At 41.8% G+C, this 288358-nt stretch overlaps 5 protein-coding genes across 7 annotated transcripts; 1 reads left to right on the top strand and 4 right to left on the bottom strand.

The window, feature by feature from the left end:
- Window positions 1–47916: 47916 nt before the first annotated feature.
- LOC115112562 (ras-related protein R-Ras2) lies at window positions 47917–101200 on the bottom strand. Its single transcript, XM_065012015.1, has 6 exons — window positions 100851–101200; window positions 61835–61922; window positions 61543–61645; window positions 53136–53244; window positions 51825–51943; window positions 47917–50107 (listed from the first exon to the last, which is right to left on the bottom strand). Exons 1-6 carry the CDS (start codon window positions 100950–100952, stop codon window positions 50020–50022), a joined length of 609 nt encoding a protein of 202 aa, XP_064868087.1. The 5' UTR covers window positions 100953–101200; the 3' UTR covers window positions 47917–50019.
- A 3215-nt stretch (window positions 101201–104415) lies between these two features.
- LOC115112441 (coatomer subunit beta-like) lies at window positions 104416–111621 on the bottom strand. Of its 2 annotated transcripts, none has more exons than XM_029639510.2 (22): window positions 111437–111621; window positions 110795–110948; window positions 110436–110665; window positions 110128–110297; window positions 109911–110025; window positions 109729–109821; window positions 109090–109227; window positions 108878–108997; window positions 108651–108758; window positions 108372–108518; window positions 108118–108263; window positions 107913–108009; window positions 107661–107821; window positions 107427–107547; window positions 107102–107329; window positions 106738–106917; window positions 106188–106332; window positions 105932–106051; window positions 105680–105825; window positions 105500–105589; window positions 104916–105071; window positions 104416–104755 (listed from the first exon to the last, which is right to left on the bottom strand). In XM_029639510.2, the coding sequence occupies exons 2-22, from the start codon at window positions 110883–110885 to the stop codon at window positions 104696–104698; spliced, it is 2862 nt and encodes a 953-aa protein (XP_029495370.2). In that variant the 5' UTR covers window positions 110886–110948; window positions 111437–111621; the 3' UTR covers window positions 104416–104695. The 2 variants fall into 2 exon arrangements, with proteins under 2 accessions (XP_029495370.2, XP_029495371.2); XM_029639511.2 differs by having other exon boundaries at window positions 111547–111570.
- Window positions 111622–113631: 2010 nt separating this feature from the next.
- On the bottom strand, window positions 113632–118014 carry LOC115111133 (proteasome subunit alpha type-1-like). Its single transcript, XM_029637009.2, has 10 exons — window positions 117901–118014; window positions 117150–117194; window positions 116958–117059; window positions 116751–116854; window positions 116355–116443; window positions 116166–116236; window positions 115953–116082; window positions 115801–115880; window positions 114062–114166; window positions 113632–113904 (listed from the first exon to the last, which is right to left on the bottom strand). Exons 1-10 carry the CDS (start codon window positions 117901–117903, stop codon window positions 113845–113847), a joined length of 789 nt encoding a protein of 262 aa, XP_029492869.1. The 5' UTR covers window positions 117904–118014; the 3' UTR covers window positions 113632–113844.
- A 988-nt stretch (window positions 118015–119002) lies between these two features.
- Window positions 119003–248414, top strand: LOC115121140 (cGMP-inhibited 3',5'-cyclic phosphodiesterase 3B-like). The gene is made up of 16 exons (XM_065012014.1): window positions 119003–120066; window positions 228751–228801; window positions 231729–231977; window positions 232300–232448; window positions 233699–233802; window positions 233928–234141; window positions 234287–234384; window positions 234605–234762; window positions 235892–236020; window positions 237162–237273; window positions 238120–238233; window positions 241253–241452; window positions 242571–242774; window positions 242998–243159; window positions 244528–244768; window positions 244943–248414. Exons 1-16 carry the CDS (start codon window positions 119176–119178, stop codon window positions 245149–245151), a joined length of 3285 nt encoding a protein of 1094 aa, XP_064868086.1. The 5' UTR covers window positions 119003–119175; the 3' UTR covers window positions 245152–248414.
- On the bottom strand, window positions 246958–277571 carry LOC115121138 (vitamin D 25-hydroxylase-like). Of its 2 annotated transcripts, none has more exons than XM_029650165.2 (7): window positions 272891–277571; window positions 265112–265159; window positions 263010–263138; window positions 262038–262179; window positions 261230–261862; window positions 251414–251743; window positions 246958–250113 (listed from the first exon to the last, which is right to left on the bottom strand). In XM_029650165.2, the coding sequence occupies exons 3-7, from the start codon at window positions 263067–263069 to the stop codon at window positions 249932–249934; spliced, it is 1347 nt and encodes a 448-aa protein (XP_029506025.2). In that variant the 5' UTR covers window positions 263070–263138; window positions 265112–265159; window positions 272891–277571; the 3' UTR covers window positions 246958–249931. The 2 variants fall into 2 exon arrangements, with proteins under 2 accessions (XP_029506025.2, XP_029506023.2); XM_029650163.2 differs by having other exon boundaries at window positions 248413–250113; window positions 273006–277571.
- Window positions 277572–288358: the final 10787 nt, after the last annotated feature.

Here is a 288358-nt window from a genome sequence, read left to right as displayed (position 1 = left end):
TTGTATTGGTGCTAGCTATCTACCAAGCTAAAGCTAGCTACCCCAGAAGTTGCAGTCGAACAAATGATGCTTTATTACCAACACAATATTGTAAACACATCGTTCGTGGCCGGTGTTTGCTGATATTGTTGTACAGATTTGACAGTGCTACTGTATCTTTTCTGATGCGCAAAGACACAAACAGCGTTCCATAGTATGAATGTCGTGAAGCAAATAGCAGTGAAGCTATTACTGTGTAACTCCGGTAGGGCAACATCGGAAAAATAGCGCACTTGGTAGTGTTAACCAGTGCTCGACCGGTTAGCGAAAGCAAACATCACCCACGACAGAGAACAGTTTGTCAAAGGCAATGAATTCCATTATCTTGGCTTTAATGGTTTTCGCCTTTGAGTTGTCTCGTTGAAATTTTCTTACTCTTTCAAATGATTGCTTGTTGACTGCTCGATCCACACAGCAGACATTGTGGGCTAGTTTAGGAGTGCTGTGTTGCACGTATAGCGCAACATTTTACTTGGCGTCATTACGACATGTACCTTCGTTATACAGGTATGCACGTCAGCTTTGAAATCAGTTTTGCACACTAGACATCGGCCGATACAGATGTTGGCATTTTTAGCTAATATAGTCAGATTCTGATATGTTCACAGATATATTGTGCATCCCTACTATTTACCAAGAGAGTTTATATTTTTCGTAGATGTCTATGTACCACCACATACCAATACTGGCACTAAGACCGCACTCAACGAGCTGTATAAGGCCATAAGCGAACAAGAAATTGCTCATCCAGAGGTGGCGATCCTAGTGGACGGGGATTTTAATGCAGGGAAACTTAAATCCATTTGACCTAATTTCTACCAGCATGTTACATATGCAACCAGAGGAAAAAAAGACCACCTTTACTCCATGCACAGAAAATCATACAAAACTCTCCCTCGTGCTCCATTTGGCAAGTCTGACCATATTTCTATCCTCCTGATTCCTGCTTCCAAGCAAAAACCAAAAAAAACTGTAGCCATGAAGTGCTTTGAAAGGCTGGTCAAGGCTCACATCAACACCATCATCCCAAAAACCCTAGACCCACTCCAATTTGCATACCGCCTCAACAGATCCACAGATGATGCAATCTCGATTGCACTCCACACTGCCCTTTCCCACCTGGACAAAAGGAACACCTATGTGAGAATGCTATTCATTGACTACAGCTCAGCATTCAACACCATAGTACCCTCAAAGATCATCACTAAGCTAAGGACCCTGGGACTAAACGCCTCCCTCTGCAACTGGATCCTGGACTTCCTGACAGGCCACCCACAGGTGGTAAGTGTAGGCAACACATCTGCCATGCTGATCCTCAACAAGGGGCTACTCAGGGGTGCGTGCTTAGTCCCCTCCTGTACTCCCTCTTCACCCATAACTGCGTGGCCAAGCACGACTCCAACACCATCAATAAGTTTGCAGACGACAACGGTTGTAGGCCTGAACACCGACAACAATGAGGCAGCCTGTTAAGGTCCTGGCAGAGTTGTGCAGACTTAGGACAACTGAGCTTTGGAGGAATACGCAGTTTTAAAGAGGAGTCCATAATTTGCTTTCTAATGATCATGATCTTTTCCTTAAAGTTGTTCATGAATTTATTACTGCTGAAGTGATCTTATCTGACAGCCAATAGGGATGTCAGAGACCTGTCAGTGTGGTACCAGGACAACAACCTCTCTCTCAATGTGTTCAAGACAAAGGAGATGATCGTGGACTACAGGAAAAGGAAGGCTAAGCCTCATCGACAGGGCTGTAGTGAAGCAGGTTGAGAGGTTCAAGTTCCTTGGTGTCCACATCACCAACAAACTATCATAGTTCAAACACCAAAACAGTCATGAAGAAGGCACAACGCCTATTCCCATTCAGGAGACTGAAAAGATTTTAGCATGGGTCCTCAGATCCTCAAAGAGTTACATAGCTGCACCGCCTGGTATGGCAACTGCACAGCCTCCGACCGTAAGGCACTACAGAGGGTTGTGCGTAGGACCCAGTACATCACTGGGGCCAAGCCTCCTGCCATCCAGGACCTCTACACCAGGCGGTGTCAGAGTAAGGCCCTGAAAATTGCCAAAGACTCCAGCCACCCTATTCATAGACTGTGATCTCTACTACCGCAAGCGGTACCGGAGTGCCAAGTCTAGACCCAAAGGATTCTAAACAGCTTGTACCCCCAAGCCATAAGACTGCTGAACAGTTAATCAAATGGCTACCCTGACAATTTGCATTGACCCCTTTTTTATTTGCACCGGCTCCACACACACACACACACACACACACACACACACACACACACACACACACACACACACACACTACTCACTTTTACTTCTACCTACATGTACATATTACCTCAACCACCTCGTACCCCTGCACATTGACTCAGTACCTGTACTCCTTGTATATAGTCTTGTTATTTTACTGTGTTACTATTTCCTATTAAATTTTTTGCAAATGTCTTACTTTTTAATTCAGCATTGTTGGGACAGGGCTCGTGAGTAAGCATTTTACAGTAAAAGTCTACACCTGTTGTATTCGGCGCATGTGACAAATAAAATGTGATTTGAAGTCGGTGCACTAAATGTCAAGGCTGGCATTATTGCTTCCCACCACTACACAATGGCCACAAACTATACTGCTTTGTAGTGATGTACTATACTGTGGTCTGTAGTCTTTTTCATGGAGCCATTAATTCATCAGAATCAATGGTGTCACCCACATGGGCTAAATGAGCACACTAGGAAAAGCTAAATCTGTTTATCTATTTCTGAATGGAGTGGTCATGTCAGAGCTAAGCAACCTTTTCAACAATATAGGATCAGCTTGATCAGTCAATCCCACCCAATGGTGATGGATGGCTATTGCTTTTTATAGACTTATTTTTACTCTGCAACACAGATCAATGCAATGGTAACACTAATAACATCCTTCCTATCTCCCTCTTCCCTAGATAGAACTAGACTGGGGCGGTGTGTGTCACAGCTCACATGCACAACCTCCCTTCTATTCATATGCAAAAAATGCTTCAGGATAATGCATCTGAAAATAGCAATGTGTTCCATGGTTGTTACAGCTGGACAAATTCCCCCCCATCTCCCTCCCTGAGTGTTCACACTGTGTGCTGCCTGGGATAAACAGACTTGTGTGTTTGGGGTTCCAGCCCAGCAGTAGGTTAGGATAGGTTCTGTCCCTGTTTGGGTCTCACTGTCCCTTCTCCCAGTCCCCTATGGGGAATACTGCAGGCCAGGGTCAATGAGGATCATCCTGCCCAGAGCAGGTGTGTGTGTGTGTGTGTGTGTGTGGTATGGCAGGGCTGCTGCTGCATCAGTGGAGTGTAACAGGACACCTGTGAAGGTCACGGAGATCCCCGGTAATGGCAAGGCACTGCCTGCCAGCCTGCTGAGGTGTAGGGCAGCAGTGTGGTACCAAGCCAGCTGGACCTCTGTATGCCAGGTCCTCCCCAGGAACACACAGCAGGAGAGAGAGAGAGATATACAGAGAAAGAGATAAAATGAGCACTCACACTTCACTCTTCTTTGTTGATAAAACCCCCCCTCTCCCCCTCTCAGCTCCAAACTCCACAGAGCAGGCTTTTACTGGGGCTTTGCATGAGACCATAACAGATGTACTGTCACAATGTGTGGGTGATACTGTAGATGAACAGAGTCCTACAGCTAAGAATATTCCTCCATCATCAGAGTAATGCCAATACGACCCCATCACCTGCAGAATACATGTAGAAAATCTATCAATTACTGTAGCCAACCACATCTCCCTGTACTAACAGCACTATCTCCCTGTACTAACAGCACTAACAGCATGTTGCAGCGCGTGGTGTGAGTGTGTCAGCCAAGAAGGCCTCTGTGCTCTCTCAGCCACTAAGCAGCATGGGATCAGGAAGCCCAAACAGCAGGCTAGGCCTGAACGACAGTGTGTTTAGCAGGCCTGCGTGGGCTGAGTGGAGACATGGAGCGGAGAGAGGCTCACTCTTATTAGAGGATGTTTTACCAGTCAGAACCTAGGCCTGCAGACCACACAAACACACACACATATATATAAAATGTGCACACCCACACCAGACACCCTATATCAACACAGCCCCCTTACCTCATCTCTCAGTGCCAAACAGAAACATGCATAAAACATGATTTGGATTAGGAAATGTCAGGCTGGATGAAACAGTGTCCCCACATCCCAGTGAGGCTGGAGATGGACTGCCTCTACTCCAATGGTCCCCTGGATAATTCCAGGGATATTTGTATTTATTATGGATCAAACCGACAGCTCGGTACATTCAACATGTCAATACCTCTCATAAATACAAGCAGTGATGAAGTCAATCTCTTCTCCACTTTGAGCCAGGAGAGATTGACTTGCATATTATTAATATTTGCTCTCTGTGTACATCCGAGGGCCAGCCGTGCTGTCCTGTTCTGAACCAATTGCAATTTTCCTAAGTCCTTTTTGCAGCACCAGACCACACGACTGAACAGTAGTCACGGTGTCACAAAACTAGAGCCTGTAGGACCTGCCTTGTTGACAGTGCTGTCAAGAAGGTAGAGCAGTGCCTTATCATAGACATACTTCTCCCCTTCTTAGCTACTGTTGTATCAATATGTTTAGACCATGACAGTTTAAAATCCAGGGTAACTCCAAGCAGTTTAGTCACCTTAACTTGCTCAATTTCCACATTATTCATTACAAGATTTAGTTGAGGTTTAGGGTTTAGCGAATGATTTGTCCCAAATAGTTTTAGAAATATTTAGGACTAACTAATTCCTTGCCACCCACTCTGAAACTAACTGCAACTCTTTGTTAAGTGTTGCAGTCATTTCAGTCGCTGTAGTAGCTGACAAGTATCATGTTGAGTCATCCGCATACATAGACACTCTGGCTTTCCTCAAAGCCAGTGGCAATTCATTAGTAAAGATTTACTTTTTTCAATGGGCCTAGACAGCTGCCTTGGGGAATTCCTGATTCTACCCGGATTATGTTGGAGGCTTCCATTAAAGAACATCCTCTGTGTTCTGTTAGACAGGTAACTCTTTATCCAGAGGGTAAAGCCATAACACCTAAGCTTTGCCAGCAGCAGACTATGATCGATAATGTCAAAGGCCACACTGAAGTCTAACAAAACAGCCCCCCCAATCTTTTTATCATCAATTTCTCTCAGGCAATCATCAGTAATTTGTGTAAGTGCTGTGCTTGTTGAATGTCCTTTATAAGCATGCTGAATTTGTTGTCAATCTGTTTACTGTAAAATAGCATTGTATCTGGTCAAACACTATTCTTAGGTAGCGGAATGACTTTTGCTTCCCTCCAAACCTGAGGGGACACACTTTCTAGTAGACTTAAATTGAAGATGTGGCAAATAGGAGTGTCAATATTGTCCGCTATTATCCTCAGTAATTTTCCATCCAAGTTGTCAGAACCCGGTGGCTTGTCATTGTTGATAGACAACAATAATTTTTCACCACTTCCACACTAACTTTGCGGAATTTAAAATTACAATGCTTGTCTTTCATAATTTGGTCAGATATACTTGGATTTGTAGTGTCAACATTTGTTGCTGGCATGTTATGCCTAAATGTGCTAATCTTACTGCCAATGAAAAAAATCATTAAAGTAGTTAGCAGTATCAGTTGGTTTTGTGATGAACGAGCAATCTGTTTCAATGAATAATGAAGCTGAGTTTGCCTTTTTTACTAGAATTTAATTTAAGGTGCTCCAAAGCTTTTTACTATCATTCTACATTTAATTTATCTAGGTTTCATCGTGTAGTTTCTTCTTCTTTTATTTCAGTTTAGTCACATGATTTCTCAATTTGCAATACGTTTGCCAATCGTTTGTGCAGCCAGACTTATTTGCCATTCCCTTTGCCTCATCCCTCTCAACCATACAATTGTTCAATTCCTCAATCGCCCGGGATTTAACAGTTTTTAGTCATTTTCTTAATGGGTGCATGCGTATTATTATTAACAACTGGAATAAGTAATTTCATAAATGTGTCAAATGCAGTGTCTGTTTGCTCCTCATTACACAACACGGGCCAACAGATATTCTTAACATCAATAACATAGGAATCACTTCAAAAGTTCTTGTATGACCTCTTATACACTATATTAGTGAAGATATTTACTGCAACAGGATAAATAATAACAAGGATATACAGAGAAAACCAAGGAAGTGGAGCAAACAACGAGCTACAGGTAATGTTGCTACGGCTTGCAAAGGATGGCAGGTGCAAACATTTAATCCCTCAATTTGTTGGGTTCTGCAGCTTAGCTGAAGCAGGTACAAAAGGTGGATTCTCATGGTTCATTTCTGGGTTGTTTTTGACACTAGTTTATGAGTAGATCAAGTAGTCTGTTTTCAGAGACAAGGTGAAGCTAGTTCTCTTATCACCAGCTACCACCTCAGCCACTCGGGGGGTGCATCTCAAGCGCAGACAGACAGATTGCTGCTCCAGATCACACTCACACCTCTCGCCCTGCAGACAGACAGACGAGGGGGAGGTGTGTAAAAACGAGGGTGCCATCTTGACAACTGGTATACAGTATCTCTGCCCTATGTCTATGTTTAGAGGGCATTACGCGAATGTCTCACACTTTCTCAGCTGATCCAGACAATTTCATTCCCACTGTTTCATCGTTGTGGTTTCCAATTTCCCTCAAATCTTTCTCCAGAACTGAACCAATCTACATCACATTCTAAATGGCAAATCTACTAAAGTCTGGGGAACCAACAGGGAAGAAACACCACAAATGACATGGATGTCGACTGACCACCATCTTGTTTCTCAGATGGGAGAGAAAAAAGCAAGACTGTGTATATGGCAGAGTATTTTACTTTCCTTATTTTGTAATTATCAATATTGTTTGTTTAAGTCTACAAAAGAGTGAACAGTACATCTTCAACTTGGTGAATAAAATGTTTTTGATACATGCATTTCTGTTGTAACTGTTCATTTGTGTTATCTCATGTCAACACACTCTTGCTGAACATGTATTCAGATATGTAAACAAAGCATTCATTGTTTATACAATCATAACTTCCCGTTGGAGAGCATTATGCACAAGATGTTTTTTTCCTAGTTATGTGTCAGCAGTTTCCATGGTAGCAAACAAAGTTGCATGGTTGTAAAGGCAATGTCATTAAAAATGAGACACCCATAGATAATATGAAGATAAATACTTAATTCTACTCTCTCACAGACTATCAAATCGTGACCGTCTTACATTAGGCCAAATTACGCTCTCTATTTAGTAAGACTGAATAGTGTGAGTACGTGTGAAATGTATGTTGTTAGTCATAATGTTCTTCTTTTCATCATTATGAATTCCAGTGCTGTTAGAAATGTAGAAATTATAAAAAATGGGAGGCATATTTCCATTAAAGGTAACAGAAAAACCTCTCCACACCTCTAGCACCATCTAGTGAAAAACTACAGTGTCAACTCCAACAGAAAAGGACAGACCCTAGGAGATTCTCAATTTGGTTTCCTTAACTCAGCCATCCTCCTTCCCCTCCTCTGCTCTTTTTGAAATCGAGGAGAGGAGCAAAGGAAACGTGGAAACAAATGCGCTTGCAGGAAATTAAAATCCATCAGATCCTCCTCTCCACCCTCTCCGAGTTGGGCATCTCCGGCGCGGCCCACGCTTGGATTGCGTCCTACCTGACAGGTCGCTCCTACCAGGTGGTGTGGCGAGAATCTGTCTCCTCACCACGCGCTCTCACCACTGGCGTCCCCCAGGGCTCTGTTCTAGGCCCTCTCCTATTCTCGCTATACACCAAGTCACTTGGCTCTGTCATAACCTCACATGGTCTCTCCTATCATTGCTATGCAGACGACACACAATTAATCTTCTCCTTTCCCCCTTCTGATGACCAGGTGGCGAATCGCATCTCTGCATGTCTGGCAGACATATCAGTGTGGATGACGGATCACCACCTCAAGCTGAACCTCGGCAAGACGGAGCTGCTCTTCCTCCCGGGGAAGGACTGCCCGTTCCATGATCTCGCCATCACGGTTGACAACTCCATTGTGTCCTCCTCCCAGAGCGCTAAGAACCTTGGCGTGATCCTGGACAACACCCTGTCGTTCTCAACTAACATCAAGGCGGTGGCCCGTTCTTGTAGGTTCATGCTCTACAACATCCGCAGAGTACGACCCTGCCTCACACAGGAAGCAGCGCAGGTCCTAATCCAGGCACTTGTCATCTCCCGTCTGGATTACTGCAACTCACTGTTGGCTGGGCTCCCTGCCTGTGCCATTAAACCCTACAACTCATCCAGAACGCCGCAGCCCGTCTGGTGTTCAACCTTCCCAAGTTCTCTCACGTCACCCCGCTCCTCCGCTCTCTCCACTGGCTTCCAGTTGAAGCTCGCATCCGCTACAAGACCATGGTGCTTGCCTACGGAGCTGTGAGGGGAACGGCACCTCAGTACCTCCAGGCTCTGATCAGGCCCTACACCCAAACAAGGGCACTGCGTTCATCCACCTCTGGCCTGCTCGCCTCCCTACCACTGAGGAAGTACAGTTCCCGCGCAGCCCAGTCAAAACTGTTCGCTGCTCTGGCCCCCCAATGGTGGAACAAACTCCCTCACGACGCCAGGACAGCGGAGTCAATCACCACCTTCCGGAGACACCTGAAACCCCACCTCTTTCAGGAATACCTAGGATAGGATAAAGTAATCCTTCTCACCCCCCCTTAAAAGATTTAGATGCACTATTGTAAAGTGGCTGTTCCACTGGATGTCTTAAGGTGAACGCACCAATTTGTAAGTCGCTCTGGATAAGAGCGTCTGCTAAATGACTTAAATGTAAATGTAAATTAGACTCCTTCACTCACACGTAATCATACAAATGACGTTTACAGGGGTGGAATCCAACAATAAATGTGTAAAGTAATTTAAAAAAATGTGCAAGACATTTTATAGATAAAATAAGTAGCATAATGATTTTAAATGTTTGCATACTTTTCTCCTTTGAGAAAACAACAGCTGATTCAATATAAAACACTTTGGCGCTACCTGCCAGGAGGATACTCTTGTGCATCCTCTGTCAAAGTACAGTGGCTTGTGAAAGTATTCACCCCCTTGGCATTTTTCCATTTTGTTGCCTTACAACCTGGAATTAAAATTGATTTTTTGGGGGGGATTGTATCACTTGATTTACACAACATGCCTACCACTTTGAAGATAAAAAATATTTCTTATTGTGAAACAAACAAGAAATAAGACAAAAAAACAGAACACTTGAGCGTGCATAACTATTCACACCCCTAAAGTCAACACTTTGTAGAGCCACCTGTGGCAGCAATTACAACTGCACATCTCTTGGGGTATGCCTCTATAAACTTGGCACATCTAGCCACTGGGGTTTTTGCCCATTCTTCAAATCAAAACAGCTCCATTTCCTTCAAGCTGGATGGGGTCCGCTGGTGTACAGCAATCTAAGTCATACCACAGATTCTCAATTGGATTGAGGTCTGGGCTTTGACTAGGCCATTCCAAGACAATTAAATGTTTCCCCTTAAACCACTCGAGTGCTGCTTTAGCAGTATGATTAGGGTCATTGTCCTGCTGGAAGGTGAACCTCCGTCCCAGTCTCAAATCTCTGGAAGACTGAAACAGCTTTCCCTCAAGAATTTCCCTGTATTTAGCGTCATCTATCATTCCTTCAATTCTCACCAGTTTCCCAGTCCCTGCCGATGAAAAACATCCCCACAGCATGATGCTGCCACCACCATGCTTCACAGTGGGGATGGTGCTCTCGGGATGATGAGAGATGTTGGGTTTGCTCCAGACATATAATTTTCCATGATGGCCAAAAAGCTACATTTTAGTCTCATCTGACCAGAGTACCTTCTTCCATATGTTTGGGGAGTTTCCCACATGCATTTTGGCGAACACCAAATGTGTTTGATTCTTTTTTTCTTTCAGCAATGGCTCTTTTCTGGCCACTCTTCCGTAAAGCCCAGCTCTGTGGAGTGTACGGCTTAAAGTGGTCCTATGGACAGATACTCCAATCTCTGCTGTGGAGCTTTGCAGCTCCATCAGGATTATCTTTGATCTCTTTGTTGCCTCTCTGATTTAATGCCCTCCTTGCCTGGTCCGTGAGTTTTGGTGGGCGGCCATCTCTTGGCAGTTTTGTTGTGGTGCCATATTCTTTCCATTTTTTTTTATTATGGATTTAAATGGTGCTCTGTGGGATGTTCAAAGTTTCAGATATTTTTTTATAACCCAACTCTGATCTGTACTTCTCCAAAACGTTGTCCCTGACCTGTTTGGAGAGCTCCTTGGTCTTCATGGTGCCACTTGCTTGGTGGTGCCCCTTGCTTAGTTGTATTGCAGACTCCGGGGCCATTCAGAACAGGTGTATATATACTGAGATGATGTGACAGATCATGTGACAGTTAAATAAAGTCCACCTGTGTGCCATCTAACGATTTATGTGACTTATGAAGGTAATAGGTTGCACCAGATCTTATTTAGGGGCTGAATACATATGCACTCACAATTTTTTTCTTAAATTTTTAAAAGAGTAATTTTTTTCATTTCACTTCACCAAATAGGAAAAAAACGCCAAGGGGGATGAATACTTTTGCAAGGCACTGTAGATAAATCAAGGAGGGGCGCAGCCTGCTTCATTCGCCTACTAACAAATTAACACTCATCGACCACTTATCAGTTTCAGAGTCACGGAGGGGACAGGACAAGAGAACGGTATTTCGTCCAAATGTGAATCTCCCCCTGGCTGTGTCTCTGTCCTTCGCTCCATGATCATCACTGATCTGGCAGGACATGACAGGAAACAAAATAAAGGAAACCAACTATGTGCGTGTGTTTATGCGTGCATGCAATCATCCCATACATCATTTAATTAAAAAGGCAGTAAATTAACGGACGTCTTTTCTCCATGCCTTTAGACAGCATAGCTGCGCTGGGTTGCTCGTGACCATGGCAACCACAGACTACCCTGACACCTAGTGGTAGTCCACCCAAAACAGATACTGCACCAAGCAATATGTCAACCTCAATAATACATACATCACATAATAACATGACCTAAGTGATTGATTAGATCTTATTCATGTTATGATGTTTAAGACTGAAATATAATCCAAAAGGAGGCTGGTGATGGGAAGAGGTCTCATAGAGATGACTGGAATTAAGTGAATGTAATGGTATCAAACAGAAGGAAACCATGTGTTTGATGTTGACACCATTCCATTCATTCTGTTCCATCCTCCCCTATTAAAGGTGCCACCAGCCGCCTGTGAGAGACTGACATACAAGGAATATCTCGTAGGCTACTTTGCTACAATTTATGATGAATTGAGGGAAAGATTATGGTAAGATTATTTATTTTCTTGACTACTAGCAGGTGATCATAAACTAAACTCACTCAGGTTCACACAGTAGAGTCTATATGAGGTCTATCATAATGGACATATCCATGGTAAGAATATCCTCCTACTCAGGATACTGTAGATAACAGCTTTACTCAGCATTCTACCCTGACACCTAGTGGTAGTCCAGAAACACAACATGTTTGACCACTACTCTACCAAATTCATCCTGCACATATGCTTATTCCCTTCGACCACAGGAGGGAACACAAACACAAGGAAGTTAGAGAATCATGTGATCCACTCCAGGCATTGTTCCATCATCACATGGTGGTGCTGTTCAGGATCAGATATGACCAGAGATGTACTGTAGTACTCCCTCAATCATTGAGCTTTTGAACAACCACATGTGGTATCCTTCACTAGAATCTGGGAGACTTTCACCACTATTTCAGGGGATGTACAGTACGTATCAAGCATCTCAGAACAGGAGTGCTGATCTGGGATGACCATATAACCTTTTTTATTGTGATCTAAAAAGCAAACGGTCTCTGTCTCTTAGAAGTGTTCTGTACAAAAGTCCATTTGCATGCTCTGATCAGGATGACATAACATATACCGTATGTGAAGGATGAGGACTCTATGCAACATCATGAGTCTATCATTGGGCTCTTTAGAATTGCCTCCCTCTACCCTCTAAGCTAATCAGTTCCTTTCAATGTAATCACTGTCTTCTAGTCCATAACACATCAGCTGTCTCAATGATTACACAAATGCCTGTTCATGGACATGCTTGGACTGATTACAGTTTTAGTCATTTAGCAGATGTTAATATTGAGAGCAACTTACAGTCATTGCATTTAATTGAGGTAGTCGGTATGACAAACACATATCACAACCATTTCAAGTAAAACCGTCCTCAAAAAACAGCAGCCATCACGACATCTTTCACACAGCCATTTCAGATGAAGAATAAGTGATGTATTTGACTGTCAATGCATCTATAAACCAAACACATTTGGAACAGGAAAGTCCTCTGTGATAACTAATAATGGCCATTATCAAAATTGGTGATTTTGAATATTACTGGTCGTCTCTTCAGATCTTTGGCTCTCTCACACTGCGATATGAATTATTAATAGTAAATGCAGCATGAAATCCTGCTGCTATAGATTCCAGACACAGCATGCAGACAGAGGTATAGAGTATCCATCTCATTATTTTCATGTGATAGAGAGAGAGAGTCAGAAACAGTAAGAGATAGACCAAGAGAGAGGGGAAGAGAGCGAGAAGGAGAGAGAAGGAGAGGGCTTAGCAAGTTTCCACATTCAGCCTGCTCTCCTCTTGAAAAAGAAGATGGGGGAAGTAATTATGCAGCACATACAATCTGATGTCTGTGGATCCTCCTGTCAGTTCCCCTATTCCACTATCACTGTTCACCATAGCAACAGGCTACATGGGTATCCCCCCCCCCCCAACACACACACAGGTGTGATGATGGGAAAGGAGGGTCCAGGAGGAGGTAGAAAGTAGTAGAGGAGGGCAGTAGGAAGAGGAGAACAAAGACAGTACAGTATGAAGAGTATACATCATGGCGATATTGGCTAGCTACACTCATGCGCAGAAACACGTCGTCGGGTCTAACGGACGTGTTGCGCCGAACTGCGCAGGAGCGGGCCATCAAATGAAAGGCACTCCAACATAAAGTTGTTTTTGACAAAAATGAAAACATGTCAGTTTGTCGCTTTCACGAAGTTGAAAGTAACAACAGGTTCAACAACTTAAGACATTGGCTCAAATCTAGGTTTTGCCTTTAGAATTCAAGAAAATTAACAACTAAGGATACATTTTTCACTTTTCCCATTGACTTCCCAAACCCCAGTCTGGTCTGTCGAGTTTGCTTCGCAACGCATTCCTGGAATAATTGAGATGTTGCACTCTGGGATTGAAAACTCTGTGGAGGAAGTGGAAGAGATGGAGGTGGAGTAATATGGAGTAGGAAAGATTATATTTAGCACCTAGGGTTAGAGGACTACCACCCAGTGCTAGGGTTAGAGAGGACTGCCACCCAGGGTTAGGGTTAGAGAGGACTGCCACCCAGTGCTAGGGTTAGAGAGGACTTCCACCCAGTGCTAAGGTTAGAGAGGACTTCCACCCAGTGCTAAGGTTAGAGAGGACTGCCACCCAGTGCTAAGGTTAGAGAGGACTGCCACCCAGTGCTAGGGTTAGAGAGGACTGCCACCCAGTGCTAGGGTTAGAGAGGACTGCCACCCAGTGTTAGGGTTAGAGAGGACTGCCACCCAGTGTTAGGGTTAGAGGACTGCCACCCATTGTTAGGGTTAGAGGACTGCCACCCAGTGCTAGGGTTAGAGAGGACTGCCACCCAGGGTTAGGGTTAGAGGACTGCCACCCAGGGTTAGGGTTAGAGAGGACTGCCACCCAGTGTTAGGGTTAGAGAGGACTGCCACCCAGTGTTAGGGTTAGAGAGGACTGCCACCCAGTGTTAGGGTTAGAGAGGACTGCCACCCAGGGTTAGGGTTAGAGAGGACTGCCACCCAGGGTTAGGGTTAGAGAGGACTGCCATCCAGTGCTAGGGTTGGAGAGGACTGCCACCCAGGGTTAGGGTTAGAGAGGACTGCCACCCAGGGTTAGAGGACTGCCACCCAGGGTTAGGGTTAGAGAGGACTGCCACCCAGTGTTAGGGTTAGAGGACTGCCACCCAGTGCTAGGGTTAGAGAGGACTGCCACCCAGGGTTAGAGGACTGCCACCCAGGGTTAGGGTTAGAGAGGACTGCCACCCAGGGTTAGGGTTAGAGAGGACTGCCACCCAGTGTTAGGGTTAGAGAGGACTGCCACCCAGTGTTAGGGTTAGAGAGGACTGCCACCCAGTGCTAGGGTTAGAGAGGACTGCCACCCAGTGTTAGGGTTAGAGAGGACTGCCACCCAGTGTTAGGGCTAGAGGACTGCAACCCATTGTTAGGGTTAGAGGACTGCCACCCAGTGCTAGGGTTAGAGAGGACTGCCACCCAGGGTTAGGGTTAGAGAGGACTGCCACCCAGGGTTAGGGTTAGAGAGGACTGCCATCCAGTGCTAGGGTTAGAGAGGACTGCCACCCAGGGTTAGGGTTAGAGAGGACTGCCACCCAGTGCTAGGGTTAGAGAGGACTGCCACCCAGGGTTAGGGTTAGAGAGGACTGCCACCCAGGGTTAGGGTTAGAGAGGACTGCCACCCAGGGTTAGGGTTAGAGAGGACTGCCATCCAGTGCTAGGGTTAGAGAGGACTGCCACCCAGGGTTAGGGTTAGAGAGGACTGCCACCCAGTGCTAGGGTTAGAGAGGACTGCCACCCAGGGTTAGGGTTAGAGAGGACTGCCACCCAGTGTTAGGGTTAGAGAGGACTGCCACCCAGTGTTAGAGAGGACTGCCACCCAGTGCTAAGGTTAGAGAGGACTTCCACCTAGGGTTAGAGAGGACTGCCACCCAGGGTTAGAGAGGACTGCCACCCAGTGCTAGGGTTAGAGAGGACTGCCACCCAGGGTTAGGGTTAGAGAGGACTGCCACCCAGGGTTAGGGTTAGAAAGGACTGCCACCCAGGGTTAGGGTTAGAGAGGACTGCCACCCAGGGTTAGGGTTAGAGAGGACTTCCACCCAGGGTTAGGGTTAGAGAGGACTGCCACCCAGTGTTAGGGTTAGAGAGGCCTGCCACCCAGGGTTACGGTTAGAGAGGACTGCCACCCAGTGCTAAGGTTAGAGAGGACTTCCACCCAGGGTTAGGGTTAGAGAGGACTGCCACCCAGGGTTAGGGTTAGAGGACTGCCACCCAGGGTTAGGGTTAGAGCGGACTGCCATCCAGTGCTAGGGTTAGAGAGGACTGCCACCCAGGGTTAGAGAGGACTGCCACCCAGGGTTAGGGTTAGAAAGGACTGCCACCCAGGGTTAGGGTTAGAGAGGACTGCCACCCAGGGTTAGGGTTAGAGGGGACTGCCACCCAGGCTTAGGATTAGAGAGGACTGCCACCCAGGGTTAGGGTTAGAGAGGACTTCCACCCAGGGTTAGGGTTAGAGAGGACTGCCACCCAGGGTTAGGGTTAGAGAGGACTGCCATCCAGTGCTAGGGTTAGAGAGGACTGCCACCCAGTGTTAGGGTTAAAGAGGACTTCCACCCAGGGTTAGGGTTAGAGAGGACTGCCACCCAGGGTTAGGGTTAGAGAGGACTGCCATCCAGTGCTAGGGTTAGAGAGGACTGCCACCCAGTGTTAGGGTTAGAGAGGACTTCCACCCAGGTTTAGGGTTAGAGAGGACTGCCACCCAGGCTTAGCGTTAGAGAGGACTGCCACCCAGGCTTAGGGTTAGAGATCTGCCACCCAGGGCTAGGTTTAGAGAGGTCTACCACCCAGGGTTAGGGGACTACCACCCAGGGTTAGGGTTAGAGAGCTCTACCATCCAGGGTTAGAGAGGTCTACCACCCAGGGGTTAGAGAGTTCTCCAGGTCAATAACAGGTTCTGAATTGGTATATGTCTGCTCCTGCGCCCCTGAAGTCTCATGAGGAATACCTGATGACTGATTAAGTGTGGTAGGCTGGTAGCACGTAGCAGTGTGTGTGTGTGTGTGTGTGTGTGTGTGTGTGTGTGTGTGCACATGGTCTGTGTGTGCATCAGGCAGCGTGTGTCAGCTACAGCAGCCAGTAGCACTAACTCACCCTCTCACTCATCTCCAGTCAGATAGGGTAAATAGAGCACATCACATGCTGTGTTGTTGGGAGAATAAGGGAGAGCAACAGATGGCTGCTTTGTGATGCTTCAGATGCAGAAGAAGAGAAGATTGAGTCTCAGCTCAGAGCCTCAGACTATAGGGGGCAGAGAGACGTGTCAACCACACAAATTGACCTTTGAAACACAAGCTCTTCACTTTTATTAGAGAAGGCCATGTATGGTGTGTATTGAGCAGGTGAAAAGGTTTGTCTTTTATACTACCTTGTGAAAGTGTGTTCTAGGCTTGAACAAAGAGAACTCTATCCCTCAGCATCTTCACCCCTTACAGTGATTAAATTCCCACTTTTACTGAGGTGAGAGCTCTGTTGTTCTCTGTTCATCCACACTGGCTGCACACCTCTGGAGTTCTCTACTGTTGCACTGTGGAACCAGTGACTGTCTCAAAAGATAGCATGTAGTGTTGTCACATTGGGGAAAGAACCTTTTATGCAAACACGCTCTCTCACTCACTCACACTCACATAAATGACAGACAATGCTGAAGAAAAGATACTAAGAAATCTGCTTCTTTGCTTCACTCCATTTCCTAACATTCCTCATGCCAGACCGTGAAGTCTAACACTAATGTTGTTATAGAGGATATGAGGAAACCTTCTATTAAATAAGGAGATACTATTTGATAAAGTTGCACCAACACAGTTAGCTTCATCTTCATTTAAATACCTCCATGTCTACTGTGTGTCTCAGACCATCTCCCCCCTCAGGGTCATTAAAGTTCCTATTCTAGAAAGGGAAGAAACCAAGACAAAAGGTGAATACAGGAAACCACACACCCCCAGGGAGAACAGGCGCTCTCTCTCTCTCTCTGGTGTCAGTCAGAGTCCCTCTGAGACAGAGTGTGATGTAAATCTGTCCTCCTGAAAAGGCCTCATCTCATGTCTGTCAGCCATAGATGTCAGGCTGCTGTAGGACTAAATCTCAGCAGACCCAGGGAGGCAATAATGTAGGCACGACAGATTTACTGTTATCACGCTAAATAATTACCCACCGCGTGAGAGAGGTGAATAACTCAGAAAGGTTGTGATAGATTTGGACATCTGCCATTTGTATTACTTTCATGAATGTAAGCAATAGATTTAAAGCTAACATGATATAACACAAGGGAATGGATGCAACCAGCTGCAATTGATGCGTCCACAATACTGAACAAAGCATCATGTATATTATTTTTTTATTCAAATCAAAATGGGCATGAATGTTGTAATTTTGAATATTCTTCCACTACCAACCATTACTACTGACCTGAATGTTCTGTTGGACCTGATAGCACACAGGAACATCAGGGCACAGCTGGGTTGTCATGTGTGCACTCTGCATCAAAGTCCTCCTACACCTGGTAGTATGGCAGTACACTGTGGGCTATCTGACAGTAATGTGTTGTTATGGGGTGGCTAACCTACTACCTCACCTGGTTAAAGACAAGCATGTGCAGCTCAGGCTTTCAAATAGGGCCCCTGGGACATTGTCATAGGGGCGGCAGGTAGCCTAATGGTTAGAACATTTTGCCAGTAACCGAAAGATTGCTGGAGCGAATCCCAGAGCTGACGAGGTAAAAATCTGTTGTTCTGCTCCTGAGCAAGGCCGTTAACCCACTGTTCCCCGGGCGCCGAAGACGTGGATGTCGATTAAGGCAGCCCCCTGCACCTCTCTGATTCGGAGGGGTTGGGTTAAATGTGGAAGACACATATCAGTTGAATGCATTCAGTTGTACAACTGACTGGGTATCCCCCCTTTCCCTCTACAATACTCCAGTACTCCTTCTTCAGTCCCATTTCTGTCCACTTCTCTCAAATGTTGTGATAATAGCCACGCATTCAATACTTCCACCACGATGCGATGGCACATTGATTGCAATCTGCTGTTGTCCTGAGTGATTCACTGCTGATTCAAGCGTTGTTACTCAATGCTGGTGTGTCACTGAGATGATGATTTTTCTCTAAAGCCTTCATTTAACTGTAATTTCCCAAGATAATAGGAAAAATATAAAAACACAGTTTAGTAGGACTAAGCACATTGTACCCAGATATAATGTTACCAAACAGGGGGAGGGAGGTGATGCAACCATAACAGTGCAGGGACAGAACAAATGTAAGAAATCAAACATACTTTTATGTTTTCGTAACATCTAGGAAAAACACTTGCACATCTGAGGTTGCTTGTTGCAGGTGCATGGGAATAAAAAACAACATTTAAATGTAAGATAACGTTCAACTACAAGTGTGTAGGAGGACAGTCTTAACAATGTGTTTGCTTCATCCAGGAGTCATTTATCATTATCCCTGAGCCAGTGTCACAATGGCCATGCTCACCTTGAGGCATCATCAGCCAAGTCTGCTGATACATTCCTGAAAAACCCCAGGCTGCCTGCTGCTGGACTGATGATCTATTTACTTTCTTATTACTTTTTCTGCTGAAACTTGTCAGTGAGTGATTCATTACATCCAGGAACAATGGCTCAGAGAGAGATAAAAAGAGCATCCAGCTAGATGATCTGTGGTCCATAGTGTGATGAGATAATGTGGTATCCGTCCCACACAGTGGCCTACTCCATGTCAACTAGGAACCTGCAATCAGCCAGCCAGTTTAATGAATGGTTTCCCATGGACTCCCGTCAGTGGACGTTGAGCTCGTCTACAGCTAAATGACTAATCCAGTCCATAGGGCTTTGTTCTCGCCAACCTCTCCCACCTCCAGAGTAGAGGAGTCAGAGTGCCTCATTGACTCAACACTGACTCAACACTGCATTCAGCTGTGCAGAGTGAGGAGAAGCAGCACATGTTTTTTTAATTGCCGTGAGCATTTCCAAGAATATCCACATGTAAGAAACATGTCAAAGGCTGAAGTATTATGACAGTTAAGCAGTGTGTGATCAATGTAAGGACCAATGATTTATATATATACACTAGATGACTGGCAAGGGACGCTGTTTTGAAGCAACACGACGCCATCTTGGCAGTCCCCACCATTGTAAACAATATTTTGGAAGCAATAGAAATTAAATGTATTAATGTGAACATTTGGTTTTGCTATGTTTATTCTATTACAGTCACCTTAATGCATACTTTTAAATGATATTATGTGAGCTAAACAGAAAAACATTTTCCTTAAGGTATACTTTTTTGAAAGTATTAATGTTACTGTCCCCACTAAAACATGTTAATTTGTCCTTAAAACATTTTAATGAAATGCTTTTCTGAGGAGTGCCAATATGCCTGACGGGTGACTTGAAAGCCTCTCCATGGCCAAAACATAGCATCAGCTATGCAGGGTTCATATACATCATTGGTAAGGACCTTGGACAGTTCCCTGTTCCCTGCATTGCCAGTCTACAGTACCGGTCCACTGTATACCTCTACAAACACTAAGCACTCCCTTTCATGGTTAGAGGGTCAGCAAAAAACATCTATTGAGAGGTACCTCCAACTCCAACATGATGTATAATACCGATACTATGTAGAATCATACACTAAGTGTACAAGACATTAGGAACAGCTTCTTAATATTGAGCTGCACCCCTTTTGCACTCAGAACAGCTTGAATTCTACAAGGTGTCCAAAGTGTTCCACAGGGATGCTGGCTCATGTTGACTCCAATGCCTTCCACAGTGTCAAGTTGGCTGGTGGACCATTCTTGACACACACGGGAAACTGTTGAAAGTGAAAAACCCAGTAGTATTGCAGTTCTTGACGGACTCAAACTGGTGCACCTGGCACCTACTACCATACCCTGTTCAAAGGCACTTAAATATTTTGTCTAGCCTATTCACCCTCTGAATGGCACATACACAATCCATGTCTCAATTGTCTCAAAGCTTAAAAATCCTTCTTTAACCTGTCTCCTCCCCTTCATCTACACTGATTAAAGTGGATTTAACAAGTGCCATCAATAAGGGATCATATCTTTAATCTGGATTCAACCTGGTCAGTCTATGTCATGGAAAGAGCAGGTGTTCCTTATGTTTTGTACACAGTGTATAAAGGCCTAACCATAACTACTGGTAATTACCCATTTTCCCTTCAATGCAGAACCATCTATTTCATCACAACACAAGCCTTCTTTACACAAACACAAGCCCCTTCCTACAAAACATAAGCAGTGAAATTGGCTATTTACTTATCCAGCTCTGGTATCCTTTAGAGTCTAGCTATATCATTACACATGTTGCATTCACTGTGATCGTCAGTCGCAGGCAGCCAGCTACCAACTCTAATGGCTGTCTTTGCAGTTGGCCCAGCACACTTTGGCTTTGACAAGAGGTGCTCCACACTTCCCTTAATTATCTCTACAGCACAGGCAGTGCACGTGCTGCAGTCCTCCACTATTAACTCAGCACTGCAGAGCTCTCCCTGTCCTATTCCGTGCCTTGATTGTATTACTGCTGATGCTATCTGGAAATGTGCATGTACACCCTGGCCCATCTACTGTTGTTAGCTCCAATTCTGACGTGCTCTGATTATCTGCTTCACTAATTTCGGCTCTCATAAAAGCCTGGGTTTTCTGCACGTTAAACACTAGAAACATATTACCTCAAATGGATCAATTGAAAGTGTGGGTTCACGGCTCCAATCCACATGTGTTGGTCATTACTGAGACGTGATTAAGGAAGAGTGTTTTGAATACTGATGTTACCCTTTCTGGTTATAAACTTTTTTGGCAAGACAGATCTTCCAAAGGTGGGGGAGGGGCAATCTTTACCAAGGATCACCTGCACTGCTCTGTTGCCTCCACCAAGTCTGTCCCCAAACAATTTGATTTGCTGGTTTTAAGCATTACATTTTCAAATGGCTCTTTGTTGACTGTTGCTGGGTGCTATCGTCCTCCATCAGCACCGGCCTGTACCCTAAATGCCCTAAGCTCTCTCCTGGCCCCTTACACTAAGTCTGAATTTGTCCTGCTAGGTGACCTAAACTTGGAAATGCTTGAACCACCTGACAAAGTACTAAAGCAAGGGGACTCCCTAAATATTTCTCAGATTATTACCAATCCCACAAGGTATGACTCCAAACACCCAGAAAAGGCTACTCTCCTCTATGTTATCCTCACAAATAATCCTGATAGGTATCAGTCTGGTGTTTTCTTTAATGACCTTAATGATCATTGTTTTACTGCCTGTATTCGTAATGGCTGCTCAATGAAACAACCTGTCCTAATTTGTCATAGATGCTTGCTAAAAAACTTTAATGAGCAAACCTTCCTTCATGAACTGGCCTCTGTAAAATGGCACAGAATCAGCCTGATCCCCTCTGTCGAAGACGATTGGACCTTCTTTTTTGATATTTTCAGTGGTATTGTTAACAAACACACCCCCATGAAGAAAATTTGAATTAAAAACAGGTCCAGTCCCTGGTTCGACCGTGATCTTGCAGAGTTACTCCACCTCAAGAATTGCATTTGGCGAAAGGTTAGGCACACGCATAATCAGGCTGACTGGCTATCGTTCAGGCAAATGAGAAATAAGTGCACTCCGGCTATCCGGAAGGCCAAAGTAAGTGACTTTAAGGAGCAGTTCTCTCTCAGTGGGTCTAACATCGAGATGTTCTGGAAAACGGTTAAAGACTTAGAGAATAAACCCTCCTCCTCACAGCTGCCCATGTCCCTTAATTGTATTTATTTTATTTATTTCACCAGGTAGGCTAGTTGAGAACAAGTTCTCATTTGCAACTGCAACCTGGCCAAGATAAAGCATAGCAATTCAACATATACAACAACACAGAGTTACACATGGAATAAACAAAACATACAGTCAATAATACAGTAGAACAAAAGAAAACAAAAAGTCTATATACAGTGAGTGCAAATGAGGTAAGTTAAGGAAATAAATAGGCCATGGTGGCGAAGTAATTACAATATAGCAATTAAACACTGGAATGGTAGATCGGCAAAAGATGAATGTGCAGGTAGATATACTGGGGTGCAAACGAGCAAAATAAATAAATAACTAAATACCAGTATGGGGATGAGGTAGGTAGATAGATGGGCTGTTTACAGATAGGCTAAGTACTGGTGCAGTGATCTGTAAACTGCTCTGACAGCTGGTGCTTAAAGCTAGTGAGGGAGATGTGAGTCTCCAGCTTCAGAGTTTTTTGCAATTCGTTCCAGTCATGGGCAGCAGAGAACTGGAAAGAAAGACGACCAAAGGGGGAATTGGCTTTGGGGGTGACCAGTGAGATATACCTGCTGGAGCGCGTGCTATAAGTGGGTGCTGCTATGGTGACCAGTGAACTGAGATAAGGCAGGGCTGTACCTAGCAAAGACTTGTAGATAACCTGTAGCCAGTGGGTTTGGCGACGAGTATGAAGCAAGGGCCAACCAACGAGAGCGTACAGGTCGCAATGGTGGATAGTGTATGGGGCTTTGGTGACAAAACGGATGGCACTGTGATAGACTGCATCCAGTTTGTTGAGTAGAGTGTTGGAGGCTATTTTATAGATGACATCACCGAAGTCGAGGATCGGTAGGATGGTCAGTTTTACGAGGGTATGTTTGGCAGCATGAGTGAAGGATGCTTTGTTGCGATATAGGAAGCCGATTCTAGATTTAATTTTGGATTGGAGATGCTTAATGTGAGTCTAGAAGGAGAGTTTACAGTCTAACCAGACACCCAGGTATTTGTAGTTGTCCACGTATTCTAAGTCAGAGCCGTCCAGAGTAGTGATGCTGGACGGGCGAGCAGGTGCGGGCAGCGATCGATTGAAAAGCATGCATTTAGTTTTACTTGCATTTAAGAGCAGTTGGAGGCCACGGAAGGAGAGTTGTATGGCATTGAAGCTCGTCGGGAGGTTAGTTAACACAGTGTCCAAGGAGGGGCCAGAAGTATACAGAATGGTATCGTCTACGTAGGGGTGGATCAGACAATCACCAGCAGCAAGAGCAACATCATTGATGTATACAGAAAAGAGAGTCGGCCCGAGAATTGAACCCTGTGGCACACCCATAGAGACTGTCAGAGGTCCGGACAACAGGCCCTCCGATTTGACACACTGAACTCTATCAGAGTAGTAGTTGGTAAACCAGGCGAGGCAATCATTTGAGAAACCAAGGCTGTCGAGTCTGCCAATAAGAATGTTGTGATTGACAGAGTCGAAAGCCTTGGTCAGGTCGATGAATACGGCTGCACAGTAATGTCTCTTATCGATGGCGGTTATGATGTCGTTTGGAACCTTGAAAATGGCTGAGGTGCACCCATGACCAGCTCGGAAACCAGATTGAATAGCGGAGAAGGTATGGTGGGATTCGAAATGGTCAGTAATCTGTTTGTTAACTTGGCTTTCGAAGACCTAGTAAAGACAGGGTAGGATAGTTATAGGTCTGTAGCAGTTTGGGTCTGGAGTGTCACCCCGTTTGAAGAGAGGGATGACCGCGGCAGCTTTCCAATCTTTGGGAATCTCAGACGATACGAAAGAGAGGTTGAACAGGCTAGTAATAGGGGTTGTAACAATTTCGGCAGATAATTTTAGAAAGAGAGGGTCCAGATTGTCTAGCCCGGCTGATTTGTAGGGGTCCAGATTTTGCAGCTCTTTCAGAACATCGGCTATCTGGATTTTGGTAAAGGAGAAATGGTGGGGGCTTTGGAGGGTTGCTGTGGAGGGTGCTGGGCACTTGACCGGGGTAGGGGTAGCCATGTGGAAAGCATAGCCAGCCGTAGAGAAATGCTTATTGAAATTCTCAATTATAGTGGATTTATCGGTGGTGACAATGTTTCCTAGCCTCAGAGCAGTGGGCAGCTGGGAGGAGGTGCTCTTATTCTCCATGGACTTTACAGTGTCCCAGAACTTTACAGTGTCCCAGAACAGGATGCACATTTCTGTTTGAAAAAGCTTGCCTTAGCTTTTCTAACTGCCTGTGTATATTTGTTCCTAACTTCCCTGAAAAGTTGCATATCACGTGGGCTATTCGATGCTAATGCAGAACGCCACAGGATGTTGTTGTGCTGGTCAAGGGCAGACAGGTCTGGTGTGAACCAAGGACTATATCTATTCCTAGTTCAACATTTTTTGAGAGGGGCATGCTTATTTAAGATGGTGAGGAAAGCACTTTTAAAGAATAGCCAGGCATCATCTACTGACGGGATGAGGTCAATGTCATGTTGATGATGTGGTTGTTACTGACAAGAAGCACATGGCTGAGCTCTTTAATCGCCACTTCATTAAATCAGGATTCCTATTTGACTAAGCCATGCCTCCTTGCCCATCCAACATGTCATCATGTCCCACCCCTTCTAATGCAACAATGCTTCTCCCTTTTTTGCACCTGCCCCGCTACAAAGTCTCTCCTACAAAGTCTGAGGTGCTAAAAGAGCTCCAAAAAACCCATCAGGGTCAGAGGGTTTAGACCCTTTCTTCTTTAAGGTTTCTGCCCCTATCATCACCAAGCCTGTCTCTCCTTTCTTGGAAGTTAGCCACAGTTTGTCAAGCTGATCCTAACTGTTATAGGCCTATTTCTATTTTGCCCTGTTTATCAAGTGTTGGAAAAACTTGTCAATAATCAACTGACTGGCTTTCTTGATGTCTATAGTATTCTCTCAGGTATGCAATCTGGTTTCCGCTCAGGTTATGGATGTGTCACTGCAACCTTAAAGGTCCTCAATGATGTCACCATTGCCCTTGATTCTAAGCAATATTGTGCTGCTATTTTTATTGACTTGGCCAAAGTTTTTGATACGGTAGACCATTCCATTCTTGTGGGTCAGCTAAGGAGTATTGGTGTCTCAGAGGGGTCTTTGGCCTGGTTTGCTAACTACCTCTCTCAAAGAGTGCGGTGTATAAAGTCATTAAATCTGTTGTCTCAGCCATTGCCTGTCACCAAGGGAGTACCCTAAGGCTCGATCCTAGGCCCCACACTCTTCTCAATTTACATCAACAACATAGCTCAGGCAGTAGGAAGCGCTCTCATCCATTTATATGCAGATGATACAGTCTTATACTCAACTGGCCCCTCCCTGGATTTTGTGCTAAATGCTCTACAACAAAGCTTTCTTAGTGTCCAAAAGGCTTTCTCTACCCTTAACCTTGTTCTGAAAACCTCCAAAACAAAAGGTCATATGGTTTGGTAGGAAGAATGCCCCTCTTCCCAAAGGTGTTATTACTACCTCTGAGGGTTTAGAGCTGACAGTGCACTGTGACACTATCATGACATCACAACATATAAATACTGAGTATAGCAGTGTAGGAGAGTTAGACTCAGTCACTGCCATTCATACTCCCATACAGTAATACCAACATGTCTCAATGAATAAGACACAGTATAATCATAATTTTTAAACTTGGACCAGAATCTTGCCCAATAATGAACTCAATTAAATTGACAATGAAACCTGCTGTAGAGCCAGTAGAGACATCTCATGCATTATTCTGGCCGTGAATTATAGATACGGTAGTTTGCAACAGAAAGTCAGCACGCCAAGGCTTATAATAATAGTCAAATTTATTTCTACAGTAAGAAAACCCTATCAACACTGAAAAAGAGTCTGACTGTCTCCATATTACCCACTATTACCAGTGCTTAACTTGGACTGATATAGGGTCCGGTTCTCATTTTGGGTGCTGGTACTGATTACATTTGGGTGCAAGAGCTCCAAAAGACTTCTGATCTAACATTATACTTCGCCGATGTCATCTACAAAATAGCTTCCAATACTCTACTCAGCAAACTGGATGCAGTTTATCACAGTGCCATCCGTTTTGTTACTAAAGCACCTTATACCACCCACCACTGCGACCTGTATGCTCTAATCGGCTGGCCCTCGGTACATGTTCGTCGCCAGACCCCACTGGCTCCAGGTCATCTACAAGTCCATGCTAGGTAAAGCTCCGCCTTATCTCAGTTCACTGGTCACGATGGCAACACCCACCCGTAGCACGCGCTCCAGCAGGTTTATCTCATTGATCATCCCTAAAGCCAAAACCTCATTTGGCCGCCTTTCCTTCCAGTTCTCTGCTGCCTGCGACTGGAACGAATGGCAAAAATCCCTGAAGTTGGAGACTTATCTCCCTCACCAACTTTAAACATCTGCTATCTGAGCAGCTAACCAATCGCTGCAGCTGTACATAGTCCTTCGGTATATAGCCCACCCAATTTACCTACCTCATCCCCATACGGTTTTTATTTTATTTACTTTTCTGCTCTTTTGCACACCAGTATCTCTACCTGCACATGTTCATCTGATCATTTATCACTTCAGTGTTAATCTGCTAAATTGTAATTATTCACTCCTATGGCCTATTTATTGCCTACCTCCTCATGCCTTTTTCACACAATGTATGTAGATTATTTTTTTTCCTACTATGTTATTGACTTGTTTATTGTTTACTCCATGTGTAACTCTGTGTTGTTGTCTGTTCACACTGCTATGCTTTATCTTGGCCAGGTTGCAGTTGCAAATGAGAACTTGTTCTCAACTAGCCTACCTGGTTAAATAAAGGTGAAATAAATAAAAAAATAAGAGGAACAGGAGCTCAAGCAGTAGAACATTTGAGGTTCCAGTACTCAGATCCAGTGAGCACCTGCCCAAGTCAAGTGCTGACTATTACTTTAAAACATGTTAGCATTCCACACAGCATACCAGAGGTCAACCTTCTCTGCGTAAGATCAATTATTCAAAAGAGAGGTTTAGCACACAGTAAACTGAGAGACCAGTCTATGTCTCTTAATCTGAAAGCAGGAAAGAATATGTAGTTGTCAGTGGAATTTCTAAATTCCTATATGTTTTATAGCCAAAATCAAATTTCCCACACTCTCTCCGATTCCCACAATAGCCCAGTGTTTTCAGGTCCGGAGATTTCTTCTACCCCCCTCATAAACCAGACATTCCAATCTGTCTTAAATATATCTTCTCCTCCACAAATGGTACATCAAGGACCATTCTTATCTGTCAGAAAAGATACCCCATCCCTCTCCCTTAAACCCCCCGCGAGGTACAGACAATTAATTCGTTTTGCTTACATTTTCAGTAACAGCTTAACCAAGAGCCCATACATAATAGTATTAGAATAAATGGTTCTAATTGAAATGTATACATTATTAATCATTTCAACTATAATTTCCCCCAACAGTAGTGCACTACTTTTGAACCAGGAACAATAGTGTGTCATTTAGGATGCATTTGGGATGCAAACTCGAGTGTACATTTCTGTCTAAATACAGGCCAGAATAGAGATTGACTCATCTTCTTTGTTGATATTGAAACTACATTTCAGTTACAGAAATATTCCATTTCGAATGACATAATCAGCCACTTGTATTTTCATGCAATTTTCATTAGAACATCGAATGACATTTTCTTTACATACTGCGCAATTATGGTTTGAAAAGAAGATTGTTTACCAATTAAATAAGCTCTCCATTGTGACATAACTCAATATTCTTCAGCAGTGCAGCATCTGATCATTAAATAGCAGCCTGTCTGGAAGTGGATGTGAACACGTGGATGTGAACACTGTAATATCATCTCCATATACTGTACACCAGCCCAGTCACAGCCAAGGGGTAAGATAGAGTACGTCTATGGTACATCCTCCATAATCCTAACAACACACACTCTGCAGTGCTCAAAAGCTGCAGGTAGGCTACCCCACCAGTGTGATGTTTTCACATGGAGAGACCTGGGAACCAGCACAGCGCAGCACAGTATCATAACCTATGGATCGCAAGGAACAAATCAAATCAATGTGTATTGGTTGCATACACAGTTTTGCAGGTGTTATCACAGGTGCAGCGAAATGCTTGTGTTTCCAGCCCCAACAGGGCAGTAATATCTAGCAATTAACAATACATTTATCCAAAATATTATAATAAATAAATATCAGAACGAGCAATGTCAGAGTCCGGAATACAAACACAGTCCAGATAGATATATACAGTTGAAGTCGGAAGTTTACATAAAATTGGTTTTGATGACTCCAACCTAAGTGTTCAACCACTCCACAAATTTCTTGATAACAAACTATAGTTTTGGCAAGTCGGTTAGGACATCTACTTTGTGCATGACAAGTAATTTGTCCAACAATTGTTTACAGACAGATTCTTTCACTGTATCAAAATTCCAGTGGGTCAGAAGTATAAACACCACGGGACCAGGCAGCCGTCATACCGCTCAGGAAGGAGAGGTGTTCTGTCTTCTAGAGATGAACGTGCTTTGTTGCGAAAAGTGCAAATCAATCCCAGAACAACAGCAAAGGGCCTTGTGAAGATGCTGGAGGAAACAGGTACAAAAGTATCTATATCCACAGTAAAACGAGTCCTATAATCAACATAACCTGAAAGGCCAATCAGCAAGGAAGAAGATTGTACTTTTTGGAGAAATGTCCTCTGGTCTGATGAAACAAAAATACAACTGTTTGGCCATAATGACCATCGTTATCTTTGGAAGAAGAAGGGGGAGGCTTGCAAGCTGAAGAACACCATCCCAACGGTGAAGCACGGGGGTGGCAGCATCATGTTGTGGGGGTGCTTTGTGGCAGGTGGGACTGGTGCACTTCACAAAATAGATGGCATCATGAGGTAGGAAAAATTATGTGGATATATTGAAGCAACATCTCAAGACATCAGTCAGGAAGTTAAAGCTTGGTCACAAATGGGTCTTCCAAATGGACAATGACCCCAAGCATACTTCCAAAGTTGTGGCAAAATGGCTTAATGACAACAAAATCAAGGTATTGGAGTGGCCATCACAAAGCCCTGACCTCAACCCTAGAGAAAATTTGTGGGCAGAACTGAAAAAGCGTGTGCGAGCAAGGAGGCCTACACACCTGACTCAGTTACACCAGCTCTGTTAGGAGGATTGAGCCAAAATTCCCCCAATTTATTGTGGGAAGCTTGTGGAAGGCTACCTGAAAAATTGGACCCTAGTTAAACAATTTAAAGGCAATGCTACCAAATACTAATTGAGTGTATGTAAACTTCTGACTCACTGGGAATGTGATGAAATAAATAAAAGCTGAAATAAATCACTCTCGCCTCTCTCTCCTAAATGACCTAAGACAGGGCATTTTTACTAGGATTAAATGTCAGGGATTGTGAAAAACAGAGTTTAAATGTATTTGGTTAAGGTGTATGTAAACTTCCGACTTCAACTGTATATATTAGACACACACACCCCTTCATCATCATGTTCAACCTCCTAACATTCAAGCTATCAGTGAACACTGTGCCATACACAACCATTCAAAAGTTTGGGGTCACTATTTTTTAAAGAAAAGCACATGTTTTGTCCATTAAAACAACATCAAATTGATCAGAAATACAGTGTAGACATTAACAATGACTATTGTAGCTGGAAACGGCTGATTTTCAATGGAATATCTACAAAGGCGTATAGAGGCCCATTATTAGCAACCATCACTCCTGTGTTCCAATGGCACGTTGTGTTAGCTAATCCAAGTTTATAGTTTTAAAAGGCTAATTGATCATTAGAAAACTATTTTGCAATTATGTTCGCACAGCTGAAAACTGTTGCGACTCCGGGATACTGAGGCGACCCCGGGATGTTGGCCCTCTAGGCAGAGTTCCTCTGTCCAGTGTCTGTGTTCTTTTGCCCATCTTAATCTTTAATTTTTATTGGCCAGTCTGAGATATGGCTTTTACTTTGCAACTCTGCCTAGAAGGCCAGCATCCCGGAGTCGGCTCTTCACTGTTGATGTTGAGACTGGTGTTTTGCCGGGTAATATTTAATGAAGCTGCCAGTTGAGGACTTGTGAGGCATCAGTTTCTCAAACTAGACACTCTAATGTACTTGTCCTCTTGCTCAGTTGTGTACTGGGGCCTCCCACTCCTCTTTCTATTCTGGTTAGAGCCAGTTTGCACTGTTCTGTGAAGGGAGTAGTACACAGCGTTGTACAAGATCATCAGTTGCTTGGCAATTTCTCGCATGGAATAGCCTTCTTTTCTCAGAACAAGAATAGACTGATGAGTTTCAGAAGAAAGTTCATTGCTTCTGGCCATCTTGAGCCTGTAATCGAACCCACAAATGCTGATGCACCAGATACTCAACTAATCTAAAAATGGCCAGTGTTATTGCTTCTTTAAATCAGAACAACCATTTTCAGCTGTGCTAACATAATTGCAAAAGGGTTTTCTAATTAGCCTTTTAAAATTACACACTTGGATTAGCGAACACAACGTACCATTGGAACACAGGAGTGATGGTTGCTAATAATGGGCCTGTACGCCTATGTAGATAGTCAGTTTCTGGCTACATTAGTCATTAACAATGTCTACACTGTATTTCTGATTAATTTGATGTTATTTTAATGGACTTTTTATTTTGCTGTTCTTTCAAAAACAACAACAAATTTAAGTGACCCAAAACTTTTGAATGGTAGTGTATATTGCAGTCAATGCACATAATTCAAAACACTTACATTCAGCTGAAAAGTAATAATAACCTAGAATCATGTGATATACAGTAGCCAGATTCTAGGTAATAGCACCTATTGAACACAGTCTGGGGCACTATAAAGGGAATAGGGTGCCATTAGGAACACAACCAGGGCATCTTAAGCAAAGGACCAAACAGAACAAAGACTTCCTTTCTACCATGCCACCAGATTGATATCAATGTATGTTTTGAGGTTGGGAAAGTGAGGTAGTGTAAGAGAGTATGAGACTATAAGAGTATGAGAGTATGAGACTATAAGCGTATGAGAGTATGAGACTATAAGCATATGAGAGTATGAGACTATAAAGCGTATGAGAGTATGAGACTATAAGTGTATGAGAGTATCACAATACAGTCAGATGGAGGATGATGGGGAAAACATTCACACCCTGTGGAAAGATCCTAGAAAACAGACATACATTCATCTCCTAAAGCATGTCAGCCCTACAGTCGTGGTCATAGTCCTGTCACATAGGTAAGATATGAAGATCTGTCAGACTGTCATTGTCTCTGCCTGCTTCTCCTGCCGACAGCATCTTAGAGCTGCTAGTGAAACAGAGTTAAGCATCACTTAAATCCCACTCCTCTTAGAGGCTGACACAGAAAAACGCATACAGCTACCCAGGAATTCTAATATATTTTGATAGCTGCTGGCAAGATGCTGCATTTAAAAAACATTCATCCTATGAATGTACTGCCAACCAGACCAGTCTGGAGCTGTGCTCTACAGCCAGCTGGGTGAATGTTTATCTTAGACTGTAAAATTAGGTTGTGAGAATAGAAACATTACTGTAGTTTTGCATAAAAGATAAATAGGATATTTCAGACCTTATTGATAAACCATAGTATAAACTGAAATACAGTGCCGTTTTATAAAAGCCAAAGGCAAAGTCTGTGAACATGGTTGTCTCCAGCTGCTTATTAGATGCACATTTGAATATTTAATTAATCTAATATATGCAGTGTTCCTCCCTAAACAATACATTGGTAAAAAGCATTTCCACTTCCAACACCACTATCTGATTGAGGGCTATAGTTACTGATATGTAGCGCACTCCTCAGAGCATAGCAGCAGTTCCCAGAACAGTCTCAGTGGTAATGCATCTTATTCACACTAGCTATCTAGTAGAAAGACAGGTGATAGCAGACAGCTGCTCCCCTCATAGTGGTATCTTGGTCTCATAATTCATTCCTTCCGGAACAATAACTTTGCCTGACGACAAGCACTCTCTCCCCTTCCAATAGATTCATCAGATGGGATCCAATTAGAGGTAATAGAGGGTAGGAGGATAGGCTTCAATTAACTACTGATAGACAATGGCCCAAACATTATACAGCTTTATGCTCTGAGGAAATCATATCCCAACCTCATGGATTTTGTGTTTACCCAACTAAACTCAGAAAGCATATGGTTACAGGAGCTTAAAACTATACATTCCTGGGGGGCTGTGTTTTTGAAGCCTTGAAGATTGCAACTGGAAATGATTAATAATCAATGCCATGACCCTTGATGTGAAGCCTCAGGGAACTGGATTAAGACCTATTGAGTGCTCTATATACTGCTAGGGCCAGTTACTGGAACAGTTCTCAACATAGGACCTATATTGTTACATTGATATTACCACCAGATATTATCCACCAGTGATGTGTTTGCAATCAAAACCCTGGCTAATGGCCCCAGCAGACCCCTGACCTCACTCACACACAGACACACACAATACTCTGTCCGACTATTTTCTCTGTATACATCAATGATGTCGCTCTTGCTGCTGGTGATTCTCTGATCCACCTCTACGCAGATGACACCATTCTGTATACATCTGGCCCTTGTTTGGACACTGTGTTAACTCACCTCCAGACGAGCTTCAATGCCATACAACTCTCCTTCCGTGGCCTCCAACTGCTCTTAAATGCAAGTAAAACAAAATGCATGCTCTTCAACCGATCGCTGCCCGCACCTGCCCGCCCGTCCAGCATCACTACTCTGGACGGTTCTGACTTAGAATATGTGGACAACTACAAATACCTAGGTGTCTGGTTAGACTGTAAACTCTCCTTCCAGACCCACATTAAGCATCTATAATCCAAAATTAAATCTAGAATCAGATTCCTATTTCGCAACAAAGCATCCTTCACTCATGCTGCCAAACATACCCTCGTAAAACAGACTATCCTACCGATCCTTGACTTCAGCGATGTCATTTACAAAATAGCCTCCAACACTCTACTCAGCTAATTGGATTCAGTCTATCACAGTGTCATCCGTTTTGTCACCAAAGCCCCATATACTACCCACCACTGCTACCTGTATGCTCTCGTTGGCTGGCCCTCGTTTCATATTCATCGCCAAACCCACTGGCTCCAGATCATCTATAAGTCTTTGCTAGGTAAAGCCCAGCCTTATCTCAGCTCACTGGTCACCATGGCAGCACCCACCCGTAGCACACACTCCAGCAGGTATATTTCACTGGTCACCCCCAAAACCAACTCATTTGGCTGCCTTTCCTTCCAGTTCCCTGCTGCCAATGACTGGAACAAATTGCAAAAAACACTGAAGCTGGAGACTAATATCGCACTCACTAACTTTAAGCATCAGCTGTCAGAGAAGCTTTACAGATCATTGCACCTGTACATAGCCCATCTGTAAATAGTCCACCCAACTACCTCATCCCCATATTGTTATTTTTTTCTCCTTTGCACCCAAGTATCTCTATTCATCTTCTGCACATCTATCACTCTAGTGTTTAATTGCTAAATTGTAATTACCTCGCCACCATGGCCAATTTATTGCCTTACCTACCTAATCTTACTTCATTTGCACACACTGTATATAAACTTTTCTATTGTGTTATTGACTGTACGTTTGTTTATTCCATGTGTAACTGTGTTGTTTGTGTCGCACTGCTTTGCTTTATCTTGGCCAGGTAGCAGTTGTAAATGAGAACTTGTTCTCAAATGGCCTACCTGGTTAAATAAAGGTGAAATAAGAAAATACAATAACACACACCAACCTGTGTATGGCACTGACAGAGCAGAATTCAGTCTGGGCCTTGCAGCAGCAGAGGGAGTATTTTGAAAACAGTCTCTAATATGTAACCCCTATAAATCTGCCCGCTTATGTCCAAACCCAGCCCCTTCTATCTCTGTTCAACCCAGGCCCCCTCTCTCCAACCTAGGCCACCTCAAAAGGGGCTTTATTGGCATGGGAAACATATGTTAACATTTCCAAAGCAAGTGAAATAAACAGAAAAAGAACAGTAAACATTATACTCACAGAAGTTCCAAAAGAATGAAAGACATTACAAATGTCATATTATGCATATATACACACACACAGTGTTGTAACGATGTACAAATGGTTAAAGTACAAAAGGGAAAATAAATAAGCATAAATATTTTTACAATGATATTTTTACATTGATGTTTGTTCTTCACTGGTTGACCTTATCTTGTGGCAACACATCTTGCTGCTGTGATGGCACACTGTGGTATTTCACCCAATAGATATGGGACTTTATCAAAATTGAAAAATATGTGTCTCCAATGTGGTCATACATTGGGCATGAGGTTTGGAAGTGCAGCTCAGTTTAAACCTCATTTTGTGGGCAGTGTGCACATAGCCTGTCTTCTCTTGAGAGCCAGGTCTGCCTACGACGGCCTTTCTCAATAGCAAGGCTATGCTCACCGAGTCTGTACAGGGTCAAAGTGTTCATTAAGTTTTGGTCAGTCACAGTGGTCATGTATTCTGCCACTGTGTACTCTATGTTTATGGCCAAATAGCATTCTAGTTTGCTGTTTTTTTGTTAATTCTTTCCAATGTGTCAAGTAATTATCTTTTTGTTTTCTCATTATTTGGTTGAGTCTAATTGTGTTGCTGTCCTGGGGATCTGTGGGGTGCGTTTGTGAACAGAGCCCCAGGACCAGCTTGCTTAGGGGACTCTTCTCCAGGTTCATCTCCCTGTAGGTGATGGCTTTATGGAAGGTTTGGGAATCGCTTCCTTTTAGATGGATGTAGAATTTAACGGCGCTATTCTGGATTTTGATCATTAGCGGGAATCAGCCTAATTCTGCTCTGCATGCATTATTTGGTGTTCTACATTTTACACAGAGGATATTTTTTGCAGAATTCTGCATGCAGAGTCTCAATTTGGTGTTTGTCCCATTTTGTGAATTCTTGGTTGGTGAGCAGACCCCAGACCTCACATCCATAAAGGGCAATGGGTTCTATAACTGAATCAAGTATTTTTAGCCAGATCCTAATTGGTATGTCGAATTTTATGTTCCTTTTGATGGCATAGAATGCCCTTCTTGCCTCGTCTCTCAAGTCGTTCACAGCTTTGTATATTTCTGCATTGTTTTAGTGATTCACCCCAGGCCCCCTCTCCCCAACCCAGGCCCCCTCTCCCCAACCCAGGCCCCCTCTCTCCAACCCAGGACCCCTCTCTCCAACCCAGGACCCCTCTCTCCCCCTCTGCTTCTTACCGACTCAGAGTGGAACAGACAGACACTTATTTACTTAGACGCATATAAATTCAGCGATAGGGAGGAGGACGTGGAAGATAAACTGTCGACCTTCGCAGGCGATCCATACTGTCAAAACTCACATCTGAAACCGCAGAGGCCTCTAATTACTTGTGGGCAATTCCACTGTAACTACATTTTTCATTTAAAATGTATGCCAAAACAAACCATAGATTTAGAAGTTTAAACCATACACCTCTATGCACAATGACTACTTTGACCAATTTACACTGAACATTTTACAAAACCTAATTTAGTGGAAGAACTGTGCAGATACAAAGTTTCTGTAAATTCTCTAAAAGTTTGTCAACGTTAGTTAAATATCTGCTCCAAATAATTCAACATGTCTGCAGATAGAATGGTGTCAGCTATGACATCACACATTGACTTCAAAAAAATCCATTTTGGTTATTGAACTACAGTAAGTGAAGTGGATTTACATCTGGTATTGGAATTGCAGTAACAGAATTTCATCATTGGTCCCTGATCTGTACGACACAGAAATGCATAATTATGGATATGAATGTTATTCTCTTCATGGTGATCTAACCTAAATAGGTTCACAAAATGTATAAATATACAATATCCTCCTTTGCATATTTGAGTATTATTCTACACACTGGCTATTATTTTAATGAGCTCTGCCCCCAAACAAGACCAAATTTGGTTGGTCCGGACCAAATCTGAACCAATCCTAGATATCTATGTTTCACATGTTTGGACATCAAGTATAGCACAGTAGAACATAGTACATCACAGTAGAACTCAGAAGAGTACAGTACAGCAGAGTAGAGTTCAGTACAGTATAATAGTGTACTGAACTCTAGTTAATCTACTGTGTACTGTACTAAACTCTACAGTACTGTACTTTTGTACTGCCCAAACTAGAGGTCGACCGATTATGATTTTTCAAAGCCGATACCGACCAACAAAAGCTGATACCGATTAAATCGGACGATTTTTATAATTGTAATAAATGACAATTACAATAATACTGAATTAACAATGAACACTTATTTTAACTTGATATAATACCTAAATAAAAACATGTTCAATTTGGTTTAAATAATGCAACAACACAGTGTTGGAGAAGAAAGTAAAAGTGCAATATGTGCCATGTAAAAAAGCTAACGTTTAAGTTCCTTGCTCAGAACACGAGAACATATGAAAGCTGGTGGTTCCTTTTATTAACATGAGTCTTCAATATTCCCAGCTAAGACGTTTTAGGTTGTAGTTATTATGGGACTATTTCTCTCTATACCATTTGTATTTCATATACGTTTGACTATTGGATGTTCTTAAAAGCACTTTAGTATTGCCAGCCTAATCTTGGGAGTTGATAGGCTTGTAGTCGTAAACAGCGCCTGTGCATCCCAGCATTGCTAAGAGCTGCTGTTTGAATGAATGCTTACGAGCCTGCTGCTGCCTACAACCACTCAGTCAGACTGCTCGATCAAATCATATCCTTAATTATAATAAACACACAGAAATACGAGCCTTTGGTCATTAATATGGTCAAATCCGTAAACTGACGTTTTGAAAACAAAATGTTTGTTCTTTCAGTGAAATATGGAACCGTTACATATTTTATCGAACGGATGGCAACCCTAAGTCTAAATATTACATTGCACAACCTTCAATGTTATGTCATAATTATGTAAAATTCTGGCAAATTAATTATGGTCTTTGTTAGGAATAAATGGCCTTTCAACAGTTTGCAATGAGCCAGGTGGCCCAAACTTCTGCATATACCCCGACTCAGCTTGCACTGAACACAAGAGAAGTGACACAATATCCCTAGTTAATACTGCCTGCTTACATTCATTTATTTTAATTAAATATGCATGTTTAAAAAAATATACTTGTGTATTGATTTTAAGACAGGCATTGATGTTTATGGTTGGCTACATTATAGCAACGATTGTGCTTTTGTTAAATCATCAAGTATAAGTAGGCTGTGATTCAATGATAAATTAACAGGCACCGCATTGATTATATTCAATGCAGAACAAGCTAGTTAACCTAGTAATATCATCAACCATGTGTAGTTAACTAGTGATTATGTTAAGATTAATTGATTGTTTTTTTTATAAGATAAGTTTAAACTTACCTTGGCTCCTTGCATCCACAAGGTCTTTTTGATGCTGCACTCGCGTAACAGGTGGATTGCAAATGTAATCGGCATCCAAAAAGTAAAAACACTATCTAATTGATAGGTCTACCTTTACTTGTTACTTCTGTGACCTTTCATTATCACCCCTCCTCATGATGGAGAGAAATGAACAAATATCTTACAGATACCAAACACCCACATGCTGTAATGGAATTTCAAGCCACACGGTTTCTTAAACTTACAGAAGGCAGAAAAATGTATCCAAAATTAAATATGTGTTGATATTAGTTGGTAAGGTTCTTTGATATATTTGGTAAAACCTTTAAGGACTTTTTCTGGTAGATGTATTCTAAGACTACTTCTCCATCTGTTTGACCAGAAATCAAAGCCTTTGCTTATTCCAAATTTTAAGGATGGAAAAAGGGTTGAAAAATGTATATGCCTTAATAAAAAAAATAGACTTTCAGCTTTCATTTGATATGCTCCTATGAGCTTCACATGTTGGTGCTTATGGGTCCTGTTACTGTGTTACTGAGACAGAACACTAAATAACAATACGACAGACAGGATGTGGGAATCATTTCATCTTTCTACTCTATTTAGTCCTAATATTCAAGTAAATGGTGCTTCCTGTCTTTAGATCAGTCTCTACATAGCATATAACTCGTACCAAAGTTTATATGTTAGTATGCACAGTAATATGTATGTGCATGTGTGTGTATATTTAATGTACTATGCACAGTATGTCATTATTGACGTTACATAATATAACTTATGGCCGTTAATATTGTATGTCTGCCTAGCCTAGTGCCTACAGTGTCTCACTCTGTGTGTGTGTGTGTGTGTGAATCATTCCCCTCCACTACACAGCTTATGGATGTGAGATCTTCACACATTGGTACCCTGTGTCATCACCCATTCATCTGTGACGCAGAAGCAGTTGTGCAGCGTGGACCATCCATACTCCAACAGTGCATTAACCCCCAGAGATGTTCTCAGAAATACAATGGCAGCACACACAGAAAATGGCTCACTCTCACCAACACTACTCACTAACCCAAAAAACATCAAATGATTACTTAAAAAGTTTGCCCCTGCAGTAATGCACTCTATTGTAGTCCTGGCTTCATTATTGCATTAAATAATTGATATGTAATAGGTTCCTTCTGTAAAGAAGGAATTGTTAGAGGTCCATAAATAAGCGCTGTAAAACTGCAATGTACCATGTGAGGCGATACCAAATCAGAGACTAATGAGATCTCCTGGCATTTATGTAGATTATTTCAACAGACACACAATAATTATTAAAACACAATCTGAGAGAATGTGATCCCCTCCTCTCGTTGAATAGTATCTCCCCTCACCACCTTGGCTCTCCATCGCTCTGTGGTTGCTGTGTTTACACAGGCCTGTTGAACTAACACATTGTGAGTGCACTGCTCCTACCTTTGCAGGCACAGCCATGAATTACATTAGAGGTCGACCGATTAATCGGAATGGCCAATTTCAAATTTTCAGAACAATCGGAAATCGGTATTTTTGGGCCCCGATTTGCCGATATATTATTATTATTTTTTACACCTTTATTTACTAGGCAAGTCTGTTAAGAACACACTCTTATTTTCAATGACAGCCTAGGAACGGTGGGTTAACTGCCTCGTTCAGGGGCAGAAAGACAGATTTTCACCTTGTCAGCTCGGGGGATCAATCTTGCAACCTTACAGTTACCTAGTCCAACGCAATAACGACCTGCCTATCTCTCCTTGCACTCCACAAAGAGACTGCCTGTTACGCAAATGCAGTAAGCCAAGGTAAGTTGCTAGCTAGCATTAAACTTATTTTATAAAACAACAATAAATCATAATCACTAGTTAACTACACATGGTTGATGATATTACTTGATATTATCTAGCGTGTCCTGTGTTGCATATAATCTGACTGAGCATACAAGCATACAAGTATCTAAGTATCTGACTGGCGGTAGTAGGCAGAAGCAGGTGCGTAAACATTAATTCAAACAGCACTTCCGTGCGTTTTGCCAGCAGCTCTTCGTTGTGCGTCAAGCATTGTGCTGTTTATGACTTCAAACCTATCAACTCCCGAGATGAGGCTGGTGTGACCGAAGTGAAATGGCTGGCTAGTTTGAAACGCTATTAGCGCGCGCTAACTTCACTCGCTCTGAGCCTTGGTCTGCATGGGTAACGCTGCTTTGATGTGGTGGCTGTTGTCGTTGTGTTGCTGGTTCGAGCCCAGGGAGGAGGGACGGAAGCTATACTGTTACACTGGCAATACTAAAGTGCCTATAAGAACATCCAATAGTCAAAGGTTAATGAAATACAAATGGTATAGAGGGAAATAGTCCTATAATAACTACAACCTAAAACTTCTTACCTGGGAATATTGAAGACTCATGTTAAAAGGAACCACCAGCTTTCATATGTTCTCATGTTCTGAGCAAGGAACTGAAACGTTAGCACATATTGCACTTTTACGTTCTTCTCCAACACTTTGTTTTTGCATTATTTAAACCAAATTGAACATGTTTCATTATCTACTTGAGGCTAAATTGATTTTATTTATTATATTAAGTTAAAATAAGTGTTAATTGTCATTATTACAAATACATAAAAATACATTTAAATTAAAATCGTCCGATTAAATCGGTATCGGCTTTTTTGGTCCTCCAATAATCGGTCTCGGTGTTGAAAAATCATAATCGGTCGACGATGCCTGAACAAACACACACCTGGTCCATGAGCAGAGCATATTCAAACCATAGCAGCACCGTCGAGTCTACATGCGGCCCAGAAACATTTTCTTATGAACCTGAGGCCAGCCGGAGGGAACTCATAAATTGGAATGAAAAATGTAAGCATTTTAAATCGGGACCAAATTCTCCCCTAACAGTGAGAGATGCACTGCATAGAAGCTGGAGCAATCGTTACTTACATATAAACATACCATACCCATAGTATCGTAGCCAGAATAAATTCACATTCAATCTACTGTACATACAAGGGCGGCTGTTAACTTTGTAAGTGGGTTATTAACTGTGGATGTTGATGTTTGTTGTTTGTGTCAGCTGCCTTTTTATGACTGTATTGCAAGTGTCAAACCTGTGTGACACGTGTCTGATGGAGTGCCATTTCATGTGTACTGCATACAGACATCACTAGTGTGTCAAACATGGATCAAGCACCACAGAAATGAATGGCTTCTGGCATCTCTCCACACAACAAACCATTACATCTCTGTCACATTTTGTACTATTTTCTACATTGTAGAATAATAGTGAAGACATCAAAACTATGAAATAACACATATGGAATCATGTAACCAAAAAAGGATTAAACAAATCAAAATATATTTTAGATTCTTCAAAGTAGCCACCCTTTGCACACTCTTGGCATTCTCTCAACCAGCTTCACCTGGAACACTTTTCCAACAGCCTTGAGGGAGTTCCCACATATGCTGAGCACTTGTTGGCTGCTTTTCCTTCACTCTGCGGTCCAACTCATCCCAAACCATCTCAATTGGGTTGAGGTCAGGTGATTGTGGAGGCCAGGTCATCCGATTCAGCACTCCAATCACTCTCCTTGGTCAAATAGCCCTTACACGCCTGGAAGTGTGATTGTTGTTCATTGTTTAATTGAAAAACAAATGATAGTCCCACTAAGCCCAAATCAGATGGGATGGCACATCACTGCAGAATACTGTGGTAGCCATGCTGGTTAAGTGTGCCTTGAATTCTAAATAAATCACAGACAGTGTCACCAGCAAAGCACCATCACACTTCCTCCTCCATGCTTCATGGTGGGAACCACACATGCGGAGATCATCGGTTCACCTACTCTGCGTCTCACAAAGACACGGCAGTTGGAACCAAAAATCTCACATTTGGACTCATCAAACCAAAGGACAGATTTCCATCAGCCTAATGTCCATTGCTTGTGTTTTTTTGGCCCAAGCAAGTCTCTTATTATTAGTATCCTTTAGTAGTGGTTTCTTAGCAGTAATTCGACCAAGAAGGCCTGATTCACACAGTCCCCTCTCAACAGTTGATGTTGAGATGTGTCTGTTACTTGAACTCTGAAGCATTTATTTGGCCTGCAATATCTGAGGCTGGTAACTCTAATAAACTTATCCTCTGTAGCAGAGGGAACTCTGGGTCTTCCTTTCCTGTGGCAGTCCTCATGAGAGCCAGTTTCATCATCGCGCTTGATGGTTTCTGCGACTGCACTTGAAGAAACTTTCAAAGTTCTTGACATTTTCCACATTGACTGACCATGTCTTAAAGTATCTCTTAAGGATCTGCCCCTTTTTTTCAATTTTCGCCTAAAATGAAATACCCAAATCTAACTGCCTTTAGCTCAGGTCATGAAGCAAGGATATGCATTTTATTGGTACCATTTTAAAGGAAATACTTTGAAGTTTGTGGAAATGTTCCAGGAATGTAGGAGAATAAACACATTAGATTTGGTAAAAGAGAATATAAAGAAAATTGTCTTTGAGATGCAAGAGAAAGGCCATAATGTATTATTCCAGCCCAGGCACAATTTAGACTTTGCCACTAGATGGCAGCAGTGTATGTGCAAAGTCACACCTCCAGGCTGTGTACGGGCTATTTGACCAAGGAGAGTAATTGGAGTGCTGCATCAGATGACCTGGCCTCCACAATCACCCGACCTCAACCCAATTGAGATGGTTTGGGATGAGTTGGACTGCAGAGTGAAGGAAAAACAGCCACACCTGTTAATTGAAATGCATTCCAGGTGACTACCTCATGAAGCTGGTTGAGAGAATGCCAAGAGTGTGCAAAGCTGTCATCATGGAAAAGGGTAGCTATTTTGAAGAATCTCAAATATAAAATATAATTTTGATTTGGTTTACACTTTTTGGGTTACCACATGATTCCATGTGTGATTTCATAGTTTTGATGTCTTCATTGTTATTCTACAATGTAGAAAATAGTACAAATAAAGAAAATAAAAAAACCTGGAATGAGTAGTTGTGTCCAAACTTTTGACTGATACTGTATATCATGCACACAAAAACATTAAACATCAAGAATGTGTTACTGCCTAGGAGACGTGCTGAGAGGTTTCAGCTTAATCTCCCCCCAGCACAGCATTGAGAGAAATTGTATGAAGATGTACGAGACCCAGAAGCTCTCGCTGCAATCTCAGCACAGTTACGGTGTCTAGAATACAAATCACACTGTAAGAGCTTATGAGAACCTGTGCACGGATGTCAATTCAACATCTATTCCATGTTGGTTGAACATCGTTTCATTGAAATGACGTTGGAAACAATGTTGATATAACCAGTGTGTGCTCAGTGGGATGTTGCTTACTGACTGACTGTGTGTGCTCATGTCTGACCAATAAGGAAAGGCCTTATAGTCAGAACATAAAGACTAGCAAGCATTGCTCTGTACTGTAGCTGTTGGATGCAGAAATCAATTGAGAAGCTATTTCCCCACTTACTGTACGAGTGTTGACAAAGCTTACTACAACTCAAATACACTGAAAGCTGTTTCATCTGACCAGAGTTTAAAAAAGTAAGTTACAGAATGTACAGTCTTCTAGGATCCTTCACACTGTATTTGTTTCAGGAAATCAACATTGACCGGAAGCAATATTGTTGTAGTATTACAGACAAATCACTGCGTCGACACACACACACACACACACACACACACACACACACACACCTATTGATTTGTCATGCCACAGTCTGATACATATTCTATCAATATCAGGATTGCACCCAATTACAGCACATGCCAATTTATTTATACATATGTCTACACTAGGCTACTGTATTTAATTGGTTTTGTAGGTTGGTTAATCAATCCCAACCAACTTCTGATTAGATATGACAATAGTAGCCTACTAAACAAAGGCAAAGGAGAGGTTCTGCTGACAAGTTGGTGATATCAGCTCGCATAACAAGGTAAATGTTGACAAATGATAAGCGCTTACCTGTCATAACTCCATCGACTGTATGACATGTTCCTGTTGCTGCTGACTCCTTCCATGACTTCTATGGGGTGTTGCTAAATAGGGTTCAACGTGACACGAAAATAAAACCTGGGTTTAGATGCCACGCCGATATTTCCCACCAGTTCTAGCGTTTCCTCCTCGAACGAATGGGAGTTGAGATGTGGTGCACATCGATTCAGGGACTCACTTTCTATAGGCTATACCATTTGGAATGAGAAGGGAAAAATCAGTGCGCGCAAATTGACAAGCTTGTCAATAATTTGACGAATGCATGGGTTGCTCCATTCGTTGCGCGCACGCAGCCATGTCGCCATGTATTTCGATGAAATACATCATCGCGTAATTTTCACATCACAACGAGCAAAAAAGATGTAAAATCTCCATCCTCTGTAACAGCGTCCCCCAGATTGTAACGCCCGTTAGTCTCATCTGGTGATGTTGGAAAGGTGTAGCATTGTAATTTGAATTATTAAATCCATTTGTTGGCCTGCCATTTATACCATCATTGTTTAATTATTAATGGACAGTATTGAGCTCTATCTCCTTGGGCATGATTGATAGCCTACACATGCTTACATATTCATGTTTTTTTTCTGGTTGCACTGTGAATGAAATATCATTTTCAGGCATATACAAGTGGTCAGAGCTATCTGTTGTTATTTCATGGCCTTGTATACCTATGTATTCTGGGGAGACATACCTTCTGTAAAACTGTCTTTGCTTCAGAAAATCAACATTGACCAAAAGCAAGGCCTTAATAACAAAGAGAAATCACTGCTTCTGTACGTACGTACGTGCGCGCGCGCACACGCGCACACACACACACACACACACACACACACACACACACACACACACACACACACACACACACACACACACACACATTGTTCTAGCAAAATCAAATATATTTATTAACACTGATTGACAACATAAGCCAGTTACAGAAAGCATGGGTTTCATCTTTTTGGGTTGCGTCTGGAGGTGTTTGGCACATAGGCTTATTATTGCCTTGAATACAACCTGTTGACCCTGAATCCCTTAAACTCTCCTTGACAGCTCAGAGGGGGAGAGAGAGAGATGTGATGAATGCCTGACAGCCAATGTCCCTTAGGATTGGCCTTGAAGGTCGCTAAGCAAAGGCATTGAAAAAGCAGATTGACAGTTGAGAATTCATAGCAGTCATATAGTTCAAACTAGAACATAATTATACTGAACAAAAATATAAATGCAACATGCAACAATTTCAAAGATTTTACTGAGTTACAGTTCATTTAAGGAAATCGTTAAATTTAAATAAATTCATTAGGCCTTAATCTATGTATTTCACATAACTGGGCAGCCAATCAGAATATGAAGTTCCCCACAAAAGGGCTTTATTACAGGCAGAAATTCTCCTCAACATTTCTAACAGCACAGCAGGATTGAAAGAGAGTGTGCGGATGAATAAAGGGGTCCCTCATTATGAGGTACATTGAAAGTTCACACAAAAATCTGTGTCAGTGACAAGAATGAGGTAAACACATATAATGGTCATCAGATTTTCTAAAGCAGCTGGTTTGGATGCCTGCCTTCCGGACTGTGACTTTGAGCCAAATGCAAAGCGAGCTCTTTCATTGGGACATTGAGAGGGATTCGCCTAGGAAGTGTGGATGAGTGGGCACCCTCCCTTCCTTTCTCCTGCCAAACCCCAGCGTCAATGGATAGACGCTATGAGGGGGTGGCGGTGGACCTTGGCAGTCTCAATAGGGGTCCCTCAGAGGCATGGTGAATCCGACCCAAGCTCAATAGACAAAGGGGTTGACTCCCTGACAACTGGGACAGGCAGCTCAGATAAACCGTGAGAGTTTGGGGATGTGCAGTAGCCCACTGAGTCATGACTTTAAAAAACACGAGCCAGCTGGGAAATTGTGTCCCAGTGAGCAGTTGAGATTATACAATGCCATGTAACGATTATACAATATCTTGTAACCTTTCCAAAGAAATCTCCCACTCCCCCCAGAGAAACTCAGCATGACTGCTGATTGATGATGGTGCTGGCGAACGAGGAACAGAATTCCCTTTGATTTAATTAGGTGATTTGCAGTAATAAAGGGTGCCATTGAAATCCTTGTCCTTATTAGTGCCCACATTTTAGGCTTTTGAATACAGTAGAGTGAGTCAGCAAAACACAGGTGGAGGATATGAAACCAAGTGGTAACCAAGGGGGTGCAGAAATCCATTAAGAGAGTCACTCAAACATAAAATACCTACAACAACATGATATTTGTGTATTTTGTTGCCAGTTGATGTGTGGGCTTTCATTACTATTCAATTCTGAGTTTTCTAGTTTGAACCATGTTAAAAGACAAGGAATATCATCCACCATCATCATTGATACATACAATTGACCGTTTTACGACTTTAGAGGCACTGCACTTCCCAACATATATCCTGTCTCGGCTTCCTCTAGTGTAGACAGTGAGAGAGAACAAATTAAGGAACAGGAGAGAGAGGGAGAGAGATTACGTGCAATAAGGTAATAGTGGTAAATTCATCTCTCTCTAAAAAAGCTCTGAAGAAACCACAAAGCTCATACAGTATGTATGAGATGACTACCACCAAGCTTAAACTCTCAGTGAAAAGATGGTAATATCCTGGTATTTTAACAGAGCTGGAATAAAGAAAATTCATTACAGAGCGTAAGGGAATTGTGCCCTCCCAACACTATTTTCTCTGTATCCCATTCCCTTCATCTGAAATGAGAAACTGTAGTATAGTTATTCTCCGACCCTCTCACCTTTCATTTGTAGTGGAGCCGATAATCACTGCAACATATAGTTGACGGACACCACTGAGCACACACACAACTGTCGGTGTCACACCTTCTAATGAGCCACATGAATGTGAGTGCATAAGCAGTGTTTGCAGTTGTGTGTCCATGTGGAAGAGATGCAGTATAGGCCACTGTGTGTTCATCTCTACAAAGGAACCTCTGAGGGAAAAACAGACTGGAATGTTCCGTGATTCTTTGGTGAGAAGACCTGGAGTTATTCACCCAGAATTGTTGCATTGTCAGAGATCTCTACTCCTCTCCCTACTTCAGTATTACACCCTCAGAGCCCTGCACATCATCTTCTCTGAGTACAGTACCTGTGTGCCTCTGACTGGAGTATAAATGTGGTTGAGAGAGAAGCCAGATGGATGTAGTATACTGTACAGTAGTATGCATCAGGAGGATCCATCTCTCTGTGCATCCATAGCTGCTCTGTATCAATGTAACAAGGATACTGTTGTGCAGTATGGTCTCCCTTCCTTCCCTCTGTATATTTTGATCAAAAGACTGCAGTTGAGTGGAGGTCTATAGCCAACTGAGATATATCTCCAGACAGTCTTTCATGCATTATATATCTGAGAATTAAGGAGGAAATGTCTCGTGAGCCCAACTGCTGCCATGGTGCCTGGTCAAAGCCTTGCTTTAATTTCTGCCGGCAGAAATCTAGTTGAGAATAATGTCCTCTTCGTGACTTTTTAGGAGCCATTACAGATCAAACCTAACTCCACAAATATCACCGGAGCTTATATCTGAGAAATTATTTGACAGCTGTGGGGTACAGAGGCCCAGCAGTGACAAATGTGTGCCCCCTGTGTCTTTCTAGGTACAGAAGCCCTGGCCTGCAGTGACAAAACTGTCTCTGACTTGTTTAGTGACAGTAAATTGCTACAGCTGTTATTAATGGGTCCAAGCATAATGTGATTGGATTGCCATAGCCATCTGTTCCCCAGTCAATACAATTCTTTAGATAATGTAGAACCAGTCAAAGGACTTACAGCTCATCTTTATTAGCCAGTAGCCGACACAGTAGACGTTCAGAGGCTATGCATTCAGACTCATGAACCACATCACGTAAGGATTTCTCCAGTATACAGCCGTAGTAGTCAGAATGATACATTGTATGGTTATTTGGTGACAAAGCCAGGTAGAATGGTAATAGCATTTAAATGACTGTGCTTGACTTGAGTGCACTATACACTGTATTGTTTCCAGCCCAGCAACACCACGCAGATGGCTCAGAGTTAAGGCCACCGAGAACACACAGCCAAAAGTAGGAATTATCTTCAAGGGTTCTTTTCAAAGCAAATCGCACAGTGATCCTCTGTTGATTTATGAGACATTTGTGCAGGGTGCTATGGAAACCATGGCCCTGTCCTGCTATCTCCACTCCCGAGTTGTGTTCTACAGTCTGGAGACGGCCAATCAGATGTGAAGAACTGAAGTGCTGCCTGGCGTCTTACACCATATTTCTGCTGTGATGATGGAGATGACAGGAATAACATGACCATCAGCCAGAGAGAGGTGAGCCACACGGGTACACTTACCCTCCATACAAGAAGACATTTGTTCCTTTAAGGCAGATCTATCCAGCTGGAAGACAATAAGCTATAGTAGAATGAGTTACATCACCAATAAGACAGACATTTTTCACGCAGACAGTTCAGAGGTGGTGCTAATGTTGGAATGTTATTAGTGAAGACAGTGGTCCATCCCCATTATGACAACAGGTGTTCAGTTGGTATGAAATGATAGAATCTTCTCATATTATTCCTCTTTGATTGGATACATCCATTTTCTCAAAGCAATATCTGCCAACACAACTGTTATCGTTCCACCTCACTTCACAATACAAGGTCAACAAAATATGAAGTTCACCAAATACAGGACTTCTCAAAAAAACAAAAACAAAAGGAATATTCTCTATTATAGTTGGCTGAATGACAGATTTTATTATAGCACCAGAAGCTATACATGGGGCAAGGGGCAAGGACGTGAAAATAAAAGAAAATATATGAATTGAATGTACTGTACATAAAGTCTGCCAAAAAGAGAGGTGGTGGTACTTTCAGACTCCACCATTGAGCAGAACACATGAATCTGTGACCCAAACATTGACCTAGAGAACAGTGAAGAGAAGAGGGAACGGCCTACCCACGATCCACCCTGCTAGTAGGTCAGGTGGGCTGAGTGGAGGCGTTCAACCAACACATTGGTTGACATTTGCAGTATAGGCATTGGGCAAGGTAGTGGGGAATGGTCAAGGAAAATGTGTCACCAACACCAAGAACTCCAAATGAGGACTAATCAAATCAAGAGGAGGAAAGGTTCTGGACCACAGGTTGGTCAAGAACCAATGCAGGCCTAGTCTTCTTCAGTTCAAAACCAGCTAAGGGAATTATACATTCCTCTTTACATATACACACAGCTGTGCTGTGAGAGCATATTCACTTACAAACATATAAAAATACTTGTCAACTAGTTTGATAAGAAAATAATGTATAAAAGTATAAAGTAAAAACATTTAATCAAGTCCATCAAATAATCACTTTCATGTTTCTTTTTGTCTTATATTACATGATGATATAACAACACTACAATAGTTCATTGGTTTCTATTAAGCAGAAATACAGATCATATTGAAAAGGATGACAAGACAACAGAATGTGTGAATTGTCTTGATGTTAACTTTAAAGGTGAGAGGTCAGGTGATGTAATGGCAATGATGTAACCTCCATGTGACTGTGGGAGTCATGGAAACAGCTCCAAACTGGCCCAGAGTCACACCAATAACCTTGGAGGACATGAACACATCTCCAAGAATAATTGAAGGCAGTGTGTAACAAACAACCATGTCATTGAAATGAAGTTACAGTTTGTTTATGAGTGAGCTTCAACAGCTCAATACCTCTGTCTACTTTAAGTAATAACTACGTTCCAAAAGAGAGCCAAATAGATGGTACAAAAATCAATGTTCCAACTGGGAGGGATTGATTTGAAAAGATATGTCAGAGAGGAACATTTCTGAAACTGGTCTGCTATTAAATTCATCATTACCAGTGAGGTACATAAATACTACCCATGGTCTCTTCTGCTCTGCTTGTCAAAGATTAAAAATATAAAGAGTTTAAAATGTTTAATTCTGATTAGGCCAACCTGACTCTGAGCTAGTCAACAACAACAGGTAAGAGTCAGAGAAGAGTTGTACAACTAAATAAATAAAACAGGTTTGATATCATGTTATTAGAAGCCTAAAGTCTATGAACCTTACAATGGAAATACAGTAAACATTCCATATTTGGCCAGTGAGATGAGTGCAGAATCCATAGACATAGAAATGGATCCGCTGACGACGCTGGAAAGTTAAGTTGTCATAATAACTTTAGGGCTATCTAGGTTTATACTGTACAGTGTACATACTTGTATACATGTTATGTTCATAGAAGTCAAACCAAACTCATCAACCTTACACGCTGTACTGTGGCGATTTAATAAGTCATTACAAATGCGCTTTCAAAATCACAACAAATGTCCCTTATGTACAGTAGCGGATGAGCACATGGAAGTAAAAACGGATATGACATGACATACACAGAGCTTCATAAGATCACCTCTCTATTCTGATGAGAAACTGGTAACTAGTAAACCTCTCATTGACATTCTGGATATATATATTTCTCATTCAATCTCGGCAAAAAGTACAAATGTCACTGCAAGGCAAGAAAAAGTCCTTCAGAATACAAAAAAATGATATTGTTTAGCTGATTTAAGAGGCAATGTTTAGTGTTAGGACTTTCTCATATGAATTGGATTATTGTTGAAGGTCAAGAGGAGTTTAACATTTGGCGTTGTCAGTTTCTTCTAGAAGTGAAGTCTGGGGGCGGGGGGGGCAGTTCCTGGTTGCTACCACAGGAACCTCTGTTGAAGTCATGCACGTGGAGAAGGCAGCACTCAGTCATCCATACAAGATGTCATGTCAGGCAGGAGGCGGGGACTGGTGACAGCAGCTGGGTGAGTGACAGTGATAAGGCCCACTCAGACGATCACACAATGGCAGCCACTCTTGTCCTTTTCTTTCCGCGTGGGTTCTGGCGAGGGCGGGCATTCCTGTTCCTGGAATTTCCTGTGAGGAGAAAGTGCATTATTACATTATGAGTAAGCAGAGATAGAAGGATTCTAACAAAATAATCTGACTCATTCAAGCAACAACTGTTTTGTTCTGGCTTTGAGTGTAGATGGGATCACATCCTGTAGTTGTCTTCATAGAAATGGTATTCCTTTACTTCTACAGATATATCATTGACATTAGGGCATTCTCACATGTGAAATTCGGTACCCTGGTTCAGATTCCTGGAGCGTTTGTGAGAATTCCACAGAATAAGTTTTGATTTCACAAGACCTGAAAATAACAGTTTCAGGGTGCAATTAGCAAGACGCACATTCTACATCATTGTTTTCCAACCCTGGTCCTCCACATTTTTATTGTAACCCTGGACAAGCACACCTGATTTAACTTGTTAACTACATTTACATTTACATTTAAGTCATTTAGCAGACGCTCTAATCATCAAGCCCTCAATGAGTTGAATGAGGTGTGTTTGTCCAGGTCTACAATGAAATGTAATGTTGGGGGTACTGAAGGAGCAGGGTTGGGAAACACTGTTGTACATGATGTTAGCAAGCTAGCTTGTCCACATGGGCAAAACAGTTCCACGCGTCTCGCACTGCCACGTAAATACTTGGTACTCTAGTCCTAGATCTTGAACCCACTACTCACGCAGGACAAGGATTCGTTTCAGCTAGGGTTCGTTTATGTTTTAAACATGCTTCTGTCACACCCTGATCTGTTTCCCCTGTCCTCGTTATTGTCTCCACCCCCTCCAGGTGTCACTTGTTTTCCCCAGTGTATTTATCCCTGTGTTTCCTGTCTCTCTGGGCCAGTTCGTTTTGTATGTCTTTCAAGTCAACTAGCATGTATTCCTGTACTCCTGCTTCTATTCTCTTTTTGCGAGTCCTCCTGGTTTTTGACCTTGCCTGTTTTCTGAACTCTGTACCCACCTGCCTGACGATTCTGCCTGCCCTGACCTCAAGGCTGCCTGCCACTCTGTACCTCCTGGACTTTGAACTGGTTTTGGCCTTTTGCCTGTCCATGACCATTCTCTTGCCTACCCCTTTTGGATTGATTAATAAATATCAAAGTTTCAAACCATCTGCCTCCAGTGTCTGCATCTGGGTCTCGCCTTGTGCCATTATAGCTCAGATCAGGGTACCAAATGGTCCAGATCCTAAGGGGATATGTGAAAGTGACATTCCATGTGGAAGTATTGCATAAAGCACCTTTCAAATGTACTTGAGAAAGACAGACTAGTGCCAGTGAAAGAACAAAAGCTGAAACTACTTCTTTCCCTCAACCCATTGCCACTGTATTCAGGGAGGTATAGTGGGGTTGTGGTGCCACCTACAGTCAGTAATGAATCCACCCACCTGATTACTCTAACCAACTCTACAGTCAGTAATGAATCCACCCACCTGATTACTCTAACTAGCTCTACAGTCAGTAATGAATCCACCCACCTGATTACTCTAACTAGCTCTACAGTCAGTAATGAATCCACCCACCTGATTACTCTAACTAGCTCTACAGTCAGTAATGAATCCACCCACCTGATTACTCTAACCAACTCTACAGTCAGTAATGAATCCACCCACCTGATTACTCTAACTAGCTCTACAGTCAGTAATGAATCCACCCACATGATTACTTTAACCAACTCTACAGTCAGTAATGAATCCACCCACATAATTACTCTAACTATAAAGTCGGTAATGAATCCACCCACCTGATTACTCTAACCAGCTCGTGGAAAGCCTGGTCTACATTCATACGGATTTTGGCTGAGGCCTCCATATACGTCACCTTGAGCTGTCTGGCCAGCTGCTGGCCCTCCTCCTGGGTCACCTGAAGGGACGAAACAGGTACAGGGATATATCTTAGATAAATAGCAAGTGCTATTTTGCATCACCCTGTGCCCTATCTGGGTGAAGATTTCACTTTAGGACCAATTGAACGGTTTCAAATGATCAAACTCTGCCCACCAGGCGATGCAAAACAAACACGCCCATACATTTTATCACACAGTCACAGAGAGAGCGAGAACCACCTTCTAACACATGACCATTGACAAAACACAAGAATCAGGAAACTGGTGACATCTGCTGGTGAGGTTGAGAAACATGGGTCAGAGGGTTCACATCCAAGAGTGGGTCACTATGAAATGTGTAAACAATACAGCAAATGTATCACATTACATTTTACATTCAAATAGCACCTGATTTCTATGTGCTTAGCTAGAATATTTTTGCTTCTGGTCCATCTTAAACTATTACGACAAGATTAGAGACCAGGGCCCATATACACAAAGCGTCTCTGTGTAGGAGTGCATATCTAGGATCAGTTTAGCCTTTTAGTTCATAATAAATAAGATTTTATGGACAGATCGTAGATTAGCACTCCTACTCTAAGACACTTTGTGGATACGGGCCCAGACCTCATTGCAAAATCATTTATTCTACCGTCCTAAAACAGCTGAACCCATTGAGTTGCCAGTAATGGGTAGAATTGAATCATACTCCAACTAATTTGTTAAAGCCCACATTTAGACTACTTCATTTGGATGAATCATATTGAGTTATCAATTTTAACAGAGGCCCCACATTATATTCAGCCAATAAAAATAATTATAACAGTAATTGATGTGATAAATGCATTTATATTTGCTCAGAAGAGAGAATGTGTTTTATTCCAGCAGGTGACAGTGTGGAGTCATGTGGGAAAGTAAACTGCAGCTGAAAGCCAATGAAGGCCACGGAATGAGCCCTCCCCTTTTCATACCCTTCCTCCCTCCTCTTTTCCTCTGTCTGACAATGTTTTTGTTGGTCATCTTCTCTTTCTTTCTTTTTCTCACTCCCTCTTTGTCTACCCAAATAGCTACAGCCACCATCACCACTATCCATTTTCACATTTAAAAATATAAATTTGAAATTACACATTTTTAAAGCTTGTTGCTTTATATTTACTTTCCTCACATCACCCTAACATGTATGTGTATTTGAGCTGAGGCCTCTGGGCCATTAGGATGACTGCTACTCACCTGTCTCTGAAGCTCCAGGTCTGCTTTATTGCCTACAAGGATCATGGGAAATTCATCCCGGTCTTTGACTCTGAGGATCTGTCTTTGAAATTTGTAGATTTCTTCAAAGCTGTGAAACATAAAGCACACAGCATCACTCGATGCCCCCAGTAAAGCTCAGACATAAAGATAAAGCTGGTGCCTCTGTGGACCTCCCAGGAATGTTGTCTCACAGCCACAAAAATGAACCCCCCTGCCCTCCCTTCCCCCACAGCACCCAGGCAGATGGGATTGGCGTCTCTATAAAAATCAAATCAAATCTTATTTGTCACATACACATGGTTAGCAGATGTTAATGCGAGTGTAGTGAAATGCTTGTGCTTCTAGTTCCGACAGTGCACTAATATCTAACAAGTAATCTAACTATTCCCCAACAACAACCTAATACACACAAATCTAAAGGGGTGAATGAAAATATGTACATATAAGTATATGGATGAGCGATGGCCCGAGCGGCATAGGCAAGGTGCAGTAGGTGGTATAAACACAGTATACACATGTGGTATGAGTAATGTAAGATATGTAAACATTATTTAGAGTGGCATTATTGAGAGTGGCATTGTATAAAGAAACTAGTGATCTTTTTATTAAAGTTGCCAGTGATTGGGTCTCAAAGTAGGCAGCAGCCTCTCTGATTTAGTGATTGCTGTTTAGCAGTCTGATGGCCTTGAAATAGAAGCTGTCTTTGAGTCTCTAGATCCCAGCTTTGATGCACCTGTACTGACCTCAAATTTCTTCAGACTCCTGAGGTTGAAGAGGCACTGTTGTGCCTTCTTCACCACACTATATGTGTGGGTGGACCATTGAGTTTCTGTGATGTGTACGCCTAGGAACGTAAAACTTTCCACCTTCTCTACTGCTGCCCCATCGATGTGGATAGGGGGGGGGGGTGCTCCCTCTTCTGCTTCCTGAAGTCCACAATCATCTCCTTTGTTTTTTGACATTGACTGAGAGGTTGTTTCCTGACACCACACACCGAGTGCCCTCACCTCCTCCCTATAGGCTGTCTCGTCATTGTTGGTAATCAAGCACACTACTGTTGTGTCGTCTGCAAACTTGATGATTGAGTTGGAGGTGTGCTTGGCCATGTAGTTGTGGGTGAACAGGTAGTACAGGAGTACACACCCTTGTGGGGCCCCAGTGTTGAGGGTTAGCAAAATGGAGATGTTGTTTCCTACCTTCACTGCCTGGGGGCGGCCCGTCCAGGACCCAATTGCACAGGGCAGTGTTGAGACCCAGGGCCTCCAGCTTGATGATGAGCTTGGAGGGTATTATGGTGTTGAATGCTGAGCTGTAGTCAATGAACATCATTCTTACATAGGCATTCCTTTTGTCCAGGTGGGATAGGGCAGTGTGCAGTGTGATGTCGATTGCGTAATCTGTGGACCTGTTGGGGCGGTATGCAAACTGAAGTGGGTCTAGAGTGGCCGGTAATGTGGAGGTGATATGATCCTTGACTAGTCTCTCAAAGCACTTCTTCATGATGACAGAAGTGAGTGCTACGGGGCGGTAGTCATTTAGTTCAGTTATCTTTGCCTTCTTGGGTACAGGAACAATGATAGCCATCTTGAAGCATGTGGGGACAGCAGACTGGGTTAGGGAGTGATTTTTTAAAATATTTTTTATTTATTTCACCTTTATTTAACCAGGTAGGCTAGTTGAGAACAAGTTCTCATTTGCAACTGCGACCTGGCCAAGATAAAGCATAGCAGTGTGAACAGACAACACAGAGTTACACATGGAGTAAACAATTAACAAGTCAATAACACAGTAGAAAAAAATGGGCAGTCTATATACAATGTGTGCAAAAGGCATGAGGAGGTAGGCAAATAATACAATTTTGCAGATTAACACTGGAGTGATAAATGATCAGATGGTCATGTACAGGTAGAGATATTGGTGTGCAAAAGAGCAGAAAAGTAAATCAATTTTTTTTTTTTTAAACTATAAAAACAGTATGGGAATGAGGTAGGTGAAAATGGGTGGGCTATTTACCAATAGACTATGTACAGCTGCAGCGATCGGTTAGCTGCTCGGATAGATAAAAGTCTCCAACTTCAGCGATTTTTGCAGTTCGTTCCAGTCACAGGCAGCAGAGTACTGGAACGAAAAGCGGCCAAATGAGGTGTTGGACTTAGGGATGATCAGTGAGATACACCTGCTGGAGCGCGTGCTATGGATGGGTGTTGCCATCGTGACCAGTGAACTGAGATAAGGCGGAGCTTTACCTAGCATGGACTTGTAGATGACCTGGAGCCAGTGGGTCTGGCGACGAATATGTAGCGAGGGCCAGCCGACTAGAGCATACAAGTCGCAGTGGTGGGTGGTATAAGGTGCTTTGGTGACAAAACGGATGGCACTGTGATAGACTGCATCCAGTTTGCTGAGTAGAGTGTTGGAAGCCATTTTGTAGATGACATCGCCGAAGTCGAGGAACGGTAGGATAGTCAGTTTTACTAGGGTAAGCTTGGCGGCGTGGGTGAAGGAGGCTTTGTTGCGGAATAGAAAGCAGACTCTTGATTTGATTTTCGATTGGAGATGTTTGATGTGAGTCTGGAAGGAGAGTTTGCAGTCTAGCCAGACACCTAGGTACTTATAGATGTCCACATATTCAAGGTCGGAACCATCCAGGGTGGTGATGCTAGTCGGGCATGCGGGTGCAGGCAGCGATCGGTTGAAAAGCATGCATTTGGTTTTACTCGCGTTTAAGAGCAGTTGGAGGCCACGGAAGGAGTGCTGTATGGCATTGAAGCTCGTTTGGAGGTTAGATAGCACAGTGTCCAATGACGGGCCGAAAGTATATAGAATGGTGTCGTCTGCGTAGAGGTGGATCAGGGAATCGCCCGCAGCAAGAGCAACATCATTGATATATACAGAGAAAAGAGTCGGCCCGAGAATTGAACCCTGTGGCACCCCCATAGAGACTGCCAGAGGACCGGACAGCATGCCCTCCGATTTGACAGATTGAACTCTGTCTGCAAAGTAATTGGTGAACCAGGCAAGGCAGTCATCCGAGAAACCGAGGCTATTGAGTCTGCCGATAAGAATATGGTGATTGACAGAGTCGAAAGCCTTGGCGAGGTCGATGAAGACGGCTGCACAGTACTGTCTTTTATCGATGGCGGTTATGATATCGTTTAGTACCTTGAGCGTGGCTGAGGTGCACCCGTGACCGGCTCGGAAACCAGATTGCACAGCGGAGAAGGTACGGTGGGATTCGAGATGGTCAGTGACCTGTTTGTTGACTTGGCTTTCGAAGACCTTAGATAGGCAGGGCAGGATGGATATAGGTCTATAGCAGTTTGGGTCCAGGGTGTCTCCCCTTTGAAGAGGGGGATGACTGCGGCAGCTTTCAATCCTTGGGGATCTCAGACGATATGAAAGAGAGGTTGAACAGGCTGGTAATAGGGGTTGCGACAATGGCGGCAGATAGTTTCAGAAATAGAGGGTCCAGATTGTCAAGCCCAGCTGATTTGTACGGGTCTAGGTTTTGCAGCTCTTTCAGAACATCTGCTATCTGGATTTGGGTAAAGGAGAACCTGGAGAGGCTTGGGCGAGGAGCTGCGGGGGGGCGGAGCTGTTGGCCGAGGTTGGAGTAGCCAGGCGGAAAGCATGGCCAGCCGTTGAGAAGTGCTTATTGAAGCTTTCGATAATCGTGGATTTATCGGTGGAGACCGTGTTACCTAGCCTCAGTGCAGTGGGCAGCTGGGAGGAGGTGCTCTTGTTCTCCATGGACTTCACAGTGTCCCAGAACGTTTTGGAGTTGGAGCTACAGGATGCAAACTTCTGCCTGAAGAAGCTGGCCTTAGCTTTCCTGACTGACTGCGTGTATTGGTTCCTGACTTCCCTGAACAGTTGCATATCACGGGGCTATTCGATGCTATTGCAGTCCGCCACAGGATGTTTTTGTGCTGGTCGAGGGCAGTCAGGTCTGGAGTGAACCAAGGGCTGTATCTGTTCTTGGTTCTGCATTTTTGAACGGAGCATGCTTATCTAAAATGGTGAGGAAGTTACTTTTAAAGAATGACCAGGCATCCTCAACTGACGGGATGAGGTCAATGTCCTTCCAGGATACCCGGGCCAGGTCGATTAGAAAGGCCTGCTCACAGAAGTGTTTTAGGGAGCGTTTGACAGTGATGAGGGGTGGTCGTTTGACTGCGGCTCCGTGGCGGATACAGGCAATGAGGCAGTGATCGCTGAGATCCTGGTTGAAGACAGCGGAGGTGTATTTGGAGGGCCAGTTGGTCAGGATGACGTCTATGAGGGTGCCCTTGTTTACAGAGTTAGGGTTGTACCTGGTGGGTTCCTTGATGATTTGAGTGAGATTGAGGGCATCTAGCTTACATTGTAGGACTGCCGGGGTGTTAAGCATATCCCAGTTTAGGTCACCTAACAGAACAAACTCTGAAGCTAGATGGGGGCGATCAATTCACAAATGGTGTCCAGGGCACAGCTGGGAGCTGAGGGTGGTCGGTAGCAGGCGGCAACAGTGAGAGACTTATTTCTGGAGAGGGTAATTTTCAAAATTAGTAGTTCGAACTGTTTGGGTATGGACCTGGAAAGTATGACATTACTTTGCAGGCTATCTCTGCAGTAGACTGCAACTCCACCCCCTTTGGCAGTTCTATCTTGACGGAAGATGTTATAGTTGGGTATGGAAATCTCTGAATTTTTGGTGGCCTTCCTGAGCCAGGATTCAGACACGGCAAGGACATCAGGGTTAGCAGAGTGTGCTAAAGCAGTGAGTAAAACAAACTTGGGGAGGAGGCTTCTGATGTTGACATGCATAAAACAAGGCTTTTTCGATCACAGAAGTCAACAAATGAGGGTACCTGGGGACATGCAGGGCCTGGGTTTACCTCCACATCACCCGCGGAACAGAGAAGGAGTAGTATGAGGGTGCGGCTAAAGGCTATCAAAACTGGTCGCCTAGAGCGTTGGGAGCAGAGGATAAGAGGAGCAGGTTTCTGGGCATGGTAGAATATATTCAGGGCATAATGCGCAGACAGGGGTATGGTGGGGTGCAGGTACAGCGGAGGTAGGCCCAGGCACTGGGTGATGATGAGAGAGGTTGTATCTCTGGACATGCTGGTTGTAATGGGTGAGGTCACCGCATGTGTGGGAGGTGGGACAAAGGAGGTAACAGGGGTATGCAGAGTGGGTCTAGGGGCTCCATTGTGAACTAAAACAATGATAACTAACCTGAACAACAGTATACAAGGCATATTGACATCTGAGAGAGACATACAGCGAGGCATACAGTAATCACAGGTGTTGAATTTGGAAAGCTAGCTAAAAACAGTAGGCGAGGCTAATCCGCTAGCACAACAAACAGCAGGTAAAATGGCGTTGACTAGGCAACGGGGCCGACAGGTAAGACAAACAAGCAGAAAGGAGTACCGTGATTAATGGACAGTCCAGCGTGCGTCAGCTATGTAGCCAAGAGATCAGTGTCCAGGGGGCAGCGGTGGATGGGCAGGGAGGCTGGGCTGGCGAGTGTTATCCAGGTTTTAAAAAACTAACAATGACTAAATAGCTTGTAGCTAGTTAGCTGGTTAGCGTCTGGAGGTTCTTGAGTGTGTCATAAAAATAAAAATAAGAGTAAAAGTAATAGCGATTCCGTATCACATTGGGTGAGGCAGGTTTCCGGAAGGTATAAACAAATTAAAAATCAAAAAGAGATAGAAAGTAAATGGGGTCAGAGAGTGATTGGGACGCGGTGGTTCAGACGGTTAGCAGGCCTGTGATTGAATATGTCCATAAACACACCAGCCAGCTGGTCTGCGCATACTCTGAGGACGAGGCTAGGGATGCCGTCTGGGCGAGCAGCCTTGCGAGGGTTAACACGTTTAAATGTTTTACTCATGTCAGCCACGGAGAAGGGGGGCACAGTCCTTGTTAGCTGGCCGCAACGGTGGCACTGTATTATCCCCAAAGCGGGCAAAGAAGGTGTTTAGTTTGTCTGAAAGCGTGACATCGGTGTCCGTGACATGGCTGGTTTTCTTTTTGTAGTCCATGATTTCCTGTAGACCCTGCCACATACGTCTCGTGTCTGAGCAGTTGAATTGCGACTCCACCTTGTCCCTGTACTGGCATTTCGCTTGTTTGATTGCCTTGCGGAGGGAATAACTTCACTGTTTATATTCAGTCATATTCCCAGACCTCTTTCCATGGTTAAATGCGGTGGATCGCGTTTTCAGTTTTGCGCAAATGCCGCCATCCATCCACGGTTTCTGGTTAGGGTAGGTTTTAATAGTCACAGCGGGTACAACATCTCCAATGCACTTCTTTATAAACGCACTCACCGAGTCAGCGTATAGGTCGATGTTGTTCTCTGGGGCTGACCGGAACATATGTGTGTGATCAAAACAACCTTGAAGCGTGGCTTCCGATTGGTCGGACCAGCGATGAATGGTTCTAGTCACTGGAACATCCTGTTTGAGTTTCTGCCTATATGACAGTAGGAGCAAGATGGAGTCTAGGTCGGATTTGCCGAAGGGAGGGCGGGGGAGGGCTTTGTATGCATCGCGGAAGTTAGAGTAGCAGTGGTCGAGGGTCTTGCTCATGCGTGTAGTGCAATCAATATGCTGGTGGAATTTAAGTAGCCTTGTTCTCAAATTTGCTTTGTTAAAATCCCCAACTACAATAAATGCAGTCTCAGGATATATGGTTTCCAGTTTGCATATAGTCCAGTGAAGTTCCTTGATGGCAGTCATGGTGTCTGCTTGATGTGGAATGTACACAGCTGTGACTATAACTGATGAGAATTCTCTTAGTAGGTAAAATGGCCTGCAATTGATTGTAAGGAAATTTAGGTCGGGTGAGCAGAATGACTTGAGTTCCTGTATGTTGTTATGATTACACCATGAGACGCTAATCATGAAGCATACACCCCCACCCTTCCTCTTCCCAGTGAGGGGTTTATCTCTGTCGTTGCGATGCATGGAGAAGCCCAGTGGCGGAACCGATTCCCATAACATATGCAGAGAGAGCCATATTTCCGTGAAACAGAGAATGTTACAATCTCTGATGTCTCTCTGGAAGGCAAGTCTAGCTTGAATTTCGTCTACCTTGTTGTCAAGAGACTGGACCTTGTCTAGTAGTATACTCGGGTGCGGTGGGCGATGTGCACGTCTATGAAGTCTGACCAGTTGAAAGCTTCGTCTGCCCTTTCTGCGGCGCCATTGTTTTGGGTCGACTTCTGGAATTTGATCCATTGTCCCGGGTGGTGATCGTATTCCTGGTCGTAATGTTGGTAAGTTGACGTTGCTCTTATATCCAATCGTTCCTCCCGAATGTATGTAATAAAACGTAAGACTTCCTGGGGTAACAATGCAAGATATAATACATAAAAAAAACAAAATACTGCATAGTTTCCTAAGAACTCTAAGTGAGTCAGCGCCATCATTTGGGAATCAGACAGGGTGGGTGAAGGGTGAAGGGAGGTACTCCAGAGCAGACAGAGAAGTCAATGAACTCCTGTGGTACTGCATGCCTCAATGTTCCAGAAATGTTTGCATGAGTATTGCAGTAAAGCCTTGGTGAACTTGTGAGCAGCCTCAGCACAGGCTTGCCTGCCTTCCATTGACCAGGGAGGGGTAGCCCTAAGCAGGTCTGTCCCTTTAACCAGAGCTTTGCTCCCCTTTGACTTGAAAGGCTTTTAGTGTAATACAAATATCATGCTAACTGTTTGAAACAAACGCCATACATAGAAATATCCCCCAGAGAGAAAGGGAAACAGAATGTAACCACAAACCCAGGAGTGTGTTCTAGTGAATGGCTGCCGGCGGGCAGCTTGGCGAGCACATAGTACATCTGGAGAGCCTTGACTAACGTAAATGGAGGAAGGAAAGACTGTTTACAGCAGGGAGAGAGGGGACTCTGAGGGGTGGGTTGAGACACACCACCATCACATTGCTGCACAGGGACCAGAGGGGTGACAAGGGCCCAAAGACTGCCGACCACAGCACTACAGGACAGCACATATAGAGGGGATGCATTCATTCTCATGCAGGTGATTTAATGCAGGGTTTTTACACAGAAAAACAAAGCCTGTAAAGAGGTGGATGTTGAAAGAGAGGTATATGAGCAGAGGAGAACAAAAGAGAATGACGACACAGGTTGGCGAGAACGGACGTGTGGGAGAACAAGAGCCTGAGTGAGAGAGATGTATGTGTTTAGCATGAGAAGAGAGAGGAGCAGGCAGACAGAGGGAGAAAGAGAGACAGACAGAGAAGCACAGACGAAGATAGGCGCAGATAGAGAGACGCGCAGAGAGAGAGAGAGAGAGAGAGAAAAGCGCAAACAGAGATTGGTGCAGACAGAGAGAGGCAGTGTGGGGGCGACACGTGACTGGGTTGTCACTCACCTTCCTCTGTCAGTGACTGAGAAGACAAGCAGGAAGCCCTCCCCTGTCCTCATGTATTGTTCTCTCATGGCTCCAAACTCTTCCTGTCCGGCCGTGTCCAGGACTAACAAACACAGGGACAGACACGTTAGACACACACACAGTTGCACCTCTCCTGAAAAAGGTACTGTACAAAACTAAACGCTCCAAGATAAGAACAGTAATCTCCTGTGAAGGCTGGTATTTCTCAATGAACATTAGTGTTGTGGTCAGATTTCTCCTGTTTGTTTACAGGCTGAGGGTCTATACTTACTGTCAAGCCGGGCCGCCCTCTCGTCAATGACACACTGCTTCGTATACGAGTCTTCAATCGTGGGATCATAGTCAGTGACGAAGTAGGACTGGAGAGAGAAAGAGGGAGAGTGAACATGGTGTACAGTAAGGACTGAGGAGACATACAGCTGAGTAGGCATTGAGATAAACATCCGGCTTTGGCTCGGTCTTCTAGAGAGTAAACACTCCATCCATTTGTGTTGTTCAGTAACTCGTTGACCTCTACACTACTATGCAGCATGCAGGAGGTAAACACATAATCCTGACCCGTGTGTTGTGAAAGCCAGGGTAAATACGGACTCACATAACCACTCCACTGTTTCTGAGGGCCACAGGAAAAAGAGGTCATCTGGAGTGTTCATGACCAAAACACTGCTAATGTCACTGGCACTTCTGTCGCCACTATTCCAACAATGACACTAATTAGCCATCTTCCAGAGGCTGGTAATGAAGCAGTGACTGGGACTGCCTGTCTGTCTCCAATGTGAGCAGGATGCTCGGAGTAGGTTGAGACAGAGCTTGAAGCTGTGACTGGGACTGCCTGTCTGTCTCCAATGTGAGCAGGATGCTCGGAGTAGGTTGAGACAGAGCTTGAAGCTGTGACTGGGACTGCCTGTCTGTCTCCAATGTGAGCAGGATGCTCGGAGTAGGTTGAGACAGAGCTTGAAGCTGTGACTGGGACTGCCTGTCTGTCTCCAATGTGAGCATGATGCTCGGAGTAGGTTGAGACAGAGCTTGAAGCTGTGCATTTTATTAAATTTTCTCTGCATGTTTTGTAGGCCTCTCCTGTGGGACTAGTTAAGTGACAGCTGGAGAACAGCATACAGAGCATGTCCTATATCAGAGTGGACTGGCTCTGGCTCCATGTGGACAGGATGTCACAGGTAAAAATACATTTACATTTGAGTCATTTAGCAGACGCTCTAATCTAGAGAAATTTACAGGAGCAATTAGGGTTAAGTGCCTTGCTCAAGGGCACATCGACAGATTTTTCACTTAGTAGGCTCAGGGATTCGAACGATCGACCTTTCGGTTACTGGCCCAACACTCTTAACCGCTAGGTCACCATGATTAAAACAGTCTAAGTTTGTTCCAATGCATGAATCATCTTTCCATTTTAAATAAATGATTGTGACAGGAGTGGATCTAATCTGGTAGTGGATTAAATCAGTGTATGTGTATTGATTCATGGCACATGGCCACCTGTTTGACTGTTAAAATATGCATTGCCTTTTTCAGTTAATCCACCGATGCGGATGGAAATATACTGCCTTCTCTCCCTCAATAAACCCCTCTTTCTTACTACCTACTCCACACACTCTCCAACTCTCTCACATGCATTATTTCATACAAATACCCTTTTCTCGACATATTTCTCTGTTGCAAACATAAACACACCCCTTCCCATACTATCTGTCTCTCCCTCACCCAAGCTTGTTCCTTTTCTCCCTCTCTCCCCATGCCTCTCCCTCTCTCCCCATGCCTCTCCCTCTCTCCCCATGCCTCTCCCTCTCTCCCCATGCCTCTCCCTCTCTCCCCAGGTCTCTCCCTCTCTCCCCAGGTCTCTCCCTCTCTCCCCATGCCTCTCCCTCTCTCCCCATGCCTCTCCCTCTCTCCCCATGCCTCTCCCTCTCTCCCCATGCCTCTCCCTCTCTCCCCATGCCTCTCCCTAGTCCTCTGTATGCGCTGCATGCATGCCGACATCACGTCCACTTGGCACTGTTCAATAATTCATCAGCGGTCCTGCATATGTCTGCAGCCTGCTCTGCTGCACTGCACTGCACTACTACATGACAATGCTGACCATGTGCCTGCAGAGAGAGAGAGAGAGAGAGAGAGAGAGAGAGAGAGAGAGAGAGAGAGAGAGAGAGAGAGAGAGAATCTACCTACTGCTCACACGCTCTTATTTTTAACCTCCAGAACTTGAGGTTCATGCTCTCCATTCTCCACAGCCTCAGCTATAACATCAGAGTCCCACTCTCTCTGTCTCCAAGAGCTCTACTCTCAGTGAGCCTGTTAACCAGCAGAGACTGACTGTTGCTCTGCCGCTCTCTCTGTGCTGGTTCCCATGATTGATGAGGCTGCAGTACAGTGAAGAGAGAGAGAGAGAGAGAGCGAAAAAGAGAGAGTGCGAGAGAGAATGTATATCCAGAAACATCGCTGGCTCTGTCCAGTAATATATGTGATGGATCCTCATATGGCTCATTGGGAACATCACCATTAGCTCCATATTCAACACAGGATGACTCCCACTGTGGGGTGGGTGACTAACTGGGACAACACAACCACAACAGCCTCCCAGGGTGGGAAGGAGCTTAGCTCACTGTTCTTCCCAGCACCATTCAGTCTTCACTGTATGTACAATTGTGTTTGTGCTATCACGCCAACTCCTTGTCACTCCTTGTCATGCTTGGCTTAACAAGGACAGCAATTGAGTTGGCAAGAGCACAAACAGATCTGGGACCAGGCTACTGAACTTCTATTGTGCAGCCTCACACCACCGTCTCCATGACAACACTGGACAGCCATCACTGCACAGACAGCTGATCCTGTCCAGAGTCCAGAGTCAGTCGCTCAATCTGCAGGGGATCTAAAGTCTGGTCTGCTTGCACCCCCCCCCCCCCCAAAACACACACACACACACACACACACACACAGTGGACTCTCTTTGCACGGTGAAGTGGCCTGACCTTCAGTCGCACCTTAACACAGATGCCAGTGGGAACTGAAAAAAAACACTCCCTGTTCAAACACTCCTGAAATGCAAATATTCTCCTCTCAAGTGAATTAACCAATTGCTGCAATGGTAGCGGAGCCTTTTTCATAGAATTACATTTAATTTTAATTAAAAGCAGCTCTGCAGCAGTAACTTGGAGAGCGGCTGAGGTTAAATCCCTCTTTAACAAAACAGAGTGCTCCTGTAGTCTGACAGAGTTCAGCCAACCCTTCCATAAATTACCTCTATTCCTGTGTGCACCAATTAGACAGCCTTAGACACACATCCATATGAGCACCAGTGTGTGTGTGTATGTGTGTGTATAGTGTAGAGCAGAGAATAGAGCATGGTGTAGAGTAAAGTAGAGTGGAGCAGTATAGAGCAGAGTACAGAGTAGAGTATAGGGTATAGAGTAGAGTATAGAGTATAGAGCAGAGTATAAAGTAGAGCAGAGTATAGAGTAGAGTATAGGGTATAGAGTAGAGTATAGAGTAGAGCAGAGAATAGAGCATGGTGTAGAGTAAAGTGGAGTGGAGCAGTATAGAGCAGAGTACAGAGTAGAGTATAGGGTATATAGTAGAGTATAGAGTAGAGCATGGTGTAGAGTAAAGTAGTATAGAGCAGAGTACAGAGTAGAGTATAGGGTATAGAGTAGAGCAGAGAATAGAGCATGGTGTAGAGTAAAGTAGAGTGGAGCAGTATAGAGCAGAGTACAGAGTAGAGTATAGGGTATAGAGTAGAGTATAGAGTAGAGCAGAGTATAGAGCAGAGTATAAAGTAGAGCAGAGTATAGAGTAGAGTATAGGGTATAGAGTAGAGTATAGAGTAGAGCAGAGTATAGAGCAGAGTATAGAGTAGAGCAGAGAATAGAGCATGGTGTAGAGTAAAGTGGAGTGGAGCAGTATAGAGCAGAGTACAGAGTAGAGTATAGGGTATAGAGTAGAGTATAGAGTAGAGCATGGTGTAGAGTAAAGTAGAGTGGAGCAGTATAGAGCAGAGTACAGAGTAGAGTATAGGGTATAGAGTAGAGCAGAGAATAGAGCATGGTGTAGAGTAAAGTGGAGTGGAGCAGTATAGAGCAGAGTACAGAGTAGAGTATAGGGTATATAGTAGAGTATAGAGTAGAGCATGGTGTAGAGTAAAGTAGTATAGAGCAGAGTACAGAGTAGAGTATAGGGTATAGAGTAGAGCAGAGAATAGAGCATGGTGTAGAGTAAAGTAGAGTGGAGCAGTATAGAGCAGAGTACAGAGTAGAGTATAGGGTATAGAGTAGAGTATAGAGTAGAGCAGAGTATAGAGTAGAGCAGAGTATAAAGAGTATAAAGTAGAGCAGAGTATAGAGTAGAGTATAGAGTAGAGTATAGAGTAGAGCAGAGTATAGAGCAGATTATAGAGTAGAGCAGAGAATAGAGCATGGTGTAGAGTAAAGTGGAGTGGAGCAGTATAGAGCAGAGTACAGAGTAGAGTATAGGGTATAGAGTAGAGCAGAGAATAGAGCATGGTGTAGAGTAAAGTAGAGTGGAGCAGTATAGAGCAGAGTACAGAGTATAGAGTAGAGTATAGAGTAGAGCAGAGTATAGAGCAGAATATAAAGTAGAGCAGAGTATAGAGTAGTGCAGAGTATAGAGCAGAGTACAGAGTATAGGATATAGAGTAGAGCAGAGAATATAGCATGGTGTAGAGTAAAGTAGAGTGGAGCAGTATAGAGCAGAGTACAGAGTAGAGTATAGGGTACAGAGTAGAGAGTAGAGCAGAGTTTAAAGTAGAGCAGAGTATAGAGTAGTGCAGAGTATATAACAGAGTATAGGGAGAGTAGAGTATAGAGTAGAACAGAGAATAGAGTCGAGTATAGAGCAGAGTGTAGAGTATATGGTAGAGCAGAGTAGAGTAGAGCGGTGTATATAGTAGAACAGAGTATAGAGTAGAACATAGTATAGAGTATATAGTACAATATAGAGTAGAGCGGTGTAGTATAGAGTAGAGTAGAGCAGAGTAGAGTAGAGCAGAGCAAAGAGCAGCGTATAAAGTAGAGCAGAGTATCGAGCAGAGTATAACATTTGATTTGAGTATATAGTAGAGCATAGAGTATATACAGTTTAAGTTTAAACTCAGTTTTTCACAATTTCTGACATGTAATCCTAGTATCCCTGTCTTAGGTCAGTTAGGATCACCACTTTGTCTTAAGAATGTGAAATGTCAGAATAATAGTAGAGAGAATGATTTATTTCAGCTTTTAATTCATTCATCACATTCCCAGTGGATCAGAAGTTTACATACACTCAATTAGTATTTCGTAGCATTGCCTTTAAATTGTTTAACATGGGTCAAACGTTTCGGGTAGCCCTCCACAAGCTTCGCACAATAAATTGGGTGAATTTTGACCCATTCCTCCTGACAGAGCTGGTGTAACGGAGTCAGGTTTGTAGGCCTCCTTGCTCACACACGCTTTTCCAGTTCTGCCCACAACTTTTCTATAGGATTGAGGTCAGGGCTTTGTGATGGCCACTCCAATACCTGGACTTTGTTGTACTTAAGCCATTTTGCCACAACTTTGGAAGACCTACTTGGGGTCATTGTCTATTTGGAAGACCCATTTGCGACCAAGCTTTAACTTCCTGACTGATGTTGCTTCAATATATCCACATAATTTCCCTCCCTCATGATGCCATCTATTTTGTGAAGTGCACCAGGCCCTCCTGCAGCAAAGCACCCCCACAACATGATGCTGCCAACCCCGTGTTTCATGTTTGGGATGATGTTCTTCGGCTTGCAAGCCTCCCCCTTTTTCCTCCAAACATAAAAATGGTCATTATGGCCAAACAGTTCTATTTTTGTTTCATCAGAGGACATTTCTCCAAAAAGTACCATCTTTGTCCCCATGTGCAGTTGCAAACCGTAGTCTGGCTTTTTTATGGCGGTTTTGGAGCAGTGGCTTCTTCCTTGCTGAGCGGCCTTTCAGGCTATGTCGATATAGGACTTGTTTTACTGTGGATATAGATACTTTTCTACCTGTTTCCTCCAGCATCTTCACAAGGTCCTTTGCTGTTGTTCTGGGATTGATTTTCTCTTTTCGCACCAAAGTACATTTATCTCTAGGAGACAGAACACCTCTCCTTCCTGAGCAGTATGATGGCTGCGAGGTCCCATGGTGTTTATACTTGCGTACTATTGTTTGTACAGATGAACGTGGTACCTTCAGGCGTTTGGAAATTGCTCACAAGGATGAACCAGACTTGTGGAGGTCTAAAATGTATTTTCTGAGGTCTTGGCTGATTTCTTTTGATTTTTCCATGATGTCAAGCAAAGAGGCACTGAGTTTGAAGGTAGGCCTTGAAATACATCCACAGGTACACCTCCAATTGACTCAAATGATGTCAATTAGCCTATCAGAAGCTTCTAAAGCCATTATCTGGAATTTTCCAAGCTGTTTAAAGGCACAGTCAACGTAGTGTATGTAAACTTCTGACCCACTGGAATTGTGATACAATGAATTATAAGTGAAATAATCTGTAAACAATTGTTGGGAAAAGGACTTGTGTCATGTCATGCACAAAGTAGATGTCCTAACCAACTTGTTAACAAACTATAGTTTTGGCAAGAAATTTGTGGAGTGGTTGAAAAATGAGTTTTAATGATTCCAACCTAAGTGTATTTAAACTTCCGACTTCAACTGTAGTAGAGTATAGAGTAGAACAGTGTATAGAGTAGAGTATATAGTAGAGTGGTGTGTAGAGTAGAGTATAGAGTAGAGTATAGAGTAGAGCAGAGTATAGTATAGAGCAGAGTATAGGGTATATAGTAGAGTTTAGAGTATAGAGTAGAGCATTGAGTATACAGTAGAGTGTAGAGTATAGCAGTGTATAGAGTAGAGTAGATTATAGAGTAAAGTATAGAGCAGAGAAGAGTATAGAGTAGAGCAGAGTATACGGTAGAGCATAGCAAAGAAGAGCAGTGTATAGAGTAGAGTAGAGCAGAGTATAGAGCAGAGCAGAGTACAGAGTAGAGCAGGGTATAGAGCAGAGTAGAGCAGAGTATAGTGTAGAGCAGAGCACAGAGTAATGTAGAGCAGAGTATAGAGCAGAGTACAGAGTAGTGTAGAGTATAGAGTAGAGCAGAGCAGAGTAAAGAGTAGAGCGGAGTATAGCGTGGAGTGGAGTATAGAGTAGAGCAGAGAAGAGCAGAGTAAAGAGTAGAGGGGTGTATTGAGTAGAGTAGAGTAAGGCATAGAGCAGAGTAGAGCCGAGTATAGAGTAGAGTGGAGTATAGAGTAGAGTGGAGTATAGAGTAGAGCAGAGTATAGTATAGAGCAGAGTATAGGGTATATAGTAGAGTTTAGAGTATAGAGTAGAGCATTGAGTATACAGTAGAGTGTAGAGTATAGCAGTGTATAGAGTAGAGTAGATTATAGAGTAAAGTATAGAGCAGAGAAGAGTATAGAGTAGAGCAGAGTATACGGTAGAGCATAGCAAAGAAGAGCAGTGTATAGAGTAGAGTAGAGCAGAGTATAGAGCAGAGCAGAGTACAGAGTAGAGCAGGGTATAGAGCAGAGTAGAGCAGAGTATAGTGTAGAGCAGAGCACAGAGTAATGTAGAGCAGAGTATAGAGCAGAGTACAGAGTAGTGTAGAGTATAGAGTAGAGCAGAGCAGAGTAAAGAGTAGAGCGGAGTATAGCGTGGAGTGGAGTATAGAGTAGAGCAGAGAAGAGCAGAGTAAAGAGTAGAGGGGTGTATTGAGTAGAGTAGAGTAAGGCATAGAGCAGAGTAGAGCCGAGTATAGAGTAGAGTGGAGTATAGAGTAGAGTGGAGTATAGAGTAGAGTAGAGCGGTGCAGAACATCACTCATTCATATATCTTTATGTACATATTCTTTATCCCCTTACACTTGTCTATAAGGTAGTAGTTTTGGAATTGTTAGCTAGATTACTTGTTGGTTATTACTGCATTGTCGGAACTAGAAGCACAAGCATTTCGCTACGCTCGCATTAACATCTGCTAACCATGTGTATGTGACATTTTGTTTTGATTTGATTTGATTTGAGAACAGAGTATAGAGCAGAGCCCTCCACTCCACTCAGCCCCAGCCACTCAGCCAGAAGGAAGGAAACTAAACCTACACACCAGGGCAGCCGGCCCAGGCCAGCAAAGCCCTCTGATGTCACAGAGGAGATATTCCCCAAACCCCACCTACTCACCCACTAACCCACCCATCCACCCACCCACCCACCGCCACCCATTTCCACTGCTGCCTTTCAGCTCCACCACCCCACCCACTCCACACCATAACAACATTAGCTGTCTGTTCACCATGAAAAGAAGGTCAGTGGATCCAGTGTCTCTCTCAGCTGCAGCCTCTGTACTGATTTAGTTAGCCTACATTGTGCTGCAGCGCTGAGTCGTCGTCTCCCTAGTCGACAGCTGCTATACTAACCCGGTCTGTCTCTGACTCTGTGATAGACAATCTAACAGATCCTGTATTACAACTGCTGGCTGCCAGCTTCATCTCCACCGACGGGAAAACAAGGATACGTGTAGGCGTGCAATAAACGCCATGCACCCACCATGCACCCACTTCCTCACCACACAAACAGCTTACCGTGCTATATATAGATACACTCCTTTCTATCTGAGACAGCCATCCTACTCGTTTGGGTAGCAGGAGTCTCACGTAGATTACCATTATAGCTGATCCAGCATAAGATAAACAGCCAGAGCAGAGCTCAGCCATGGATTCACCAACCAGTTCTGTGGATGGAGGGAGGCCGGAGATTTCTCTCCAAAATACTCTAGGCAATTAATTAACAAAAACACACATTTTTGAGGAAAATGGTATGCCTGCCTACTGGATCATAATAAGTGGGACCACAGCAGGCTAAGAGGAAACGGCAGAGTTAATTGCCTTCCATACGTGCCCATAATGCCCTATGAAGATTCAGAGACCTTGACTTCCAAATCAAGAGCTTGAGCTTTTCTAATGAGAAAATGTAGATTAAATGGTAAGAAAACTTAGAAAAATAAGGGATAGTAAGGGGTAGGGGAGACGGGGTAGTAGGGGTAGGACCAGGACACTGTGGAGGAAAGGTCCAGTAAGGGATAGGGGAGACGGGGTAGTAGGGTTGGACCAGGACACTGTGGATGGGAGCTCCAGTAAGGGGTAGGGGAGACGGGGTAGTAGGGTTGGACCAGGACACTGTGGAGGAGAGGTCCAGTAAGGGGTAGGGGAGACAGGGTAGTAGGGGTAGGGTAGGACAAGGACACTGTGGAGGAGAGGTCCAGTAAGGGGTAGGGGAGACGGGGTAGTAGGAGTAGGACCCGGACACTGGAGGAGAGCTCCAGTAAGGGGTAGGGAAGACTAGGTAGTAGGGGTAGGGTAGGACCAGGACACTGTGGAGGAGAGGTCCAGTAAGGGGTAGGGGAGACAGGGTAGTAGGGGTAGGGTAGGACCAGGACACTGTGGAGGGGAGGTCCAGTAAGCGGTAGGGGAGACAGGGTAGTAGGGGTAGGGTAGGACTAGGACACTGTGGAGGAGAGGTCCAGTAAGGGGTAGGGAAGATGGGGTAGTAGGGGTAGGGTAGGACCAGGACACTGTGGAGGAGAGGTCCAGTAAGGGGTAGGGGGGACAGGGTAGTAGGGGTAGGGTAGGACCAGGACACTGTGGAGGAGAGGTCCAGTAAGCGGTAGGGGAGACAGGGTAGTAGGGGTAGGGTAGGACCAGGACACTGTGGAGGAGTTGTCCAGTAAGGGGTAGGGAAGATGGGGTAGTGGGGGTAGGGTAGGACCAGGACACTGTGGAGGAGAGGTCCAGTAAGGGGTAGGGGAGATAGTAGGGTCCCAGGTCCAAGTGCAGCCATTTCAATTAACAATACCATTAAACTCAGGCCAGACCACCTATAGTAGACTCTAGAAATAACCACTGACAGGGTGGTACTTGGTCAACACCCCAGTCCTGCCTGCCAACCCTTGATAAAGATGTATGAACCAGCCACCACCACAACTTTACCTTAATTTACAGTACCTGCACAACAGCAGTCAGCCATAACAGAAATAACTGCTAATCGTACATGTTTTGGAAGTATGCAGGACTTGATGACTGCATACAAATACAGGTGATGAACTGAACTGCCTTTTCATGTGCATTGATTTATGGGAGAGTTGAACCAGTGCCAGCTCAAAGCAGATCCCGGTGAGGCCTGGTGCTTTAACTCCAGACCTGCTTAAGCCCTCTCATTTGTTTCTAGAAGTGCAGCAACAGAACTCCACCCTTGAAGTAGAGCTGTTCCAGGGATTTGCATAGTCAGGCTTTCCCTACATTCTCCTTCATTCCCCAGCTTATCATGGATGTGATTGGCGAACTATACTGGCCCATTATACTGGCTGTTATAGGGGTAGTCTACACTATCATACTGGTCACTGCTTCCATTAGGGGTGTTAGGTACAGTCATGTTGAGGGTTCACTAGGATGAGAGCCACTAGCCACAGTTGGCCATTACAAAAATGGGCCCACAAACATCCAGCTTTGTTGTCTCTGTAGGGTCAAAGTCCATTGATAAGGTTGTGTGTGCAAAGCACATGGTGTACTTTTCAGAATATAGTCCATCTTATCTCTGTCCCCAACCAGAGTTTTTACACTGAGCCGTCCTCTAAAACTGCCTCACTTGTGGAACTGTTCAGAGTAAATAAACACCTGTGAACATTGAGTTTCATTTGTGTCAGTCAGGCAGCTGTAGACTTACACCACTCCCTTAGCCATCCCCTTCCTGTTCCCCTGCCCTCCCTTGTCCTACAGGGTTAACCTCTGCTGAACCTGGGGGACTGTCCAGGGGCCGAATGGCCTCCAGTAGCCGTCAGTAATCAGACATCACCCAGCACAAATAGCCACCATTAAGGGTTAACATGGAACATGAAGCAGATGGGAGCGTAGGAGTTCTGCTTGTCCAATACTACCGTCTGCTCTACTCCATCCCTCTCCTCACCTTCATGTGTGACTTCATCCCACTGGAGAGTTCCAGCCAAGAACACAGTTACAATTTGTTGTGTGTGTGAGTAAGTGAGAGAAAGAGAAGGAGAGAGGGAGAGTGAGCACGAGAGAGAGTGAAAGACCTCCACTTCCTGGGGAAAAACCCACTTGTCCCATGAGCTCATGCAAACCAGAAAGGTCAAATATTCAATAACTAATACACATGAAGAGGGTGAGCACAGCAGCACACAATGGGTCAACCGCCTTAAAAGGGCACCAGGGACCTCACCCCTCAGGCTGAAGGAAGCCTCTATCTACTGTAAATGTTATTACACTGCTTCAATAAAAAAAAACATAAAGTTGAAATATTTTAGGTGTACTGAAAACGCTTCTACTATTCCTCATAAATAATCATCACATCACATCTCACCACATTTGAGGTGGTGGCTAGGGCTTTAGCATCTGGAATTATTTCATCTGATTGAATTCTTCCTTGGTCTCAGTGAGCAGAAACTAGTGCCAATGTCCAACATTACCTGTTCTTTTATCATATCTCAAAACTCATATCTAACCCGACTGAGCAAAGAGAGGAAAGTTCCAGAATGATTCTGAACAAATGAAGCCATGAAATGAATTGTCCACAACGCCCCCAGCCTGTCATCCTCCCAATGGCCAGATAGAACAGATCCCCTGGCCCCTGCCTCTGCCAGGGCCTCTCATTCAGCAGCCCACGCCCAGGCCCCACCCCAGCAGAGGAGCCACCCACCTCAGGTACCAACATCTATTTAGCTCCCAAATAGATGTTCTCACTGCACTGGAGCCAGGGCTCAGCCACAGGCCATGGTACGAAACATCACCAGGGGAACGACTAGCTAACTGGCTCTCCATAGTTAGAGCCTTCTTCACCCCTGTGCTCAGGTCTCATACTGTGTACATATACAATTACACAGCAGCCCTCTGTCAGTCTACTGAGGCCTCTGCTCTGGTCTCACCCCGCAAACAGCTCTGGACTGGATAATAGCGAGGTTACCATCAATTAGAGAATCATCTTAGATTAGCATCATTTAGAGTCTGAGAGGCTGAATGGCCTCCTCTGTGTCAAGACTAGGTCAGGTTGCCTGGGGGCTCTCTGGAACAGGAGTCATGACTTTCCACCAAACGGAAAAGAACACAGACACGCACAAACACACGCCACAGCAGTAGCAACGTTTCACCTCAAACATGAGAGAGAGTAGCTTTATGGCATGAAACTACATGGGTAATAAAAGCATATGTTCTGGCCTTGGTCTGAAAGTCCTACGTGGTCCTGGTACTGTACACCATAAAGAGCATAGCAACAAGGAGAGTGTTCCTGCTGAGTCTAAAGCAGGGAGGGAAATGTTGATCAAGTCCGCTGAGCCAACCAGGCGCTCCTCTGCCCTCCGTGGCATTATAACTTCAATCGGCAGGCTAAATATCACTGTGTGCTGGACTTTCACTGCTTTTGAACCCACTCAAAGGGCGCCATCAAAGAGGAGCCAGTAAAAGGCCTTTCTTCCCCGGCTGGCCACCAGAGCTCAAAGCATTCAGAACCCACAGCCAACTTAACATGTTCACTGGGACCTGACCACACCACTACCTCATCTCTTTCTTAACCCCAGTTTCTGGTCATGTTTTCTCATCACAAGGCACCATTTTAGATACAGTAGAAAGCCACAGAGTTATTCGAGCCGACAGTGTGCAGTAAAAAGCTGTGTGAACGAGCCTAGTTTCTGTTCCAGCAGGTCATGTGATGTTACCAATGTCCCCTTCCCCCCATTAAGCTAGCCTTAAGCCTAACCATTGTGGTGGTGTTGATGTAGCCTTCTCTGTGGCCTTCGGTAGTTTTGCTATGAGGGGCAGAAAAAACAAATTGATATTTGTGAGTCTAACTTTCTCACTCATAATTATTCAGATTCATTCAGGACTATCTGTAATCATGGTAGCATCCACATTAATGTAATAGTGTTTAGAAACATATTCTATTCTTCTTATACAATGAAACTAATGTGACACAATACATTATTTACCATTATTTTCTATTGGGCACAAAATAATCTGAAACACAACCAAAACAAACAGGAAATACATCCAACATGTTTGTAGAGTCATAAGCTTGATGTAATCATTGCGTGCTAGGAATATGGGACCAAATACTCAACTTGACTACTTTAATATACATAAGTGGATTTGTCCCAATACTTTTATAAAAAGTGCTGTAATTTCTTAGCGGTTAACCTGATATGGATGAAAATACCCTCAGTGGACAGTCTGCACTTTAACATGTATCATTTCAAATCCCCAGTTCTGGAGTACAGAGCCAAAGCAACAACAAATTGTCACTGTCCCAATCTTTTTAGAGCTCACTGTATGTGGTGGCTGAAACAAAGCACTAACAGAAGAGAGTGTCAACAGTAACCTTGGGAAAATCCTCTGCATTATCATTAACAGCAGACTCGTACACTTCCTCAATGAAAACAATGTACTGAGCAAATGTCAAATTGGCTTTTTACCAAATTACCGTACAACAGACCATGTATTCACCCTGCACACCCTAATTGACAACCAAACAAACCAAAACAAAGGCAAAGTCTTCTCATGCTTTGTTGATTTCAAAAAAGCCTTCGACTCAATTTGGCATGAGGGTCTGCTATACAAACTGATGGAAAGTGGTGTTGGGGGTAAAACATACGACATCATAAAATCCATGTATACAAACAACAAGTGTGCGGTTAAAATTGGCAAAAAACACACACATTTCTTCACACAGGGTCGTGGGGTTAGACAGGGATGCAGCTTAAGCCCCACCCTCTTCAACATATATATCAACGAACTGGCGCGGGCACTAGAAAAGTCTGCAGCACCCGGCCTCACCCTACTAGAATCTGAAGTCAAATGTCTGCTGTTTGCTGATGATCTGGTACTTCTGTCACCAACCAAGGAGGGCCTACAGCAGCACCTAGATCTTATGCACAGATTCTGTCAGACCTGGACCCTGACAGTAAATCTCAGTAAGACCAAAATAATGGTGTTCCAAAAAAGGTCCAGTCACCAGGACCACAAATACAAATTCCATCTAGACACTGTTGCCCTAGAGCACACAAAAAACTATACATACCTCGGCCTAAACATCAGCGCCATAGGTAACTTCCACAAAGCTGTGAACGATCTGAGAGACAAGGCAAGAAGGGCATTCTATGCCATCAAAAGGAACATAAATTTCAACATACCAATTAGGATCTGGCTAAAAATACTTGAATCAGTCAGAGCCCATTGCCCTTTATGGTTGTGAGGTCTGGGGTCCGCTCACCAACCAAGACTTCACAAAATGGGACAAACACCAAATTGAGACTCTGCACGCAGAATTCTGCAAAAATATCCTCCGTGTACAACGTAGAACACCAAATAATGCATGCAGAGCAGAATTAGGCCGATACCCACTAATTATCAAAATCCAGAAAAGAGCTGTTAAAATTCTATAACCACCTAAAAGGAAGCGATTCCCAAACCTTCCACAACAAAGCCATCACCTACAGAGAGATGAACCCGGAGAAGAGTCCCCTAAGCAAGCTGGTCCAGGGGCTCTGTTCACAAACACACCCTACAGAGTCCCAGGACAGCAGCACAATTAGACCCAACCAAATCATGAGAAAACAAAAAGATAATTACTTGACACATTGGAAAGAATTAACAAAAAAACAGAGCAAACTAGAATGCTATTTGGCCCTACACAGAGAGTACACAGCGGCAGAATACCTGACCACTGTGACTGACCAAAATTAAGGAAAGCTTTGACTATGTACAGACTCAGCGAGCATAGCCTTGCTATTGAGAAAGGCCGCCGTAGGCAGACATGGCTCTCAAGAGAAGACACTGCCCACAAAATGAGGTGGAAACTGAGCTGCACTTCCTAACCTCCTGCCCAATGTATGACCATATTAGAGAGACATATTTCCCTCAGATTACACAGATCCACAAAGAATTCGAAAACAAATCCAATTTTGAAAAACTCCCATATCTACTGGGTGAAATTCCACAGTGTGCCATCAAAGCAGCAAGATTTGTGACCTGTTGCCACGAGAAAAGGGCAACCAGTGAAGAACACGCACCATTGTAAATACAACCCATATCTATGCTTATTTATTTTGTGTCCTTTACCATTTGTACATTGTTAAAACACTGTATATATATATATATATATATATAATATGACATTTGTAATGTCTTTATTGTTTTGAAACTTCTGTATGTGTGATGTCTACTGTTAATTTTTATTGTTTATTTCACTTTATATATTATCTACCTCACTTGCTTTGGCAATGTTAACACATGTTTCCCATGCCAATAAAGCCCTTGAATTGAATTGAATTGAGTGTGGTGATAGCTGGCTCTGAAGTTCCCACAGTAAGAGCGACTCAGCGAGAGATGGCCAATGATGTGTTATTGTTGTCTCAATGAACAACCTGTGCCACAGCTCTGACACATATCTGGTATGGGATGAGGACACTAGGGAAAGGGAAAAGGGGATACAACTGAATGCCTTCAACTGAAACGTGTCTTCCGCATTAAACCCAACCCCTCTGACTAGGCTTGTTTATTATGAGTGAGATATGGGTACAGAGATTTGAGATGGGTACATAATACTGATAAGCCCTCATAAAGCTGCATCTGATAGGACAGAGGGTTGTTTTCCCACTACAGGAAGTAGGACAGTCTATGAGCTTACGGGTTGTTGTAGAAGAGATGCACAGAGAGTCAGGGGTCAGTTATGGCCAGTCAGCCATGTCGTGAGTAAAAACCATGACTGGGACCCAGGACAGGGCCTCTCCTGACCACCCCAGCTCAAACACACACCGCCCTGTGTCCTCCACCTAGCACCCAACCACCCACGTTGTTCTTATTCCACTTTCATTTACTAGTAGTAATATCAGGTATGACATGTATCCTACTTTACAGTACAGCTCCTGTTACAGATTCATCTCCCTCCATCTGCTGTAGTAGCGCTCCATGTATTTGCATTAGTGGTGTTTCTCCAGATGGTAAGCTTTGCAGAGGGTGATATGTCAGGAGGAATAAGGCTTCTCTTTGGCAGCGTGTCAGAAACGCAGCACCATTACCGTTTTAGGCCACCAGTCACACAACACAGACAGTGGAAATGTTATTACCTCAGCAGGCAGCTCCTCATAAATAAGAGCTAATGGACGTCACTCTCCTGCTCCCAGCCCCAAGGCCCAGGGCAGACAGACAGGCAGGCCTCCCCCACATAGACCTAGCCCAGCCGCCCACCGGCCTCATAAGCCCTTACGTAACAACATGATAAATATAGGTGATAAATTTCACTTCCACAAACTGTTCCCGTTGAGGGAAAGTGGATATGGCTTGAGCTAAATCAAACAAAGAAGTGAGGCCCTCAAGTCCCTTTTAGTCATGTTTAAATCCAGAAACAATTAGCTTGATTGGGCTGTTTGTTGTAGTAAGACAGCTAAGACTGTCTTACTAGGCCACTTTAAATTGCGTCTGGAATCAGGTTGAGGGGAGGATAAAGGAACATGTTGCAGTTATACATACCAAACATTTATGAAACACACTTGTTAGACGGCTGTTAACTTGGTGTGCGCTTGCTTGTGCCAACTAAACATTCTCGTTAATTTGTGTTTATTGAGACAAACTGGTGCCGAGTACATATTAGGAGCCATAACCAGTGATCCGGTCTCTCTTAGCAGCCACAGAACAGCAGCTGAGCCTCCCACTAGTCCCCACTGCCATTTCTTTCTACCTACCCCTTGAAAACTGATTACAGATCAGCTATCCATATCCCATCTGGAACCTTAACCATTAACCTAAACCACAAGATAGGCCCAGGACCAGTTGTTAAGGGCATAATGAGGCCACATGCCTGCTCACCCACTGTCATCAGCACAGATGGAGAGTCATTCATGCTGCACTCCTCACCTGTTGAGAGGGGTTGTTCCTTTCCCCCTCTCCCCTCTCCTCTCCTCTCCTCTCCTCTCCTCTCCTCTCCTCTCCTCTCCTCTCCTCTCCTCTCCTCCTCTCCTCTCTCCTCCTCCCCTCTCCTCTCTCCTCTCCTCCCCCCCCCTCCTCCCCTCCCCTCCCTCTCCTCTCTCCTCTCCCTCTCCTCCTCCTCTCTCCCCTCTCCCCTCTCCTCTCCTCTCCTCTCCTCTCCTCTCCCCTCTCCTCTCCTCTCCCCTCCCTCTCCCCCCCTCCCCCTGTTGGACAGCAGGTGCCCAGCAGTAATGAGTCAGTCTCAGCTCAGCCTCAGCTGTCTGCAGACAGCCAGCAGCCTGCCCAGACAGTGCCAACTGTCAGCCAGCCCAGAACCTGCCTAAGCCTAGCCAAGGCCCCAGGGTAGGGCAGCCAGTGATGGGACGTCCGAGAACCAGGCTCTCAGTGACACACCATTAGTCTGCCTGACGGTCCCCATCCCCCTAGGAACAGACTCAGGGGTTTTAGTCCCAGGAGTGGACAGACACGTTTTAACAGACAAGCCTTTGGTTTGGTCAGCTAGCAGCAAATCAAATTTTATTTGTCACATACACATGGTTAGCAGATGTTAATGCAAGTGTAGCGAAATGCTTGTGCTTCTAGTTCCGACAATGCAGTAAAAACCAACAAGTAATCTAACCTAACAATTCACAACAACTACCTTATACACACAAGTGTAAAGGGATGAAGAATATGTACATAAAGATATATGAATGAGTGATGGTACAGAACGGCATAGGCAAGATGCAGTAGATGGTATCGAGTACAGTATATACATATGAGATGAGTAATGTAGGGTATGTAAACATTATATTAAGTGGCATTGTTTAAAGTGGCTAGTGATACATGTTTTACATCTATTTTTCCAATATTAAAGTGGCTGGAGTTGAGTCAGTATGTTGGCAGCAGCCACTCAATGTTAGTGGTGGCTGTTTAACAGTCTGATGGCCTTGAGATAGAAGCTGAACAGGCAGTGGCTTGGGTGGTTGTGTCCTTGATGATCTTTATGGCCTTCCTGTGACATCGGGTGGTGTAGGTGTCCTGGAGGGCAGGTAGTTTTCCCCCGGTGATGCGTTGTGCAGACCTCACTACCCTCTGGAGAGCCTTACGGTTGTGGGTGGAGCAGTTGCCGTACCAGGGGGTGATACAGCCCGACAGGATGCTCTCGATTGTGCATCTGTAAAAGTTTGTGAGTTTTTTATTTTACCTTTATTTAACCAGGCAAGTCAGTTAAGAACAAATTCTTATTTTCAATGACGGCCTAGGAAGTGGGTTAACTGCATGTTCAGGGGCAGAGCGACAGATTTGTACCTTGTCAGCTCGAGGGTTTGAACTTGCAACCTTCCGGTTACTAGTCCAACGCTCTAACCACTAGGCTACCCTGCCGCCGAGTGCTTTTGGTGACAAGCCGAATTTCTTCAGCCTCCTGAGGTTCTCATTAATTCCGGCGCTGACAGATATGGCCGCCTTGCTTCACGTTCCTAGGAAACTATGCAGTATTTTGTTTTTTTGTGTTATTTTTTGTTATTTCTTACATTGGTACCCCAGGTAATCTTAGGTTTTAATACATACAGTCGGGAGGAACTACTGGATATAAGCGGTAACGTCAACTCACCATCATTACGACCAGGAATACAACTTTCCCGAAGCGGATCCTGTGTTTTGCCCACCACCTAGGACAATGGATCGGATTCCAGCTGGCGAACCAAAACAACGACGCCGTAAAAGGGGCAGACGAAGCGGTCTTCTGGTCAGGCTCCGGAGACGGGCACATCGCGCACCGCTCCCGAGCATACTACTCGCCAATGGCCAGTCTCTTGACAACAAGGTTGATGAAATCCGAGCAAGGCTAGCATTCCAGAGAGACATAAGTGACTGTAAAGTTCTTTGCTTCACGGAAACATGGCTCACTCGAGACACGCTATCGGAGTCGGTACAGCCAGCTGGTTTCTTCACGCATCGCGCCGACAGAAATAAGAAGAGGGGCGGGGGGTATGCCTTATGATTAACGAGACGTGGTGTGATCATAACAACATACAGGAACTCAAGTCCTTCTGTTCACCTGTCTTAGAATTCCTCACAATCAAATGTCGACCACATTATCTACCAAGATAATTCTCTACAATTATAATCACAGCCACAAGCAGACACAGCCCCAAGCAGACACATCGATGGCCCTGAACAAACTTTATTTGACTCTATGTAAACTGGAAACCACATATCCTGAGGCTGCATTCATTGTAGCTGGGGATTTTAACAAGGCTAATCTGAAAACAAGGCTCCCTAAATTCTATCAGCATATCGATTGTGCTACCAGGGCTGGTAAAACCCTGGATCATTGTTATTCTAACTTCCGCGACGCATATAAGGCCCTCCCCCGCCCTCCTTTCAGAAAAGCTGACCATGACTCCATTTTGTTGCTCCCAGCCTATAGACAGAGACTAAAACAGGAAACTCTCGCGCTCAGGTCTGTTCAACGCTGGTCCGACCAATCTGATTCCATGCTTCAAGATTGTTTCGATCACGTGGATATGGGATATGTTCCACATTGAGTCAAACAACAACATTGATGAATACGCTGATTCGGTGAACGAGTTTATTAGCAAATGCATCGGCGATGTCGTACCCACAGCAACTATTAGAACATTCCCAAACCAGAAACCATGGATTAATGGCAGAATTTGCGCGAAACTGAAAGCACGAACCACTGTTTTTAACCAGGGCAAGGTGACCGGAAACATGACCGAATACAAACAGTGTAGCTATTCCCTCCGCAAGGCAATCAAACAAGCTAAGCATCAAGCATCGGTATAGAGACAAAGTAGAGTAGCAATTCAACGGCTCAATCACGGATTACAAAAAGAAAACCAGCCCCTTCGCGGACCAGGATGTCTTGCTCCCAGACAGACTAAACAACTTCTTTGCTCGCTTTGAGGACAATACAGTGCCACTGACACAGCCCGCTAACAAAACCTGCGGGCTCTCCTTCACTGCAGCCGACGTGAGCAAAACAATTAAACGTGTTAACCCTCGCAAGGCTGCAGGCCCAGACGGCATCCCCGGCCGCGTCCTCAGTGCATGCGCAGACCAGCTGGCTGGTGTGTTTACGGACATATTCAATCAATCCTTATCCCAGTCTGCTGTTCCCACATGCTTCAAAGAGGGCCACCATTGTTCCTGTTCCCAAGACAGCTAAGGTAACTGAGCTAAACGACTACTGCCCCGTAGCACTCACTTCCGTCATCATGAAGTGCTTTGAGAGACTAGTCAGATCGGAGATTCATATAACAACAAGATGACTATGGGAAAATGCCATGCTGTGAAGCTCCTCACTTCTCTAGCTCTACACAGACATTGATTTTCTAACACCCACATGGGAAACGGACTGTAGAGAGGCACGGTGAAATCCCTCCCTGTACAATGTCTAGATGGGAAATAACAGTGATACAGGAGTGACATGGCACTCTCTCTACAATACCCACAGTGAAAAATAACTTCTATAGACACATGATAATGAGGGACAAATGGCGCATGGATTCTGCAAAACAATACCAAAACAAATTGACTAAGGAGTATCCTCTGTGCCTAGTATAAAAGCCTTTTAGTCAGATTGGCTGCATGGGGTTGAGAGATATGGGGGCATGAGCTTCACAGCATGGCATTTCGCCATAGATATCTTGTTGTTATATGAATCTTCGATGTGAGGAATGATACGGTCACAGTGAAACAGGCCTCAGCAGTGGAATGAATAGAGAAGGAGATTATCAAAGACAACACGTGCAGCTTCCCAAGTACCCACACTTCTCTTCTCTCTGTCAGTATCTCTCACCTGGGTGACAGGCAGCCAGCAGGGACCAACAGCCTGAGATGATCTGTGATTCAGACAGGAGGTGCATTTGACAAGCCTAACTCGATGTGAGAAGCAAACTATTAATAATTCAATTAACAGACTGCACAAGAGTCGGGAAGAGGACTGTCTGGAGTGAGGAATGATTTGAGTAAACACAGGTTTAGATTTTTAGTCAAATTGCAGTGTTGGGCTGGAGGGAGTATGTTTCAGCATGCTCTGCAGTATTGCCTCTGACACTGCAGCATACATTACATTAGTTCTCAACAGCACACATAAAGCAAGCAAACATCAGAAGGAATGCTAGGAATTCCTCCTATTGTGATCAGTGAGTATCATGATTAGCCATGTCTACATTTGTTCGGATAGGGACCGATCCAATTATTGTATTGACGATTGCTGTGCCTTTTTAATGCCCGTTTGGGATTGTATCTTTCCGTAATGCAAACCGTTACTCATATACTGGGGGACCAAACTGAACAACCCTACATCAAGGCTCTAGCATCTTTTATTTTTTAAACAACAAAGAGAGCTTGATCCAGTGAATTCCTGAAACAGTCATTATGCCTAATCCACAGTGACATTGTCCCAGAGAGACTGCTGTACTCAGAGGTTGGGGAGAGAAAATGAAATCAAAACAAACAGGAGGGATAATAGAAGCTGTGGGTTCTTCTCCTTTAACTGCCACTGCTGTTTGTTGTTGGAGCCATCCGTTACACGATGACTCCAGGCCACCGTTGTCTCAGACACTCAGAAACACAGTCAGTCATGAATAGGGTGCCATTTGGGACCCAGTTCAGATCTATCCAAATCAAACAAACAGAACCAGTATAACGTGCTGTGGTGAGATCAGGGACCAGACTGGCTGGAATGCTGTGGTACTGTTGACACAAGGCATTTTAGGCAGATCAGATCATGATTTTGCAAGATGATAGTCAAATGTTATGGCAACAATAGCCTGTGGCTAGTATGGACAACTATGGCCTCTACGGACTAATTTGAGAAGAAAACAAAAGCCATGTCTAATTTAATGTTTCTCAAAACCAACCCACTCAGGGCATCCCCACTGAGCGCAAATTAAACACGTCAATATATCATATAACTATGACTAAACGAATGGGCTGCAATAGCTGCAGTATAGCAAACCAAACAGCCTGGCAGATCTGACACAAATTTTTGTTGAGAGTAAATAAAAGGCAGAGACATATAGGGATACAGACAGACACATATTTTATGTTCTAACAGATCAAGAGAGGGGGGGGGGTGAGACCAATTGCCTCTCTCTGGATCAGGCAGAAGCCAAGGGCTCTTGGAGTCTCAAGGCCGACTGACAGGCATCCACGTCATACCATAGAGTCTAGACCAGGGATGGGCAACTCCAGTCCTCGTAGGCCTGATTGATGTCACACTTTTGCCCCAACCCCAGTTAACACACCCAGTTCCAATAATCAACTAATCATCATCTTCAGATTACAACGCAATTAGTTTAAATCAGCTGTGTTTGCTAGGGAAGGGGGAAAAGTGTAACAACTCCGGCCCCGGAAAATGAGGTAAGAGAAGGGAGGTAAGGCATTAAATAGGCCATGGTGACAAAGTAATTACAATATACCAATTAAACACTGGAGTGATAGATGTGCAGAAGATGAATGTGCAAGTAGAGATACTGGGTTGCAAAGGAGCAAGATAAATAAATAAATAAAGTATGGGGATGAGGTAGTTGGATAGGCTATTTACAGATGGGCTACGTGCAGGTGCAGTGATCTGTGAGCTGCTCTGTCAGCTGGTGCTTAAAGCTAGTGAAGGAGATATGAGTCTCCAGCTTCAGGATTTTTGCAGTTCTTTCCAGTCATTGGCAGCATAGAACTGAAAGGAAAGGTGGCTGAAGGAGGATCAGTAGATCAGTGGTTCCCAAACTTTTATTGTCCCGTACCCCTTCAAACATTCCTGCAGCTGTGACCTCCTCCAGGGTCAGCGGACTCTCAAATGTTGTTTTTTGCCATCATTGTAAGCCTGCCACACACACACACACACGATACTTAAATTAAACATAAGAATGAGTTTGAGTTTTTGTCACAACCCGGCTCGTGGGAAGTAACAAAGAGCTCTTACAGGACCAGGGCACAAAAAATAACAATCAATAATTGTGCTCTTTATTTAACCATCTTACATATAAAAACTTATTTGTTCATCAAAAATTGTGAATAACTCACCACAGGTTAATGAGAAAGGTGTGCTTGAAAGGATACACAGAACTCTGCAATGTTGGGTTGTATTTAAGTATAAGTCGTAAATCATTTTCCACACACAGTCTGCGCCTGTATTTAGTTCATGCTAGTGAGGGCCGAGAATCCACTCTCACATAGGTACAAGGTTGCATAGGACATCAGTGTCTTAACAGTGCGATTTGCCAAGGCAGGATACTCTGAGCGCAGCCCAATCCAGAAATCTGGCAGCGGCTCCTGATTAAATTCAATTTTCACAGAACCGCTTGTTGCAATTTCGATGAGGCTCTCTTGTTCAGATATCGGTAAGTGGACTGGAGGAAGGACATGAAAGGAATAACGAATCCAGTTGTTTGTGTCATCTGTTTCGGGAAAATTACCTGCATAATTGCGCACCCAATTCACTTAGGTTCTTCGCTATATCACATTTGACATTGTTCGTAAGCTTGAGTTCATTTGCCCACAAAGAAAATCAAACAATGATGGAAAGACCTGTGTCTGTTCTTGTTAATGCAGACAGAGAAGAGATCCAACTTCTTAATCATTGCCTCAATTTTATCCTGCACATTGAATATAGTTGCGGAGAGTCCCTGTAATCCTAGATTCAGATCATTCAAGGTGAGAAAAACATCACCCAGATCGGCCAGTCGTGTGAGAAACCAGTCATCAAAGGTAACCATTTTCACTGTACTGTCCAAAACGTCTTTCAAGCTGTCAGGCATTTCCTTGGCAGCAAGAGCCTCTCGGTGGATGCTGCAGTGTACCCAAGTGGTGTAGGGAACAACTGCTTGCACGCGCGTTACCACTCCACTAGGTCTCCCTGTCATGGCTTTTGCGCCATCAGTACAGATATAGGCATGAGCAGCCGCTATGTTCGGCTATAAATATAAATGGACTGTTTAAAAATGTGAATCACATTTTATTTGGCGTAGCCCCGACGCCATTGCGCGTACCCCAGTTTGGGAATACCTGCTCTAGATAGCTAATGTCCCAGGAGGGGTTGCTGCTGAGAAATCATTTTAAACCAATTCCTGTCTGGGGAAGTGCTGTGTCACATACACCCACAGCCTCACCATGCCATATACTGGACAACAATATACAAACGCAACATGCAACAATTACAGTTCATAGAAGGAAATCAGTCAATTGAAATCAATTCATTAGGACCTAATCTATGGATTTCACATGACTGGGCAGGGGTGCAGCCATGGGTGGGCCTGGGAGGGCTTAGGCCCACCCACTGGGGAGCCAGGCCCAGCCAATCAGAATGAGTTTTTCACCATTAAAGGGCTTTATTACTGACAGAAATACTTCTCAGTTTCATCCAATGTCCGGGTGGCTGGTGTCAGACGATCCAGCAGGTGAAGAAGCCGGATTTGTAGGTCCTGGGCTGAAGTGGTTACATGTGGTCTGTGGTTGTGAGGCCCTTTGGATGTACTGACAAATTCTCTAAAATTACATTGGAGGCGGTCATTACACAGATTCACCTTGTGCTGATGACAATAAAAGGCCACTCTAAAATGTGCAGTGCCACAGATGCTACAATGTCACAGATGTCTCAAGTTGAGGTAGCGTGCAATTGGCATGCTGACTGCAGGAATGTCCATCAAACCTGATGCCAGAGAATTGAATGTTAATTCAACTGGCTTATGGTAGAGAAATTAACATTAAATTCTCTGGCGTCAGGTTTGATGGACATTCCTGCAGTCAGCATGCCAATTGCACGCTCCCTCAAAACTTGAGACATCTGTGACATTGTAGCATCTGTGGCACTGCACATTTTAGAGTGAACTTTTATTGTCATCAGCACAAGGTGAATCTGTGTAATGATCGTGCTGTTTAAATTAGCTACTTGATTTACCACACCTGGCAAGTGGATGGATTATCTTTCCAAGGGAGAAATGCTCTCTAACAGGGATGTAAGCAAATTTGTGCACCAAAATTGAGAGAAATAAGCTTTTTGTGTGTATGGAACATTTCTGGGATCTTTTATTTCAGCTCATGAAACATGGAACCAACACGCTACATGCTGCGTTGCTATTTGTGTTCAGTATAGATCAGGGGTAGACAACCCTGGTCCTGGAGGACCACATGTATTTGAAAACTAGGTGTGTTGAATTTAGGCACTGAACTGTTTAATTAGCTCAATTGGTCAGGTTGTCTTGCCGTACATGCGGGACTACAAGAACAGGGCTGTCTTCCCCTGTCATAGATGATAGAGGTCTGAGAGGGGCCCATGCCTCCATATCTTATGTGAACAGTCAACCAAGTCAAAGCTCAACATGTGAGAAAGTTACAGTTACAGACCAAAGTTCACACAAGCAGATTGTGTGAAAGATGATGTGACACACATTACTTTTCCTCTTGCCACTCTTTGATATTCCCTGTTTCAACGTGACTCTATGGATCGGGCCAAATGAGAGGAGGCTGGTAAGCATAAGTGACAGATCCTCCAGCAGATGTCATTTGTGTGAGCTTGGAGATGGGAGGCATATGTTCCCTGTGTCCGTGCAGACCATGAACATTTACACAGCCCCAGGCCAGGCAGCCGTATTCTAATCTGTTCCTGTTCATGGTGGGAAGTGATTATCTGAACAGAAACACATGCACTCTCTGGATCCTCTCCCCTGCTGTCCCGGAGAACATAGAGAATCACAGTCACTGTATGCTAAACCCACAGATGAACTGGAAATAGTTTTTTACTGTGACTGCATGAAAAAGGGGATATAAATAGAATCTGAATTCTACCCGAAGAAATTCACTGGCTTAGTGGAAACAACAACTCTTATCCTCTGCAAGGTGAGAGGTAGAATCTTTTTGACTAACTGTCACCCCAGTCTCGTTTTCGTGTGTGTGTGTGTGTGTGTGTCAGCTCATGCCCTGCCAGACATGGTTTCTACAAGCAGTTGATTCAGGTAAACAGGATACCTAAAGTAGAGGCAGGGCCTTTGAAAAGCCACAGGAGTAAATACATGCCCTGATGTGAGACCAAAGGGGAGAGAGAGAGAGAGACAGAGAGAGAGAGAGGAGGCCCTGTGGTGAATCGAGGGGGAGGGGTAAACACATACCCACTGCTTTTCTCTAACCATCACTTGTTTCCCTCAACACCTGTCTATCATCTCCTCTCCTCTATGAATAGCGATGACCGTGTAATGAACATGTTAGAGCAACAACAAAAACCCTTTGCTGTGGCACTCAAGTATAGCGAAACTCAACAGGGAGGAACATTCCACCTGACCATACATTATCAACATTAATATACATCAAATATCCAGTAATAACACAGTAGTAAGCTCTCTGATTGGTGGTAGCACTTTTGCATGGAGGGGGGGCATTCAGTGTCACCGACTCCCCCAGTCTCTAGTCTCTGTCTGTCTAAGACTCAGGGTCAATTAGACACTGATAATAGTGGTGATGAGAAGACTTGCATTCAGTGGAAGCCTTCTGTAATGCAGTTTATTCACTAGGAGCCAATGGAAAGGCCTGCCCTCAGTGAACGTGGACCACACCACCCACTAGAGGCATTCACGGGTCACAGGTCCATCCCAACCTGAATCCCGAGACCCTAACCTGAATACCCGAGACCCGACCAGGTCCAAAGTTCAAATTTTTCCCTCGGGTGGGTCCTGTTTGATTGTCAGTGGGTCTCAGGTCTATGTAACTACAGCTGATAGACCAGAGACAACCAGACCACTGCTTTGCATAGGCTATAGCATATTTGTTTTACGCTAATAAAGGTGAATTTCTTAACTTATAGAAGGCCTAGCCAAAATTTAAAGACGTATTTGTTAACCAGAAGAGCAATTTGGCATATTTTTTTGTCACTCGGTTCCAATCGGGTCTGGTTTAGACCCGGACCTGTTAGGGTACGATTGTCCTCGGGTCTGTTCTGGTCTGAACCCGAGAAGATCTCTCCTACCCACTGCATGCAGATGGGCGGGGGTGTCCTGTCCATTCAAATCCCAGTCCCATTATTATTTATCATTTTTGTCATTTAGCAGACTTACAGACTTAAAATTAATGCATTAATCTTAACCCTAAAATCACCAACAGGGGTCAAAAATGTAATCTATTTTGTATACTAGTGGTGCGTGCCTAAGCTGAAAATGTGGACTCAATAGTAACATTTGTGATAAAAGCACCAATTTTGGCACAGGTGTAGATTTATGTACCCTGAAAAGATATACATTGCATTCGGAAAGCATTTGGAAAGTATTCAGACCCCTTGACTTTTTCCACATTTTGTTACGTTACAGCCTTATTCTAAATTGTATTAAATCCTATTTTTTCTCATCAATATACACACAATGCACCATTATGACAAAGCAATAACAGTTTATTTTTGCAAATGTATAAAATAACAAAACTGAAATGTCACATTTACATAAATATTCAGACCCTTTACTCAGTACTTTGTTGAAGCACATTGGGCAGTGCTTACAGCCTCAAGTCTTGTTGGGTATGACTCTACAAGCTTGGCACACCTGTATTTGGGGAATTTCTCCCATTCTTTCTGCAGATCCTCTTCAGCTCTGTCAGGTTGGATGGGGGGCGTCGCTGCACAGCTATTTTCAGGTCTCTCCAGAGATGTTAGATCGGGTTCAAGTCCGGGCTCTGTCTGGGTCACTCAAGGACATTCAGAGACTTGTCCCAAAGACACTCCTGCATTGTCTTGGCTGTGTGCTTAGGGGCGTTGTCCTGTTGGAAGGTGAACATTTGCCCCTGTCTGAGCGCTCTGGAACAGGTTTTCATCAAGGATCTCGCTGTACTTTGTTCTGTACATCTCTCCTTCGATCCTGTCTAGTCTCCCAGTCCCTGCTGCTGAAAAACATCCCCAAATGATGCTGCCACCACCATGCTTCACCGTAGAGATGTTGCCAGGTTTCCTCCAGATGTGACACTTGGCATTCAGGCCAAAGATTTCAATCTTCGTTTTACCAAAGAATCGTGTTTCTCATGTTCTGAGAGTACTTTAGGTATCTTTTGGCAAACTCCAAGCAGGCTGTCATGTGCCTTTTACTGAGGAGTGGCTTCCGTCTTGCCACTTTACCATAAAGGCCTGATTGGTGGAGTGCTGCAGAGATGGGAGAACCTTCCAGAAGGACAACCATCTCCACAGAGGAACTCTGGAGTTCTGTCGGAGCCTTTCTCCCCCTATTGCTCAGTTTGGCCAGGCGGCCAGCTCTAGAAGATTCTTGGTGGTTCCAAACTTCTTCCATTTAAGAATTATGGAGGCCACTGTGTTCTTGGGGACCTTCAATGCTGCAAAAATGTTTTGGTGCCCTGCACCAGATCTATGCCGACACAATTTTGTCTCGGAGCTCTACGGACAGTTCGTTCATCGTCATGGCTTGGATTTTGCTCTGACATGTACTGTCAACGGTGGGACCTTATATAGACAGGTGTGTGCCATTCCAAATCATGTCCAATCAATTGAATTTACCACAGGTGGACTCAAATCATGTTGCAGAAACATCTCAAGGATGATCAATGGAAACAGGATGGACTGGAGTTCAATTTCAAGTCTCATAGCAAAGGGTCTGAATACTTATGTAAATAAGGTATTTCTAAAAAACTGTTTTCGCTTTGTCATTATGGGGTATAGATTGATGAGGGAATTTAAAAAAAAATCAATTTTAGAATAAGGCTGTAACGTAACAAAATGTGGAAAAAGTCAAGGGGTCTGAATACTTTCCGAATGCACTGTAGATATGAGGCCACCGCAGATGTGGTCCCTGGGGGGGACAGCCAGTAAAATGAATAAATAAACATTTCATTTCATTTAGATTCCAGTCAATGTCTCTATACCAAGTTGAGAGTCATCTTTCAGATGCAATTGGAAATGTGTTTATAGCCCAGAGCGTTCCAAAGTTAGACCTAAAAGTCTGATGACACCGGTGACCATATCGCCTCCCATCTCGGTGGCTATTTTAGGTCATACTGGTATGTCAGATTACCAGTCACATTCTGTCAAGGTCCCCAAAGCACACACATCCCTGGGTCACTCGTCTTTTCAGTTCGCTGCAGCTAGCGACTGGAAAGAGCTGTAACAAAACACTCAAACTGGACAGTTTTATCTCAACATCTTCATTCAAAGACTCAATCATGGACACTCTTACTGACAGTTGTGGCTGCTTTGTGTGATGTATTGTTGTATCTACCTTCTTCTACCTTCGGGGCAGCAGGTAGCCTAGTGGTTAGAGCGTTGGACTTGTAACTGAAAGGTTGCAAGATCGAATCCCTAAGCTGACAAGGTATAAATCTGTCGTTCTGCTCCTGAACAAGGCAGTTAACCCACTGTTCCTAGGCCGTCATTGAAAATAAGAATTTGTTCTTAACTGACTTGCCTAGTTAAATAAAGGTCAAATTAAATTAATTCTTGCCCTTTGTGCTGTTGTCTGTTCCCAACAACGTTTCACAGAAACACAACACTTTGAATGGAAAGAAATGTGTTAAAATATATGCTTATTTTGGAGCATTTAAACCATTTTGTTAGAAAAGGTTAATAAAATAAGAAGTGTTACTGTTTGACAGAAAGTGTAATTTTTCCATAATTTCCAATTGTGTAAAAAATTACCCCTTTTGGTGCTTTTAGGGGTCGAAATACATTATGTTGGTGCTTTTTGGGTGAGCTAGACGAGACAACCACATATCACAGTCATGGCAAGTACATTTTTCCTCAATAAAGTAGTTATCAGCAAAGTCCGTGCTAGTCGACACCCCTGCCCAGGGAGTGAGAATTGGCACGATGCCAGGTTCTGGTCTGTTACCCAGGCAACAAGGAAGTGGTCCTCCATAAACTTTTTAAAAGAGCAGTCAGAGTTGATCTCCTGCCTTATTCTTTACCACAGGGACCACGGAGAGTGAGTTTATCATTGATCTGATTGAAATGTACTATGTTATGATCAGCATTACTATTTAATAGAGGTTAATCGGAACGGCCGATTAATTAGGGCCGATTTCAAGTTTTCATAACAATCGGAAATCGTGATTTTATTGATATATATATATATATTACACCTTTATTTAATCTTTATTTAACTAGGCAAGTCAGTTAAGAACACATTGTTATTTTCAATGACGGCCTAGGAATGGTGGGTTATGTGCCTCATTCAGGGGCAGAACGACAGATTTTCACCTTGTCAGCTCGGGGGATCCAATTTTGCAACCTTACAGTTAACTAGTCCAAGGCATTAACGACCTGCCTCTCTCTCCTTGCACTCCACAAGGAGACTGCCTGTTACGCGAATGCAGTAAGCCAAGGTAAGTTGCTAGCTAGCATTAAACTCATCTTATAAAAAACAATCAATCAATCATAATCACTAGTTAACTACACATGGTTGATGATATTACTAGATATTATCTAGCGTGTCCTGCGTTGCTTATAATCTGACTGAGCATATAAGCATACAAGTATCTAAGTATCTGACTGAGCGGAGGTAGGCAGAAGCAGGCCCGTAAACATTCATTCAAACAGCACTTTCGTGTGTTTTGCCAGCAGCTCTGCGTTGTGCGTCAAGCATTGCGCTGTTTATGACTTCAAGCCTATCAACTCCCGAGATGAGGCTGGTGTAACCGAAGTGATATGGCTAGCTAGTTAGCACGTGTTAATAGCGTTTCAAACGTCACTCACTCTGAGCCTTGGAGTGGTTGTTTCCCTTGCTCTGCATGGGTAACGTTGCTTCGAGGTTGGCTGTTGTCGTTGTGTTCCTGGTTCGAGCCCAGTGAGGAGTGAGGAGAGGGACGGAAGCTATACTGTTACACTGGCAATACTAAAGTGCCTATAAGAACAAAGGTTAATGAAATACAAAATGGTATAGAGGGAAATAGTCCTATAATTCCTATAATAACTACAACTTAAAACTTCTTACCTGGGAATATTGAAGACTCATTTTAAAAGGAACCACCAGCTTTCATATGTTCTCATGTTCTGAGCAAGGAACTTAAAATTAGCTTTCTTACATAGCACATATTGCACTTTTACTTTCTACTCCAACACTTTGTTTTTGCATTATTTAAACCAAGTTGAACATGTTTCATTATTTATTTGAGGCTAAATTGATTTTATTGATGTTAAGTTAAAATAAGTGTTCATTCAGTATTGTTGTAATTGTCATTATTACAAATAAATGTAAAAAAAAATACAATCGTCCGATTAATCGGTATCAGCTTTTTTGGTCCTCCAATAAATCGGTTTCGGTATCGGCGTTGAAAAAAAATCATAATTGGTCGACCTCTACTATGTAACCATGTTCTGCCTATTGAGGTACAAATGTTAGATGTTTGGACAGAAAACAAAGATAGTAGAGAAACCTGACTCCACCCAGTCTAATGATACATCTTTAATAAACCTGATCACCAGTAAAATCACCAGGAAATCAGCTCAAAGTGATTTTAAATTATTTATAATGATGTTCCGGCCCCCCAACCCTCCACTCAAGAAAACAATAGGCCCACGGCTGAATCTAATTGGGAACCCCTGCTTTAGGGTAAGAGACCAGCACAGACTTGTGTCATTGAAAACCAAAATAATTTCAACGTTATCTCTTAACCCTTGAGTCTAAGCCTTTATGAACTAAACATGATTACAATGTTGCACAAACATTGTGCTGCATCATGCACTCAAAACTATCATACAAATACATTCATAGGAATGTGTATGGTCATTATAACATGTTCATCAAATTATAACATTTAGGTTAGAGGGAAATGTATGAATTTTCTCTCCCTCTGACAACACCCATATGGAAATGGAAAATTACTTCTACGGGACTTTTTTGCAATGTAAGCAGGAGAGTTGTTGTTTAAGTAGCTCAGAATGAAGTGCTGTGAAAATGACTTCCCTGCTATGAGCGCAGACTGGTTCACTTCACAGGAACGCTCAGTCAATGAGCCAGCTCTGTGAGAAATCAACAGGTGACCCTCCTGGAGAACAAAACCAACAATGTTCCCTCATCACCCACCTTGGCAGCACTACCAAACACAGCTAAATGTGTGGGGTTACCAACTCCCTCAAAGGAAATGAAAAACCAGCTCAAACCAAAATGTATCAGTGGTATATGGTATGTGATGCATCACCAAGCTAGATAGAATGCTACAACACTGACTATGTCCAAAAATAGGTTTAAAGTGTGCTGGTCATGGCAGTTTCATTTACATTTTACATTTAAGTCATTTAGCAGACGCTCTTATCCAGAGCGACTTACAAATTGGTGCGTTCACCTTAAGACATCCAGTGGAACAGCCACTTTACAATAGTGCATCTAAATATTTTAAGGGGGTGAGAAGGATTACTTTATCCTATCCTAGGTATTCCTGAAAGAGGTGGGGTTTCAGGTGTCTCCGGAAGGTGGTGATTGACTCCGCTGTCCTGGCGTCGTGAGGGAGTTTGTTCCACCATTGGGGGGCCAGAGCAGCGAACAGTTTTGACTGGGCTGCGCGGGAACTGTACTTCCTCAGTGGTAGGGAGGCGAGCAGGCCAGAGGTGGATGAACGCAGTGCCCTTGTTTGGGTGTAGGGCCTGATCAGAGCCTGGAGGTACTGAGGTGCCGTTCCCCTCACAGCTCCGTAGGCAAGCACCATGGTCTTGTAGCGGATGCGAGCTTCAACTGGAAGCCAGTGGAGAGAGCGGAGGAGCGGGGTGACGTGAGAGAACTTGGGAAGGTTGAACACCAGACGGGCTGCGGCGTTCTGGATGAGTTGTAGGGGTTTAATGGCACAGGCAGGAGCCCAGCCAACAGCGAGTTGCAGTAATCCAGACGGGAGATGACAAGTGCCTGGATTAGGACCTGTGCTGCTTCCTGTGTGAGGCAGGGTCGTACTCTGCGGATGTTGTAGAGCATGAACCTACAAGAACGGGCCACCGCCATGATGTTAGTTGAGAACGACAGGGTGTTGTCCAGGATCACGCCAAGGTTCTTAGCGCTCTGGGAGGAGGACACAATGGAGTTGTCAACCGTGATGGCGAGATCATGGAACGGGCAGTCCTTCCCCGGGAAGAAGAGCAGCTCCGTCTTGCCGAGGTTCAGCTTGAGGTGGTGATCCGTCATCCACACTGATATGTCTGCCAGACATGCAGAGATGCGATTCGCCACCTGGTCATCAGAAGGGGGAAAGGAGAAGATTAATTGTGTGTCGTCTGCATAGCAATGATAGGAGAGACCATGTGAGGTTATGACAGAGCCAAGTGACTTGGTGTATAGCGAGAATAGGAGAGGGCCTAGAACAGAGCCCTGGGGGACGCCAGTGGTGAGAGCGCGTGGTGAGGAGACAGATTCTCGCCACGCCACCTGGTAGGAGCGACCTGTCAGGTAGGACGCAATCCAAGCGTGGGCCGCGCCGGAGATGCCCAACTCGGAGAGGGTGGAGAGGAGGATCTGATGGTTCACAGTATCGAAGGCAGCCGATAGGTCTAGAAGGATGAGAGCAGAGGAGAGAGAGTTAGCTTTAGCAGTGCGGAGGGCCTCCGTGATACAGAGAAGAGCAGTCTCAGTTGAATGACTAGTCTTGAAACCAGACTGATTTGGATCAAGAAGGTCATTCTGAGAGAGATAGCGGGAGAGCTGGCCAAGGACGGCACGTTCAAGAGTTTTGGAGAGAAAAGAAAGAAGGGATACTGGTCTGTAGTTGTTGACATCGGAGGGATCGAGTGTAGGTTTTTTCAGAAGGGGTGCAACTCTCGCTCTCTTGAAGACAGAAGGGACGTAGCCAGCGGTCAGGGATGAGTTGATGAGCGAGGTGAGGTAAGGGAGAAGGTCTCCGGAAATTGTCTGGAGAAGAGAGGAGGGAATAGGGTCAAGCGGGCAGGTTGTTGGGCGGCCGGCCGTCACAAGACGCGAGATTTCATCTGGAGAGAGAGGGTAGAAAGAGGTCAGAGCACAGGGTAGGGCAGTGTGAGCAGAACCAGCGGTGTCGTTTGACTTAGCAACGAGGATCGGATGTCGTCGACCTTCTTTTCAAAATGGTTGACGAAGTCATCTGCAGAGAGGGAGGAGGGGGGGGGAGGGGGAGGAGGATTCAGGAGGGAGGAGAAGGTGGCAAAGAGCTTCCTAGGGTTAGAGGCAGATGCTTGGACTTTAGAGTGGTAGAAAGTGGCTTTAGCAGCAGAGACAGAAGAGGAAAATGTAGAGAGGAGGGAGTGAAAGGATGCCAGGTCCGCAGGGAGGCGAGTTTTCCTCCATTTCCGCTCGGCTGCCCGGAGCCCTGTTCTGTGAGCTCGCAATGAGTCGTCGAGCCACGGAGCAGGAGGGAGGACCGAGCCGGCCTGGAGGATAGGGGACATGGAGAATCAAGGGATGCAGAAAGGGAGGAGAGGAGGGTTGAGGAGGCAGAATCAGGAGATAGGTTGGAGAAGGTTTGAGCAGAGGGAAGAGATGATAGGATGGAAGAGGAGAGAGTAGCGGGGAGAGAGAGCGAAGATTGGGATGGCGCGATACCATCCGAGTAGGGGCAGTGTGGGAAGTGTTGGATGAGAGCAAGAGGGAAAAGGATACAAGGTAGTGGTCGGAGACTTGGAGGGAGTTGCAGTGAGGTTAGTGGAAGAACAGCATCTAGTAAAGATGAGGTCGAGCGTATTGCCTGCCTTGTGAGTAGAGGGGGAAGGTGAGAGGGTGAGGTCAAAAGAGGAGAGGAGTGGAAAGAAGGAGGCAGAGAGGAATGAGTCAAAGGTAGACGTGGGGAGGTTAAAGTCGCCCAGTTTCCACACTACCTGGTACTCAGCCACCTTGTCCTGGGTGTGTGGGAATGCACACCCCCATCACCACTGCTGCAAACACTTTACTTAGCCCGCTGCGTCTATTTCAGAGAAATGTGCATGAAACAATCCCCCATCACACACACACACACACCTTGCCTGCAAATGCCCAGGAAAGAACGCCCACATGCTTAATCTGTATTTATTCAATTCGAACCCAGAGCAGCAGCATTTCTCCTAAATGACCTCATCTCAGTAATCAAAAGCATGCTCAGAATGAGACAGAGAGAGAGGGGGTAGAGAGAGCAAAAAAGAAAGAGAGCACTTAAGTACTCACTGTTTAGGTGTCTTTAACCTCTGATCATACTGGTCTGTATCTAATCCTTCATGACTCTATCAGGCTGGATACTGTGCTCTCCCACTGAATCACACAGCGGGGAGTCAACTCCAGCAGAAATGAAAGAGAGTCAGTGATAAGGACTAATATTAGCAGCTGTGTGTTCCTGCAACACCATGCTTTACTACTCTGTCATCTAGTCTGGCGAGAATATAGGATTTCACTCCCACAGGTGCCATGGTTGCTAATGATAACTTCCACAAAGGAACCATAGCAGAAATGTTGTTCATACCACCGGTCAAACAAATGAGTGACATTAGATATGGGATCAAATGGCTTGAACCCCACCACCCCACATTGAGTCATGTTTTCCATCTGTTGAATAACACTCTGTGTTCCAAAACTTTTGTCAGATGACTCAATGTTATGTCACCTTTCTGCCATTCTACTCATTGGCTTGGCTTGGCTGTGTTCTTACTTCAACTACTCCCAGTGGCGATGACCTGCCGGCCCTGTCACTCTGTTATTGTAGAGTGACATCATCCTCCCTGCACTGTAAAAGGACCCTCACTTCAGCCATTGTGTGACTAGTCTAGTATACACTACAACGGTTTCAGTAACTAGGTTTCCATCCAATTGGCGACAGATTTTCATGAGAATATTCTAAAATACAGTGGTGTGTTTCCACCAAATGGACTTGTTTGAGATAAAATCAGTGCGTGACGACGTAGTGCACGCTTAAGTTTTCATGTGCTGAATAGAAATCTGAACTTCAATGTTTCCATCACATTTTCAACTCTACCTATAGTTTTGTCACAAAAAAACTCTTGCATTAAATACAAAATGTGTCTACTCTGGTCTTGACATGTGCGCTCTATCCAACAGCTCACAGTGTGGGTAGTCTGTGCAGGGAGGCTAGTCTATATGATGAGATTATTATGGATAAGAGCAAGAATGTTTGTATTTGTCAAAATGGCAGTCAAGCATCGATCACCAGAATAAGACCCTTGAGATTTATTGGAAAGGAGCATCAAGATCATTGTGCACTTTCACCACCTTGTGAAGTTCATAACTTATTTCATCTGTAGCCTAATAAACTGCATATTTGCGCATAAAGGTGTTTTCACCTCCATTTCTCACATGATTCATTTTGCCGACACAAAAAGATCCCACCAAGTTGAACGAACTATTGATCTGTCGACATCTATAAAATTGTACCGAAACTTCCTGATTCCATCACAGCTGTCATGATTTTTTTTAATAAGGTATGACTTTACTCGCATACAAACTGTGGATGGAAACATGGTTACTGAGCCAAGAAAGTTTTTGTTGTTGTTCATCCCACTCAAATTGGGCCAAGACAGTATGCTTAATAGGAGAGAGGCTTTACATTTCTCTATAGATTCGGATGTATCTCTGTAATCCCTTTACTGTTAAAAGGGTGTCAGGTTTTTTTTCCACCTGTAAATCTTATCCAATTCCATCAAGTGCACACTACCACACACAATCACACTCACAAGCCCAGCCAGTTAGGCAGGCTGCGGCTCATGTTTTCTTTTTCAAATCTAGGAGGTCCATAGAAAACGAACAGGAGTGGAGGGACTTCCTTTTCCAAAGGCGCTGATTCCGGCTGTTCCATGGTCATTAACCCAACATGACTCAGACAACACTCTGTCCCCCACCCCAACTGACCCTCCACACCTCCATAGATCTGGATGGGAAAGTCTGGACTCAACAGCCAGCTGCGAGGCTTTTCCCCTGGCAGCCGGCTTCTAGAAAACTCTAATAGGATGTAGGCGCTTTCCATGATGTCAACATTCTACACATTACCAAATTCATTTTTCTTTACACCCACAGACAAATACAAAATAAATAAGAAAAGGAATGCAGTCAACACACCAACTACATTTGACCAAAAAATATATATATTTCAAGCCTTGCTTACATTTGTATACAATCACATAGATCTCTCAATTATGTGTGAGAATACTTGGAAAATATTTCCAAAATTAAAATGACTTGGAGCTGATTTCCTGGTGTTTTTCCAGTACTTTATGTCCAACAAGTGGGCCACCAGTTGGGGAACCCTGCTATAGACTATGCATGCAGAGCATATAGGCCGTTTATACTGCACTCATTTCTCACAGATTTAACATACTGTATATATTGGGAATTCCTTTGCATGTCAAGGGACAAATAAGAGGTTGATGCTCATCTAAAAGATTTGGTTGCACATTATTATGTTATACCGCTATTCACAATGAACACAGTTGTGGTATGGTTATTATAAAGAGGAATAAAGAGTGTTGATCAAGACTGGATTGGACATATTCTGAAATGCTAAGTGCATACAAAAAAATGGTCTTATTTCCCAAATGAATGTTCTTTAGTGAGTGCGGACTGACCTGCAAATTTCAACTAAAGGCTCCAGAGGCACCGTTGCCATGACAAAGTAATCATCCAGAAAATATCTGTGAACTGCTGATCGCTGAGCTGCAGACAGTCTTCTTCTACCTACCCTATATTCTACTCATCTTGTTAACAAACAACAATCTTGTTGCTCAAACAAAATGTAATAATCTGTCTATTATTATCTTGGTGTTACTGTCCTATCCGTATTATTAGTTTCATATCACATGGTAATTAATCACATGACTGTCTCATTACACTGTAACAAGGCACTTGTACTGTGGTTTACTGTTTCCTATCCCTACTGGAATAAGTCAACAGTGCATATTTCCTTGTTTGGACCAAAACGCAAGTATTTGCTAAAAATACTAAAGGACTTTGAAGTGTTTATCCAATACTTAGCCTACTGTTCCATTCCAAAGAAGAATAGGGTCAGAATGGTTGAACCGTGGTACAGTAATCTGATCTGATCAACATCCACGGTATACATTTAATGAGCTTTCTGAAAGCTTATTAGACCTTCAGATCACAACAAAATCCCCAAGCAGCACATGCTGCTGACTGCCCCACTATTGTCTCAGTCACTTTAGACATGCAGCTGCCCGCCCCCAGTCGAGTCTCCTGGAATTAGGACCTGGCATTACAGACTCCTGAAGACACAAAGACGATTCCAAAGCTTGTCCACTCATTCTCAGTTACACTTTTATGAGCAGCTACATCAAGAAACTAACTGTGAATATAAAGGTAAGGTTTTGATAGTGAAAGGGGAAAGACAAAGAGTTAAAAGTGTGGGTACCTATGGACAACACACTGTGTGTTGGAATGCCATTGACAAGACTATAAAGGACAACTGTGGCTGGGCAATAGCTGCTTGGGTCACTGGCTTGAACAACAACTGTCTTTAGCAGCAGCTGTCATTGCTCTGCAACTGTTTGAGCAACAAAAGGGATTGATCAAGATTCACACATGATATCAACGTTAGAGAAAGGCATGCAGGGATATTCTCTGTAATGAATATGCTTACAGTTATGGATGTGTAGGAATTTCTTTATATCCTAGTCTGATTCACATAGATTTTTTGGATCCAAATGAATGTTAGTTAGTCTGTTGGCTAAACCGTTATTAGGCTATTCATTGTCTGATAATGAACATTGTCTACATGAATAAAAATGGTAGGCAAGAGATTTGTCAATACGGCACCTAATGGGTATGATGGAAAATACGTTCAATGTGAGTTTACATGGGGCTTTTGTTTCAGATTTATGTTTTCAAGTACAGCAGGCCCAGAAATGCTGAACGACGTGTTATATTGTAGCCAACATAGACTGATGTATGTAACGCCGCAACCGGCAGGACGATCCACCCAAATATAGCTCCAAAACAAGAGAGATGTTGACAACTCAACTTTGCAACAGATTGTACAGGTAGCCGAATGTTATAATACTTAGGTTATACAGTTTTAAATCAGAGTTCAGCCTAAATCACAATTGTGAGACTATTTATTCCACAGTTACTTTCCATAGCCCAGCGAGATTACATTGCCAATTGGCGTTATTCATTGTACTGACAAATATGCTTAAAGTAAAAATTGTATCCAACACAATTTCAAGTGTTTTTACATAATATGTTCTGTGCTAAACAGGCCTCGGCGAATGTAGCCCACTTTTGCGAGAAGAAAATGAACTAAACCCCAGCATACACTTGTGGGATCCCCATTCGCAACACCTCAGCCAGCCTCGGTCCAGATTCCCAAACATTCCGTGCAAAGTGGCTGGAGAAACGGCCGACTATTTACTAACCTGGATAAATTGTATAGTTAGGGCTGACTTTCCGACACCACCACCTCCAACCACAACCAGTCGATACTTCTCCTGCACCGAGCCGTCCTTCCACCCTGCCATCGAGGACACACTTCTGCACTCGCCGCTGTCTGAACACCAGTAGTGAGGAGACACCCACTTTTCAGTGAAAGGCCTTCAGTTGAAAAATGGAACGAAGGAAAATCGCGAGCCTATTAGACTGAAATGATAACTGCGTCTACAATCTGTTCCAGACTAGAGGAATTAACAGTGCTGCTCACTGACCTACGGCCGACCGAGTCCATACGCCCTCAACAGCGTTGCTAACCACTGCGTTTTTAAGATGTGAAACAGTAATCAGTTAGTTCAATACAAATGTCCGTCGCTAGGGGCACTTTACTTCTCATGAGTAGCGTCGACTAGAGGGGTATTTAAATATTACCATTGTAGAATACTCACTTTACGACCTATGTTTCTGTCATGTAGGGTTTACCATTGTTTTCGTTATGTGCTGTGCCAACAAGAACATTTATAAGCATTAATTTTGGCCGTGCACAGACTATCCTCAGTAGGCTACAATGAGGTCATGCAGTATTAATGTCCATGTTAATGAATTAACAGTATCCACCATCCAGCCCACACATGGATGGATGGTAATTGTAATGGATTTCATACTTGCAGCTATCATTAATCTCTGATGGTCTGGCTGATCAATAAGCCTATCTTCCAAGTAGCACATCATTGTTAGTGGGAAATACAAGTTTAGTCTGGCCTGGAAGGATGGCTTTTGGCAAATTTCCATTTATTACCTTAAAAAATGGGAAGATATGCTGCAGCTTGACACTCTGTTTTCCACAGCTGTTGAAGCGCTGTCCTCACAGACACCTTTCGCCAATATCAAGGCCCCCAGAGTGAGAGCTTTCCCACAAAGGCACTTTGTCCACATATTTATTTTCTTAATTCCATTATTTTACTTAGATTTGTGTGTATTGGGTATATGTTGTGAAATTGTTTGATATTACTTGTTAGATATTGCTGCACTGTCAGAACTAGAAACACAAGCATTTTGCTACACCCGCAATAACATCTGTCAAACACGTGTATGTGAATAATTACATGTGATTTGATTTGATTTCAAGTGTGTGTGTGTGTGTGTGTGTGTATATGTGTGTGTGTTTGTGTTTGTTAGGGCTGTCAGGGCTGAACTGAGTTCTGTAGCAATGGCATGCATGTGTGACCACAATGATCTTGGTGACGCACACAAGTGAGTCTATATCTGAGTTTCTGGAAGGACCTAAATGTTATATAGCCCCCAGACAGCATATAGCAATACTTTATGCAATACTGGTGCATGTGTTTACATATCTACACTAAACAGAAATATAAACGCAACGAGGTGTTGGTCCCATGTTTCATGAGCTAAAATAAAAGATCCCAGAAATGGTCCAAGCACAAAAAGCTGATTTCTCTCAAATGTTGTGCACAAATTTGTTTACATCCCTGTTAGTGAGCATTTTATAATTTGTCAAAATAATCCATCCAACTGACAGGTGTGGCATATCAAGAAGCTGATTAAACAGCATGATCATTACACAGGTGCACCTTGTCCTGGGGAGAATAAAAGGCCACTCTAAAATATGCAGTTTTGTCACAACACAATGCCACAGATGTCTCAAGTTTTGAGGGAGCATGCAATTTCCATGCTGACTACAGGAATGGTCCACCTGAGCTTTTGGCAGAGAATGTAATGCTTATTCCTCTACCATAAGACACCTCCAATGCCGTTTTAGAGAATTGTAGAGACCACATGTCACGAAGCCAGTCCAGGACCTCCACATCCGGCTTCTTCACCTGCGGGATCATCAGAGGAGGGAGATGCTGAAGAGTATCTCTGTCTGTAATAATTCTGATTGGCTGGACCTGGCTCCTAAGTGGGTGGGCTTATGCCCCCCAGGCCCACCGATTGCTGTGCCCCTGCCCAGTTTGTGAAATCCATAGATTAGGGCCTAATTAATTGATTTCAATTGACTGATTTCCTTATATGAACTGTAACTCAGCAAAATCTTTGAACAGTAGATATGATTTTCCTTCATTTTCCCTCTGTCTCCTCCCAGGAGGGCTATTCAGCAAGATGTTGTATTTTAGACTCCTGCATGAATAAATTCCAATTGACTCCCACTCTGCAACGTAGTGCCAAAGGCATTTGAGGAATTTAAATGAACTGCTGAAATCACAGTCCACACAGCCTGTGGGGTAGCAGAGGAACAACAGGGGGGGGTGCACGAGTCCCTCCACACTTCAGGAAATATGGCTTGTTAAGTATGTTTCAGTAGGTCACTTAATGGTTCTGTACCTATGTTATGCTTCCAGCCCTAAAATCCTTATGTCAACAAAGTTAAAACGGTGAGGCTAAAGGGGAGTTCTGGATTGAAAAAGGGGAGAGATATTTGTAATGGAAGAACTCTTGTTGATTTACTGCGTTGTTGGGGTCTCTTTTTTTCCATTCAGTCATTGTGATACCACACAAGCAGGGAAGTTTAAGAAAAATATGTGAATCACTGAAAAAATGTGAGTCATTCATAATTTCTCTCCGATAACTATTCTGTGGTGTTGTATATCTGCAGATTTTAGGGTGAGATGAGGACTTGAGATGAAAAGGACTTAATGATTCATCATGGGTTTTATTTGTTACTGTCTGAACTCTTCACTATAGACCTAAAATCATGTTTTTCAAACTATTTTCTTACAAGCAATCATTTCACAGTAATGTTGCCTTTAAACATGCCTCTCTCAATGAGAATCGAATTGAAATTTGGTCATCAAATTCAGAAAACGTGCGTGAAGTGCTCACATTCCAAAACGTGATGCATTTTCCTTTCCAAGAAGCGAGGGAAATTGAGTGTCTATTCAACTTGAGAAGTTTTATATAATGGTGAGGTGGGAAAGGCAGTCAAAGCAATGTAAATGTATGTGACTGTGATTAGAAATTGAGAAGGGATTTGGATTTGATGCTGATCGTTCACCATTTCAAATACATAGCAAAGACTGATCTCACACAGCACGTTGATTGTGTTCACTCCACATTTCTATGACTTCAAATTTGGGACCTGGCAGAAACATACATTTTCACTTCATTGATGCAATTAACAGAAGCAATAACTTCTTTCCACAAATCTTTAACTAAGTTTTACTTTCAAGGAATTTGCATGCATCTGATACAATAACCACTTCGATGAGTCATTACCTGAAGTATAAAGACAATAATGGGACATGAGATCAGCTAAGCTGCTTATTCACAGGCAGCCCAATTCAGATCATTTGTTTGGTCAAATGACCAATTAGTGGCAAAAACATCAGAATTGGGCTGCCTGTGTAAACACAGCCGTAGTGGATTGAATGTAAATTCAAACTGCATCCATATTTCATGGTTTAGTCATAACTTTTGTCAACGGCGTAGTTAAGGGATTGTGGATCCAAAGTTTTTCCTACCTCGCGTTCCTTTAGTGTGAGTAAAGAACGAATGAACACGCTAACAGCCCATCGTCTGACAAATGTTGGGAGTATGTTTTGTTATATATGTCATGTTTATTGAAAATGAAAGAAAGGCCAAGGATATCACGTCGAGGACAATAAGAGGGAGTTTCGTCCTGACACAGGTGTAAAACCATTTCGCATACAGACATAGAACAGTACTTAATCAAAATGGCAATCCAAAAAATAGTGTAGCGCTTTATGGCCAGAGACAGACGAGACTAGAGAGGACGAGCAGAAAGCACATTTCTTTGCAGATGAATCTTATCCAGTAATGTGGAGTTCTCAGTTGGACTGCTGGTTTTCAGTTCACTTTATACAGACGTTTTTTTCTGGGAAAGGTTGATCTTGTCACCCAGACTCAATGCCATACCCTGTCGAGAGAGGGGAAGTGTTACTTGCAATGTATAAACAATTCCACCCCGATGTTTGCATTATTCTATCATTACGTCGTCTGCACCCCAAAAAGAGTGCACTATATAGGGAATAGGGTGCATTTTGGGATGTAGTCTGAGTGGGGAGTGAGTTTCTCACCTGGCTCTTGGCCCGGATGCGGATGTGTCCGTTGACAGGGGCATCAGGACCCAGGTGGATGGGCTTCTCAATGCTGACGTTGGCCAGGGCGTCTTCACCGAAGATGGAGCGGGCATACAGGTTGGCAGCCATGAAGCCACAGAAGCCAGAAAGTGCCTGGTTGTAAGGACAGACAAGGTTGTGTGAGTGAGCATCACATGCATTACTACCTATTTGACCCAGTAGTATGAGTATGAAATGTGCTGAGTTTGCTGAAGACAGGGCTATGACAAGAGAGAGTCAAGCTAATCTTAACTGTCTAAATCCATCAGTGGATTGATGAAGAACTTGATACAAAATAATAGGTACATATTGCCTGTATCTAGCAGGGCGCCCTTTTCTTATCAAACGGATTGATTCAATCAGATAATTATAAAAAGCCATTTAGAAATCAAATCCTAACACTGTAAAAAAGGTAGCAGCAACAGAAAAGTTAGACACTCTGACAACTTCCACTCATTAGCCTTCCCATCTGCCAGGTTCTGTTCTACACATCATCGTCCTATTGATGTAGTTCTAACGGCAATATTCCACGACTACTGTACCTTCTCTGGGGTCAGGCACTTCATGTTGGTGGAGCTGAGGATGTGGTGGAGGTACTCATTCAGGTCTGCAATGTTGGTGTTCACTGTCACCTAGAATAAACAGTGTTATTACGATCATCCACTGAACACACTAACAAAGCAAAACCAAATATGGACTGTTCTCTTATCTAGCGGTAGTACCTTATTCTCCCACTCAAACTCGGCCCACATCTGTCTGAACTCTGCATCTGTGCACGAGGCTGGCTGGATGTAGTCCATGATGTCAATGTGGATGTCACTGAGGACCACGCAGTTCCTGTCGCTGGCAGCTCCTGATATGTCATACACTGAGACAGACAGACATTAGAACTGATGTCGTACACATGGAGTGGAGGCTGGCATCAGATTATTCATGACAAGTATTCTGACAGAAGTTAGAAGTGATCCTCTTACCTATGTTGCCAAATATGATGCCATTCTCTGTGGACGCCACTTTGACGTTAGCCTTGATGTTGGCAAAGTCATGGGGTGCCAGAGTGAGAGGAGAAGGCTTCTCAACCAGCTTGAGGTCACCTGTTGGATTGAAAGGTTTATATCAGCATTAGACATACATCACCTATGGCAAACAAGAGAAATTGCCCTGAAACAGCCCTTAGTAAGGTTGTATGACTCTGCATATAGTCATATGAACTATAGACTAGGACCTCACCCAATGTCGCCAGTTCCAGGGTGCAATTCTGAAGGGTGTCGTTGGTTTGGTTGACGACCAGCACGTCCAGCACAATGTCATACTGGTTGACATGGACATAGGCCTCAGCATAGACTGGGTCTGAGAAACCAGTCAGCTGGGTAACCTGCAATACAACATACACTCAGAATGACACGGTCCTCACCAACCTGTTGTTATACAACGGAGCAACTGTCAATAATTACCTCAACAGCACTAATAGCTAAGATGAAAACGTACATTTCGGAATAGGATCCTGATACAATCCATGCCATAGCCTGAACCTAGAAATGTTGTTATATTCATTCCCTCTTTCATAGTCGTTCCTGTGGAACAGAACTAGAAAACACTGATTTCTCTTTTGCAATGGCTCACTGTCACGTTGGAAACACAAAGCCACCTGCTGGCAACTTGAGGTATATCACACATCTACTATCCAAAAAGGCACATGACTGTGTGATTTCACAAGCACACAATTTTGTAATTCTGTAACAGAACAGTGTGTGTGTCTACTGGGTCCTTGTATGTGTACCTTGTTGAGTTTGGAGGCCATGGGGTCGTTAGCCTCCTTTTTAAGAGTGGTTCCCATGGCAGCCAGTAAACTGAGCTGGAACTGGTCCTCCTTGGAGGACGTCTCGTTCTTGGCCGTCAGTTGCATAAAGGAAATGGGGTCGTCTGCCTGCACCAGCACGTTCCGCTTCTCTGACTCTTTCTGTGGATAAGAGCACAGAACACCATCAGCACATAGCAATACAATCCAGCAGTGTCCAAATGGATAGGCAGCCAGGTGAAGGGAGAACTAGAGTATAGCTGATTGAACTGGGAGAAGGCAGTGGTTTAGTGAGAAGAGTGGACTGGAGTGGCCTAGTAATCTAGCAGCCAGCGCTCCTCCCTACCTTCTGAGATAGCTTCTCCTCCTCCAGCCTGACAGTGAGCATGTGAGACAGGGACTTGCGGCACTCCTTGTTAAAGATGTCGTTCATGAGGGGCGAACACTCGGACAGCACCTTGAGGCACAGCGAGATGCGGTCCACATCGTCGTCTGTGATGGGCTTCTTGGGCAGAGAGGACTTGCCCAAGTGGAGGATGGTGGCCATGATCAGCATAGACTCAGCCACAAAGGACTGAAGGGGAGATGGTGATAGAGCATTAGAATCACTTCATGACTTTCAATGGACAGTGAACATGGAACACCTAAATCACAACCGTTTCTATACTTACATTCTGTCTCTTTTTGTCTTGAACTATGGTGACATATCGCAGGGCCACTTTGGTCAGGGTTGTGGCTAAAGAGGCTGCCACATAGAAGTCTCCGTCCATCAAGAAGCCCCTGAGAGGAGGCCTACAGGGAAAGAGACGACAGTTTCATTTAGTGACATATCACCCACTCCTGAAAGACAATCACTGCAAGCTAAGAAACTATGCATTTTAGACACAAAAGGTGATTTATTTGACCTGTCCTCTTCCTTCTTTGAGGGACGGGAGGAGCTGAGGGCGCTCTGTGTGACGTAGGTGCCCATCTCTGTCACCAGTTTGGCTGCTGGCGCTGCGCTCACCTCTTCTTCCGGCTTCCCCTCCCCAGCCTCTTTCTTGATCTCGTTCTCTACTATGGGAATCTGAAAAAGGGACAGACATGAGCAACTGGCATCAAGTATCACTCTGGTATTGGGCGCTGAAAGTAAATGAATAATCCATAAGCACACACACCTCTCCAAGCGACCTGCGCACTTCTGTCATCACACTCTGAATGTCCTCTTTAGTGCTGCAGTATTCTCCCAGGATCCAAAGCGCTCCTCTGTAGATCCTAACAGTTTAAAAGATTGGATGTCAGCATAAAAAAATAAATCAGTAATTCTCCAAAAGCATCCTGTGATTGTCTATTTATATGTAAGCTTGTCGGTCTTGGTCTTACTTGACAGTCCTGATGGTGTGGAAGACTTCCAGCATCTTCTCGATGATGAGGGGCCTCAGGTTGTCGAACCTCTGAATGGCCTCCCTCACAAACTCCAGCACATCAGCCGCAGCTGCCTCATTAGTGTCACTCAGGAACTCCATCAGCTGAGTGACACACGTATGTTATTTAGAATACATCACAGAGGACAGAATGACGCTAGCTGTGTTTGATTTCAGGGTGTGTGTGAGAACAGGGTAGATCGGTAGACTCACCACAGGAATGACATTGGCCGCCATGTCAGGAAAGCGTACACTGCATGAGTGGAGGGTGCGCACCAGCAGCTGCCTGAATTTATCAGTGTCCTCATGCTCCGTCACATTGTTGGTCTTAATCACCTCCTTCTTCAGAACTATCACCAACTGGAACACAAACACATGAACACCTTAGTTAGAATAATCATCCTTTTACAAAATAGACAGGAGAGGCGAGTCCACAGAGACAGGAGAGTCCACAGAGACAGGAGAGAATAGTCCTGAGGATGACACCCCCACCTCCTCTACGTTCCGGGATGAGACTAGGTCCAAGGCCAGCTGCAGGGTCTTCTTCCGGACCTCGAGGTCAGGCGTGCTCAAAACACGCAGAATGTCCATCACCAGGTCCTGGGTGGACAGAGAACAGACATGTTAACCAGGTTATTATTACACTTCAAAGACTTACTGGTACCTAACATGGAGTCTGTTCACCAGGAGCAACATTAATGAAAGTGAAGTTGGAGTACCTGGAGAACACGTTCATGAGTGGGATGCTCCTTCAGCTCTATCAGACGATCCAGGACGATCAGCTTCACGTTGTTGTCACTCTCCTTGATGATCAGGTCGATGTAGCACTGGGCAGCAGCCTAGAACAAACACACAAATGCCATTGAAAGACAAACAATGCCAGACCAAAATCCACAGCGGTGCTGTGTTGTAGATAAGTGAGAGGGGGTACCTTGATGGCAGTGGGTGCGCTGGACAGCGTGACAAGAGTGCCAGCTGCCTCGTACTTGACGGCAGGGCTGGAGGACTGCAACAGGTTGTAGATGCAGCGGATGAAGCGGGCACGCTCAGACGGGTTAGCGTGGCACACCTAAACATTGAGGAAACAAGAGACATGGCAAATAAAAAAGCTAGTACTTACGTGGATATAATTTTCAATTGAAGATTTATTTTTGTGCCCTTTTTCTCCCCAATTTCATGGTATCCAATTGGTAGTTAGTCTTGTCTCATCGATGCAACTCCCATTATGGACTCGGGAGAGGCGAAGGTCTAGAGTCGTGCGTCCTCCGAAAACACAACCCAGCTAAGCTGCACTGCTTCTTGACACAATGCCCACTTAAACCGGAAGCCAGCCGCACCAACGTGTCAGAGGAACCACCGTACACCTGGCAACCGTGTCAGCATGTACTGAGCCCGGCCAGCCACAGGAGTCGCTAGTGCGGGATGAGACAAGGCCATCCCTGACGGCCAAACCCTCCCCTAACCCAAACGACGGTTTGGACCTATTGTGTGCCGTCCAATGGATTCTCTACATATTTCTCAAGAGAGATATCTGGGAGGTTTCTGGTGGGAAAATGTCTGAAGGACTCACCTTGTAAATCAGCTCCACAATGACCAACTGGAGAATATCTCCAAATGTATGTACTTGATCAATGCAGGTGCTGAGGTAATCCAGAGCTCTGTCCTGCACAGTGGAAATGACCAGTGTTAGTCCCAGACACAGAAAAATGTTGGTGATCGGTCACTACTAAAAAAGGTTAAGATGCAATTGACCTGGTCTGCGTGAATGAGCATCATGAAAGCATTTCTCTTGCAGCTGGCATCTTTTTCATTCACAAGGAAATCATGGATCAACTCAGGGGCATCTGGGATAAGATTTTCAAAGTTCCTGAGATGGAAATAAAATTGCTCAAGTAAATGCCATGTTCCCCATTAAGGGTCATAAACAGTCATACGGGACTTCCATATTGTATCACTACAGTAAGTGTACCTGTAGATGGTGTAGATGGCCAGTACAGCATTGCGGCGAACGTAGCTGTGGCGGTGCTCCAGGCAGGCGCGGATGGCTGGCATGAGGGGCTCCAGCAGCTCAGACTCCTTCAACTTGCACAGAAAGCGCAGGGTGGATCCACGGATGAACTCGTTGGGGTGCTGCAAGTCCTGAAACAGACAAACATACCCTTGAATAAGAGGCATTAAATGAAATAGTCACACGTCATACTTTCTTGTGCTAATTATATAATGTATCTAACATTCAGACATACAGTGACAGTACACTTGTGTATTATGCTCCAATACCTTTCTGTAGGCGTCACAGACAAGGATCATCTCCTGAAGCAGCTTGCCATCTGGAGTCGTTTTGGGGACAATCTCCCAGAAGACTAGCAGAAGTTTTTTAATGGTGTGGTCTTGAAGTGGGAGGACAAATCGGATGATGGTCATCAGTAGGCCTGGCAGCTTCTCTCCATTCAGTATCATGATGATTACCTTCTTCAGGGCCTCTGTCTTTGCCTTGATCTCTCCTTTTTCTGATATCAGGAAAAAATAACATTGTATTACTCTTAAAGTCACACTAATCACAGATCAGTCACGCTGATAGTTTAGGGGTGGTTAGGTGCCTATTGCCAATGCAGATAGGGTCAACAGAGGATACTTACCCAAGTCTGCTTTGAGACTGACTTCCGATGGAGGTTCGGAGTCATTTGGAACATTGATCAAAGTGTAACAAACATTCTCGGCGGCTGTCATTTTGCCGGATGGATCCTCTTTCCTCTTGCAACACCCCAATCAACAGAACTGTTAAAATGATTCCTATGAAGTACCCATCAAGTAATGTTAATGCATAATCCGACAAATGTAAACATAGGTGCTATTACACATATAAGTTATTGAACACGATTCGTGCTTTCGAATACTGCACTGCTGTAACTAAGAAATATGTGGTAGCTAGTCGACACATCCACGTAGACAAGTCAGTTAGCTAGCTTGTACTATAGTAGCTAGGTTGTTTTGTTTGTTGAGTAGCCAGTAAATGTTATTCATTCACACAGGCCGCCTCGGCTGTTAGCTAGTATGCTAGTTACTGACAAGTCAATAGCCTAACGAATTATGCAGCTCAGTCAGTGACATTCACAACAACAAAAAATGCAATATGGCAGTATCACTTCACAGAGCCTAGTAAACTAGCCGGATGTTTTGTTATTGCAAATAGAGCAAGCTCAAACGCTTGTCGTCCATGACAGCTAGCGTTAGCTTGCAAATGGTGGATAGATACCAAAACATATTTGGAATACAATTACCTAAACCAATCCTTCCGCACTTGGTTACGATAGAGAAATAAGCACTTAGCTACCTTACTGCACGTTTACTATATTTTAAAATAGACTCAGATGTCGCGTCTCTTATTTACTTGGGCATCTGTAAATTGCTCAGAGATCTTCTCGAGCTGTCCGTTCCCCACTTCCCTGTGACGTGGAAAGATTAGCTACTTTCTGAGCCACATCACTGATACAGCAAGTGAAAAGGGACAAATAACCCGGATGTCTAGACGCGAAGACGAAATTCTAATTATGAGTGTTGCCCAATGTAACAATATTCTATATTGCCTCCATGGATGTACTGAACTGATGCTTTACATGTTTTTGCTACAAGTAATTTATACATTTGCTATTTATGAAATATTGAATTGTAGATTTTGTTTATAATTGACCCATCCGCCCATCACTTGGTATGGTCCAATCCAGAAGGTTAACCAAGCCACATTATATAAGGTTACCATTTAAATTGGGTTTGTAAGTAGGTTGTTTTACCAGTGATTACGATTCAATAAAGTCCATAGTAATCCTGGATAGTCATGAAGTTTGAACATCTATGTTTTAATTTTTTTGTTCAAAGTTCAGTTGGTGTTTAGGCATAAATAAACCCCCACTTTGGTTCCTACCTCTTTGAAAACATCCACCACCGAGTGGCCACATAAGAACATAGAATGACAATGCAGTAATGAGAAAAGATAAACGTGATGTTACATTTCTTTTAAAAACCTATTACGGCTAAAATCCCGTTAACGGGATCGATATGGCAAAAGCCAGTGAAAGTGCTGTGCGCCAAATTCAAACAAGAGAAATGTAATAATTAAAATTCCTCAAACATACAAGTATTTTTACACCATTTTAAAGATCAAATTGTTGTTAATCCCACCACAGTGTCCGATTTCAAAAAGGCTTTACGACGAAAGCATACCATGTGATTATGTTAGGTCAGCACCTAGTCACAGAAAAACACCGCCATTTTTCCAGCCAAAGAGGAGTCACAAAAAGCAGAAAGAGATAAAATTAATGACTAACCTTTGATGATCTTCATCAGATGACACTCATAGGACTTCATGTTACACAATACATGTATGTTTTGTTCGATAAAGTTCATATTTATATCCACAATTCTCAGTTTACATTGGTGTGTTATGTTCGGTAATGTTTTGCTTCCAAAACATCCGGTGATTTTGGAGAGCCACATCAATTTACAGAAATACTCATAATAAACATTGATAAAAGATACAAGTTTTATGCATGTAATTATAGATAAACTTCACCTTAATGCAACCGCTGTGTCAGATTTCGAAAAAGCTTTACGGAAAAAGCACACCATGCAATAATCTGAGTATAGCGCTCAGAGACCAAAACAAGCCATACAGATACCTGCCATGTTGTGGAATCAACAGAAGTCAGAAATAGCATTATAAATATTCACTTACCTTTGATGATCTTCATCAGAATGCATTCCCAGGAATCCCAGATCCACAATAAATGTTTGTTTTGTTCGATAAAGTCCATAATTTGTCCAAATACCTCCTTTTTGTTCACGCGTTTAGTTCACAAATCCAAATTCACAAGGGGCAGGCACTTAGTTCAGACGGCAATTCCATTACAGTTCGTAGAAACATGTCAAACGATGTATAGAATCAATCTTAAGGATGTTTTTATCATAAATCTTCAATAATATTCCAACCGGACAATTCCAATGTCTTCAGAGAGGAAAAGAAACGCAGCTAACTCTCACGGGCGCAGGCGAGCCTGAGCTCATGGCACTCTGCCAGATACCGGTTTGAAACAGCTCTCATTCACTCCCCCTTCGCAGTAGAAGCCTGAAACAAGGTTCTAAAGACTGTTGACATCTAGTGGAAGCCTTAGGAAGTGCTAAATGACTGCATAGACACTGTATATTGGATAGGCAAAGACTTGAAAACGTACAAACCTCAAATTTCCCACTTCCTGGTTGGATTTTTTCTCAGGTTTTTGCCTGCCATATGAGTTCTGTTATACTCACAGACATCATTCAAACAGTTTTAGAACATTCAGTGTTTTCTATCCACATCTACTAATAATATGCATATCATAGCTTCTGGGCCTGAGTAGCAGGCAGTTTACTATGGGCACATTATTCATCCAAGCTACTCAATACTGCCCCCCAGCCATAAGAAGTTTAACGAACCAGACAATTTCAGAAAAGGTTTGTCTTTAATGACAAAAAATGTATGCAAACATTGAACCGTTCACAAAAATCATAGATAGTCGACTTGAACATACACAAGTATAATGGTAATTGTTCTCCATGTTGATACAGTTACAAGTGATTGTGGGTGGAATATTGACTGAATGAATCAGGGATAAGAGCGTTGTCATCTTCACACTGTCTGGGACACACTTCAATCTCAGAGCTCCATGGGCTCTTCTGGCTTCTCTGCTGCCACCTCGTCGTCTGGCTGGGCAACCTGCAGCACAACAAGAGGACATGGCATGTGCATTGTCAGGTATGGAGATAACTGAATAATGTACCGTCAATAACCTTATTAAGGCAATAACTGTTCCTCTTGACAAGTTTCCTCAGAGAAAATATTTGTATTCAACATTTGCCAAGTTGTTCCTTACCCTTCTCTGTGGCCTCTCCTCAAGGCCTTCAAGGAATGATGCCACATCGCCATCATCGTAGATGGTGAACTCCATGTCCTTGCCAACAATCCCAACGGACACATTCTAAAAGGGCAGACAGTAAATTGTCAATCTGTGAATGAACTTGTGTTCCCTTCTCTCTGAACCCCTCATGAATTTAAAAACACTGGATTAGTGTAAGAATGGCTAGAAGGTGTTTTCACATAGTAGTTATACCAGTCCATCCCATAAGGGGGAGCGAATGAGAGTCCACTTCAGGGTGAGGAGTAGATAATTGGACAGTAGCCTGATATTAAAAGTCTTAAGGTTACTACAAGCTTCACTCCGTTGATCTACGTGCACGTGGGTGCAGTGGGATTGTTGGAGCAGGGGATATGTTTTGGTAACATGATATCCTTGCCGGTCCCACTCCCATTCAAATCAAATCGGATTTTATTTGTCACATATGCCAAATAGAACAGGTGTAGACCTTAGTGAAATGTTTACTTACAAGCCCTTAACCAACAATGCAGTTAAGAAAAATAGGTGTTAAGAAATTATTTACTAAAATAAACTGAAGTTAAAAAAATAACAACATAAAACAAGAATAGAAAAATAACATAATTAAAAGAACAATAATAAAATAACAGTAGCGAGGCTATATACTGGGTGTACCGGTACAGAGTCAATATGCGGGGGCACAAGTTAGTCGAGGTAATTGAGGAAATATTTACATGTAGGTAGATGTAAAGTGACTCACAAGGGGGCGATAGCAAAGTTTTGTAATATTTTCATTTTTATTAGTAGCTAGCTGGTAGCCTGGCTAGCTGGCTTTAAACATAGGAAGCTAGCTAGCTTTTTTAACTTCCCACATCTATCTCCTTATGAAATGAATCAGATTTATAATTAAAACATATGCACTGGCAAATATTTGTATACTTGCAGGTTTAACTACTGACGGGGAAACAAAGCTTCCTGAAGCTGAGGTTTTCAAGAAAATTGTGTCAAATAGGTTCATTACTCAAGGCTTTAATCAACAGTGTACACTAGTTACGTCGGCTGTTCATTTTTTTTTTTAGAGCAGCCAAATTAGCGTGTGCTCAGCATAGCCTTTTTGTCTTCTACCAAACCAATCAGGTGGTTGTTCGACGAAACGAAGCTTCATGTCATTAATCACATGCTTCTGATATTCGTGATACAGGCATTTGCACACTGCCTCGAAGTACACTTCTTAGCGATTTTGACTCAGAATTCAGGCATCAAACGTAACATCACTAAGTGTAACCCAAAACATTATCCCAGTTTGATATGCTGCTTGTGTATTAATTCCCATATCAGCTAAAAACAGAACATCATAATGTTTTGCTCACAGAGAAAAAATCATATGGCTAGCTAGTTGGCTATAGCAGGTTATACCATTTCACACTATCCTGATAGTTATAACTTCTAAACAAAATACCTTTTTGGGTGGATTCTTGTTGTTTGATTATCAATGCAAAATAGGCTATTTTGATTAATAACCTATAGATCAGATTGAGGAACCAAGTGACAACACTGCCCCCACGGCTGCGGAAAGAATGATACGGCGCATCTCAATTTTCAGGTAGTAGAAAAGCATGTTGAATGCCGGATGGTATTACAAGAAGCAGCCCCTTTTGTGACAAAAAACGACATTCCAACATTGCGCTACGCTCTGAATCTTGCGTCTCCATAGAGCTTGCAGTAAGCTTAAGGTTTACCTTTGTGGTAAGATCTTGTTCTGCAGGTAGAGTTTCTCTCAGTCCCCGGAGGCCATGTTGAACCAGGTCATTCAGTTCACCTACAAGACAGAATGAAAGTTTTACAACGTGCTTACATCAGAAGCAGAGAAGAAAAGGCTTAAAATACTCACAGTCGAGAAAAGTGTCCATATGTCTTTCCAGATAGGTACGTGCAGACTGGGAGCGGGCCCCTATGGACATGGCCTTGCAATCAAAGTAGTTGGCAGAGGGGCAGGTCTGGAAAATGTGTGGCCCCATATCCTAGAAAAGACAGACAATATTAGATATGACATACTACTCCACTAATATTTACAGAGGAACAAACCAACCAATACATATCTTACGTCATATCCTGCGATGAGTAATCCCACACCATAAGGCCTTCTTCCATATCTCTGTGTAGGGATCTGGGTTTCTGAGTGCTAGGTCAAGGTCGATTGTCTTAGTTGCAACGGTATAATAACTTTTCAAATGATCAATACAGACAATTCATGTTAAGCATCATAAAAACTACATTTGTGGTAAAAGGATACTGCTTCCAATTAGTGTGACCAAGCGGGACACAGGGAGAGGCCGATCAAACACGAACCTGGAGTCCAGGCACTCCTGGCGCATAAAGTTGCTGAAGGAGTATGATGGAAGAGAGAAGTGTTAACCTCAGTCAGAAGAATACTGTCTAATTCTCTACAAGAATATATATATATTTTTTTACCTTTATTTAACCAGGCAAGTCAGTTAAGAACAAATTCTTATTTTCAATGACGGCCTAGGAACAGTGGGTTAACTGCCTGTTCAGGGGCAGAACGACAGATTACCTTGTCAGCTCGGGGGTTTGAACTTGCAACCTTCCGGTTACTAGTCCAACACTCTAACCACTAGGCTACCCTGCCGCCCCAATATGAAAAACCATGCACAACAGATCCTCTTACCAGAGTAGCCTTGCATCAGCAGTGAGGCCAGCAATGGAGATGCCAATATGGCTGTCGACGTGTAGTATTTTCTTCTGATGGGCAGCCAACTCGGACTGAGCTCTCTGGACAAGAACACAAAATTAGGATTAAAAATAGACTACTTTTACACTGCTTTTCATATAATCATGTTCTTGAATGCAAATGTAAAATCAATGTAAATTGTACCTTCAGAGCCACAAGCACAGCATGACTGCGAGATTTCAGACCCACTGTGGCAGATCCTTGTTTCACTGCTTCCATAGCATATTCAATCTGATGAATACGCCCCTGAAACACAAAACAGTGACCTGTTATGAGTCACAAATATTGCAGCTGAAATTGCTGACTGTTACATTACCTGTATTTGCAGACTCTTACCTGTGGACTCCAAACGGTGACATCATTGTCATACTGGTTGCGGAACTAAGAAAAATACAAAAATTAGTCTTACAATCTAGAAACATACATGTTGCTGTCGTCATAGAACAATATGTCATCATTGATTCCATAATAGAAATCAAGTTCCATTTAATGTTATCATGGAACCCATTTTTGCTCCATTGTTTATATTGGCTGCACAAAGCCCACTTTTTAATGGTAACAGTTACTTCTTACGTATCTTTAACAAGGCAATGACTCAGCTAAAATATATCTGATTTAACTAACTAGCTAGCAACACAGATTGGTCTTCACACAGTGAAGTTTGACTTCAAGTTGTGAACAACTAATCTAGGTAGGTAGGTAGGTAGGTAGCTGAATGGATAACATTAGCTAGCTAGTTAGCTACCATTGATTAAAATGTTAGCTATGTCCAATAACATTAAGAAAGAAGTTAGCTACTACTATCATATTCTACCCAAAATATGGGATAGTCACAGGTTAGGGGTGCAGCCATAGGATTTGTTGTTAGCCTAGCCAGCTATTATATTTCATTACCTTTTTCTTAACCGGTAAGTTACAGCAGCGTGGCTAGTAAGCTTAACTAAATGCTTACTCATTGCTATGGATAGCTAGCTAAGTAGCCTTTCCATCCAACTACAGACAACAGAGATTTCTGGTGCATTTAATTATTACGTTTGCAGTCACTTTTGATATATCGTACATATTATATTATTTCTTCCAAGCTTACCATGATGATAGAGCTTTCCACCAACAAGCGCCTCAGATAACCGATTAGAGCTTGATTACTTTTCCTATTGACGTCTGTGCAAAGGGGAACAAGTAGATTACAGATGTGATGTGAAATTCTTCACCAGACACTGCTGAATAAATCAGAAACCACCCACAATACACAAAGTAATTACTCAATACACCTAATGTTAAACATAATCTACAATCTCGTCGAAATCAACTATTTACTGCTGAAAATGTCGATTTTGAAGGTGCTTTCCTTATTCTTACATACATATCACTTGCTTTATCCAAATAGAGTCCTCTGATATATGTAGTGCTCTAAAGATGCGATTCCGTGGAGGAACAATGCTTTCATTTACAAAGTCTCATTAGAACACATACACAAATAGGTATTCTAAGATTAAACATATTTTCAAAAAGGAAGTGGTAGATTTCGTTAGTTGAACATATTTGGAAATCTTTCAATATCACAGGCCTGCCAGAGTAACTAGGCCTAGATAGGGGGTACAATAGCCTGGCTATGTAATTACACTATAAAAAATGTGTAATAATAATAGTAATACTACTACTATTATTACTACTACTTCTACTACCACTAATAATAATGGCTAAACGTTCAAATAATGGGCCGTATTTTTGGCCAACATGTACTTTACCGATTCTAAAATCCTAAAGAAACAGATCAAGTTGCATATCTGTTTGAAAGCAAGATTATTTGACGTTTGGATTTTGTCCAAAGTAACGGTAACCAAAATCAGGTAAATTGATAAACGCACACTTTCTTTAACCTCACTGTCAACATGTTGACGTTGTGTGGTTGTTTTTAGCTGTATAGATTATCTATTTTTGAGGTTTTCAGTGTATTTTGAACGCGTTCAGACAATGCAATTAATTGTGATTTAAAAATGCGTGCACTAAAAAATTACAAAATGTTAACTCGAGCTGATTAACTCTGACAGTCTTAGTTTTTATATAGCAGCACTCTTCTACTGACAGACCATGAGAGTGCACGGTTTGTTTTTAGTGCTGCAGAGCGCGTGCCTGTGTCGATCTGTAGTTTTTGTAGCGGATTGTCACATCTAGGCGGCGACACAGAGTCCCTTTTCTCTAAAAACAACAACATTTCACCTTTCTTTCTTTTAGTGAAAATGCTTGAGCACGTTTGAGTGACCATGGAGTGCGTTTGCCGTCAGGTAGTTGAGAGTTAATACGGCGAGAATATTGGGAGAAGGAAACTTTTCAAGGAATCCAAGGAGCTACAGTTGGAAACATGGCTGTTCGCGAAGAAGGAGAGGTTTTGCACAGTAAAATCAGGCACCACGATGGGGTTGCCAATGCAAACAGCACAGAGAGCTTCAGGAACGGCTATGTGAAGAGCTGCGTCACCCCTTTAAAACAAGTCCATCAAAGGGGATTTTTGTTTAACGTCTGTAGGTTTTGCATTGAGGACATTCTGAATTCAAAAATATTTAGAATTTCTGGCCTATACCTGGGTGCATTCGCAATTTTTGCAGTTTCGTTGCTTATTTCCAGGAGCTTGCAAAGTGACTTCAGCTTTTGGGATTTGCGGACTTTTCTGTCGGGCTTCTCTCAATCCATCAGCCCTCTCTTTAGCATAGGCTGTGCATTCTTCTTTTTGACATTTTATTTAAGGAGGAAAAAGAGGGAAAGTAATACATGTTGGCTTGTGTCACTGCCAGCATCATGTTACTTAGGGGATTTTTTAGTTTTGCGGTTTTTGCAGTGGGGAGAGGACCAACACCAGATGCAAATGATTGGCAGGTTGTTATTCGTGTTGGGGTGTGTGGGTCTCCTAACACTGATCCCCACTTTGAAACTCAAACACAGTGTTCTGATCCTGGTGTTTGCCAGTGTTGTGTGGTTGGTGTCTTTCACCAGTCTGAGCTGTCTGCCTGCACTCCTGAGACCCGTGTTTGCGTGTTTGGCGGGTGTCTCAGGCTCGCTCTTGTCCCTCTGTTTTGACCATTACTACCCGTCGAGGGAAACGCCGAATAGGATCTCCAGCAACGAGGAGAAAGTCCCTGTGATCAGACCCAGGAGAAGGTCCAGTTGTGTTTCTTTGGGGGAAACGTCGACCAGCTATTATGGCAGCTGTAAAATGCCTCGCAGACCTTCGTTACCGTGCATATCCAGAGAACAGGTAGGTCATGGGCTGGCATAAAGTTCATCATTGCCTTCATTCATTTGTGCAAAAAGTATCACTGACTGCTCAGAGTGAGCACACGTGCGCAAGAGTACACAACCTTGAACCTGTGGTCTCCAGCAAGGAGGCAATTAAACCCCATATCCAGAATGCATAGGCCTACAGTAGTCCAGACAGACAATCACCCCTACACTGCTGAACTATTCACCATCCAGGTCATTCACCTCTACTCACACCAAATAATCGTCTCTTGAAATAAACTAGTCTGGTAGTCCTGCAATAATTAAACCCATATGACTATAACATGCAGCACACACATACGTTAATTTACTTAAGTGATTTTTATTCAGACATTCTATTCTTGTTTGTTGAGAGAGTTGTGTTGATGACAGGAAAACCTGTCAAACAAGCTAAAGCGTGATCACTTATGGTAGAGTAAGCAATGCAATGATCATTATTTAGTAATACACTCACAGGCATCATTTTCATATAGGATTAGAAAATAAGTGGTTAGTGCTACATATTGACTAATCTCTAAAGTTCTCTATGAGGTTATTATTTCACTGTAGTTAGGATATGGTGTGAGGCCACTGCAATGGAAAGTGTGAGTAACATCAAGTGTATTTATTTGGCTTCAACACTCCCTGTATTCCAGGCAATATATTGTGACCATGGAAGATATTCATTCTCCAATAGTTCAAGATGGAAGACCCCCCTCCCCCCCCCCCCCCCAATAGTCAAACATCCTGTTCACACTTACATTTGATTGTAACAAACAACGTCACTGTGGCCCAGCTGAGCATGGGCCACAGTGTATTTATACAAAAAATGTACCCTTGATTTTATGAAGAAGACAACTTGATGAAATGGCCTATTATTACTTTCTTACGCAGGACCAATCATAACATTCTTTGCAGGGATGTGAAATATTGCTAACTTGCTTACATTTTCAACATCTGAGCTCCAGAACCAATTGTGTATCAGAAAGAAGCTGTTTTTGGAAGGACAGGGCCGTCCACTCTGACAGTAAATAGACATCAGGCGTTTGGCATCAAATGATCTTCCATATTTTAAAACCCCAAAGGAATGTAATTCATTTAAAGATGTATAATAACAAGCAATTTGTGTATAGAAACTTTATGGATTGCAGTTTGGCTTTATCTTATTATCAGTGATGGTATTTGATTCTAGTTTATTTGTGAAATATTTAGGCGAAATGTCACACATTAATAATAAGAGTTTTCAAATCCAACGAGGGCAAAATGTTCAGCTGACATTCTAGTGTGTGCCCTGCCCTCTCTGAACATATTAGATTAGCCTATCATATTTTTCATTGTCAATTAGATTTATCCAAATTTAGTTTTGCCTCTCTGATTCTGTCTGAACCTGTGACGTTTTATAAAAGTGACCTGCCAAATATTGTTTCAGCAATAGCCTTTGTTGTAAACTGGACGACCTTAAAGATGGAGATTATTATGAAAAGATAAGACACATAAGCTGCATAAAGGATGTTTTATTACGGTGTTGTAATAGCACACTTCACTCATACAACACAATATTGAATTTGTTCTTTGTTCATTTGACTCATTGTCCTGCAGTGGATGTTGTCAGGAATAGATTGCAGACTCAAGTCTGGATACTACCATACAGGTCTGGTCTAGCATTAATGTTGTCAGGCAGTGAGGGGCATTTGTGTAGACCAGTATTGATCAGTGAAATAAAGATGTCACTGCCTGTTGTCCAACTGTATTGACTTAACAAGAGAGGATAGGAGTGCCAGCATCACCCAAAACGTGCTACTGTCCTAACTGAAGGACCATATTTGAGTATCACAGGCAAGGACTTTAAGAGTGTGATGATGTGCACGTCAGGTTCAGTGTCCACAGTCAAGTCCTGTATGTGACTCTTTGTCATGATGTAATGTATAATAATAGTAATTAAGCCTAGCTCAAATGTGGTCTTAGCAGACACATTCAGTTTGGAACTGAAAGGACGAACTCAAACGTAATACTAACCATAGATCATACTTGTCATCCACACATGCATAGATTACTGGACTTGTTTGGTCACACATTAAATGGCACCTCATGTATCATGACATTACATGATTTGCTGGTCATTGATTCATCAGAAAATATAATATATAATATTTTTTTTTTGGGGTCAGCACATGATGCTTATGACAAATGCTGTGTGGAATGTGGAAAAGACTAACTCATGTCACTTGAAAAAAAAAATATGATTTTGATTGTGTCTTGCAACATTGGCAATGTGTAAAAATACACAATTTATATAATAACGGTTTCCACAAATTAATATTTACAAATGAACAACACCACCATATACGATCAGTGGTCAACCATATTTTGGTTTGCTTACAAAGTTTAGACACAATCCTTGCTTTTGTCCTGAAGCTCTGTTGGTATTGACATGATGGTATGCTGTGTGTCCTGTTCTGCGTTAGATCCATTTGTTGCCAGCCAGTGATGCATTTAGACCTTGTCTGTTAATTGTTTCTAGTTTCCACGCAACAGAAGTTCAGTGTTAGCTGCCAGACACATATCAATACCAACACCTTTTGATATGAGACCATGTGCAGCTGAAATCCAAATAATTTAAAGTCTTTGAAAGACAACTCTGTTTTAATAGGCCTGTCTCTTGCCGGAACTCTCCCATGATAGCTATGTAGGCCTTGTTATGGCACACTATCTCATTCTGTTCAGGGCTCTACAGTGACCTTTTTCACAAGGAGCATGTGTGCGCCTAAGTTGAAAAAATGTAGGAGCATACAAAGAAATTTAGGAGCACAATGAAAAGTATTTGAGGTAGTAATGGTGCAAGCATGACGGTCATGAATCTGAGCTCAGTGTATTTTCCACGGCACTTGGGGGGCTGCGGTATAGTGAAGTAATCATTTCAACAATTATCATCTGGGTGATATTTTTGGGGATTTCACAGCATAATTTTTTATTTATTTCACCTTTATTTAACCAGGTAGGCAAGTTGAGAACAAGTTCTCATTTACAATTGCGACCTGGCCAAGACAAAACAAAGCAGTTCGACAGATACAACGACACAGAGTTACACATGGAGTAAAACAAACATACAGTCAATAATACAGTATAAACAAGTCTATATACGATGTGAGCAAATGAGGTGAGAAGAGAGGTAAAGGCAAAAAAGGCCATGGTGGCAAAGTAAATACAATATAGCAAGTAAAACACTGGAATGGTAGTTTTGCAATGGAAGAAAGTGCAAAGTAGAAATAAAAATAATGGGGTGCAAAGGAGCAAAATAAATAAATCAATAAAATACAGTTGGGAAAGAAATATTTAGGCGCATATGCAAGTAAAATGGTTGCACTGTAGAGCCCTGCTGCTACAATTCACTATGCTGTTTTTTAAATGTGGATCACAAAGTTACACAATGCTCTTTTTGTATGTAGGCCTACATACTGTGCTTGACACTCCTTTGTACACCTACTAATACAGTTAAAATAGTTATGATATAGGTCTACTTCATTATGAATTATATAGGCCAACAAAGGCATGACTAAGGAGGACCATAATGCAGAGAAGAGAAAGTTTTACATCTCATTTGCATGTCTATCACCTCACTTTGTGTCATGTATTCTGAAACCTCTGGTATTAGGTTAGACGTTCTGAGCGTAAGACTTAGTGTCCCAGTGATGAATGATCAGTGATAGGCCATAAGCACTGATACAGTATTTCTTATTTTGGACTCTGATACCTTACATTTTTAAAGTTTGGTTTACATTGGCACATCAGTCATGTTTTTCATAAAGATACTGAAGTTTGGATTTCAGCTTGATAGTTCATGCTAAAAAGCAATGAATAGTACAGCCAAAACAGCCAGGCAAAAGAAGTCCAGATGTCGACTAGTTTGGCTCTTAAGTGTTGGACACACAGTTGGACAAACGTCTTACATTTCAAATCAGAACAAATCACTACATAATCATCAGTGTGTTATCTTATTTATTGTGTTGTTTTCAAGATTACTTGACATTCTTTGAAATTTATTGCAGTTTGACTTTAAGGGTGACATCTGTCCGCAAAACAATCCTCGCAGAGCGCAAATAGGCCTAGAACATAATACACGCAGTCGCAGTAGCCTTCTTTTTACGATGTCTGTGGGAAGGTAGGGATCATTTATGAAGAGTTTAAGTAAACAGCGTAAAAGTGCTTTGCACATGACATTGCAAGCAGCATTAGGCCTATTCCAAACTATTTAAAATGTTACTTTTCTTGGGCATCTTTGCTGACATTGTATTTCGGACATTCGGCTCATTATCTTGTAATAGTACCCTACCTCATATAGATAGTACAATTGTCATACTTTCAGGGGATGTTACTGAGGAAAGGTACATTGAATCTGTATTATTTGCTGACTAGCAAATGGCTGTGAATGTGTTGTGTCTGGAGAGCGACATTAAGCTTATGAGCGTCTTACTTGGTTGAGATTAAGGTGCCACACTCTGTCCTGTGATCTTATGATCTAGATAGTACACGACAACACCTCGGCCTCTCCTGCACTTCCTGATTCTCTTTGGAAACTTAGTCATCATACATTACGCTTGCACTTTTGAAGTGTTTTAGCCATTTGGTAGCCATCAGACCCCGTTGTGGTTCCTAAACTGATGGACTGGCTAGCTACAGTGATAATCAGTGCAACGTTTTGTGGGAATATCTCATTGATGCGCTGTCTCACGTCATGTCTGGCCTCGTTGCTTCTCCACCTGATGAGCCCAGCTAACAGGCCCTCTCCCTGGCCCCTGCCTGTGAGTCACAGCCTTCCTTCCCACAGTGTAATGGCTATGTGCTCGTCATCAGCGCAGCCTACTACGTCTTTAAACCCAACTACAGTGGCATGGACCAGAAGGTGTGTCTAGTGCTGCTTGAAATCTGTTTGACGTCTTATGCATCGTCTGTTTGACATTGAATTATTAGTTTGCGTTGCACAAACTCAAAAGAAAGCAAAACCTAACCTGAAACTGTGAACAAGGGCCTACAGTAAAACAGGTGTAAAATCCTGGCCCCAGTGGTGGAGTCTTCTCTACCTGAAATGCAATTTTGGTAACAGAAAACAGGAGATTGACAAACACATTTGCAGTGCATGGTCCTTTGAAAAATAATACAATGAACAGTGTGCCTTGACTACTCCTATAGTATAATGTGCCAATATTCCTATAGTATAATGTGCCAGTATTCCTATAGTATCATATACCTGTATTCCTATAGTATAATGTGCCAGTATTCCTATAGTATAATATGCCAGTATTCCTATAGTATAATGTGCTAGTATTCCTATAGTATAATGTGCCAGTATTTCATATTATACTATAGGAGCAGTCAATAGAACAATTAAACAATTGAGGTTTTGAACTTGTAATTGTATTAAATGCTTGATTTCTGTAGTAAGATGGACAGCCTACATGATTAGGCAGTATTATTCCTGCAGTATTACACAGTTGTTATCATGTTATTTTTTTCAGTGATAGAATAATGGTAAAATACTGCACACATGAGAACGATAGAAAGAGCATACAGTGCTTTTACCTGTATAGGTCACATTTCTCACAGAATAAAACAGTCCTACATGTGTAGCAATGTTTTCATGGAACAGACATGTTGGCCCCACACTTCCTAAAGAGTTCACACAAATGAAAAACAGTCACTTCGTCTAGGCATAAACCAAAGTCGTTGCATGTCTTTTGGGAAAATACATCCATGATTTGGTAGCATACCGTTTCTCTTTTTTTGGGTAGTGCTTGGGTGGTGTTTGGACTATCATGACAAAATCAGATTTTGTTTGTCTATTGTTTAACATGTGTGTCATTCCTGCAAAAGGGGCAGGTTGGATATCCTGTGTCGTGCACTGACATCCTGTGTCACATCACTACACTTTGTGGCATATTGGTAGGCTAGATATGAGGACAAATAGAAAGTATTTAAATAGAAAGTGATCCAAGGTTAATGAGTGACCTAAAGAACTTGTGTCCTACACACACACACACACACACACACACACACACACACACACACACACACACACACACACACACACACACACACACACACACACACACACACACACACACACACACACACAGCAATGTGTTCCTTTGACAAGGGAAACTGATTTGCTGTCCTTTGGTAACTGAGCTGTATGTTCTGTTTCTCCTGGTGTGAGTCTATGGGTAGTTGTGGCTTTATCGGTTTATCTTGAGCTCATGAGGAAGTTTGTCTGTGGGTTTGGCATTGTGCAGCTGGAGGCAAGTGGGTCGGTGTGGTGGGCGGGCGTTGACGCTTGCTGAGGGCCTGTTATCGCAGGTGTTTGGCTTCTCAGTGCATGACTGCTTTTGCTCTGAAAAGGACATGGCTGCATGGGCTCCAACAACTCCCTCAGTCACCTCCCTACTGCTCATTCAGTCCTATTGCCTCCAAATTGATTCTTAGATGTTTAAAGCTCTTTATTTGTACTCTCTCTAGCTCTGATTTGAACCGTTGATTGGGAATATTATAGCTTTGGAAACAATATATATATATATTATATATTGTCGACATGTACTTTACTATTCAGGTGGAAAATCTGGTCTTTCTCCATCTCAAACAGGAACTTTTCAGTTCAGCAGTTGTTGAATTGAGATAAATACTGTTAATAATACACATGTTGTCCTATGTCATTTCTGAACCACATTAACACAGCAAGGTGTAGAACAAGTTACAACAACCTGTCAATGAATGGGCAGCATTCCTATGCTGCTTTCCATAGTCTGACTTACATGGCTCTGAAAGTGTCAAAATGGCCTTTTGTGTTTACCAGAAAACTGATCTCCAAGTTTTCAAAACAATAAGCCGTTTTCATGTGACCTACCAGTCGGTATGTCCTGCAGTGCAGCTGTATGTATGCTGACGACCTCTGTGTGGAGTGAACACATCTGTCTGTTGTTGGTGAGATCCTTCAATGTGTCAGGCGGTCTGGGAGGGAAAGCCCTACGCAACACGGATGCTGCTGCTGCCATTTTAGAGATCTCACTGTGAACATAATGTATTAATGAAGGGATGGCCAGACTACTGATACATCATTCATGGAGCAGGATGGGAGGGATGTGTTTTTGTCTCAGCGAAGGTGTTCGTATGATTAAAAATGAAGTATCAACGGAACAAAGTGAAAACATTTGCCCCCAAGAATATGGATAGGCAAAGTCACCAAGTCATAGGGTTTCCCACAAATTACCTCAATGTTTTCCTTTTCCAAAATAGTTTACATCAGAAATCCACGGGAACTATTATCCTCACCAATTAAAGTCCTGAAAACAACCCCCAAACCATCTAGCTATAGTAGGGATGTGTAATATAGACATTCTGGGCTGACCTGATATTAAAAAGTCTTAATTGGTATTGAAGAATTTAGTGCTTATATTGGTATCTGAACATATCATCCTCCTTTCCAATCTCTGCTAGCTGTCAGTTTTTAAAAGATAGAATTGTAGAAATACACTTTTAAAAATAATCCTGACCTTAATAATTGATAAATTATTAAAATGTCAGTCGTTGGTATAAGTGTGTAACCCCCAGATGTATTGCAATGCTGTTGCACTCTTTTTCTTCATCCTCATCTGGTCCGTAATAAAAGATGGAGTAATGAGGCGTAGAGTGTTAACACTGGCCCCTGACTAAGGAAGCCAAGGCCCCTTGCCTGGATGTGACCCGCCTACAGTGTCTGTCTCATATAGAGGTCAACCGATTATGATTTTTCAACACCGATATCGATTATTGGAGGACCAAAAAAAGCCGATACCGATTAATCGTCCGATTTTTATACATATATTTGTAATAATGACAATTACAACAATACTTTATTAACACTTATTTTAACTTAATATAATACATCAATAAAATCAATTTAGTCTCAAATAAATAATGAAACATTTTCAATTTGCTTTAAATAATGCAAAAACAAAGTGTTGGAAAAGTAAAAGTGCAATATGTGCCATGTAAGAAAGCTAACGTTAAAGTTCCTTGCTCAGAATATGAAAGCTGGTGGTTCCTTTTAACATGTGTCTTCAATATTCCCAGGTAAGAAGTTTTAGGTTGTAGTTATTATCGGACTATTTCTCTCTATACCATTTGTATTTCATATACCTTTGACTATTGGATGTTCTTATAGGCGCTATATTATTGCCAGCCTAATCTCAGGAGTTGATAGGCTTGAACAGCGCAATGCTTGAAGCAAAGCGAAGAGCTGCTGGCAAATGCAGGAAAGTGCTGTTTGAATGAATTCTTATGAGCCTGCTGCTGCCTACCACTGCTCAGTCAGACTGCTCTGTCAAATATCAAATCATAGACTTAATTATAATATAATAACACACAGAAATATGAGCCGTAGGTCATTAATATGGTCAAATCCGGAAACGATAATTTCGAAAACAAAAAGTTTATTCTTTTAGTGAAATACAGAACCGTTCCATATTTTATCTAACGGGTGACCTCCCTAAGTCTAAATATTGCTGTTACATTGCACAACCTTTGATGTTATGTCCTAATTATGTACAATTCTGGCACCGCATCGATTAAATGCAACGCAGGACAAGCTAGATAAACTAGTAATATCATCAACCATGTGTAGTTAACTAGTAATCTACACATGGTTGTTGATATTACTAGTTTAACTAGCTTGTCCTGCGTTGCATATAATCAATGCGGTGTCTGTTAATTTATCATCGAACCACAGCCTACTTCGCCAAACAGGTGATGATTTAACAAGCGCATTCGCGAAAAAAGCACTGTCGTTGCACCAATATGTACCTAACCATAAATGTCAATGCCTTTCTTAAAATCAATAAACAAGTATATATTTTTAAACATGATTGATTGTTTTTTTTATAAGATAAGTTTAATGCTAGCTAGCAACTTACCTTGGCTCCTTGCTGCACTTGCGTAACAGGTAGTCAGCCTGCCACGCAGTCTCCTCGTGGAGTGCAATGTAATCGGCCATAATCGGTGTGCAAAAATACCGATTACCGATTGTTATGAAAACTTGAAATCGGCCCTAATTAATCGGTCAACCTCTAGACTCACATATGACCCTCTTATAAAGCACTACTCTTTTTTTCCCTTCTTTTTCCCCCACCTTTATTTAACCAGGTAGACTAGTTGAGAACACCTTTATTTAACCAGGTAGGCTAGTTGAGAACACCTTTATTTAACCAGGTAGGCTAGTTGAGAACAAGTTCTACTTTACAACTGCGATCTGGCCAAGATAAAGCAAAGCAATTCGACACATACAACAACACAGAGTTACAAATGGAATAATCAAACATACAGTCAATAATTCAGTAGAAAGTGTACAGTGTGTGCAAATTAGGTAAGATAAGGGAGGTAAGGCAATAAATTGGCCATGGTGGCAAAGTAACTACAATATACCAATTAAACACTGGAGTGATAGATGTGCAGAAGATGGATGTGCAAGTAGAGATATTGGGGTGCAAAGGAGCAAAATAAATAAATACAGTATGGGGATGAGGAGGTTGGATGGGCTATGTGCAGTGATCTGTGAGCTGCTCTGACAGCTGGTGCTTAAAGTCAGTGAGGGAGATATGAGTCTCCAGCTTCAGTGATTTTTGCTGTTCGTTCCAGTCATTGGCAGCATAGAACTGGAAGGAAAAGTGGCCAAATTAGGAATTTACTTTGGGGGTGACCAGTGAAATATACCTGCTGGAGCGCATGCTACGGCTGGGTGTTACTATTGTGACCAGTGAGCTGAGATAAGGCAGGGCTTTACCTAGCAGAGACTTGTAGATGACCTGGAACCAGTGGGTTTGGCGACGAGTATGAAGCGAGGGCCAGCGAATGAGAGTGTACAAGTCGCAGTGGTGGGTAGTATGCGGGGCTTTGGTGACAAAACGGATGGCACTGTGATAGACTGCATCCAATTTGTTGAGTAGAGTGTTGGAGGCTATTTTGTAAATGACATCACCGAAATTGAGGATCGGTACGATGGTTTTACGAGGGTATGTTTGGCAGCATGAGTGAAGGATGCTTTGTTGCGAAATAGGAATCTGATTCTAGATTTAATTTTGGATTGGAGATGCTTAATGTGAGTCTGGAAGGAGAGTTTACAGTCTAACCAGACACCTAGATATTTGTTGTTGTCCACATATTCTAAGTCAGAACCGCCCAGAGTAGTGATGCTGCACGGGCGGGCAGGTGCGGGCAGCGATCGGTTGAAGAGCATGCAAGAATGCGAGAATTGAACCCGTGGCACCCCCATAGAGACTGCCAGAGGTCCGGACAACAGGCCCTCCGATTTGACACACTGAACTCTATCATAGAAGTAGTTGGTGAACCAGGCGAGGCAGTCATTTTAGAAACCAAGGCTGTTGAGTCTGCCGATAAGAATGCAGTGATTGACAGAGTCGAAAGCCTTGGCCAGGTCCATGAATACGGCTGCACAGTAATGTCTCTTATCAATGGCGGTTATGATATTGTTTAGGACCTTGAGTGTGGCTGAGGTGCACCCATGACCAGCTCTGAAACCAGATTGCATAGTGGAGAAGGCATGGTGGGATTCGAAATGGTCGGTGATCTGTTTGTTAACTTGGCTTTGGAAGACCTTAGAAAGGCAGGGTAGGATAGATATAGGTCTGTAGCAGTTTGGGTCTAGAGTGTCTCCCCCTTTGAAGAGGGGGATGACCACGGCAGCATTCCAATCTTTGGGAATCTCCAGCTTTTTGGATTTGGATGAAGGAGAAATGGGAGAGGCTTGGGTGAGTTGTTGTGGGGGGTGCAGGGCTGTTGACTGGGGTAGGGGTAGCCAGGTGGAAAGCATGGCCAGCCGTAGAAAAATGCTTATTGAAATGTGCAATTATAGTGGATTTATCGGTGGTGACATTGTTTCCTAGCCTCAGTGCAGTGGGCAGCTGGGAGGAGGTGCTCTTATTCTCCATGTACTTTAGTGTCCCAGAACTTTTTGGAGTTTGTGCTACAGGATGCAAATTTCTGTTTGAAAAAGTTCGCCTTAGCTTTCCTAACTGCCTGTGTATATTGTTTTTTTACTTCCCTGAAAAGTTGCATATCACGGGGGCTATTCGATGCTAATGCAGTACGCAACAGGATGTTTTTGTGCAATCAGGTCTGAAGGGAACCACGGGCTATATTTGTTCCTGGTTCTACATTTTTTTGAATGGGCCATGCTTATTTATGACCGTGAGGAAGGCACTTTTAAAGAATAACCAGGCATCCTCTACTGACGGGATGAGGTCAATTTTTTTCCAGGATACCCGGATCAGGTCGTTTAGAAAGCCTGCTTGGTGAAGTGTTTTAGGGAGCGTTTGACAGTGATTATTCTACATGCTATCTTACACTTGACACCCCTCTCCCCATCAGGCCCTTTGAGTCTGCTTTCTCTCGGCCCCTGTCCCACAATGTCCAGCAGCCACATTTTAAGAATAGAAGTAACTGTATTTAAAGAAATGACACGCACAATTAATACAAATAATAACACCTCACCTAAATCATGCTCTATGGCAAGATTCCTCATCTTTTTTAATGGTTGGACATAAAAGACTGTAAAAAAAAAATATTCCCACACAATAGAGATAATAGTGAAGACATCAAAACTATGAAATAACTTTTAAGACATGAAGGTCAGTCAATCCGAAAATGTCAGGAACTTTTCAAGTTTCTTCAAGTGCAGTTGCAAAAACCATCGTGCGCTATGATGAAGCTGGCTCATATGAGGACCGCCACAGGAAAGGAAGACCCAGAGTTAACTCTGAGGCTGAAGATAATTTGATTAGAGATACTAGTCTCATAAATTGGCAATTAACTGCACCTCAGATTGCACCTCACAGAGTTCAAATAACAGACACATCTTAACATGAACATTTCAGAGGAGACTGTGTGAATCAGGCCTTCATGGTTGAATTGCTGCAAAGAAACCACTACTAAAGGACACCAATAAGAAGAAGATACTTACTTTGGCCAAAAAACACGAGCAATGGACATTAGACAGGTGGAAATCTGTCCTTTGGTCTGACGATTCCATATTGAGATTTTTGGTTCCAACCACCGTGTCTTTGTGAGATGCTTAGTAGGTGAACGGATGATCTCTGCATATGTGGTTCCCACCGTGAAGCATGGAGGAGGAGGTGTGGGGGTGCTTTGTTGGTGACACTGTCTGTAATTTATTTTGAATTCAAGGTACACATAACCAGCATGGCTACCACAGCATTCTGCTGCGATACACCATCCCATCTGGTTTGCGCTTAGTGGGACTAACATTGGTTTTTCAACAGGACAATGACCCAAAACACACCTTCAGGCTGTGTACGGGCTATTTTACCAAAAAGGAGAATGATGGATTGCTGCATCATATGACCTGGCCTCCACAACCACCCGACTTCAACTCAATTGAGATAGTTTGGGATGAGTTGGACCACGGAGTGAAGGAAAAGCAGCCAACAAGTGTAGCATATGTGGGAACTCCTTCAAGACTGTTGGAAAAGCATTCCAGGTGACTACCTCATGAAGCTTTTTGAGAGAATGCAAAGCTGTCATCAAGGCAAAGGGTAGTCTACTTTGAAGAATCTCAAATATAAAATATATTTTGTTTAACACTTTTTTTGTTTCCAACATGATTCTAAATGTGTTATTTCATAGTTTTGAATTCTACTATTATTCTACAATGTATAAATATAGAAAAAAAATAAAAACCATTGAATGTGTCCAAACTTTTGACTGGTACTGTATATATGCAAGCAAGGTATGTTTTAGTCAAACATTATTGTATGTCTGTTTGGGCTTCTTGCGGTCAATATGCAGTCTACAAATGATTTGTAATTATGTTCCGCCCCCCTGACCATTTGCTCGTGGCTGAATTTAGTTGATGATCCCTGCATTATGGATTTGTTTTGTCTTGTAGTAAGATATTCCAAATATGATCTCTACAATCTCCTGCAATTTAACTTCAGTCACAAAAACTGTCAAATGATGATGTTCCGCTTTGTGTCATTACAGAAGCATTTATACTCAGCTCTGATGGACAGACCCGTAATTATGCTGTCGACATTATCCTTCTGTTTTCCACATCCCACTTTGACTCCAACCCATGTGTTGATCAGGTCCTCTCTGCAATTCAGGGCAAAATGACTGTTTCTATAATAATCTAATTAAACACCGTTATTTAAAAGAGCATAGTATGAGCATAGTATGTCGTATGAAGGATGGCGTTTCAATGTAATATTCTAAAATATCCTGTCAGAACAGTTACGATGTTCCTTGTCCGTATGGAGAGAGGGAAGGGTGATTTAAACCTGGTCAGGCGAGGGTGAACCATAGATGGACCCCTGTTTGTGTGGTGTTAGTGCTCCTGGGTGTTTTGGGAGCCAGGCAGGGGTAAATAATGCTCTTAATTAACTAACTCTTAACTATACACATGAGGACAGTGCAGCAGGCTGCATATAGAGAAAGCAATAGAGAGGGGGGGGGAGGGAGGGAGGGGGAGGGAAGGGGGAAGGGAGGGAGGGAGGGGAGGGAGGGAGGGAGGGAGAGCAAAGCGGCGGAAAAGCAGAGCATCTCTCAGCTGTCACGTTCTCTTGCTGTAAAGCCATGTGGAATGATATAACATTGACGTCACTACCCAGTGACGTACGAGTGTGACTGAAAAAAAACAACAACGTAGTTTTACTAATCGCCCTGTAGAATTTAGTGACTGCCTCTAGCTTCTGATGAGAAGGGGAGAAAATGCACGGAGGAAAATGCAAATACTATTTAACGTTGTATGTAGGATCGTTTAAATTAGTCAAATAAAATGTATAATTTATCATAATTTTTTACATTATTCTTGAGAGACCAAGGCGATTTCTTTTTTTCTCACTTTGAATTCTGTTTTTGTTGTTTTTTGTAAATATTTTTATGAAGATGAACATGAATTGAATAGAGCCAACTACCAAGTGTTGATAGTTGATGGTCATTATATTTAGCCTAAACTGATTGTAAAATTGCTTGAGTGAATTTAACAAATTAGTGCTCTGATTTGACAAAGATGATGGATGACGTGTGTAATATCTTAAGTACTCTATATTTTGAGACATTTGGAGACAGTTAATGTTTTTCTATATAGTAATAGAATATGTCATTTACGTGCATGTTTCTGGAATATGGAACATAGTTTATTTGATTAAATATTAAAATAAGGCTACAACATGTCTTTAGTCGTTCTTTTGATAATTTCTAGCAATTCTGTGATTCTTGACTAAGGAAAAAATATATAGACCTACTTGTTGTTGTCTGTGATCCATCTAACTTATTTAGTCTATCTCCTCAACTCATTTATTTCTGCGTAGTCTCAGTACATTAGCTCCTATTGTGCTCAGCTGTAGTGGGCCCAGAGATAAGGGGCTCCTGAATGACTGAAAAACAAGTCCTAGAAAGCACTGATAGGATGACAAAATACAACAGTCTGCTGGAGCTAGCTACAGTATATTGCTTATGGTGTTGAATTACATGTTCTATAATACCAAATACACCTTTTAATCTTTCACTGTCAATACTATTAGGATGTTTTGTGAACAGAAATCCACAAAGACAAATATTGTAGCCTAACATTTGCTTGATAACAATGTAACATGGTTCTCTCTTTTTTGGAATAGTAAACGTTATTTTTTTATTTATTTTTTTACTTATGTAAAATGTTGGACTAAGGAAGTGAGTCACTCCTGCCTTGCACAAGTAAACGCATGAGTGGTAATCAAATTAGACCTTAAATTAAGGCCACGACACTACTCAGGCCTTTTCACATCACACATGGTCAGGACATTGCTGCTGCACGCAAACACACACACACACACACACACACACACACACACACACACACACACACACACACACACACACACACACACACGCACAAGCAGCAGGCAGGGCCTCTCCAATAAGGGCAGTAGACATACATCGGTCTAATCAGACACAAGACCTCAAAGCTTCCTATAGTCAATTTTGAAATATACATGACTGACTTATGCAAAACATATTAAGCAATAAATGGTAAAAGGAACAGATCTTGTTACATGAATCATTTTTGAACTAGATAGATAATGGATAGGTAATAAAGGTAGCACATCTCTTCCAGTGGCTATGAGTGAACAGATCTATCCAATATTCACAGTTCTTGACTGTATATCTGTTCAGTGTGACTCTTAATCAGAATATTCAGATCTCAGTGTGTGAGCTTGACATTTAAATCCAAAACTTAGTTTGCATTGTTACTTCAATTTATTGATACATAAGGTGCAGCCCAGCTATAGTTGCTGTCTGTTTTATTTTTTCACTATTAGATTAATAATACTTAAAAATATTCATAAAATACCCCAAAATTATCAGTCATGTTTTAATACAATAATATATTTATTAGGCTAATATTTTATTATTATCTTGTTGTATTTCAGCTCAAATTAAGACAAAACTCCTCATTATATACAGTTGAAGTCAGAAGTTCACACCTTAGTCAAATACATTTAAACTCAGTTTTTCACAATTCCTGACATTTAATCCTAGTACAAATTCTCTGTCTTAGGTCAGTTAGGATGACCACTTTCTTTTAAGAATGTGAAATGGCAGAATAATAGTAGACAGAATGATTTAGTTCAAATTTGATTTCTTTCATCACATTCCCAGTGGGTCAGAAGTTTACATACACTCAATTAGTATTTGGTAGCATTGCCTTTAAATTGTTTAACTTGGGTCATATGTTTTGGGTAGCCCTCCACAAGCTTCCCACAATAAATTGGGTGAATTTTGGCTCATTCCTCCTGACAAAGCTGGTGTAACTGAGTCAGGTTTGTAGGCCTCCTTGCTCGCACACGCTTTTTCAATTCTGTCCGCAAATTTTCTATAGGCTGGAGGTCACAACTTTGGAAGTATGCTTGGGGTCATTGTCCGTTTGGAAGACCTATTTGTGACCAAGCTTTAACTTCCTGACTGATGTCTTGAGATGTTGCTTCAATATATCCACATAATATTTCCTACCTCATGATGCCATCTATTTTGTGAAGTGCTCCAGTCCCTCCTGCAGCAAAGCACGCCCACAACATGATGCTGCCACCACCGTTCACGGTTGGGATGGTGTTCTCCGGTTTGCAAGCCTCCCCCATTTTCCTCCAAACATAACGATGGTCATTATGACCAAACAGTTCTATTTTTGTTTCATCAGACCAGACGACATTTCTCCAAAAAGTACGATCCTTGTCCTCATGTGCAGTTGCAAACCGTAGTCTGGCTTTTTATGGCAGTTTTAGAGCAGTGGTTCTAAAAAAAAATTCTGAGGTCTTGGTTGATTTCTTTAGATTTTCCCATGGTGTCAAGCAAAGAGGCACTGAGTTTGAAGGTTGGCCTTGAAATACATCCACAGGTACACCTCCAATTGACTCAAATTATGTCAATTATCCCATCAGAAGCTTCTAAAGCCATGACATCATTTTCTGGAATTTTCCAAGCTGTTTAAAGGCACCGTCAACTTAGTGTATGTAAACGTCTGACCCACTGGAATTGTGATACATTGAATTATAAGTGAAATAATCTGTCTGTAAACAATTGTTTAAATTGAACAAAGTAGATGTCCTAACCGACTTGCCAAAACTATAGTTTGTTAACAAGAAACTTGTGGAGTGGTTGAAAAACTAGTTTTAATGACTCCAACCAAAGTTTATGTAAACTTCCAACTTCAACTGTAGATAAAATATACACAGGTATCAGATTATTCTCGCAACTATTATTTATTTGCTAGTTAAATTGAATGTTGTCTTTTTTAAAATTATTTTTTATTTATTCAGTGTTCTCTGCCAGTGGTTTGGTGTTAATTTTCTACTTGGCAGCAGACATTAGGACTTGTTGAATGAAAGGGTTAACAGCAGCAGCGAGGGAGCCAGCCGAGCGAGGTGCTCTGTGTGTTTGGCTGACTGCAGAGTGAAACAGGATGCAGCGACTGCATTGTCAGCCTGCTGGTGTGAGTGCAAACAGATGAGGAAATGCTGGAGCGGGTACTCTAAAACTTGGGTTACCTTGGAAACGGTTTGCGTCATGATCACCAGCAATTAGCTTGCAGCTCTTTAGTTTTCAAGATAGGTCTACCAGGGCTTAGTCCAATGGCTGTTGCTAACAGCGAAAGGAATTGTCCTCCAAACAACGCTAGGAAATAATTGATGCTTTTTACCTATATTTTGTAATGTCGTTTTTTTTGTTTTCAAAGACAATTAAAAGTTGATCTTATTTCATATGTTACATTTTTTACAGAATGTATATATTTTGAAAGTTACCTGAAGAGTGGTGTTTATTATAAAAGTGAGATGACGAGGCAGAGAAAGTTCCCATTAAATGCTATTCTAATGAGCCCTCATTGACGTTCTTCTCTTATGTGTGTGTGTGTGTGTGTGTGTGTATGTTGTATGTGGTCGAAGCACATAGAACGGTGCATAAAGTTCCCGAGCGGTCGGTCAGTGATGAGTAGTAATATTTAATGGTTATATTTGAGAGTTAAGAGGCTTCTCTCTCTGGGCCTGTGTTGAGTCTGTGGACACACCAACCAACTGCCATTTTTACACCTCCACTGATCACAGGGAGAGAAAGCCTACTCTGCTCAACCCAGGGGCAGATTGTTGGAACTTTATTAGCCATATACTCAGCACCTCTCATTTGTTTCAAGAGGAGCAGGGATTTTCTGCATGGCTCATCTGGAAAGGATTATTGCACCATAAGGTTCCCAATAGTTCAAACATTTAAGGTGGCCTAGTAGCTTTTAAGTCGACATGGAGGTTGTTGAACCTTGCATGCGTCCTGTGAAGGAAAAAAAAGATAAGAAGAAGCTGTTTGTTTAGGCCATTGGCTGGGTTGGATAGGAGGGAGGGACAGCAGGGGAGACCATAATGGGGTTGGGAGGAGGGGTGGTTAGCTGAGATCAGAGATCGAGTGACGTACGTGAAAGATCTCAGTTGAGTTAGTTGGCTCGCTGGGGGTTGGAGAATGTTGGAGCAATGGGACTGCGAGGATGGTTAGTTTCTGTTTGCAGTGGTGGAAAAAATACCCAATTGTCATACTTGAGTAAAAATAAAGATACCTTTATTAGAAAATGACTCAAGTAAAAGTGAATGTCACCCAGTAAAATACTACTTGAGTAAAAGCCTAAAAGTATTGGGTTTGAAATATACTTAACTACCGAAAGTAAATGTAATTGCTCAAATATATTTAAATATCAAAAGTAAAAGTATAAAAATACAAAATAAATCCTTATATTAAGCAAACTAGACGGCACCATTTTCTTGATTTTTCAATTTATGGATAGCCAGGGGTTATCTCCAGCCAGGGGTTATCTCCAGCCAGGGGTTATCTCCAGCCAGGGTGTATCTCCAGCCAGGGTGTATCTCCAGCCAGGGTGTATCTCCAGCCAGGGTGTATCTCCAGCCAGGGTGTATCTCCAGCCAGGGTGTATCTCCAGCCAGGGTGTATCTCCAGCCAGGGGTTATCTCCAGCCAGGGGTTATCTCCAGCCAGGGGTTATCTCCAGCCAGGGGTTATCTCACCTCTATACAAGCCCTATTGCTGTTTAGCTGTTTTGGCAATTACAGCGTATTTGCAGTGGTGGAAAAAGTACCCAATTGTGATACTTGAGTAAAAGTATAGATACCTTAATAGAAAATGACTCAAGTAAAAGTGAAAGTCACCCAGTAAAATACTACTTGAGTAAAAGTCTAAAAGTATTTGGTTCTAAATATACTTAGGTATCAAAAGTAAATGTAATTGATAATATATACTTAAGTATCAAAAGTAAAAGTATAAATAATTTCAACTTCCTTCTATTAAGCAAAGCAGACGCCACCATTTTCTTCTTTCAAAAATGTACAGATAGCCAGGGGCACACTCCAACACACTCAGACATCATTTACAAATTATGCATTTGGGTTTGGTGAGTCCATCAGATCAGAGACAGTAGGGATGACCATGTGTTCTCTTGATAAGTGCATGAATTGGATCATTTTCCTGTCCTACTAAGCATTCAAAATGTAACAAGTAGTTTTGGGTGTCAGGGAAAATGTATGGAGTAAAAAGTACTTTATTTTCTGTAGGAATGTAGTGAAGTAACAGTGGTCAAAAAATTTATAGTAAAGTACACATACCACAAAAAACTACTTAAGTAGTACTTTTAATTATTTTTACTTCAGTACTTTACACCACTGCTTATTTGTGACTGAATAGCACCAATAATCCTGTCTGTCAAATTCAAGATGGGAACTGAACTGTCTGTTGTTCAGCTGTTAAAAGTGGCTGATGAAAGGAGGAGAGAGAGAGAGAGAGAGAGAGAGAGAGAGAGAGAGAGAGAGAGAGAGTTTCATCTTTCTCTCTCCTTTCCTCTCCTCTCCTCTCCTCTCCTCTCCTCTCTCTCTCTCTCTCTCTCTCTCTCTCTCTCTCTCGCTCTCCTCTTCTCTCGCTCTCCTCTCTCGCTCTCCTCTTCTCTCTCTCTCTCTCTCTCTCTCTCTCTCTCTCTCTCTCTCTCCTCTCTCCTCTCTCTCTCAATTGAAAACAGTGTTAGTGCTGCCACTTTTACACCAAAAGGCTGTTGCTAGGTGACGGCTGACGTCAGTGGCAGCTACAGAGGAGGTCTTGTGTGTTTGGCTGCTGAGGGCAGACCCCACTGAAAAGGGCAAAACTATGAAGCACTATTAGTCATTGCAATAAAAACCTAAACTTCAGTGTCCAAGGATAGCCACTCTAAATAATTGTGAGCATTTCATGCAGACACCTTCTGTAAACCTGCGATCAGGAATTACAAGGTAAAAAAATAAGAAATTCTCTGTCAATCCTGCCAATACCCACCCCCTTTTATCTTTCTCTCTCCCTACTCCCTCGCTGTCTCCTTTTCTCTAACCCCCCCACACAGGCTCAAATACCAGTCCAGGAACCCCCTCCGTTTTCAGAGCACATGACGTAAGCAATATTTTGTAGAGAGGGGGGAAGAATCAAGGTTGCCAAGGTTGCTCTGGAGCCTGCTTGCCATTGTTTAGTGTAACCAATTCCTGGGAACCCGTATCTCTCTCCCTCAATCCCTCTCTCTCTCTGGACTAGAACATCTGTCCTATTGGACAGCACAGATCAACACCGCACTGTGCATAGCCTAAACAAATGACACACAAGTTAGGCTTGGCATGTTTGTTTATTTTAGTAAAGAAAGTTTACTATTCTGCTGAATGTAAGCAAAATAAATGACTAATTCACACAATATTTATTTCACTTAGAAATTGTAGAGTAGATTGTTTAGACCAGTGAAAAATACAATAATTTAATGCATTGAAAGTTCTGTCTAAGGCAACAATGTGATAAATGGGTTGAATTGGGGAAACCAGGTTACCGAGATTCACCACCCAAACCCATTGTTCTTCTGCCCGAGCAAGGCAGTTAACACACTGTTCACCGGGCGCCGAAGACGCGGATGTTGGTTAAGGCAACCCTCCACACCTCTCTGATTCAGAGGGGTTGGGTTACATGTGGAAGACACATTTCAGTTGAATTGCATTCAGTTGTACAACTTTCCCTTTTCTTCTGGATGAATACAGTGCCTTCAGAAAGTATTCAGACTAGACTTGGGCGGTATACCATGTATACCGGGGTATTTGGAAATAGCCACAAAATGTTTTTTCAATACCGTATAATAAAAAATTTAATAAAAATCAATACATTTTAATATTTGTAGTTACAGACAATACATTAGTGCAACACATACATTTGCCAGAAAATAGCTTCATTGTCATCAGATGACAACAGAAGTGCAACAACTATTTGGTTGGCAGCCACACAAGTAAATGTGCTCACAATGAAAAAACAAGGTATTTTTTTGCTAAAAACTATGCATGGCCATCATATTTCTATTGTTTTTCATGGAAAGAATGTAACCAGCTACATTTCCTAATGTTTTGCATAAAGTTAATCTTGTATTTTACCAGATAAAAGTACCTGAGAAAAGTAGCTACACATCAGGGCTCCTGAGTGGTGCAGCGGTCTAAGGCACTGCATCTCAGTGCAAGAGGCTTCTCTGCAGTCCCTGGTTAGGCTGCATCACATCCGGCCATAATTGGGCTGCCCACAATTGGCCCAGCGTTGTCCGGGTTTGGCCGAGGTAGGCTGTCATTGTAAATAAGAATTTGTTCTTAACTGACTTGCCTAGTTAAATAAAGGTTAAATAACAAAACAAAAGTCAGAATGCTATCTTTTGGTAGAATGCCTGTTCGTGAATTCTCATCCGAGTGGAGAGGTGCAACTGAAGCACAACATTTGTTTGATGCTGAGCAGAAATTACAATAAGAAGGATTTTAGATCTGCTTTTTCAAAACGCAAGAAGATATTTCTTATGCGTTTTAGTAATTATTTCCTGTGTAAAGAAAATGAAGAATTCGGTGTTAGGGCGACCCCTAAGTTTAACTTGCTAGTTATCTAAGTAAGTGGCTGAATTAATAAGTTCACAGGGCATCATATTGTGTTAGCTTTCTGCCGTGTTTGAGAAGTCAAAGCCCTTTGGTTGAGTTTTCTGTAAAGCTGCCACTGCAGCTTTATATCCTTGCGTTTTTTCTCCTCTCCGTTCTGGGCCCGTCTGCTCCTCCCCTATCTTCTCAGAGCAGCGAAGACAGGCTCGTTGCCCTTTCGACTCCTGGACTCCACACAGACACGGTGTGTGTATGCAGTACTGTTCTTCCTTCAGACAAGCGTGCGTCAAAACTTTGTTCATCTACACAATGTCTCTCCTTCACATTCACTTGCAAATGTCCAAACTCACCAAAAAGGAAATTTGGTAACTCCTACCCATAGGAGCACTGTATATATATTATACAGTGCATTCGGAAAGTATTCAGATCACTTGCCTTTTTCCATATTTTTGTTATGTTACAGCCTTATTCTAAAATGGATTACATAGTTTTTTCCCCCCTCGTCAATCTACACACAATACCCCATAATGACAAAGCAAAAACAGTTTTTGTTAGGAAAAAATATGACATTTGCATAAGTATTCATACCCTTTACTCAGTACTTTGTTGAAGCACCTTTGGTAGCGATTACAGCCTCTATTCTTCTTGGGTATGACGCCACAAGCTTGGCAAACCTGTATTTGGGGAGTTTCTTCCATTCTTCTCTGCAGATCCTCTCAAGCTCTGTCAGGTTGGATGGTGAGCGTTGCTGCACAGCTATGGGACACTGGGACACTCAAGGACGTTCAGAGAGTTGTCCCGAAGCCACTCCTACCTTGTCTTGGCTGTGTGATTAGAGTCGTTGTCTTGTTGGAAGGTGAACATTTGCCCCAGTCTGAGGTTCTGAGTGCTCTGGAGCAGGTTTTCATCAAGGATCTCTCTGTAGTTTGCTAATTCATCTTTCACTTGATCCTGACTAGTCTCCCAGTCCCTGCTGATGAAAAACTTTCCCACAGCATGATGCTGCCACCACCATGCTTCACCGTAGGGATGGTGCCAGGTTTTCTCTAGACGTGATGCTTGGCATTCAGGCCAAAGACTTCAATCTTGGTTTCCTCAGATGAGAGAATCTTGTTTCTCATGGTGTGAGAGTCTTTAGATGCCTTTTGGCAAACTCCAAGCAGGCTGTCATGTGCCTTTTACTGAGGAGTGGCTTCCTTCTGGCCACTCTACCATAAAGGCATGATTTGTGGCGTGCTGCAGAGATGGTTGTCCTTCTGTAAGGTTCTCCCATCTCCACAGAGGAACTCTGGAGCTCTGTCAGAGTGACCATCGGGTTCTTGGTCCCCTCCCTGACCAAGGCCCTTGGTGCACTACGAACAATTCCTTTCACCTCATGGCTTGGTTTTTGTTCTGAAATGCACTGTTAATGGTGGGACCTTATATAGACAGGTGTGTGTGCACCTTCGCAAATCATATCCAATCAATTGAATTTACCACAGGTGGACTCCAATCAACTTGTAGAACAATCTCAAGGATGATCAATGGAAACAGGATGCACCTGAGCTCAATTTCGAGTCTCATAGCAAAGGGTCTGAATACTTCTGTTTTTTATTTTTAATACATTTGCAGAGATACAAAAAACAAGTTTTTTGAAATGTTCTTTCATTGTGGGGTATTGTGTGTAGATTGATGATGTATATAAAATCTGGATACCTCCAGACTCTAATTCACACCCCTTAACTTTTTCCACATTCTGTTGTGTTACAGCCTGCATTTAAAATGGATTACATTTAGATTTTTGGGTCACTGGCCTACACACCATAATGTCAAAGTGGAATTACTTTTTTTAGACAATTTTACAAATTAATAAAAGATGAAATGCTGAAATGTTTTGAGTCAGTGAGCATGGCTACATGCACACAATAATGTGATTATTGTGGATAGTCAGGTTAATATACTACACTGAACAAAAATATTAACACAATATTAGAGGTCGACCGATTAATTGGAATGGCCGATTAATTAGGGCCGATTTCAAGTTTTCATAACAATCGGAAATCTGTATTTTTGGGCGTCGATTTTGCCGATTTAATTAATTAATTTATTTTTTTAAATACCTTTTATTTAATTAATTAGGCAAGTCAGTTAAGAACACATTCTTATTTTCAATGACGGCCTAGGAATGGTGGGTTAACTGCCTTGTTCAGGGGCAGAACGACAGATTTTCACCTTGTCAGCTCGGGGGATCCAATCTTGTAACCTTACAGTTAACTAGTCCAACACTCTAACCACCTGCCTCTCATTGCACTCCACGAGGAGCCTGCCTGTTACGCGAATGCAGTAGAAGCCAAGGTAAGTTGCTAGCTAGCATTAAACTTATCTTATAAAAAACAATCAATCATAATCACTAGTTATAACTGATAGAATCTTGGTTGATGATATTACTTGTTTATCTAGGATGATTTAACAAAAGCGCATTTGCGGAAAAAGCACAATCGTTGGACGGCTGTACCTAACCAGAAACACCAATGCCTTTCTTAAAATCAATACACAGAAGTATATATTTTTAAACCTGCAATCCAGGTTAGCAGGCAATTGTGTCATTTCTCTTGCGTTCATTGCACGAATTCTCATGTTAAAATTAACCACTAACTTTCATATGTTCTCAAGTTCTGAGCAAGGAACTCAAACATTGGCCGATTAATCGGTATCGGCTTTTTTGGTCCTCCAATAATTGGTATCGGTATCGGCATTGAAAAAAATCATAATCGTCGACCACAATATGCAACATTTTAAACAATTTTCCTGAAATATAGTTTATTTTAGGAAATCAGTCAATTGAAATGAATTCAGTAGTCCCTAATCAATGGATTTCACATGGCTGGGAGTCCGTGGCGGTCAGTGCTATTTAAGATGATGGAGGATTTGTATTTTGTATTTTAATGAGCATGGCCTTATTTTTATTACAGCATATTGGATGACTGAATATTTTTAGTATAGTTTTATCAGAAAATTATTAAATTCACTGAGGAGGATGTTCCTCCCCTTCCTCCTCTGAGGAGCCTACACTGCTGGAAATACAGATATGCATGCATCTGTTGGTCACAGACACCTTTTTTTTAAAGTATGAGCGTGGATCAGAAAACCAGTCAGTAATTGGTGTGACCATAATTTGCCTCATGCAGCGCGACACATCTCCTTCGCATAGAGTTGATCAGGTTGTTGGTTGTGGCCTGTGGAATGTTGTCCCACTCTTCAATGGCTGTGCAAAGTTGCTGGATATTGGCGGGAACTTGAACACACTGTCGTACACGTTGATCCAGAGCATTCCAAACATGCTCAATGGATGACATGTCTGGTGAGTATACAGGCCATGGCAAAACTAGGACATTTTCAGCTTTGAGGAATTGTGTACAGATCCTTGCGATATGGGGCCGTGCATAATTTATGCGTGAAGAGCACACTTCTCCAGCGTGCCAGTGGCCATCGAAGGTGAGCATTTGCCGACTGAAGTCAGTTACGACGCCAAATTGCAGTCAGGTCCAGATCCCTAGTGAGGATGACAAGCTTGCAGATGAGCTTCCCTGACAGTTTGTGCAGAAATTCTTCGGTTGTGCAAACCCAGTTTTATCAGCTGTCCGAATGGCTGGTCTCAGACGATCACACAGGTGAATAAGTTGGATGTGGAGGTCCTGGGCTGGTGTGCTTACACGTGGTCTGCGGTTGTGAGACTGGTTGGACATACTTCCATTTTCTCTAAAACAATGTTGGAGGCGGCTTATGGTATAGAAATTAACATTAAATTATCTTGCAACAGCTCATGCCAATTGTATGCTCCCTAAAAACTTGAGACATCTGTGGCATTCTATTGTGTGACAAAACTGCACATTTTAGAGTGGCCTCTTTATTGTCCCCAGCACAAGGTGCACCTGTATATCATGCTGTTTAATCAGCTTCTTGATATGCCACACCTGTCAGGTGGATGGATTATCTTGGCAAAGGATACATTCTCACTAACAGGGATGTCAACAAATTTGTGCACAAACATTTGAAAGAAATAAGCTTTTTGTGCGTATGGAACATTTCTGAGATCTTTAATTTGAGCTCATGAAACATGGGACTAACACTTTACACGTTGCATTTATATTTTTGTTTAGTATATATGCTTGATATGCTTAAGAATCACACTTCTGGTTTTGGCGGTGGGTTACGCGGCAGAAAAGGGATTTATTCCCGGGAGGGAACATTAAAAAAACAATACTGGGAAAATATTCAACCCTAATAAATACTTTCTTTTGGCAATGTATATATCTTACCCTCAGCAATACTTTGATGGAACTCCTCTAGTTATTGATTGTTTTTGCACAATTGCATTGCTTGTATTGTTGTTGCTGTTGTTTTCGTTATTTCTGCTGCTGCTTTGGATGTTGTCCCCAGTTCAAGTTCTCATCAGTTCTCCCCTACCAAGGAGAGTCAGACAACATTTTGTTGAAGAGTCTCGAGCTACCAGGAAGCCTGGCCACCTGACAGTGAAGAGAACCGCCTCCCTACCTGCATACGGGTATAACCAACCATCCATCCTAGACCCTTCCTCTGTGGTGTCTGGCTGCCTGACTCCCTCCCCTGGGGATTAACACATCCTAGCCCTGCCTGTCTGTCTCATTATGTTCCAGCCCTCCAGTGGTAGAATCTCACCCCTGTCCTGTTACACTGTTTGAGGCACTGACAATGAAACAACCTTTTTAACACCACGTTATAGTGTTCCTACTCTACTGAGGGATTTATGTAGTGCTATTCACACGCTAAAGGTAAAAAAAAAACATTTGCCTGTGGTTTTGTTTTTGTTCAAATTTTTGTCTATATTCTCATAGCTCTACATTCTCATAGCTCTATTTTCTCATAGCTCTTTTACATGCTTGGAAAGGAACAGAGGGTTTTGTGTTTCTGAGAAAGAAGAGAAACAGCACTGATCATTCAGTAGTCTCTGTTTAATATTGTTCTCTCCCAGGTGTCTGTCTCTATCCACAGTCACTGGGTTTCTTCACTCTCTGCCTTTCAATCAGACTTACTGTCACACACTAAACTACACAGCGGAGATAGCAATGGGCCTAGATGAAAACTATGTCAACACTTGGAAAGAAAAGAGAAAAAAAATACTTATGAAGACATCAGTAGCAAAACACAAAAGCCACAACTGTAGTTGTGTGTGTGTGTCCACTCTCGCCTAGCTCTGCCTAAAGAAGTGTGTAAAGCCTCCTGTCTTTGGTATGTCAGCAATGAATGACGTGTGCTGTCACTAGAGATAAACCCGCCACTGTGTACTATGCCTGCTGTAAGGAGGGGGCAGAGAGATAGGTGGATTGTGTACTGTCCACAGCACACAGTCACGTGGCCTGGTAGGGCTGGGCAATGTATCACATTTATTTGATGAATTAGAATGTATGATTTTGAGCGATATTCCAAATGCCTTTATCGAAAGAATCGAGTTTGTTATGATCGTTTATGTCTGCATGTTCACATGCTGTATTTTCGGTCTCATCTCTTTCGCTCCTCTGTGCTGTGTGCACCTTCGCATTTACACCAGAGATCTGTATATAATGAAGAGATGCACATCTCCACCCTAACAATGGGATTCCTTGTCCCAAAGGCGGAAAGGCAGGCGACAGGCTTAGTTCCAAAATAAGCCCATAGAAACGCATTGGCCCTATTTTGGACAGATTTGAGCGAGAGTGAAACCTCTTGCTTCGCCTCTATGGTTTACACACATATCAAGCCCCCCCACCCGCGCCTCTCACCCCAGCAAAGTTCAGAGATGTCATCTTCCTCTCTGACCAGCGGTTTCAACTCGCTATTTGCATTTGAGATTTGGTCCACCAAAACACATTGAGACATTATTTTACTGTAATAGAGGAGAAGTTCACTTTTTTAATGCTACCCTTTTTAGGTCACAATTATTCAAATTGTGCGCAGAGCAGACACTACTAAAACGAGAGTATCAATGAACATTGATTCTGGAAAATGAATGCTCAGTTTGTCCCGTAAAGCTGTGGGGTACCACGTACCGCTAGCAGCATTTTAGGCAAAGACTGTTTGTTATACTAGCTGTCTGGTCTGTGTTTTATAAATGTGAAGTAAGCATAAAACACGATTATATAAAGAATTGGCAACTCGTTCTCATTCTGAGAAATAAGGTTGGCCACTTGATTTCAACATCTGAACAAAGTGGAGAGGCTAACATGCTTTTCAAACAGTTGGAGACTGACAGAAGGGTCTGTTCAAAACAATTCAACTGTTAGCAACCTTGTTAGTTAACAAACTGATTCAAGTTGTCTAAACTTGAATTATAAAGATTAGCTGGCTAATCACTGGCACGTGGTCTTGAGAGATTGTTGATGAGACCTGTGTTCATTTTCTATAGCCTGATGGCTGCTACAAGAAGTTAGTCGTTATTAGCGAATGTGCATTCTGCATGGTTCTGGTTACATTTGTAACAAAAAAGGGCATTATCATAGACATACTTTAAAGCCAGATTAGTGATATTGCAATAAAAAGCAGGTTAAACTATTTTGATAAAATAATACAATTATTAGTTATGGAAAAGCTATAGTTATGGAAAGCTTATATTCATCCTAAGTATACCTTCACAAGCCCCGAATTCATTAGATTATTGCTGATTGTGTGAAATGCAGTGTATTTTACCTTTAATTGTACAGCAACTCTTATTTCGAGAAAATATATTTTTTAAATGTATATATATATTGTGAATAAGTTTGAAAAGATCGAGATATGATTTTTATGCCATATCGCCCAGCCCTATGGCCTGGACTCATAGCACAGAGGTGATACTTGGGTGAGTTGTTAACTGAACTTTCCTGCCGTGCCCAATGTGCTCTAGTAGATCAAATCAGAGCTGTGACCCAACTGTCACAAATATCACACTCCTGCACCCAGAACTCACAGTAAGAGCTGGGCCAGAAATAAAAGACCAGCTACATGGATCTCTGGGAAATTAATTTATTTTAGGTGCAGGTAGGCTTTTTTTTTTACACCACCAGCCTGTATCGTTTACACCAGGCAGGAGCAAACCGTTTTCGTGAACGGGATGGTGTACCTAAACAACTGGCCACTGTAAATATGGCCACTGGCTCCAAAATTACTGGCACCCATGACTGGCAATGTACAAACAATACTTAAAAAAATATAAACAATATAATTATAGAGATAAACTCAAAATATCAACATGTGAAAAATACTGTACTTTATTAATGTTTCAATGGAACCCAACAAAATGATTTATTGATTTAATTAAAAATCAATGTCTTCCAAATCAAGGTTTCCCAAATAATGGCTTTAAAGATGATTGTAAATAACATCTACTAAAATTAAACCAGGAATTAAATTCCACTTATATAAGTGTATCTACGTGCTAAGGAACTATATTGAGCTATTACATCACTTCCTTTTTCACTAGGGTATAAAAATGAGGTAACAAGCATTTTGTCAAACATTACAGGAAAAGACCATGCTGTTATCCTTGTCAGAGGTGGTGGCACTAAGTACTAAATGAAGAGCGCCAATAATTATGAAACCTTGATTTTGGTGAAATGTATTTTGTATTAAATAATTGTATGATTTTGGTGGGTTCCATTGAAACATTAAAAAAGTACAGTATTTCTCACATTGGTATTTTGAGTTTCTCTCTATAATTATATTGTTTATATTTTTTAAGTATTGTTTGTGCATTGCCAGTCAGGGGTGCCAGTCATTTTGGAGCCCACTGTATATCACATATAACTAGGGATGCACATTGTCGGCAAAAAATCGAATTGCGATTTTTTTGTTGTTGTAACTTTGTGATTGCGATTTGACTTGTGATAAAGATCAAAACCCTTGGGTGAACTGTTGGAATCATAGACATGTAATGATTTATATTAAAGGGGAAGCTTACCTAAAATCCAAAATGTTCCAAGTGATTCTGTACATTGATGTATCATGTGACTTGTGACATGTTTTTGTACCCTGCTAGTTCTGCTCCGCTGTCAGTCAAAGAGCAGCTGAGAAATCTGTGAATTGTGGACATTCCTTCTTTTATTGAAAGCGCATAGCCGAATGAGTTCATGTTTGGAGCAATCTGTTGACTGCATTTGACCTAACAGAACAGCATGCCAACTTCTAGTGAATCTAACAGCGGGGAGGAGGACCTGCACTGCTTGTGTGACAGGGGGTGAGGCTTTGTCTGTGGGAAGCAGCCGCAAGAGGATAGAGGGAGAGAGATGACAGAGAACTATAAAAATGGATATTACACTGAGTGACCTTTTCAGAATATTGCGATATGGGTATCTCTTGCGATATGGATATCTCCTATGATATGGATATCTCTTGCGATATGGCATTACACATGTCAATATTGAAATTTGATTCATTGTGCATCCCTACTATAAACCTAGGCAGAGCAGCCTAATACAGATCATTGTAGCAAAGTCCTCAGCTAATAATATTGAAATTGAGAATGATTTATTTCCCACTTCAAGAAGTAGATTTTTCCCCCTTTCTCTTGATATTGCAATTGGCTCACTGGTTTTGTGCAGTGCGTTGTGTTTCCCTGTGTGCAAAGTGAGATTGTGAGTGCAGTCTGTTGGGCTGCTTTCTGCTGTGTGTGGAATGATGGTAACAGCTGCTTTGTGTGTCTTTCTGTGGCCTGGCTCTCCTGTGCTGCTGCTCCAGCAGAGGTTCTGTGGTTATGGACTCCTGGTGCTATGGGCCTTGGTATTGGGCAGCAGGGATAGAGAGCAGCGGGAGCTGGTTGGGAGTAGAGATGTACCAAGCATCGTGTGTCCCTCATATAGACAGGCCTACACTCTGAGTAGACGGGGACATGACGTGACTACTATGGTACAGTAGCTAGCTAGGGTTATAAATAGCACAGTGATAAAAGTCAGTGTTTGTTGACTGTGCCCAAAGTGATGTGATCTAATGTGCTTTGTTAAAATAACACTGTCCCATTACAGTGACAAAAGGATATGGGGCACAGTTCCAAGCTATTTAAAATGTAATTTAAAGGCTAGCCTACACAATGTGGAATGTGCTTGATTTATTTCAGGTAACCTAAGACCCCTGAAAGCATGCAAATGTAATTTCTGCTTTTATTTATACCTGTGCAGAGACTCTTGCAGCTGCTGGTCTTAGATCATTCATTACAGTTTTGATTGACCTATAATTCACCAGGCTTTCTTTCTGCTGTTGGTATTAGTGCTCTTTTCCCTTTAATCAATGTTCCAAGAGCCAGTGGGCCAGAATGAGGTGTGGTGTCTCTGTCTGCTGCGCCGGCTGGAGAGGATGATGTGCAAATGGACGCCATGTGTGTCACTTTACTTTGGGGGGAGAGACAGGAGAAGACAAAGGGGGAGTTCTAGTGTCCCTGAATGGTTGATGGGGAAACCGAGAGACAGACATTCACTGCATCAATTCATCATTTCATTGAGACATCAGTCAGAAATATACGCCATCATTTACTCAAGTGTAGACATTTCTTCAAGAGAGCACGGCACTATCTTGACGACATAAAATGGCTAGTTATGGGAAAAATGTGTGCTGTGGAGATATGTCATTTTCTTCTTCCCCCGGTTCAAGCGATGTTGTGTATTTTCTCACAGCTCAGATGTAGCATATACTAATTGTTCTTTACCGGTCTTCACAGTAAACCTGCTTCTACTGACACAGTAAACCTGCTTCTACTGACACAATAAGCCTGCTTCTACTGAGAGAGAGAGAGCTAGCAAGAAGTGTTTATGCGCCGTGCCGCGGTCTCTCTCTGGAGACAAAAGGCAGGGTTTGCCTCTGTCTGCGCTCATACTTGGATGTTGCTCGGGCCCTCACTGGGTTGTGCTGTGCTCCAGACTCTGCTCTGCTCGGAGTCAACCCTGGATGTCGATGCTCAGAGATCTTTTATGATGAACTAGTAATAGTAATGGAATCTCCCTTGCCTTCACATTCCAAAGATGTGACTTTTGTATCTCCACCCAAGGCATTTTCCCTTCATGTAACACCCTCCCTGCTTAACAGAGCAAGGTATTCCCAATGTTTACATCCCCAGGATATGGGCTTGTTGAGAATATGAGTGTATTTCATCTAAGGCTGCAAAGGGAGGGTCGATTACTTGAAACCTTCTGAAGTTTACCAGTAAACCACAAGAATTTTGGTATCTTTCAAGGATATGAATAATACAAATTTTAAAAAATGACAAAATTACAATAGATTGCCATAGATTTTCTGTTAATTACCAAAATTACTGAAGAATCTGATAAATTACATGTAGCTTTAAGTTCCCTCTTCATTCAAGATTTATTGTCATTGTTTGTATAGTTTTTCTGGAAGTGCAATGACTAACACAAAGATATTTCAGGGGCTATTGTTGACCAAATGGATTGAAAGCTGGAAATAAATAGTCAAGCAAACCAGTTAGCCTATCTGTTTTCACATTTTGAAATAGGCCAACTGTCAGTGATGAAAACTACTGAAAAGGCGGAACTATGCTATTGGAGCATCCTGTGCTGAAAGACACTCAAATATATTTTAGGAACTGGCATTTAATGTTACCATATTACCATATTGTAGACCATCAGAGAGCGTGGGATTGTGGAGTCTCATTCATAACAGGAAATGACGTTGTCTCTTGTTATTTTTCCGTCTGACTGAATCTAAAGGATTGTGAATAATACATACTCATTCCCATAGACCAGGGGTGTCAAACTCATTCCACGGAGGGCCGAGTGTCTGCAGGTCAATTAAGAGCTAAACAACCAGGTGAGGGGAGTTCCTTACTAATTAGTGACAATAATTAATCAAGTACAAAGGTGGAGCAAAAAACCCACAGACACTCAACCCTCCATGGAATGAGTTTGACACGTGCCATAGACTGAGCTGTCAGATTATGGTATTTATGCCATTGTGAGTAAGAGTTATACTACCTCAGAGCACTGGCCTCGGATCAGATCAACCTTTCCTTCCTATGTCTGTTCTGATTTATGAAGTGAAATGTACTCTGGCCTTGCTCTAAAGCCCTTCCAGTGAGTGATGTTGTGTTTGGTGACGAGTGTTCTTCTCCCTGTATCCTTCCCACCCTGTCTGTCTGTCAGTCTGGCCTAGCGGCAGGGTCTCTGTGTTCTCCCCTGGTAGTGTATGGCACAGGGCACATGGCAAGGGGCTCTCTTTTTCAGTTCAGTTCAGTTCATGACATGTGCTGTGCTGCTGAACACCGGGGACTCAACACTCCCTACCAGCCCAAGCCCCATTTTATTCTCATAAAACATAAACTTATTACTCTCACACTTGGCTACAAGAAGGCATTTTTGAGGTGTTTCGCAACATAGTTGTAAGATTCAAACTGTTTTCAATCCCATGGAGCAAGAGCAGCTCTGACTAAAGCTGATCTGCTGTTTCCACCGTATCCTATTGGGTTAGAAGGGAATGCTCCATAGCTTTGTGTTAGAACTTCTCCCGGTGCCTGGAGGCCCAGGTTACAGGGCTTTGAGTTGTGCCAAGAGTCCAGACATCTCGTGTAGCCTACCACTGTGGCATTTTGTACTGCTCACACAGCATTGTGGCAGGCAGCAGAGCTGACCTTTATTTCACTGATTCTAAAAGGGCCTAAGGGTTTCCTTATGAAATTCAGGTGAGGGTAACAAGCTATGGGGCCCATTGCTCTCATTGTGTAATGATGTGTGAGCATCATGAAAACAGGAGAAGTGTAAAGTTTGTGTTTGTTTTAGTGTTGTTTTTGGTCACTTTAGGGCCTGATGTTGGCACCCAGAATGAGATGCACATAGAGAGAAAGCTGGAGGCAAGTGACCGCTGTAAAATAAAAATGTTGTGCCTGGGCCAGCGGTGGGCCCTTGTTTGTAAATCATTTACTTGACAACATGCAATTTCACTCACTCTCACATCTCTCTGTCTCTCTCTCTCGTGTGTGAGATAGATGGTGGCTCTGTTCGCATGCTTGTTATTGGCCTGAGTTCCAGTGCTCAGGCGCTAGGCATTGTTTATGAGAGGAGCCTGCTCTGATTCCATGATAAAGCCAGATGTTCCCTTACAAGGCCTCCAGCCTCCTCGATCTGGCACTCATGTCCATATCAGGTATAGTCTTCCTGTTGTACTCAAGCCTCCCAGGCTCAACACTAGCTGCTGTCTGGCCTTTAATTGGGCGCCTCAATGCTTGGCTCTAACACAGCTGCATACGAAGGACACTAAGGGAAGTGTTTATACTTCAATACAACAGAGCCTTTTTAATATACAACGTGTCAATTCTCCCCACCATGTATACTGTACATTGTAAAAAAGCCCTGTGTGTGAGTTCAGAGTAATAGGATTAACAGGGTTATTTTCCAAAAGAACGTAAGCAGATACATGAGGAACCGGAAAAATGGAGCCCCACTTTCATTAATGTGTCTAAGTGCCTAACTAGTGTGTAAATACCTGTGCTGCATGTCCTTGTGAGTGATGTGCCTTACTTTCCCTGATCCATCTCTTAATTCAGCCTTTGATAAAGTATGGGTCGCAACCCAAAGTGGATCCCGGACCTGTTAATGGTTGGTCGCGACGTATCAGAGTAAATATATAATTATTTTATTTATTACTGGAATTGATTTGGCCAAGTGCAACTGCGGCCTCTGTTCAGTACGCTCTCTGCTTAGCAGCGGTCTCTGTTCAGTACGTACGCTCTCTGCTTAGCAGCGGTCTCTGTTCAGTACGCTCTCTGTTCAGTACGCTCTCTGCTTAGCAGCGGTCTCTGCTCAGTGTGGCAGCTGCGCTAGTGGGAGAGGGAGATACCTGTGTGCTTCGCGGTTTACCAGGTATTTTTTCTTAAAGATCACTCAGCAACACAGGCTGCGGCGCTGTCGTTCAGGAGAAGATGATGCTCTGTCAGCTACTGACTTGTCCTTCTCACTCGCCATCACTCACCGCTGTCATCAAAGGGACTCATGCTAGCAACAAGTTCTTAGCTGAGCTCAATCGTCACAAAACGCAAATACACAGATGAGTTTCTCTCTCTTTCATACAAACTTTGAGAAATTACGAGGAGCGCCCACAATGTGTTTTGTGCGGGGAAGTGCTTAGTAATGAGTCAATCAAAACAAACAAATGAATTAAACGACACGTCCTGACCAAACATCCACAGCATGATGGTAAACCCAGAGAGTTCTTTCAGAACAGGGCAGAATGCTTCAGGAAACAGTGCTTCAACATTGGAAAAGTAAGTCAGCTAGCATGGCGTTGTCATTTTATAACAGGTGATCATAAGCAGAAATTAGGGAGTACTATCTCTCATAGTAGTAGATGTGAGTTTCTCTTTCAAACAATCCCCTGGGTTTGTAACGTTACACAGCTAATAGCTAACGTTAGCCAAAGCAAGCTAACTAGCTAATGATAGTGCAACCCTAAGAAACAGTACAGCTGAAGATGAAAAATGTAAGCCTACTGTACATTTTACTGTATAAATTATTGTTGAAAACAAGTCTAGGTTGTAACCGTTGCTGTTAAAATACAAATAAGATATGTTTTGAGGCAAACACACACACACAGTTCTGGGTTGCTCATCTACAGCAGGAAGTGGTCTCCTGCCTAAATGAGAAAGCAGTAAATGTTCTGATCCAGTTTGGCACCACATACCTATGCGAGTTAGGGTTCTCAACATGCTGACATACTTTAATAAAAAGTGCAAATCAAATTGTATTTATCACATGCACCGAATACAAAAGGTGTAGACCTTACAGTGAAATGCTTACTTACAAGCCCTTATCCAACAATGCAGTTAAAAAAATATATATATATATAACAAGGAGCAACAATAAAATAACAGTAGCAAGGCTTTATACAGGGGGTTCCGGTACAGGGGGTTCTGGTACAGAACCATGTTTTTTCTTAGCTACTTCATGTAGCTAACGTATGCTTGCTTTGCATATTCCCCTTTGATTTAGAAGATACTGTTGCACAAACAACATGCTGATTTAGGTCTACACCATCACTGGTATTATCAGGCTGTATTAGCTAGCTACATTTACTCTTACTCAGTACATGTATTAGCTATCTAGCTACCAGTTAGCATTAACAATTAGCGTCTCACAAGATTTAGGGCAACTTGCTAAGAAAATATAAACTAGCTGTTTGCTGATGTTAGAAACCCAACTAATAGTGTCATTATAGAACGCTAGTGGATTTATATTAATAATCAAAGTGAAAACAGCATTGTTGTCATCAACATTGTTGCATGTGCTGCATTGACCATACAGACTGAACGCAAATGTCTCGTGGTTGAAGAACATCAAATGCGCTCCTTGAGTGACAGGGGGCATGGCTAGGTCTGTGTGGAAAGTGGCACAGTGAGAAAGAGCAGAGAGAGTTGACTCAAGTAGTGAAGTAAACTATAAAAATTGACATTACACATGGCATATCACATTTAACAAACCAAACATTCAAATACTGGTATAGAAGGTAAAGTAAAAACCCAAACCGGTCCCTGCATCACTACCGGTATATCATAAAATACGGTGTACCGCCCAGCCCTAGGACTAAGTACACACCCCTGAGGGGCCCCAGTGTTGAGGATCAGGGTGGCAGATGTGTTGTTGCCTACCCTTAACACCTGCGGGCGGCCCGTCAGGAAGTCCTGGATCCAGTTGCAGAGGGAGGTGTTTAGTCCCAGGGTCCTTAGCTTAGTGATGAGCTTCATGGGCACTATGGTGTTGAACGCTGAGCTATACTCAATGAACAGCATTCTCACATAGGTGTTCCTATTGTCCAAGTGAGAAAGGTCAGTGTGGAGTGCGATTGAGATTGTGGATCTGTTGGGGCGGTATGTGAATTGGACTGGGTCTAGGGTATCCGGGAGGAGGTTGTTGATGTGAGCCATGACCAGCCTTTCAAAGCACTTCATGGTTACTGATGTAAGTGCTATGGGGCGGTAATCTTTTAGGCAGGTTATCTTCGCTTACTTGGGCACGGGGACTATGGCGGTCTGCTTGAAACATGTAGGTGTTCCAGACTCGGTCAGGGAGAGGTTGAAAATATCAGTGAAGACACTTGCCAGTTGGTCCGCGCATGCTTTGAGTACACATCCTGGTAAGCCGTCTGGCCCCGCGACTTTGTGAATGTTGACCTATTTAAAGGTCTTGCTCACATTGGCTACCCAGAGCATTATCACACAGTCATCCAGAACAGCTGGTGCTCTCGTGCATGATTCAGTGTTGCTTGCCTCGAAGCGAGTATAAAAGGCATTTAGCTCGTCTGGTAGGCTCGCGTCACTAGGCAGCTCGCGTCTTGGTTTCCCTTTGTAGTCCATAATCGTTGTCAAGCCCTGCCACATCTGACGAGCGTCAGAGCCGGTGTAGTAGGATTCAATCTTAATCCTGTATTGACGCATTGCTTGTTTGATGGTTCATCTGAGGGCATAGCAGGATTACTTATAAGCGTCCGGATTAGTGTCCCGCTCCTTGAAAGTGGCAGCTCTAGCCTTTAGCTCGATGTGGATATTGCCTGTAATCCATGGCTTCTGGTTGGGATATGTACGTATGGTCACTGTGGGGGGGACGTCGTCGTCGATGCACTTATTGATGAAGCCGATGACTTAGGTGGTATACACCTCAATGCCATTGGATGAATCCCGGAACATATTCCCGTCTGTGCTAATAAAACAGACCTGTAGTGTATCATCCGCGTCATCTGATCACTTCCGTATTGAATGAGTCACTGGTACTCCCTGCTTTAGTTTTTACTTGTAAGCAGGAATCAGGAGGATAGAGTAATGGTTAGAAGATTTGCCAAGTGGAGGGCAAGGGACAACTTTGAATGCTTCACTGTTTGTGGAGTAAAGGAGGTCTAGAGGTTTTTTCCCCCTCTGGTTGCACATGTAACATGCTGGTAGAAATGAGTTAAAACGAACGTTTCCCTGCATTAAAGTCCCCAGCCACTAGGAGCGCCGCCTCTGGATGAGCATTTTCCTGTTTGCTTATGGCCCTAAACAGCTCGTTGAGTGCAGTCTTAGTGCCAGCATCGGTTTGTGGTGGTAAATAGACAGCCACGAAAAATATAGAGGAAAACTCTCTTGGTAAATAGTGTGGTCTACAGCTTATAATGAGATACTCTATCTCATGCGAGCAAAACCTTGAGACTTCCTTAATATTAGATTTTGTGCTCCAGCTGTTATTTGCAACTAGATACAGACCTCCACCCCTGATCTTAACGGAGGCAGCTTTTCTATCTTGCCGATGGACCGGAAACCCCGCCAGTTGTAAGTTATTCATGTCATTCTTCAGCCACGATTCGGTGAAACATAAGATATTACAGTTGTTAATGAACCGTTGGTAGTGTCATGATGTGGCCCTTTCTGGGTATAGCTCGTGGCATCCCTCTCTCTCTCCTACACCCAGGTTCTGTTATCTCAGGTAGTAAATTCCTGGAGAAGGCTCTCTCCTCCTGGCCAAGCAGTATAGAGAGAGAGAGAGTTCCACAGTAGAACAAAGGAACTTCTTCTACATCACAGAACTTGAGAACTGAACAATATCCATGTTTTGGAGAATGTGTAAACAGTTGGTGGAGAAGCCAGCTACGACCCGGTCTGTTTTGTTTCATGTTTGTGACCTCATGAAAGACAATACAGCCACATTACCATAACTCTGTTCATTCAGGTGCCTCTGTTATGAGGTTTGCTTCTAATTACTGTATAACATGAATTAGTAAAGATTAAACAATTTGTGAAATGATGTTAAACCGTTAATGTGAGAAAATTGTATTCACTTTTAAAGTTTAACTAAGTCATTGGCCCGCCCCCATGAGCACAGGCATGATCTGGCTCATGGGACAGCCCTTTTCTACTCTTACGAATAAAAACCCCCCCTGAAGAAATCCTCTTCAGACCATGCATACCTTGGTCAGCTGAGGGGGCAAAGGTTTGAGTAGAGACCACAAAAACCTCAGTTTAAGCTAAGGTTGTAATGGTTGTTGAATTCCTAACCATACTACGTGGAGCATTGGCTACACAGCGGGAAATGGTTAAACTCTGAGACTATCGATCCCGACAGAATAAGAGCAAATCTTAGATACTAATTACTAGTCTGCAGCTAGAAATTATGTCAACCTGGGATGCGAAGATCGACAACAGCCGAAACATCTATTCGATAAGAACATTTCTGAATGGTAGTCTGAAGTACCCATTCTAACCTGGGAAGACTTAAGGGAAGCAGAGAGACGCTCGGATGAACTTTCCAACAGAAGGCCTGACTATTCCAACAGAGATCACGACGACACACAAATATACAGTGCTGTGAAAAATGATTTTTGCACATCAGATCAAACAAATTTAAATATTACACAAAGATAACCCAAGTAAACACAAGATTCAGTTTTTTAGTGATGATTTTATTTATTAAGGAGGAAAAAATTAATAACTGGTTGTGCCACCCTCAGCAGCAACAACTGCAATCAAGTGTTTGCGATAACTGGCAATGAGTCTTTCACATCGCTGTGGAGGAATTTTGGCCCACTATTCTTTGCAGAATTGTTTTAATTCAGCCCCATTGGAGGGTTTTCGAGCAAGAACCGCCTTTTTAAGATCACGCCACAGCATCTCAATCGGATTCAAGTCCGGACTTTGACTAGGCCACTCCAAAACCTTCATTTTGTTTTTTAAGTCATTCAGAGGTGGACTTGCTGGTGTGTTTTGGATCATTGTCCTGCTGCAGAACACAAGTGCGCTTCAGCTTGAGGTCAGGAACTGATTGCCGGACATTCTCCTTCAGGATGTTTTGGTAGAGAGCAGAATTCATGGTTCCATCAATCACAGCAAGTTGTCTAGGTCCTGAAGCAACAAAGTAGCCCTAGACCATCATACTACCATATTTGATTGTTGGTATGATGTTCTTTTTCTGAAATGCTGTGTTACTTTTACGCCAGATGTAACGGTATGCACACCTTCCAAAAAGTTAAACTTTTGTCTTGTCAGTCCACAGAATATTTTCCCAAAAGTCTTGGGGATCATCAAGATGTTTTTGCCAAAAGTGAGACGAGCCTGTATGTTCTTTTTGGTCAGCAGTGGTTTTCGCCTTGGAACTCTGCCATGGATGCCATTTTTGCCCATTCTCTTTCTTATGGTTGAGTCATGAACACTGACCTTAACTGAGGCAAGTGAGGCCTGCAGTTCTTTAGATGTTGTTGGGGGTTCTTTTGTGACCTCTTGGATGAGTCGTCGCTGCACTCTTGGGGTAATTTTAGTAGGCCGGCCACTCCTGGGAAGGTTCACCACTGTTCCAAATTTCCTCCATTTATGGATAATGGCTCCCGCAGTGGTTCGCTCGAGTCCCAAAGCGTTAGAAATGGCTTTGTAACCCTTTCCAGACGGATAGATGTCAATTACTTTGTTTCTCATCTGTTCCTGAATTTCATTGGATCACGGCATGATGTCTTGCTTTTTGAGATCTTTTGGCCTACTTCACATTGTCAGACGGGTTCTATTTAAGTGATTTCTTGATTCAACAGGTCTGGCAGTAATCAGGCCTGAGTGTGGCTAGTGAAATTGAACTCAGCTTTCCAAAAAATGTGATTAACATTTACATTTAAGTCATTTAGCAGACGCTCTTATCCAGAGCGACTTACAAATTGGTTCATTCACCTTATGACATCCAGTGGAGCAGCCACTTTACAATAGTGCATCTAAATCTTTTAAGGGGGGTGAGAAGGATTACTTTATCCTATCCTAGGTATTCCTTAAAGAGGTGGGGTTTCAGGTGTCTCCGGAAGGTGGTGATTGACTCCGCTGTCCTGGCGTCGTGAGGGAGTTTGTTCCACCATTGGGGGGCCAGAGCAGCGAACAGTTTTGACTGGGCTGAGCGGGAACTGTACTTCCTCAGTGGTAGGGAGGCGAGCAGGCCAGAGGTGGATGAACGCAGTGCCCTTGTTTGGGTGTAGGGCCTGATCAGAGCCTGGAGGTACTGAGGTGCCGTTCCCCTCACAGCTCCGTAGCCAAGCACCATGGTCTTGTAGCGGATGCGAGCTTCAACTGGAAGTCAGTGGAGAGAGCGGAGGAGCGGGGTGACGTGAGAGAACTTGGGAAGGTTGAACACCAGACGGGCTGCGGCGTTCTGGATGAGTTGTAGGGGTTTAATGGCACAGGCAGGGAGCCCAGCCAACAGCGAGTGCAGTAATCCAGACGGGAGATGACAAGTGCCTGGATTAGGACCTGCGCCGCTTCCTGTGTGAGGCAGGGTCGTACTCTGCGGATGTTGTAGAGCATGAACCTACATGAACGGGCCACCGCCTTGATGTTAGTTGAGAACGACAGGGTGTTGTCCAGGATCACGCCAAGGTTCTTAGCGCTCTGGGAGGAGGACACAGTGGAGTTGTCAACCGTGATGGCGAGATCATGGAACGGGCAGTCCTTCCCCGGGAGGAAGAGCAGCTCCGTCTTGCCGAGGTTCAGCTTGAGGTGGTGATCCGTCATCCACACTGATATGTCTGCCAGACATGCAGAGATGCGATTCGCCACCTGGTCATCAGAAGGGGAAAGGAGAAGATTAATTGTGTGTCGTCTGCATAGCAATGATAGGAGAGACCATGTGAGGTTATGACAGAGCCAAGTGACTTGGTGTATAGCGAGAATAGGAGAGGGCCTAGAACAGAGCCCTGGGGGACACCAGTGGTGAGAGCGCGTGGTGAGGAGACGGATTCTCGCCACGCCACCTGGTAGGAGCGACCTGTCAGGTAGGACGCAATCCAAGCGTGGGCCGCGCCGGAGATGCCCAACTCGGAGAGGGTGGAGAGGAGGATCTGATGGTTCACAGTATCGAAGGCAGCCGATAGGTCTAGAAGGATGAGAGCAGAGGAGAGAGAGTTAGCTTTAGCAGTGCGGAGCGCCTCCGTGATACAGAGAAGAGCAGTCTCAGTTGAATGACTAGTCTTGAAACCTGACTGATTTGGATCAAGAAGGTCATTCTGAGAGAGATAGCGGGAGAGCTGGCCAAGGACGGCACGTTCAAGGGTTTTGGAGAGAAAAGAAAGAAGGGATACTGGTCTGTAGTTGTTGACATCGGAGGGATCGAGTGTAGGTTTTTTCAGAAGGGGTGCAACTCTCGCTCTCTTGAAGACGGAAGGGACGTAGCCAGCGGTCAGGGATGAGTTGATGAGCGAGGTGAGGTAAGGGAGAAGGTCTCCGGAAATGGTCTGGAGAAGAGAGGAGGGGATAGGGTCAAGTGGGCAGGTTGTTGGGCGGCCGTCACAAGACGCGAGATTTCATCTGGAGAGAGAGGGGAGAAAGAGGTCAGAGCACAGGGTAGGGCAGTGTGAGCAGAACCAGCGGTGTCGTTTGACTTAGCAAACGAGGATCGGATGTCGTCGACCTTCTTTTCAAAATGGTTGACGAAGTCATCTGCAGAGAGGGAGGAGGGGGAGGGGAGGAGGATTCAGGAGGGAGGAGAAGGTGGCAAAGAGCTTCCTAGGGTTAGAGGCAGATGCTTGGAATTTAGAGTGGTAGAAAGTGGCTTTAGCAGCAGCGACAGAAGAGGAAAATGTAGAGAGGAGGGAGTGAAAGGATGCCAGGTCCGCAGGGAGGCGAGTTTTCCTCCATTTCCGCTCGGCTGCCCGGAGCCCTGTTCTGTGAGCTCGCAATGAGTCGTCGAGCCACGGAGCGGGAGGGGAGGACCGAGCCGGCCTGGAGGATAGGGGACATAGAGAGTCAAAGGATGCAGAAAGGGAGGAGAGGAGGGTTGAGGAGGCAGAATCAGGAGATAGGTTGGAGAAGGTTTGAGCAGAGGGAAGAGATGATAGGATGGAAGAGGAGAGAGTAGCGGGGAGAGAGAGCGAAGGTTGGGACGGCGCGATACCATCCGAGTAGGGGCAGTGTGGGAAGTGTTGGATGAGAGCGAGAGGGAAAAGGATACAAGGTAGTGGTCGGAGACTTGGAGGGGAGTTGCAATGAGGTTAGTGGAAGAACAGCATCTAGTAAAGATGAGGTCGAGCGTATTGCCTGCCTTGTGAGTAGGGGGAAGGTGAGAGGGAGAGGTCAAAAGAGGAGAGGAGTGGAAAGAAGGAGGCAGAGAGGAATGAGTCAAAGGTAGACGTGGGGAGGTTAAAGTCGCCCAGAACTGTGAGAGGTGAGCCGTCCTCAGGAAAGGAGCTTATCAAGGCATCAAGCTCATTGATGAACTCTCCGAGGGAACCTGGAGGGCGATAAATGATAAGGATGTTAAGCTTGAAAGGGCTGGTAACTGTGACAGCATGGAATTCAAAGGAGGCGATAGACAGTTGGGTAAGGGGAGAAAGAGAGAATGACCACTTGGGAGAGATGAGGATCCCGGTGCCACCACCCCGCTGACCAGAAGCTCTCGGGTGTGCGAGAACACGTGGGCGGACGAAGAGAGAGCAGTAGGAGTAGCAGTGTTATCTGTGGTGATCCATGTTTCCGTCAGTGCCAAGAAGTCGAGGGACTGGAGGGAGGCATAGGCTGAGATGAACTCTGCCTTGTTGGCCGCAGATCGGCAGTTCCAGAGGCTACCGGAGACCTGGAACTCCACGTGGGTCGTGCGCGCTGGGACCACCAGATTAGGGTGGCCGCGGCCACGCGGTGTGGAGGGTTTGTATGGTATGTGCAGAGAGGAGAGAACAGGGATAGATAGACACATAGTTGACAGGCTACAGAAGAGGCTACGCTAATGCAAAGGAGATTGGAATGACAAGTGGACTACACGTCTCGAATGTTCAGAAAGTTGAGCTTACGTAGCAAGAATCTTATTGACTAAAATGATTAAAAATGATACAGTACTGCTGAAGTAGGCTAGCTGGCAGTGGCTGCGTTGTTGACTTTGTAGGCTAGCTGGCAGTGGCTGCGTTGTTGATTCGGGGGCTAGCTGGCTAGCTAGCAGTGTTGATTACGTTACGTTGCGTTAAAAGAACGACAATAGCTGGCTAGGTAACCTAGAAAATCGCTCTAGACTACAGAATTATCTTTGATACAGAGACGGCTATGTAGCTAGCTATGTAGCTAGCTACGATCAAACAAATCAAACCGTTGTACTGTAATGAAATGAAATGAAAATGTGATACTACCTGTGGAGCGAGGCGGAATGCGACCGGGTTGTTGAGTTCTAATCGGTAGACGTTGGCTAGCTGTTGGCTAGCTAGCAGTGTCCCCTACGTTAAGGACGACAAATAGCTGGCTAGCTAACCTCGGTAAATTAAGATAATCACTCTAAAAACTACACACTCTAAGCTACACAATTATCTTGGATACGAAGACAGCAAAGACAACTATGTAGCTAGCTAACACTACACTAATCAAGTCGTTCAGTTGAGGGTAATAGTTTCTACAGTGCTGCTATTCTTATTGACTAAAATGATTAAAAATGATACAGTACTGCTGAAGTAGGCTAGCTGGCAGTGGCTGCGTTGTTGACTTTGTAGGCTAGCTGGCAGTGGCTGCGTTGTTGATTCAGGGGCTAGCTGGCTAGCTAGCAGTGTTGATTACGTTACGTTGCGTTAAAAGAACAACAATAGCTGGCTAGGTAACCTAGAAAATCGCTCTAGACTACACAATTATCTACACAATGATCTTTGATACAGAGACGGCTATGTAGCTAGCTATGTAGACGGTGGGCGTTAGCTAGCTGGCTAGCTGCTGGGCAGATACGTTAGGACGACGAAATACGATAATTACGCAATTATCTTTGATACAAAGACGGCTATGTAGCTAGCTAAGAAGAAATTGCTAAGATTAGACAAATCAAACCGTTGTACTATAATGAAATGTAATGAAAAGTTATACTACCTGCAGACCGAAGTGCAGACCGAAGTGCGGATGCGACTGCTCGCTCCAAAACCTTTTACTTCTAGATATTTTAACACTACAAACCGAGGTTTGGCAGTTTGCAGGTTAGTTCTTTCCAAAATAGTAGTTTCGTCATGCAGGTGTCCAACGCATGCGTCTCAGCAGATAAGAGCATCCTTCGTAGTAGCCTAGCCTGAATAGCCACAGTAAATTCATGATTTAACAAGGGGGGGGGCAATTACTTTGTCACATAGGGCCATGAAGGTTCGGATAGCTTTTTTCCCTTAATAAATAAAATGGTCACGTCTTTCAGCTAGGAGGCACTATTTTTATGTTTGGAAAAATAACATTCCCAAAGTAAACAGCCTATTTATCAGGCAGTTTCCAAAACTGTCAAAATATTGTGTGTGAGTATAACAGAACTGATATTGCAGGCGAAAACCTGAGGAAAATCAAACCAGGAAGTTGCTTCTATTTTGAAAACTCCATGTTCCATAGCCTGCCTTCGCTCCATTTAAAGAGATATCAACCAGATTCCTTTTCCTACGGCTTCCTCAAGGTGTCAACAGTCTTTAGACATAGTTTCAGGCTTTTATTTTGAAAAATTAGCGAGAAAGATAACATCACGTCAGGTGTTCGCATGAGTTTTGCTTGCGCAACAGAGCTTGGGCAGCCATCGTCTCTCCCTCTCCTATGGAAAAATACAGTGCCGGTTGATATATTATCGAATATATATTTTAAAAACAACCTGAGGATTGATTATAAAAAATGTTTGACATGTTTCTGTGGACATTACGGATACTATTTGGAATTTTCGTCTGCATTGTCGTGACCGCTCGAGCTTATGGATTTATAACGCGCCAAACAAACGGAGGTATTTTGGATATAAAAATAATCTTTTTGGAACAAAAGGAACGTTTATTGTGTAACTGGGAGTCTCGTGAGTGAAAACATCCGAAGATCATCAAAGGTAAGCGATTCATTTGATTGCTTTTCTGATTTTCATGACCAAGCTACTTTGATGATAGGTGTTCATAATGTTTTGTCTAGTGATCGATAAACTTACACAAACGCTTGGATTGCTTTCGCTGTAAAGCATATTTTCAAAATCTGACACGACAGGTGGATTAACAAAATGCTAAACTGTGTTTTGCTATATTGCACTTGTGATTTCATGAATATAAAGATTTTGAGTAATATTATTTGAATGTGGCGCTCTGCAATTCAGCGGCTGTTGATGACAATTATCACGCTAAAGGGATTGGTAGCGTCAAGAAGTTAACGGTATTTTTGTGTTTGTGTAATATAAGAATTTGTTTGATCTGAAACATTTAAGTGTGACAAATGTGCAAATAAATAAGAAATACTTTTTCACAGCACTGTATATTGATTGTAATTATTCCCAAATGAGTGAGCGTTCATGTGAAAAGGATTAGCATTTCAATTAATATAATTATCAACTGTGTAGTGACTCTTTTTGTCTTTTCCGCCCTTCTCAGTCCACACCCACTTCCCTTTGTCCACCAAGCCGTCATATCGGCTTAGCCCACTAGGGAACCTTCCCTATCATTTCCTTATCTACTGTTTGTTTGTTTATGCATTTCTGTGATTATTTAGTTAGTTAGGAAATAAATGATTAAGACAATTGGTGTATGGATGATTCATTGTAAAGGCTGGGTTCGTGCAGATAACCAACAATTTACAATGTTTGGAATGAGACTAACATGAGGTGAAGAATAATTAATTAATAAGAAGACTAATTGATCAGATATTAAAATATCTGAAGACTTATATTAGGAAAAATATAACTTTGTAATCTGAAGATTTTCCTTGGTGCCCCAATTTCCTAGTTAATTACATTTACATGATTATTCTAATCCCGTAATAATAATTTCAGAGATTTGATTTGATAAATTAATAGTCTTCAATTTAATGATGCCAAAGTCACGACAGTAGGATATCCTTGATCGGAGCTCATCCATTTTGTTATCCAATGATTGTACGTTGGCTAATAGGACTGATGGTAGAGGGGGTTTATTCACTAGCCTACGAACTCTCAGAAGGCAACTCGACCTCTCCTTTTCTTCACGCAAATTACGGGGATTTAGGCCTGTTCCAGAGAAAGCAGTATATCCTTCGCGTCGGACTCGCTAAAGAAAAATCTTTGTTTAGTTCGAGGTGAGTAATCGCTGTTCTTCCGGCGCCATTTCAGGAAACAGTCTCAATGCTGAACATGACCTCAGTGTTAGACTGTCAAAAACTGAGCCCAGAATAGACATGCTTATTGAAAACTTAAACCAGCCACACAACTCTCATTAGGAGTGTGTGTGTGTTTTCTGGTCTACATCCGTATGATGTGATCAATCAGTTTTATTTTGGTTCAGAATAAAAAAATATGTATTGTATTTTAACAGCAACAGCTCTAACCTAGACTTTTTTCATCAATAATTTCTACAGTAAAATATACAATAGGCCTGATCACTTTTCATCTGTGCTGTTATTTAAGGTTGCGCTATCAAAAAGCCTGTGTGTGTGTGTGTTCTGTTATGCATCTTTGTGATGTGATCAATCATTTTATTCCAGTTCAGAATGAAAATGATGTATTTTAACAGCAACAGTTCCAACCTATACAGATATGAGTTGTTAATGGCGAAGAAATAAACAGGAATAGATATTGATATTGCTATTGTATTGTTATTTGTTTTTGTCTATATTGTAGTTGTTTTAGGCATAAGGGCAATGAAATGTACCAATATGTATCTATAGTTGCATATTTTCCTAAGCTTGGGTCCCAGGAAAACACAGAATTTCTCATTTGTGTCCCAGGCTGAAAAGCTGAAGAACCCCTGTTCTAGATTGTGATGATCATTTCGGTATATTTTTAAATGTCCTGTCATGGAATTGTCAAAATACATTTGAAGTTTGGTTTCTGAGTGTGTAAGGGCCACACCAGGCTGAAGTCAGCCAGCAGTATGTCACGATCGTCGTATGGAGTAGACCAAAGCGCAGCGTGGTTAGAATACATTCTTCTTTATTAATGAAGAACACGAAGAACATTTAGACAAAAACAACAAAACGAATAAGACAAACGTGACCTCTATATAAACAATGTGCTAACATGCAACATAACAGACAATAACCCACGAAATACCCCATAAAGATGGCTGCCTAAATATGGTTCCCAATCAGAGACAACGATAAACACCTGCCTCTAATTGAGAACCAATCTAGGCAACCATAGGCCAACATAAACACCTAGAATAATACAAAAACACACATATCACCCATGTCACACCCTGACCTAACCAAAATAATAAAGAAAACAAAGAATACTAAGGTCAGGGCGTGACAGTACCCCCCCACAAAGGTGCGGACTCCGGCTGCAAAAACCTAATCTAAAAGGGAGGGTCCGGGTGGACCTCTTTCATGGCGGCGGCTCGGGTGCTGGACGTGGACCCCACTCCACCATAGTCTTAGTCCGCATTTGTGGCCTCCTAGGAACGGCGACCCTCGCCGCCAACCTAGGACTGGCAACCCTACTAAAGGGCCCCACTGGACTGAGGGGCAGCTCCGGACAGGCGGGAGACTCTAGCAGCTCAGGACAGACGGGAGACTCTAGCAGCTCAGGACAGACGGGAGACTCTGGCAGCTCAGGACAGACGGAAGACTCTGGCGGCTCAGGACAGACGGAAGACTCTGGCGGCTCAGGACAGACGGGAGACTCTGGCGGCTCAGGACAGACGGGAGACTCTGGCGGCTCAGGACAGACGGGAGACTCTGGCGACTCAGGACAGACGGGAGACTCTGGCGGCTCAGGACAGACGAGGTGCACTGTAGGCCTGGTGCGTGGTGCCGGCACTGGTGGTACTGGGCCGAGGACACTCACCTCAGGGCGAGTGCGGGGAGGAGGAACAGGAAGAACTGGGCTCTGGCGACGCACAGGAAGCCCGGTGCGGGGGGCTGCCACCGGAGGGTTGGTGCGTGGAGATGGCACCAGATAGACCGGACTGAGAAGGCGCACGGGAGATCTGGAGCACCGAGCCTGCCCAACCTTACCTGGTTGAATGCTCCCCGTAGCCAGGCCAGTGCGGCGAGGTGGAATAGCCTGCACTGGGCTGTGCAGGCGAACCGGGGACACCATGCGCAGGGCTGGTGCCATGTATGCCGGCCTGAGGAGACGCACTGGAGACCAGATGCGTAGAGCCAGCTTCATGGTACTTGGCTCAATGCCCACTCTAGCCCGGCCGATACGAGGAGCTGGAATTTACCGCACCGGGCTATGCACACACACCGGGGAGACCGTGCGCTCCACCGCATAACACGGTGCCTGACCGGTACAACGACCTCTCTCTCCACGGTAAGCACGGGGAGCTGGCTCAGGTCTCCTACCTGACTTCGCCACACTCCCCGTGTGCCCTCCCCCAAGAAATGTTTGGGGCTGCCACTCGGGCTTCCAGCCGCGCCGCCGTGCTGCCTCCTCATACCGGCGCCTCTCTGCTTTTGCTGCCTCCAGCTCTGCTTTGGGATGGCGATATTCCCCTGGCTGTGCCCAGGGTCCTTTGCTGTCCAGAATCTCTTCCCAAGTCCAGAAGTCCTTTGAGTGCTGCTGCTGTCCGTTACCACGCTGCTTGGTCCATTGTTGGTTGGTTATTCTGTCACGATCGTCGTATGGAGGGGACCAAAGCGCAGCGTGGTGTGAATACATTCTTCTTTATTAATGAAGAACACGAAGAACACTTAAACAAAAACAACAAAACGAATAAGACGACCGTGACCACTATATAAACAATGTGCTAACGTGCAACATAACATAGACAATAACCCACGAAATACCCAAAGAAGATGGCTGCCTAAATATGGTTCCCAATCAGACAACGATAAACACCTGCCTCTAATTGAGAACCAATCTAGGCAACCATAGACCAATATAAACACATAGAATAAGACAAAAACACACATATCACCCATGTCACACCCTGACCTAACCAAAATAATAAAGAAAACAAAGAATACTAAGGTCAGGGCGTGACACAGTAGGAGATTTCTCTTGGTTGTACAGTAGGCCAGGTTTCTGGATGTAATGTCACCCCTATGAGCTGTGAAGAGTACAAACCTCTAATACTCTCCCAATCGTTCACAGTGTAATTACAGTATAAATGCCTGCCTGTAGGGAGGGACTGTTTACCATCTGTCCTCTCGAAAAGTTACTTCCACAAAACACCAGTAGGCCTAGGTTACATTTTGACTTGAACAATTAGTGAGCTACGGAGGTTGGAATTTCAGGACAAAAGAGTTAGCATTGTTGTTTTTTAGTTCCTGTGTGTAAACACTTAAAAATGCCGAAAGATGTGCTGAAAATATTGTCAGTGAACAGGTTCTTCCACACTGTTAGATCACCAAGAGAAAGAGGTTCTGTAAACAGAACTTCTGGCGAATGAAGAATCCAGGTTTGATGTTTCTGCTGGACTCATGGGATGTTGAAAGGGGAGTGGAAACAGTCGAGCCACTCAGGAGAGGACCTACAAAGTTATTTCACATCCATAAATTATCTGTTCATAAATGTCAGGTGATATATAAAAGCTGCCCAGGCTGTCGCACAAATCATACATTTTGTGCGTCACTGGGTCAACATTCTCTTTCATAATTGCTTGTGTTAAAAGTAGATAAACCCGGGATCTTTTTATGAAGACGCAGATCAGCAAATGAAAGTAAAGCAAAAAGGAGTGCTTATGATTGAGAAGGACTATTGCAGGTATTTATGCTGCCAGGGCATCCTGCCAATACTCTCCACAGATCATGGATCCCTATTTGCTTTAAAGTCCGTCGGCTGGTGCATTGCTGAGGTCCAAGTCGAGGGGATGTTAAGCAAAGATGAAACTTAACGTGCATGAAACACAGCACACTGCCTACAACTATTTATAGGACGATGATTTACTGAGCTGTTGCCAATAAACTTTGGATCAAACTCCTCTCGCTGAGATTAAATCCCTTTTACTGGGAATATGCACTGTGTTTTTATCTAAGAGATATAAATTGTATTATCAGGCTTATCTTCTCGGAATTGTGGTGTTTTTGTTATTTCCTTGTTCATAACTATATAAATGGAACCTCCACGTTTTGCCCCTGGGTTCTGTTTTGGATATTTCATGAAATTGAAAACACATTGTTCTTTGTTGCATTTTTCTAATTCTTCCACATCATTGCTCTTTTTTTCTCTTTTTTTCTCCCACCTTTATTTAACCAGGTAGGCCAGTTGAGAACAAGTTCTCATTTACAACTGCGACCTGGCCAAGATAAACCAAAGCAGTGCGACATAAAAAACAACACAGAGTTACACATAAACAAACGTACAGTCAATAATACAATAGAAAAATCTATGTACAATGTGTGCAAATTTAGAAGATTAGGGAGGTAAGGCAATAAATAGGCCATAGAAGCAAAATAATTACAATTTAGCATTAACACTGAAGTGATAGATGTGCAGATGATGATGTGCAAGTAGAGATACTGGGGTGCAAAAGAGCAAGAAGATAAATAACAATATGGGGATGAGGTAGTTGGGTGTGCTATTTACAGATTGGCCGTGTACAGGTACAGTGATTGGTAAGCTGCTCTGACAGCTGATGCTTAAAGTTCGAGAGGGAGATAAAAGCCTCCAGTTTCAGTGATTTTTGCAATTCGTTCCAGTCATTGGCAGCAGAGAACTGGAAGGAAAGGCGGCCAACGGAGGTGTTGGCTTTGGGGATGACCAGTGAAATATACCTGCTGAAGCGCGTGCTACGGGTGGGTGTTGCTATGGTGACCAGTGGGCTGAGATAAGGCGGCGCTTTACCTAGAAAAGACTTCTAGATGACATAGAGCCAGTGGGTTTGGTGACAAACAAGTAGCGAGGGCCAGTCAACGAGAGCGTACAGGTCGCAGTGGTGGGTAGTATATGGGGCTTTGGTGACAAAACGGATGGATGTGATAGACTACATTCAATTTGCTGAGTAGAGTGTTGGAGGCTATTTTGTAAATGACATCGTCGAAGTCGAGGATTGGTAGGATAGTCAGTTTTCCATGTTTGGTAGCATGAGTGAAGGATGCTTTGTTGCGAAATAGGAAGCCGATTTTAGATTTAATTATGGATTGGAGATGCTTAATGTGAGTCTGGAAGGAGAGTTTACAGTCTAACCAGACACCTAGATATTTGTAGTTGTCCACATATTCTAAGTCAGAACCGTCCAGAGTAGTGAAGCTAGTCGGGCGGGCAGGTGTGGGCAGCAATCGGTTGAAGAGCATGCATTTAGTTGTACTAGCATTTAAAAGCAGTTGGAGGCAACGGAAGGAGTGTTGTATGGCATTGAAGCTCGTTTAGAGGTTTGTTAACACAGTGTCCAAAGAAGGGCCAGATGTATACAGAATGGTGTCGTCTGCGTAGAGGTAGATCAGAGAATCACCAGTAGCGACATCATTGATATATACAGAGAAAAGAGTCGGCCCGAGAATTGCACCCTGTGGCACCCTCATAGAGACTAGCAGACAACAGGCCCTCCGATTTGACACACTGAACTCTGTCTAAGAAGTAGTTGGTGAACCAAGCGAGGCAGTCATTTGAGAAACCCAGGCTATTGAGTCTGCCGATAAGAATGCAGTGATTGACAGAGTTGAAAGCCTTGGCCAGGCCGATGAAGAAGGCTGCACAGTACTGTCTTTTATCGATGGTGGTTATGATATCGTTTAGGACCTCGAGTCGAGGCTGAGGTGCACCCATGACCAGCTCGGAAACTAGATTGCATAGTGGAGAAGGTACGGTGAGATTCAAAATGGTCGGTGATCTGTTTGTTAACTTGTTTTTCAAAGATTTTCGATAGGCAGGGCAGGATGGATATAGGTCTATACTGTAACAGTTTGGGTCTAGAGTGTCTCCCCCTTTGAAGAGGGAGATGACCCAGCTTTCCAATCTATGGGGATCTCAGACGATATGAAAGAGAGGTTGAACAAGCTAGTAATTGGGGTTGCAACAATTGTGGTGGATAATTTTAGAAAGAGAGGGTCTAGATTGTCTAGCTCAACTTGTTTGTAGGGATCCAGATTTTGCAGCTCTTTCAGAACATCAGCTGTCTGGATTTGTGTGAAGGAGAAATGGGGAGGCTTGGGCAAGTTGCTGCAGGGGGTGCAGAGCTGTTGGTAGGGGTAGCCAGGTGGAAAGCAAGGTCAGCCATAGAAAAATGCTTTTTGAAATGATCGATTATCGTAGATTTATCGGTGGTGACAGTGTTTCCTAGCCTCAGTGCAGTGGGCAGCTGGGAGGAGGTGCTCTTATTCTCCGTGGACTTTACAGTGTCCCAAAACCTTTGGGAATTAGTGCTACAGGATGCAAATCTCTGTTTGAAAAAGCTATCCTTAGCTTTCCTAACTGACTGTGTATGTTGGTTCCTGAAAAGTTGCATATCGTGGGGGCTATTCGATGCTAACGCATAACGCCACAGGGTGTTTTTGTGCTGGTCAAGGGCAGTCAAGTCTGGGGTTTGTCTGTTGATTGTCATTGATTGGCAACTGAAATCAATCAGCCTGTAATAAATTATATGTGAATCAAAATATAAACTCACATACCATGTCAGAAAACAAAGCCGTTTGTAGATTGAATTTATTTTCCTTTTTAAACAATGCTCAAGGAATGCTTTCATTGAAAAAAAGAGAATTGTCTCTCTGATCGTGTACCATGGTTGTAGCTAATCTATTACGATATAGACCTAAAAAATCCTAAATTGATAAGTGATTTTTCCAATAGAATCCTATAGGATTCACATATAATTTATTATAGGCTGATTTGATTTCAGCATTTGTTGATAATAAAATCTGAAAATACTCTAGATACATTTAGTAACATGATAAGAATATTCCAGGAAAATGTGGGGTAGGTGCAACGTAAGACAGGGTTTGAGTGAGAGGAATAACTGGTGTCTCCAAGTGGCCACGCGTCTCTCCAAGGTGTGCACACTTCCTGTGGTCTTTTGCTTTGGCTTGGTGTGTATAGGGAATAGCCTATATCACACTCCTGTCCTGTGTGTGACGGCTGGACACAACTCCTAGAGCTCCTCGGCTTTCCAGGAAAGTCCCATCTGGAATTTTTTATTTTTTTATTTGACCTTTATTTAACCAGGCAAGTCAGTTAAGAACAAATTCTTATTTTCAATGACGGCCTAGGAAAAGTGGGTTAGCTGCCTGTTCAGGGGCAGAACGAAAGATTTTTACCATGTCACATCGGGGGTTTGAACTTGCAAGATCACCTAGTCACCTAGTCTCCTGTAAATCGTTTTGTTGTTGTAAAAGGTGGATGTTCCAGGGGAGCTTATTTGACAGATATTCCATCAGGCATTTTATATCCAAAAATATATCAGAAAACATGACAAACTTTCTCTGAAAAGCATGAACTTTCTCTGAAACACCATTTCAAACCATAGTTTTAGATCCACAATTCTCAGATTTGCCTTTTAATCAACTTTGTGAACAAATGGTCCAATCAGGCGTTCTTTGTCTAAGCTGAGCCGTGGTGGCTGTTCTTCTGTAGAGTTATGGTAGTGAGCACAGCAGAACTGTCTGTAATGGGCCATTTGAGACTGAAACATGCCATTGTGGGAAAAGTTAATCATTGACGTAATATGGTTGACCTTACTCAGATTGTGGCATTTTTGTTGTTCCTGCAAAACACGTGTTTGTCATTAGGCAAGCTCCGCTCCGTCTGGCCTGCAGCCAGGAGCAAAACCTCAACTATGAGAAGCAGAGCTGACAGTTGAGCTGAGATTTTCTCCTCCAAGTAAGCTCCGCATTCCTGTTTCAACATAATACCCCGTCAGTCACCTCATCAACTCCTTTTAGCCTAAATACTGGAGGGAAGTCTGTCTTACACATGTACAGTGGGGCAAAAAAGTATTTAGTCAGCCACCAATTGTGCAAGTTCTCCCACTTAAAAAGATGAGAGAGGCCTGTAATTTTCATCATAGGTACACTTCAACCATGACAGACAAAATGAGAGGGAAAAAATCCAGAAAATCACATTGTAGGATTTTTAATGAATTTATTTGCAAATTATGGTGGAAAATAAGTATTTGGTCACCTACAAACAAGCAAGATTTCTGGCTCTCACAGACCTGTAACTTCTTCTTTAAGAGGCTCCTCTGTCCTCCACTCGTTACCTGTATTAATGGCACCTGTTTGAACTTGTTATCAGTTTAAAAGACACCTGTCCACAACCTCAAACAGTCACACTCCAAACTCCACTATGGCCAAGACCAAAGAGCGGTCAAAGGACACCAGAAACAAAATTGTAGACCTGCACCAGGCTGGGAAGACTGCATCTGCAATAGGTAAGCAGCTTGGTTTGAAGAAATCAACTGTGGGAGCAATTATTAGGAAATGGAAGACATACAAGACCACTGATAATCTCCCTCGATCTGGGGCTCCCCGCAAGATCTCACCCTGTGGGGTCAAAATGATCGCAAAAAACCCAGAACCACACGGGGAGACCTAGTGAATGACCTGCAGAGAGCTGGGACCAAAGTAACAAAGCCTACCATCAGTAACACACTACGCCACCAGGGACTCAAATCCTGCAGTGCCAGACGTGTCCCCCTGCTTAAGCCAGTACATGTCCAGGCCCGTCTGAAGTTTGCTAGAGAGCATTCGAATGATCCAGAAGAAGATTGGGAGAATGTCATATGGTCAGATGAAACCAAAATATAAGTTTTTGGTAAAAACTCAACTCGTCGTGTTTGGAGGACAAAGAATGCTGAGTTGCATCCAAAGAACACCATACCTACTGTGAAGCATGGGGGTGGAAACATCATGCTTTGGGGCTGTTTTTCTGCAAAGGGACCAGGACGACTGATCCGTGTAAAGGAAAGAATGAATGGGGGCATGTATCTTGAGATTTTGAGTGAAAACCTCCTTCCATCAGCAAGGGCATTGAAGATGAAACGTGGCTGGGTCTTTCAGCATGACGATGATCCCAAACACACCGCCCGGGCAACGAAGGAGTGGCTTCGTAAGAAGCATTTCAAGGTCCTGGAGTGGCCTAGCCAGTCTCCAGATCTCAACCCCATAGAAAATCTTTGGAGGGAGTTGAAAGTCTGTGTTGCCCAGCATTAGCCCCAAAACCTCACAGCTCTAGAGGAGATCTGCATGGAGGAATGGGCCAAAATACCAGCAACAGTGTATGAAAACCTTGTAAAGACTTACAGAAAACGTTTGACCTCTGTCATTGCCAACAAAAAGTATATAACAAAGAATTGAGATAAACTTTTGTTATTGACCAAATACTTATTTTCCACCATAATTTGCAAATAAATAAATAAAAAATCCTACAATGTGATTTTCTGGATTTTTTTTCTCTAATTTTGTCTGTCATAGTTGAAGTGTACCTATGATGAAAATTACAGGCCTCTCTCATCTTTTTAAGTGGGAGAACTTGCACAATTGGTGGCTGACTAAATACTTTTTTGCCCCACTGTATATTCATAACATCTGAAGTATATTTATTTATCTCTTTCTGCTCTGTAAATGGCTTCAATTGTCTTTTTCTGTTATTTTCTAATCCTAAACAAAACTAAACCAGGTTGATGGTCCTTCCCCTGTCCACCCTCCAAAACAACAGCCCTCTAGTTTTATTGTAGTAAAGACATATGAGAGGGCAGAGAAGACTGCAGGTAGTAGAGTGAGGTAGAGATCTGCTAATAGGAGATGGGAATTAAAACATCACCAGGAGAAGAAGGCTTCAGGGCTGGGGCTTCACAGCAGAACAGAGCAACAGCACAACAACACTTTCACTTTAGATTTACTGCTTGACGGGATTGAGTTTATCTCGCCAGGCGCCACACACACCCCCTGGCCCTGCTCTCTAGCCTTCTGGCCCATGCCCTGGGGCCGCCCCTGTTCCACAGCTGTCAAACCTCTGGATGGACGGGGTCTGGAGCGGTGGCCCGGGCAGGGTCAGTCCCTAGGGGAGCTTAATGTGGGAGTCTCTCTCTGTGGTTCATTAATTGATGTGGTGTGGGGGTTGGGTAGTGGTTTGGGAGGAGACGAGGGGGTGGTAGTGGTTAGGCTCCAGCAGGGGGAGACCTGGCCTTCTACAGGCCTGCGTCATCAGCATCTGTCTGAGCTGCGGGCTGCAGGCAGGTGGCCCTGGGCAGGAGCTCACTGAGCTGCAGCAGCTGGTCACGCTCCTGGACCAGGTACAGACAGGCTTTTTGGTGCCCCAGATGCACACACACACACGACTGACTTCAATCAAAACCATGTTGCTGTGTACTGGTATAATTTGGTGGCATTTGTATTTTTGTCAGGTTTATACAGTGCCTTGCGAAAGTATTCGGCCCCCTTGAACTTTGCGACCTTTTGCCACATTTCAGGCTTCAAACATAAAGATATAAAACTGTATTTTTTTGTGAAGAATCAACAACAAGTGGGACACAATCATGAAGTGGAACGACATTTATTGGATATTTCAAACTTTTTTAACATATCAAAAACTGAAAAATTGGGCGTGCAAAATTATTTTTGCAATTCGTTCCAGTCACAGGCAGCAAAGAACTGGAAGGAAAGGCGGCCAAATGAGGCATTGGCTTTAGGGATGATCAGTGAGATACACCTGCTGGAGCGAGTGCTACGGGTGGGTGTTGCCATCGTGACCAGTGAACTGAGATAAGGCGGAGCTTTACCTAGCATGGACTTGTAGATGACCTGGAGCCAGTGGGTCTGGCGACGAATATGTAGCGAGGACCAGCCGACTAGAGCATACAGGTCGCAGTGGTGGGTGGTATAAGGTGCTTTAGTAACAAAACGGATGGCACTGTGATAAACTGCATCTAGCACAACAGTGTATTTGAAGGAAATAAACAACTGTTTATTTTTGGCTGAATTATCGACCATAGGCTATATGCGCATACCCCTCAACATTTTAATGGTTTCTTTAGACATATTTCATATGGTAAGAATCCAGGTTAATATGACAATATTTCCATAGCTGGTGTTGTAGTCAGTGTGTGTGAGAGAGAGAGAAGAGCCATGGGGGGACTGCCTGCTGGGTCTGGGGTATCACAGTGCAGCCCCAGATCAACACCTGAGAGGAGAAGTGGTAGACGGGTGTGAAAAGTCAAAGATGACGCTGTCCTCCAACCCCATTCCCCACTCCAAGAATGTTCCATGGTCCTGCCAGGTCGCCCTGGCGACACGGCTGAGGCTGACACCTCCGACTGGTCCCCTGCGCCCCCCTCTACACCAGTCAGTCAGTCCCCCTGCCAAGGTTTTGGATTACAATCCAGGCCATCCGTACCAGGGGGGAAGAATAGAGCAGCAGAGACTGACTGCAGGCAGGCTACAGTGATCTACTTAGCTAAACGTCAACTATCTGAGCAGCTAACCGATCGCTGCAGCTGTACATAATCCATCTGTACATAGCCCACCCAATATACCTACGTCATCCCCATACTGTTTTTATTTTATTTACTTTTCTGCTCTTTTAAACACCAGTGTCTCTACTTGCACATCATCCTCTGCTCATTTATCACTCCAGTGTTAATCTGATAAATTGTGATCATTTGCTCCTATGGCCTATTTATTGCCTACCTCCTCATGCCTTTTGCACACAATGTATATAGACTTTCTTTTTAATACTGTGTCATTGACTTGTTTATTGTGTTATTGGCTTGTTTATTGTTTACTCCATGTGTAACTCTGTGCTGTTGTCTGTCACACTGCTTTGCTTTATCTTGGCCAGGTCGCATTTGCAAATGAGAACTTGTTCTCAACTAGCCTACCTTGTTAAATAAAGGTGAAATAAAAATAAATAAATAAAATAAGGACATCTCTTTTCACAGCGATGCAGACTAGTGTAGAACCACCCTATGCATATATTTGTTCTTGTGTCTCCTGCCATTTAGGCTACTCAGTGTCTCTTTTATTTTTGTATTATCTGTGTGTGTGTGTGTATGGTGCGGTGTGTGTGTGTGTGTATGGTGCGGTGTGTGTGTGTGTCTAAAGAGGGCTGCTGACGCGCTGTGTGTCGCTAGCGGCTGACGTCAGCACTGACCTGCTCCTCTCCATACAAATCCCCAGCTGCCTTTCCCCCTTCTCTCAGTCCCCCTCACACTCATTACCCTGCTTTTATGATTTCTACCCTGTCTGATCTGATCTCACACTCAGTGCTAGTGGAGGGGAAATATAACAAACAGGTCAGTGTAAGACTGGTTTGGACTGATTAGCAGCTCAAATAACTGCTGCGTTTTAGGAGAATATTCAGGACTAAGTTATGATAAAGATTAACCCAGTAAGCAAAATGAAAATCTCTTCCAGACTTCCTTTTCCAGATGTTGACGTCAGGTGCGTTTTAGGTGCTGAATGAAAGGTGAAAATACTTATTTTCTGGACTTAAAATATACGTATTTTCTGCCTCCCGGGTGGCGCAGCTGTCTAAGTGCTTGAGGCGTCACTACAGATCTGGATTCGATCCCGGGCTGTGTTGAAGTTTGGCCACGACCGGGAGACCCATGAGCAGCGCACAATTGGCTCGGAGTCGTCCGGGTTAGTGGAGGGTTTGGCCGGCTGTGATGTCCTTGTCCCATCGCGCTCTAGCGACTCCTATTGTGGGCCGGGCTCATGCACACTGACACGGTCGCCAGGTGTACAGTGTTTCCTCCGACACATTGGTACGGCTGGCTTCCGGATTAAGTGATCAGTGTATCAAGAAGCAGTGAGGCTTGGCAGGTTGTATTTTGGAGGACGCATGGCTCTCGACCTTCGGCTCTCCCGAGTCCGTATGGTAGTTGCAGCGATGGAACAAGACTGTAACTCCTAATTGGATGTCACAAAATTGGGGAGAAAAAGGGATAAAAACTAAAAATATTACAAATTTTCCGGACATTGAAAATACATAATTTACAGATGTTGAAAATACATCTTTCAGTCATTGATTCTATGGACACATTTTAACTGCACATACTCAATGAAGTAAACATTATATCACAATAATCATTCTTCAAGCCTCTTAATATAAGAAAGTGGAGCCAACTGAAGAGTGCACCAGATGATTTATTATTGCTCCCATCTGTCACGTGCCTTGATGGTAGCTTTTTCAAAAGCTTTAGAACTGTCAGCAATGATGTTCAAAGTCATCCAAACTACAGAATAAACCAACAGACCACTTCAACGACAATAACATTAAAAAATCATTTGTAGACTGCAAATTGACTGCAAGAAACCCAAACAGATATACTATTTAACTTAAAAATAATCATTTCAAACCTTGCTTACATTTGTAGACGGTCACATACACTACATGACCAAAAGTGTTGACCATCTCATTCCAAGATCATTGGCATTAATATGGAGTTGGTCCCCCCTTTGCTGCTATAACAGCCTCCACTCTTCTGGGAAGGCTTTCCACATGATGTTGGAACATTGCTGCGGGGACTTGCTTCCATTCAGCCATAAGACCATTAGTGAAGTTGGGCACTGATGTTGGGCGATTAGGCCCGGCTTGCAGTCGGCTTTCCAATTCATCCCAAAGGTGTTCGATACGGTTGAGGTCAGGGCTCTGTGCAGGCCAGTCAAGTTCTTCCACACCGATCTCGACAAAACATTTTTGTATAGACGTCGCTTTGTGCACGGGGGCATTATCATGCTGAAACAGGAAAGGGCTTTCCGCAAACTGTTGCCACAAAGTTGCAAGCACAGAATTGTCTAGAATGTATGTAGGCTGTAGGTGTAAATGTCCCTTCACTGGAACTAAGGGGCCTAGCCCAAACCATGAAAAACAACGTGCTGACGTTGCTTCCAGAGGCAGTTTGGAACTCGGTAGTGTTGCAAAAGAAGACCGATGATTTTAACGTGCTACGCGCTTCAGCACTGGGCGGTCTCGTTCTGTGAGCTTGTGTGGCCTACCACTTCCCGGCTGTTTTCACTTCCCAATAACAGCAGTTACAGTTGAGCAGGGCAGCTCTAACATGGCAGAAATTTGACGAACTGACTTGTTGGAAAGGTGGCATCCTATGACTGTGCCATGTTGAAAGTCACTAAGCCGTTCAGTACGGCCATTCTACTGCCAATTTTTGTCTATGGCAGTGGTTCCCAAACTTTTTATAGTCCCGTACCCCTTCAAACATTCTACCTCAGCTGCGTACCCCCTCTAGCACCAGGGTCAGTGCACTTTCAAATGTTGTTTTTTGCCATCATTGTAAGCCTGCCACACACACTATACGATACATTTTTAATCATAAGAATGAGTGTTAGTTTTTGTCACAACCCGGCTCGTGGGAAGTGACTTAGCGCTCTTATAGGACCAGGGCACAAATAATAATCAATAATTGTTCTCTTTATTTAGCCATCTTACATACACTGCTCAAAAAAATTAAGGGAACACTAAAATAACACATCCTAGATCTGAATGAATGAAATATTCTTATTAAATACTTTTTTACATAGTTGAATGTGCTGACAACAAAATCACACAAAAATTATCAACGGAAATCAAATGTATCAACCCATGGAGGTCTGGATTTGGAGTCACACTCAAAATTAAAGTGGAAAACCACACTACAGGCTGATCCAGCTTTGATGTAATGTCCTGAAAACAAGTCAAAATGAGGCTCAGTAGTGTGTGTGGCCTGTATGACCTCCCTACAACGCCTGGGCATGCTCCTGATGAGGTGGCGGATGGTCTCCTGAGGGATCTCCTCCCAGACCTGGACTAAAGCATCCGCCAACTCCTGGACAGTCTGTGGTGTAACGTGGCGTTGGTGGATGGAGCGAGACATGATGTCCCAGATGTGCTCAATTGGATTCAGGTCTGGGGAACGGGCGGGCCAGTCCATAGCATCAATGCCTTCCTCTTGCAGGAACTGCTGACACACTCCAGCCACATGAGGTCTAGCATTGTCTTGCATTGGGAGGAACCCAGGGCCAACCGCACCAGCATATGGTTTCACAAGGGGTCTGAGGATCTCATCTCGGTACCTAATGGCAGTCAGGCTACCTCTGGCGAGCACATGGAGGGCTGTGCGGCCCCCCAAAGAAATGCCACCCCACACCATGACTGACCCACCGCCAACCCGGTCATGCTGGAGGATGTTGCAGGCAGCAGAACGTTCTCCACGGCGTCTCCAGACTCTGTCACGTCTGTCACGTGCTCAGTGTGAACCTGCTTTCATCTGTGAAGAGCACAGGGCGCCAGTGGCGAATTTGCCAATCTTGGTGTTCTCTGGCAAATGCCAAACGTCCTGCACTGTGTTGGGTTGTAAGCACAACCCCCACCTGTGGACGTCGGGCCCTCATACCACCCTCATGGAGTCTGTTTCTGACCGTTTGAGCAGACACATGCACATTTGTGGCCTGCTGGAGGTCATTTTGCAGGGCTCTGGCAGTGCTCCGCCTGCTCCTCCTTGCACAAAGGCGGAGGTAGTGGTCCTGCTGCTGGGTTGTTGGCCTCCTCCACGTCTCCTGATGTACTGGCCTGTCTCCTGGTAGCGCCTCCATGCTCTGGACACTACGCTGACAGACACAGCAAACCTTCTTGCCACAGCTCACATTGATGTGCCATCCTGGATGAGCTGCACTACCTGAGCCACTTATGTGGGTTGTAGACTCCGTCTCATGCTACCACTAGAGTGAAAGCACCGCCAGCATTCAAAAGTGACCAAAACATCAGCCAGTTGCCTATAATTTCCACCTGTTGTCTATTTCCTTTTGCACAACAACATGTGAAATTTATTGTCAATCAGTGTTGCTTCCTAAGTGGACAGTTTAATTTCACAGAAGTGTGATTGACTTGGAGTTACATTGTGTTGTTTAAGTGTTCCCTTTATTTTTTTGAGCAGTGTATAAAACTGTATTTGTTCATCAAAAATGGTGAATAACTCACCACGGGTTAATTAGAAGGGTGTGCTTGAAAGGATGCACATAACTCTGCAATGTTGGGTTCTATTGGAGAGAGTCTCAGTCTTATATCATTTTCCACACACAGTCTGTGCCTGTATTTAGTTTTCATGCTAGTGAGGGCCGAGAATCCACTCTCACATAGGTACGTGTTTGCAAAGAGCATCAGTGTCTTAACCTCATAGTCCGATCCATCCCGGATCCGGTATCGTGACTACAGCCTCAAGCTCATTACCATAACGCAACGTTAACGATTTCTAAAAATCGCAAATGAAATGAAATAAATATGCCTGCTCTCAAGCTTAGCCTTTTCTTAACAACACTGTCATCTCAGATTTTCAAAATATGCTTTTGAACCATAGAAAATCAATCATTTGTGTAAGAGTGTTGATGGCTAGCTTAGCATTTAGCGTAGCATTTAGCACGCAACATATTCACAAAAACCAGCAAAGGAATCAAATAAAATAATTTACCTTTGAAGAACTTCAGATGTTTCAATGAGGAGACTCTCAGTTACATAGCAGATGTCCAGTTTTTCCTGAAAGATTCTTTGTGTAGGACAAATCGCTCCGTTTTGTTACTACGCATTTGGCTACCGAAACTAACCGAAAATTCAGTCACCTAAACGTCAAACTTTTTTCCGAATTAACTCCATAATATCGACTGAAACATGGCAAACGTTGTTTGAATCAATCCTCAAGGTGTTTTGTCATATATCTCTTCATTGATATGCCGTTCGTGGAAGCATGGTTTTTCTCAAAACCCCCATGGAAAAATACCAGCAGCTGAGTTTTGCGCACCAATTTCAACGCAGGACACCGTGCCGACACTTGGCAAATGTAGTCTCTTATGGTCAATCTTCCAATGATATGCCTGCAAATACGTCACAATGCTCCAGACCCCTTGGGGAAACGATAGAAAGGGTAGGCTCATTCCTGTCGCATTCACAGCCATATAAGGAGATAATGCAAAACGTAGCCTCAGAAATCCTGTTCATTTCCTGGGTGCAGAAACATCTTGGTTTTGCCTGAAGCTTTTGTTCTAGGGCACTCACAGTGAAAATCTTTGCAGTTCTGGAAACGTCAGAGTGTTTTCTTTCCAAAGCTATCAATTCCATGCATAGTCGAGCATCTTTTCGTGACAAAATATTGCGCTTAAAACGGGCACGTCTTTTTATCCAAAAATGAAATACTGCCCCTAGAGTTAACAGTGCGATTTGCCAAGACAAGAAACTCTGAGCGCCGCCCTATCCAGAAATCTGGCAGTGGCTTCTGATTAAATTCAATTTTCACAGAACCGCTTGTTGCAATTTCAATGAGGCTCTCTTGTTCAGATATCGATAAGTGGACTGGAGGCAGGGCATGATAGGGATAGCGACTCCTGTTGTTTGTGTCATCCGTTTCGGGAAAGTTACCTGCGTGATAGCGCACCCAATTCACTTAGGTGCTTCGCTATATCACATTTGACATTGTTCATAAGCTTGAGTTCATTTGCCCATACAATGATGGAAAGACCTGTGTGTTGTCCTTGTTAACCTTTCTAGGGCAAGGGTTCCGCTAGCGCCATCGACAACATTCCGCTGAAAAGGCAGCGCGCGAAATTCAAAACAATTTTTTTGAAATATGTAACTTTCACACATTAACCTCTTACGTCGACCCGACACGCATGCGTCCCATCTAGCCATCTGGAAATGCAAATGCACTACGCTAAATGCTAATAGCACTCGTTAAAACTCAAACGTTCATTAAAACACACATGCAGGGTACTGAATTAAAGCTACACTCGTTGTGAATCCAGCCAACGAGTCAGATTTTTAAAATGCTTTTCGGCGAAAGCATGAGAAGCTATTATCTGATAGCATGGAACACCCCGAAATAACCGAAGGGGACATAAACAAAATAATTAGCATAGCCGGCGCTACACAAAACGCAGAAATAAAATATAAAACATTCATTACCTTTGACGATCTTCTTTGTTGGCACTCCTAGATGTCCCATAAACATCACTATTGGGTCTTTTTTTAAATTAAATCGGTCCATATATACCCTAAATATCGATCTATGAAGAGTGTGTGATCAAGGAAAAAACACAGTTTTAAAACGCAACGTCATTTTTTTTAATAAAAAAAGTCGACGATAAACTTTCACAAAACACTTTGAAATACTTTTTTAATCCAACTTTAGGTATTAGTAAACGTTAATAATCTATTGATCACGGGGCGATGTGTATTTAATAGCTACACGTCTTGAAATCATGTTCAGAAATTTCTACTCCAAAACATCCTGTCGGAGACCGGAAGGAATGGGCTCTCTCTTACTCGTTTGACCAAGAAACAAAGCACAGGCAATTGACAAGACTGGCGACATCGTGTGGAAGCTGTAGGACTTGCAATCTCAGCCCCATCTAATTTGCTTTCCAATAGACAATACATGCAAGTGGCGCATTGATATATTTTTCAGATTTTGGTGATCAGTTTTTCTTCCGCTTTTCGATGAAACGCACGTTATGTTTTAGTCACAGCCGTGATTTAACCAGTTTTAGAAACGTCAAGAGTGTTTTCTATCCACACATACTAATCATATGCATATACTATATTCCTGGCATGAGTAGCAGGACGCTGAAATGTTGCGCGATTGTTAACAGAATGTTCGAAAAAGTAGGGGGTAGACTTAACAGGTTTTTAACAAGTCCAATACAGCAAATGAAAGATAAACATTTTGTTAATCTACCCATCGTGTCCGATTCCAAAAATGCTTTACAGCTAAAGCACAACATTTGATTATGTTAGGTCAGAGTCAAGTCACAAAAACACACAGCCATTTTCCAGCCAAAGATAGGAGTCACAAAAAGCAGAAATATAGATCAAATGAATCACTATCCGGTGATTTTGCAGAAATACTCATAATAAACATTGATAAAAGATGCAAGTGTTATTCACCGAATTAAAGATAGACTTAACCTCTATTCAACCGCTGTGTCAGATTTCAATTATTTTTTTTACAGAAAAAGCATAATCTGGGAACGGCGCTCAGAACCCAAAACAGCCAGAGGAATATCCGCCATTTTAGCATCAACAGAAGCTAGAAAAAACACTATAAATATTCACTTTGATGATCTTCATCAGAAGGCACTCCCAGGAATCCCAGTTCGACAATAAATGACTGATTTGTTCCATAAAGTTCCATAAAGCCCATCATGTAGCCACTTGTTGTTAGCGTGTTCATCCCAGTAATCCATCTTCATGAGGCGCGAGCACTTCCTCCAGACAAAAACTTGAAAAGTTCCGTTACAGTCCGTAGAAACAAGTCAAATGATGTATGCAATCAATCTTTAGGATGTTTTTAACATAAATCATCGGAGAATTTCATTGTCTGAAGAAAAGCATTGGAACGAGAGCAAACTCTGTCGGGAGCGAGCGTCATGAGACCTAGGCTCTCTGCCAGATCACTCACTCAAAGAGCTATTATGAGCCCCTCCTTTATAGTAGAATCCTCAAACCAGTTTCTAAAGACTGTGACATCTAGTGGAAGCCCTAGGAAGTGCATCCTCATTCATATCTGTTAGAGGAATTAAATTCCTATACAGTGGGGGGGGAGTATTTCGTCAGCCACCAATTGTGCAAGTTCTCCCACTTAAAAAGATGAGAGAGGCCTGTAATTTTCATCATAGGTACACTTCAACTATGACAGACAAAATGAGGGGAAAAAATCCAGAAAATCACAGTTGGGGAACTCTGGTCTATGGTGTGGCAAGCCGTCTGTCTGCAGACTGTAGCAGAGAAGTTAGATGTCAGTTTTGGTTGTGTGGATGTGGCTGACTGTGGTGGTGAGATTGACGGTTAAAGCCAGGCAGCCATCAAAGGATATGGCTGGTGTTGCAGCAGGACCAGGGTGTGTTATAGGGTGTTGTTTTGGTGTGCTTCCCTGGCTTGCTGGCTGGTCCTGGTTGGCGGGTGTCGTGGGGCGGGTTGGGTGTGCCCGGTTGAGGGCTGTAGCGTGTCAGTGTGGAGTTATTCGGCTCCCTGTCATAACCCAGGGCTAGGGGCAGGCAGGTGAGAAACGCACATGCTGACACTTTCCCCTCTCCCAGCCACTCACAACAGACAGCTCCCACCTCACAAATACCTCACCTCACACCAAGAACAAGAACCAAAACACCTAACAAATCAATCAATGAACTATTTGAGATGTTTTATTACACTGAACAAAAATATAATATAAACGCAACATGCAAATTGTTGATCCTTTGTTTCATGAGCTGAAGTAAAAGATCCCAGAAATGTTTCATACGCAAAGTTTGTGCACAAATTTGTTTACATGCCCGTTAGTGAGTAATTCTCCTTCGCCAAGATAATCCATCCACCTGACAAGTGTGGCATATCAAGAAGCTGATTAAACAGCATGATCATTACAGAGGTGCACCTTGTGCCGGGGACAATAAAAGGTCACTCAAAAATGTGCAGTTTTGTCACACAACACAATGCCACAGATGTCTCAAGTATTGAGGGAGCGTTCAATTGGCATGCTGACTGCAGGAATGTCCACCAGAGCTGTTGCAAGAGAATTTAATGTTCATTTATATACCATAAGCCGCCTCCAACATCGTTTTAGAGAATTTGGCAGTAAGTCCAACCTCCTCATCCCGCTTATTCACCTACGGGATCATCTGAGATCAGCCACTCGGACTCGGTTTGCACAACCGAAGAACTTCTGCACAAACTGTCAGAAACTCTCAGGGAAGCTCATCTGCATGCTCATCATCCTCACTATAGGTCTGGACTAGAGGTCGACCGATACGATATCGATTATTGAAGGACCAAAAAAAGCCGATACCGATTAATCTGATAATTTTTTAAATATTTTTTTTATTTGTAATAATGACAATTACAACAATACTGAATGAACACTTATTTTAACTTAATATAATACATGAATAAAAATCCATTTAACCTCAAATAAATAATGAAACATGTTCCATTTGGTTTAAATAATGCAAAAACAAAGTGTTGGAGAAGAAAGTAAAAGTGCAATATGTGCCATGTAAAAGCTAACGTTTAAGTTTCTTTCTCAGAACATGAGAACATATGAAAGCTGGTGGTTCCTTTTAACATGAGATTTCAATATTCCAAGGTAAGGGGTTTTAGGTTGTAGTTAATATATTATTTATAGGACTATTTCTCTCTATACCATTTGTATTTCATATACCTTTGACTATTGGATGATCTTATAGGCACTTTAGTATTGCCAGTGTAACAGTATAGCTTCCGTCCCTCTCGTCGCCCCTACCCGGGCTCGAACCAGGAACACATCGACAACAGCCACCCTCGAAGCATTGTTACCCATCGCTTCACAAAATCCGCGGCCCTTGCCGGGCATGGGGAACAACTACTCCAAGTCTCAGAGCGAGTGACGTTTGAAACGCTATTAGCACGCACCCTTCTAACTAGCTAGCCGTTCTCGGGAATTGATAGGCTTGAAGTCATAAACAGCTCAATGCTTGAAGCACAGCAAAGAGCTGCTGGCAAAATGCACGAAAGTGCTGTTTGAATGAATGCTTACGAGCATGCTGCTGCCTACCACCGCTCAGTCAGACTGGTCTATCAAATATCAAATCATAGACTTAATTATAACATAATAACACACAGAAATATGAGTCTTTGTTCATCAATATGGTCGAATCCGGAAACTATAATTTTGAAAACAAAACGTTTATTATTTCAGTGAAATACGGAACCGTTCCGTATTGTATCTAACTGGTGGCATCCCTAAGTCTAAATATTGCTGTTATATTGTACAACCTTCAATGTTATGTCATAATTGCGTAAAATTCTGGCAAATTAGTTCGCAACTAGCCAGGCGGCCCAAACTGTTGCATATACCCTGACTCTGCGTACAATAAACGCAAGAGAAGTGACACAATTTCACCTGGTTAATATTGCCTGCTAACCTGGATTTCTTTTAGCTAAATATGCAGGATTAAAAATATATACTTCTGTGTATTGATTTTAAGAAAGGCATTGGTGTTTATGGTTAGATACAGTCGTGCAACGATTGTGCTTTTTTCGCAAATGGGCTTTTGTTAAATCATCCCCCGTTTGGCGAAGTTGGCTGTCTTTATTAGGAAGAAATTGTCTTCACACAGTTCGCAACGAGCCAGGCGGCCCAAACTGCTGCATATACCCTGACTCTGTTGCAAGAGAAGTGACACAATTTACCTAGTTAAAGGAAATTCATGTTAGCAGGCAATATTAACTAAACATGCAGGTTTAAAAATATTTACTTGTGTATTGATTTTAAGAAAGGCATTGATGTTTATGGTTAGGAACACTTGGAGCAACGACAGTCTTTTTTCGCAAATGCGCACCGCATCGATAATATGCAACGCAGGACACGCTAGATAAACTAGTAATATCATCAACCATGTGTAGTTATAACTAGTGATTATGATTGATTGATTGTTTTTTATAAGATAAGTTTAATGCTAGCTAGCAACTTACCTTGGCTTCTAACTGCATTTGCGTAACAGGTAGGCTCCTCATGGAGTGCAATGAGAGGCAGGTGGTTAGAGCATTGGTCTAGTTAACTGTAATGTTGCAAGATTGAATCCCCGAGCTGACAAGGTTATGCTATGGGCAGGAATTAATATGGACAATGAACACAATTACATTTTATCGATGGCAATTTGAATGCACAGAGATACCATGATGAGATCCTGAGGCCCATTGTCCTGCCATTCATCTGCCGTCATCACCTCATGTTTCAGCATGATTATGCACGGCCCCATGTCGCAAGGATCTGTACACAATTCCTCGAAGCTGAAAATGTCACAGTTCTTCCATGGCCTGCATACTCACCAGACATGTCACCCATTGAGCCTGTTTGGGATGCTCTGGATTGACGTGTAATGTCTTTAAGTAATGATGGACTGTCGTTTCTCTTTCCTTATTTGAGCTGTTCTTGCCATAATATGGACTTGGTCTTTTACCAAATAGGGCTATCATCTGTATACCCCCCCCCCCTCCACCCCACCCACCTTGTCACAACACAACTGATTGGCTCAAATGCATTAAGAAGGAAAGAAATTCCACAAATGTACTTTTAAGAAGGCAGACTTGTTAATTGAAATGCATTCCAGGTGACTACCTCATGAAGCTGGTTGAGCGAATGCCAAGAGTGTGCAAAGCTGTCATCAAGGCAAAGGGTGGCTACTTTGAAGAATCTCAAATATAAAATATATTTTGATTTGTTTAATACTTTTTGGGTTACTACATGATTGTGTTATTTCTGTGTTATTTCATAGTTTTGATGTCTTCATTATTATTCTACAATGTAGAAAATAGTTAAAAATAAAGAAAAACCTTGAATGAGTTTTATCGGTAGTGTGTATTAGGCCCGATATTGTGAATATATTAGGCTCTATATTCTGACTATTGTGCCTATATCAGGCCCTATATTGTAACTATATTGTGGCTATTGTGACTTTATCAGGCCTCAATTGTGACCATCTCATACAGATAAGAATGTCCCAGTATGTTTACCTCCATTTGAATTTACAAGTAGAGTTGTGTTAAAATAGGAGAGGATGTAGCATAGCTTGATTTACAATCCTCCATATTTGCATTGGTACTGTTGTACACATTATTGTACCATGTTACACAATGCTCTCTTTTGACCTAAAAACTGGTGAATCTGTAATTAGGCAGGTGTGTGTGTGTGTGCGCATAATGTTGTTGTTACACACACAGGGGCTAGCTAACAGGCCTGTGTATTGTGGCCATTGAACTCTGCTGTTGACCCACATTCCCCTGTCTCTGAAACTGTTACATTCACTGTCAAATCATGTGTGAACAGAGCTTGGCATTTTTCGTGTGAGACTACATGTTGAGGTGAAGATGAACATGGAGTGTACAGAGAGATACGGACAGAACGTACGTGTGTATGTGTGTGCGTGCGTGCTCACAGAGGTGTGAACAAAGCATCACAGGGACACACGTGTCTGAGGAACACACTCCCTAGCTCCAGTCTGACAGCCAGGCCAGCAGCACGTCTTGACTGCGTCATCCACTACACTCCATGGCAGCCTCTCATTCTCCCTCCCTCTCTTTACCTCTCCCTCTCTGTCACTCCCTCTCTCTCGTCTCTCCTCACTCTCCCCCTCCCTCCGACCCATCTCTCTCTCTCTCCTCCACCCCGCTCTCTCTGTAAACAAGCAGACGTCTGACAGATCTTTCCTCCGGCCCTCTCCCGCCATCCCGTCACCATGGCGTTTGGAGCATTGTTTGCTGGGCTCTGTTGAGTTGCCATGGCAGTGCTTATTTGCTGTACTAAATGTTTGGCTGCGTTGTACAGATTCTGATGACAAACACGGAGCATCCCGGTCTGATCAATGAAACTGCCTCTGATTGGAGAGGAAGGAACGAGGCATCTCATAGAAGCGCAGCACAGATACATTTGTCAACCTATTTAATGGCCTCGTGTTATTTGTGTCTGGTGTCTTTTGATGCAGATAAAATATGTTTTGGGATGACATTTCCCTGACATAAATGCTTTAGTTTCTGTGTTCATTCAGAGGATCTCCGGTTGCAATTCTTGGTCTCTGATACTCAATTATTATTTAGAACAACACTGGTATCACTCACACTCCCAGGGTGCATCACTCCTCACTACACCTGCTCTCACACTCTGTAGAAGTATACTACTGAACACACAACCTAGACTAAGGGTCTTGTGCAATCACAAAGATATCCTTATTTACTCCATTAGTTAATGCTAAGAAGCAAATGAGGATTACATGTTGGACCAATGTGATTCATGTCAACGTTTACAATTATGTGAAACAAAGAGACCTGGATAATAAATGCTTTCTTACATTGCAGAAAGGAGGTTGTTTTCATATCCCTGCACTATGTTCCAGTGCATTGGGAACCAGTGAACTAACACTTAAGCTAATGTTCTCTAATGTTCTCTCAGACAGTTGAGCTTAGTGTATACTGGTCTACTTCAATCTTACATAATGACTGCTTGGGATTGGGCTTTGTGTCTATTTAGATTTGAATTGCTGTGTTTTTTTGTGTTTAAGTCTGAGAGGTGGTCTGTGACGAAAGAATAGAGAGAGCAGAGGCCTTGAAGTGTGTCTATCCATCCACATGCCTCTAGCACACACCCTTGTGGCCAGTAGAAAGACTACATGCTCTCTGAGTCTTGAGGGAATGAGTGTTTGCTCTCTGGGTTTAACCTGGCGACTAACCTGTGTTCCTTTCTCCCTGAGAGGACATGTATAGTGATCACCCAGTATGATGGCAAACTGCTCCCAAGACACATTTACTTCAGGACAGACTGTTCTGCTCTGTCTAGACTATAGATCATCCACAGATACTGTTGGGTGTTTGTTGCTATTATTTTATTCTTCTCAGAAGTGGTAGTTTGACAATTTAAACAAATGTATATGCAATATCCTATTTAAAATGTTTTATTGGAGTGAAAATACTGTCCAAGATGCAGGCAAACTAGTGAATTAAATAATATCAACAAATGTCAAAAATGGTATCGTTAGCGTTCGTTTCTAGAGGTTGTACTGTAGATCTATCTAAACCAATTCACATATATTCAACATCTACTGTAGATCTAGTTGTTGCAGTGTGTAGTAAGTAAACCTACGACCCAGTATGTGACAACGGAAGTTTAACACTCGTGGCATAGTAGCAGTTTGTCTGTGTGAGACTGTGAGCTCCTGTTTGGTGACTTTTCTCTGACAGATCATGTAGAAATGCTGGTCATTGACGTAATGGGGGCGAGATAAGATCTGAGAGAAACATTGTTGACGTTTCATTGTGGTCAGCTGGTTGCGGTGGTTTGCTTTTTGTGTTTTTCCTTTCTACAAATGGCATAAGTTAGACACAATAGCTCTCTCTGTGTGTGTCGGCCTAAATAACACTCTACAGCAGTTGAAAGTCCACAGTTTGGTAATTCGTCTATGTAAGCTGTTTGACCTGATTCTAGCATACCCTCATGTGTTTACTGTAGGTTAACTACTAGAGGTGAATAAAGTAACAACACTATCTCGTTCACCTTTTTAATATGCTACAACAGTTACACTATGTCTAATACTGTAAAATAAACTGTTTCTCATTGACCTCTTTAATATGCTACAACAGTTACACTATGTCTAATACTGTAAAATAAACTGTTTCTCATTGACCTCTTTAATATGCTACAACAGTTACACTATGTCTAATACTGTAAAATAAACTGTTTCTCATTGACCTCTTTAATATGCTACAACAGTTACACTATGTCTAATACTGTAAAATAAACTGTTTCTCATTGGCCTCTTTAATATGCTACAACAGTTACACTATGTCTAATACTGTAAAATAAACTGTTTCTCATTGACGTATTTAATATGCTACAACAGTTTCTCTATGTCTAATGTTGTAAAATACACTTTCTCATTGACCTCTTTAATATGCTACAACAGTTACACTATGTCTAATGCTGTAAAATAAACTGTTTCTCATTGGCCTCTTTAATATGCTACAACAGTTACACTATGTCTAATACTGTAAAATAAACTGTTTCCCATTGACGTATTTAATATGCTACAACAGTTTCTCTATGTCTAATGTTGTAAAATACACTTTCTCATTGACCTCTTTAATATGCTACAACAGTTACACTATGTCTAATGTTGTAAAATAGACTGTTTCGCATTGACCAATTTAATATGCTACAACAGTTACACTATGTCTAATACTGTAAAATAAAGTGTTTCTCATTGACCTCTTTAATATGCTACAACAGTTACACTATGTCTAATACTGTAAAATAAACTGTTTCTCATTGACCTCTTTAATATGCTACAACAGTTGAACTATGTCTGTTGTAAAATACACTGTTTGTCATTGACCTGTTTAATATGCTACAACAGTTACACTATGTCTAATGTTGTAAAATACACTTTCTCATTGACCAATTTAATATGCTACAACAGTTACACTATGTCTAATGCTGTAAAATAGACTTTCTCATTGACCTCCTTAAAACCTCTTGCTCCTACCTGACACGCAGGCGTCCCATCTAGACATCTGGAAATGCAAATGCGCTACGCTAAATGCTAATAGCACTCGTTAAAACTCAAACGTTCATTAAAATACACATGCAGGGTATTGAATTAAAGCTACACTCGTTGTGAATCCAGGCAACAAGTCAGATTTTTAAAATGCTTTTCGGCGAAAGCATGAGAAGCTATTATCTGATAGCATGTAACACCCCAAAAGACCCGCAGGGGACGTAAACAAAATCATTAGCATAGTCGGCGCTACACAAACCGCACAAATAAAATATAAAACATTCATTACCTTTGACCATCTTCTTTGTTGGCACTCCTAGATGTCCCATAAACATCACTATTGGGTATTTTTTTCGATTAAATCGGTCCATATATAGCCTAGATATCGATCTATGAAGACTGTGTGATCAAGGAAAGAAACATCGTTTTTTAACGCAACGTCATTTTTTTAAATTAAAAAAGTCGACGATAAACTTTCACAAAACACTTCGAAATACTTTTGTAATGCAACTTTAGGTATTAGTAAACGTTAATAAGCGATCAAATTGATCACGAGGCGATGTATATTCTATAGCAGTACGTCTGGAAATAATGTCCGGTTAATCTCAACCAAAATATCCGGTCGGAGACCTGAAGAAATGGGCTATCTCTTCTTCGTTTGACCAAGAAACAAAGCCTAGGCAAATGACAAGACTGTTGACATCGTGTGGAAGCTGTAGGTATTGCAACCTCGGCCCCATTTAATGTGGTTCACCTTTATCAATCGGTTGAAGTGGCGCATTGATGTATTTTTCCATTTTCAGTGATCAGATTTTCCTGCACTTTTCGATGAAACGCACATTCTGTTATAGTCACAGCCGTGATTTAACCAGTTTTAGAAACGTCTGAGTGTTTTCTATCCACACATACTAATCATATGCATATACTATATTCCTGGCATGAGTAGCAGGGCGCTGAAATGTTGCGCGATTTTTAACAGAATGTTCGAAAAAGTAGGGGGTAGGAGTAACAGGTTAATATGCTACAATAGTTACACTATGTCTAATGTTGTAAAATAGACTGTTTCGCATTGAACTCTTTAATATGGTACAACAGTTACACTATGTCTAATGTTGTAAAATAGACTGTTTCGCATTGACCTCTTTAATATGCTACAACAGTTACACTATGTCTGTTGTAAAATAGACTGTTTCTCATTGACCTCCTTAATATGCTACAACAGTTACACTGTCTAATGTTGTAAAATAGACTTTCTCATTGACCTATTTAAAATGCGACAGTTACACTATGTCTAATGTTGTAAAATAGACTTGTTTCTCATTGACCTATTTAAAATGCGACAGTTACACTTTGTCTAATGTTGTAAAATAGACTGTTTCTCATTGACCTCTTTATTATGCTACAACAGTTACACTATGTCTAATACTGTAAAATAGACTTTCTCATTGACCTCTTTAAAATGCTACAACAGTTACACTATGTCTAATGTTGTAAAATAGACGTTCTCATTGACCTCCTTAATATGCTACAATAGTTACACTATGTCTAATGTTGTAAAATAGACCTGTTTCTCATTGACCTATTTAAAATGCGACAGTTACACTGTCTAATGTTGTAAAATAGACTGTTTCTCATTGACCTCTTTATTATGCTACAACAGTTACACTATGTCTAATGTTGTAAAATAGACTTGTTTCTCATTGACCTATTTAAAATGCGACAGTTACACTTTGTCTAATGTTGTAAAATAGACTGTTTCTCATTGACCTCTTTATTATGCTACAACAGTTACACTATGTCTAATGTTGTAAAATAGACTTTCTCATTAACCTATTTAAAATGCGACAGTTACACTATGTCTAATGCTGTAAAATAGACTTTCTCATTGACCTCCTTAATATGCTACAATAGTTACACTATGTCTAATGTTGTAAAATAGACCTGTTTCTCATTGACCTATTTAAAATGCGACAGTTACACTATGTCTAATGTTGTAAAATAGACTTGTTTCTCATTGACCTATTTAAAATGTGACAGTTACACTTTGTCTAATGTTGTAAAATAGACTTTCTCATTAACCTATTTAAAATGCGACAGTTACACTATGTCTAATGTTGTAAAATAAACTGTTTCTCATTGACCTCTTTAATATGCTACAACAGTTACACTATGTCTAATGCTGTAAAATAGACTGTTTCTCATTGACCTCTTTATTATGCTACAACAGTTACACTATGTCTAATGTTGTAAAATAGACTTTCTCATTAACCTATTTAAAATGCGACAGTTACACTATGTCTAATGTTGTAAAATAGACTTTCTCATTAACCTATTTAAAATGCGACAGTTACACTATGTCTAATGTTGTAAAATAAACTGTTTCTCATTGACCTCTTTAATATGCTACAACAGTTACACTATGTCTAATGCTGTAAAATAGACTTTCTCATTGACCTCCTTAATATGCTACAATAGTTACACTATGTCTAATGTTGTAAAATAGACCTGTTTCTCATTGACCTATTTAAAATGCGACAGTTACACTATGTCTAATGTTTTAAAATAGACTGTTTCTCATTGACCTCTTTATTATGCTACAACAGTTACACTATGTCTAATGTTGCAAAATAGACTTTCTCATTAACCTATTTAAAATGTGACAGTTACACTATGTCTAATGTTGTAAAATAGACTGTTTCTCATTGACCTATTTAATATGCCTCAACAGTTACACTATGTCTAATACTGTAAAATAGACTTTCTCATTGACCTCTTTAAAATGCTACAACAGTTACACTATGTCTAATGCTGTAAAATAGACTTTCTCATTGACCTCTTTAATATGCTACAACAGTTACACTATGTCTAATGTTGTAAAATAGACTTTCTCATTAACCTATTTAAAATGTGACAGTTACACTATGTCTAATGTTGTAAAATAGACTGTTTCTCATTGACCTCTTTATTATGCTACAACAGTTACACTATGTCTAATGTTGTAAAATAGACTTGTTTCTCATTGACCTATTTAAAATGTGACAGTTACACTTTGTCTAATGTTGTAAAATAGACTGTTTCGCATTGACCTCTTTAATATGCTACAACAGTTACACTATGTCTAATGTTGTAAAATAGACTGTTTCGCATTGACCTCTTTAATATGCTACAACAGTTACACTATGTCTGTTGTAAAATAGACTGTATCTCATTGACCTCCTTAATATGCTACAACAGTTAGACTATGTCTGTTGTAAAATAGACTGTTTCTCATTGACCTCCTTAATATGCTACAACAGTTACACTATGTCTAATGCTGTAAAATAGACTTTCTCATTGACCTATTTAAAATGTGACAGTTACACTATGTCTAATGTTGTAAAATAGACTGTTTCTCATTGACCTCTTTATTATGCTACAACAGTTACACTATGTCTAATGTTGTAAAATAGACTTGTTTCTCATTGACCTATTTAAAATGTGACAGTTACACTTTGTCTAATGTTGTAAAATAGACTGTTTCTCATTGACCTCTTTATTATGCTACAACAGTTACACTTGTCTGTTGTAAAATATGACCTATTTAATATGCTAACAGTTACACTATGTCTAATGTTGTAAAATAGCCTTTCTCATTTACCTATTTCATATGCCAAAACAGTTACACTATGTCTAATGTTGTAAAATAGACTTTCTCATTAACCTATTTAATATGCTACAACAGTTACACTATGTCTAATGTTGTAAAATAGACTTTCTCATTAACCTATTTAATATGCTACAACAGTTACACTATGTCTAATGTTGTAAAATAGACTTTCTCATTAACCTATTTAAAATGTGACAGTTACACTATGTCTAATGTTGTAAAATAGACTGTTTCTCATTGACCTCTTTATTATGCTACAACAGTTACACTATGTCTAATACTGTAAAATAGACTTTCTCATTGACCTCTTTAAAATGCTACAACAGTTACACTATGTCTAATGTTGTAAAATAGACTTTCTCATTAACCTATTTAATATGCTACAACAGTTACACTATGTCTAATGTTGTAAAATCGACTTTCTCATTAACCTATTTAATATGCTACAACAGTTACACTTTGTCTAATGTTGTAAAATAGACCTGTTTCTCATTGACCTATTTAAAATGCGACAGTTACACTATGTCTAATGTTTTAAAATAGACTGTTTCTCATTGACCTCTTTATTATGCTACAACAGTTACACTATGTCTAATGTTGTAAAATAGACTTTCTCATTAACCTATTTAAAATGTGACAGTTACACTATGTCTAATGTTGTAAAATAGACTGTTTCTCATTGACCTATTTAATATGCCTCAACAGTTACACTGTAGCCTAGTGGTTAGAGCGTTGGACTAGTAACCGGAAGGTTGTGAGTTCAAACCCCCGAGCTGACAAGGTACAAATCTGTCGTTCTGCCCCTGAACAGGCAGTTAACCCACTGTTCCCAGGCCGTCATTGAAAATAAGAATGTGTTCTTAACTGACTTGCCTGGTTAAATAAAGGTAAAAAAAATTTTTTTTAAAAACACTATGTCTAATACTGTAAAATAGACTTTCTCATTGACCTCTTTAAAATGCTACAACAGTTACACTATGTCTAATGCTGTAAAATAGACTTTCTCATTGACCTCTTTAATATGCTACAACAGTTACACTATGTCTAATGTTGTAAAATAGACTTTCTCATTAACCTATTTAAAATGTGACAGTTACACTATGTCTAATGTTGTAAAATAGACTGTTTCTCATTGACCTCTTTATTATGCTACAACAGTTACACTATGTCTAATGTTGTAAAATAGACTGTTTCGCATTGACCTCTTTAATATGCTACAACAGTTACACTATGTCTGTTGTAAAATAGACTGTTTCTCATTGACCTCCTTAATATGCTACAACAGTTACACTATGTCTAATGCTGTAAAATAGACCTTCTCATTGACCTCTTTAATATGCTACAACAGTTACACTATGTCTAATGTTGTAAAATAGACTTTCTCATTAACCTATTTAAAATGTGACAGTTACACTATGTCTAATGTTGTAAAATAGACTTTCTCATTGACCTCTTTAATATGCTACAACAGTTACACTATGTCTAATGTTGTAAAATAGACTTTCTCATTAACCTATTTAAAATGCGACAGTTACACTATGTCTAATGTTGTAAAATAGACTTGTTTCTCATTGACCTATTTAAAATGTGACAGTTACACTTTGTCTAATGTTGTAAAATAGACTGTTTCTCATTGACCTCTTTATTATGCTACAACAGTTACACTATGTCTAATGTTGTAAAATACACTTTCTCATTGACCTATTTAATATGCTACAACAGTTACACTATGTCTAATGTTGTAAAATAGACTTTCTCATTTACCTATTTCATATGCCAAAACAGTTACACTATGTCTAATGTTGTAAAATAGACTTTCTCATTAACCTATTTAATATGCTACAACAGTTACACTATGTCTAATGTTGTAAAATAGACTTTCTCATTAACCTATTTAATATGCTACAACAGTTACACTATGTCTAATGTTGTAAAATAGACTTTCTCATTAACCTATTTAAAATGTGACAGTTACACTATGTCTAATGTTGTAAAATAGACTGTTTCTCATTGACCTCTTTATTATGCTACAACAGTTACACTATGTGTAATACTGTAAAATATACTTTCTCATTGACCTCTTTAAAATGCTACAACAGTTACACTATGTCTAATGTTGTAAAATAGACTTTCTCATTAACCTATTTAAAATGTGACAGTTACACTATGTCTAATGTTGTAAAATAGACTGTTTCTCATTGACCTCTTTATTATGCTACAACAGTTACACTATGTCTAATGTTGTAAAATAGACTGTTTCGCATTGACCTCTTTAATATGCTACAACAGTTACACTATGTCTGTTGTAAAATAGACTGTATCTCATTGACCTCCTTAATATGCTACAACAGTTACACTATGTCTAATGTTGTAAAATAGACTTTCTCATTAACCTATTTAAAATGTGACAGTTACACTATGTCTAATGTTATAAAATAGACTGTTTCTCATTGACCTCTTTATTATGCTACAACAGTTACACTATGTGTAATACTGTAAAATAGACTTTCTCATTGACCTCTTTAAAATGCTACAACAGTTACACTATGTCTAATGTTGTAAAATAGACTTTCTCATTAACCTATTTAAAATGTGACAGTTACACTATGTCTAATGTTGTAAAATAGACTGTTTCTCATTGACCTCTTTATTATGCTACAACAGTTACACTATGTCTAATGTTGTAAAATAGACTGTTTCGCATTGACCTCTTTAATATGCTACAACAGTTACACTATGTCTGTTGTAAAATAGACTGTATCTCATTGACCTCCTTAATATGCTACAACAGTTACACTATGTCTAATGTTGTAAAATAGACTTTCTCATTAACCTATTTAAAATGTGACAGTTACACTATGTCTAATGTTATAAAATAGACTGTTTCTCATTGACCTCTTTATTATGCTACAACAGTTACACTATGTGTAATACTGTAAAATAGACTTTCTCATTGACCTCTTTAAAATGCTACAACAGTTACACTATGTCTAATGTTGTAAAATAGACTTTCTCATTAACCTATTTAAAATGTGACAGTTACACTATGTCTAATGTTGTAAAATAGACTGTTTCTCATTGACCTCTTTATTATGCTACAACAGTTACACTATGTCTAATGTTGTAAAATAGACTTTCTCATTGACCTATTTAATATGCTACAACAGTTACACTATGTCTAATGTTGTAAAATAGCCTTTCTCATTTACCTATTTCATATGCCAAAACAGTTACACTATGTCTAATGTTGTAAAATAGACTTTCTCATTAACCTATTTAATATGCTACAACAGTTACACTATGTCTAATGTTGTAAAATAGACTTTCTCATTAACCTATTTAAAATGTGACAGTTACACTATGTCTAATGTTGTAAAATAGACTTTCTCATTGACCTCTTTAATATGCTACAACAGTTACACTATGTCTAATGTTGTAAAATAGACTTTCTCATTAACCTATTTAAAATGCGACAGTTACACTATGTCTAATGTTGTAAAATAGACTTGTTTCTCATTGACCTATTTAAAATGTGACAGTTACACTTTGTCTAATGTTGTAAAATAGACTGTTTCTCATTGACCTCTTTATTATGCTACAACAGTTACACTATGTCTAATGTTGTAAAATACACTTTCTCATTGACCTATTTAATATGCTACAACAGTTACACTATGTCTAATGTTGTAAAATAGACTTTCTCATTTACCTATTTCATATGCCAAAACAGTTACACTATGTCTAATGTTGTAAAATAGACTTTCTCATTAACCTATTTAATATGCTACAACAGTTACACTATGTCTAATGTTGTAAAATAGACTTTCTCATTAACCTATTTAATATGCTACAACAGTTACACTATGTCTAATGTTGTAAAATAGACTTTCTCATTAACCTATTTAAAATGTGACAGTTACACTATGTCTAATGTTGTAAAATAGACTGTTTCTCATTGACCTCTTTATTATGCTACAACAGTTACACTATGTGTAATACTGTAAAATAGACTTTCTCATTGACCTCTTTAAAATGCTACAACAGTTACACTATGTCTAATGTTGTAAAATAGACTTTCTCATTAACCTATTTAAAATGTGACAGTTACACTATGTCTAATGTTGTAAAATAGACTGTTTCTCATTGACCTCTTTATTATGCTACAACAGTTACACTATGTCTAATGTTGTAAAATAGACTGTTTCGCATTGACCTCTTTAATATGCTACAACAGTTACACTATGTCTGTTGTAAAATAGACTGCATCTCATTGACCTCCTTAATATGCTACAACAGTTACACTATGTCTAATGTTGTAAAATAGACTTTCTCATTAACCTATTTAAAATGTGACAGTTACACTATGTCTAATGTTGTAAAATAGACTTTCTCATTAACCTATTTAATATGCTACAACAGTTACACTATGTCTAATGTTGTAAAATAGACTTTCTCATTAACCTATTTAAAATGTGACAGTTACACTATGTCTAATGTTGTAAAATAGACTGTTTCTCATTGACCTCTTTATTATGCTACAACAGTTACACTATGTCTAATGTTGTAAAATAGACTTTCTCATTAACCTATTTAAAATGTGACAGTTACACTATGTCTAATGTTGTAAAATAGACTGTTTCTCATTGACCTCTTTATTATGCTACAACAGTTACACTATGTCTAATACTGTAAAATAGACTTTCTCATTGACCTCTTTAAAATGCTACAACAGTTACACTATGTCTAATGTTGTAAAATAGACTTTCTCATTAACCTATTTAATATGCTACAACAGTTACACTATGTCTAATGTTGTAAAATCGACTTTCTCATTAACCTATTTAATATGCTACAACAGTTACACTTTGTCTAATGTTGTAAAATATACTTGTTTCTCATTGACCTATTTAAAAAGCGACCGTTACACTATGTCTAATGTTGTAAAATAGACTGTTTCTCATTGACCTCTTTAATATGCTACAACAGTTACACTATGTCTAATGCAGTAAAATAAACTGTTTCTCATTGACCTCTTTAATATGCTACAACAGTTACACTATGTCTAATGCTGTAAAATAGACTTTCTCATTGACCTCCTTAATATGCTACAATAGTTACACTATGTCTAATGTTGTAAAATAGACCTGTTTCTCATTGACCTATTTAAAATGCGACAGTTACACTATGTCTAATGTTTTAAAATAGACTGTTTCTCATTGACCTCTTTATTATGCTACAACAGTTACACTATGTCTAATGTTGTAAAATAGACTTTCTCATTAACCTATTTAAAATGTGACAGTTACACTATGTCTAATGTTGTAAAATAGACTGTTTCTCATTGACCTATTTAATATGCCTCAACAGTTACACTGTAGCCTAGTGGTTAGAGCGTTGGACTAGTAACCGGAAGGTTGTGAGTTCAAACCCCCGAGCTGACAAGGTACAAATCTGTCGTTCTGCCCCTGAACAGGCAGTTAACCCACTGTTCCCAGGCCGTCATTGAAAATAAGAATGTGTTCTTAACTGACTTGCCTGGTTAAATAAAGGTAAAAAAATAAATAAAAAAAAAACACTATGTCTAATACTGTAAAATAGACTTTCTCATTGACCTCTTTAAAATGCTACAACAGTTACACTATGTCTAATGCTGTAAAATAGACTTTCTCATTGACCTCTTTAATATGCTACAACAGTTACACTATGTCTAATGTTGTAAAATAGACTTTCTCATTAACCTATTTAAAATGTGACAGTTACACTATGTCTAATGTTGTAAAATAGACTGTTTCTCATTGACCTCTTTATTATGCTACAACAGTTACACTATGTCTAATGTTGTAAAATAGACTTTCTCATTAACCTATTTAAAATGTGACAGTTACACTATGTCTGTTGTAAAATAGACTGTTTCTCATTGACCTCCTTAATATGCTACAACAGTTACACTATGTCTAATGCTGTAAAATAGACCTTCTCATTGACCTCTTTAATATGCTACAACAGTTACACTATGTCTAATGTTGTAAAATAGACTTTCTCATTAACCTATTTAAAATGTGACAGTTACACTATGTCTAATGTTGTAAAATAGACTTTCTCATTGACCTCTTTAATATGCTACAACAGTTACACTATGTCTAATGTTGTAAAATAGACTTTCTCATTAACCTATTTAAAATGCGACAGTTACACTATGTCTAATGTTGTAAAATAGACTTGTTTCTCATTGACCTATTTAAAATGTGACAGTTACACTTTGTCTAATGTTGTAAAATAGACTGTTTCTCATTGACCTCTTTATTATGCTACAACAGTTACACTATGTCTAATGTTGTAAAATACACTTTCTCATTGACCTATTTAATATGCTACAACAGTTACACTATGTCTAATGTTGTAAAATAGACTTTCTCATTTACCTATTTCATATGCCAAAACAGTTACACTATGTCTAATGTTGTAAAATAGACTTTCTCATTAACCTATTTAATATGCTACAACAGTTACACTATGTCTAATGTTGTAAAATAGACTTTCTCATTAACCTATTTAAAATGTGACAGTTACACTATGTCTAATGTTGTAAAATAGACTGTTTCTCATTGACCTCTTTATTATGCTACAACAGTTACACTATGTCTAATGTTGTAAAATAGACTTTCTCATTGACCTATTTAATATGCTACAACAGTTACACTATGTCTAATGTTGTAAAATAGCCTTTCTCATTTACCTATTTCATATGCCAAAACAGTTACACTATGTCTAATGTTGTAAAATAGACTTTCTCATTAACCTATTTAATATGCTACAACAGTTACACTATGTCTAATGTTGTAAAATAGACTTTCTCATTAACCTATTTAAAATGTGACAGTTACACTATGTCTAATGTTGTAAAATAGACTTTCTCATTGACCTCTTTAATATGCTACAACAGTTACACTATGTCTAATGTTGTAAAATAGACTTTCTCATTAACCTATTTAAAATGCGACAGTTACACTATGTCTAATGTTGTAAAATAGACTTGTTTCTCATTGACCTATTTAAAATGTGACAGTTACACTTTGTCTAATGTTGTAAAATAGACTGTTTCTCATTGACCTCTTTATTATGCTACAACAGTTACACTATGTCTAATGTTGTAAAATACACTTTCTCATTGACCTATTTAATATGCTACAACAGTTACACTATGTCTAATGTTGTAAAATAGACTTTCTCATTTACCTATTTCATATGCCAAAACAGTTACACTATGTCTAATGTTGTAAAATAGACTTTCTCATTAACCTATTTAATATGCTACAACAGTTACACTATGTCTAATGTTGTAAAATAGACTTTCTCATTAACCTATTTAATATGCTACAACAGTTACACTATGTCTAATGTTGTAAAATAGACTTTCTCATTAACCTATTTAAAATGTGACAGTTACACTATGTCTAATGTTGTAAAATAGACTGTTTCTCATTGACCTCTTTATTATGCTACAACAGTTACACTATGTGTAATACTGTAAAATAGACTTTCTCATTGACCTCTTTAAAATGCTACAACAGTTACACTATGTCTAATGTTGTAAAATAGACTTTCTCATTAACCTATTTAAAATGTGACAGTTACACTATGTCTAATGTTGTAAAATAGACTGTTTCTCATTGACCTCTTTATTATGCTACAACAGTTACACTATGTCTAATGTTGTAAAATAGACTGTTTCGCATTGACCTCTTTAATATGCTACAACAGTTACACTATGTCTGTTGTAAAATAGACTGCATCTCATTGACCTCCTTAATATGCTACAACAGTTACACTATGTCTAATGTTGTAAAATAGACTTTCTCATTAACCTATTTAAAATGTGACAGTTACACTATGTCTAATGTTGTAAAATAGACTTTCTCATTAACCTATTTAATATGCTACAACAGTTACACTATGTCTAATACTGTAAAATAGACTTTCTCATTGACCTCTTTAAAATGCTACAACAGTTACACTATGTCTAATGTTGTAAAATAGACTTTCTCATTAACCTATTTAAAATGTGACAGTTACACTATGTCTAATGTTGTAAAATAGACTGTTTCTCATTGACCTCTTTATTATGCTTTACACTATGTCTAATGTTGTAAAATAGACTTTCTCATTAACCTATTTAAAATGTGACAGTTACACTATGTCTAATGTTGTAAAATAGACTGTTTCTCATTGACCTCTTTATTATGCTACAACAGTTACACTATGTCTAATACTGTAAAATAGACTTTCTCATTGACCTCTTTAAAATGCTACAACAGTTACACTATGTCTAATGTTGTAAAATAGACTTTCTCATTAACCTATTTAATATGCTACAACAGTTACACTATGTCTAATGTTGTAAAATCGACTTTCTCATTAACCTATTTAATATGCTACAACAGTTACACTATGTCTAATGCAGTAAAATAAACTGTTTCTCATTGACCTCTTTAATATGCTACAACAGTTACACTATGTCTAATGCTGTAAAATAGACTTTCTCATTGACCTCCTTAATATGCTACAATAGTTACACTATGTCTAATGTTGTAAAATAGACCTGTTTCTCATTGACCTCTTTATTATGCTACAACAGTTACACTATGTCTAATGTTGTAAAATAGACTTTCTCATTAACCTATTTAAAATGTGACAGTTACACTATGTCTAATGTTGTAAAATAGACTGTTTCTCATTGACCTATTTAATATGCCTCAACAGTTACACTGTAGCCTAGTGGTTAGAGCGTTGGACTAGTAACCGGAAGGTTGTGAGTTCAAACCCCCGAGCTGACAAGGTACAAAAATTCTGCCCCTGAACAGGCAGTTAACCCACTGTTCCCAGGCCGTCATTGAAAATAAGAATGTGTTCTTAACTGACTTGCCTGGTTAAATAAAGGTAAAAAAAATAAATAAAAAAAAACACTATGTCTAATACTGTAAAATAGACTTTCTCATTGACCTCTTTAAAATGCTACAACAGTTACACTATGTCTAATGCTGTAAAATAGACTTTCTCATTGACCTCTTTAATATGCTACAACAGTTACACTATGTCTAATGTTGTAAAATAGACTTTCTCATTAACCTATTTAAAATGTGACAGTTACACTATGTCTAATGTTGTAAAATAGACTGTTTCTCATTGACCTCTTTATTATGCTACAACAGTTACACTATGTCTAATGTTGTAAAATAGACTTTCTCATTAACCTATTTAAAATGTGACAGTTACACTATGTCTGTTGTAAAATAGACTGTTTCTCATTGACCTCCTTAATATGCTACAACAGTTACACTATGTCTAATGCTGTAAAATAGACCTTCTCATTGACCTCTTTAATATGCTACAACAGTTACACTATGTCTAATGTTGTAAAATAGACTTTCTCATTAACCTATTTAAAATGTGACAGTTACACTATGTCTAATGTTGTAAAATAGACTTTCTCATTGACCTCTTTAATATGCTACAACAGTTACACTATGTCTAATGTTGTAAAATAGACTTTCTCATTAACCTATTTAAAATGCGACAGTTACACTATGTCTAATGTTGTAAAATAGACTTGTTTCTCATTGACCTATTTAAAATGTGACAGTTACACTTTGTCTAATGTTGTAAAATAGACTGTTTCTCATTGACCTCTTTATTATGCTACAACAGTTACACTATGTCTAATGTTGTAAAATACACTTTCTCATTGACCTATTTAATATGCTACAACAGTTACACTATGTCTAATGTTGTAAAATAGACTTTCTCATTTACCTATTTCATATGCCAAAACAGTTACACTATGTCTAATGTTGTAAAATAGACTTTCTCATTAACCTATTTAATATGCTACAACAGTTACACTATGTCTAATGTTGTAAAATAGACTTTCTCATTAACCTATTTAATATGCTACAACAGTTACACTATGTCTAATGTTGTAAAATAGACTTTCTCATTAACCTATTTAATATGCTACAACAGTTACACTATGTCTGTTGTAAAATAGACTGCATCTCATTGACCTCCTTAATATGCTACAACAGTTACACTATGTCTAATGTTGTAAAATAGACTTTCTCATTAACCTATTTAAAATGTGACAGTTACACTATGTCTAATGTTGTAAAATAGCCTTTCTCATTTACCTATTTCATATGCCAAAACAGTTACACTATGTCTAATGCAGTAAAATAAACTGTTTCTCATTGACCTCTTTATTATGCTACAACAGTTACACTATGTCTAATGTTGTAAAATACACTTTCTCATTGACCTATTTAATATGCTACAACAGTTACACTATGTCTAATGTTGTAAAATAGACTTTCTCATTTACCTATTTCATATGCCAAAACAGTTACACTATGTCTAATGTTGTAAAATAGACTTTCTCATTAACCTATTTAATATGCTACAACAGTTACACTATGTCTAATACTGTAAAATAGACTTTCTCATTGACCTCTTTAAAATGCTACAACAGTTACACTATGTCTAATGTTGTAAAATAGACTTTCTCATTAACCTATTTAAAATGTGACAGTTACACTATGTCTAATGTTGTAAAATAGACTGTTTCTCATTGACCTCTTTATTATGCTACAACAGTTACACTATGTCTAATGTTGTAAAATAGACTTGTTTCTCATTGACCTATTTAAAATGTGACAGTTACACTTTGTCTAATGTTGTAAAATAGACTGTTTCTCATTGACCTCTTTATTATGCTACAACAGTTACACTATGTGTAATGTTGTAAAATAGACTGTTTCGCATTGACCTCTTTAATATGCTACAACAGTTACACTATGTCTGTTGTAAAATAGACTGTATCTCATTGACCTCCTTAATATGCTACAACAGTTACACTATGTCTGTTGTAAAATAGACTGTTTCTCATTGACCTCCTTAATATGCTACAACAGTTACACTATGTCTAATGCTGTAAAATAGACTTTCTCATTGACCTCTTTAATATGCTACAACAGTTACACTATGTCTAATGTTGTAAAATAGACTTTCTCATTAACCTATTTAAAATGTGACAGTTACACTATGTCTAATGTTGTAAAATAGACTTTCTCATTGACCTCTTTAATATGCTACAACAGTTACACTATGTCTAATGTTGTAAAATAGACTTGTTTCTCATTGACCTCTTTAATATGCTACAACAGTTACACTATGTCTAATGTTGTAAAATCGACTTTCTCATTAACCTATTTAATATGCTACAACAGTTACACTATGTCTAATGCTGTAAAATAGACTTTCTCATTGACCTCTTTAATATGCTACAACAGTTACACTATGTCTAATGTTGTAAAATAGACTTTCTCATTAACCTATTTAAAATGTGACAGTTACACTATGTCTAATGTTGTAAAATAGACTTTCTCATTGACCTCTTTAAAATGCTACAACAGTTACACTATGTCTAATGTTGTAAAATAGACTTTCTCATTAACCTATTTAATATGCTACAACAGTTACACTATGTCTAATGTTGTAAAATCGACTTTCTCATTAACCTATTTAATATGCTACAACAGTTACACTTTGTCTAATGTTGTAAAATATACTTGTTTCTCATTGACCTATTTAAAAAGCGACAGTTACACTATGTCTAATGTTGTAAAATAGACTGTTTCTCATTGACCTCTTTAATATGCTACAACAGTTACACTATGTCTAATGCAGTAAAATAAACTGTTTCTCATTGACCTCTTTAATATGCTACAACAGTTACACTATGTCTAATGCTGTAAAATAGACTTTCTCATTGACCTCCTTAATATGCTACAATAGTTACACTATGTCTAATGTTGTAAAATAGACCTGTTTCTCATTGACCTATTTAAAATGCGACAGTTACACTATGTCTAATGTTTTAAAATAGACTGTTTCTCATTGACCTCTTTATTATGCTACAACAGTTACACTATGTCTAATGTTGTAAAATAGACTTTCTCATTAACCTATTTAAAATGTGACAGTTACACTATGTCTAATGTTGTAAAATAGACTGTTTCTCATTGACCTATTTAATATGCCTCAACAGATACACTGTAGCCTAGTGGTTAGAGCGTTGGACTAGTAACCGGAAGGTTGTGAGTTCAAACCCCCGAGCTGACAAGGTACAAATCTGTCGTTCTGCCCCTGAACAGGCAGTTAACCCACTGTTCCCAGGCCGTCATTGAAAATAAGAATGTGTTCTTAACTGACTTGCCTGGTTAAATAAAGGTAAAAAAAATAAATAAAAAAAAACACTATGTCTAATACTGTAAAATAGACTTTCTCATTGACCTCTTTAAAATGCTACAACAGTTACACTATGTCTAATGCTGTAAAATAGACTTTCTCATTGACCTCTTTAATATGCTACAACAGTTACACTATGTCTAATGTTGTAAAATAGACTTTCTCATTAACCTATTTAAAATGTGACAGTTACACTATGTCTAATGTTGTAAAATAGACTGTTTCTCATTGACCTCTTTATTATGCTACAACAGTTACACTATGTCTAATGTTGTAAAATAGACTGTTTCGCATTGACCTCTTTAATATGCTACAACAGTTACACCATGTCTTGTAAAATAGACTGTATCTCATTGACCTCCTTAATATGCTACAACAGTTACACTATGTCTGTTGTAAAATAGACTGTTTCTCATTGACCTCCTTAATATGCTACAACAGTTACACTATGTCTAATGCTGTAAAATAGACCTTCTCATTGACCTCTTTAATATGCTACAACAGTTACACTATGTCTAATGTTGTAAAATAGACTTTCTCATTAACCTATTTAAAATGCGACAGTTACACTATGTCTAATGTTGTAAAATAGACTTTCTCATTGACCTCTTTAATATGCTACAACAGTTACACTATGTCTAATGTTGTAAAATAGACTTTCTCATTAACCTATTTAAAATGCGACAGTTACACTATGTCTAATGTTGTAAAATAGACTTGTTTCTCATTGACCTATTTAAAATGTGACAGTTACACTTTGTCTAATGTTGTAAAATACACTTTCTCATTGACCTATTTAATATGCTACAACAGTTACACTATGTCTAATGTTGTAAAATAGACTTTCCCATTTACCTATTTCATATGCCAAAACAGTTACACTATGTCTAATGTTGTAAAATAGACTTTCTCATTAACCTATTTAATATGCTACAACAGTTACACTATGTCTAATGTTGTAAAATAGACTTTCTCATTAACCTATTTAATATGCTACAACAGTTACACTATGTCTAATACTGTAAAATAGACTTTCTCATTGACCTCTTTAAAATGCTACAACAGTTACACTATGTCTAATGTTGTAAAATAGACTTTCTCATTAACCTATTTAATATGCTACAACAGTTACACTTTGTCTAATGTTGTAAAATATACTTGTTTCTCATTGACCTATTTAAAAAGCGACAGTTACACTATGTCTAATGTTGTAAAATAGACTGTTTCTCATTGACCTCTTTAATATGCTACAACAGTTACACTGTATAATACTGTCAAATAGACTTTCTCATTGACCTATTTAATATGCTACAACAGTTACACTATGTCTAATGTTGTAAAATAGACTTTCTCATTAACCTATTTCATATGCTACAACAGTTACACTATGTCTAATGTTGTAAAATAGACTTTCTCATTAACCTATTTAATATGCTACAACAGTTACACTATGTCTAATGTTGTAAAACATACTTTCTCATTAACCTATTTAAAAAGCGACAGTTACACTATGTCTAATGTTGTAAAATATACTTGTTTCTCATTGACCTATTTAAAATGTGACAGTTACACTATGTCTAATGTTTTAAAATAGACTGTTTCTCATTTACCTATTTAATATTCTACAACAGTTACACTATGTCTAATGCAGTAAAATAAACTGTTTCTCATTGACCTCTTTATTATGCTACAACAGTTACACTATGTCTAATGTTGTAAAATACACTTTCTCATTGACCTATTTAATATGCTACAACAGTTACACTATGTCTAATGTTGTAAAATAGACTTTCTCATTTACCTATTTCATATGCCAAAACAGTTACACTATGTCTAATGTTGTAAAATAGACTTTCTCATTAACCTATTTAATATGCTACAACAGTTACACTATGTCTAATGTTGTAAAATAGACTTTCTCATTAACCTATTTAATATGCTACAACAGTTACACTATGTCTAATGTTGTAAAATAGACTTTCTCATTAACCTATTTAAAATGTGACAGTTACACTATGTCTAATGTTGTAAAATAGACTGTTTCTCATTGACCTCTTTATTATGCTACAACAGTTACACTATGTCTAATACTGTAAAATAGACTTTCTCATTGACCTCTTTAAAATGCTACAACAGTTACACTATGTCTAATGTTGTAAAATAGACTTTCTCATTAACCTATTTAAAATGTGACAGTTACACTATGTCTAATGTTGTAAAATAGACTGTTTCTCATTGACCTCTTTATTATGCTACAACAGTTACACTATGTCTAATGTTGTAAAATAGACTGTTTCGCATTGACCTCTTTAATATGCTACAACAGTTACACTATGTCTGTTGTAAAATAGACTGTATCTCATTGACCTCCTTAATATGCTACAACAGTTACACTATGTCTGTTGTAAAATAGACTGTTTCTCATTGACCTCCTTAATATGCTACAACAGTTACACTATGTCTAATGCTGTAAAATAGACTTTCTCATTGACCTCTTTAATATGCTACAACAGTTACACTATGTCTAATGTTGTAAAATAGACTTTCTCATTAACCTATTTAAAATGTGACAGTTACACTATGTCTAATGTTGTAAAATAGACTGTTTCTCATTGACCTCTTTATTATGCTACAACAGTTACACTATGTCTAATGTTGTAAAATAGACTTGTTTCTCATTGACCTATTTAAAATGTGACAGTTACACTTTGTCTAATGTTGTAAAATAGACTGTTTCTCATTGACCTCTTTATTATGCTACAACAGTTACACTATGTCTGTTGTAAAATACACTTTCTCATTGACCTATTTCATATGCCAAAACAGTTACACTATGTCTAATGTTGTAAAATAGACTTTCTCATTAACCTATTTAATATGCTACAACAGTTACACTATGTCTAATGTTGTAAAATAGACTTTCTCATTAACCTATTTAATATGCTACAACAGTTACACTATGTCTAATGTTGTAAAATAGACTTTCTCATTAACCTATTTAAAATGTGACAGTTACACTATGTCTAATGTTGTAAAATAGACTGTTTCTCATTGACCTCTTTATTATGCTACAACAGTTACACTATGTCTAATACTGTAAAATAGACTTTCTCATTGACCTCTTTAAAATGCTACAACAGTTACACTATGTCTAATGTTGTAAAATAGACTTTCTCATTAACCTATTTAATATGCTACAACAGTTACACTATGTCTAATGTTGTAAAATAGACTTTCTCATTAACCTATTTAATATGCTACAACAGTTACACTATGTCTAATGTTGTAAAATCGACTTTCTCATTAACCTATTTAATATGCTACAACAGTTACACTTTGTCTAATGTTGTAAAATATACTTGTTTCTCATTGACCTATTTAAAATGTGACAGTTACACTATGTCTAATGTTGTAAAATAGACTGTTTCTCATTTACCTATTTAATATTCTACAACAGTTACACTATGTCTAATGCAGTAAAATAAACTGTTTCTCATTGACCTCTTTATTATGCTACAACAGTTACACTATGTCTAATGTTGTAAAATACACTTTCTCATTGACCTATTTAATATGCTACAACAGTTACACTATGTCTAATGTTGTAAAATAGACTTTCTCATTTACCTATTTCATATGCCAAAACAGTTACACTATGTCTAATGTTGTAAAATAGACTTTCTCATTAACCTATTTAATATGCTACAACAGTTACACTATGTCTAATACTGTAAAATAGACTTTCTCATTGACCTCTTTAAAATGCTACAACAGTTACACTATGTCTAATGTTGTAAAATAGACTTTCTCATTAACCTATTTAAAATGTGACAGTTACACTATGTCTAATGTTGTAAAATAGACTGTTTCTCATTGACCTCTTTATTATGCTACAACAGTTACACTATGTCTAATGTTGTAAAATAGACTTGTTTCTCATTGACCTATTTAAAATGTGACAGTTACACTTTGTCTAATGTTGTAAAATAGACTGTTTCTCATTGACCTCTTTATTATGCTACAACAGTTACACTATGTGTAATGTTGTAAAATAGACTGTTTCGCATTGACCTCTTTAATATGCTACAACAGTTACACTATGTCTGTTGTAAAATAGACTGTTTCTCATTGACCTCCTTAATATGCTACAACAGTTACACTATGTCTAATGCTGTAAAATAGACTTTCTCATTGACCTCTTTAATATGCTACAACAGTTACACTATGTCTAATGTTGTAAAATAGACTTTCTCATTAACCTATTTAAAATGTGACAGTTACACTATGTCTAATGTTGTAAAATAGACTTTCTCATTGACCTCTTTAATATGCTACAACAGTTACACTATGTCTAATGTTGTAAAATAGACTTGTTTCTCATTGACCTCTTTAATATGCTACAACAGTTACACTATGTCTAATGTTGTAAAATAGACTTTCTCATTAACCTATTTAAAATGCGACAGTTACACTATGTCTAATGTTGTAAAATAGACTTGTTTCTCATTGACCTATTTAAAATGTGACAGTTACACTTTGTCTAATGTTGTAAAATAGACTGTTTCTCATTGACCTCTTTGTTATGCTACAACAGTTACACTATGTCTAATGTTGTAAAATACACTTTCTCATTGACCTATTTAATATGCTACAACAGTTACACTATGTCTAATGTTGTAAAATAGACTTTCTCATTTACCTATTTCATATGCCAAAACAGTTACACTATGTCTAATGTTGTAAAATAGACTTTCTCATTAACCTATTTAATATGCTACAACAGTTACACTATGTCTAATGTTGTAAAATAGACTTTCTCATTAACCTATTTAAAATGTGACAGTTACACTATGTCTAATGTTGTAAAATAGACTGTTTCTCATTGACCTCTTTATTATGCTACAACAGTTACACTATGTCTAATACTGTAAAATAGACTTTCTCATTGACCTCTTTAAAATGCTACAACAGTTACACTATGTCTAATGTTGTAAAATAGACTTTCTCATTAACCTATTTAATATGCTACAACAGTTACACTATGTCTAATGTTGTAAAATCGACTTTCTCATTAACCTATTTAATATGCTACAACAGTTACACTTTGTCTAATGTTGTAAAATATACTTGTTTCTCATTGACCTATTTAAAAAGCGACAGTTACACTATGTCTAATGTTGTAAAATAGACTGTTTCTCATTGACCTCTTTAATATGCTACAACAGTTACACTGTATAATACTGTCAAATAGACTTTCTCATTGACCTATTTAATATGCTACAACAGTTACACTATGTCTAATGTTGTAAAATAGACTTTCTCATTAACCTATTTCATATGCTACAACAGTTACACTATGTCTAATGTTGTAAAATAGACTTTCTCATTAACCTATTTAATATGCTACAACAGTTACACTATGTCTAATGTTGTAAAACATACTTTCTCATTAACCTATTTAAAAAGCGACAGTTACACTATGTCTAATGTTGTAAAATATACTTGTTTCTCATTGACCTATTTAAAATGTGACAGTTACACTATGTCTAATGTTTTAAAATAGACTGTTTCTCATTTACCTATTTAATATTCTACAACAGTTACACTATGTCTAATGCAGTAAAATAAACTGTTTCTCATTGACCTCTTTATTATGCTACAACAGTTACACTATGTCTAATGTTGTAAAATACACTTTCTCATTGACCTATTTAATATGCTACAACAGTTACACTATGTCTAATGTTGTAAAATAGACTTTCTCATTTACCTATTTCATATGCCAAAACAGTTACACTATGTCTAATGTTGTAAAATAGACTTTCTCATTAACCTATTTAATATGCTACAACAGTTACACTATGTCTAATGTTGTAAAATAGATTTTCTCATTAACCTATTTAATATGCTACAACAGTTACACTATGTCTAATGTTGTAAAATAGACTTTCTGATTAACCTATTTAAAATGTGACAGTTACACTATGTCTAATGTTGTAAAATAGACTGTTTCTCATTGACCTCTTTATTATGCTACAACAGTTACACTATGTCTAATACTGTAAAATAGACTTTCTCATTGACCTCTTTAAAATGCTACAACAGTTACACTATGTCTAATGTTGTAAAATAGACTTTCTCATTAACCTATTTAAAATGTGACAGTTACACTATGTCTAATGTTGTAAAATAGACTGTTTCTCATTGACCTCCTTAATATGCTACAACAGTTACACTATGTCTAATGCTGTAAAATAGACTTTCTCATTGACCTCTTTAATATGCTACAACAGTTACACTATGTCTAATGTTGTAAAATAGACTTTCTCATTAACCTATTTAAAATGTGACAGTTACACTATGTCTAATGTTGTAAAATAGACTGTTTCTCATTGACCTCTTTATTATGCTACAACAGTTACACTATGTCTAATGTTGTAAAATAGACTTGTTTCTCATTGACCTATTTAAAATGTGACAGTTACACTTTGTCTAATGTTGTAAAATAGACTGTTTCTCATTGACCTCTTTATTATGCTACAACAGTTACACTATGTCTGTTGTAAAATACACTTTCTCATTGACCTATTTCATATGCCAAAACAGTTACACTATGTCTAATGTTGTAAAATAGACTTTCTCATTAACCTATTTAATATGCTACAACAGTTACACTATGTCTAATGTTGTAAAATAGACTTTCTCATTAACCTATTTAATATGCTACAACAGTTACACTATGTCTAATGTTGTAAAATAGACTTTCTCATTAACCTATTTAAAATGTGACAGTTACACTATGTCTAATGTTGTAAAATAGACTGTTTCTCATTGACCTCTTTATTATGCTACAACAGTTACACTATGTCTAATACTGTAAAATAGACTTTCTCATTGACCTCTTTAAAATGCTACAACAGTTACACTATGTCTAATGTTGTAAAATAGACTTTCTCATTAACCTATTTAAAATGTGACAGTTACACTATGTCTAATGTTGTAAAATAGACTGTTTCTCATTGACCTCTTTATTATGCTACAACAGTTACACTATGTCTGTTGTAAAATAGACTGTATCTCATTGACCTCCTTAATATGCTACAACAGTTACACTATGTCTGTTGTAAAATAGACTGTTTCTCATTGACCTCCTTAATATGCTACAACAGTTACACTATGTCTAATGCTGTAAAATAGACTTTCTCATTGACCTCTTTAATATGCTACAACAGTTACACTATGTCTAATGTTGTAAAATAGACTTTCTCATTAACCTATTTAAAATGTGACAGTTACACTATGTCTAATGTTGTAAAATAGACTGTTTCTCATTGACCTCTTTATTATGCTACAACAGTTACACTATGTCTAATGTTGTAAAATAGACTTGTTTCTCATTGACCTATTTAAAATGTGACAGTTACACTTTGTCTAATGTTGTAAAATAGACTGTTTCTCATTGACCTCTTTATTATGCTACAACAGTTACACTATGTCTGTTGTAAAATACACTTTCTCATTGACCTATTTCATATGCCAAAACAGTTACACTATGTCTAATGTTGTAAAATAGACTTTCTCATTAACCTATTTAATATGCTACAACAGTTACACTATGTCTAATGTTGTAAAATAGACTTTCTCATTAACCTATTTAATATGCTACAACAGTTACACTATGTCTAATGTTGTAAAATAGACTTTCTCATTAACCTATTTAAAATGTGACAGTTACACTATGTCTAATGTTGTAAAATAGACTGTTTCTCATTGACCTCTTTATTATGCTACAACAGTTACACTATGTCTAATACTGTAAAATAGACTTTCTCATTGACCTCTTTAAAATGCTACAACAGTTACACTATGTCTAATGTTGTAAAATAGACTTTCTCATTAACCTATTTAATATGCTACAACAGTTACACTATGTCTAATGTTGTAAAATAGACTTTCTCATTAACCTATTTAATATGCTACAACAGTTACACTTTGTCTAATGTTGTAAAATATACTTGTTTCTCATTGACCTATTTAAAAAGCGACAGTTACACTATGTCTAATGTTGTAAAATAGACTGTTTCTCATTGACCTCTTTAATATGCTACAACAGTTACACTATGTCTAATGCAGTAAAATAAACTGTTTCTCATTGACCTCTTTAATATGCTACAACAGTTACACTGTATAATACTGTCAAATAGACTTTCTCATTGACCTATTTCATATGCTACAACAGTTACACTATGTCTAATGTTGTAAAAAAGACTTTCTCATTAACCTATTTAATATGCTACAACAGTTACACTATGTCTAATGTTGTAAAACATACTTTCTCATTAACCTATTTAAAAAGCGACAGTTACACTATGTCTAATGTTGTAAAATATACTTGTTTCTCATTGACCTATTTAAAATGTGACAGTTACACTATGTCTAATGTTGTAAAATAGACTGTTTCTCATTTACCTATTTAATATTCTACAACAGTTACACTATGTCTAATGCAGTAAAATAAACTGTTTCTCATTGACCTCTTTAATATGCTACAACAGTTACACTATGTCTAATGTTGTAAAATAGACTGTTTGTCATTGACATATTTAAAATGTGACAGTTACACTACGTCTAATGTTGTAAAATAGACTGTTTATCATTGACCTATTTAATATGCTACAATAGTTACACTATGTCTAATGTTGTAAAATAGACTGTTTCTCATTGACCTCTTTAATATGCTACATCAGTTACACTATGTCTAATACTGTAAAATAGACTGTTTCTAATTGACCTCTTTAATATGCTACAACAATTTCACTATGTCTAATGCTGTACAATAGACTTTCTCATTGACCTATTTAATATGCTACAACAGTTACACTATGTCTAATGTTGTAAAATATACTTGTTTCTCATTGACCTATTTAATATGCTACAACAGTTACACTATGTCTAATGTTGTAAAATATACTTGTTTCTCATTGACCTATTTAAAATGTGACAGTTACACTATGTCTAATGTTGTAAAATAGACTGTTTCTCATTTACCTATTTATGATGCTACAACAGTTACACTATGTCTAATGTTGTAAAATAGACTGTTTGTCATTGACATATTTAAAATGCGACAGTTACACTATGTCTAATGTTGTAAAATAGACTGTTTCTCATTTACCTATTTAATATTCTACAACAGTTACACTATGTCTAATGCAGTAAAATAAACTGTTTCTCATTGACCTCTTTAATATGCTACAACAGTTACACTATGTCTAATACTGTAAAATAGACTTTCTCATTGACCTCTTTAAAATGCTACAACAGTTACACTATGTCTAATGTTGTAAAATAGACTTTCTCATTAACCTATTTAATATGCTACAACAGTTACACTATGTCTAATGTTGTAAAATCGACTTTCTCATTAACCTATTTAATATGCTACAACAGTTACACTTTGTCTAATGTTGTAAAATAAACTGTTTCTCATTGACCTCTTTAATATGCTACAACAGTTACACTATGTCTAATGTTGTAAAATAGACTGTTTGTCATTGACATATTTAAAATGTGACAGTTACACTACGTCTAATGTTGTAAAATAGACTGTTTATCATTGACCTATTTAATATGCTACAATAGTTACACTATGTCTAATGTTGTAAAATAGACTGTTTCTCATTGACCTCTTTAATATGCTACATCAGTTACACTATGTCTAATACTGTAAAATAGACTGTTTCTAATTGACCTCTTTAATATGCTACAACAATTTCACTATGTCTAATGCTGTACAATAGACTTTCTCATTGACCTATTTAATATGCTACAACAGTTACACTATGTCTAATGTTGTAAAATATACTTGTTTCTCATTGACCTATTTAATATGCTACAACAGTTACACTATGTCTAATGTTGTAAAATATACTTGTTTCTCATTGACCTATTTAAAATGTGACAGTTACACTATGTCTAATGTTGTAAAATAGACTGTTTCTCATTTACCTATTTATGATGCTACAACAGTTACACTATGTCTAATGTTGTAAAATAGACTGTTTGTCATTGACATATTTAAAATGCGACAGTTACACTATGTCTAATGTTGTAAAATAGACTGTTTCTCATTTACCTATTTAATATTCTACAACAGTTACACTATGTCTAATGCAGTAAAATAAACTGTTTCTCATTGACCTCTTTAATATGCTACAACAGTTACACTATGTCTAATACTGTAAAATAGACTTTCTCATTGACCTCTTTAAAATGCTACAACAGTTACACTATGTCTAATGTTGTAAAATAGACTTTCTCATTAACCTATTTAATATGCTACAACAGTTACACTATGTCTAATGTTGTAAAATCGACTTTCTCATTAACCTATTTAATATGCTACAACAGTTACACTTTGTCTAATGTTGTAAAATATACTTGTTTCTCATTGACCTATTTAAAAAGCGACAGTTACACTATGTCTAATGTTGTAAAATAGACTGTTTCTCATTGACCTCTTTAATATGCTACAACAGTTACACTGTATAATACTGTCAAATAGACTTTCTCATTGACCTATTTAATATGCTACAACAGTTACACTATGTCTAATGTTGTAAAATAGACTTTCTCATTAACCTATTTCATATGCTACAACAGTTACACTATGTCTAATGTTGTAAAATAGACTTTCTCATTAACCTATTTAATATGCTACAACAGTTACACTATGTCTAATGTTGTAAAACATACTTTCTCATTAACCTATTTAAAAAGCGACAGTTACACTATGTCTAATGTTGTAAAATATACTTGTTTCTCATTGACCTATTTAAAATGTGACAGTTACACTATGTCTAATGTTGTAAAATAGACTGTTTCTCATTTACCTATTTAATATTCTACAACAGTTACACTATGTCTAATGCAGTAAAATAAACTGTTTCTCATTGACCTCTTTAATATGCTACAACAGTTACACTATGTCTAATGTTGTAAAATAGACTGTTTGTCATTGACATATTTAAAATGTGACAGTTACACTACGTCTAATGTTGTAAAATAGACTGTTTATCATTGACCTATTTAATATGCTACAATAGTTACACTATGTCTAATGTTGTAAAATAGACTGTTTCTCATTGACCTCCTAAAATGCTACAACAGTTACACTATGTCTAATGTTGTAAAATAGACTGTTTCTCATTGACCTCTTTAATATGCTACATCAGTTACACTATGTCTAATACTGTAAAATAGACTGTTTCTAATTGACCTCTTTAATATGCTACAACAATTTCACTATGTCTAATGCTGTACAATAGACTTTCTCATTGACCTATTTAATATGCTACAACAGTTACACTATGTCTAATGTTGTAAAATATACTTGTTTCTCATTGACCTATTTAATATGCTACAACAGTTACACTATGTCTAATGTTGTAAAATATACTTGTTTCTCATTGACCTATTTAAAATGTGACAGTTACACTATGTCTAATGTTGTAAAATAGACTGTTTCTCATTTACCTATTTATGATGCTACAACAGTTACACTATGTCTAATGTTGTAAAATAGACTGTTTGTCATTGACATATTTAAAATGCGACAGTTACACTATGTCTAATGTTGTAAAATAGACTGTTTCTCATTTACCTATTTAATATTCTACAACAGTTACACTATGTCTAATGCAGTAAAATAAACTGTTTCTCATTGACCTCTTTAATATGCTACAACAGTTACACTATGTCTAATGTTGTAAAATAGACTGTTTGTCATTGACATATTTAAAATGCGACAGTTACACTATGTCTAATGTTGTAAAATAGACTGTTTCTCATTTACCTATTTAATATTCTACAACAGTTACACTATGTCTAATGCAGTAAAATAAACTGTTTCTCATTGACCTCTTTAATATGCTACAACAGTTACACTATGTCTAATACTGTAAAATAGACTTTCTCATTGACCTCTTTAAAATGCTACAACAGTTACACTATGTCTAATGTTGTAAAATAGACTTTCTCATTAACCTATTTAATATGCTACAACAGTTACACTATGTCTAATGTTGTAAAATCGACTTTCTCATTAACCTATTTAATATGCTACAACAGTTACACTTTGTCTAATGTTGTAAAATATACTTGTTTCTCATTGACCTATTTAAAAAGTGACAGTTACACTATGTCTAATGTTGTAAAATAGACTGTTTCTCATTGACCTCTTTAATATGCTACAACAGTTACACTGTATAATACTGTCAAATAGACTTTCTCATTGACCTATTTAATATGCTACAACAGTTACACTATGTCTAATGTTGTAAAATAGACTTTCTCATTAACCTATTTCATATGCTACAACAGTTACACTATGTCTAATGTTGTAAAATAGACTTTCTCATTAACCTATTTAATATGCTACAACAGTTACACTATGTCTAATGTTGTAAAACATACTTTCTCATTAACCTATTTAAAAAGCGACAGTTACACTATGTCTAATGTTGTAAAATATACTTGTTTCTCATTGACCTATTTAAAATGTGACAGTTACACTATGTCTAATGTTTTAAAATAGACTGTTTCTCATTTACCTATTTAATATTCTACAACAGTTACACTATGTCTAATGCAGTAAAATAAACTGTTTCTCATTGACCTCTTTATTATGCTACAACAGTTACACTATGTCTAATGTTGTAAAATACACTTTCTCATTGACCTATTTAATATGCTACAACAGTTACACTATGTCTAATGTTGTAAAATAGACTTTCTCATTTACCTATTTCATATGCCAAAACAGTTACACTATGTCTAATGTTGTAAAATAGACTTTCTCATTAACCTATTTAATATGCTACAACAGTTACACTATGTCTAATGTTGTAAAATAGACTTTCTCATTAACCTATTTAATATGCTACAACAGTTACACTATGTCTAATGTTGTAAAATAGACTTTCTCATTAACCTATTTAAAATGTGACAGTTACACTATGTCTAATGTTGTAAAATAGACTGTTTCTCATTGACCTCTTTATTATGCTACAACAGTTACACTATGTCTAATACTGTAAAATAGACTTTCTCATTGACCTCTTTAAAATGCTACAACAGTTACACTATGTCTAATGTTGTAAAATAGACTTTCTCATTAACCTATTTAAAATGTGACAGTTACACTATGTCTAATGTTGTAAAATAGACTGTTTCTCATTGACCTCTTTATTATGCTACAACAGTTACACTATGTCTAATGTTGTAAAATAGACTGTTTCGCATTGACCTCTTTAATATGCTACAACAGTTACACTATGTCTGTTGTAAAATAGACTGTATCTCATTGACCTCCTTAATATGCTACAACAGTTACACTATGTCTGTTGTAAAATAGACTGTTTCTCATTGACCTCCTTAATATGCTACAACAGTTACACTATGTCTAATGCTGTAAAATAGACTTTCTCATTGACCTCTTTAATATGCTACAACAGTTACACTATGTCTAATGTTGTAAAATAGACTTTCTCATTAACCTATTTAAAATGTGACAGTTACACTATGTCTAATGTTGTAAAATAGACTGTTTCTCATTGACCTCTTTATTATGCCTCAACAGTTACACTATGTCTAATGTTGTAAAATAGACTTGTTTCTCATTGACCTATTTAAAATGTGACAGTTACACTTTGTCTAATGTTGTAAAATAGACTGTTTCTCATTGACCTCTTTATTATGCTACAACAGTTACACTATGTCTGTTGTAAAATACACTTTCTCATTGACCTATTTCATATGCCAAAACAGTTACACTATGTCTAATGTTGTAAAATAGACTTTCTCATTAACCTATTTAATATGCTACAACAGTTACACTATGTCTAATGTTGTAAAATAGACTTTCTCATTAACCTATTTAATATGCTACAACAGTTACACTATGTCTAATGTTGTAAAATAGACTTTCTCATTAACCTATTTAAAATGTGACAGTTACACTATGTCTAATGTTGTAAAATAGACTGTTTCTCATTGACCTCTTTATTATGCTACAACAGTTACACTATGTCTAATACTGTAAAATAGACTTTCTCATTGACCTCTTTAAAATGCTACAACAGTTACACTATGTCTAATGTTGTAAAATAGACTTTCTCATTAACCTATTTAATATGCTACAACAGTTACACTATGTCTAATGTTGTAAAATAGACTTTCTCATTAACCTATTTAATATGCTACAACAGTTACACTATGTCTAATGTTGTAAAATCGACTTTCTCATTAACCTATTTAATATGCTACAACAGTTACACTTTGTCTAATGTTGTAAAATATACTTGTTTCTCATTGACCTATTTAAAAAGCGACAGTTACACTATGTCTAATGTTGTAAAATAGACTGTTTCTCATTGACCTCTTTAATATGCTACAACAGTTACACTATGTCTAATGCAGTAAAATAAACTGTTTCTCATTGACCTCTTTAATATGCTACAACAGTTACACTGTATAATACTGTCAAATAGACTTTCTCATTGACCTATTTCATATGCTACAACAGTTACACTATGTCTAATGTTGTAAAAAAGACTTTCTCATTAACCTATTTAATATGCTACAACAGTTACACTATGTCTAATGTTGTAAAACATACTTTCTCATTAACCTATTTAAAAAGCGACAGTTACACTATGTCTAATGTTGTAAAATATACTTGTTTCTCATTGACCTATTTAAAATGTGACAGTTACACTATGTCTAATGTTGTAAAATAGACTGTTTCTCATTTACCTATTTAATATTCTACAACAGTTACACTATGTCTAATGCAGTAAAATAAACTGTTTCTCATTGACCTCTTTATTATGCTACAACAGTTACACTATGTCTAATGTTGTAAAATACACTTTCTCATTGACCTATTTAATATGCTACAACAGTTACACTATGTCTGTTGTAAAATAGACTTTCTCATTTACCTATTTCATATGCCAAAACAGTTACACTATGTCTAATGTTGTAAAATAGACTTTCTCATTAACCTATTTAATATGCTACAACAGTTACACTATGTCTAATACTGTAAAATAGACTTTCTCATTAACCTATTTAATATGCTACAACAGTTACACTATGTCTAATGTTGTAAAATAGACTTTCTCATTAACCTATTTAAAATGTGACAGTTACACTATGTCTAATGTTGTAAAATAGACTGTTTCTCATTGACCTCTTTATTATGCTACAACAGTTACACTATGTCTAATACTGTAAAATAGACTTTCTCATTGACCTCTTTAAAATGCTACAACAGTTACACTATGTCTAATGTTGTAAAATAGACTTTCTCATTAACCTATTTAATATGCTACAACAGTTACACTATGTCTAATGTTGTAAAATAGACTTTCTCATTAACCTATTTAATATGCTACAACAGTTACACTTTGTCTAATGTTGTAAAATATACTTGTTTCTCATTGACCTATTTAAAAAGCGACAGTTACACTATGTCTAATGTTGTAAAATAGACTGTTTCTCATTGACCTCTTTAATATGCTACAACAGTTACACTATGTCTAATGCAGTAAAATAAACTGTTTCTCATTGACCTCTTTAATATGCTACAACATTTACATTGTATAATACTGTCAAATAGACTTTCTCATTGACCTATTTCATATGCTACAACAGTTACACTATGTCTAATGTTGTAAAAAAGACTTTCTCATTAACCTATTTAATAAGCTACAACAGTTACACTATGTCTAATGTTGTAAAACATACTTTCTCATTAACCTATTTAAAAAGCGACAGTTACACTATGTCTAATGTTGTAAAATATACTTGTTTCTCATTGACCTATTTAAAATGTGACAGTTACACTATGTCTAATGTTGTAAAATAGACTGTTTCTCATTTACCTATTTAATATTCTACAACAGTTACACTATGTCTAATGCAGTAAAATAAACTGTTTCTCATTGACCTCTTTAATATGCTACAACAGTTACACTATGTCTAATGTTGTAAAATAGACTGTTTGTCATTGACATATTTAAAATGTGACAGTTACACTACGTCTAATGTTGTAAAATAGACTGTTTATCATTGACCTATTTAATATGCTACAATAGTTACACTATGTCTAATGTTGTAAAATAGACTGTTTCTCATTGACCTCCTAAAATGCTACAACAGTTACACTATGTCTAATGTTGTAAAATAGACTGTTTCTCATTGACCTCTTTAATATGCTACATCAGTTACACTATGTCTAATACTGTAAAATAGACTGTTTCTAATTGACCTCTTTAATATGCTACAACAATTTCACTATGTCTAATGCTGTACAATAGACTTTCTCATTGACCTATTTAATATGCTACAACAGTTACACTATGTCTAATGTTGTAAAATATACTTGTTTCTCATTGACCTATTTAATATGCTACAACAGTTACACTATGTCTAATGTTGTAAAATATACTTGTTTCTCATTGACCTATTTAAAATGTGACAGTTACACTATGTCTAATGTTGTAAAATAGACTGTTTCTCATTTACCTATTTATGATGCTACAACAGTTACACTATGTCTAATGTTGTAAAATAGACTGTTTGTCATTGACATATTTAAAATGCGACAGTTACACTATGTCTAATGTTGTAAAATAGACTGTTTCTCATTTACCTATTTAATATTCTACAACAGTTACACTATGTCTAATGCAGTAAAATAAACTGTTTCTCATTGACCTCTTTAATATGCTACAACAGTTACACTATGTCTAATACTGTAAAATAGACTTTCTCATTGACCTCTTTAAAATGCTACAACAGTTACACTATGTCTAATGTTGTAAAATAGACTTTCTCATTAACCTATTTAATATGCTACAACAGTTACACTATGTCTAATGTTGTAAAATCGACTTTCTCATTAACCTATTTAATATGCTACAACAGTTACACTTTGTCTAATGTTGTAAAATATACTTGTTTCTCATTGACCTATTTAAAAAGCGACAGTTACACTATGTCTAATGTTGTAAAATAGACTGTTTCTCATTGACCTCTTTAATATGCTACAACAGTTACACTATGTCTAATGCAGTAAAATAAACTGTTTCTCATTGACCTCTTTAATATGCTACAACAGTTACACTGTATAATACTGTCAAATAGACTTTCTCATTGACCTATTTAATATGCTACAACAGTTACACTATGTCTAATGTTGTAAAATAGACTTTCTCATTAACCTATTTCATATGCTACAACAGTTACACTATGTCTAATGTTGTAAAAAAGACTTTCTCATTAACCTATTTAATATGCTACAACAGTTACACTATGTCTAATGTTGTAAAACATACTTTCTCATTAACCTATTTAAAAAGCGACAGTTACACTGTGTCTAATGTTGTAAAATATACTTGTTTCTCATTGACCTATTTAAAATGTGACAGTTACACTATGTCTAATGTTGTAAAATAGACTGTTTCTCATTTACCTATTTAATATTCTACAACAGTTACACTATGTCTAATGCAGTAAAATAAACTGTTTCTCATTGACCTCTTTAATATGCTACAACAGTTACACTATGTCTAATGTTGTAAAATAGACTGTTTGTCATTGACATATTTAAAATGTGACAGTTACACTACGTCTAATGTTGTAAAATAGACTGTTTATCATTGACCTATTTAATATGCTACAATAGTTACACTATGTCTAATGTTGTAAAATAGACTGTTTCTCATTGACCTCCTAAAATGCTACAACAGTTACACTATGTCTAATGTTGTAAAATAGACTGTTTCTCATTGACCTCTTTAATATGCTACAACAGTTACACTATGTCTAATACTGTAAAATAGACTGTTTCTAATTGACCTCTTTAATATGCTACAACAATTTCACTATGTCTAATGCTGTACAATAGCCTTTCTCATTGACCTATTTAATATGCTACAACAGTTTCACTATGTCTAATGTTGTAAAATATACTTGTTTCTCATTGACCTATTTAAAATGTGACAGTTACACTATGTCTAATGTTGTAAAATAGACTGTTTCTCATTTACCTATTTAATATGCTACAACAGTTACACTATGTCTAATGTTGTAAAATAGACTGTTTGTCATTGACATATTTAAAATGCGACAGTTACACTATGTCTAATGTTGTAAAATAGACTGTTTCTCATTTACCTATTTAATATTCTACCACAGTTACACTATGTCTAATGCAGTAAAATAAACTGTTTCTCATTGACCTCTTTAATATGCTACAACAGTTACACTATGTCTAATGTTGTAAAATAGACTGTTTGTCATTGACATATTTAAAATGCGACAGTTACACTATGTCTAATGTTGTAAAATAGACTGTATCTCATTGACCTCCTTAATATGCTACAACAGTTACACTATGTCTGTTGTAAAATAGACTGTTTCTCATTGACCTCCTTAATATGCTACAACAGTTACACTATGTCTAATGTTGTAAAATAGACTTTCTCATTAACCTATTTAAAATGTGACAGTTACACTACGTCTAATGTTGTAAAATAGACTGTTTCTCATTGACCTATTTAATATGCTACAATAGTTACACTATGTCTAATGTTGTAAAATAGACTGTTTCTCATTGACCTCCTAAAATGCTACAACAGTTACACTATGTCTAATGTTGTAAAATAGACTGTTTCTCATTGACCTCTTTAATATGCTACAACAATTTCACTATGTCTAATGCTGTAAAATAGACTTTCTCATTGACCTATTTAATATGCTACAACAGTTACACTATGTCTAATGCTGTAAAATAGACTTTCTCATTGACCTATTTAATATGCTACAACAGTTACACTATGTCTAATGCTGTAAAATAGACTTTCTCATTGACCTCTTTAATATGCTACAACAGTTACACTATGTCTAATACTGTAAAATAGACTTTCTCATTGACCTATTTAATATGCTACAACAGTTACACTATGTCTAATGTTGTAAAATAGACTTTCTCATTGACCTATTTAATATGCTACAACAGTTACACTATGTCTAATGCTGTAAAATAGACTTTCTCATTGACCTCTTTAATATGCTACAACAGTTACACTATGTCTAATGCTGTAAAATAGACTTTCTCATTGACCTCTTTAATATGCTACAACAGTTACACTATGTCTGTATATAGCCTCACTACTGTATATAGCCCTGCTGTTATTTCACTATCTTTTTACAGTTGTTTTTATTTATTTTCTTACCTATTGTTCACCTAAGTAAGCTTTTCACTGTAAGGTCTACACCTGTTCTGACAAATACACTTTGATTTGATTAATGAATACCTGCATGAGTATATATATATATATATATATAATATATATATATATCTGTAACACACAAGGCCTAGCAAGGCCTCCTGACTGATGTGTGTGTTTCTCTCGTTCAGATGATCCTATGGGACTGGGACCTGAAGCAGTGGTACAAGCCCCAGTATCAGGTTAGTGTTCTCTTTCTCTCTCGCTCCACCATCTCTCTCACACTCCTCCATCTCTCTCTCTCTTTCTCTCTCTCTTTCGCTCTACTTTCTCTCGCTCGCTCGCCCCCCCCCCCTCTCTCTCTCTCTCATTCTCTCTCTCTCTCTCTCTCTCTCTCTCTCTGAATATTCTCATATGGATACTGGTACAGTATATCATGTACTCATCTGGGTACTGGCTACAGTATATCATATACGCATCTGGATACTGGCTACAGTATATCATATACTCATCTGGATACTGCTACAGTATATCATAAACTCATCTGGATACTGGTACAGTATATCATATACTCATCTGGATACTGGTACAGTATATCATATACTCATCTGGATACTGTCACAGTATATCATATACTCATCTGGATACTGGCTACAGTATATCATATACTCATCTGGATACTGCTACAGTATATCATAAACTCATCTCGATACTGGTACAGTATATCATATACTCATCTGGATACTGGTACACTATATCATATACTCATCTGGATACTGGCTACAGTATATCATATACTCATCTGGATACTGGTACAGTATATCATATACTCGTCTGGATACTGGTACAGTATATCATATACTCATCTGGATACTGTCACAGTATATCATATACTCGTCTGGATACTGGTACAGTATATCATAAACTCATCTCGATACTGGTACAGTATATCATATACTCATCTGGATACTGGTACACTATATCATATACTCATCTGGATACTGGTACACTATATCATTTACTCATCTGGATACTGGCTACAGTATATCATATACTCATCTGGATACTGGTACAGTATATCATATACTCGTCTGGATACTGGTACAGTATATCATATACTCATCTGGATACTGTCACAGTATATCATATACTCATCTCTATACTGGCTACAGCATATCACTGTTAGAGCACATGTCTATCATTCACATTAGGGTTGGGGATAATTTCCTATTTTACTTTCAATCCATCCATGGAATGAATTGTAATAACATGAATACAACTATAGATCATCAACCCTCATAGTGTAACAAGTGAATTAGATTTCCCAGAGAGGGCATTGAATTGACAAAATATAAGTAAAAGTGGATACTGAATAAAAATGGTATTAGTGTAGCTCACTGTAATTTAGTCATATTTCAAAGAATTGAGGCTGGAATTAATAAGTAGAGGAGGGATTTTTTTTAAACTAACTCCAACCTTTTAGGAAATCAGATGTATCTCAATCCATTTTGGAGAGCCTCCATATAATCTTTCTAATCTAGTATACTGGCCTTGTGTTCCAATTTATTGTAAAATCGCCGACACACGTTTTATGCATCGTAAAATGGAAGCATCGGTGTTTTTTGTAAGCTTGTGTGTGCATGTGTGTGTGTAGATGTTTGGACTGTGTGTGTAGGCCTGCCTATGTGTGTGTGTATTTTGTGCCTTGTATGTGTTGTCATCCTGTTGGGGTCCACAGTGTTTAGCAGACACGCTGTACAGGTAGATCAACAGGAAGCTGTGCTCCTCTGACTGACGTGTGCCCCACTCATCACTCACCACTCATTGTGGCCACAGAGCCGGGCCTTCAAAGGGCAGCCTAGTTCTCCAAACCCTCTAGTATTTTATATGGTGTCTATCAGCACAGCAACAGTCAGTAGTATGGACAGGGTGAAGAGGGGTAGGGGTGCAGGCAGGATCTCCGTCAGTGTCATGACATACACACAGCCACCTAGCTGTTGTCACTGGGCGCTGCACTTTTACTCCACACACAGGCACCATGCCCAGCCAGCACCATGCCCTGCCGCACCATGCCCAGCCAGCACCATGCCCTGCCAGCCCCATGCCCAGCCAGCATCATGCCCTGCCAGCACCATGCCCAGCCAGCACCATGCCCTGCCAGCACCATGCCCATCCAGCACCATGCCCAGCCAGCACCATGCCCAGCCAGCACCATGCCCTGCCAGCACCATGCCCATCCAGCACCACTCCCCTTTATTACTGACATCACTGGTCCAAACAGCCTTTCAATTACCCAGCATCAATGCCATGAGCTCAGCAGCGAGCCTGTCTGCCCTTCACACTACCCTCTACTGCTGTAAGAGGAGGAGTGACAAGTACAGTCCCATCACAATGAGGCCAGCAGTGTCCTGTTACAGCTATCTGACAGTCTATCTGCGTATGTGTGATACCTGTAGATGTCCTGGGCCCAGATTCACTAAACACTTTTTACGCAAAAACTTAAGAAGCTTCTTTAGAAGAAGAAAAATAAGTTCATTAGTGCAGATCCTCAAAAATGTCTTAAGAATTAATAATTTTTCTCATGAACTTCTCAGATGTCTTCTTACGAACTTCTTAACTATCTTGAGATGTTTGTCGTTAGGCAACCCAGCCAGCTAGCTGTCTATCTAGCAATGGCAATCATGTTAGCATATTTCTATTGGGATTACTGGTCTAAAATGTTCTTGGCTTAAAAACAATTAACACTAAAACTTTCAGATGAAGTTTGTTCATATTCTTTCTTTAAGACAATGGTTTAGCTATCTGGGAATTCCAAGAAGAAATTAAATTACTTTATTTTCAAGCATCTCATTTATACTTAATTTTTTTCTTAAGGAGAAACATAAGAAGTAACATAAAAACAAGAACCTTTTGGAGGAATAGCACCTTCGCTTAACTTTCTTCATAAGTCCATAGTTAAGGAAAAAATGGCAATTAAGAAGGAATTTCTTCTTCAGAAGCTTTTCTGTTTGGTCATTTAAATCCAATCTGCGTTCATTAGAAACAGTGTAAAGGAATGAGGAAAGGACACCAGTCTCTCTTCTCTAGTACAGTATCTACTGTATGTTTGTGCTCTGCTGAATGAGGCATCTCTCTGACATGTGTCCCCTTGTCTCCTCCATGTCCCCAGGGAGCGGTAAGTGGTAACGGAGTGGACCTGTCGGTCATCAACGAGGCCAGGAACATGGTGTCTGACCTGCTGATGGACTCGTCCCTGTCGCCACACACCGTCTCGTCCCTGCGCAGCGTCAGCAGCCTCATGGGGACCTTCTCTGGCTCCTGTCGGCCCAGGGTCAACCCCTTCACCCCCTTCCCAGGTTTCTACCCCTGTACCGAGGTGGAGGACCCTGCAGAGAGGGGCGACAGGAAGCCCCTGAAGGTGGGCCCTCCAGCAACCTTCTGAATGTGATACTAACAGGTCATAACTAACACACAGACAGAAGCCTGCGGAGACTAGCAGGCCAACACATTATCCACTAACACATTATCCACTTATACATGGTATCTTATCCTCATAATGAATGTTCCTCTTCTATGTGTTCACCAGTGTTACGTAGATTTAGTTTAGTTGTTTTTAGTTGTATACCTGCTCTACTCTATGTAACCTGGTGGTGAGCTGAATATAGATCTGCCTTTGACTGTGTTATAGCATCATTGACCATAATGTAATAATGTCTCCCTCCTCCCCTCCACACACCTAGGGTCTTAGCAGCAGGAACAGCCTACCAACACCCCAACTCCGCCGCGGCTCCACCTCCTCCCCTCTCCCCCCTCTGGAGTCGGCCTCCTCCCGCTGGGAACGCAACAACGGCAAGAGACCGGGACCCCACCCTGACCTCAATATGACCAGGTACGACCACACACACCTTGACCTCAATATGACCAGGTACGACCACACACACACCCTGATCAAAATATGACTAGGTACGACCACACATACCTTGACCTCAATATGACCAGGTACGACCACACATACCTTGACCTCAATATGACCAGGTACGACCACACACATACACCCTGATCGAAATATGACCAGGTACGACCACACATACCTTGACCTCAATATGACCAGGTATGACCACACACACACACACACCCTGACTTTAATATGACCAGGTACGACCACACACAGGTGGGACTTCAGAGTTCAGACACCAGGGTAAAGGTTAAAGACATGCCCCGGTAATTTGGCGAATAATAAGTACTTTTTAAACCTCACGTTTTCGGCTGGATGTGTCACTGTGTAGTTCATACATGCATAATTAATGAGCAGAATAACTGTCTTACCTCAATTAGCCATGAAATCCCTAGTTTCAAAGCAACTTTCTTCTGGAAGCTGTGCGGCGCCATTTTCCCTACATTTACCCCTATGTGGGGTAAAGTTTTAGCAAATGAGCTTCAGCCCCTCACCATTTGAGTGACAGCTAGCAAGACACTCACACAGTAGAGAGAGAAAGGGAGTAATGACGTGGTGCACATATCAGCACATTTGCGAGGTAGTACAGAGTTTTTCGGGGACCACTTTTTGCTCGCGGGCACTACTTTCAGAACTACTGGCTAAAAGGTATATAAAAGTACTGGAGAATATCTTTCAAGGTCAAGTCATTTTCAACATGGCACACTCCCCATCTTTACCCTGATATGAACAAGCAGGCCCTCCCTCAGCAACACATTCTTTACCATCTGTCCTTGATTAAACTCCCTGAAGATGTGGTTCCCCTTTATATCCACTGGGGGGCAGTAGTGGTCAAGCTCTGTAAACTGAAATGCCTAACAGATAATGACCATAACATTCCTTCATTCTGTTTGTTCCAACACTGTTTAGATGAGTCACTTGATCTTTTATGGATCTTTGTCTTCTTCAATGATACAGTTTCAACATTGATTTTCATTGTCTTACTTTGAGCACCAAATGAGTCATATAATTAGTGTTACTGTATGCTATGTAACATTTCTCTAAGTTCTTCATTATACATAAGAGCGGGTGTGAAAAAGTTGAACTTTATAATGGTGTAGATTGAATATGAAAGCATTTTAACTGATGTTGTCTCATTAGTTCTAGCAGTAAGTGCCATGTTTGTGTGTGTGTGTGTGTTCCAGCACGGGTTCTCTGTCCAATGGGCCCAATGCTAACCTGCTGACCATCCCTAAGCAGAGGTCCTCCTCTGTGACCCTGACCTACCATGCCGGGCCCAGGAGAGCAGGTGAGACCATGAGGATTTACTGTACACACAGGTCTGATACACTGTGTGGAAGTGGAATGTTTTTAAGTTGTTTGACTATCTCTCTCTCTCTCTCTCATTTCTCTTCTATCTCTCTCGCTCTACAGGTGCGTCCCCCAGTCTGAGTCCTGTCAGCTCCCCCAGCCACAGTCCTCAAGGGGGAGGTCTCTCCTCCCAGGTTATGCGCCCCCCGGTGGAGTTCCCCGACACAGCTGACTTCCTCACCAAGCCCAGCGTCAACCTGCACAAGCCCCTGGGCTACATCCTCAGCTCCGCTGACTTCCAGGGGCCCTATCGCAGCCCCGCGGCAATGTGCACCAGGTAGGGCAATTTACTACCCCCTTCCCCTACCCCCTCCAGTATCTCCTGGTGTTGTAGAGCAAGTTCAGCTGTAGAGTAGAGTTGCATTTCACCATGTGTGTTGATGATAATGGCAGCTGTGTTTGTCCCTCTGCTCACCCTGTAGCTGTGGTCGTCAGATGCTGAAGAACATGCCCAGTATGGAGGCGGGGGAGGGACACCTGCCATTCACTGGTCATGCTGAGGCCCAGCGCAGACGCTCAGGTATGACACCTGCTGGAATGTAGCCTCACTCTGTACAGACATAGGCTGCACAGTGTTTTTGGGCACACTTCCATGGCTTAGCTTACTGTTTCACTCTCAAATGACTGAAAACCATTTGGACATGCTGTACTAGAGAGTCAATTCATTAGAATAATGCTTCCCACCGAAATGTGAAACCAGTGGTCAACTCACTGTGATTTGCAATGTGTCTCCTCCACAGCAGGTGAGGGGTCAGAGTTCATGGGGGAGGCACTGATCAGGGAGGAGAGTGTGGAGGCCGAGTCGATGGGGGACAGGAATCCAGACGCAAGGAGCCGGGGCCAGACAGACGAGGAGGAGCAGAGCGCCACCACAGAGCAGCAGACTCAGGAAACAGAGGTATGCAGTGCTAGAGTATGCTAAGGGTGCATTCCCACACAAGCTAATGGAGGAGTATGAGCTATGTACCTTTGTGAGAGTGTTTTGGTAGTGCGTTGTTTAGCACAACCTGACACGCCTCACCTCCGCTACTCCAACGCACCTTCCCTATTGAAATACATTGTGTTGGCTCGGTCATTTTACTCTGTGTTGCCCTCCCTGTGTGAATGCACCCTACTGCTAGGCTAACATCGCCATGCTGCAGACTTAAGAAACAAAGGTAGGCTACGCTGTTACATAACAGTAACTTTGAAGGGATATGTCTCAGTCAATGCTAACACCTTACAGCGTTCGTTAGCCTTCCTGTGTGTAGCATTGCTGCCACTAAACTATCCCAACCAGGAGACTCCCTCTGAGTGAGATAACACACTCAGGCCAACACATGCAACAGTGTAGCTTGCTATAGGATGTGTCCTCTAGTTAGTTCTGGGAACACAGTAAAGGTTTTCCTCAGACACTCATTGGGTGCATGTCTTTCAGTCTGTTGTGATGTATCTAACAGCCGTGTAAACCAGTGTGATGGGGGGTAGTGTTGATCTGGCTCTGTCCTGGAATGCCCTCGCCGTTTACTTGGGCTGTGCTCTCACTTTCTTTATTGGACAAACCAAGCCTTGTTAAATCAAGCCAGCTGTTAAGACAACTGTGTAGGGTTCATCTGAGGATTCTGTGGGGTAATTCAAAAGCGAATTATTCAAAAGCAACGCATACATAGTCAGTCTGGAGCCTGCTTCCATCCCCTTAACAGAGGAATGAGATTCATAAGATTTACGATGTGGTGTTTTGAATAGTCTGGTTGTCTACGGGCATGTGTGTGTATGTGTTAATGTGTGTGTGTTTTAATGGGTGTTTGTGTGTGTTAATGGGTATGTATGTGTGTGTTAATGTATGTGTGTGTTTTAATGTGTGTGTGTGTGTGTGTGTGTGTGTGTGTGTGTGTGTGTGTGTGTGTGTGTGTGTGTGTGTGTGTGTGTGTGTGCGTGCGTGCGTGTCTGCCTGCCTGCCTGCATGCATGCATGTGTGTTTATCTAAACGTGTGTGTGTGTGTGTTTGTTTAAAATGTGTCTGTGTTGTTGTCCTCTCCTGCCTGTAGGGTGAGTTCAGACTAGACCCCCTGCTGGAGAACCACGATGACCTCATGGAGAAGATCAACAGCTGGAACTTCCAGATCTTTGACCTGATGGACAGAACAGGAGGGAAGACAGGAAGAATACTCAGCTACGTCAGTACAACCACATACCAACCATATAGCAACCATCTATCTGTCTTACGCCATGATCTGTTACATCAGGTATTCCCAAACTGGGGCAATGCCGTCGGGGGTACGCCAAATAAAAATATGATTCAAATGTTATTTTTTATTTTACTTTTGAATTTTATTTTTTCAATTTTATAATCTTCACATTTTCAAACAGTACATTTATATTTTCCAACGGGGCTATACATTTGGGTGAGGTTTTTCTCTCTCGCCTGAATAGCCTCATTTCACTGCCAAAAATACAATTAAACCATCTAGTGTTCAGCCAAATAACAACACAATGTCAAATACAGGTAGCCTAGTCAAATAATTAACATCCAATCACACTAACCGTTACTTTCTCACGGGAATTCCAGTAACGGTCCGTATGTAGCCAAACGTAGCTGCTGCTCATGTTGGTATCTGTACCGATGGCGCAAAAGATGGCGCAAAAGCCGTGACAGGGAGACATAGTGCAGTTGCTCCCGACGCAACTTGGGTACACTGCAGCATCCACCGAGAGGCTCTTTGCTGCCAAGGGAATGCCTGACAGCTTGAAAGACGAGCCAGGTTGTGACAAACTCTCACTCATTCTTATGATTAATAAATGTATCGCATAGTGTGTGTGGCAGGCTTACAATGATTGCAAAAAACAACATTTGAGACTGCACGGACCCTGGTGCTAGAGGGGGTACGCAGCTGAGGTTGAATGTTTGAAGGGGTACAGGACTATAAGATGTTTGGGAACCACTATGTTACATCAATTAATATTTGAATAAGCAACACCTGAGTTGTATTCCAAATGGCACACTATTCCTTATATAGTGCACCAGAACCCATAGGGCTAAGAGTAGTTTTGTGAAGCAGCCGTTGAATGTATTTATTTGGAGAAACTCACTTGAATGATTGGTTTAAATGTTGAGAACGGTATGATCCCCATTACTGATATTTGCCTGAATGATATGCTCATGGTGTCCTTGGGGATTTCTCTATGTGCTGTTTTGAGTACACTGTTCTCCCAGTGTCTCACTGTCTGTGTCTGAGGGGAATGACTTGGTTAATGTCAAAAACATGTATTTGGGTTTTAAATTAATCTAGGTGTTTTATTTGTTGTCTTTCTCCCCAGGTGACCTACACTCTGTTCCAGGACACTTGTCTGTTTGAGATGTTTAAGATCCCTGTGAGGGAGTTCATGTCCTATTTCTGTGCTCTGGAGAACGGCTATAGGGATATTCCCTGTGAGTATAGTGCTGCCTGTGCTTTCTTCAGTCCAGGCACAAAGCCCATATTAACACTTGGTGTATTGTCTACTCAGATGTAGAAATGATCAGACCTGGGTGAAAAACATGAAGGTATGGGCCTCCCGAGTGGCGCAGCGGTCCACTTCATTGCAGTGCTTGAGGCGTCACAACAGACCCGGGTTCGATCCCAGGCTGTGTCACAACCGGCCAGTTACGAGAGTCCCATAAGGCGGCGCACAATTGGCCCAGCGGCTTCCGGGTTAGGGGAGGGTTTGGCTGGGGGGGGCTTTACTTGGCTCATCGCGCTCTAGCCGGGCACCTCCAGGCTGACTTCGGTCATCAGTTGAACTGTGTTTCCTCCAACACATTGGTGCAGCTGGCTTCTGGGTTAAGCGGGCAGGTGTTAAGGAGCGCGGTTTGGCGGGTCATGTTTGACGCATGGCTCGACCTTCGCCTCTCCCGAGCCCGTTGGGGAGTTGCAGCGATGAGACAAGATCGTAATTGGATATGACAAAATTGGGGAGAAAAAAGGGAAGGTGAAAAAAATATATATCAAAAATAAGAATTTGAATGGTGTTTAATTTAGCTTAATTACGCCAGTTTAGACTATTCCAGGCAGCTAAATCATTCCCACTTCAAGTATGATTTGAAATGATATACCCAGGTTGTCATGAAGTAGAAATTAATCCCAATAATAGGTCTACAGTTCACTACATACAGCAGGACACCATACAGGCATGCACCATCATATGTAATAGAAGCTTCTACCTCATGTACATGATGTGGTGAAGTATTACTGTGACTGATGTGTGATGTCCAGTGTGAATCTCTGCCTGTACTCAGATCATAACCGGGTCCATGCCACTGACGTGCTCCATGCTGTCTGGTACCTGACTACCCGGCCTGTTCCAGGGTTCCAGCAGATCCACAATGAGCATGTGACAGGAAGTGACACAGGTAGCACTATTTCTGTTCTCTTTATTTCATTTTGTATAACTCTGGACTTCCCCAAGCCCTCATTTATTACCACAATATGCCACATATTTATTAGCATAATTAGGCAAGACCACTCTAGATTTCATTTCGCTTATTATTGGATTTCTTCCGCACGATTTAAGCTTTTTAACACGAAACCAACTTCCAAATGTGCAAACTGCCCCAACTTAGATTTCTTGACAAAATATTTGTTATATGTATTTTTTAACAATATTTAAAATAATCTCCAAATGCATTTCAATAGCAATCTCCTCTTTCACATCTGATAAAGCTGATAAACCAGATGTTCAGACTGATTTTATACAGATTTTTTTATTTTATTTGTCATACGTCCTCCCCAATTTCATGGTATCGAATTGTTAGTAGCTACTATCTTGTCTCATCGCTACAACTCCCTTACGGGCTCGGGAGAGACGAAGGTTGAAAGTCATACGTCCTCCGATACACAACCCAACCAAGCTGCACTGCTTCTTAACACAGCACGCATCCAACCCAGAAGCCAGCTGCACCAACGTGTCAGAGGAAACACCGTGCACTGCACCCGCCCCGCCACAGGAGTCACTGGTGCACGATGAGACAAGGATATCCCTAACGGCCAAGCCCTCCCTAACCCGGTCGCAGCCGGTTACGACAGAGCCTGGGCACGAACCCAGGGTCTCTGGTGGCACAGCTGGCGCTGCAGTACAGCACCCTTACCCAGGAGGCCCTTATACAGATTCTTTATAAGATGCTTTTTAAATTATAACAAATTAATCTACAAGACCAACTTTAAAATGTTCAGACTTCTTTAAAACCTTTATAAACTAGAAACCATTTAAATTAGCATAGATTTACAAAACATGGATTCATTGTCAAGCATAGTAACACCGTGGTAGACATTTGAAATGCTACTGCTTTTTAACCATTTCAACTACAAACATTAAAACAACTTAAACATTTTCCAAGCAAACTATTTAAATGGTTAAGTATTAGTATAAAATAACCCACCAACAGCTGGTGGGAGGAGCTATAGGAGGACGGGCTCATTGTAATAGCTGGAATGGTATCAAACACATCACATATATGGAAACCACATGGTTTTCATTTACCTAGGCAAGTCACTTAAGTCACTTAAGAACACATGATTTGTTTCAATGACGGCTTAGGAACAGTGGGTTAAATGCCTTGTTCAGGGGTAGATTTTTTACCTTGTCAACCCGGGGATTAGATCTTGCAACCTTTCGGTTACTAGTCCAACGCTCTAACCACTAGGCTACCTGCCGCCCCATGTTTGACTCCGTTCCATGAATTTCATTACAATTTCATTACAAGCCAATACAATGAGCCCATTCTCCTATAGCTCCTCCTACCGTCCTCCTATAGCCCCTCCTCCAGCTTGTCTCAATCAATCCTTCTATCCATCTATACTTATTCAACTGAATTAATTAACATGAGGTTTGAATGAGAACCATAGAAATACACTGTTAACAAAATTAAGTTACAAGACCAACTTTAAAACATTCAGGCTATCCTAACTTAACATTTTCTAACACACCTTCATAAACAATAAACAATTTTAATGTATACAAATGTGCATACCACTTACTGAATTAAATTTGAACCATGATAATACAGTGGTATTCATTTCAAATGCTACTGTTCTTTTTGGAGACATATCTCCCTCACTAACTTTAAGCATCAGCTGTCAGAGCCGTTTACCGATCACTATACCTGTACACAGCCCATCTGTAAATGGCACACTCAACTACCTCATCCCCATATTGTTATTTTTTTTCTTCTCTCTTTTGCACCCAAGTATCTCTACTTGCACATAATCATCTGCACATCTATCACTCCAGTGTTAATGCTAAATTGTAATTATTTTGCCACTATGGCCTATTTTTTTGCCTTACCTCCCTAACCATACTACATTTGCACACACTGACTGTACGTTTGTTTATCCCATGTGTAACTCTATGTTGTTTTTGTCGCGCTGCTTTGCTTTATCTTGGCCAGGTCGCAGTTGTAAATGAGAACTTGTTCTCAACTGGCCTACCTGGTTAAATAAAGGTGAAATAAAAAATGTAAAAAAACTATTACAGATACATACATTAAAACAACTTAAAAACGTTTTAAACTATAACAATTCAAATTAGCATACATTGGCATTTAATAACCCACCAACAATAATAACTCTTGAACTGTTCAAGCTAGAGACACCAAACCAACTTTCACCAACTTTCATGTTCAGGGTAGGCTATTCAATCAATCAATCATTCAATTCTCCCATCTAGCTACTTTTTCTACTTTATGAACCAGTCAGTACCATTAGTATTGTATTCACTATAACTATAACTACTCTAACTTATTTCACAAACATAAATACTTTAAGACATGCTAGCAAGCACACATTTTCTTTAGGAAATTGACTTTTCTAGTTCTATGATAGCCTCTTGATGTACCAGTGTAGGCATTCCTGTAGTGTTTGGCCTTTTCTCGGCAGACACCAGATGGTTTAGTTTAAAATGCCAGGATCCCCAGTCCCATCCATGCTAATTATATTTTATGTACTGCATCTTTGATCCATCGGAAATGATTTAAGGCTCGCTTGCTGACTGATCCTTCAGTAGCTGCCAGAGGAGCAGCTGCCTTCTGATAAAGAGAGGGGGAGGGAAGGGTGGATAAACAGAGAGGGGGGAGATGGGGTGGTGAGCAAGCCTCTGTCGTGATAGAGATCTGTCTGTGCTGAGCTCAGCATGTTTATGGCATATTTTGGCCCTTTTAATCTTTCAAATGGAGTGCAGTAGTCTGAGTCACTGGGCCACCAGCTTAACCTGCCTGTAGAAATCCTACTCTACATACTTTGTTCTTAATGTGACACTAGTTCGCTGTTTTCACTTTATAACACAGTCAAATCATCTCCAGTAAACTCCAGTTATGATGTAGTTCCAGTGTGAGGTCCCAGTATGTCGTTGCTGAAAGCTGCTGCTCTTCTCTCTAGATTCAGACAGTGGGATCTCGCCGGGCCGGGTATCATACGCCTCCTCCAAGAGCTCGTCCATCTCTGACGACAACTACGGCTGCCTGGCGTGGAACATCCCTGCTCTGGAACTCATGGCACTATATGTAGCAGCTGCCATGCATGACTATGACCACCCCGGTCGCACAAACGCCTTCCTCGTAGCCACTAACGCAGCTCAGGTAAGTGTTATTATCCCAAAAGCCACTGCTCTACCATCTCAGCTAGCAAACCCACACCTGTTCAACAGGAAAACCTGTATCAGGAAGAGAAAGTTCAACCTATCCCGTCACTTCAGGAAGTGTTCCCATTTGTGTTCCCACACACTGTTAAGTCCTAGGAAAGGGGAAGTGTTGTGCTTGTGTCACAGACAGCATTCATTTGGTCCCTGTGACTCATGGATGAGATCTTTATTGGCCTTAAAGCTTCTACATAGACAGGTTCTAATCAGCCTTGGATCTCATGGTAAAAGCAATGAAGTGAGGGACTGGTATAATATTACACTTAGTTCACATGTCAGGGAAAAGTTCCCACAATTCCTAAGAATTCAGCCAATTCCTTTTCTTGCTACAACATTACAGCAAAGGTTGACAAACAAACTATACCACTATATAAAAAGTGTTTTGCACTATCATGACCTATTATAGGACTGTGCATACTGTCTAGGTTGTGTTTTCCAACCCTGGTCCTCCAGTACCCCCAACAATACACATTGTTATTGTAACTCTGGAAAGCACACCTGATTTAACTTGTTAACTAATCATCAAGCCCTCAATGAGTTGAATGAGGTGTGTTTGTCCAGGTCTGCAATGAAACTGTGTAATGTTGGGGGTACTGGAGGACCAGGGTTGGTAAACACTGGGCTATGTGATATGTGAAGCAACAGTTCTGGGTAGGCTATGTGATACTGTATAACAGGATGGCATGGCATTGCATTACATTGCTAACCTGACATGTGGGCCATGCCTTCCTCGTAGCCACTCACGCAGCTCAACCCTGACATATTGATTAACAGTATGTTGGCAGTCAGTCAATCACCCACCTGTCCACCAACATGTCTAGACCGTCTGCATTATTTAGTCTGAAGCACACTGACCCAATTTCCTTTCCCCTGCTCACCCCTCCCTCTTTTACCGTTCCCTTCTTCAACCTCCTCTTTCCTATTTTACCCTCTCCTTTCTTCTTCTTGTCCTCTGACCCACCCGCATCCCTCTCCACTCGACCTACCCTTCCTCCTACTCACTCTCTTCTTCCCTCATCCACTTCTCCTCTACCTCCGTCTCATCCCTCTGTTCCCCAGGCGGTGTTGTATAATGACCGTTCGGTCCTGGAGAACCACCACGCTGCTTCGGCCTGGAGCCTCTACCTGTCTCAGCCAGAGTTCAACTTCCTGGCCAACCTGGACCACGTGGAGTTCAAACGTTTTCGCTTCCTGGTCATCGAGGCCATCCTCGCCACAGACCTGAAGAAGCACTTTGACTTCCTCGCCGAGTTCAATTCAAAGGTTTGAGATGATGATGACGAACCTCACATTTTCAGAAAATCTGTTTCCATTCTGTTGATACTTTGTTTTTCCTGTCATTTCAATACTGGCAAAGGCAATAAAAATACGCCTTATCTTTATGGCTAATAGAGTTGATACTTAAAGGAACATGCTGGATCTCTGTTAGAAATGAGGAGCCTGGCAGTTCTAATCACTGTGTGAATGTTTGTGTTGCTATAAATAGGTGAATGATGTGAACAGTCCAGGAATCGACTGGACTAATGAGAATGACCGTCTGCTGGTGTGCCAAGTCTGCATTAAGCTGGCAGACATCAACGGGCCGGCCAAAGGACGCCATCTGCACCTCAAGTGGACAGAAGGCATTGTCAATGAGTTTTATGAGCAGGTATAGAACCCCTCCACTCTGCATGGCCCAGATGTCAGGTTTGCAATGTAATGCAATGCCATGCCTTCCTGTTATACAGTATCACTGATGCTGATGCTTCACATATCACATAGCCTACCCAGAACTGATGCTTCACATATCACATAGCCTACCCAGAACTGATGCTTCACATATCACATAGCCTACCCAGAACTGATGCTTCACATATCACATATCCTACCCAGAACTGATGCTTCACATATCACATAGCCTACCCAGAACTGATGCTTCACATATCACATAGCCTACCCAGAACTGATGCTTCACATATCACATATCCTACCCGGAACTGATGCTTCACATATCACATAGCCTACCCGGAACTGATGCTTCACATATCACATAGCCTACCCAGAACTGATGCTTCACATATCACATAGCCTACCCGGAACTGTTGCTTCACATATCACATAGCCTACCCGGAACTGTTGCTTCACATATCACATACCCTACCCGGAACTGATGCTTCACATATCACATAGCCTACCCGGAACTGTTGCTTCACATATCACATAGCCTACCCGGAACTGTTGCTTCACATATCACATAGCCTACCCGGAACTGTTGCTTCACATATCACATAGCCTACCCGGAACTGATGCTTCACATATCACATAGCCTACCCGGAACTGATGCTTCACATATCAAATAGCCTACCCAGAACTGATGCTTCACATATCACATATCCTACCCGGAACTCTTGCTTCACATATCACATATCCTACCCGGAACTCTTGCTTCACATATCACATAGCCTACCCGGAACTGTTGCTTCACATATCACATATCCTACCCGGAACTGTTGCTTCACATATCACATATCCTACCCGGAACTCTTGCTTCACATATCACATATCCTACCCGGAACTCTTGCTTCACATATCACATAGCCTACCCGGAACTGTTGCTTCACATATCACATAGCCTACCCGGAACTGTTGCTTCACATATCACATAGCCCAGTGTTTCCCAACCCTGGTCCTCCAGTACCCCCAACATTAAACAGTTTCATTGCAGACCTGGACAAACACACCTCATTCAACTCATTGAGGGCTTGATGATTAGTTAACAAGTTAAATCAGGTGTGCTTGTCCAGGGTTACAATAACAATGTGTACTGTTGGGGGTACTGGAGGACCAGGGTTGGAAAACACTGACATAGCCTACCCAGAACTGTTGCTTCCTTTTCTGCTGTCTGTTACTGCTAGAATCAACACAATGTCACATTTATCCCTTTACGAAGTGAAGTGAAATCAGATTAATGAATAAAACAATCTTAATTGACAAATTAGTGAAAATGTTTGTCTGCCTGTCTGTCGATCATCTACAGGGGGATGAGGAAGCCACTTTGGGATTACCCATCAGCCCTTTCATGGACCGCTCCTCTCCCCAGCTGGCCAAGCTGCAGGAGTCCTTCATCACACACATCGTGGGGCCGCTCTGCAACTCGTACGACGCCGCTGGCCTGCTCCCTGGCTACTGGATCGACGAGGAGCGCTCTGAGGATGAGGAAGAACAGGTGGAGGACACAGAGACTGACGAAGACGAGCTGGAGGAGGAGCTCGAACCAAGTAAGACGTCATTTTCTACCCTTCTGAATTGATATATGATCATGATTTGACACATTTATAATTTTAACATTGAGCATTTAACATTTCCATCAAGAGCAGGAGTTTTTTTTTCTTGCTAGTGCGACTAAAAAGCTTTGGGATGTTAAATCCTTTTTTGTGTGTGGTCCCATGCAGAAAGGAGAAACGGCCGGCGTCGGCTGTTCTGCAACATCATGCAGCACCTGACAGAGAACCACAAGGTGTGGAAGAAGACCATCGAGGAGGAGGAGAAGAGCAAGGAGAAGCAGCAGGCCGACAGCCTGCCTCTCAGCCTGTCCCCTTCGCCCTCCGACGACCAGATCCAGGTCATTCAGGAGGAGGAGGAAGGGGAGGAGCACCAGTAGCATGATGAAGAAGAGGAAGAGGAGGGACAGAGCCAGGATGCTCGGGAAGGGCGGAACAGTGAAGGCGAAAGTCCTTCAACTCCTCCCTCTTACACGCTCACACACACAAAAATATTTATACACAACACATACGTGCACACACGTACTATAGACATATACACAAACACATACACACACAGGATGACCCTGCTGGATCTCCACACGTTGAAATTGTCACTGTGCCGACACGCTAATGCAGTCATGTTGTTTTGAAAAAAGGCCTTACTACTGTGAGGGGATTCTTGCTGCAATGGTGGGAACCCCACTCCTATGCACTTTCACCCCATGGAGAGTAGACCAAGAACAAACACCAGAGCTGAGGACACTGGTGTGGAGAGGAAGAGAGGAAAAGGGTCTGGATGTGCCCTCCATGGTGATCTGGCTGTAATGCTGCCTTGAACGCAGAGCACTTAACTCTCCCTTAGGTACTAAAACAAATCCTATGATTTCAAATAAAGGAAAAGAAAAAACACCTTGACGTGGTTGACATCCGTTACCAAAGCGAACAGTTCAAATGTGGAAAGACAAGAGACTGAGACTGTTTCAGGCTCACTGTCAGGAATATTCTAGATCTATATATCAAATGTGCCTGTCTGAACCTTTACTGAGTCCCCTGGTCCAGACCCTAGGTTGGTCTGTGCAGTCCTCTCCCCTTGCTGGCGACACACTGTATCACTGACTCAGTCACAGAGACGTTGTGGAAATGAGCATTATACCTGCATCGTTTTTGATGCCTTTTATTCATGTGTACCACCTGCCTTTTATGTTTCCTTCTTCTTTTTATTGGTTTAATTTAGTTGGTGTGAGCGTGTGTGTGTGTGTGTGTGTTTTCTTCAGGAACGCTTGGTCGCAAGTCATTGAAATGTTTTCGGAGATGAGATGTTCTCTGTTGTTCCAATGGAGTGCTGTTCCAATGGAGTGCTGTTCCAATGGAGTGCTGTTCCAATGGAGTGCTGTTCCAATGGAGTGCTGTTCCAATGGAGTGCTGTTCCAATGGAGTGCTGTTCCAATGGAGTGCTGTTCCAATGAAGGGATGTTTTTTTTCTTTAGATTATATCTATTTTTTCACGGTTACTCAGGATTCTCGTGAAGTTGAATCATTATTTTGCAAGAATTTAAGTAATTGACTTTAAAACAGAATCTCTGTGATTTAAATAGTTTTTAAGCTTTGTATGAACAACTTGAAAAACAAACACATTCAAGCAATTGAACTGCTCCTCTGTGATAGAGCAAAGTATGTCCTGTGTTTCTGTCAACCTCCGCTGCCCCGCTGGCAGCGCCGTTGGCTTGATCTTCTAAAGACCTCACTGTAGAATTGGAATCCTTGATTGTCAGTTGACTGTAAAAGACCTGTTTGCAGCAAGGCAACATTTTGTACAGTAAAATCCCATGATTATTAATGTACCAGTATAGGTAAAGGTGTTTTTGAGTGCATTGCTGTTGGCATTGTTTTTACACCTTCATTTCATTTCAGTCATTCTACAGACACTGATGTTTTGACAAAAACTATAGATCTTTGCCAAACCCACAACCAGGCCAGGACTTAAGTAATCCAGGGTTTCACCTTCGTTTTGGTTTTATAGTGTCTTATTCTCTGTACCATAAGACGGTTTAATACTAATAGTTCTATATTTCTGTCTGTAAAAACTCTAGGCATTCCACTAGAAAAAGAGTTTAATGAAAGAGATGGCAGACCTGCAAGCCGAACTCACTTATCACCCTATCAAGTCATTTTCTCTGGAGAAGGAAGTTCTCAAGTAGGCAGTGTAATTCAAGCTAGTATATTTAAAGACAAAAAATATATATATAAATGTCCACATTTTACTACCAAACAAGTGTTTAGCCTCTGCACAAACAAATAATATCTGCATATAAATATAGTGTATAAATATATTATATTTTTGAATGAATCAACAGAATGCATCTGTTTTCTACACACAGCTGACATATTGTACAGAGACCCTGTAATTCTCATCCTGTTTCCCGAGTTTTTATCTGATACTACAGATGTTGAACTGTGGGGTTTGGTGTTTTTCTTTTGGGTTCAGCATCTCCCTGCTCCTTATCATAACCACTTTCTCTCTCAACTCTTGTGTTGTCTACTCAGTCCACCCATCCACCCAACCAGTGCCAAACTGTCCCTGCTCACTGCCCAACCTCTGGGCTCTCATACACTGGGCTTGCTATGGTTGGACCCAGAGGTCTCTCTGAGCTCCATGTCCCACAGCAGGCTCAAAGTGATGCTGGTGAAGCCCAGCCCAGGTGTTGTGGAGGAGAGCTCACGACTCCTAACCGTGGCCCTTCAGTCCGTTCGGGTTGAGCTCCACTGCATATCTTAAGTTCTGATGGTGAAGCCCAGCCCAGGTGTTGTGGAGGAGAGCTCACGACTCCTAACGGTGGCCCTTCAGTCCGTTCGGGTTGAGCTCCACTGCATCTCTTAAGTTCTGATGGTGAAGCCCAGCCCAGGTGTTGTGGAGGAGAGCTCACGACTCCTAACCGTGGCCCTTCAGTCCGTTCGGGTTGAGCTCCACTGCATCTCTTAAGTTCTGATGGTGAAGCCCAGCCCAGGTGTTGTGGAGGAGAGCTCACGACTCCTAACCGTGGCCCTTCAGTCTGTTCGGGTTGAGCTCCACTGCATCTCTTAAGTTCTGATGGTGAAGCCCAGCCCAGGTGTTGTGGAGGAGAGCTCACGACTCCTAACGGTGGCCCTTCAGTCCGTTCGGGTTGAGCTCCACTGCATCTCTTAAGTTCTGATGGTGAAGCCCAGCCCAGGTGTTGTGGAGGAGAGCTCACGACTCCTAACCGTGGCCCTTCAGTCCGTTCGGGTTGAGCTCCACTGCATCTCTTAAGTTCTGATGGTGAAGCCCAGCCCAGGTGTTGTGGAGGAGAGCTCACGACTCCTAACCGTGGCCCTTCAAGTCCGTTCGGGTTGAGCTCCACTGCATCTCTTAAGTTCTGATGGTGAATTGTGATGCCTCTGCCACCTCCCCCCACATTGTATGGCTCATTATGTTGTAAAGGTTTGTTTGTTGGCTTGTCACTGTGCAGTCTCACGAACCACAGTGTCCTCTAATGTTCTTGTCATAAAAGTCTCTATGAATGGCCGTTACCCTTATGTAGCATTGAGATATTGTATGTCTGTTGTAACTGTTCAACCATATCAAAATTGTGGGGAAATGATTTGTGTTATTTATAGCTGTCATAAAACACCATCCCTAAAAGAACTGTTCTCTCAAATAATTTTATTGATACATACACACACACACTTAATTGTAACTGTGTGTGTGTGGCGTAAAAATCCCCTTGAATGTAACTGTACTATAACTTTGTCCTTAAAGTGTTTAGATCCTCCTGCCAACAACCACAGTTGGAACACGGATGTTTGCTGAAATGACTGCAATGTTACAGTTTCAATGCACACAAACAAGGTGCTCATCCAGGCAAATTGGCAGTCTGTCTACCTCAGCATAACTTTCTGAGAAGTGCAGTTAGTAGTTAGAGGTATGCTGGGTGCCAAAAATAGCCAGAGACATTACATCAATATGAAATATTACCCAGTAAGTCTGATGTTTGCACAACACAGCATTGGATGTTTTTTTCTAGCCCTTTGGTCTTTTGAGTAGAAGTGAGAGGTCACTTAGAAGTGAGAGGTCACTTAAGGAAATGGGTGACGCCCCCCCAGGCTCAGCTCCAACCACATGAAGATTATTTATAGTGTCTGTGTATCCCTGGATGACCCAGTCTGGACACATTCTGCCGGCTCACTGCAAAAGTCCATGTCTGACTAGTCCTGTACTGTAGTTTAGATAGGTCTATGTTTTCTCTCCAGAAATGTTTCCTATAACCTATTGAGAGAAATACTGTCAGCATGTTGAAGAAAAATAACAAGCGGCATAAAACATATGTAACTTGAATTTGTCTTAGGAAAGGCACACCATAAACATTGTAAAAAAGGTAAGTGGAGTACCAAAACGACATTTTCAACAGATATTGCAGTAGCTTTCTGAGAGAAGGCTTTTCCATGGAAGAATCCCTAGAGATCGGGTTCATTGTTAGTTTAGACTGCTTGATATGGCACTGATCCAGACTAAACACCATGTCCAGAGCCTTCTAGGAAAAGCTGGCTGCTAGTCTACTTTGTTTCACTGTGCTGTAGAAACAGCTGAAACTACCCACTGGGAACAGACATCAATTCAATGTCTATTCCACGTAGGTTCAATGTAATTTCATTGAAATGACATGGAAACAACAATGATTCAACCAGTGTGTGCCCAGTGGGTAATGTTCCCATTTCTCATCTAGGCAGGCTGTGAGAGAGAAGACAGGGCTGTGAACCATCATAGAGGTCCATCCTGTCAATCATTGATGTAATCCCGCAGGGAAGATGAGACATTTGATTATAAGGACACATAAAAAGTAAATTCTAATTCAAGGTTAATTCATAGTATATGTTTGCATGTATTGTTTAAATATTCACACTTCTTATCTTCTCGATTAAACTTACTGAGAAGTTCCACCTGATAATTCAGGATCTCGCCAGTAACATTTCTGGTGATCCTGTGATTTTGCAAATGGTGCAGTGCAAACATGCAATTTCTCAGAAACAACCATCGGCTGATGTTTAGAATTCTAGCAGTTCTGTGTAAAACACAGGGTATGAGTCCAAGCTCTAGACCCCTGTTCTGTTCTGACTAAACCCCCAACCCCCCCACCCCTTCGGGCTGTGCCTTCTGAGAATCTGTCACTGCTGCCTGCGGACGGCGCAGATGGAGTAAGGCAGCGGCTGCAGTGTCATGCCCAGTTTGGGGGTGAGGCTTGGCACTGTGCCGGGGGGGAACTGCAGGTGGAAGCGCTGCAGCATGGTGGTGAAGAACAGGAACATCTCCATCCTGGCCAGATGCTCGCCCAAACAGTGACGCTTCCCTGAGGACAAACCACACAACGTGGATTGAGTTTTTGAAGATCATGTCATACTTTGTATCATCTACTCTACTCAGAGGAGACTGGTGAAGGGAGGACTGCTCGTCGTAATGGCTGACATGAAATCAACAGAAAGGTATCAAACCATTCCATTCCAGCCATTACAATGAGCCGTCTGCCGATTTAGTGACACCAGCTACTACTGACTACTGTTTTCCAGTGAACATTCAACCAATACAACATAACTATTGTACTCAATGTATCTGTTAAGTCATAGTAAAGGTCCTTTACTATCACTGTTATCAGCTGTTTAATATTTACCTTATTAGGATATAGGTTATGGCTGGGAAAAGGTTTACACTTGCATACACAGCGCAACTTGAGCAATAGAGGGAACCACATGTATGGGTGGTATGACTGAGAGAATTTGTTTTGTTTGAACTGACATGGTGGTGTTTTTCTGTCTTAACAGTACTTTCCTTTATTAATGGCAGCGTTGTAGTCTGCAATAGCCCCAGGGACAGGCTTGCTCACCAGTCTATTAATTTAGTGCTCAAATAGATTACTGGGCCTTCATACCCGTAAGGTTGTTGTAATACCGAAAAGGCTCTAGCTTTTATTACATTTGACTCATTGTAGGTAAAATGAAAAGAGATCATAGCTGGGGTATACAGTTAAATACATGCTCCGTTACTTTGGCAACTAAGTAAGTATTTTTCAATGTGTAGTTCATACATGCATAATCTATGAGCAGAATTACTGTCTTACCTCAATTAGACACGAAATCCCTAGTTTGAAAGAGACTTTTATTGAAGCTGTGCTGCGTTATTTTCCCTACATTTCCCTCCACGTGGGCCTGCCACCTAGCAATTTGAGTTATAGCCAATGAGCTTCAGCCTCTCACATTTGAGTGACAGGGAGCAAGAGGCCTGCCCAGCATTATCCAATGAGGTTGCAGGGCGGGCCCAGCTCAGTGGACACAGCACAGAGAGAGAGAGAGAGAGAGCAATGACGTGGTGCACATATCTGCATATATGTGACGTAGTATGCCATTTTTGGGGACCATTTTTGGCTCATGAGTGCTACTTTCAGAACTACTCCCTAAAAAGTATACAAACATACAGAATAATCTCTAATATATTGGAATTTCATGCCCATGATGACTATTAACCCTGTTTTTAAGCATTACCATTTAGATTATGCAAGAGGAGAATCATTCAAGTGAGAGGGTGTACACAGTATGTGTGTGAGAGTCTGTGCTACTCTCTTTGGGGGCCTAGGAGTGGAAAGAAGCCAGACTCACCCAGAGAGAAGGGTAGGAAAGCTTCCCGTCGGACAAAGTTTCCATTGCTGTCCAGGAAGCGATGTGGTGAGAAGGTTCCAGGGTCGCACCAGTACTTCTCATCAAAGTGCACAGAGTACAGGTTGGTGATGACCATGGTGCCTTTGGGGATGTTGTAGCCGCTCACCAGTGTGTCCTGAGTGGTGGCGCGGAAGATGCCCAGGGGCACGATGTTACAGAAGCGCAGGACCTCATGTAGCACCGCTTCCACATAGGGCATCCTCTTTTTGTCCGCCAGCGAGGGGGACTTCTCACTTCCCAGCACACTGTCCAGCTCCGTATGCACCTTCTCTACACAGAGGAAACACCAGCAGCAAACTGTCAATACCTTTTCATCACAATGTGCTTTCTGCTTGCTAAACTCTTATCTAGTATCTACAGAAATAAGAAAACCTTTAATATGTTTGCACCCCAGGAAGAGTAGCTGCTGTCAAGGGGATCCCTAATAAATACAAATCCTTCCCACAGTTGTGTCAAGTTGGCTGGATGTCCTTTGGGTGGTGGACCATTCCTAAAATACATTGGAAACTGTTGAGCGTGAAAACCCCAGCAGCGTTGCAGTTCTTTGTACAAACCGGTGCGCCTGTGTAACGGATGTGAAACGGCTAGCTTAGTTAGCGGTGGTGCGCGCTAAATAGCGTTTCAATGGGTGACGTCACTTGCTCTCTGAGTCCTTGAAGTAGTAGTTCCCCTTGCTCTGCAAGGGCCGCGGCTTTTGTGGAGCGATGGGTAACGATGCTTCGAGGGTGACTGTTGTTGATGTGTGCAGAGGGTCCCTGGTTCGCGCCCGGGTATGGGGGCGGTCTAAAGTTATACTGTTACACCTGGCACCTACTACCATACCCCATTTAAAGGCATTTAAATATTTTGTCTTGCCAATTCACCCTCTGAATGGCACACATATATAATCCATGTCTCAAGGCTTAAAAATATTTATTTAACCTGTCCCCTATCCTTGTTTAGTTTATTAATTCAATCATTTAAAAAACAAGTACACACAAAACTTGACAAACCCATACATGCACATGAGTAAAATCATAGAGGATAACACACAATAAAGTCTGGGACTTATTTTCATTGTGGTCCTCTTGAAACAAGATGGCTAGGCAAGATCGAACACAGTTAAACACAGTACGGCATTGAGATGATAAAACATAAAAACACATCGAAGCAGAACATTATCTCATAATTGCAGTTACATTGTAGGGGTTATTCATATGGGCATAGAAGACATCAAACATATTTGTACTTTATTTTAAAGCTGCCCAGAGAGGACGTTGTTTGTATGGGCAGAGGCAACTCATTCCGAGGCTCCAGAATACAAGAAAGTTCTACGCTGTTCTATGCTGAATAGTGTCCAGCTGCCTAATGGATCCTATTCTGACTACACTACTGAAAGAGCTACTTCCTGAGCCTGGTCCTGCTATGTTGATCATAATAAACGGCTCCCTATCCTCCGGATGTGTACCAAATAAACTAAAAATGTCAGTAATAAAGCCTTTCCTGAAAAAGTCCAACCTTGACATGGAAAATGTAAAAAACTATCGGCCTATATTGAAAAAGCTGTTGTGCAGCAGCAACTCACTGCCTTCCTGAAGACAAATAATGTATACGAAACACTCCAGTCTGGTTTTAGACCCCATCATAGTACTGAGACGGCAAATTACCTTTTAATGGCGTCAGACCAAAGGCTCTGCATCTGTCATCGTGCTCCTAGACCATAGTGACGTTTTTGACACCATTGATCACCACATTCTTTTTAAGAGATTGACCCTCTTGGTCTACACGGAAAAGTTCTTGCCTGGTTTAGATCTTATCTGTTGGAAAATATAGAATTGACTCAATTGAAACAAAGAGATCTGCTGTTTGATCTGAAAATGAATGTTGATGGTTATACAGTCTCAAATAAAACTGTGAAGGACCTCTGCATTGCGCTGGACTATCTTTTGACGAACATATCAAGAATATTTCAAGAGCAGCTTTTTTCCATCTTTGTAACATTGCACAAATCTGAAACTTTGTACAAAAATTATGCGGTAAAGCTAATTTGCTTTTGTAACTTTTAGATTAGACTACTGCAATGCTGTCCTCTCTGGCTACCCGGATAAAGCAATACATTAAATTCAGTTAGTGATAAATACAGACCACCATAGTGCCTTTGCCCAAGAACACTAAGGTAACCTACCTAAATGACTACCGACCCATAGCACTCACATCTGTAGCCATAAAGTGCTTTGAATGGCTGGTCATGGCTCACATCACCATTATCCCAGAAACCCTATACCCACTCCAATTTGCATACCGCCCCAACAGATCCACAGATGATGCAATCTCTATTAGAGGTCGACCAATTATGATTTTTCAACGCCGATACCGATTATTGGAGGATCAAAAAAAGCCGATATCGATTAATCGGATGATTTTTTAAAGTTATTTGTAATAATGACAATTACAACAATACTGAATGAACACTTATTTTAACTTAATATAATAAATCAATAAAATCTATTTATCCTCAAATAAATAATGAAACATGTTCAATTTGGTTTAAATAATGCAAAAACAAAGTGTTGGAGAAGAAAGTAAAGTGCAATATGTGCCATGTAAGAAAGCTAATGTTTAAGTTCCTTGCTCAGAACATGAGAACATATGAAAGCTGGTGGTTCCTTTTAACATGAGTCTTCAATATTCCCAGGTAAGAAGTTTTAAATTGTAGTTATTATAGGAATTATAGGACTATTTCTCTCTATACGATTTGTATTTCATTAACCTTTGACTATTGGATGTTCTTATAAGCATTTTAGTATTGCCAGTGTAACAGTATAGCTTCATTTACATTTAAGTCATTTAGCAGACGCTCTTATCCAGAGCGACTTACAAATTGGTGCATTCACCTTATGACATCCAGTGGAACAGTAGTGCATCTAAATATTTTAAGGGGGGTGAGAGGGATTACTTTATCCTATCCTAGGTATTCCTTAAAGAGGTGGGGTTTCAGGTGTCTCCGGAAGGTGGTGATTGACTCCGCTGTCCTGGCGTCGTGAGGGAGTTTGTTCCACCATTGGGGGGCCAGAGCAGCGAACAGTTTTGACTGGGCTGAGCGGGAACTGTACTTCCTCAGTGGTAGGGAGGCGAGCAGGCCAGAGGTGGATGAACGCAGTGCCCTTGTTTGGGTGTAGGGCCTGATCAGAGCCTGGAGGTACTGAGGTGCCGTTCCCCTCACAGCTCCGTAGGCAAGCACCATGGTCTTGTAGCGGATGCGAGCTTCAACTGGAAGCCAGTGGAGAGAGCGGAGGAGCGGGGTGACGTGAGAGAACTTGGGAAGGTTGAACACCAGACGGGCTGCGGCGTTCTGGATGAGATGTAGGGGTTTAATGGCACAGGCAGGGAGCCCAGCCAACAGCGAGTTGCAGTAATCCAGACGGGAGATGACAAGTGCCTGGATTAGGACCTGCGCCGCTTCCTGTGTGAGGCAGGGTCGTACTCTGCGGATGTTGTAGAGCATGAACCTACATGAACGGGCCACCGCCTTGATGTTAGTTGAGAACGACAGGGTGTTGTCCAGGATCACGCCAAGGTTCTTAGCGCTCTGGGAGGAGGACACAATGGAGTTGTCAACCGTGATGGCGAGATCATGGAACGGGCAGTCCTTCCCGGGAGGAAGAGCAGCTCCGTCTTGCCGAGGTTCAGCTTGAGGTGGTGATCCGTCATCCACACTGATATGTCTGCCAGACATGCAGAGATGCGATTCGCCACCTGGTCATCAGAAGGGGGAAAGGAGAAGATTAATTGTGTGTCGTCTGCATAGCAATGATAGGAGAGACCATGTGAGGTTATGACAGAGCCAAGTGACTTGGTGTATAGCGAGAATAGGAGAGGGCCTAGAACAGAGCCCTGGGGGACACCAGTGGTGAGAGCACGTGGTGTGGAGACGGATTCTCGCCACGCCACCTGGTAGGAGCGACCTGTCAGGTAGGACGCAATCCAAGTGTGGGCCGCGCCGGAGATGCCCAACTCGGAGAGGGTGGAGAGGAGGATCTGATGGTTCACAGTATCGAAGGCAGCCGATAGGTCTAGAAGGATGAGAGCAGAGGAGAGAGAGTTAGCTTTAGCAGTGCGGAGCGCCTCCGTGATACAGAGAAGAGCAGTCTCAGTTGAATGACTAGTCTTGAAACCTGACTGATTTGGATCAAGAAGGTCATTCTGAGAGAGATAGCGGGAGAGCTGGCCTGGAGGATAGGGGACATAGAAAGTCAAAGGATGCAGAAAGGGAGGAGAGGAGGGTTGAGGAGGCAGAATCAGGAGATAGGTTGGAGAAGGTTTGAGCAGAGGGAAGAGATGATAGGATGGAAGAGGAGAGAGTAGCGGGGGAGAGAGAGCGAAGGTTGGGACGGCGCGATACCATCCGAGTAGGGGCAGTGTGGGAAGTGTTGGATGAGAGCGAGAGGGAAAAGGATACAAGGTAGTGGTCGGAGACTTGGAGGGGAGTTGCAATGAGGTTAGTGGAAGAACAGCATCTAGTAAAGAGCGTATTTCCTGCCTTGTGAGTAGGGGGGGAAGGTGAGAGGGTGAGGTCAAAAGAGGAGAGGAGTGGAAAGAAGGAGGCAGAGAGGAATGAGTCAAAGGTAGACGTGGGGAGGTTAAAGTCGCCCAGAACTGTGAGAGGTGAGCCGTCCTCAGGAAAAGAGCTTATCAAGGCATCAAGCTCATTGATGAACTCTCCGAGGGAACCTGGAGGGCGATAAATGATAAGGATGTTAAGCTTGAAAGGGCTGGTAACTGTGACAGCATGGAATTCAAAGGAGGCGATAGACAGATGGGTAAGGGGAGAAAGAGAGAATGACCACTTGGGAGAGATGAGGATCCCGGTGCCACCACCCCGCTGACCAGAAGCTCTCGGGGTGTGCGAGAACACATGGGCAGACGAAGAGAGAGCAGTAGGAGTAGCAGTGTTGTCTGTGGTGATCCATGTTTCCGTCAGTGCCAAGAAGTCGAGGGACTGGAGGGAGGCATAGGCTGAGATGAACTCTGCCTTGTTGGCCGCAGATCGGCAGTTCCAGAGGCTACCGGAGACCTGGAACTCCACGTGGTTCGTGCGCGCTGGGACCACCAGCTTCCATCCCTCTCCTCGCCGCTACCTGGGCTCGAACCAGGAACACATCGACAACAGCAACCCTCGAGGCAGCGTTACCCATGCAGAGCAAGGCGAACAACTACTCCAAGTCTCAGAGCGAGGGACGTTTGAGACTCTATTAGCGCGCACCCCGCTAACTAGCCGTTATTGAAAATAAGAATGTATTCTTAACTAACTTGCCTCGTTAAATAAAGTTGTAAAAAATGTAATTAAATTATAAAATCGGCGTTCAAAAATACCGATTTCCGATTGTTATGAAAACTTGAAATCGGCCCTAATTAATCGGCCATTCCGATTAATCAGTCGACCTCTAATCTCTATTGCACTCCACACTGCTCTTTCCCACATGGACAAAAGGAACACCTATGTGAGAATGCTATTCAATGACTACAGCTCAGCTTTCAACACCATAGTGCTTTCAAAGCTCAGCAATAAGCTAAGGACCCTGCGACTAAACACCTCCCTCTGCAACTGGATCCTGGACTTCCTGATGGGCCGCCCCCAGGTGGTGAGGGTAGGTAGCAACACATCTGCCACGCTGATTCTCAACACTGGAACTCCCCAGGGGTGCGTGCTCAGTCCCCTCCTGTACTCCCTGTTCACCCACGACTAAATGGCCAGGCATGACTCCAACACCATCATTAAGTTTGCAGACGACACAACAGTGGTAGGCCTGATCACCGACAACGACGAGACAGCCTATAGGGAGGAAGTCAGAGACCTGGCCGGGTGGTGCCAGAATAACAACCTATCCCTCGATGTAACCAAAACTAAGGAGATTATTGTGGACTACAGGAAAAGGAGGGCCGAGCACGTCCCCATTCTCATCGACGGGGCTGTAGTGGAGCAGGTTGAGAGCTTCAAGTTCCTTGGTGTCCACATTAACAACAAACTAGAATGGTCCAAACACACCAAGACAGTCGTGAAGAGGGCACGGCAAAGCCTAGTTTCCCCCTCAGGAAACTAAAAAGATTTGGGTCCTGAGATCCTCAAAAGGTTCTACAGCTGCAACATCGAGAGCATGGTTGCATCACTGCCTGGTACGGCAATTGCTCTGCCTCTGACTGGAAGGCACTACAGAGGGTAGTGCGTACAGCCCAGTATATCACTGGGGCTAAGCTGCCTGCCATCCAGGACCTCTACACCAAGCGTTGTCAGAGGAAGGCCCTAAAAATAGTCAAAGACCCCAGCCACCCCAGTCATAGCCTGTTCTCTTTCATACTGCATTGCAAGCGGTACCAGAGTGCCAAGTCTAGGACAAAAAGGATTCTCAACAGTTTTTACCCCCAAGCCATAAGACTCCTGAACAGGTAATCAAATGGCTACCCAGACTATTTGAATTGTGTGCCCCCTCCCAACCAACCCCTCTTTTTACACTGCTGCTATTCTCTGGTTAACATATATGCATAGTCTCTTTAACTATACATTCATGTACATACTACCTCAATTGGGCCGAACAACCAGTGCTCCCGCACATTGGCTAACCGGGCTATTTGCATTGTGTCCAACCCACCACCCGCCAACCCCTTTTTTACACTACTGCTACTCTCTGTTCATCATATATGCATAGTCACTTTAACCATATCTACATGTACATACTACCTCAATCAGCCTGACTAACTGGTGTCTGTATATAGCCTCGCTACTTCTATAGCCTGTCTTTTTACTGTTGTTTTATTTCTTTACCTACCTATTGTTCACCTAATACCTTTTTTTGCACTATTGGTTAGAGCCTGCAAGTAAGCATTCCCCTGTCCGGGGGTACCTGTTGTATTCAGCGCACGTGACAAATAAACTTTGATTTGATTTGATTTAGTAAACTGGTGGGCTGTTGATATCCCTCTAGTGGTGTGGGGGCTGTGCTTTGGCAAAGTGGGTGGGGTGATATCCTGCCTGGTTGGCCCTGTCCGGGGGTATCGTCAGACACGGCCACAGTGTCCCCTGACCCCCCCCCTGTCTCAGCCTCCAGTATTTATGCTGCAATAGTCTATGTGCCCGGGGGGCTAGGGTTAGTCTATCCTATCTGGTGAAATTCTCCTGTCTTAACTTAAGTATGCTCCCTCTAATTCTCCCATCTCTCTCTCTCTCGGAGGACCGGAGCCCTAGGACCATACCTCAGGACTACCTGGCCTGATGACTCCTGGCTGTCCCCAGTCCACCTGGTCATGCTGCTCATCCAGTTTCTGCTGTTTTGCCTGTGGCTATGGAACCTGTTCACCAGATGCTGTTTTCGACCCTCTCCCTCCCTTCCTCCATCTCTCTCTCTACCTCATCTGCTTTCCTCGACCTCTGAAAGCTCGACTACATAAAGCCAACAGACATTTACTCCTGACGTGCTGACCTGTTGAACCCTCTATAACAGGCCTGGGTATCGGCCGTCCCGGGGGCGGTACGCAGCCCGCGACCTGATTCAATACGGCCCCCGTTTTTGTGCATACCCGTTAACAAGAGGTCTGTCCGTGGTGCTGAATGCACAGTGTACTTTTGTATAATGTATAATGTACATTATGTATAATGTATAATCCTGAATATATGATTCTGGCCCGTGATGGCAAAAATATATTCTAATGCTCTACAACCACTGGGATTATTATTTGAGCCTGCTGGTCATCTATGAACGTTTGATCTTGAAAAACGATCTGGCCTTAATGGCCATGTACATTTATACATTTTCGTCATTTAGCAGATGCTCTTATCCAGAGAGACTTACAGTAGTGAGCGCTTACAGTTTAGTACACTTATAATCTCAACCCGGCACATCCAGAAGAGGACTGGCCACCCCTCAGATCCTGGTTCCTCTCTAGGTTTCTTCCTAGGTTCCTGCATTTCTAGGGAGTTTTTCCTAGCCACCGTGCTTCTGCATCTGCATTGCTTGCTGTTTGTGGTTTAAGGCTGGGTTTCTGTATAAGCACTTTGTGACATCTGCTGATGTAAAAAGGGCTTTATAAATAAAATTGATTGAAGTGGATTTAACAAGTGACATCAATAACCTGGTCAGTCTGTGTCGTTGAAAGAGGATAATGTTTTATACACTCGGCGTATACCTTAGTAGTGAAATAGTTTAAACAAAAATCTATTAAAAAAAACAATTATTAATTACCTACAAACATACACTCCCCTCCGTATGTATTTGGACAGTGAAGCTATTGTGGTAAATTTGGCTCTATACTCCAGCATTTTGGATTTGTTATCAAATGTTTCATATGAGGCGAAGGTACAGAATGTCACCTTTCATTTGAGGGTATTTTCATATCTGTTTTAAAGTTTAGAAATGAAAGCACTTTACATATCTAGTCCTCCCATTTGAAGATGTCATATGTATTTGGACACATTCACTTATAGTGTATTAAAGCAGTCTAATGTTTAGTATTTGGTCCCATATTTCTAGTACGCAATGACTACATCAAGCTTGTGACTACGCACTCGTTGGATGCATTTGGTGTTTGTTTTGGTTAATTTTGGGTTATGAATGATGGATGATGACTGGAGTAATTTTATTTCCAATTCATGACATCCCTAATCATGGTAGCATCCACATTAATGTAGCTGTGTTCAAAAACACATTTAATTCTTACTTACAATACAAGTGTCTACAAAATATTAAAATACAGTACATTGTCCACCATTCACTTCCTATTGGGCCAAGCATAATCTGAAACACAACCAAAACAAGCTGTAAATGAATCCAACGCGTTTTTAAAGTCACAGCTTGATGCAGTTATTGTGTGCAAGGAATATGGGACCAAATACTACATTTTTACTACGTTAAAACACTAAGTGAACTTGTCCAAATACTTATGATGTCTTCAAAATGGGGGGATTAGATACATTTGCTACATGCTTTCAATTCTAAACGGTAAAACAGATATACATTATATATATATAAAAAATACCCTCAAATAAAAGGAACATTCTGTCCTGTCACCTAATATAAAATATTTGATATCATATCTAAAATGGTGAATTATAGAGACACATTTACAATTGTAGCTTCACTGTCCGAGGGGGGGAGTGTATAACTTTGTACAGTTGAAATAAAAAATATATACCTTAGTTGCTGTATGTTATGGCTTGGAGAAAGGTTAAATAAGGATGAGGCAAGTCCCTTTACTGGACACCAGAGGAGAAGAGGAGAAAGAAAGACCAAGGATGACCTGTTAGCGAACCGTTGAAACTGAGCTTAATACCAGAATAGGCCTCATCTGAAAAAGAGACAAACAAAATAGAAAAGGACAGGAAGAGATGGAGGGACGTTGTGGAGGTCTTATGCACCACTTGACATGATGAGGCCTGAGTGAGGACAAGGCAGGGTGCTAAGAGGCCTGATTAAGGACAAGGCAGGGTGCTAAGAGGCCTGATTAAGGACAAGGCATGGTGCTAAGAGGCCTGATTAAGGACAAGGCAGGGTGCTAAGAGGCCTGATTAAGGACAAGGCATGGTGCTATGAGGCCTGAGTGAGGACAAGGCAGGGTGCTAAGAGGCCTGATTAAGGACAAGGCATGGTGCAAAGAGGCCTGAGTGAGGACAAGGCATGGTGCTATGAGGCCTGAGTGAGGACAAGGCAGGGTGATATGAGGCTTGAGTAAGGACAAGTCAGGGGACTTGGTGCTGAGGCCTACTTTGCTATAAGGCAGCACACTGACCTTGAATGTTGGGGTAGAGGGCCATGTAGAGCATAGCCCAGCGTAGGGTGTTGGTGGTGGTCTCCGTGCCCGCAATGATGAGCTCGCCCACAGAGTAGATTAGGTTCTCCCTGGAATACGGGGTGCCCAAGTCGCCAGCACTCTTGTCCAACTTGTTCAGGTAGTCATCGATGTAGTGGCGCGGGAAGTTGCACACTCTGCCCTCCGAGAAGCGCCTGATGAGCTGCTCCAGGAAGTTATAGACCTTGGCTGCGTTGCGGAACAGCTTCTGGTGCTTTCCGAAGGGGAGGTACTCGATCCATGGGAAGGCGTTGTAAAGGAAGGCCCAGCCACTGACGGCCAGCTCCACATTCTCACTGAAGATCTCAATCATGTGCTGGAAGTCACAGTTGTCGTACGTGAAACGCTCGCCGAAGATGATGAGGTTGGTGATGTTGGACACAGCATTGGTCACCAGGTGCTTTGGGTTAAAGGGTTTCCCTTTGTGTTCGTCGATGGCATCCACAAAAAACATGCACTCTTCCAGGATCTTCTGGTCGAGGGGCTTTTGAAAACTGCCAAAGTAACGAAAGGAGTTGCTGGCCAGTTGACGATGTTCAATCCATCCATTGCCAAATTTAGCATTCAGAAGTCCTGAGAAGGAAAATATTGAGATTAGAGCAGACAATGAGACCTTACTGAGCATGTACCATAAAATAGCCTAGAGAGTTCGATAACACCAAGCTTGTATTTGCATGTAATATCTAATAACAATATACAAATGTCATAATGTGCATATTTCAGAATACATTATAACTGACTTTCTTACCTCCCATTTTTGTCATTTTCATAAATAAAGGCAGCGATGGCCGGTCAGAAAAGACATCACCCTGGTGGTACAGGCATTCTCTGATGGCATCATATCCATTCAGAACCACTGCTGAGTAGCCTCCCAAATCAAGACTGAAAATCTGAGATAAAATACTTGAATAAATAGACATCCAAAATAATATGCCATTTGTTTTCCCAAAATATGTTTCATTTTTTATTTGATTTGAAAAAGTAGTATGACATAACATCTAAATTGCAAATGATCTATTAGGCTAGTTTAGAGGACGTCTAGCTCTATTTGTCGAGGCATGCTGACTAAGCGTACCTTCGCCATTTTTCGAAACCCTGCAAGCGCAGCTGGAGCCTGCCAACACTTAGCGAATAGCGAGCCTCTTCTGTTCAGTTTTCTGAGTTTTTTTTATAGGCTGACGCAAGATATAAGGACAAGAATGGAGCGTCCATCCTAACTAATATTTTGACACACATAAGGAATTCTGGTGTGTGTCGGATGATTTTTTATTTTATTTTTAACCTTTATTTAACTAGGCAAGTCAGTTAAGAACACATTATTTTCTATGATGACAGGCTAACGGTGTTGACTGCCTTGTTCAGCGGCAGAATGACATATTTTTAACCTTGGCAGCTCGGGATTCGATCTAGCAACCTTTCGGTTACTGGCCCAATGCTCTAACCACTAAGCTACCTTCAAACTTCTTTGGACACTGTTTTTTCACGAATGAAATTAAAGCAACTTTGAGATTCTGTTTTGTAATGAAAAGCGCTATATAAAATACATATTGTAATGCAAAAAATCCGTGTTCATAAATTAACACTCAATAGGCTAAACCGCAATAGTTAAACAGGTTTGAGCACAAGACTAGCCTACATGGGGGTGCACACAAGTAGCCAACACAAAAAAATGCCTAGGTTTAAGTCAAGCCACTTTGACACAATAAGTTAAGTACCGTACCTGCCCATGGATTTCACTCTGTTTCTTCATAAAGACGTGCGGTTCTGTTGCTAGAGACATAATGTTCCCTATGACAGGGATAGGTGACGGTCCAGGAGGGAATCCTCGGGGTCTCCTCTGCTTCACAAGCTGTCGGATCAGCAAAATAACAATAAGGGAAATAATTAAACTACACAGACCTAAGAAAGCCTGTCCATGCGACAATTCTGAGACTAGGGATGATAACTGAATTAATACCATTTTTCTCTCTCTAACTTTGCTGTCTGTACTAAGCTCTCCTCTGTGAAATAGTTATGTAGGCTATATCATCTTGCACATGTTTCTATTCCCTGCCTCTACCCAATAGGATGCTTCTCCCTCTACAAGGCAAAGATTGGCTGGAAGTTTAGCTGTGATGACTATCGATGAACTTTGATCAGCCTTCGATCAATTCTAGCAACCAACAAATCGTGATTCTGCTATTTCTGAGGATTTGATTTCCCAATGATGATTCCTGGCCATTTGTTGGCATGCAGCATAACTTGCCGGACAGCTGGCACCACACAGATCAAGTTGGTTAAAAAAAAAGCTATATTTTTTCACCGCTGATTCAGCCTGTACTCAGACTAGACATAACATAGTAAACGAAACTTCGGGACACTCAATTTAGCATGATATATTACATTTGTTATGGTTACATAAGACAGAATGTTACTAAAGACAAAAACAAAAGGCTGGTGGATAATTAGCAACTTTGCAACTATTTACTACTTTTTAGCTACTTTGCAACTAGCATGTTAGCTAACCCTTCCCCTTAACCCTAAACCCAACAACCCTTTAATCTAACTCCTAACCCCAACTTCTAACGTTGGCATTAGCCACCTAGATAAAGTTAGCCACAACAAATTGAAATTCATAACATATATGTATTGAAAATTCGTAACATATTGTCACAAATTAATAGATACTATACCAAACCTAACATATACTAATTTAAGTGTCTTGGAATATAGATTTTTTTCTGTGTTACGTCTACCCGAGTCCAAATTCGCTGATCCCATTGACATAGAAAGTATGCTATGTGAGTGTTGTTTAGACTGTCTTATATCTAGACACATTGGCATTATGCAGCAAAAGCAAGGTTCATGTTTGATTCAAGAGAGATATTTTTATAACTCATAGCCTAATGCTGTATAATAAATACAATATTTATTTCAAATTCATGTGATATAACACATAGGCCTAACCTATAACACAATTTTAAAATACCTAGGTCATGGGGTAAAACATGTCCTTGTCTGCAATAGGATATAAACGTTGCCCTATACTGTGTTGTTGCATTAGGATGTAAACTTCGCCCTATACTGTGTTGTTGGAACACCCTACAAATCAGTAGGATACAAGAATAGATCAATCACTTTCTTCACAATTGTGCCATTCTGTCTGGGATGTGTTCTTTATGGTAGGCTACACCAGCACCAACATGCAGTCTGGGTTGTACATTAACGGTATTACAATATAAAGATGAGTATCTTTACCCAAGTGTCCCACTTTAGTGTCAATCATTAATGCAAACAACTTGCAAGCAAATGTGTAGAATGTCTGTCTATAAGGGCAAAAGGTGAGACCCAGATGCAGACAAAGGAGGCAGATGGTTAGAGTCTTTGTAGTTTATTTATATTCCAAAAGGAGAAGGCAAGAGGCAATGGTCGTGGACAGGCAAAAGGTCAAAACCAGATTCTGAGTCCAAGAGGTAAAGAGTGGCAGACAGGCTTGATGTCAGGGCAGACAGAAGGGGCAGGCAGGCAGGTACGGAGTCCAGAAAAAAACAGGCAAGGGTCAAAACTGTGAAGACTAGAAAATGAGAATAGAAAACAGGAGTACGGGAAAACACGCGGTTTGACTTGAAAACATACAAGACGAACTGGCACAGAGAGACAGGAAACACTGGGATAAATACACCAGGAAAATAAGCGACACCTGGAGGAGGTGGAGACAATCACAAGAACAGGTGAAACAGATCCGGGCGTGACAGTACCCCCCCTAGGGATGCCACCAGGCATCCTACCTGGTGGCAGGTAGAAACCCCTGCCCCATGGTTGAACCCTCGGGAAGCATCTCACCGTATACGCCGGCTGGCCATCGATGACCCAGGGGGGGGAGGGATGGGCCTAGAAATGGAAGACAGAGGACTGTGAGACAAGGGCTTAATCCTGGACACATGAAAACTAGGGTGAACATGGAGGGTACGGGGCAACAGCAGATGGACGAATGACTAGAAATGGGGAAAGGACTAATGAAATGCGGGGAAAGTTTATGAGATTCTATCCAGAGGGGTAGGTCCGATAGCGAGGAGCCAGAGTCCAGTGGCGGTCTGCTTGTCGACGATACCAGGAGGTTGTCTTGAGAAAAGCCGCCCGAGGTATATTCCAGGTATGCCGACAGCGACGGACGAACATCTGGGCTGAAGGTATCTTGCGCAGGGAAGAGCGGGGGCTGATATCCCATGGAGCATTCGAAGGGGGATAGTCCAGTAGCCGAGCAGGGGAGTGTTCCTGGCATATTCCATTCAGACCAGTTGCTGACTCCAGGTGGTGGGGTTAATGGCAACAAGACACCGGAGTACCGTCTCCATATCTTGATTAGCTCGCTCCGACTGGCCGTTGGACTGGGGATGAAACCCGGAGGACAGGCTGGCCGAAGACCCGATAAGGGTGCCGAATGGCTTGCAGAATCAGGATGAATACTTGGGACCCCAATCCGAGACAATGTCGACCGGGAGTCCATGGATTCGGAAGACGTGCTGCACCATGAGCTGGGCCGTCTCCTTGGCGGAAGGTAATTTAGGAAGAGGGATGAAATGGACGGCCTCGGAGAACCTGTCAACCACCATCAGGATGGTGGTGTTGCCATCTGACGGAGGAAGCCCGTTGACAAAATTCAGGGAAATATGAGACCAGGGGCGATGAGGAACAGGAAGTGGCTGAAGGAGACCAGACGGAGATTGCCGCAGAGTCTTGCTTTGGGCACACACCATGCATGAGGCAACGAAGGCCGAGACATCAGGAGCCATGGTGGGCCACCAGAAGCTCTGTCGGAGGAAAGCCAGGGTACGATGAGCACCAGGATGACAGGTAATCCTGGAGGAGTGAGCCCATTCCAGAACTTGGGACCGGATCAGGAACGAACATCCAGGAACGTTGTGCTTTGCGAACCAGAGCCTCAATACCCCAGACAACCACAGCCGCCAAACATGAGGCAGGGCGAGTGGTCTCTGATTCCGAGGGTGTGGCAGCAGAACTGTACAGGCGGGAAAGGGCATACGGCTTCACATTTTTGTACCCTAAGCGGAAGGAAATGGTGAAATTAAACCTAGTGAATAACAGGGCACACCGGGCCTGCCTTGAGTTAAGGCACTTGGCTGTGCGAAGATATTCCAAATCCTTGTGGTCGGTCCAAACCAAAATGGGATGTTCCGCCCCTTCCAACCAATGCCTCCACTCCTCCAGGGCGATCTTTACTGCTAGGAGTTCCTGGTTTCCAATGTCATAGTTCCTCTCCGCCAAGTTGAGATGATGGAACATGAAGGCACAGGGATGAAATTTTTGGTCCTGGACGGATCGCTGGGAAAGAACGGCCCCTACTCCCACTTCGGAAGCGACAACCTCCACCACAAACTGACGGGTCGGAGCCAGATGGATGCGGATGGGGGCAGTGGTGAATCGTTGCTTCAAATCCACAAAAGCCTTGTTTGCTATTGGGGACCATGTGACCGGTACCTTGGGAGAGGTGAGTGCAGAGAGGGGAGCCGCCAGGTTGCTATAGCCCCGAATGAAACGGTGGTAAAAATGAGCAAACCGCTGGAGCTGCACCCTGGATGTGGGTTGGGGCCAATCCGTCACCGTTCACTTTTTACGGATCCATCTGAACATTCCCTTCAGAGATGATGTATCCCAGAAAAGTGATTGTGGACCAGTGGAATTCGCACTTCTCCGCTTTAAAAAACAACTGGTTCTCCAGAAGGCACTGAAGAACCTGTCGCACTTAGAGAATATTTTCTCCCGTTCCTGGGCAGAACGGGAGAAAACCAGGATGTCATCGAGGTACACAAAAACAAACCGATTCAACATGGCCCGGAGCATATCGTTATCCAGGGCTTGGAAGACAGCAGGATCGTTAGTGAGTCCAAACAGCATGACTCATAGTGTCCACTTGCTGTATTGAAATCAGTCTTCCAATCGTCTCCTTCGCGTATCTGAACAAGGTGGTAGGCATTCCGGAGGTCCAGTTTAGAAAGATGGCTGCCCCCTGGAAAGATTCGATAGCCGAGGAGAGGAGTGGTAGCGGGTACCGGTTCCTGACAATGATATTGATTACCGGGGTCTCCATGAAATGGACGCAGGGTCTACTCCTTCTTTCCCACAAAGAGTTGAGTTTTATTTTATTTTAGAGGGACAGTGCACATTAATCAAAGTTTCAGTAAAAGTGCCGGTTTTAGCCAGCCGGCTAATTTTCAACCGCAGTCCCTGGGCAGGTTATTAAAAACAATTACAATATAGACAATCATTGAGCAGTGAGCACACGCAGAGCAACATAGGACAAGCAGGACATAGCATACAGACAGAGCAACATAGGACAAGCAAGACGTAGCATACAGACAGAGCAACATAGAACAAAAAGCAGCAAGACAAAATTCATAACAATTGGATACCATGAAATTGGGGAGAAAAAGGGGGTGAAATTCAAAAAATAAAATACTGGGTGGAGGGGGAGCCAGGCCATTTAGGATCTTCAAGAGGGTGGCAGAGTAGCCTAATGGTTAGAGCGTTGGACTAGTAACCGAAAGGTTGCAAGTTCAAATCCCCGAGCTGACAAGGTACAAATCTGTCGTTCTGCCCCTGAACAGGTAGTTAACCCACTGTTCCTAGGCTGTCATTGAAAATAAGAATTTGTTCTTTAGTAAAAATAAAAAGACATGCGTCAGTGTGTTGTACAAGATTTTCCCAACTCAGAAATGAGGATGTAACAGTGATGATGGCAATTGGGCTTTCTATCAAGCACTTTGAGAGCCTGTTTCTAACAGTGATGATGGCAATTCCTATCAACTTTGAGAGCCTGTTTGTAGACAGACTGAATAGGTTTTAATGTTGTACAGCAAGCTTGGGCCCAACTAGTCAAGCAGTATGTTAAGTGGGGGAGTATCATAGATTTGAAGTACAGTTTTGCTACCTCTGTAGTCAAACAATTTCGTATAAATCGGAAATGAGCTAGGTTGAATTTGGTTGAATCTGAATGACCTTTTTCACATGGTTTTTAAAAGAGAGGTTGGAATCAAGTATGATGCCAAGGTACTTAAAATCAGATACCACCTGGAGCTTCTCCCCTGACACATAGACACATGTCACATGACACATCTGGCTCAGTAGCATCTGTTGCCCTCTTTGTGAAGAACATGCAAACAGTTTTTTTCACATTGAGATGCAAACACGAGTCACTGAGCCACTTTGTAACCTGGACCATTACAATAGTGAGTTCTTGTGCAGCTTGTTGTTTGCTCTTTGCATGCACATATATCCTGTATCATCTGCATACATTTGAACTTCAGACCCAGTACAGACAAAAGGCAGATCATTAATGTACAGGCTGAACAGGAGGGGCTCCAGTATTCACCCTTGGGGCACGCCCACAACATAGCTAAGAGTGGGTGACAGCCCATTGCTCACTCTGACACACTGAGTTCTGCCTTCACAAGGTATGATTTCATCCATCTCAAGGCATCAGGGGAAAAGTTGAACTTGGGCAATTTTGTGATGAGAATCTCATGGTTAACAGTATCAAAAGCACAGCCCCAACACAGCCCCAACAACGCCCCCTTTGTCCATCTTGGACTTCACATTTTCCAGAAGAAAGCAGTTGGCCGTTTCTGTGGAGTGTTTCGCTCTGAAGCCAAACTGCATGGAGTGTAATGTGAAGGGGCTGTTGTTGAGGTGTGCAATCAGTTGTTCTGCTACACACTTTTCAACAACCTTTGACACCACAGGTAGTATACCAATGGGCCTGTAGTTACTCACGTCAGCAGGGTCGCCCAATTTAAAGATGGCCGACTTCCATACCCTTGGAAACACCCAGAGACCAATAGATGTGTTGGTGACCTTAGTAATGGGGCTAATGAGTGACTCTTTGTAGTTTTTAAGAAAGGTAGAGTCCAGCCCAAACACATCTTTGGCTTCAGAGTTCTTTAGTGAGCTAATCACCTTGTTCACCTTTGACTCAGAAACCTCCCTTATGATGAAGACAGGTTGAGTGTCATTTACTAGCACTGAGCCCAAGAAACCAGTGGAGGGGTTCTGTGTCAGTACCCTGACAGAGTCAATAAAGTAGAAATGGAAGGCTTTTGTTATTTTGACTGCATCCTGTGTTAGATTGTTATTCACCGTGATTTCTAGTCTTTTTTCAGTGTTACTATATTCTTTCCCTGTTAACTTTTTTAGATTCTCCCAGATCAGTTTAGAATTTCCCTTTGCTTCACCAATTATGTTAATAAAAAAAGTTTGCCTTGGCCTGTCTGATTTCTCACCTTATTTCTCAACATGGTAAACCTACGCCTGTCATGCTCTAATTTGGATCTTAGGGCTATTTTGGAGGATAATCTCGTTCTTTCATCGATTTCCAGATTTCTCCATTTAGCCAAGGAAGAGTGCTCTTTTGGCCAGGTTTGGATTTGATTTTCTATAGGAAACAATTTATTGTAGTCTGGATTGTGGATAGAAAAAACTGACTATCAGCTTCGGCCATCCACTGCTTTCCACTCCGGTGAGTATTGCTGGCTCGGTGATGTTAGGCCCAGGACTGAGTTGCACATCCCCGGAGAGTAGGAGGGTAGTGAACAGGTAGTTTAAAAGTTTCCGATAAATGTTGGATTTGTGTTTGTTACGCCTAAGCGAATCAGTGGAATAGGGAGCGAGGTAGACTTGGCCATTATTCAGAACATTATGGTATGCTGTGTACTGTCCTCTTTGGTGTTGATATTCTCTGGTAGTAGACTGTGTCATCCCAGCAACGATGCACTGAGATTATCAGTAGAGGAGCTACATAACTGACAATCATGGCAAAGTACTGGAGATAAAACACATAATTGCACTTTAACTCTGCATGAGTTACTTAGCTGGGGTCGGCGTACACCTGATGTTTTAGATAAAATAACAACATTCGTATGAGAAGTGGCACCTGCCGCACCACCCCGTCTTCCGTCTGCCATTATCCACCCTGTCCACCCATGAGGACATAGAGCGTTCAATGTTAGCGTTCAGTCAGCGCAGAGTGAACCCTGCAGGCAGACGTTTAGGGGAAGGGTGCGCCGCCTTTAGGCATTGTGAGTGACCGAACGGGCTCCAACCCAGGATTGAACCTGTGGTCCAGTCAATATTGGGATTGTGCTTCTGGAGCCAAGAAAATCCCAAAACTATAGGGATGTTAGGAGACTCAATGAGAAGCAGCTGTATTGACTCACTGTGATTACCAGATGTCCGCAGAGTCATGGGAAATGTGCTTTGATTGACTCTGCCAATGGAACGGTCGTCCAGTGCTCTGGCATCCTTGGAAACGGAAAGGGGTTGAGTGGGAATATTTAGTTCAGATACCAGGGTAGCGTCCATGAAACTCTCATCAGCCCAGAGTCAATGAGCACCCGAAAGGGCTTTGACTGGTCTCCACACAGCAGAACAGGAAAAGGGGTACAGGTAATTGGAATTAGGGAATTCCCAGTCTGACTCACCAGAGTACTTGTACCTACTAATGATCTAGGGCTCCTCACCGTTGTCGATGATTCTCGAGGGAACTCGGGTGGCTTCGGATCCTCTCGGAAAAACAGCCATTGGAGACTTCTGGATTCCTTCGAAAGGTGAGCGAGCCATTGCAGATGAATGAGTGTGCCCGAGACCAGACGTTCCCTCACTCCTGCGTTCCCTTAGGCATCCATCAATTCTAATGGTGAGGGCAATGAGGGAGTCGAGGTCCACCGGTAGTTCCCGAGCAGCTAGCTCATCTTTTACCACCTCAGATAATTAGTGAAGAAAAGTATCAAAAAGAGACTCTGTATTCCAGGCACTCTCGGAGGCCAATGTGTGAAAATCAACCGCGTAGTCTGCTACACTACGGGAGTTGACGTAATTCAAGAAGTTTACTGGCCGCCTCTCTCCTGGATTATGTAGAATCGAATACCTTCCTCACTTCTGCCATGAAATCCTCCAGATGACAACAAATGGCGGGTTGTTGCTCCCAAACTGCCGTAACCCAGGAGAGTGCCCTTCCCGACATTAGCGTAATAACATACTCTATCTTAGATTGGCTTGAATGAAACGAAGATATCTGTAGCTCAAAAATAAGAGAGCACTGAGAAAGAAAACCCAGGCAGGTACCAGGATCCCCAGAATATCACTCCTGAGGTGGTAAGCGGGTTCTCGGGGAGCCGGGGTAGGCTGTACAAGCTCACCACTAATAGGGGAAAAAAATACTGTGTGGTTGGGGTTTCTCAGAGGTAGGAGGCAGCCTCTGAGCTAACTCCCTGATTTGCTCCATAATCTCTTTAATCCCTTGGTTTTGGCATTCCGTCAAGGAACGGAGCCCTTCCAGAAGGTCCTGTAACAACTCCTCATGTCTACCAAAGGTGGCTCCATGCAGGGAGACAGTGTGGCGGAGCTGGTCCAAGTCTGCTGGGTCTGTCATGGCCAGTTCGTACTATAAGGGCACAAGGCGAGACCCCGATGCAGACACAGGAGGAAGATGGTTAGTGTTGATGAATAGCTATATGAGAAACGAGACCAAGTTGAGACTCTGGACAAGGCGGATATGGTATAGTAAAGGCCGTTTATTCAAGCGTAATGATATCTGGCAAAACGTGCTGCACGTGGCTGCTTGTTCGGTCAATAATAACCAATTGTTAGACAAACCTGAGACACCTGTAGCAACCTGAATGTTCTCATCCGGGGTAGGGGTAGTGACCACTAAAACAGCAGAACCCCACCCATCACTGTGCTGGGGTAGGGTATGTGGCTTTGCCATATCGTCACGCACCGTCACAGAAGTAGGCTGTGGTTGTGGAGTAAAGCATATATATAGAGTGAAATGGACTTCAGCCCTGCTGGTAGTATCTACATATGGGGCCAATGTAAAAACCTGGCAACCCATAGTGGTCCCAGGTCGTACAATTAGCTTTAGTTGAAAACCAGTGCGTGAAAATGTAAGCCGTTTGCGCCAGGCAAGAACAACCCGTCCCTTGGAATAGCTGGACCAGTCATACCCTGTTTCCGCCACCAGGTTTTTCCAAGACCACTCACCATATCCCCCTTTGGTTATATACCAGTTGAAACTGGAATAAGTCCAGGCAGGTAGCCCCAGACTATTTCGCGCATGACCCAAAAGGCCCCAAGGCAGGTAAACGGTGGTGGTGGCATTGAAAGGCAAACACAAGGTGGTGCTCTTCAACTCCTGGGGGGTGCACTTAGTGACCCCCACCTCACGCCTAGAAACGGTATGGTCTTGTGGTAGATAAGAGGGAAGAGAGAGAGAGTTAGTTTCACCTGGCAGAGTAGAGTTCAGTGTATGAGTCTGTAGTGGGTGCATCTGTTGGTCTATAAGCCATGTGAGTGTGCCTACAGTGACTCCTCCTATTAGTAGAAAAATAACAAACAGGGGTCCCGAGACCCCCAAACGTTCCCAGGGGGAAAGGTGTGATTTAGTCAGAGAGTATGGGGGTGCACCTCCCATTTTCCTTGGCTAAATAGATGTAGAATTTGGGACCGAATGTAGACCACTTAGGTCAGTTCTGACTTCCGTCAGTGTGCGGGAAGGGGTTGGAGCTGGTGTACAATGTGTGAGGTGGTGCCAAGGTGCGCCCAATTTACCTTTGACCTGGACTGAGTGTGAAGTAACCTCCTTCACTTCGTACGGCCCAGCCCACCTGGGTTCCAGCCACTTTCTCTTGTGGACTTTGACCCTCACTCAGTCTCCAATTTTTACCTTCAGTGGTGCTGGATCTTCCGGCAGTTCTCTCTCCTGGACCTTGCGAATCTGAACAGAGAGAGCTGCAGAAAGTTTTGTTAGTTCTCTCACATAGTCAGACATTACAATTTGTTGCATATCAAGGGCGGGCATATGACCTCCCTCCCTTGGTGGGCCAGGCATGACTCTTCCAGTCATTATCTCATGAGGAGAGAGATGGGTCCCTGACCCTGGTGAGGGTGCCATGGCCATCAACGTCAGGGGCAGGGCTTTGACCCATTTCAACTTCGACCCCGGCACATATTTTAGCTATTTTGAATTTTAAGCGTTTGACCTGCGCGTTTCCACGAGACCTTGTGATTGTGGCCTATAAACAGACCCAAATTTAATGACTGATTTCGCATCCTCTCTCGCCGTTGGAAAACCTATCCACCATCACTAATAGGTATCGTTTCCCATTAATCACATTATCCGCCCCCATGTCTGTGTAATCTATGCTAATGTCCTGAAAACATGCATTGGGTACTGGGTATGAGCCCATGGGTGTCTGATAGGGTTTCTTAGGATTGTAGCTACCACAAATGCTGCACTCGTCAGAAAATAAATCATTGTCATGAAATAAGTCAGTCATATTTTTATGTGAGGGTGCCACCAGATGTGCGAGACCCTTTGCAGGGTCTTTAGTTTGCCTTCGTGTGTGTGGCTATGTGCTTCTCGTAAAAGTTCTGGGTCCATCAGTGTGGACTACTCCATGGGCATAGGCTGAGTCTGTATAGATATTCACAGTCTTTCCTTTTCCTCTGATGAGGGCCTGCGTCAATCCGATGATTTCAGCTAATTGGGCAGGTGCTGGTTGAAGGATGTTGCCTGATTGAAAGGTGACATCACGAGGTGAGCTGTTTTTTCAATAGCTTTTGCTACTGCAGCAACGTAACTGGAGCATGTTGCTTGGCCCATTTCAATGTGATCTAACTTGGAGAAGTGGTACAGCAGCACCCTGCACTCCCCCTCTTGTTTCTGAAAAAGGACAGAGACCGTGAACCCCTCCTTTTCAGAAACATCCAAATGGAAACTCTTGGAGTAGTCAGGGGAGGTGAGAGAGGCAGCCGTCGAGAGGTCAGTTCCTTCTCTCGTGGTGATGGTGGGCAGCTTCATTGCCAAGGGGGGTATTCTCCTGACATACCCTGGAACGGCGCCTGCTGTGGTGGGTAGGAGGCAAATGGCACTGGGTGGTTGTATGCAGGTTGTTCACTCTGAGTTCTTGATTGCGGCTGTGGTTGTGGCTGAGGGGATGGCCTGTAGCCACCCCTCCCTCTAGGTGGACCGTAGAAGGGCCTTCCTCCCCTGGGTGGGTGCTGAGGTTGAGACAGTGGATATGGGCAGTCCCTGGAGTAGTGACCGGGTGTCCTACAGTTGTAGCAAACTCCCCCTCTAGGCAGTCCTGGAATCCATTGAGGCTGGAATGCCACCTGTGGTCCCCCTTGTAGTGCCATTGGCATTGGCGTTAAGTGCGCAGGGCCAGGAGCAGGTGTGGAGGTCTGCTGGACAGTTTGTTGCTGCATCATCTGGGTGACTGTTTTAGTGACTATATCAACAATGTCTGTAGTTGCCTCGGCCACCATCTGTTTCTTTGGTTTGTCTCCCCTCTGCGCGTCCTTCAGCTGCAACTTCAAGAGCTCAACCTGGAGCTTTTGCACCTGGGATTCAGCTCCCCCTTTATCCTTGTGATGTTGAGCAACGTGATGATGGATGTGTGTGTTGAACTGGGTCAGAGGGAGGGAGATGAGGCCCACTGTGCCCCTCAACTGTGCTTTCACTTCAGTAGGACATCCATTTACCACCATCTCTTTCCACATCGCTAGAGTGGTGTCGGTGTGATCGAATGGCTCCTCATGCACCGACCTCCATGTTGTCTTTGCTCTATCCAGGTAGGCAGCGGGTTGTTCACCATGTTCCATGGTAAAGGAGGTAAGGGTGGCATGGTTCCTTTCCGTAGGATATGCTCTTCTCAACTCAGCCCATAGCTGAGTTCGGAATCGTTCTAGACCTAGTGCAGCTGGGCCCGTGGCCAGATCTGCGTCTCTCATGAGAGCCATCATGGTGGTATGGTCTGTAGCCCTAGCCAACAGGGCCTTCATGTCTCCCAGGCAGAGGCGTAGGCCAGAGGTAAGTGTCTGTAGTTGGAGGAGCCATGCCGAGGCACCCCCATGTAGACTGGGCAACTGTTCCATTAAAGTGGTGAGGTCTGTCATTTTCCAGGGTTGGTACTTTTCGTATTCTCCATCAGGAGTGGGCCTTAACGGCATTTGGAGGCCTGTCCTCCTTGTCTCTCCATGTTGGGGATCCCAGTCTGCTCTGGATGAGACTCCCCTGCTTCTTAGTTCTGAGAGCCTTTACGGACTGTCTGACAGGTTCGATCAGGTCCGTCACTGTTCCTACCATTACCCCTTCCACATGGAATGAGCCCCCTCCACGTTCAGCTTCGTCTATCATAGTTCTGGCTTGAGCTATGGAGTTCCGGATGTCCCGTTCCATTTCCTCCTCATCTCGTCCAGGTCTCCTTTCGCTTGCATCATCTTCACTGTGGTGACCTCTTGATGAAGCCCCGACGGAACATTTTCCTTGTGACACCCACGACCCTTGATCATCTTCTTTATCTCTGCGTCCGTACCAGTCTGTGTTCGGAGTAGAGGAGAACTGAATAAGATCGTGGCCTTCTCTCTTTGGGAGGCCCGGTTGAGATCCACCTTCCCTTCTTTGTGGGTAGCTCGGCAGGGACCCACCTGGGCCTTGTAGTGCTGCGGGGCTTGAGCAATCGGGCCTTTCTTCACAAACGAGGAGGCCTTCTTGAATTCACACAGTCATGTCCCCTTTTAGCTGTCCTCCCTGCACCACAAAAACCGGGGCCTGCACGGCGACTGGGGTGGCGTGGGTTTTAAACGGGTTGTGTGGGAGGTGTGTGAATGGATTTTGTAAATAGGGAGGTGGCGCTGTAGTTTTCTCTTCCTGTGGCAGTGGCGGGTATAGAGAGAGCGGGGCCGATGGGGTGGTCCCGGTGGGCGGTGGTGTGTTGTGGTTGTTGATTGTGCCTTCTGTGACGTCAGCTGAGGCCCCAGCAAGCACCCCCATCATATCAGGTTTCTTGTGTGGGCGTGCCCTTTTTGTCTCCTCTGTTGCCCAGGTGCCTATTCTCAGCTCAGCCTCCGCTCTCTCCCTCTCTTTTGTTCCTTCCTTCTTGAATAAATGGCTCTTGTTCCTTTCTGCCTCACTCACTTTACTGTGTTTTATTGCTTCCTCTAATTCTCTCTCCATAGTGCTGAGTTGCTCCCTTGACGGGGCAACTCCACTAATGTAACCTGCCTGTGTCCATCTCAGTCTAATTCCCCCCCATATCTTTATTTTTTATTTATACTCCTGTTTTCCTCCTGCCCTTTCCTGTATTCTCTGATCTAAGTATTTGTTGAATTTGAGTTTGGGAACGGTAATTGAGGCCATATTGACGATGCACTATGATGTATTCCTAGCGATGTATTCCTGGTGCCAACACAGACTTATCTCCTGTGCCTCACCCTCGTGCACAAAGAGTTTTGTAGAATTACTATACTATAATATCGAAAAGGGATATTCGCGAGATAATTATGCGTCTAGGGTAGTTTATTAGAGTAATTTTACAACTTCACACATTTCTACTGCCTGGCCAAATGTTAGTGTCCCTAACGCCTACTTTTGGGTCAATGACAATGCATTCAGATATCTTCTATAATATTTGTCGAATTAATTCTAGGCAACACCAACAGCACAAAGGGGACAAAAATCAATTCGTTACACAGCACGGCGGCCGCACCACCCCGCCCCACTTTTGACTCGGCGGTCAAATTTAGAATCAGTGGTCAGTATTACTCGGTCTCATGAAACGGTCAATCAGTGACATTAATCTGGAGAGATCAGGTTTAATTCCTTCACTCCTAGTCCAATTTTTTAAACTTATTAACTGATTCTCCTAGTGGGATGCCGACTCCACTAGTCCCAGTCTTGGTTACACTTCTCTATCAATTAACAAAACATTTCATCATCACATACACATTTCATTTCACTAAGTCATCAAATTCCCTCACTGTTACACCTGGCCGATCGCCACATCGACTAGTGCCAGGCTATATGGATAAGATTTGACAATATATCACATTTCGCAATTCATTATGTCATCAAATTCCCTCACTGTTACACCTGGCCGATCGCCACATCGACTAGTGCCAGGCTATATGGATAAGATTTGACAATATATATGTCATCAAATCCCTCACTGTAACACAGATTTCAACATCTACTATTGCCAGACTATATGGATAAGATTTGACAATATATTTACACAGATATCATTACGCAATGCCTTTGGTTATCGGATAATTTTTCATCAATTTAACAGCAATTCATACTCACGCCTCAGTACTACTGATCATAAATTTGGATCTTGACTATGATATAATATGCAGATTTTGATTTAACAGGTTCTGCTCACCTTATAGTGTCGAGCTCTTTGATCAGTTTCCTGAGGCGAGTTGAATCCCTGAGGCTCCTTTCAGACAGGTCACCCGTCCTTCTGGAATCTGTCGTCAACTTGTCTTTTCTCTCATCAACTCTCTATGGACCGAATTCATGGGTTTAAACCATCCTCTGCTACCACTTTGTTGATGAATAGCTATATGAGAAACGAGACCAAGTTGAGACTCTGGACAAGGCGGATATGGTATAGTAAAGGCCGTTTATTCAAGCGTAATGATATCTGGCAAAACGTGCTGCACGGCCCCTTTTCGTCTAGTTCTTATGGAACCATCGGAAAAAGAGAGAGAGAAACATGATGGGCAGTCCATTTTATACATTGAAATGACATATGTAGATTCTGGTAGTCCTGGCTTCTGGTAGGTTGCTTGTAGGTGATTGACAGTCCCCTCCAGCCTGGTGTCCGTATCCCATTGGCTCTTGACAGAGTTCTTTGTCTTTGGAGCCCATCCCGAAGTAGGTCGAGTGTGTGTGTGTGTTTAGGAATTTCAGTGTTTACGTTATCTTGGTCAGCCCCCCCCCCGTAAGGGGTTGTATCAGTGCGGTTAGTATCTACAGAAGGACAGGGGGAGGGGAAGGTTTATGACACAGTGTGCAAGCTATTTTATCATGCTTAGGCCACAGGCAGACAACAGTCAGTGAATGCGGTATTACATGTGTTAATATGTTACTACATTAGTCTTTGTAGTTTATTTATAATCCAAAAGGAGAAGTCAAGAGGCTGGTCGTGGACAGGCAAAAGGTCAAAACCAGATTCTGAGTCCAAGAGGTAAAGAATGACAGACAGGCTTGATGTCAGGGCAGACAAAAGGGGCAGACAGGCTCGATGTCAGGGCAGACAAAAGGGGCAGACAGGCTCGATGTCAGGGCAGACAAAAGGGGCAGACAGGCTCGATGTCAGGGCAGACAAAAGGGTCAGACAGGCTCGATGTCAGGGCAGACAAAAGGGGCAGACAGGCTCGATGTCAGGGCAGACAAAATGGGCAGGCGGGTACGGAGTCCAGAAGAAACAGGCAAGGGTCAAATCTGTGAAGATTGGAAAAAGAGAATAGAAAACAGGAGCATTGGAAAACATGCTGGTTGACATGAAAACATATAAGACAAACTGGCACAGAGAGACAGGAAACACTGGGATAAATACACTGGGGAAAATAAGTGACACCTGGAGGAGGTGGAGACAATCACAAGAACAGGTGAAACAGATCAGGGCGTGACAATGTCATATCATGTAAACAATCACAAATTATTATAATAGCAATGCTCACGCTATATGGCACATTTCTTCCTACATTAACCTCCTGTGGCTCTATGCACTATAATGAACCTTGTCACAGCCCTTTGGAGCATCGAGAGAACCTGAGGACATCATTCAGATCAGAAACTGACCCAGGGTATATCGAGTCTCCAGTGGTGTAAAGTAATTAAATGAAATACTTTAAAGTACTACTTACTGTAAGTAGTTGTTTTGGGTATCTTTACTTTACTATTTCTATTTTTGACAACTTTTACTTCACTACATTCCTAAAGAAAATGTACTTTTTACTCCATACATTTTCCCTGACAACCGAAAGTACTCGTTACATTTTGAATGCTTAGCAGGATAGGAAAATTGTCTAATTCATGCACTTATTAAGAGAACACGTGGTCATCCCTACTGCCTATGGTCTGGTGGACTCACTAAACACCAATGCATCTTTTGTAAGTAATGTGTGAGTGTTGGCTATCCCCCTGGCTATCTATACATTTTCAAAACAAGAAAATGGTGCCGTCTGCTTTGCAGAATTTGAAATTATTTATACTTTTGATACTTATATACGTATATTTTAGCAGTTACACTTACTTTTTATACTTAAGTATATTTAAAACCAAATACTTTTAGACTTTTCCTCAAGTAGTATTTTACTGGGTGACTTTCACTTTTACTTGTGTAACTTTCTGTGAAGGTATCTTTACTTTTACTCAAGTATGATGATTGGGTACTTTTTCCACCACTGCAAGTCTCCAATAGGTTACGTTGGGGTGTGGAAGGAAAGCCTACTCAGCCATTTCAGTGAAGTACTGTACCAGAGACTTCTCCAGTAGTGTGTCTTACACAGAACCCAAACCGTCTGTGCGCGTGTGCCATCATGCGCCATTGTGCATAAATGTATGTTGTCCCCCCACAACAAACGTGATCACATTTACATTACATTTACATTTAAGTCATTTAGCAGACGCTCTTATCCAGAGCGACTTACAAATTGGTGCGTTCACCTTATGACATCCAGTGGAACAGCCACTTTACAATAGTGCATCTAAATCTTTTAAGGGGGGGGGGGTGAGAAGGATTACTTTATCCTATCCTAGGTATTCCTTAAAGAGGTGGGGTTTCAGGTGTCTCCGGAAGGTGGTGATTGACTCCGCTGTCCTGGCGTCGTGAGGGAGTTTGTTCCACCATTGGGTGGCCAGAGCAGCGAACAGTTTTGACTGGGCTGAGCGGGAACTGGTAGGGAGTGGTATTTATTATGGTAGTGGTAGGGAGGCGAGCAGGCCAGAGGTGGATGAACGCAGTGCCCTTGTTTGGGTGTAGGGCCTGATCAGAGCCTGGAGGTACTGAGGTGCCGTTCCCCTCACAGCTCCGTAGGCAAGCACCATGGTCTTGTAGCGGAAGCGAGCTTCAACTGGAAGCCAGTGGAGGGAGCGGAGGAGCGGGGTGACGTGAGAGAACTTGGGAAGGTTGAACACCAGACGGGCTGCGGCGTTCTGGATGAGTTGTAGGGGTTTAATGGCACAGGCAGGGAGCCCAGCCAACAGCGAGTTGCAGTAATCCAGACGGGAGATGACAAGTGCCTGGATTAGGACCTGCGCCGCTTCCTGTGTGAGGCAGGGTCGTACTCTGCGGATGTTGTAGAGCATGAACCTACAGGAACGGGCCACCGCCTTGATGTTAGTTGAGAACGACAGGGTGTTGTCCAGGATCACGCCAAGGTTCTTAGCGCTCTGGGAGGAGGACACAATGGAGTTGTCAACCGTGATGGCGAGATCATGGAACGGGCAGTCCTTCCCCGGGAGGAAGAGCAGCTCCGTCTTGCCGAGTTTCAGCTTGAGGTGGTGATCCGTCATCCACACTGATATGTCTGCCAGACATGCAGAGATGCGATTCGCCACCTGGTCATCAGAAGGGGGAAAGGAGAAGATTAATTGTGTGTCGTCTGCATAGCAATGATAGGAGAGACCATGTGAGGTTATGACAGAGCCAAGTGACTTGGTGTATAGCGAGAATAGGAGAGGGCCTAGAACAGAGCCCTGGGGGACGCCAGTGGTGAGAGCGTGGTGAGGAGACAGATTCTCGCCACGCCACCTGGTAGGAGCGACCTGTCAGGTAGGACGCAATCCAAGCGTGGGCCGCGCCGGAGATGCCCAACTCGGAGAGGGTGGAGAGGAGGATCTGATGGTTCACAGTATCGAAGGCAGCCGATAGGTCTAGAAGGATGAGAGCAGAGGAGAGAGAGTTAGCTTTAGCAGTGCGGAGCGCCTCCGTGATACAGAGAAGAGCAGTCTCAGTTGAATGACTAGTCTTGAAACCTGACTGATTTGGATCAAGAAGGTCATTCTGAGAGAGATAGCGGGAGAGCTGGCCAAGGACGGCACGTTCAAGAGTTTTGGAGAGAAAAGAAAGAAGGGATACTGGTCTGTAGTTGTTGACATCGGAGGGATCGTGTGTAGTTTTTTTCAGAAGGGGTGCAACTCTCGCTCTCTTGAAGACGGGAAGACGGGACGTAGCCAGCGGTCAGGGATGAGTTGATGAGCGAGGTGAGGTAAGGGAGAATGTCTCCGGAAATGGTCTGGAGAAGAGAGGAGGGGATAGGGTCAAGCGGGCAGGTTGTTGGGCGGCCGGCCGTCACAAGACGCAAGATTTCATCTGGAGAGAGAGGGGAGAAAGAGGTCAGAGCACAGGGTAGGGCAGTGTGAGCCCTACCCTACCCTCACGACACGCAGGTTAAAATATCAAAACAAACTCTGAACCAATTACATTAATTTGGGGTTAGGTCAAAAAGCATTAAACCTTTATGGCAAGGTAGCTAGCTTGCACTTGCTAACTAATTTGTCCTATTTAGCTACTTTGCTGTTGCTAGCTAATTTGTCCTGGGATATAAACAATGAGTTGTTATTTTACCTGAAATGCACAAGGTCCTCAACTCCAACTATTAATCCACACACAAAACGGTCAAACTAATCGTTTCTAGTCATCTCTCTTCCTTCCAGGCTTTTTCTTCTCTTGACTTTGCGATTGGCAACTTTCATAAATTAGATGCATTACTGTCCCCAACCTCGTTCGTCTTTCAGTCACCCACGTGGGTATACCTGCTTCTATAAACCAATGAGGAGATGGGAGAGGCAGGACTTGCAGCGTGATCTGCGTCACAAATATGACTGACTTCTATTTTAGCCCATGGCAATGCAGACGCTCGTTGGCGCAATAATTGAATAATATAGATTTCTAAATGTATTTTGCAACTCTCCCACACGCGATGCGAGCGGTGTAGTCAGCCTGTTAGGCCCTTCAGATAGCAGTATAGGTGGAGTAGAGGTTGTGAAAGGGTCTGACTGGGTCGAGAACGTATACAAAAACCTTTCCGCAACCACCATGGTTCTATTGTGATCAAATGTATTTATATAGCCCTTCTTACATCAGAGAAATACTCCAGATATAACAGACTGGCCCTAGCCCCCCGACACATAAACTACTGCAGCATAAATACTGGAGGCTGAGACAGGAGGGGTCAGGAGACACTGTGGCCCAATCCGATGATACCCCGGACAGGCAGGATATAACCCCACCCACTTTGCCAAAGCACAGCCCCCACACTAGAGGGATATCTTCAACCACCAACTTACCATCCTGAGACCAGACCGAGTATAGCCCACGAAGATCTCCGCCACGGCACAACCCAAGGGGGGGCGCCAACCCAGACAGGAAGACCACGTCAGCGACTCAACCCACTCAAGTGACACACCCCTCCTAAGGACGGCATGGAAGAGCACCAGTAAGCCAGTGACTCAGCCCCTGTAATAGGGTTAGAGGCAGAGAATCCCAGTGGAGAGAGGGGAACCGGCCAGGCAGAGACGGCAAGGGCGGTTCATTGTTCCAGAGCCTTTCTGTTCACCTTCACACTCCTGGGCCAGACTACACTCAATCATAGGACCTACTGAAGAGATGAGTCTTCAGCAAAAACTTAAAGATTGAGACCGAGTCTGCGTCTCTCACATGGGTATGCAGACCATTTCATAAAAATGGAGCTCTATAGGAGAATGCCCTGTAATGGCTAAGGGAAGCACTTTTGAGCATTGCTCTGGTTAAAAGAAGTGCACTATATAGGGAATATGGTGCCATTTGGAAAGAAGCACAGTGTCTGAGGTGGATTCAGAACATCACTGCCTGGTGGCATCAGACAGAACAGGACTGACTGGTCAGGACTGGTTCAGGGTTGTCACAGTCATCATAGCATGGGAATAATTGAAACCCCCTTAAAGAGTTACCCTCTCAAGCATTATGCTGCACATCCAGTTATAGTTGACCTGGTTTGATTTGACTCACATTTATGCTCTGTCCATAGGCTACTGGCAGAAATTAAGGACATTAATAATGGGATTATTTATTAAGCGGTGCCTGTTCACTAACCACACACCTAAAAACAGATCTGGGCCTGTATTTATAAAGCATCTCAGAATAGGAGTGCCGATCCAGGATCAGGTCCCTTCTGTCAAACCGACCCTAGATCAGCATTCTGGTATGCTTTATGAATATGGGCCCAAATCTGGATCAAATAGTAGTGTGCCTGTTGATTCTGGAGGTCCTCTGTATCGACTGCCTGTCCACTCAGTGTGTGGTGACTTGCTCCTCATTAGTACCAGTGATGTCAGTTTACCCAGCCAGACATTCCTTCTTGCTGAGACAGCTGGCAGAGATGCTTATTTTTTTTCTCCAAATGTAACAAACCCGTCTCCCCAGACCTCACCCAGTGATTTGGATTTGTTATCGCCATTTAATCAGGGCATTCAAGGAAACTGCTTTTCTACTTCCTGCCAGCCCCCCAGATACAACAAACTATCCAGGAAGCATTTTATACATCAATCAAAGACATAATTGAATGAACTTGTTCTCACTGTTGAATGGAAACGTCCACTTGTGACTGTGTTGGGAAGGGCAGACCAATAGACCTTGTGCTTACTGGAAATCAGCCCTACTACTTGAATACTGTAGGCACAACGTCAAATCGGTTGACAAACCCTTAAGATGTCAGCTGCTAATTTTCAGATTTACACCACATAAACACAGCCATTTTCACTGGACTATCTGTTGCTATCTGTTGCTGCCAAGTCATTATTTCCCTGGGTTAGCCTTGCAATAACCAAGTGGTGAGACACATAGCCCTCTATATTTAAATGTTTCAGGTACACTCCCATAGATGTCTGCGTCACATACAGTATCTTCTATTGACATTATCTTCTATTGTCTGTCCTCGTGTGTCTGTTTTTCACCATAAAGTACTCTGTAGCCACTTGATGATGATTATGACTGACCGTGTTAGAATAAAAAACAAGCCTTAATCATGCTCACTCTCTATCCATTACTCGTCACTTGTCTTCAGGTATGTTTTGATGTGAGAGAGGAAGCCAGTCCCGTCATCGCCACCTCACCCACTCTTAAGATAGCCTTGGGCCCCCCGTTGGCCCGAAGGTTGGTTAGGAGACACTGCAATTGTGATGAATTGAGAGAATATTAGGGTAGCACTGTAATTCATTAATCATACGCTGTCTGCCGCTGTTCTTACCTCTTTCCCTTTCTGTCTTCTACACATCTTTCCCCACCTCGTCTTTCTTCCTCGCTTTATAATGCACAACATATGTGCATTGAAGTACAGATTGAACTTGTATTTATAATATTACAATTATCATAATTATAATGCATTTATTATGTATTTATAACACCTGGATAATGAACTTCTTTCAATAAAGCGGTTCACATTCTCCACTAGCTGAAATTAAGTATCTCATTGAAATACTATCCTGTGTCCTCAGATTAATGCAGGGAGTTACATATGCATAGTTTTTTTTCTGTATATATGAATTACAAATCTATTGCATAGTTACAATGTGTAATCATTGAGGTCCCAGGAGCAGGAGTGGTAAACACTGTTGAAGTGTACAGTATAATTGTAATACATACATGCAGACACAGCATCATTCAAATAATGGAGTATGGATATGACTGAAAAATAATGTCTCATAGATTCATACCTGAACCGCACCTTTATTTGCCAAGGAAGAGTACATGATCAGTGAATATAGTCAATGTACAGGCTACAATGTGGGAATCTCATGCGTGGGAATAACTATAGTACATGTATATAGGACATGCATCCTTGGCACAATGAAGTTATTACAGTTGAAGTCGGAAGTTTACATACACCTTAGCCAAATACAGTTTTTCACAATTCCTGACATTTAATCCTAGGAAAAATTCCCTGTCTTAGGTCAGTTAGGATCACCACTTTATTTTAATTAAGAATGTGAAATGTCAGAATAATAGTAGAGTGATTTATTTCAGCTTTTAATTCTTTCATCACATTGTTTAATTTGGGTCAAATGTTTCGGGTAGCCTTCCACAAGCTTCTCACAAAAAGTTGGGTGAATTTTGGCCCATTCCTCCTGACAGAGCTGGTATAACTGAGTCAGGTTTGTAGGCCTCCTTGCTCGCACTCGCTTTTTCAGTTCTGCCTACACATTGAGGTCAGGGCTTTGTGATAGCCACTCCAATACCTTGACATTGTTGTCCTTAAGCCATTTTGCCACAACTTTGGAAGTATGCTTGGGATCATTGTCATGGTTTTCGTAGGTGGAAGAAGGTGTGAACCAAAGCGCAGCTATTTAACTGAACACTGAAATACAAAACAACAACTTGAATAAACGAAAAAAACGAAGCAGCCCTGTAAGGTGCAGAAAACACTAAACAGTCCTGTAAGGTGCAGAAAAACACTAAACAGAAAATTAAACACCCACAACCAAAATGGGGAAAACAGGCTACCTAAGTATGATTCTCAATCAGAGACAACGAACGACACCTGCCTCTGATTGAGAACCATACTAGGCCAAACACATAGAAAAAAGAACATAGACTACCCACCCCAACTCACGCCCTGACCAACCTAAAACAAAGACATAACAAAGGAACTAAGGTCAGAACGTGACAATTATTGTCCATTTGGAAGACCCATTTGCGACCAAGCTTTAACTTCCTGACTGATGTCTTGAGATGTTGCTTCAATATATCCACATAATTTTCCTTCCTCATGATGCCATATATTTTGTGAAGTGCACCAGTCATGTGCAGTTGCAAACCGTAGTCTAGCTTTTTTATGGCGGTTTTGGAGCAGTGGCTTCTTCCATGTGGAGCGACCATTCAGGTTATGTCGATATAGGACTCGTTTTACTGTGGATATAGATAATTTTGTACCTGTTTACTCCAGCATCTTCACAAGATTCTTTGCTGTTCTGGGATTGATTTGCACTTTTCGTACCAAAGTACGTTAATCTCTAGGAGACAGAACGCTTCTCCTTCCTGAGCGGTATGATGGCTGCGTGGTCCCATGGTGTTTATACTTGTGTACTATTGTTTGTACAGATGAATGTGGTACCTTCAGGCATTTGGAAATTGCTCCCAAGGATGAACCAGACTTGTGGAGGTCCACACATTTTTTTCTGAGGTCTTGGCTGATTTCTTTTGATTTTCCCATGATGTCAAGCAAAGAGGCACTGAGTTTGAAGGTAGGCCTTGAAATACATCCACAGGTACACCTCCAATTGACTCAAAAGATGTCAATTAGCCTATCAGAAGCTTCTAAATCCATGACATAATTTCCTGGAATTTTCCAAGCTGTTTAAAGGCACAGTCATTTTAGTGTATTTAAACTTCTGACCCACTGGAATTGTGATACAGGGAATTATAAGTGAAATAATCTCTCTGTAAACAATTGTAGGAAAGATTGCTTGTGTCATGCACTTGCCAAAACTGTAGTTTGTTAACAACAAATATGTTGAGTGGTTGAAAAACAAGTTTTAATGACTCCAACCTAAGTGTATGTAAACTTTCGACTTCAACTGTATATTCTACTCTATCCAAAGGCTTCATTAATGCCATTCAGACTTGATACAACAACTATGATAGCTGAGGTTCATAGATAGGTTCTGAACTAATATTCATACAAAACGTTTTAGGGTCCATACACAGATCGGGTACATACTGTAGCTAGCTACATACTGTAGCTAGCTACACATCCATAGGCATACAGTTCTTTTTATCCTCCACTACACAATAAGCAAGTAAATAGTTAGCTAGCTATGTTACTTCAACTGCAGTGCAAGGCAAGCTTACACATTTGTACATTCAATTTGCAGTAAATGCTTTGGCTAGCTAGATTCTTTACATTCACTGTTTCACAAGAGAACACCTGGTTTGCTGGTTTTCTCAGGAGTCCCTAAAACATTAAACAACCTGAATTACAAATTCATTCTCCTAACATTAGTTAGTTGGCTAATGTTAGCAAGTCAGATAACTTGTTAAATAGCGATTTTCGTAAATTAACTTGATGGCAAAAAAATATGCACAAACGTTTGTCTCTACATTAACTAACATATTCCTCTCATTGTACATTTTTTGCTTGACTCGTTATGACGTTATAATTACTTATATTTGGTTCCACCATAATGTTTTGTCAGCCATCTTTGTTGTGCCTTATTACTATTATAAACTGGTTACCAATGTAATTAGTGCAAGAAAAATAAATGTTTTGTCATACCCATGGTATACGGTCTGATATACCACAGCTTTCAGCCAATCAGCATTCAGGCTCAACCCCACCCAGTTTATAATCACATTTATACAATGGGTGGGTCTAATCCTGAGTGCTGATTGGTTAAAAGCGCATTCCAGCCAGTGTCTATTCCACAAGTTACCAATAAATCTATGACGTTAAAATGCCTGTTTACTCTGTTCCATCTGATTGTTCAATCCACTGTCTCATCAGCCAAGCCAGGCTTGATCTCCACTATAAAAAGCATCTAGACATTATCTCACATTTCTTTTAGACTAACATTTAGTTTTCAACTGCAGAGATTTGTATAAACCTTGCTATCTGTCTCTCAGACATTTACAACATTATTTCAATATGCAAATTCGATCTCCAACTGTCTCATAGTAATGAACGTCTAGGGGTCTGGAGTCAGCGTTTCTCAGCCAGTCGAAATCATGAATCAGCTGGCATTATTTTTATGGATATATACAAACTAAACAAAGTGCAGCTAATTTGCAGTCTTTACAGCTTCAGTGTTTGTAGTGATTGTGTTAGCTGTGTTGTTGGTTAGCTCCTCTGTACAACAGTGTCCTGACGAGAGAGCACATGCCAAGCGAAATTGCGCCTCATTAGCGCATTGTTATGGATGTATCCAAATAAATGTCACTAGAAAACAGCCTATGCGAATGCAGCTATTGTTGTTATTCTTCTTTAAACTTTTGACGTGACTGTAAGTTAGCTGTAGTTAGCTAGCAAGCAAGGGATAAGAACATTGCCTGCCAGTATGGCAATGGGACATTTAGAACAAACGACTGTGTCACGTCCATAGATACTGAACAAAAAGGCTGAACGACTGGGTCGCCTCTCTGGCAACCGAACCGATAGAACGAACAACCAGCCGGCTTGGGTAGCAACCCTAGATTTGTGTCGGCACTATATCTTGTGGAAGGATTAAATAATATGAATAAATTAATCTAA

This window comes from Oncorhynchus nerka, linkage group LG27 (genome assembly GCF_034236695.1).
Source record: "Oncorhynchus nerka isolate Pitt River linkage group LG27, Oner_Uvic_2.0, whole genome shotgun sequence".
NCBI classification, from domain to species: Eukaryota; Metazoa; Chordata; class Actinopteri; order Salmoniformes; family Salmonidae; genus Oncorhynchus; species Oncorhynchus nerka.
The sequence above is the reverse complement of the archived record's forward strand: the minus strand, read 5'-3'. Positions and strand labels throughout refer to the sequence as shown.

Coding starts and splice junctions, on each gene's coding strand:
- LOC115112562 (XM_065012015.1), bottom strand. CDS start 100,952: ATGGCAGGGTGGAAGGACGGCTCGGTGCAGGAGAAGTATCGACTGGTT. Junction 61,923..100,850: donor TAACTATACAATTTATCCAG/GTTAGTAAATAG, acceptor TTCTCTCTCCAG/TCCTACTTCGTCACTGACTA. Junction 61,646..61,834: donor GAGGGCGGCCCGGCTTGACA/GTAAGTATAGAC, acceptor TGTGTTTGTTAG/TCCTGGACACGGCCGGACAG.
- LOC115112441 (XM_029639510.2), bottom strand. CDS start 110,885: ATGACAGCCGCCGAGAATGTTTGTTACACTTTGATCAATGTTCCAAAT. Junction 105,072..105,499: donor AGTGCCTGACCCCAGAGAAG/GTACAGTAGTCG, acceptor CCTTACAACCAG/GCACTTTCTGGCTTCTGTGG. Junction 104,756..104,915: donor GCATCCGGGCCAAGAGCCAG/GTGAGAAACTCA, acceptor CTCTCTCGACAG/GGTATGGCATTGAGTCTGGG.
- LOC115121140 (XM_065012014.1), top strand. CDS start 119,176: ATGGCTGTTCGCGAAGAAGGAGAGGTTTTGCACAGTAAAATCAGGCAC. Junction 237,274..238,119: donor CGGCTATAGGGATATTCCCT/GTGAGTATAGTG, acceptor GCCTGTACTCAG/ATCATAACCGGGTCCATGCC. Junction 241,453..242,570: donor TAGCCACTAACGCAGCTCAG/GTAAGTGTTATT, acceptor TCTGTTCCCCAG/GCGGTGTTGTATAATGACCG.
- LOC115111133 (XM_029637009.2), bottom strand. Junction 116,855..116,957: donor CTGTGCTTGTGGCTCTGAAG/GTACAATTTACA, acceptor GTTCTTGTCCAG/AGAGCTCAGTCCGAGTTGGC. Junction 116,444..116,750: donor GCTGATGCAAGGCTACTCTG/GTAAGAGGATCT, acceptor ATACTCCTTCAG/CAACTTTATGCGCCAGGAGT.
- LOC115121138 (XM_029650163.2), bottom strand. CDS start 273,239: ATGGCCATGGCACCCTCACCAGGGTCAGGGACCCATCTCTCTCCTCAT. Junction 261,863..262,037: donor GAAAATGACAAAAATGGGAG/GTAAGAAAGTCA, acceptor TTTCCTTCTCAG/GACTTCTGAATGCTAAATTT. Junction 250,114..251,413: donor TTTCCTACCCTTCTCTCTGG/GTGAGTCTGGCT, acceptor GTTTGTCCTCAG/GGAAGCGTCACTGTTTGGGC.